Raw genomic sequence first — 287,495 nt, forward strand, 5'->3', positions numbered from 1 at the left:
GAAATTAATGACCACAAGGTGCAAGACAGTGTGGGCTAGTAAGAAATCTGCAAAGGCCCTCTCCTGGGAGATGGACAGGAAGTCTCCTTTGTTATCTGGATTAATCTGGATACGCAGGCAGACTGTAGGCAGGGTGGGACCAAAGAGAAGATCGATTATTCAGCAATAATGGTGTCTACCATTGATTATCTTCATATTTCAGTGACGTATAATACTGCTGAATGTCACAAGATTATGCAAATAAATTGACCGTGAAGTGTGTCAATTACCTCCCAGGATGAAGGCGCCAACACATGATATGAATCCGGCCAAGAAGCTGTTGAATGGGAAGGTGCCAACCAGCAAACAGTACAGAAACTGCAATGCACCGGTTAGCAAGATGTAGAAAAGGTACGCGTCGACCACTTTCAATTTATTCGATGTTTTGGTCGTGTATTCTTCCAGGAATCGAGAAATAACTGAAATTACCGAGTTGGACATGTTTTCTTATGAACAAAAGGTACAGAGAGAATCAAACTGTTTGTCAAATACGCTTCCGTCAGACGTAGCGCAAAAATGACGTGTCAATAAAACTGGTGTAACAATAACAACATTCCCTCTTGAACATATAATCCACTGTACAATAGTTCCATGTTAATAAACAACGACCATCTGTCGACTTTGATTCTACGTGGTATGACTATGTCCCTGTATGACTTTAGCTTGCGATGAACGATATTGAACCAATGTAAATTAGTGGAATTAAGAAAAGTTAGCACTTTGGTTTGATAACCGTTGTGCATGGTAGACACTAAGAATTGAGTATTTCCTTTTTATGAATTTATCAATTCTAGTTGTAATTTGATTTATTCTGTTGATCATAAAGTGCGTAAATATAACAATAAATGTCTCCTGAACGTTCGTATATATCTAAGATATAGGACAGACACTTCGGAACAAACGTCCTTTAGATACTTTTTTGGAGTGTGCAGAGCTGTAATCAAGGCAAAGGGGGACTACTTTGAAGAATCTCAAATATAAAATATATTTAGATTTGTTTAAAACATTTTTGGTTACTACATGATTCCCTATGTGTTATTTCATTGTTTTGATGTCTTCACTATCATTCTACAATGTAGAAAATAAAGAAAAACCCTGGATGCGTAGGTGTGTCCAAACTTTTGACTGGTACTGTATATATTTATTTTACTTTAATGGATCTTAAAAATCAAATGGCAAATGATCCTTGATATGACCTTCTTAAAGCAATTCTATATAGCTTAGTAGAGCGTTTTCAGATCAATCATTAATTGCCTCTTAGACAGTGCTTAGACTGTTCAGTGCTGAAAATAAGGGTTAATACATGTTCAAAATAAATAATGTTTCCTGATCTTTCTTATATCTCTCACATATAGGACAGACAATTCTTTTTTGCAGACTACCTGTTCCATGTAGTGAATTTGTTATACAAAGCTTTTGTATGGGTTAATAGTAAGGCCCAAAATAATTTTCCTAATTGGATATAAAAAAAATGTATACTCTTAAAATAATTCAAACTCAAATAGCTAAATGTTTCTTGGTATGACCTTCTTAAAACAATTCCATATAGCTTAGTACCTATAACAATACTGAACCAAAGTAAGTTTGTGGAAATAATCATGAATAGTGAGCACTTTGGTTTGATAACAGTTTTGCATAATAGACATTTAATAGGGATTTTGTTTTTGAAGTGTGTGCCCTCTCTGTAAGTCAGTATCTGGCTGGGAGTGGTGGCCCTCATGGCGCCCCACGTCCATGTCCATTCCGAAGAGCACAGAAGCCAAGATCCTTGACAGTTAGTCCACTTATCTAATATGTCTGAAAGTATTTCACAGGTACCACCAGTCCTGACTTGACTACTTGATTAATGTCACATTGTATCGCCCGCACTTTTTGTGGTCTCACCTCCATTTTTCTCCTTTTCCGAGACTGATGTGTGGGCTCGTTTTGTGTCCCTGCCCAATCAGGATTTGGACCCTAACTGTCACCAACAGGAACCAGCTAAATGCTCCCAAGCCTGGTACTGTCTCTCCCCTTCTCTATAGTGTTTTTGTCAGTCAGTACCAAATACTCACTTTTCCAGTGGAGTGGACATACCTTTTGTACTACATTGAGTCCGCCTACCATTTCCCTTTTCCTCCTCTATTCCAGTTGCACAGACACCTCTTAGGATGGTCCATGATATGGATTTGGGGGAGGGGTAGGGTTTTGGATACTTAACCTAGACCCTTCTGTCGCTCTCAACCACACTTTGTGTTTGACTTGCTGGGTTTCGGACATAGCTCCAGACCCCAATTCCCCATGGACTCAGCTCTGGCTGAGGAGCAGTCAGTCAGCACTGGAGGCGGGCCCTTGACCTGGATCGCATGCTCCTATTGGGTCACTGTCTGGACTGCTACTTGGCAGCATCTTATGCCATTCAATACCCTGAGAGGTCAGAGGAGAAGTTTACATTGACACACTCTTTAGAGGCTAATCTTTGGCTTTATGATGAAAAGCATATGAACTTGGAGTAACATGGCTCTTTCTTCCTTTCCCTATCCAAGTCAGTCACCTGATTCTGGTTGACCGCTGGGGCTTCCAGCCCATGCCTGTAGATGCAACCTCAGGATTGACCAGACCTGGCTGCCCTTGGGCCCGAATAGCCTTTTCCACTCTTTTCAACCCACTGGCATTGACCTGAGCCGCAGGACCCTCGGGTGAGAGGGGACTGGTTGTCTGAGTGGCATGGCTTGTGGTTCAGGGATTAAAGATAATATAGATAATATATTATAATATATAATATAACTCTTTCTTTTGATATTTTGTCTCCTTTTTTCCCTAATCTTTACGACCCCATCTTTATTTCCCAGGTCAAAAATTACAGATTTGGTCCGGATTTCAATGGGAGGTTTCAGGGCCTACTTGATAAAGACACTATAGACAGATTGGCTGACATTGTCATGAAAATGATGCGCTCACATTGATGTGGCCGGAAGGTGTCCTTTATGATACTGAACAGTTCTATATCTAGCAACAATGACAAGAAGCTGCCTCGTGGGTAATTGTAAGTGGCTAATTTTAGCTCGTTGTATCTTGTTATTGATACCATGTCTTGTTTTGGCTGATGTCATGTCTATGCTAATATAGCAAAATTTCGCTAGCTAGCTAATCAATATCACCATTCACTAGCTAGCTAAGAATGTATTTGAGAGACAAATCATCATTGTGCAAATGTATTTATCTTTTCAATAAACATTTTCAGACAAAATATAGTCTGGTGTTTAACCTTCCCATGTTACCACGCTCTGCCGCGGACAACTGGTTTCCAGTCGAAGCTCATATCAACTACAAGACTATGGTACTTGCCTACGGAGCAGAAAAAGGAAATGCCCTTCCCTCCCTTCAGGCTATGCTCAAATCTTACAACCCAACCTGAGCATTCCGTTCTGTCAGTGCTCGTCTGTTGGCCCTCCTACCCCTACAGCAGTTCCCACTCAGCACAGTCCAAGCTTTTCTCTGTCCCCCAGAAGCTAGGACAGCAGAGCCCCTGCCCATCTTCCTGAAAACATCTGAAATCCTACCTCTTCAATGAATATCTTAAATAATCCCATAGCACCCCTCCTCACAGACCTTCCTGGTCAAATGTAGCGTAAAGTCACCTATCACCCATAGTGCTAGGAGAAACATTTGTAAATAAGAAATTATAACCAAGTCAATACTTAATTTTCGATTTTTTTTAACCTTTTATTTTAACAGGGAATAATGTGCTCTGTATAATGTGTGTGTGTGTGTCCATTCAATACTTTAAATTGCATTAAAACTAATAGCAGGTTTACCCATCTCGGTGGAGACCCTAGGAACCTGAAGAGTTAACCAATCCTGTGAACGGGTTAGGTGACTCGGGTGTCTATACTTCAACAGCAAAGTTAGATAATATGGAAGTTTATGAAGTAGGGCCTTGTAAACAAAAAAGGGAGTAATGTAGAGATGTACGGGTCTTTAGCGAAGTCCAGCCAACCTTTTGATACATGATGCAGTAATTAGTATCAAAACTGTTGCCTGTAACAAAATGAAGGGCACTATTGTAGGTGGCATCCAAAGGTTTAAGAGTAGTAGCAGCTGCACTTTGATAAATAATATCACCATAATCAAGAACGGGGAAAAAAGGTTGACTGAATCATCTGCTTGCTACTGTTTAGAGAAAGGCACAATCTGTTTCTGTAGAAAAAGACAACTTTAAATCTTAGCTTTTTAACCAGCTCATCTGTTGAAAAAAAAAGTCAAATCCATATCAATCCAAGTGCCTAAGTATTTTTATGCATGAACACATTCAAACCATCTAATGAGTAAACATGTAGTTCATCTGAAACATTCATACGAGAGTTTAAAAACGACATGTATTTTGTTTTAAATTAGCAAGGGATTCCGGCATAGCTATACAATCTGACTGGAGTTTTGACACAGCCAGATCAACAGTTGGGGCAATAGCATACATAATAGTACTATTCTGCCCTTGAGTTGCGTTCCCATGCAAAACTAGACAGATAGCTAACAACTAAGTCTTCAATAAAACTCCCAAGGCGTGACTTTTCTTGAATTAATATATTGTAAAGGTTTATGTTGTGAAACTGCAAAATACAGAAAAGAATATACTTTAGTGTTCAATTCACACCGACATACTGTAGCTGTACATTAAACATTTGAAGTTGCATAAATACAAAGCACGCGCTAAGGTACCATGCATCTGGCATGATGCCAAACCATATAGCTAATTGTTAACCATATGGTAATTGGCTCCTTTCATTACTCTAATAATGTATAACCATCTATGTAGAATAACAAAGCATATTACACTAGAAACAGTAACAAAACTACAGTATTGTATATTTTACAATTCGTTTGCATGACGCATGAGCAAAGTAATACAGCTAACGACATACATTAATACATTAAAGGCATTGCAATTTGTGAGTAAATGCAACCAACATTGATATGTAAGCAACTCTATCAATAACAAGATTATCATCATTAGCTAAATGTTTGAATCGAACTTACAAACAAATATTTTTCCAAGGCTGAAGCGTGACAAGAAATAACTACATTGAAAGACCTGCAACGTAGCGTTGTTTGTAGCTGCTCTATGCGTGCAAAACAAATTCTGTACTTCCTGTTTGCGTCGTCTTTCTAAGTACCAGAAAGCGCCACTAGGGGGCAAATAACACCATTGAACACAATGAAAATCCAATTTAACCATTGTAATAAAATAATCTGTTACCTTCTAACAGGATGGCAGCACAAGTACCATCCACATATAGATTAAATTGACAGTTTTTAACAGATTGACCAATGGTGTTTATATAAATAATGAAGAGAACAGAGCTCAGGCCTATCGAGGACAACTTATTCAATAAAATAGCATGATCGACAGTATGAAAAACTTTTGACAGGTCCACAAACAGCACATTTCATTATAGAGTCTAAAGTATTGACAAGACCATTAACAACTAAAATGGTTGCATTTACCAAGCGTTCAAGAATCTTAGCTAGACAGGAAGCCTTGAAATGGGCCAATAATTATTAAGATCACTACTAACCCGGCCTTTATGGAGTGGCAGCACTGATTTCCATACTTTTTAAGTATTTCCTGAAACAATGTTTAAAAATGTGGGTTACTGAGCCAACAATGATGGGAGCTGCACACTTCAGCCGACCAGGATCCAATTGTTCGGCCCCTCTGGATTTCTTATTGTCTATTGCTAGCAAAGCATTCAGGACTTGTTTTTCTGTAAATAGCCTAAAATAATAATTTATCTTATCCTTCAACAAGTTTCCAGTCCAACATCATTTGGTCTATCCCTATTAGAAATAGCGCAAGGAATATAAATTGGAATTACTTTTCCAAGGTTACCCCCATAAGGCCTGAGGCTGCAGGCAATGTAAATATGAGGAACTCTGAGTAACCAATGATGGAATGTTATAAACTGACTTATGTGGTCTTTGGTTGCTATCGTGCAACAGCGCAAGCCCTCTACTTGATTTGAAAACTGAGGGGGTATTCAAGTTTATGGAATTCACATTTGACCTAAAGCACTGGGTGAGCAGACCACAGTGGGCTTCTCTTTTGAGCTCACAATAGCAGACCTAAGAGTGGGGTTCAAAATAATTACACGATTACAAGATTACAAATGGCAACACCCCTGAAATCCCAAAGTGTGAAATGGAGCTGATCCTCACAGTCCCTCACTCCTCCCCCCTTCTCTTTCCCTGTCTCATGTGGTTGAGGGAGCTGCTCATCAGGTCTATGTTGATCAGCCTGAGGAGTTCAACAGAGTTGTGTAGACCATGATTGTGTGTGTGTGACTAATTTAACAATGCTGCTTAATTTTATTTATATAATACAGCCTACTGTGTGAGTTTTGTTGGCAGAGGCTGATTAGCTCAGTGCCAACCACTATAGGCTTTTAAAAAAGTGTTCCTTTTCAAGAGGCTTGACATGTCATGACATGTCATGACTGACAATAAGGTACCATTATAATATCTTGACTTTATTATGAAGGGGTTGACTTATGACTGCCAATATCACGTGTTGTAATTAACTATTGAACAGGAAAATGGCCAAATAAATGTAGAAAGATGTGATTTGTACATTACAGTTTATGTATGTGTATGAGGGAGTGTGTTCATAATTGTGCATGATGTCAAACTGAACACTTACATCATTAAAATATCAACTCTTTCATAACATGTACTTGGGTAAACCTGTTGCTGTCACTCTACCAATTTTCTCTCTCTCTCTCTCTTTCTCTCTCTCTCTCTCTCTCTCTCTCTCTCTCTCTCTCTCTCTCTCACACACACACATAATAAGGACAAAGTATTTAAGTGGAATTAATTTACTCACATAGTATAAAAATGTAAATAGCACATAAATACAATACACTATTAAAACAGTTACAGATTATATGCTGTTTGTGAAAAAATAAACGTGTGTAGCTGCCATTTCAGCGTTTCTGTCATAAACCTCTACCTTGGGTGCTTCATTTAGTTCAGAGCTAATTGTGTACTTAATATGGAGTTGATAAGTGCAAAATAACAGCACATCTGATGTTAATACAAAACCTGGATCCAAAAAGCATGGGATGGAGCAGATTTAACTTGACTTCCTAATAATAATACTGATTTGTCCATCCAGTTCAAGTGGAAAGACTTTTAGACATTCACACTACATGTAAGTGCATTTTTTAATTTTTTAATTTTACCTTTATTTAACTAGGCAAGTCAGTTAAGAACAAATTCTTATTTTCAATGACGGCCTAGAAACAGTGGGTTAACTGCCTTGTTCAGGGGCAGAACAACAGATTTGTACCTTTTCAGCTCGGGGATTCAATCTTGCAACCTTACGGTTACTGTCCCAACGCTCTACCCACTAGGCGCCCTGCCGCATAAGCATGGATATGTGTTTGAAAGAACTGAACTCTTAAAATCCATAACAACGTTTAGAAGTTAATAATAACACCAAAGTATTAGATAATTGCACAGTGTAAGTAAACACAAAGCCCTTCTATTAAGTGATAAATAATAGCTGAGATGAATCTGATGGTGTCATAGATAATGCATAATGTTCTGTCAACAGAACATGCCACACATTCTGTATAAAGTATTATTGTAAGGGCTGCAATCATTCGTTTAGCCACTTCAAGGCACATTATACAGGTCCAATCTGATATTGAGAGGGAGGAATGGAATAATATGTGACAACATGACTATAGAAAATGCTTGTTTTGCATGGTGTATGGTTTTCCTGTCTCACAACCTGTACTTTCGAACATCATAATTGACTCAACAGCAACACCAGTGCTCTGGTAGGGGGAAGAGGAAGGGAGATGATTTCTTCTGACCTCCATAGTGATTATGCCTCAATAGCCAAGCAGACCAAGAGAGGTCTATGGTGTCTGAAGACTTATTTCTCCTTCACGTTGATGTCAGCAACACCATGGACCTGTGTGAGCTGTTTGCAGTCCAGTGAAGCCAACAGTTTCCTGGGTCCAGGCAGGGTGGGGACAAAGACCTCCGTCTGAACCACAGTGGAGCGACTGGCCACGTCACTGAGAGATATGATAGAGATACTCAGTACTGCGCTTGTTCATAACATGAAGGAAGATTGACTACATGCACCACAGATTGACAGAGAGTATAGTGTCATACAGAAATTCCAAAAATTCCAATTTGAATTCAATTCCTTCAGGCTTCAGACAGTCTAGCTATACTGGAAATAAAGGAGTACAGCTTGAAATGATTCAAAACAAATCCTACAGTAAATTTGTTGAAACTACGTCCATTAATGTAAATGTAAATATATAGAATTCCAATTCAATTACATTCCAAATATTAAATGGTTTACAATTCCAATTAAATTCCAATTCAAAAAGTTAAACAGTATAATTCCAATTCAATTCCTATTCCACAATTTCAAGTGTTATTAAGTGTAAATTCTCCACTTCATGAGTGAATTCAAGAATTGAATTCGAATTTCAAATGAAACTGGATTTGACCCCAACCCTGGTTACAGGACATTTGTGTATGCCCATGTGATGAATGGAGTGACAAAGAGATATGGCAAGCAGAATGTATGCGAACATAGTTTCTCACCCAACAGTGATCTGTCGAACACTCTGCAGGCCCAGCCCCTCTACACGGAACACCACTCCCTTCAGCGTGCATGGCAGAGGGTTGGTGAAGGAGATCTCAGCCGCCATCTTTTTCCCCACCACAGCCTCCCCTACTGGCTAGGAGGGAAAAGTATATGGAAACCTTATCATTACAGAACATCTCTGGATTATGTTGTCAACGGACAATATTCAGATGGACAGACAGACACACATATAGATGCTGTGGATGATATTTATGGAGACATTAATTCATTCTGTTTCTGCTTACCTTAATGATGAGGTCAGGGGTGCGGAGGCGGAAGCTGAACTGAGTTGCCAGAACCTGCTGTGTCTCATTGACCCTGCCCGACAGGGTCAGCATCAGAGCAGCCTGGTCCACAAGCTGGTCCTGGTAGTTCTGGTACTGAAGGATCCACTCCAGGTTCTTCACTGTTAGGAGAGGAGACAGGACTAGGGTGAGAAAAACCTGGACATGCAATGAATAACACTGTCTGACTGAACATCCCTGATATACGTAACACAAGACATTTCCCAGTGGCTCACCTTCATTGGGTAGCAGCTCCACAGGAATTTGGTCCTTCTTGACAGTAGCCTTGACCACACCAGTGTAGTACATGACTGCCACCTGGCTGTGGAGGTTGATGGTGCGTGGTAGAGAACTAGCGTTGCGCATGACAATGGTCAGTTCTGCATCTCCCCCCATGCGTGGCCCCTCCCCATCCATGGTCACCTCTATGGATACATCCTGAGCGATGGGAGAGGAGTAGGCATCTGGTTTGGAGCCATAGCGACTTGCAGTCTCCACAGCGATGCGTTCCTCCTCTGTGCCTGGAGAGAATAACAATAAGAAAAAAGAAAATAGATATTAACCTCTGGGTTCTTATACAGGAGTCTGCTTGTATAGGTATGGCAATGAAACTATGATATGCAATGCTACCCAGTGTTGGTTAATGTTTGCACAGCTATGTGAAGCTACCTTCTGGGTGCTTGTAAAGGTCTGTGATGTCATTGCGTTCATCGGAGCCCACAGCCTTGGTGCTGATACAGTGGCCCACTGCGTTTTTCTCACTGTGGATCTGGGTGAAGGTGCCATCCAGGTTCCTCTGCCAGTAGATCTTATCACTGTTCACCTACAGTACAGGTACAGCAGAGAGAGAGAGGTAGAGATGGTTGAGATGGAGGACATCTGAGACTAGGGGCAAGTGAGGTCATCACTGCGTCTGAGAGAAAGGAAGGGAGAAGACACACTAGAGACCCACCTCGGCAAAGACGAATGGTGAGTCATGTTTCAGGAACACTTGTCCATTACGAATGGCATTGACGGAGGCGGGGCCACAGCGGTATGTACCCTGACTGGTCTCCTGCGGGGTGGAGTCTACTACCTGCCAGCCGCCATAGCCGGGTGGCAAGTCTGGACGAGCCATCCAACAGTCGTTCCACACATGGAAGTTCCTAAAGCGGGAATGGGTTATAACTTAGATGTAATCTAGTAAATCTACATTGTATTTACATAAGTGGTGTGTGATGACATGACTAAGATGATGTAGTACTGAATGATACCATGAGTCAGAGAGTATGATTATATTCTACTCACCAGATGGAGTCAGAGTTGAGGTGATCTATAGACTCCAACTTCTCATCGAAATACACGTCTGTTGTCAAGGAGACATCTGTGTCGTGGGCGGAGTTGAAGTTGGACACACTACGGGAGGGAATGCCCAAACACCTCAAGACTGGAAGAAATTGGAGGGTGTGAGGTGAGAGGGTTGTTGCATAGCAACATGGCAATCAAGTTTCCCTCAGATAAGTCATTTGATTTATCCAAAGACATACAAACACACCTGTGGTGGTGATCCCAGAGAAGACCCAGCACTGGCCATATCTGACCGGTGCGCCTCCGTCCTTATGGTACTTATTCAGGATGTCCACACTGCCACTCCAGGATGTAGGGGAAGTCCCGCCCACATAGTTCCCTGACCAGTTCCCCTCCAGGATCCCAGAGTCATCTGGGGAGTTGATCTGGGATAAAGGAGAGTACGAGTTCACTTTGGATTCAGTTTAGAGTTGGAATAATGAGGTTCCAGTTTGGTTGGACATTGGTTGGACTTAGAGGGGAGGTTAGAGGTGATATTGTGAAGTTTTAAAATGTAGGCCCTGTGTTTGCGAGGAGGACTCACCATGGCTGAAATGACTCGTACCACGTTGACAGAGTCTCCCCAGCCTGAGGGGGGGGTCGCACTCTTCTCCAAAGCATAAAGACAGGCATCCAGGATCCCCTTGTCAAACTGAGAAATAGAGAGGGAGAGATGGAAGGAGAGAGAGAAGCAGGGGCAATGATAGAAATATGTTAGTTAGGTCTGTCCTACTCAGAACATTTTATCATCAACTGACTTACAATCTTCATGTTCCTTCACCTGTCCATAGTTCCACGTTCTTGAACCAATCTGGTTCTCTGTGCCGTAGTAGAGCCTTCCAACATCATTCAGGATATACTCGTTCTTCTCATCGCCATCTTCCATGTACACTGTGTCATCTGACGGAGAGGGAGAGAGAGGTTGTATCCAGTTGTTCAAAAGGAAAACAATTCCATTGTGTGATGTCATCAGCCTGAAATGAGGGTGAAAACTATGGAGAGTCTCTGAGCTTACACTGTTAGAAAATAAACAGTGCTATCTAGAATCTAAAAAGGTTATTCGGTTGTCCCCATAGGAGAACCAATGGAAGAAACCTTTTTGGTTCCAGGTAGAATCCTTTTTAGGTCCATGTAGAATAATTTCGACAGAGGGTTCTACCCTTTTGGAACCCTTTTTTCTAAGAGTGAAGGGTTGGCTGAGGACAGGGACAAGCTCTCTTTGTATTAACTAATTTACTTCTTCCTTGTTTGTCTCCTTCTCCCTCTCTCTCTCCCTCTCCCTCTCTCTCTCACACACAAAGGCAACCTGCCTAAATGACTACAGACCCGTAGCACTCACGTCCGTAGCCATGAAGTGCTTTGAAAGGTTGGTAATGGCTCACATCAACACCATTATCCCAGAAACCCTAGACCCAATCCAATTTGCATACAGCCCAAACAGATCCACAGATGATGCCATCTCTATTGCACTCCACACTGCCCTTTCCCACCTGGACAAAAGGAACACTTATGTGAGAATGCTATTCATTGACTACAGCTCAGCGTTCAACACCATAGTACCCTCAAAGCTCATCACTAAGCTAAGGATCCTGGGACTAAACACCTCTCTCTGCAACTGGATCCTGGACTTCCTGACGGACCACCCCCAGGTGGTGAGGGTAGGTAGCAACCCATCTGCCACGCTGATCCTCAACACTGGAGCTCCCCAGGGGTGCGTGCTCAGTTCCCTCCTGTACTCCCTGTTCACCCATGACTGCATGGCCAGGCACGACTCCAACACCATCATTAAGTTTGCTGACGAAACAACAGTGGTAGGCCTGATCACCGCCAACAACGAGACAGTCTATAGGGAGGAGGTCAGAGACCTGGCCGGGTGGTGCCAGAATAACAACCTATCCCTCAACGTAACCAAGACTAAGGAGATGATTGTGGACTACAGGAAAAGGAGGACCGAGCATGCCCCCATTCTCATCGACGGGGCTGTAGTGGAGCAGGTTGTGAGCTTCAAGTTCCTTGGTGTCCACATCACCAACAAACTAGAATGGTCCAAACACACCAAGACAGTCGTGAAGAGGACACAACAAAGCCTATTCCCCCTCAGGAAACTAAAAGGATTTTGCATGGGTCCTGAGATCCTCAAAAGGTTATACAGCAGCACCATTGAGAGCATCCTGACTGGTTGCATTGCTGCCTGGTACGGAAATTGCTCTGCCTCTGACTGCAAGGCACTACAGAGGGTAGTGCGTACGGCCCAGTACATCACTGGGGCTAAGCTGCCCGCCATCCAGGACCTCTACACCAGGCGGTGTCAGAGGAAGGCCCTAAAAATGGTCAAAGACCCCAGCCACCCCAGTCATAGACGGTTCTCTCTACTACCACATAGCAAGCAAGCGGTACCGGAGTGCCAAGTTTAGGACAAAAAGGCTTCTCAACAGTTTTACCCCCAATCCATAAGACTCCTGAACAGGTAATCAAATGGCTACCCGGACTATTCGCATTGTGTGCCCCCCCAACACCCCAAACCCTATTTTACGCTGCTGCTACTCTCTGTTTATCATATATGCATAGTCACTTTAACTATACATTCATGTACATACTACCTCAATTGGGCCGACCAACCAGTGCTCCCACACATTGGCTAACCTGGCTATCTGCACTGACCCACCACCCGCCAATGCCTCTTTTACGCTACTTCTACTCTCTGATGCATAGTCACTTTAACCATATCTATGTACATACTACCTCAATCAGCCTGACTAGCCGGTGTCTGTATGTAGCCTCGCTACTTTTATAACCTCGCTACTGTATATAGCCTGTCTTTTTACTGTTGTTTTATTTCTTTACTTACCTATTGTTCACCTAATACCTTTTTTGCACTATTAGTTAGAGCCTGTAAGTAAGCATTTCACTGTATTGATTTGATCAATTCAATTCAATTCAATGGGCTTTATTGGCATGGGAAACATATGCTAACATTGCCAAAGCAAGTGAGGTAGATAATATACAAAAGTGAAATAAACAATAAAAATGAACAGTAAACATTACACTCACCGAAGTTCCAAAAGAATAAAGACATTACAAATGTCATATATATATATATATATATATATACAGTGTTGTAACGATGTACAAATGGTTAAAGTAGAAAAGGGAAAATAAATAAGCATAAATATGGGTTGTATTTACAATGTCATAAGGTGAACGCACCAATTTGTAAGTCGCTCTGGATAAGAGCGTCTGCTAAATGACTTAAATGTAAATGTAATGTAAATGTGTTTGTTCTTCACTGGTTGACCTTTTCTTGTGGCAACAGGGTCACAAATCTTGCTGCTGTGATGGCACACTGTGGTATTTCACCCAGTAGATATGGGAGTTTATAAAAATCTGGTTTGTTTTCAAATTCTTTGTGGATCTGTGTAATCTGAGGGAAATATGTTTCTCTAATATGGTCATACGTTGGGCAGGAGGTTAGGAAGTGCAGCTCAGTTTCCACCTCATTTTGTGGGCAGTGTGCACATAGCCTGTCTTCTCTTGAGAGCCAGGTATGCCTACGGCGGCCTTCCTCAATTTTATTTTATATTTTACCTTTATTTAACTAGGCAAGTCAGTAGGTAGCACACGGGAGGACATTTTTGTATTTTTCTCTCTCTCTCCCTCCCTCCCTCCCTCCCTCCCTCCTCCCTCCCTCCCTCCCTCCCTCCCTCCCTCCCTCCCTCCCTCCTCTCTCTCTCTCTCTCTCTCTCTCTCTCTCTCTCTCTCTCTCTCTCTCTCTCTCTCACCTTTACACCAGGGGTTAAACAGCATGCAGATGTCATTCCCAGGGTCATGTGTAGAAGTGGCCTCCCCCTTTGGGCTTTGCGTTGCCACGGTGAGCTGGTATCGGCCAATCACAGCTGTGGGCGGGGAGTTGATGGACAGCTTGAGCCTCTTGCCGTCCCGTTGCACAATCTTGGCCTCCCAACGGTCATCCTCCAGCTCCTCAACCAATGGGATGATGACATGGGTGCCCTTTGCCACTGTAGGCAAGGGTCCTATCCCAGACAGACACAAACAAATATTATTCAGTATCATAGAATGAAATATGTTGAAATTCTGTCGTGCAATTTCTCTTAAACCTATTTTAGCTGAATTTTTTATTTATTGCTGTCATGAAAAAAATAACATGAAGTTGGTTTGTTGGCAAAAACAGGTATTTCATTTGGTAATAAAACACACGTGTTGATTTATAATCTGTAGTTAGTTATTAACGGCATCAAGAAATTGCTTCCTAAAAGAGTTCTATGTCAGATTGGTGACTGCACCCAAGGTGTTAACAGGGTGTGTTTGAGAAAACAAGCAGAGTAACATTCTCTTCCTCACACACACACACACACACACACACACACACACACACACACACACACACACACACACACACACACACACACACACACACACACACGCATCTACAATCCACCCGCAGTACACTCATTCTGCAGATCTATACAGTATCTGTCCTAAATGTTGATTTGCTGCTTGTCTATTAATACACATCTCTCATTCAGTACACACTCATATTCAATTAATCTCTAAGATAAATATTACAATCTAGAAGCTGAAAGTGCATGGTGAAATTAGTTGGTGGGTTGGTTGGTGGCGAAGCTGTTTATGGTAGGAATGAATTATCAGTGGAAAGAGGGGATTTTGCAGGACTGTGAGAGAGGCAGGCTCCTGTTAAACACTGGAGGCTTGCCACAAACCACATGCATGACTCCAGTTACCATGGTGATAATCACCAAAACATGGTGCAAGCACAGGGCCGTTCCAAGACACAAGCGCACACTGACACACAAGCTCATGCCAATAAACAAAAACACACAACCAATGAGTTACTCTGTCAGTTCCCATGATTGGTTATAAAGGGCTTACTGTTATCATGTGCAATTGTTAGCCCTATGGCTTCCCATCAGGGGAACTAGGGAGGACATTTTTGAGTCATTGTAACCCTTCATGATTCAGCAGAATGTCTCACTGACCTGTCCTAAGCTCCAGGTGGAGTCTGTCCGTGTTGGAATTGTAAGGTCGCGAGAGGTCAAGCCACATCATGAAGATCTGACCCCTGCGGATGATGAGGCCATCACCGTAGTAACGGTCTGTGTGATGCTCCATGCGGTTCTGACCTTTATTTTTTTTCATCAGGTCAATGGACCGCACAATCAACAACAGCTCTGAGACAACAGGAAGAGAGGGAAGTTCATATTAAAGTCAACCATTCTGTCACAAATGTCACAATGTCTTGCGTAGTAACAATGAAATACAATGCTCAATTCTTGAAATTAAATCTAAAAAGGGATTCAATTCATTTTTTTTCTTACAGATCAACACAACCTACTCCAATTTCTTTAAGTGAAAGACAATTATCTAAAATGTTCCAAATGAATAATACATGTAAAAAAATATCAAGTTGTTATGATTGTATATGTTTTCACAGCCCAGAGTTAATACACCGAACAAAAATATAAATGCAACATGCAACTATTTAAAAGATTTTACTGAGTTACAGTTTATATAAGGAATGCAGTCAATTTAAATAAATTCATTCGGCCATAACATGTGAATTTCACGACTGGGAATACAGATATGCATCTGTTGGTCACAGATAGCTTAAAAAAATGTAGGGGCGTGGATCAGAAAACCAGTCAGTATCTGGTGTGACCATTTGCCTCAGGCAGTGTGGCACATCTCCTTCACATAGAGTTGATCAGGCTGTTGATTGTGGCCTGTGGAATGGTGTCCAACTCCTCTTCAATGGCTGTGCGAAGTTGCTGGGAACTTGAACACACTGCTGTGCACGTCAATCCAGAACATCCCAAACATGCTCAATGGGTGACATGTCTGGTGACTCTAAAGGTCATGGAAGAACTGAGACATTTTCAGCATCCAGGAATTGTGTACAGATCCTTGCGACATGGGGCCGTGCATTATCATGCTGAAACATGGGGTGATAGTGGAGGATGAATGGGATGACAATGACCTTTATGATCTGGTCATAGTATCTCTGTGCATTCAAATTGCCATCGATAAACTGCAATTGTGTTCGTTGTCCGTAGCTTATTCCTGCCCATACCATAACCCCACCGCCACTTTGGGGCACTCTGTTCACAATGTTGACATCAGCAAACCGCTCGCCCACATGATGCCATACAGGCCGTCGGCCATCTGCCCGGTACAATTGAAACCGGAATAAATCCGTAAAGAACACACTTCACCAGCGTGCCACTGGCCATAGAAGGTGGCTGCAGTCAGGTCAAGACCCCGATGAGGACAACGAGCACGCAAATGAGCTTTCCTGAGATGGTTTCTGACAGTTTGTGCAGCAATTCTTCGGTTCTGCAAACCCACAGTTTCATCAGCTGTCCTGGTGGCTCATCTCAGACCATCCCGCAGGTGAAGAAGCCAGATTTGGGGGTCCTGAGCTGGCTTGGTTAAATGTGGTCTGCGGTTGTGAGGCCGGTTGGACGCACTGCCAAATTCTCTAAAACGACGTTCGAGGCGGCTTATGGTAGAGAAATTAACATTGAATTCTCTGGAAAAATCTCTGGTGAACATTCCTGAGGTCAGCATGGCAATTACACGCTCCCTCAAAACTTGAGACATCTGTGGCATTGTGTTGTGTGTATAGAAAATGTCTGGGATCTTTTATTTCAAGATTCTACCAACTTTGCACAGCTGTTAGGTCAACATTGTGGTAGCCTTGATTACAAAAGTATGTTATATTTATGCACCAAATGGTTGTTTTATGAAATAGAGTAAGGTTCTTAGAACTCTCTCTCTCCCTTTCTGAGTTAACTGAGAGGAATCTTTTGCAGCTTGGGCTGGCAACTGATTAAGTGATGGCTTGGTGATAAAATACCTACAGCTGGCATTCCATAGATCAGATGTGGTGGGTGTCACCGAAATAGAGATAGCCTGGAGGAACAAAACAGGCCTCAGTATTCCTAATTATCCTGGCATCTGGGAGACTACACCAGAGGGAGATGACCAGAGGATGAACCCAAAGTGACTTATGGTGCCCCCCAATCTACAGTGCCTTGCGAAAGTATTCGGCCCCCTTGAACTTTGCGACCTTTTGCCACATTTCAGGCTTCAAACATAAAGATATAAAACTGTATTTTTTTGTGAAGAATCAACAACAAGTGGGACACAATCATGAAGTGGAAAGACATTTATTGGATATTTCAAACTTTTTTAACAAATCAAAAACTGAAAAATTGGGCGTGCAAAATTATTCAGCCCCCTTAAGTTAATACTTTGTAGCGCCACCTTTTGCTGCGATTACAGCTGTAAGTCACTTGGGGTATGTCTCTATCAGTTTTGCACATCGAGAGACTGAAATTTTTTCCCATTCCTCCTTGCAAAACAGCTCGAGCTCAGTGAGGTTGGATGGAGAGCATTTGTGAACAGCAGTTTTCAGTTCTTTCCACAGATTCTCGATTGGATTCAGGTCTGGACTTTGACATGGCCATTCTAACACCTGGATATGTTTATTTTTGAACCATTCCATTGTAGATTTTGCTTTATGTTTTGGATCATTGTCTTGTTGGAAGACAAATCTCTGTCCCAGTCTCAGGTCTTTTGCAGACTCCATCAGGTTTTCTTCCAGAATGGTCCTGTATTTGGCTCCATCCATCTTCCCATCAATTTTAACCATCTTCCCTGTCCCTGCTGAAGAAAAGCAGGCCCAAAACATGATGCTGCCACCACCATGTTTGACAGTGGGGATGGTGTGTTCAGGGTGATGAGCTGTGTTGCTTTTACGCCAAACATAATGTTTTGCATTGTTGCCAAAAAGTTCAATTTTGGTTTCATCTGACCAGAGCACCTTCTTCCACATGTTTGGTGTGTCTCCCAGGTGGCTTGTGGCAAACTTTAAACAACACTTTTTATGGATATCTTTAAGAAATGGCTTTCTTCTTGCCACTCTTCCATAAAGGCCAGATTTGTGCAATATACGACTGATTGTTGTCCTATGGACAGAGTCTCCCACCTCAGCTGTAGATCTCTGCAGTTCATCCAGAGTGATCATGGGCATCTTGGCTGCATCTCTGATCAGTCTTCTCCTTGTATGAGCTGAAAGTTTAGAGGGACGGCCAGGTCTTGGTAGATTTGCTGTGGTCTGATACTCCTTCCATTTCAATATTATCGCTTGCACAGTGCTCCTTTGGATGTTTAAAGCTTGGGAAATCTTTTTGTATCCAAATCCGGCTTTAAACTTCTTCACAACAGTATCTCGGACCTGCCTGGTGTGTTCCTTGTTCTTCATGATGCTCTCTGCACTTTTAACGGACCTCTGAGACTATCACAGTGCAGGTGCATTTATACGGAGACTTGATTACACACAGGTGGATTGTATTTATCATCATTAGTCATTTAGGTCAACATTGGATCATTCAGAGATCCTCACTGAACTTCTGGAGAGAGTTTGCTGCACTGAAAGTAAAGGGGCTGAATAATTTTGCACGCCCAATTTTTCAGTTTTTGATTTGTTAAAAAAGTTTGAAATATCCAATAAATGTCGTTCCACTTCATGATTGTGTCCCACTTGTTGGTGATTCTTCACAAAAAAATACAGTTTTATATGTTTATGTTTGAAGCCTGAAATGTGGCAAAAGGTCGCAAAGTTCAAGGGGGCCGAATACTTTCGCAAGGCACTGTATATGGGAGGGGTGGAACCAAGCATTCTTGGTATCAGCTTTGTAAACTGATCATTGCCTGTAAAGGGTAGGCTCTCGGCTCAACAGTCAAGACTTTTGGGTCGACGGTTTCATTATTTCAATAATTAATCGATATTGAATAAAGATGATTGTTTGAAGAAATGACAAAGTCTCTCTCCTTTGAATACAATATTCCACTACAACATATATTCATTGTCTTTGTCACAATTGCTCAAGCCCAGTAAATTTGGTTGAGAATAATTCAAGGACATCAATATTCAAACTGTGTCTCTGATTTTCAAGCTAATTTAAGTCAGGAATGAGGCTGGACCACTCAGGGAAACTCAACAACTCTTGGAAAGTCATTCTGGTGTGTCGTTGGCATTAACATGTGAGTAATTGTACCACTGAAAAAGAAAACTCTATCCCAGGGTTAGGTTTTCAGTAGACTGTGGTTAGTTTTCCTCTAACTTTTTACCTGGGCTTATCTCCTTTCATATTTACTTTTGATCCTGAAAAACCTCCCAGTCCCTGCCGGTGACAAGCATACCCATAACATGATGGTGCCACCACAATACTTGAAAATACAGAGGTTTTTACTTTGTGTTGTGTTGTATTGAATTTGATCCAAACCTGATTTTTTTATTTAGGCCAAAAGCACATTTCTTTGCCCTGTTGTCTTGCAGTATTACTTAATGGCCTTGTTGCAAATAGAATAGATTGGATTTTTTAACACAGGATTCCTTCTTTCACTTTGTCACACAGGCCAGTAATTTGATTCCTTACAGAAAAACCACATGATTTCCCACATGGAAAATCACATGGCCCCACATGAAATGTCATGTGAATTTCATTTTTGGAACAATTCACATGTGATTACATGTTTTCACATGTGTAGTTTCATGTTATCACATGTTGCTTTACATGTTGTCACATGCTGTCATATTAACTAAGATCATAGATCACGTTTTCCATAAGGAGAGTGAATGCAATGTTGTTGATCCTCTGTGTTTTTAATTAGTGTGGTGGCAGCATCATGTGATGGGCATGCTTGTCACCGGCAGGGACTGCAGAGTTTGTTTGCTTATTAACTCTGGGGTGTGAAGACATACGCAATCAATACATCTTCATTTTTTATGACTTTCACTTTGAAAATGTGGAGTAGCTTGTGTCGATAGGTAGGAAGGAAATCCAATTGAAGATTTAATTTATAAGGCAGCAAAATGAAGACTGCAAGGGGTGTGTAAGACTTTCACTAGCGACTGTAGTGTAAATTACCTTCAAGGTTACTTCCATTAGTGACTGGCTTGTCACCATTCCCCACAAGCTTGTCTGCATCATCGATCCCTGTGACAACCTTATCTGCGATGTCATCATCTTTGCTCGGTCTTTGACAGCAACAAGGACAGATCTTACGTAGCCATTGTCGACACCCCCCTTCTTCTGTGTTCTTCTCTGGCTCCTCATCTTTCTCCCATCCCAGTGTGACTGATGGGAAGCGACCAACTGTAGACGTGTTTCTGACTGATGGTGTTTCCACAGGCATCCTGAGAATCAGAAGAAAACAGAGAGTGGCATGTATTGTTGTCACTTTGCCTTGTGCTTAGAACTCTATCCTCAATCCAGATCCATCCAACAACCTTTTGAACAATTGTCATTATAATTGGCCAATGTGCATCACAAATCAAATGTAGTCCTCACGCCTAATGAGTGAATTAAAGCTATGGTATACTCATCACTTGTGATCGCATTAATATATTAATACCCCTCCTAACTCTCCTATTATGTGTCCAGTCTCTCCCATAAACTCCTCTTCTTCTTCCACTCTCTTTTATCCAACTCCTTTTTATTTCATTCCCCCCACCACACACACGTACAATTGTCTTACTTGAGTAAATGTAAAGATACCTTAGAAAATTACTCAAGTAAAGTACATTATTTTCTATAGAAATGTAGTGAAGTAAAAGTAAAAGTTGTCAAAAATATAAATAGTAAAGTACACATACCCCAAAACACTGTAGTACTTTACAATAGTACTTTAAAGTATTTTTTATTTCTGTACTTTACACCACTGGGAATAATTATTTTTAATCATTATTTAATCATCAGTTTTTATTTACTAACTATATTTTATCAATGTACCAATCAGGCTTCAGGAAGAAGCATAGCACAATTATAGCAGCCATGAAGGTTTTAAATGATAAAACTGAAGCCATTGACAAAAAACAGCACTGTGTCTCACTTTTATTGATCTCTCTAAGGCTTTTGATACAGTTGATCATGCTATACTAAGGCAGAGATTGTCGAGTGTAGGTCTTTCAGAGCATGCAGTTGCATGGTTTGCTAACTATCTGTCTGATAGAACTCTGTGCACTCAATTTGATGGGCTTATGTCTGTTAAATTGTCTGTCTTTAATGGTGTGCCCCAAAGCTCTGTACTTGGTCCTCTCTTATTCACTATTTATATAAATGATTTAGACAAAAATGTCCAAAATGCGCAAAATGCTGATGATACTGTTATTTACTGTTGTGCCCCGTCTCTTACAAAAGCTTTCCAGAACTTGCAAACTGCTTTTTATACTATTCAACATACCTTGTGTCAATTGAAGCTTATCCTCAATACTGACAAAAACTAAACTAATGGTGTTTTCTAAAGCAAGAAATAGACCTCTGAACCTTTCACCTATTACTACCCGTCAGGGCAAGGAGATTGAGGTTGTAACCTCATATAAATATCTTGGAATTTTAATTGATGACGGCCTCTCTTTTAAATCGCATATTCAACAACTTACAAAAATATTGAAGCTGAAATTGGGATTTTATTTTAGGAATAAGGCCTGTTTTTCTTTTGAAGCCAGAAGGAGGCTAGTATCAGCTACATTTATGCGTTTACTAGACTATGGGGATATTTTATATATGAATGCTTCCGCTCAGTGTTTGATATCAATTGACACCCTTTACCATGGCACTTTGAGATGTATTTTAAACTGCAAAACCCTTACGCACCACTGCACTTTGTATACCAGGGTTGGCTGGCCTTCTCTAGTCACTCGTAGGCTCAGGCACTGGTATACTTTTATTTACAAAGCCATTTTGGGTTTACTATCTTTTTATTTGGGCATTTTTATTGTTCAGAAATGTGGTGGGTACACTCTTCGTTCGCTGGACTTTGTCCTGCTAACTGTTCCAAATTAATTTGAATTTGGTAAAAGGGCTTTTATGTACTCTGCGCCATCGTCTTGGAACGCCTTACAAAATACTTTTAATACTTTTAATACTTTTTTACTGGAAGATCTTGTCCCAATTGGTATTTTTAAATCACTGATGAATGATCTTGAGACTGATCCCCTGACCTGTCAATGTTTTTAATTTGCTGTTTTTGATTTTGTTATACTCTTGTGAATTCTATGGTTTTTTCTAGATTACTTGTAGTTTTTCATGTTGTTTGTCTGTAGTTTTTGTAATGACTTGGTGCTGCCTATCTTGGCCAGGATTCTCTTGAAAAAGAGATTTGAAATCTCAATGAGCCCTTCCTGGTCAATTAAAGGTTACATTTTAAAAAATTTAAAAAATCATCTTTGTAGATTGCTTTCCAGTAACTTCTTAAGTCCTGAAGGAAGCCTTTCCCACAATCTATCTGCATTCCTGCTTCGCACAATCTATCTGCATTCCTGACTGTTACTACACAGTGACAGAGCACAGTCTCAATAAGGAAACACTGCAAGGTCCAATGTAGCCCTTTTTATCTCAATATCAAATCATTTCTGTGTAACAATTTACCCTTGCCTACAATTTCCGCGGCCGCGCTGAAATCTAATTGTCATTGTGAAATCTCCATCAAATTTAATCTGTTTAAGATAGAGATATGTGTTTTTTCCATGGGCTGCGTGTCAATCCCGCTTCTACTGTATGGTGAAAGGTAGCAGAGCTCGTGCAATGTTTGTCAGACCATGAGATATCCCAAAAATCTGTCTCCTCAGGAAAACATCTGTAGCATCCGAAAGGATTGTTCTATAAACTACACTGAACAAAAATATAAACGCAAGATGTAGTGTTGGTCCCATGTTTCATCAGCTGAAATAAAAGATCCCAGAATTTTTCCAGATCCACAAAAAGCTTATTTCTCTCACATTTTGGGAACAAATTTGTTTACATCCCTGTTAGTGAGCATTTATGATATGCCAAGATAATCCATCTACCTGACAGCTGTTTAAACAGCATGATCATTACAAAGGTGCACCTTATGCTGGGGACAATTAAAGGCCACTTTAAAATGTGCAGTTTTTCACAAAACACAATTACACAGATGTCTCAAGTTTTGAGGGAGAGTGCAATTGGAATGCTGACTGCAGAAATGTCCACCAGAGCTGTTGCCAGAGAATTGTTGCCTTCAATGTTGTTTTAGAGAATATGTCCAACCGGCCTCACAACCACAGACCACGTGTAACCTCGCCAGCCCAGGACATTCACATCCGACTTCTTCACCTGCGGGATCGTCTGAAACCAGCCACCCGGACAGCTGATGAAACTGAGTATTTCTGTCTGTAATTAAGGCCTGGCTCCCCAGTGGGTCTTGCCCAGTCATGTGAAATTCTTAGATTAGGGCTGAATTAATTTATTTAAATTGACTGATTTCCTTATATGAACTGTAACTCAGTAAAATCATTGAAATTGTTGCATGTTGCGTTTATATTTTCTGTTCAGTATATTATGACCACTCTATTAAAAGATGGGACTCTTATGAATACGATGGTGTGGGTTTTGCTCTAGGATGGCCACAAGCCTCAAGACTCAACTGAAGGTCCCAGTACCAGTTTAAAAAAAAATGGAAATACATATTGAGGTAGTTTAGTCCTAAAATAAGGGGATAAGTGAATCTGTTATTCAATGTGTTTCTATTGGCTAATAGCAGTAATGCCAAATAGTTTCACCCCCCTCAAAAAAATGTGATACCTTAATAAGGGGTCTTAAAAATCTAAATCAAATAGCTAAATGATCCTTGGTATGACCATTTTAAAACATTTCCATATCTTAGCTTAGACCCCCCCTCTACTGGCTTAGACACAGCTTAGACTCTAGAGGTAAGTATCTTACTGTGATTGTTTTTACTTAAAGTGGTCAAAAATTAACAAAAAAAAGCTTATTTCAAATTAAAAGTTTCCAAAGCAAGAATTTTGCTAGGACTGTCTGATAGAGAAAAACTTAAAACTAGCTGTTATTGTCAGAGAGGTTTTAAACTCTTGATTATTGGTCTATTAACTAATGTCACCAGGCAGGCCAAAACTCCATCCCACCAAAACAGGCTGAAATTTCAGGTGGTCTTTTCAAACAGCTCTTACACTAAAGGGATATATAATAATTTTCACAATTTCACAGTATTATTACAACCTCATAGTGTAGAAATACACATAAAAAGCACAGGGCCTTTAAAGTCGCCCAACCACCTCATTACTTATGTACATGCCAATGAGGAGAATCAAAGAAGGGAGTGGAGAGATTGAGGCTAAATTATAGACAGAGAGAGAAAGGAATGTTTCTTCATCGTCAATGTTAAACCTAACACTTGTGACCTCAGACTTAAGAACAACCATGGGAGGAGAGAGGGTGTAAAAACATTCCACTGACTTTGAGTTCAAGATAGAAATTGCGCAACTGCTGAGATATGTGAACAAGTGGAATAGTGGGATATGTGAACAGTCTAACTAAAATTGGAAATGCCTAAATAGTGCAAATATAACTGACACTTGCTGCCTACACATAAATATATGCACATACCGTACATTCACAAACACGATATGCATGCAATATACACACACACACACACACACACACACACACACACACACACACACACACACACACACACACACACATAAACCATCAGACACATGGACACACACTCATATACAGGTAATTGCCAAAATAAAGGAAACACCAACATAAAGTCTCTTAATAGGTGTTGGGCCACCATGAGCCAGAACAGATTCAATGTGCCTTGACATGTGTCTGGAACTCTATTGGAGGGATGCGACACCATTCTTCCATGAGACATTTCATCGTTTAGTGTTATGTTGGTGGTGGAAAACGCTGTCTCAGGCGCCACTCCAGAATCTCCCATAAGTGTTCAATTGGGTTGAGATCTGGTGACTTACGCGGCCATGGCATATGGTTTACAGCATTTTCATGCTCATCAAACCACTCATGAAACATGTTTGCCAACATCTTAAACCAAGTCAGCTTTGAAATAATATGCTCTCCATCTTATCTGCCAGGGTTGAAAGTGCTACAAGAGAATGTGAGCATGTTTCAGTAGCCTGTGGGTTAGGCATGGCTAGACTTTGACTGATACATAATGTACACTGTTGAAGCCTGTTTCTGATACTACTGTGTTAGAGCAGTCTTCCATGACCTGAACACCTTGCCTAGTAGACTTGATTATGTACAGCAGTCACTGTTGATAGGGCTTGCCCTCAGGTTTGGATACAGCTAGTCTGTGGTGGATGTAGTGTAGTAGATGTATGTATTTATATTGTAGACGTATGTATTTAAATGAGATGAGGCTTTAAATAGTCATACTGTATAGGTCAAGTAATGTAGGCTGGTGAGGTGTATCCGTGTGAGTGAACTCCATTATAAAGACATGCAGGCACGAAATCATACAATAAGGACACACAAAATAATCTAGTTTATTACCACACCCTATTCTACATTTTTTCTTGGGTCCTTTTCCTTAGTCGCACCCTTTCTGTTCTGTGAAAATCTGTCTGTCTATTATTTGAATTACAATGTTTTTCAATGTAGACAAATACATTTCTTATAACATTGCACGTTTATTTGAACTGTTTAACTGTTTGACAGCTGTTACACATTTACTGAATTATTATTATTATTTTACACCCTTATTTTACCAGGTAAGTTGACTGAGAACACATTCTCATTTACAGCAACGACCTGGGGAATAGTTACAGGGGAAGGAAGAGGGATGAATGAGCTAATTGGAAGCTGGGGATGATTAGGTGGCCATGATGGTATGAGGGACCACCGAGCGTCAGGACACCTGTTTAATGTCCCATCCGAAAGACAGCACCATACACATGTCCCCAATCACTGCCCTGTTTCATTGGGATCTCCTTAGACCAGAGGAAAGACTGCCTTATACTGGCCCTCCAACACCACTTCCAGCAGCATCTGGTCTCCCATCCAGGGACAGAACAGGACCGACCCTGCTTAGCTTCAGCCAGCAGTAGGATGCAGGGTCACTAATTGATTGGCCAAACAAATGAGTTCATTTGTTACTTTGTCAGCGGCCAATTGGCTAATCCTGTCGGTTCACTCTGGGTTCTAAAAAAGTGTCCTAACTATCAACAGTAATGACGCCGCTGACGGAAGTGGAGTCACTGCTTAGTTCACGCAGCACTTCTTAATAAACAAAGGAATGTTTGGCGGGAAAGAGGGGCCAAGCACCGAGAGTTATGCCAATTTTCGCCATCTATATGGGAGGTGTGAATTGCAGGATATTATCACGTTCCATGTGCTCAGGTAGAAACCATAGTCTCGTTGATACATCAGGTATTCTTATGTGGGTGAGTCAACTTCTTTGAAGGACATTGTTTTATAGAATTGAATACATGTTATTGTGCTCCATTTCAGGTCAACTTTATTACAAGAAACAAAACATTTAATAATTTTGAGACTACAGGAAACAACGTCAGTCATGGCTACTTTGGTTGGCAACAGCCTTGGGCTATCGTAGTCTTGACTGTAGAAAAACAGGAATCTCTGAAGTTTTTGGGGGGTATCTGTACTATTTACTACTCCTCCTTTACTATTTATATTTTTTGACAACTTCACCACATTCCTAAATAAAATAATGCAGTTTTTACTCCATACATTTCCCCTGACATCCAAAAGCACTCGTTAGATTTTGAATGCTTGGCAGGACAGGAAAATAGTCAAATTTATGCCTCCGATCAGGCGGACTCACAAATGCTTTGTTGTAAATTACTGTATGTCTGAGTTTTGGAGAGTGCCATCAGTAAATGTACAAAAAAACAAGAAAATTGTGCCATTTGATTTGCTTAAAATAAGGAATTTGAAATTATTTATACTTTTGCTTTGATACTTAAGTACATTTAAAACCAAATACTTTTAGACTTTTTTTAAATGTGCAAAAATTCCTAAAAACGTGTTTCCACTTTGTCATTATGGGGTAATGTGTGTAGATTGTGGAGGAATTGTTATTTATTTAATCAATTTTAGAATAAGGCTGTAACGTAACAAAATGTGGAAAAGGTCAAGGGGTTTGAATACTTTTCAAAGGCACTGTATGCATCTTACTATATTTCAAAATTTAATTCTTATTCGCTAGTCTATACTTGTAATTTTGTAGGCCATATGTACTGCACCAGAATTGCAGGTTCTCCACCAGCTTTATCATGGTTTGAACGAGGTGCCTAATTCCAGTCCATATAATACAGTATAATACAATGGAGTAATACAGTTCACAAAAGATTAGCATACTGGAGTTTGTTTCACTTGTTTACCCAAGAGAGCATATAGCTAGCTACATCTATGGACTTTTATGTTTTTCTGTCTTGTGTAATGTGCAGTATCTTATATATCATAGGCCTATATTGGATAACGGCACAATCATTTGGGCTTGGGCTCATTAAATGCCTTTAATGTAGGGCTCATAAAATGTATTTAATGTACGGCTCATCAGGCTCAGGTAGCATCAGGCTTGAATATTTGATCAAAACTCCAATCAAATCCAAACATAGGCCTATTTATATGCTTTATATGCTTTTGAATGACACTTCCAGGGTTAGCCTGGAGAAAAGGGATTTATTCTCAGGATGGAACATTTGTAAATCAACTGGAAAATATTCATCAATTAATTACATCAATTAATGAATCAACATGTCAATTATAGGCATTTGTAGATATTCACTTACTTTGTAATCTATGTGATGAGTTCTCCGATGGGTTAAAGTGTTTGCTGAATCACCTGGCAGCCCTTGTCTGACTGAACAGTCAGATAAGCAGGTTCAAAATAATATTGCCCTGGTATGCGGTGCGCGTCTTCTTTTCTTCACAGATTATGCGGTCTTCACGCTGTGTTCACGCTGTGTTCACGCTGTGTTCACGCTGTGAACTACTGTTAGTATATCGTCTTTGAGAGACCTTTTAAACTAAAGATTGTGAGGCAGTAGACACACCCTCCTCCCCACCTCATAAGGGGAGGAAAAGTCATGTATCTTTACACACAGGGGATCCGTCATGAGACTGCTCACATGAATGCAGTAGTTGAACCAGTCAGGCTTCCATGCAGAAACTCCACCACTGTGCTGTCTAAACAAGTCAAGAAAAAGGATTCTAAACCTACAGTACGTACACACACACACACACGCACACGCACGCACCACACGCACGCACACGCACACGCACGCACTCACGCACACACACACACACACACACACACACACACACACACACACACACACACACACACACACACAAACATACAGACATCTACATGTCACTCACACACACACACCATTTCATATATCTTGTGACTTCAAAGGGGAAAGTTGCCTCTGAGTAAGTTCAAACAAACCCCTCCAAACACAGAGCAGTCATTAGGACATGATCTGTAACTACAGTGCCTGTCATACGGTATCCACATTTGCTGCATTATACTGTATATGGTAAAACAGTTAGCTCTGCAATCTGAGAGAATTCATGGTGACAAAAACATATCTGAGATTCTCATGTGATGTAAAATCAAATCCACATGGGTCTCTTTAAACAGAAACATAGGCCCTATCACAGGACAGTGTAATATCTTATAACTTGATGCTTCACATTCTCGTAACATTCATTTCACCATTATTTTGTATAAATGTCAGCGAAATAATTAATTTCTGTTTGTCAACAGTGAGGGTAAGAAGTATACTATTTATCATGAATAAGTACATTTAGTAGAAAGGTTCTTAGGAACCAGGCTCACGGTACCATGGGTCAGGAAACGGAAACATGTCATTGCAAGAATTTCCTAATGAGCCAGAACGAATACAGCATGTTGGCAGAATTCAAACCTACATAGAATAATGCCACCACTTTCTTTTTCCACTTAACTTTAACTGCTGTGGATTGTGTCAGTATACGTATATTTACACAAATTGTTCACTTACACACAAAAACGTACAATAATGTCAGCTAAAAGTCTTCCCAGACATATGGAGAGAACATGAACTGGTTCATACACACATATGGGAGTAGTTACACACACACACATACTGAGGTATTGGTAAGGGTTGCCATATTGCCATGGGCAAGTGATCTAAGCAGTTGCGGAAGTTGAGCCTGTTCTTTGGTTGCCCCATTGGGCAGGTGATTTTGTTTTTACTGATAACAAACAAAATGCAAAGAATTCCAGTAGTCTGGTCCTTCTTGTTCCTCCCCTGTGTTTAGGTGAAAAAAAGCTACTTTACATTTTTGGGCATGTGATCATCATATTTGGCCAACACAAAAATACTCCTGACTTGCCCAATGAGCAAATGCCTTTCAGACCTTAAAGCTGAGATCCCCAAAAGGTGAAACAGTGCCACTGGCCGCCCCAGGCACATCTGTTCTTGTTTTTGAAAAGGAGGAGATAAACATCCAGCAACCTAATAAAAATATATCGTAGTACATGCTCTTCTGTTTTATCGCACGTGCAGTGATGTCCAAGGGGAGTCTTTGTTTTTGTATTATACAATGGGTGGGACTAATCCTGAATGCTGATTGGTTATTAAAACTTACACTAACCAAAAGCCATGGACAGATGGCAGCATTCACGCAAAACTGAAAGCGAGAACCATCATATTTAACCATGGCAAGGTGACTGGGAATATGTCAGAAGACAAACAGAGTAGTCATTCCCTCTGCAAGGCAATCAAACAGGCAAAACGTCAGTATAGCGACAAAGTGGAGTCGCAATTCAACTGCTCAGACAGGAGACGTATGTGGCAGGGTTCACAGACAATCACGAAAGGACAGCCAGCCACGTCATAGACACTGACGTCTTGCTTCTAGACAAGCTAAACACCTTCTTTGCCCGCTTTGAGGATAACACAGTGCCACCGACGCAGCCCGCTACCAAGGACTGTGGGCTCTCTTTCTCCATGGCTGATGTAGGTAAGACATTTAAACGTGTTAACCCTCGCAAGGCTGCCGGCCCAGACGGCATCCCTAGCCGCGTCCTCAGAGCATGCGCAGACCAGCTGGATGGTGTGTTTACAGACATATTCAATCTCTCCTTATCCCAGTCTGCTGTCTCCACTTGCTTCAAGATGGCCACTATTGTTCCTGTACCCAAGAATGCAAAGGTAACTGAACTAAATTACTATCGCCCCGTAGCACTCACTTCTGTCATCATGAAGTGCTTTGAGAGACTAGTCAAGGATCATATCACCTCCACCCTACCTGTCATCCTCCAATTTCTATGTTTGGGATTGAGTATGATTCCCAATTAGAGGCAGCTGATTATCGTTGTCTCTAATTGGGTATCATACTTAAGGTGTCCCTGTTCCCATCTGTTTTTGTGGGATATTGCTTGTGTATGTGCTTGTAGCACCACTGAGGTTACGTTTCGTCGCTTGTTTGTTTAAAAAAAAAAATGAAGTTTCACTGCAAATAAAGATGTGGAACTCGACACACGCTGCGCCTTGGTCCCGTCCTTATCACGAACATGACACACTCACCCACTCCACACTGAAGAGCAGGCTAGTGATTGCTTTGCAATTTTTGCAGGTAGACACGGATTCCTTCCAAACCACTCATTGTTGAATTTGTGATTTCCAACTTGTTGTGTAATGTTCATGTCCAATGGCCGATGAGCACCGATACGTTTTATCTATAATTTCTCTTCATTATTTCTCTTCAAATGAGAAGGATTGAAAAGGATCTGTCAGTAGATTGTCGACTTGATTCATTATGATGATTGCTAGCTTGCTAGCTAAGATTTTGAAAGAATGACATGATCAGTCCAATCAAAGCTATGCTAGCTATAACGTGATTTGAGGTAATTGTATCTGTGGCCAATGACATCGAGCCTTCTTGGATGGGCACTTCTAATGTAACTCTATGGCAGCAACCAAGGGGATTGAATTTTTGAGCTCTCCCCGTAGATTTTGCGTTGACGTAGTGTCCCCATGAGTAACAGAACACTGAGCCAATTACGCTCCATATTTTCCCTTCCCTTTGTTTCCTGTCTCTCTGTGGCAGTTCGAGTTAGTATGTCTTGACTTTTGGAGTGCTGAGGACAACAAGCAAGCTCAGTGGATGTATTGGTTCTGACAGATCACTTCACCAAGTTAGCTCACGCCTTTCCATACTCAAATCAAACGGCAAAGTAAGTTTCTAGAAAGATATGCGATAATGGATTTTGTGTTTATGGATTTGCTGAGCAGATCCACATAGATCAAGGGGCCAATTTGGAGAGTGAGCTAATCACAGAACTTCTCAAGCTCTCTGGTGTCGCCAAGTCATACATAACTGCTCACCATCCCATGGATAATGGGGGAACGGAAAGGTTCAATCGAACTCTGGGAAATATGCTTCGCTCACTCCCTCTAAAAGCTAAAGAGAAATTGCCGCAGCACATACAAACTCTAACGTTTGCCTACAATGCTACTGTACACGAAACCACTGGCTATGCTCCATTCCAGCTCATGTATGGTCGCGTTCTGAGACTCCCTGTTGATGTAATGTTCAAGCAAGTTTTGAGGGATCCTGTGGTTGTTGACTATAGTTGTCACGTCTAATCAAGGTGGGTGGAATCAGGCGCAGAGAGCAGATAGCGATATAAAGTTTATTCTCCGTTGAACAAAACAAACACGGTGAACCCAAACACACACAGGGTGAAATTATCCAACACAGGATAACAGACTAACCGGAGAATAAGAAACACAAAAACACCGATAGACGAAAATAATGACAACATAAACAATCCCCCACAAAACAAGGGTGGGACAACCTACATTATATACAGACACTAATTAACTAAACAACACACAGGTGCAACCAATCAGACAAAACCAACAGATAAACGAAAAGGGATCGGTAGTGGCTAGTAGGACGGTGACGACGACCGCCGAGCACCGCCCGAACGGGCAGGAGAGCCCACCTCGGCGGAAGTCGTGACAATAGTAGCTATGTCAAAACACTGATGTCCCATCTCCATGAAGCAGCGAGCATCGCTCAACGGCATACGGTTAAAGAACAACAGAAACAGGCCAAACGTTATGACAGAAAAGTCAGAGGCACTCACCTGAACAAAGGAGACAGGGTGCTTCTCGCTAACAAAGGGGGAAAAGAAAACTTGCCCGAAAAGTGGGAAGCTAAGGTGTACACAGTCATTGACAGAAACCTACAAACACACATATATAAGCTGGTGGACGATAACGGAAACACCAAGGTGGTACATCGGAACCTTCTTCTTGACATCAGCGTTCTGCCAGTTGAAACGCCCAAGGATGATTCACGTGAATCTCAATCGGATGGAGCTGTACATCCAGAGTGTCAGGGTCAGTAAATGGACCTTTCAGACTTTGATGAAGAGGAAAGCTCTGGAGATATGACCAGTTCATGGGTTACTCAGTGGAGTAGATGACCCCGCAAATCAGGACTCTTCGGAGAGACAGGAGAAAGTCAGGGATGAGATGGAGCAAGAACTGTCAGCGTACAGCTGCAGGGACAATCCAAACCAAGACCGTCAAGCTCAGCTATCTCTCGATAATGAGACTGCCATTGGCATTCTTGACTATGACAGGGTAGCTGTAGTCCCTGACACAGATCCTTCAGGTATTCCTGACTCAGTTGCACCAGTTGATTTAGCTAGTGACCAAGACTTACAAGGACCGGGTTCATGTGATTTACAAGATGTGGTCAGAACACGCACTGGCAGGGTAGTGAAATCTGTAAATTGTCTTATTGAGACAATGGCTCAGAAACCATTCACTATGGAGGGATTAGCCACCAAACTAGGAAATAAGTCCCAGTCTCTTCTAACTCTGTTTTAAAAAGGTTTTTCTTTTTTTCTTCTGTTGTTTTGAGGAATATTCATGGATATGCAAAGCCATCTAAGTGATGTGTAGAATGGTGTCAAGGGATAATGTGATGTGAGGATGAGTGTTGTATGATGCTTATTAATGACTTAAAAATCATACAATGTGATTTTCTGGATTTTTGTTTTAGATTTCGTCTCTCACAGTTGAAGTGTACCTGTGATAAAAATTACAGACCTCTACATGCTTTGTAAGTAGGAAAACCTACAAAATCGGCAGTGTATCAAATACTTGTTCTCCCCACTGTAATTTTTTTTTAAAGGCACCCATTGTAGCGTTTGCCGTGAGGTGTTGATTTATCTGTTTTTTGAAACCAGGTTTGCTGTTTATTTGAGCAATATGAGATGGAACAGAGTTCCATGCAATAATGCCTCTGTATAATAATGTACATTTTCTTGAATTTGTTCTGGATTTGGGGACTGTGAAAAGACCCCTGGTGGCATGTCAGTTGGGGTAGGTGTGTGTCAGAGCTGTGTGTAAGTTGACCATGCAAACAATTTGGGATTTTCAACACATTAATGTTTCTTATAAAAATAAGTGATGCAGCCAGTCTCTCCTCAACTCTTACCCAAGAGCATGCTGTTAGGTATGCGTAACTGGCTGTAAGGTTGTCAGTCGCAGGAGAGCAGAAGTTGGGTAGCCAAAGGAGCCTTTTACTTCAGTGAACAAAACACACGGCACTAAGAACACTAAACACAATATGGGTTGACATAACCCAGCGCAAACCAGTCTAGCGTGCACATACACGAAACAACAAACAATTTCACACACAGACATGGGGGGGAACAGAGGGTTATATACACGTCTAATATTGAGGGAATTGAAACCAGGTGTGTAGGAAAACAAGACAAGACAAATGGAAAAATGAAAGGTGGATCAGCGATGGCTAGAAAGCCGGTGACGTCGACCGCCGAACGAACAAGGAGAGGAACCGACTTTGGCGGAAGTCGTGACAGTACCCCCTCCTTGACGCACTTCTCCAGCAGCGCGCCAACAACGGCCTCGAGGACGACCCGGAGGGCGAGGTGCAGGGCGGTCTGGACGGAGACGGTGGAATTCCCGCAGCATTCTCCGGACCGTACCTCTCTCACTCTACGAGGTACTGAAGGCCCCTCGCCAGATGCCTCGAATCCAGTATGGAGCGAACGGCATACACCGGGGCCCCCTCGATGTCCAGAGGGGGCGGAGGAACCTTCCGGACCTCAGACTCCTGGAGAGGACCAGCCACCACCGGCCTGAGGAGAGACACATGGAACGAGGGGTTAATACGGTAATCGGGCGGGGAGCTGTAACCTGTAACACACCTCGTTCAGTCTCCTCAGGACTTTGAACGGCTCCACAAACCGCGGAGCCGGCAGGGCAGGCGGAGGGGCAGGTTTCGGGTCGAGAGCCAGACTTGGTCCCCCGGTACGAACACCGGGGCCTCACTGCGGTGACGGTCTGCGCTGGCTTTCTGGCGCAGCACGGCGCGCTGAAGGTGAACATGAGCGGCGTCCCATGTCTTCTCCTTGCACCGGAACCAGTCGTCCACCGCAGGAGCTTCGGTCTGACTCTGATGCCAAGGAGCCAGAACCGGCTGGTACCCCAGTATGAACTGGAAGGGGGAGAGGTTAGTGGAGGAGTGACAAAGCTAGTTCTGGGCCATCTCTGCCCAGGGCACGAATGCTGCCCACTCCCCTGGCCGGTTCTGGCAATAAGACCGCATAAACCTACCAACATCCTGGTTAACTCTCTCCACCTGCCCGTTACTCTCAGGGTGAAAACCCGAGGTAAGGCTGATCGAGACCCCCAGACGTTCCATGAACGCCCCCCAGACCCTCAAAGTGAACTGGGGACCCCGATCAGACACTACATCCTCAGGCACCCCGTAGTGCCGGAAGATGTGTGTAAACAAGGCCTCCGCAGTCTGTAGGGAGACCGGGCAGAGGAAGGAGACGGCAGGACTTAGAGAAACGATCCACAACAACCAGGATCGGGGTGTTTCCCTGTGATGGGGGGAGATCGGTCAGGAAGTCGATCGACATGTGCGACCATGGCCGTTGTGGAACGGGTAAGGGGTGTACCTTACCTCTGGGCAGGTGCCTAGGAGCCTTACGCTGTGCGACACTGAGCAAGAGGAAACATAAACACTCACATCCTTAGCCAATGTGGACCACCAGTACTTCCCACTCAGACAGTGCACCGTCCGACCGATGCCTGGATGACCAGAGGAAGGTGACGTGTGGGCCCAATAGATCAACCGGTCACGGACAGCAGATGGAACGTACAGGCGCCCAGCGGGACACTGGAGGGGAGCGGGCTCTGCACGTAACGCCTGCTCAATGTCCGTTTCCAGCTCCCACACTACCGGCACCACCAGGCAGGAGGCCGGGAGTATGGGGGTGGGATCCATGGGCCGCTTCTCTGCGTCATACAGCCGGGACAGTGCGTCTGCCTTCACTTTCTGGGAACCTGGTCTGTACAAAAGGGTGAAAACAATACGGGTGAAAAACATGGCCCACCTTGCCTGGCGAGGGTTCAGTCTCCTCGCTGCCCGGATGTACTCCAGATTGCAGTGGTCAGTCCAGATGAGAAAAGGGTGTTTAGCCCCCTCAAGCCAATGTCTCCACGCCTTCAGAGCCTTGACGACAGCCAACAGCTCCCGGTCCCCCACGTCATAGTTTCGCTCCGCTGGGCTGAGCTTCCTCGAGAAGAAGGCAAAGGGGCGGAGCTTCGGTGGCGTACCCGAGTGCTGAGAGAGCGCGGCTCCTATCCCAGCCTCGGAGTGCTGAGAGAGCGCGGCTCCTATCCCAGCCTCGGACGTGTCCACCTCCACTATGAACGCCAAAGAGGGATCCGGATGGACCAGCACGGGAGCCGAGGTAAACAGAGCCCTCAAGTGACCAAAAGCCCTGTCCGCCTCTGCCGACCACTGCAAACGTACCGGTCCCCCCTTCAGCATTGAGATAATGGGAGCCGCTACCTGACCAAAACCCCGGATAAACCTCCGGTAGTAATTGGCAAACCCTAGACACCGCTGCACCTCCTTTACCGTGGTGGGAGTCGGCCAATTACGCACGGCTGAAATGCGGTACTTGACGTACAGGTCATGCTCCAACAGTCGACCAAGCACCCTGCGCACCAGGGACACATGCTCCGCCGGTGTAGTGGAGTATATCAGAATGTCATCAATATACACCACTACACCCTGCCCGTGCTGGTCCCTGAAAATCTTGTCTACAAAGGCTTGGAAGACTGATCAACCCATACGGCATGACGAGGTACTCATAATGCCCTGATGTCGTACTGAACGCCATCTTCCACTCGTCTCCCTCCCAGATACGCACCAGGTTGTAAGCGCTCCTGAGATCTAGTTTGGTGAAGAAGCACGCCCAGTGCATTGACTCAAGAATTAGCGGGTAACTGTATCTCACAGTGATCTGATTTAGGCCTCAGTAGTCAATACACGGGCGCAGACCTCCCTCCTTCTTCTTCACAAAAAAGAAACTTGAGGCGGGTGAAGTGGAGGACCGAATGTACCCCTGACGTAGGGATTCACAGACATCTCCGCCGGTGACAGGGGATACATGTGACTCCTGGGAAGTGTGGCATCTACCAGGAGATTTATTGCACAATCCCCCCGTTGATGGGGTGGTAATTGAGTCGCCTTCTTTTTGGAGAAGGCGAGAGCCAAATCGGCACATTTGGGGGGGAATGCACACGGTGGAGACCTGGTCTGGACTTTCCACCATAGTAGCACCAATGGAAACCCCTAAACACCTCCCTGAGCACTGTCGTGACCACCCTGTGAGAGCCCTCTGTTGCCATGAAATGGTGGGGTCATGACGAGCTAACCAGGGAAGGCCTACTACCACAGGAAACGCAGGAGAGTCAATGAGGAAGAGACTGATTCTCTCCTCAGGACCCCCCTGCGTCACCATGCCCAGGGGAAAGGTAGCCTCCCTAATCAACCCGGACCCTAATGGTCGACTGTCCAGAGCGTGAACTGGGAAAGGCCTAACCACTGGAACAATAGGGATCCCTAACCTATGGGCGAATGCTCTGTCAATAAAATTCCCAGCTGCACCTGAATCGACGAGCGCCTTATGCTGGGAATGCGGGGAAAACTCAGGAAAGTAAACATGCACAAACAGGTGTACAAGAGGGGGCTCTGGATGAGAGTAGTGCTGGCTCACTTGGGGCAACACCAGAGTGCCCTGCCTGCTGCCTCGACTCCAAGAGGAACCAACCCGGTACCGACCAGCAGTGTGACCTCTGCGGCCACAGATGGTACATGTGAAAGCCCCTCCTCCGGCCTCCCTCAGCGCAGCACCTCCCAGCTCCATAGGCACCGGAGAGGTGGTGCTGGGAGGGGGAATCGACAGAGCCCTCTCTGGACGTCTGTGGGTGACCAGCAGGTTATCCAACCGAATGGACAGGTCCAGCAGCTGGTTGAAGGTGAGGGTGGTATCCCTGCAGGCCAACTCCAGATGGACATCCTCGTGCAGGCCACAGCGGTAGTGGTTGATAAGGGCCTTGTTGTTCCATCCCGCTCCTGGTGCCAGGGTCCGAAATTCCAGGGCGAACTCCTGGGTGCTCCTCGTCCCCTGCCTCAGGTGGAAGAGACGTTCACCTGCTGCTCTACCCTCGGGAGGGTGGTCGAAGACTGCCCGGAAGCGGCAGAAGAACTCCTCGAAGTCGTCCAACGCCGCATCTCCTACTCCTCACACGGCGTTAGCCCAGTCCAGAGCTCTCCCCAAGAGGCACGTGGCGAGGGCGGACACCCTCTCCCTTCCCGAGGGAGCCGGGTAAATGGTGCCCAGGTATAAGTCCAGCTGTAGCAGGAAACCCTGGCACCGTGCTGCCGTCCCATCATACTCCCTGGGAAGGGCGAGACGCATCCCACTGGGACCGGGTACAGGAGGGACGAGTAGTGGTAACCCCTGTTGTGCTGGTGGAGGCGCTGGAGGGACTCTCTCTCTCTCCCGTCCATGGTCTGAACGACGCGGTCCATCGCAACGCGGAGATGTTGTAGCATCTCCACGTGTTCTCTGACACACTCCTCGACTCCTATAACCGGGGTACCTGCTCCTGCTGACTCCATGGTCGGGTGTGGAATTCTGTTAGGTATGCGTAACTGGCTGTAAGGGAGTCAGACGCAGGAGAGCAGAGGTTGGGTAGCCAAAGGAGCCTTTTATTTCGTCGAACAAAACACACGGCACTAAGAACACTAAACACAATATGGGTTGACATAACCCAGCGCAAACCAGTCTAGCGTGCACATACACGAAACAACAAACAATTCCACACACAGACATGGGGGGAGCAGAGGGTTATATACACGTCTAATACTGAGGTAATTGAAACCAGGTGTGTAGGAAAACAAGACAAGACAAATGGAAAAATGAAAGGTGGATCTGCGATGGCGATGGCTGGAAAGCGGGTGACGTCGCCCGCCGAACAAGGAGAGGAACCAACTTCGGCGGAAGTCGTGACACATGCATAGTATTTATATCAGCCCTCTGATTACAATGAAGAGCAAGACGTGCCGCTCTGTTCTGGGCCAGCTGCAGCTTAACTATGTCTTTCCTTGCAGCACTGGACACACGGTTTCAGCCTGCAGAACGTGCTTTTTGGAGTGTGGTGTCAAGAAAGCAGAGCATCTCTTTATTATGTGCAGACCTCTCCCCATCTTTACAACCATTGGATCTACATGTTTTGACCATGACAGTTTACAATCTAAGGTAACACCTCAACTTGTTCATCAGCCACACCATTCATTACCAGATTCAGCTGAGGTCTTGTTCTTGATTTGTACCAAATACAATGGTACAGGATCAGTTTATTACTGGCCACCCATTCCAAAACAGACTGCAACTCTTTATCAATTTCTTTCAACCAATCATCAGTCATTTGTGTCGTCAGTGCAGTACATGTTGAGTACCCTTCTCTATAAGCATGCTGAAAGTCTATTGTTCATTTCTTTATGGAGAAATAGCACTGTATTTGGTCAAACACCATTTTTTCCAGAAGTTTGCTAAGAGCTGGCAACAAGCTTATACTGTAGGTCTGCTGTTAGAAGCAGTAAAGGCCACTTTACCACTCTTGGGTAATAGCAGAATTAATTTGGCTTCCCTCCAGGCCTGAGGACAAAGACTTTCCTTTAGGCTCAGATTAAATACATAATAGATAGGAGTGGCTGGAGTCAGCTACCATCCTCAGTAGCTTTCCATCTAAGTTGTCAATGTCAGGAGGTTTGTCATTATTGATCGATAACAATAGTGTCTCCACCTCTCCCTCACTAACTTCACAGAATTCAAATTTGCAATGCTTTTCTTTCAATATTTTTTTATTTTTTTTATGCATGAATACGATGGCTTGTTCGTTGTTAGCATTTCCTGATGAAGTTTGCCCACTTTGCCAATGAAGTAATCATAAAAAGAATTGGCAACATCAAATGGTTTTGTGATGAATAAGCCATCTGATTCAATGAGAGATGGAATTGAATTTGGATATATTATGTCCTTGTATTGCTACTGCTGTATCATCAAATTGAGTTTCAGAAAGGGCGAATATACGAATGTTATCTGATGTTAGCAAGTTATTGATTTCATGAACCTTATTTCTAAGGCTACATATATTAATATGGGCTATTTTCAGCCCTTTCCTGGATAGCTTATCAGAGATAGACATAATATGGAAAAGAGCAAACAAAGCAAGAGAAAATAATACATATTCTGCAGTCTATTAATCAATTTGTGTGTGTGCGTGTGCGTGTGCGTGTGTGTGTGTGTGTGTGTGTGTGTGTGTGTGTGTGTGTGTGTGTGTGTGTGTGTGTGTGTGTGTGTTGCAGCTACAAACCCATAGGCTTGGCTGTCTCATCCCCTCCAGGCTTCTGTGAGGGAGGGTGAACAGTGAGCCTGTCATAGCGGATGTAATCAATGTCCCCACGCACTCTGGCAGCTTTCTTCTGGCGCACAGCTTCGGGATAGTCCTTGTTGAGGAAGATATACATTCCTCTCAAGTTCTTGGCTCTTTCCAAAACAGCTACTTTGTCCTTGAACCTCAGGAACTTGACCACTATCGGCCTGGGCCTGGGCCTGTCGCCTGGGCCGGTTTTACAGTCCTGTGGGCGCGCTCCAACTGAATCTTCCTGTGGTCCATCTTCAATTTCTCAGAGATCATTTCCCTCACTTTGTCCACAGACTCCGTTCATGTCTCATGTGGAGAATCTACAATTCCGTCCACAACCATGTTGTTCCGCTTTGATTGTCCCTCGAGTCTGATTTATCAGTCATTGTTATCATGGATTCACACACATAACTGATGTCCTCTCTCAATGACTTACTCATCGAGCTGACACCGGGAGAACTGCAAACTCTTCTCCAGGACCTGGACCTCTATGGTCAGGTCTTCCATTCTTTTAGTAGTTGAATCCCCCAGTAATTTGGACAAAACAGTTGAAGCTATTTTCTTGTTGTAGCAACTACTTGTAGAACTATTTTTGTTCGTTTAAAAGATCCTTCACGTGTGATAGAGACACCACTGTCCTTGACGGTACTCCTGCCAGCTTTGGTCTTTGTCATGGTAGCTAGCAACGTAGCTTACGCTGTTACTCTTCGCAGTTCCAGACAGGGTAGGTCACAGGGAAGGTTGAAAACAACAAACAGCAGGGATCTAGACAGCCACAAACACAGGGACAATCCGCGGTCCCAGCCACAATGGCCAACCGCGTCGCGGGCTGCGTTCAAGCCTTCAAGAAAACCCTGAAACTGATGCCAACTGCGTTGCGGGATCCAAACTAAAAAGTTAGCTAGCTCCTTAGAACTTTCCAATACACTTTCAAAACAACAAACTTTTTCAAAACAACAAAACCAAGCTGTGATCACTTGACATGGATGCTATCAAACTGTTAATAATGAATATATCCTGCTGTAAATTATCACAATTATGTTCCTTGTTACATTCCAACTATGGTCTGACATTCATGCCTCTATGCCAATTAATATCCACCTGCCTATACCATTTACCCAACAAAATGCACTTTTTGGATTGATGATAACATTTTCCATTTTACTAACGTTACAGCAATGTGATCAGTTTTATTAGCAAGCACTAGAAACAAACAGGAAAGGAGTGACAAAAAGGTGTGGAGTGACAAAACAGGAAAGGAGTGACAGGAAAGGAGTGACAAAACAGCTAATTAACACATCCTCTGTGTGTTGTTTCTTTTTAGTTTCTTTTGTAAAACAAAAAGGGTTAAACCATTACATTCCTTTGTGAGTCTCAAACTGCACCTAATATTTCATAATCAAACGTGAAACTTTGATTGTGAAATAACTAAACCACTATCCAATCCTTTTCTTGGAACCACCCTGTACACAAACAACGTCACAGCAAGACAGGTGACAACACCTGCTTGTGTAGCAGGCGGAGGACAGCGATGATGCAAGTGCACATATTTTAATTAGTGGGATCCTTTCACGCCAAATCAAACATGTGAATAAAATGCAGTGGTGTAAAGTACCTAAGTAAAAATACTTGAAAGTACTACTTAAGTAGTTTTGGGGGTATCAGTACTTTATTTTACTATTTATATTTTTTACAACTTTTACTTCACTACATTCCTAAAGAATATTATTCACTTTTATTCCATACATTTTCCCTGATACCCAAAAGTACTCGTTACATTTTGAATGCTTAGCAGGACAGGAAAATGGTCTAATTCACACACATATCAAGAGAACATCCCTGGTCTTCCCTACTGCCTCTGATCTGGCAGACTGGCTAAACACAATCTTCGTTCATAAATTGTCTGAGTGTTGGGGTGTGCCCCTGGCTATCCGTAAATAAAACAACAAAATGGTACCGTCTGGTTTTCTTAATTTAATATAAGGAATTTGAAATGATTTATTCTTTTACTTTTGATACTTAAGTATATTTAAAACCAAATACTTTTAGACTTTTACTTAAGTAGGAATTTACTGGGTGATTCACTTTTACTTGAGTCATTTTCTATTAAGGTATCTTTACTTTAACTCAAGTGTGACGATTGGGTACTTTTTCCACCACTGATACAATGTACAGAATTGTGTTAATCCATTCATGTTAATCTACTCTGGCGCCACAGACAGACACACCCACCAAGCTCATTTATAACAAGGCAAAAGTAAAGATGTCTTCACCCACAAATAATGCAACCCTTGGGCCAATTGAGATATCGCATATGACTACCAAATTTCAGTTAATTACTGTAGCCCCTGCCTTGGGCCGATCAGTTTAACTTTGTAAACACCGGAACACTATGGCAAGACGCATCATTCACCCAAGTTTCATCAAAATCGGGCCAGTGCTGTCAGATATCGCATGTGACTAACGTACGAACAAACGGAGACAGATCCACAGTCCCCAACCAGATTCCGTCATGGGGGACAAAAGTAATGTGTGGTTACAGTTGAGCCACCCAACAGAAGGAAAATCTGAGTCCTGACTGAACCTCCATCACAACACCACAGAAACACACAGGAGACTCTCTGGGAGGCAGTGACACCGCATGTGCTGTTTTATTGGTGGAATAGTCATTTACAGTTGTTTAACAGTATAGATTAATTTCATAAACGTTTTTGCACAACTGTTTCAAAAATACAACCACAGATAAGTACTTTGCAATATTCTTCTGATCAATGTCCTACTGCAACCACCATACAGATGCTGTTTCAGTGCTTACTAAAAGCCACATTCTCACCATGCTCACTCATACACAGTTAGTAATATTACCCTCTATCAGTGAATCGGCATGCAGTTTGGTGTCTTGAACTGTATGAGAGATAGAGCGTGCACACACGCACAAACTGTACATACACATAAACACACACGTTTGTGAGAATGTCTTAGTGAAGTCTCTGATAGAAGGTCCAATGTTATCAGGCATTAAAATTAGTGGAGGGTCACTGTGAATCAATATCACCACACAAGAGGAATACATAGTGGAAAGGAGACAAAACACTTAAACACCCCTCTGCTTCTCACATATATGCATGGACACACACAGACAAATACTGCTGATGGTAGTACGCCGGGAATATGGGGAAGTTGCCCCTAAACACTAATCTAATGTCAGTTTTTCCATTTCCCCCCTAGAATGGTTATAGTTTGGGGGGGATAAGCTGATCCTAAATCTGTGACTAAGGGAAACTTAGAATGAGCTCTGCTGTTTGTCCAATCAGATCAGGAGGTCAGTGACTGAGGGCAGTAGCTCAGTCAACTCAGATTGAATGTTGGCAATCTGGGTGACAGGGTTGCCACGGAGATCAAGGCAGGTCAGCTTTGGGCAGGAAGTCAGGAGTTGAAGGTCAGAGAGTTTGGATATTTCTGAATATTACAGTCAAAGAAAATGACAACATCTCTAACTGTATTATAAAACATTAATGTATTACCACATTGAAACTGATCAAAAGAGAAAGGCAAGGATACGGTTGTTCTTCAAGGACACTTCTTGCAACTTGGGGAGATAGTACAGTCCATCCAAATTCTCAATAGCGTTGTCATCAGCCTCCAATACCTGGGAAAGGGAAGGCCATATTGTTAGCCAAACATCAAAATATTAAGTACAAAAACTAGAGTACAGCACATGAATAAATATAAATTTGATCATAACATAAAATGTTTTTTTAAGTACTATACCTCGAGGCACTGCAGCATGGCAAACTGAGGAGGCAGCCTAAGCAGCTGATTGCATGATAGATTGATATGAGTGACCAATAGCAGCTGGTCCAGGTGACATAACATGGTCAGGTTCTGTAGAGGTGAGGGTGAAAGACATTAGGTGGACTTACAGCCACAAAGAAGAGAATGGGGAGTCAAACTCTGGATGGACAAGGATAGACAGATACAGACAGGAACAGACAGCACTAACCTTGTCAGAGAGACTGAAGACCCGGACCTCAGCGTACTCCATCTTGAGAATGGTGTTCTCGATCATGAACTTACTGCACAGGTCACCGTAATAAGCAGAGCGCATGGAGTCCACCTCCTGTGTGAGAAAGACAGAGCAGTGATAGAAAACACATCTATTATGTATTAGTGTACACGACTATGTAATAGCCCTGTAAAGCACTAACTTTAAGAGTCTGGAAGTGAGAAAGGGTCTCTCGCTCGTAACCTAGGGGATCTAGCGCCCTCATAAGCAGAACGATGGTCAGCAAGCACCCTGAGAAAGTGAGAAATTACAATTGTCATACATTTTGTGACGTTTCCAATAGTGATAGATAAATAATAAACCCTAACATACACACTACACTCAAAGTGTGTACGTACACTTGTTCTGGGGCTCCAGCTCCAGAAGTTGGTTGCAGGACTGTAGTTCAGACTGCAACACAGAGGTCTTTTCCACAGACAGCTCACTCCTACCAGAGACAAAAAATATGCTGAGGTATTTTTTCCCCATTCAGTAAACAGAAAGTCTGATATACCAACCAGAGCCTTCTAAAGCTCTGCTATTCACACACACACACACACACACACACACACACACACAGTACCTGAAGAGCTCCTGGTCAGTGGCAGAATCCCTGCACCAACTCTCAGACCGACCTGTGAAAGATGGAGGCAATACTATGAGGTGAGGCTAGAGGGCAGCAGAGAGCAAGGACTGAAGTCTAAAACATTATATACCCATCGCAGACATGTTAACACAAAAAAAGACAAGAGCATGTACTCAGTCACACAGAAGGTGCATTAGCACATAAACATTATTTCACCTGTGTACAGAGCACAGTCTCTGTGAGTGTGTTTCTCAGTCCAGTGCACGGTCAGGTTGTGTTCATTAATGATGTCACTGATAGTGCCAGGAGGAAGCGCACAGATCTAACACCATGTTAAGGTCCACAATCAAATAGAGTAAGTGTGGATGCTTGTGTTTGTTAAAGTGATCGAATGTATAACATTATATGTTGCAAATACCTGTTGAGCATTGCCCATCTCAAAGACAGGTTCAACATAGATCATTGTATGGTAGTGTGTAAAAAAAAAAATAACACTAGTTTTATTGTCACATTCACCGGATAGGGGCAGTGACATTTCTTATTTTACAGGGTCAGCCATAGTAGTATCGTGTCCGTGGAGCAAATTAGGGTTAAGTGCCTTGGTCAAGGGCACAAGACAGACTTTTCACCTTGTCAGCTCGGGTATTCGAATGAGCCACCGTTTGGTTACTGGCCCAACGCTCTGCAGAGATAAAGTCATTCTCTGTCTGTAAAGGTTCATTGGGTTCTTTCTCTACCTGCGTTTCAGTAACAGATATGGAGAGCTCTTATCAAAAAGAGACATGTTAAGAATGATGAAACCTACTGTAGACTACAACGCAGGGATGAGAAAGGAATGAAAACAAAACAGTGACCACTGAGCAGCACAAAGGAAAAGTGCATTTACCACATGCCTAGAACAGAGTAATGTCTTTAGCCTCTTAGAGATGTTAAAAGTCTCCCTTATGGGGGACTTTGAGCTGTTCTGGACTGGTTCCGTCTGACATCTGTGTACAAAGCACTTGTGAACGTTGTAGGGTCCCATACCAAATAGGGCCAAAAAGCCCCATCTGTCTGCTCTCCGTTTCCACTCTCTCAGCGGAGCAGGTTGCATACCCCACATTTGCATAGGGAGTGATGCGTCACATTTGCACAGGGAGTGATGCGTCACATTTGCATAGGGAGTGATACGTCACATTTGCACAGGGAGTGATGCGTCACATTTGCATAGGGAGTGATGCGTCACATTTGCACAGGGAATGATGCGTCACATTTGCACAGGGAGTGATACGTCACATTTGCACAGGGAGTGATGCGTCACATTTGCATAGGGAGTGATGCGTCACATTTGCATAGGGAGTGATGCGTCACATTTGCATAGGGAGTGATGCGTCACATTTGCACAGGGAATGATGCGTCACATTTGCACAGGGAGTGATGCGTCACATTTGCACAGGGAGTGATGCTTCACATTTGCACAGGGAATGATGCGTCACATTTGCACAGGGAATGATGCGTCACATTTGCATAGGGAGTGATGCGTCACATTTGCATAGGGAGTGATGCGTCACATTTGCACAGGGAGTGATGCGTCACATTTGCATAGGGAGTGATGCGTCACATTTGCATAGGGAGTGATGCGTCACATTTGCATAGGGAGTGATGCATCAGAATTTTCTGGCCTATTCAGACAAATAAATGTTCTCTTCCTCTGAGCAAGTGAGACAGCACATGAACGGTGACAGTCTAGCAAGTGCAGCCGTTGTGGTTTCATCTCACTGTGATATTCTCAGCTGCATTTAGAGCTCACAACATGAAAAAACACAAAATAATTTCATAGAATTGTAGCAAAACCACTTTCTCTTGCTCAAAGACAGACTAAATCACTTTGTGCTTAAAGCTGAAGTTGTAACGGTTCTGCACACATTTGAATGGTGTCTACACTGCTCAGTGGACTTTTAGAAAAATTGTGTGATCAGTTAAATGAAATTGTGCCAATATTGTACTGTTACTAAGTAACAGTACAATATCATATTATTATCATATTATTGATTTATCATATTTATTTAGTTAATAGAAATGTGATTGTAATATAATTTGATTGTTACTATATTTAGTAAGCATTTCAGTCATTTCAAACCCTACTGGTCCACTTTTGTTGAATAGGACAAAAATCAAATGATTTGTACTATGTACTTGAGCTTGTGTCCTCAAAAGTGACTACATAATTATGGTTGGGTATGCCTTTAGGCAGAAATCAACATGTTGCCCTATCATTCACATTTTACCCATGACCATGAAGGAAAGGATACCCAGACAGGGCTGTGTCTGAAGTGAGGATGGACACTCCTCCATTCCACACGCTGGGGCTGACCATCCAACACCAGCATCAGACCACTAGATGAAGCCTGAAAGGAGAGTCGGGGAGGAATGGAGTTTAACTGTAGAAGGAGCAGAGGACATACATTACAATAAGGTGTCTACTTTGAGGGAGTACTCACATTGACAGGTCTGGAGAAGGCCACAGCCACCCTCTCCTCCTCACGGCTGACAAACACACAGCTTATCATCTCCTCTCGCTCCGCTGAGAAAGGCAGAGAAACAGAGCTCACAGCTGGAAGATAATAAAGACAATTTACATAGAAAATACCAAATGATACACGCACCTCTGCCTAGCAACCACCTGTAGTAGAACCAGGCACTCTGGTCATTGGGGTCAGTGAAGAAGGCATTCTGTACGAGCTCATACTCTAAAAATAAAAACCAAAGGGTTTAGTAATGTATGATGATAACACAGACAAGCAGCACGCATCAACTCATTATTCTGCCTTCCATCCAACCCATGGTATTCCTAGTGACAGTGCCCTCTGTCTGCCCGTTTAAAGTATTACACTGACAATATATCTATATATGTTTGTAACTCTGCCTGGCCATGGTGTTGTCCATACCTTTGAGCAGCTGTTCCTCACAGACGCGATGAGAGTGTGTCTGAGGGGAGGGTGGAGGGGAGGAGTGGGAGTGCTGGTGGCAGGGCGAGGGGGGGTCGGGGGACTCAGGGTGGAGTAGGGGAAGGAGGGTGCTCCGGTAGTGCCAGCTGGAGTAATTGGAGAAGTTGGAGCCGATGAGACGGTCAGTGAACTGCAGCTCCTGGTCCACAGGCACACCAGACATCTTCACCACCATCCGGCGATAATCCCAGCAGTGAACTGAGAAATATGAGGGGGGAAATTGAACATGAGAAAAAAAAAAATATATATATATGAATGGAGAGACCAGGACGTCAAAATATATTTTGATCCTCTGTCACATTAATTTCTATCTCTTGTCCCTATCAAGCTCCGTCTCATCCACCTCTCCACCCATCCTCCTTCAAAGCTGTAGTCCCTCCCCAACTTCTCTCCTCCCTCACTATCATCCTCCTACCCTCTGACTCACAGTTGCGGTCATCCAGACTGAGGCAGCGGTCACACAGGCCCAGTTCTCTGGCCCAGTCAGGTCTGGGCAGGCGGGCTGAAACCCAGCCTCGGTGGTGCCAGCTGCCGTACGACTTGGGATTCACCTTCAAACACGACTCCAGAAACAACAACTCAGCCTCATACATCTTCTGCACGTCATCCTCCTCACTGATACAGAGAAAAGGATAAGACATGTATGAGTTTGATGCACTTAAATAATGAACAAGTATTGGTACTTTCAGATAATAATAGCTACAAGAGACTCAGCTGTGCCACCATGGGCAAAAATGCATTATAAGAGATGTAGTGTCCTCACCGTACAGTCTCCAGGTGCAACAGGATCTCTCTCCTGTAGTTCCAGAGAGTGGCAAAATCAGGATTGGAGGATAGCAGCTGCTGGGTCAACTGAAGGGCCTCATCATCCAACACACCCTCCATCCTCTAAAACCAGCAAGAGAAAAGGAAAAGGGAAGTGATGAAATGTGATCTTCAAAGTTACTGCACAGCTCTGTCATTCCATCCAAGCAACTGCACAATCAGGCTTAAACCGTAGCCATAGTTAAACTATATTTTTTTAAATATATATATCAAAAATAAAAATATTTACCCCGTTTTCTCCCCAATTTCGTTTTTTTAGTAGCTACTATCTTGTCTCATCGCTACAACTCCTGTACGGGCTCGGGAGAGACGAAGGTTGAAAGTCATGCGTCCTCCGATACACAACCGCGATGAGACAAGGACATCCCTACCGACCAAGCCCTCCCTAACCCGGACGACTCTAGGCCAATTGTCGCCCCATGGACCTCCCGGTCGCGACAGAGCCTGGGCGCGAACCCAGAGTCTCTGGTGGCACAGCTGGCACTGCAGTACTTAACCACTGCACCACCCGGGAGGCCCTTATCTTCCGATTTTGACTGAATGCGTCTATGTCAAACAGACCTTAGTAAAGATAGCATCTCGTCCTGCCACATAAATCTTGAGTTTCTTCTCTCTCTCTTTTCTCTTCTCTTCTTCCTGCTGGGCGGTGGACTTCAGCTTTACCCGTCCATGCTGTGAGAAAGACAGACAGGAAGACACTTAATTAACACATTGCATTGATATCCAGTAATGATTCAAAGATGACAATAACTAAATCCAACTTAAACAGTGTGAAAGCAGAAAAATAATCACTCTTCACTCACCATCGTGTCAGTTCAGGGAATAGGCTGTGCAAATCTAAAACCAAAGAGCAGATTGAGATGGCGAATCAAGAATTAACTATGTGAACCACGGAACCGTCAGGCGCCTGCACGTACACACTCAAATCAATTGTGGCCTGCATCTGCGGGAACACCTCTTTATACTACTTTTGGTCCATTTTTAAGCTAGGACAGACGGGAGGTGGGGGCGCACCAGTGCAGTAGGTACCATAACGTTGGATGCCAACCGCCGATAAAAACTACAGATGAGGCGACGGCGACAACCGCAGACATTGTCCTTCGCCCCTGCCTGCTGAGGACGGGTTGTTTTCCCGCAGTTCTGTTAACAACAGCGAGGGCAGGTGTTCGGCAGGCGGGAGCGAAGGACACTTAACGTTATGCGCTAGCTACTTAGAAGTGGGGATGTTGATGTCGTAGTTTCAATGAGCAAGGCAGAGTTCATGCAGATACAGGAATTCCCACATGCAGGAACGCCCCGAATTGCGGGCCGTAATCACACACACTTGCCCAAAACCGCACCAACCTTCTGATGGCAGCAAAACACCGAGTGAGGGGAATACTGAGTTGTGTCAAGTCGGCTACAGCATAATAATAATCAGTTTGCTGAATACATGAAGATCGACTCGCCAGTCGAAAGTATTTGTAAACACACATGATTAGCGCTTCGACTTGGCAATCGCCCATCAACAAAACAGGACCCCAAGCTGTCGGTTGAGTATACCCGCGTATTCACATGTAGTTTCGATAAAAACACATTTACTAACATAAATTCCAACATAATAACACCACATATACTCACTCCAAAAGTCTACTGCTGTTGTAGCAATGTGTGGATTCGTTTACTTTGGTTTTCAGACGAAATATTGATGTGTACCTGTGTCACCCAGTGGCAGTGAGGCGAACAACTACAATTTGAACTTCCGGCCCGTGGAAATTGACGTCACGACCAATGATATGTATGACTCCCTCTTGTGGATGGACATACACGTTTCAGTTTCAAGTTTTACTTGTCACAAGTAGAGTGAAATGTTTAACTTGCAAGCCCTACCCAACAGTGCAGGATTCAATATAAAATAGTATAACTAATACAAAATGTAGAACATGAGAAATAAGAAACAAGAGAGGAAGCTATATACAGGGTCAGTGCTAGTACCAAATGGAATACTGTGAGACAAGCATTTATATAAATGCATAGTTTGGGAAACGGAAAATGGCGGAGAGTAGTGCGGACGAAATTGAGGAAAAGTTGGTAAAGCAACAGCTGTGCTGGAATGCGAACAAAGTGTCAGTTCTGATGGCATGGAGCGGGAGGATGAGGGTCAAGGACCGGAATGGCCGGTAGTGGAAAGACATAGGAAGAAGAGAGATCATGATACAGAAAGCAGTGGAGCGTCTAGTACATTCATCCCATAGATTCCAAACCTAATCCCAATATATACTCACCACCCACAGTTGCTCTGTTCTTCTTCATTAGCCTCAGCATCCCTCAGTTCTTCACATCCTATCTCTTCTGCAGCAACTGTACAATCATATCATTGTGAATTTGATAACAACCACTCTGTGCTACCATCCTCTCTATATTTTGTAACAGTCAGTGACCCGAGTCACATTCTCCCTGTTTCTGTTGTCTATGATATGGTACCTGTTCTCACAGTTTTCTACAAACCTTTGAAGGATGCCTCCCTCACTTGAAATGTGCTGCTCTAATGTCATGTCCAAAAGCCAATTCCCTCTGGTAAAGAGCACCATGGTGTGTCTCCATACCCTCTGCTCAAGGAGGTGGTTCAGGTGTTCCTCCACTGTGTCTGCGTGCAGTATGTGCAAGGAAAGCACAAGGAGGAAGGCATGTGGGACACAGCAAGAGCAATTTCCTGCTTGTCCTGTGCTGAAGTCACCGCAAACAAGTGATTCCACCACCAGCCAGGTGTGTCTACCACAGTGGCCTGTCTGCCAGCAACAGCTGTCTGTCAGTTTACACACTGGGCCGTCCTCTTCGTTGTGTCAAACTCCTCCGCACCCAGGATTGTGTTTCCTGCCAAGTTTTTGCCAGAATGCCCTTCCCCAACAGCACAAGTTGAAGGTCTGCCTGTGAGATGGGGTAGAGAGAAATAAAGAAGGTAAATACAAATGCAGTCATGGTTATTCTCCATTGTCTAATTATTACTATGCCTAATTTACGTATATTATACTTTATATACTGTACCTGTAAAGTAGAATCCAGATTCATATGGTGTAAATTCTATGTTTAATAGAAGATGAGGTGAATAATTTTCCTAAATACACAAAAATACATTTGTGTCTTGTCTGTAGGCCAGGGTTATATCTCCTTATTATTACATATGGATTTGATTGCATTCGGGACCTGTCCATTAGGGCATTAGGGGTGGTACTCCACTTGTGATTGGTTAAAAAACATTACTTTTTCTGGTGAAAAATGAATAATATATACTTGGATTATGTTTAAATTGTCCATAAAAGCGTGGTTAATTTGTGTACATTTTACTCTTCCAAAAATATTTTATCAAATGACTTTCACAGCACAAAGTAAATTACTGTCCTGGGGGAGAAGCCCCTGACTGCGGTCTTCAAAACCTGTTATGCATGCTGGAGCATAAAAAGCTGTTGAATTCTAATTTTACTTTACTTTCACGTACACTGTGTTGACAGAAACATTGCTCAGATCTTGTCCCTTGGACCTTGGAGGACTTTTGGTGTGGATGATGATCAGGTTAGATATTCCTTCAAATGATTCCCCTGAACTGTACCATTTGATTGTCATTCCTTTATTGAAAATGGTACCTTGTTCACACCATGCTGAAGGCTTGATGCATGGCAATATATAATAGTTGTGATGACTTGTTGAGTAGTTATAGATATCACTGGAAACCCCTTTAGTAATAGTGGCTTTTGTTTGCATGGTGGTATTGTGAAAGTGGGTTGTAATTTGACCTGGATCACTCAATGAGGCACTACTCTTAATATTTATACTTACTTTTTCTTCAAGGAAGCAGATGTTCTTCTAAGGGACACCCTAGAGGCAGCAAGGTGGAGTGAACTCCAAACATTTAAAGGCACCATTTCCCTCCCTAGTGTAATTGGGATGGACGGGGAAGACCGCATTACAACCCTTAAAGAACAACGGTTGTATAATGGCCTGGATGAAGACGAAAATATTCCCCTAAAGGAACCATTCATGTTCTCGTTCCAGTTACAGAGACATTATGAGATGTTCTATGTGGAGGCAGTTGAGGAGCAGGAGTGAAGCCATTTTTGAGGAGTGGTCAAACCTTGTTTTTGTCTGCTGTGTTAATTGTTTCAATTGTTAATAATGTTGTTTAGTAAAGATGACTTAGAATTCACCCGAGTCTCTGATCTCTTCACTGGAGCTGGTATAACTTCATGTACAAAGCACATTCAGCTTGTCAGTATGTCTATATGGTATAGTTTTTCTCCATTCTCACGAGGAAAGTAAATAGCATTATAAATCAGGATAGGTATTAACTGTATATATATATATATATATATATATATATATATATATATATATATATATATGCTTAATGAAATAATATAATTACAAAGTTATAACATTTATCAACACAATTTTAACACTACATGACATAACAAGTCTGTTGTTGACTGCAACAATATCAGTAGCTTGTCTCAAATATAGCATGAAGCAAAAAGAGCGACAACTCATGTATTGGTACCACTTTAAATAATATTTCTTACGATCTTCAAAAATGAAATACGTTTGTATTCAACATGTGTGTTTGTATTCAGTGTGTGACTGTCAAAGCTCAGATGTACCAAAAAAATGGTGGGCGGAGTCAGCCCACTGCATTCAGGGGTACTTGGCTCTATCAGGTAGGCTACTCAACAGATGGCGCTAAATATCAAGTTGTGTTAGGGTTGCGTCAATTCGAATCTGGTATCAGGATAAATATGACATTGAGTCACCGATTGTATACTATGTATTTTTTATTAGCTAAGCAATAAGTGGTAAATGCAATTTTCGTATATACGGGCTCTCTGTCACACCTTGCAGGGCAAAACAGAGAACTGACTTGTTCCTGACAAAGATAATATAATATACTCTGATGACAGAAGTAGTTCCTGCTTCTGAGCCGGCCTGTCAGAGTAGAGACTAGGCGTGGTTTAGACTCACCCAGCCTATCGTTGATTGTTGGCGCAGAGCTGGTCCCGGCCCCCGGGGCACTTCAGCGGTCAGTCGTTGTAGTTGTGTAGAATATTCAGTTATCAGGCATCTGGCTCCTTTTATCTTACAAAAGACCGTTTGTTCTCGCAACACTACGTTCTGAATGTGCCCCCCAACTCATTGCACAGGTCCTGTCTTCATGTTATTCTGTATTTTTCCATTATGAGAAGGCCCATGGTCCTGAAACTGTTGTCAACAATGTCTCAAGTCAACTATGTTACATAACACATATACCCACACAAGCCAACAGCAAATAATATTCCATCATATATGATATGGTAAGGGCTATAGTGTATAACACAGAACCTCACAATCCCCCTTTTTACACCCCTATGGAGTGTAACCACACCATCCGATATACTAGGTTGCTGATGAACCCAGGAACTTTAAACCTTTATTATGTGAATATATGAAGTGATGCACGTCCCTTTGTTGATTAACATATATATAAACTGGAGTTTTTGATTCCCCCTTTTGACACCCACAAGGGTGTCAATTATCCACATTATCCTTTATTTCAGCGGTCCCAACATAGTATATAGGTATAAATGTACAACATTGTTCACCAAACCTTTTGCAAACCCCTCCCTGACTGGCCAGGATCATATCTAAAGTCAATCTATTCTGCCTGGCGGTCCAGGTAGTAGCCTCCAATTGCTCGGCCATACCAGTAAGGGCAGAGCGGGTATAGTTAACGAAACGTTGTTGATTATAGTGTATATATAATTTATCCATGAGGTCTGTTTGGCATCCACAATAGCGGAGCCAAGAATTGGTAGTAGATGCCATAAACCATCATTCCTGTTTAGGGCCTAGAATTCCTAAGGAACACCAACTGGCACACCTAGTAGGTTGAAATGTATATGATCTGTTTCCTCAGACCAAGGTGTATCACGCTTATATCTGGAGTACGGGTGAACATCATTAGGTGCTTTTCTAGTAGATCCCAGGAGCTGATTAGCTGTAACTTCAATAATGGTTAGTGGTATTATCAGACTGGCTAAAGCACACATACCCTGCCAATAAAGCAGGCATATGCTTTATTGGTGCGCAAGAGACCTGGGTTTGGACCCTGTGTTTTGGTTACACTAGTCCAAAATAAATTTACAGAGAGCCCAACATGGCTAGAATGTACAGCATTGGGGTGTGGTTTGGGTGTGGTGTTGCTCTCCTGGTTCACACTTCCAAGAAGTAAAGTGCATACACTTAGACAATTTTAATAGAAATTGAAAAGAGAACATGTTGGAAAATAAAAACTGCCACTTTCAATTTCACTCTGCCCATGGCATGAAAGTCATGCGTCCTCCGAAACACAACCCAACCAAGCCACACTGCTTCTTAACACAGTGCGCATCCAACCCGGAAGCCAGCCGCACCGATGTGTCGGAGGAAACACCGTGCACCTGGCAACCTTGGTTAGCGTGTACTGCGCTCGGCCCGCCACAGGAGTCGCTGGTGCTAACCTTAACACAGGGACTTTGAAGCACTACAGCTGCATGCTGATCTTGGAATAAACTGACGATAGCAAAGATTCCATATTTGACGACGCCACATAAATGGAAAAGGTACTAGCTAGCTTGATAGTTCATGTTTGCTTTAGTTTGCACGCTAGCTCTGCAAATTCAGCTAGTGTGTGAACCCTGCCAACATAAAAAATTAAAAAACATTGATATGGCGCGATTGACTGGATTGACCTCACGTCAGTTACGTACATTGAGTGCCTTTCGGACAGTAGATACGAACCCTCTATTAACTTATCAACAAAAGAACTGGCAGTGGATCAATCCATTTTGAGGCAAAGAGCGGGGGGGTTGCAATAAAAAATATCACATTTACATAAGTATTCAGACCCTTCACTCAGTACTTTGTTGAAGACATTTTGGCAGTGATTACAGCCTTGAGTCTTCTTCGGGAATGACCCCTGTGTTTTCATGACTGTGTGCTTAGGGTCTATGTCCTGTTGGAAGGTGAACCTGCTCTGGAGCAGGTTTTCATCAAGGATCTCTCTGTACTTTGCTCCGTTCATCTTTCCCTCGATCCTGACTAGTCTCCCAGTAACTGCCGCTGAAAAACATCCCCACAGTCAATGCTGCCACCACCATGCTTCACAGTAGGGATGGTGCCAGGTTTCCTCCAGATGTGACACTTGACATTCAGGCCAAAGAGTTCAATCTTGGTTTCATCAGACCAGAGAATCTTGTTTCTCATGGTCTGAAAGTTCTTTAGGTGCCTTTTGGCAAATACCAAGCGAGCTGTCATGTGTCTTCCGTGACTTCCGTCTGGCCACTCTACCATAAAGGCCTGATTGGTGGAGTGCTGCAGAGATGGTTGTCCTTCTGGAAGGTTCTCTCATCTCCACAGAGGAACTCTGGAGCTCTGTCAGAGTGACCATCGGGTTCTTGGTCACCTCCCTGACCAAGGCCCTTCTCCCCCAATTGCTCAGTTTGGCTGGGCGGCCAGCTCTAGGAAGAGTCTTGGTGGTTCAAAACTTCTTCCATTTAGGAATGATGGAGCCCACTGTGTTTTTGGGGACCTTCTATGCTGCAGAAATGTTTTGGTAGCCTTCCCCAGATCTGTGTCTCGACACAACCCTGTCTCGGTGCTCCAAGAACAATTCCTTCGACCTCATGGCTTGGTTTTTCTCTGACATGCACTGTCAACTGTGGGACCTTATACAGACAGGTGTGTGCCTTTCCAAATCATGTCCAATCAATTTAATTTACCCCAGTTGGACCAATCAAGTTGTAGAAACATATCAAGGATGATCAATGGAAACAGGGTGCACCTGAGCTCAATTTCAAGTCTCATAGCAAAGGGTCTGAATACTTATGCAAATATGGGTATTTATGTTTTTTTATATTTAATACATTTGTAAAAACCTGTTTTCGCTTTGTCATTATGGGGTATTGTGTGTAGATTGATGAGGAAAACATTTTATTTCATCCATTTTAGAATAAGACTGTAACATAACAAAATGTGGAAAAGGTCAAGGGGTCTGGATACTTTCTGATTTCAACTGTATAGATTGATTGAATGTTATTTTGTAAGGCAGGCGAACACGTGTGTTCAAGCCCAGTAGGGGGGAAGGGACAGTGGAGGAAGCGACACAGGTTACAAACATTTATTTCGAACATAAGGAGAATAATAATTATATTATGATTATGCTACTACCTTTAAGTGACATATATGGTTACTGATGATATGTCAGTAAGATGCTGAAGATGTCCAAAAGAAAAGAAGGATACCATTCCTTGTAATAAAGACTACATTTTTATAGATGCATCCAGCTGCAGTCCCACAGCATGGCATGTCACTAAAACGGTGATGTCATCAAAAAACTGGCCTCTTATTAAAGGGTCAATCTGGAGTTGTTACATCCATTTTCCGATTTATAAAGTCATGATATTGTAGTGAACGGCAGGGCAGGGAATAGAACCCAGGTTGTTGGCTTGGAAGGCAAACACAATTTCACTGATCTTAGGACCAGAAAGCATTTTTGTCTGCAGTTTTCGGTTTGGCTATTTGTTTCAAGTGTATGTGGTGGTTCTAGTTTGTATGGCGCCCTGGGCAAACCCTCCCTTCAGCGCCCGCACCCGGGGGCGGGTTTAAGATGTCGCCCTGGGCGGCTGCCCATGTCGCCCGTACCTAAATCAGCTACTGACTTGTATTAGTCTCTAAATAAATCTCTTTGTCAAAAATGTTCATCACTCCCATGTCTTACGCGACTAGTATTTTTGAAAGTGTAGGATAATAATTCAGCCATAGTTTATGTTCATTGCTTTCCAACATTTTACTCCCTCCTTTATGTTTAATATAACACACCTACATTAATTATTCCTTTTGGTTGCCTATCCTGACATGAAGTTTGTTCTATAGAAAGTATTTGACTCTGATGTGTGCCAATTTGACTCTTGGGGGAGAATTATGACAGGGGGAGAATTCTGGCAGGGGGAGATTTGAAAGGCGCCTCAGCGTCAGGACAGGCAAGGGTCAAAACCAGGAGGGCGAGAATAAGAGAGACTGGAAAAGCAGGAGCTGAGAACAAAAATACTGGTTGACTTGAAAAACAAGACGAACTGGCAACAGACAAACAGAGAACACAGGTATAAATATACAGGGGATAATGGGGAAGATGGGTGACACCTGGAGGGGGGTGGAGGCAATCACAAAGACGGGTGAAACAGATCAGGGTGTGACAGGATTTCCTCGAAGCATTTTCAACCCCCGTTCTCAAGTACGTTAGCTAGCCACGGTAGTCAGCTAGCTAGCTGGCTAACTTTTATCTACGTTTTTACTTCTGACACCAATGTAATGACCTGACTAGATCATAAAGAAACAATTGTCCAGACAGAGGATTGAGCCAAATAAATTAAAGATACCCGTATAAAACAACCGTGACCTTTTCTTGTGAAGACCAGACGTAAGAGAGAGAACATTAGTTAAACGGTCTTAACTTGCAATGCTCCATCCCCCTGCCAAACCCTCCCCACCACTACATCAACCACCAGGATCCCCGGTATCAGAACAGTCCAGGCATTCCCGTGATTGACAGATAGCAGGTTGATTGGTATGTCGGACCCAGCGAAAACTGAGTACTGGTAAGTACAACACAACCAACGAACAGCATAACACATAACCCACAGCTGTCTGTGCGGGTCACTACTATATTTAGGATGTGAACACTCAGTGTGTTTGACCTGACAAAGATCCGTTTTGGATCAAAACGTTGTCAATAAGGCGGTGAATTGGGAGCTTTAACAGTGTGCGGGCCTTCTTGTTCTATACTAGTATTCTTTATTAGCCCAGCATCTATGTTTTTAAGGATGTGCGTATGATCACAAACCTTTCTAATGAATACAAACGTATCATCATGAGCATAGCCTCGTTTCTTCTACTCTTTTATTGTTCACTCAGTTAAGCCTGTACTCGAATGAACTATAGATAGTGTTCTGCTTTTTGCACTCTTGAACTGAGTGTTGATTCCCTATCATGCCGCTGTGTACTTTGTATCCATTCAAAATATGCAACGGTGAATGACTTCTGGTTGATTTGAAAGCAGTGACCTGTCATTAGTTATGCTCAGTAAGGTATAGGTACCATACAAAGGCAGATAGTGTTGACTGTATAATATTAAGAGAGCAGATAAAGTACAGCTATTTGTGTTGCAAATTATATTGCACTGTAAATTATTCATCAGTTGCTAATGATTAGTTATAGTGGGGCAACAAAGACAAAGAAACATTGTAGATTCAGTTGTAGTGGCGGTGGTCTACAGAGCACGTACTGTAAGATCCATTTTTTATTTTTGTGCGTGTGCTTCTCTGTAATTTGAGAACCAAGCGGTTAGAAAGCAGAGAGAGAGAATGAGAATGAATGATGAAGACTGTCCTCATAGATTTGCAAAAGTTCAAACCAATGTTAGCCCTATTCCCCTCTTTCCAGGAAACTCCTACTTGTTATATAATACAAAGCTAGCCTTTCCTACTATACATCAACAACCATATTTTGGCTCCCTCCTCCTCCAGCCCAGCACGAAGACCCAGGAGTCACATTGATGTGTTCCATCTGACTCCCAGTCAGACATGGGTTCATGGAGCAATTTCAGTGCCAACAGAACATTTATTTGAATTCAATCATTTTGAATTAAAACACTGAATTTGAATTCAATATTTTTGAATTTGTAATGCACAAATGTAATAATTGAATTCACAAATGTAACTTAAATTTCATGATTTGAAACTGAATCGAATTAATATTGCATTCAGTTTTGAAATTACATTTAAATGTAGTTCAATATTGAAATTCAATATTTATATATTCAGTTTCAATATGGTAAATATTGCGATTTGAGATTTGTGCAACCCATTTAATGAGAGTGCAACCGAGGTGGTTTAGTGATCCATGAATTTGATGAGCAACCTTGTCTGAGACCTGAAGACAGGTGTTAGTTTGACTGATGGGGTTCTAACCCAGGTCTCCTGTGCGTCAGACAGAAAATGTAACTTTTCAAGTTGCTCATAATAATATATGCCATTAAGCAGATACTCTTATCCAAAGCGACTTACATGCATACATTTCACGTATGAGTGGTGCAGGGAATCAAACCCACTTTCCTGGTGTTGCAAGCATAATGCTCTACCAACTGAGCTACAGAGGACCACACAGACTACTCATTACGCAAGCGCGGTCACTGAACTACCTGTGTTACACATCACCCCCCTTTGACCTCCTTGAAGAGACCCATTTAGCTTAGCAGGCTAACACAGTCATAACCCAGTCAGTCACATGTTACCCTTACAAATCAAATCAAATCTAATTTTATTTGTCACATACACATGGTTAGCAGATGTTAATGCGAGTGTAGCGAAATGCTTGTGCTTCTAGTTCCGACAATGCAGTAATAACCAACAAGTAATCTAACTAACAATTCCAAAACTACTGTCTTATACACAGTGTAAGGGGATAAAGAATATGTACATAAGGATATATGAATGAGTGATGGTACAGGGCAGCATACAGTAGATGGTATCGAGTACAGAATATACATATGAGATGAGTATGTAGACAAAGTAAACAAAGTGGCATAGTTAAAGTGGCTAGTGATACATGTATTACATAAGGATGCAGTCGATGATATAGAGTACAGTATATATGTATGCATATGAGATTAATAATGTAGGGTAAGTAACATTATATAAGGTAGCATTGTTTAAAGTGGCTAGTGATATATTTACATCATTCCCCATCAATTCCCATTATTAAAGTGGCTGGAGTTGGGTCAGTGTCAATGTCAGTGTGTTGGCAGCAGCCACTCAATGTTAGTGGTGGCTGTTTAACAGTCTGATGGCCTTGAGATAGAAGCTGTTTTTCAGTCTCTCGGTCCCAGCTTTGATGCACCTGTACTGACCTCGCCTTCTGGATGATAGCGGGGTGAACAGGCAGTGGCTCGGTGGTTGATGTCCTTGATGATCTTTATGGCCTTCCTGTAACATCGGGTGGTGTAGGTGTCCTGGAGGGCAGGTAGTTTGCCCCCGGTGATGCGTTGTGCAGACCTCACTACCCTCTGGAGAGCCTTACGGTTGAGGGCGGAGCAGTTGCCGTACCAGGCGGTAATACAGCCCGCCAGGATGCTCTCGATTGTGCATCTGTAGAAGTTTGTGAGTGCTTTTGGTGACAAGCCGAATTTCTTCAGCCTCCTGAGGTTGAAGAGGCGCTGCTGCGCCTTCTTCACGACGCTGTCTGTGTGAGTGGACCAATTCAGTTTGTCTGTGATGTGTATGCCGAGGAACTTAAAACTTGCTACCCTCTCCACTACTGTTCCATCGATGTGGATAGGGGTGTTCCCTCTGCTGTTTCCTGAAGTCCACAATCATCTCCTTAGTTTTGTTGACGTTGAGTGTGAGGTTATTTTCCTGACACCACACTCCGAGGGCCCTCACCTCCTCCCTGTAGGCCGTCTCGTCGTTGTTGGTAATCAAGCCTACCACTGTTGTGTCGTCCGCAAACTTGATGATTGAGTTGGAGGCGTGCGTGGCCACGCAGTCGTGGGTGAACAGGGAGTACAGGAGAGGGCTCAGAACGCACCCTTGTGGGGCCCCCGTGTTGAGGATCAGTGGGGAGGAGATGTTGTTGCCTACCCTCACCACCTGGGGGCGGCCCGTCAGGAAGTCCAGTACCCAGTTGCACAGGGCGGGGTCGAGACCCAGGGTCTCGAGCTTGATGACGAGCTTGGAGGGTACTATGGTGTTGAATGCCGAGCTGTAGTCGATGAACAGCATTCTCACATAGGTATTCCTCTTGTCCAGATGGGTTAGGGCAGTGTGCAGTGTGGTTGAGATTGCATCGTCTGTGGACCTATTTGGGCGGTAAGCAAATTGGAGTGGGTCTAGGGTGTCAGGTAGGGTGGAGGTGATATGGTCCTTGACTAGTCTCTCAAAGCACTTCATGATGACGTGTTTCTGGTATTTATTGAAGAACAAGGGGCAGGCAAGAGGCAGGTCGAGGACAGGCAGAAGTTCATAAACCAGGTCAGAGTCCAGAAGGTAGAGGGCAGCAAGTAGTTTGGAGATCAGCCAGGCGGGTACAGTGTCAGGACAGGCAAGAGGCAGGTCGAGGACAGGCAGAAGTTCATAAACCAGGTCAGAGTCCAGAAGGCAGAGGGCAGCAAGTAGTTTGGAGATCAGCCAGGCGGGTACAGTGTCAGGACAGGCAAGAGGCAGGTCGAGGACAGGCAGAAGTTCATAAACCAGGTCAGAGTCCAGAAGGTAGAGGGCAGCAAGTAGTGGCGGTAGTCGTTTAGCTCAGTTACCTTAGCTTTCTTGGGAACAGGAACAATGGTGGCCCTCTTGAAGCATGTGGGAACAGCAGACTGGTATAGGGATTGATTGAATATGTTCGTAAACACACCGGCCAGCTGGTCTGCGCATGCTCTGAGGGCGCGGCTGGGGATGCCGTCTGGGCCTGCAGCCTTGCGAGGGTTAACACGTTTAAATGTCTTACTCACCTCGGCTGCAGTGAAGGAGAGACCGCATGTTTTCGTTGCAGGCCGTGTCAGTGGCACTGTATTGTTCTCAAAGCGGGCAAAAAAGTTATTTAGTCTGCCTGGGAGCAAGACATCCTGGTCCGTGACTGGGCTGGGTTTCTTCTTGTAGTCCGTGATTGACTGTAGACCCTGCCACATGCCTCTTGTGTCTGAGCCGTTGAATTGAGATTCTACTTTGTCTCTGTACTGACGCTTAGCTTGTTTGATAGCCTTGCGGAGGGAATAGCTGCACTGTTTGTATTCGGTCATGTTACCAGACACCTTGCCCTGATTAAAAGCAGTGGTTCGCGCTTTCAGTTTCACGCGAATGCTGCCATCAATCCACGGTTTCTGGTTAGGGAATGTTTTTATCGTTGCTATGGGAACGACATCTTCAACGCACGTTCTAATGAACTCGCACACCGAATCAGCGTATTCGTCAATATTGTTATCTGACGCAATACGAAACATGTCCCAGTCCACGTGATGGAAGCAGTCTTGGAGTGTGGAGTCAGCTTGGTCGGACCAGCGTTGGACAGACCTCAGCGTGGGAGCCTCTTGTTTAAGTTTCTGTCTGTAGGCAGGGATCAACAAAATGGAGTCGTGGTCAGCTTTTCCGAAAGGGGGGCGGGGCAGGGCCTTATATGCGTCGCGGAAGTTAGAGTAACAATGATCCAAGGTTTTACCACCCCTGGTTGCGCAATCGATATGCTGATAAAATTTAGAGAGTCTTGTTTTCAGATTAGCTTTGTTAAAATCCCCAGCTACAATGAATGCAGCCTCCGGATAAATGGTTTCCAGTTTGCAAAGAGTTAAATAAAGTTTGTTCAGAGCCATCGATGTGTCTGCTTGGGGGGGATATATACGGCTGTGATTATAATCGAAGAGAATTCTCTTGGTAGATAATGCGGTCTACATTTGATTGTGAGGAATTCTAAATCAGGTGAACAGAAGGATTTGAGTTCCTGTATGTTTCCTTCATCACACCATGTCTCGTTAGTCATGAGGCATACGCCCCTGCCACTCTTCTTACCAGAAAGATGTTTGTTTCTGTCGGCGCGATGCGTGGAGAAACCCGTTGGCTGCACCGCCCCGGATAGCGTCTCTCCTGTGAGCCATGTTTCCGTGAAGCAGAGAATGTTACAGTCTCTGATGTCCCTCTGGAATGCTACCCTTGCTCGGATTTCATCAACCTTGTTGTCAAGAGACTGGACATTGGCAAGAAGAATGCTAGGGAGTGGTGCACGATGTGCCCGTGTCCGGAGTCTGACCAGAAGACCGCTACGTTTCCCTCTTTTACGAAGTCGTTTTTTGGGGTCGCTGCCTGGAATCAATTCCGTTGACCTGTTTGTAAAGGCAGAACACAGGATCCGCGTCGCGGAAAACATATTCTTGGTCGTACTGATGGTGAGTTGACGCTGATCTTATATTCAGTAGCTTTTACACCTGCATTGTTTGCTGTTTGGGGTTTTAGGCTGGGTTTCTGTACAGCACTTTGAGATATCAGCTGATGTACGAAGGGCTATATAAATAAATTTGATTTGATTTAGTTCTTCTCGACTGTATGTAATGAAACCTAAGATGACCTGGGGTACTAATGTAAGAAATAACACGTAAAAAAAAAAAAAACTGCATAGTTTCCTAGGAACGCGAAGCGAGGCGGCCATCTCTGTCGGCGCCTCAACACTGACTACCCTTTCCGGAGACTCGAAACTAACATATCTAACACAAACTAACACATGTCAAACTAGATTACCAAACCATGCTCTCTTGATAAGTAACCTTGCTGGATCTTGAAGACTTGCCAAACTGGCCAAAACCAGTCTGCAAGTCATTTTTTTGGGGCCCCCAAAGTTTTGAGTGTAGTTTTTAGTCAAAAAAATTATAATAATTCAGCTAGTTGCCTACCCCTGGTGTAATCGATGGGAATCTGTGAAACTCACTCCTCAGCCTGAAGTGTTGCCCCTTGCACAATTGAAAAAAGCCTTTTTCAACAGCACGATGGGTTGGATTGCTTCAAGAAGGAGGTCACATGTTTTCGAGGCAGAGTTTGAGTCTTGATATTCGTTGAATCAGGAGGAAGCATTACTTGCAGCGTGGTCTCGTTTACAACGGTGCTGCTGAAGTTGGATCTAAAATCCTAGAGCCATATTCACATGAAGAAAATAAATTGTAATTGCCACATTGCCTTCAGAAACCATTCGTACCACTAGCTTCTATTTACCAGACAGCATTTGATTCTATCTGTTATCCGCTAGCTTTCCTGGCTGGCAAAGTACCCGGGTGTTGTTTTTAGGTTTTTAATCCGAATTGAAATAACGACATTTGAAAACGGAATCTAAATGCATCTGAGAAGTTAAATGCAGAAAATGAATGCAATGTTTACCATATCAAAACTAATATATAATTATTGAATTTGAAAATGGAGTTAATTTAAAAAAAATGTTTTTACTGAATACAATATTCATTTGATTCCGTTTCAAATCATGAAATTGAAGTTCAATTTGTAAATTCAATGATAATATCTTAATATAAATTCAAAATTATGGAATTCATATACAATTTCTGTTGGCAATGAAATTGCTCCATACATTTTAACCTAATGACAATAAGGGGGTGAAGAGGCAATCATGTGATGCATGAGTCATTTATTTAATAATTAACCAAAATATACAGCTGTCTAGCTTTCCTTTCTATAAAGAAAAGAGCGCTTGACTCTGAGGACATTTATACAGACAGAGGTGGGAGGTTGGGTAAGCCACTTACTACTGCAGATTTACTAAATGTTTTCCAGTCCAATTATAGATTATCTCAATATATGTACTGTACACATACAGTGTTTCCTTGCTTTTTACACCCTTGAACGGGGTATTGATTTCCCTGTCATATTATATATTAACCTAAATATATACTGACAAAAGCACACATAACACTATAGTAGAGGTCGTGGAGGAACCTGCAATTTTCTTGGGGAGTACGACTGTGAGAAGGTCAGTTCTGGTAAAGGAAATTCTACTCCAAAATGAATAAAAATCAAATGGTCCATATTATAAGGCAGGTGTGCTATTTAGCAATAAGCATTATCACCTGATCAAATCACATTTTATTACAGTGAAATGCTTACTTACAAGCCCTTAACCAACAATGCAGTTTTAAGAAAAATAAGTGTGAAGAAAGTATTTACTAAATAAACTGAAGTATAAAAGAAGAAAAAAGAAGAAGAAAAATAACAACTAATTAAAGAGCAACAATAAAATAACAGTAACGAGGTTACATACAGGGAGGGGGTAACGGTACAGAGTCAATGTGTGGGGGGAGGCACAGGTTAGTCGAGGTAATTGAGACTATGCATATATAATAAACAGAGTAGCAGCAGTGTAAAAATGGGTGGGTCAATTACAAATAGTCCGGGTAGCCATTTGGTTAGCTGTTCAAGAGTATTATGGCTTGGTGGTAGAAGCACTTAAGAAGCCTTTTGGACCTAGACTTGGCACTCCATTACCACTTGCTGTGCGGTAGCAGAGAGAACAGTATGACTAGGGTGGCTAGAGTCATTGCCAATATTTAGGGCCTTCCTCTGACACTGCCTGGTATAGAGGTCCTAGATGGCAGGAAGCTTGGCCCCAGTGATGTACTGGGCCGTACGCACTACCCTCTGTAGTGCCTGAGGACCCATGACAAATCTTTTCAGTCTCCTGAGGGGGAATAGGTGTTGTCGTGCCCTCTTCACGACTGTCATGGTGTGTTTGGATCATGATAGTTAGTTGGTGATGTGGACAACAAGGAACGAGAAGCTCTCAACCTGCTCCACTATAACCCCGTCGATGAGAATGGGGGTGTGCTCGGCCCTCCTTTTCCTGTAGTCCATGATCGTCTCCTTTGTCTTGATCACGTTGAGGGAGAGGTTATAATCCTGGCACCACACCGCCAGGTCTCTGACCTCCTCCGTATAGGCTGTCAGCAGACACTTTTATTCAGAGCAACTTACAGTCAATGCATTCAACTAAGGTACAGTTGAAGTCGGAAGTTTACATACACCTTAGCCAAATACATTAAACTCATGTTTTCACCATTCCTGACATCCTAGTAAAAATTCCCTGTCTTAGGTCAGTTAGGATCACCAATTCATTTTAAGAATGTGAAATGTCAGAATAATAGTAGAGAGAATGATTTATTTCAGCTTTTATTTATTTCATCACATTCCCAGTGGGTCAGAAGTTTACATACACTCAATTAGTATTTGGTAGCATTGCCTTTAAATTGTTTAACTTAGGTCAAACGTTTCGGGTAGCCTTCCACAAGCGTCCCATAATAAGTTGATTGAATTTTGGCCCATTCCTCCTGACAGAGCTGGTGTAACTGAGTCAGGTTTGTAGGCCTCCTTGCTCCCACACGCTTTTTCAGTTCTGACCACAAATTTTCTATGGGATTGAGGACAGGGCTTTGTCATGGCCACTCCAATACCTTGACTTTGTTGTACTTACGCCATTTTGCCACAACGTTGGAAGTATGCTTGACGTCATTGTTCATTTGGAAGACCCATTTGCGACCAAGCTTGAACTTCCTGACTGATGTCTTGAGATGTTGCTTCAATATATCCCCTTAATTTCCCTCCCTCATGATGCCAGTCCCTCCTGCAGCAAAGCACCCCCACATCATAATGCTGCCACCCCCGTGCTTCAAGGTTGGGATGGTGTTCTTCAGCTTGCAAGCCTCCACCTTTTTTCTCCTTTTTGTTTCATCAGACCAGAGGACATTTCTCCATAAAGTACAATCTTTGTCCCCATGTGCAGTTGCAAACCGTAGTCTGGCTTTTTTATGGCGGTTTTGGAGCAGTGGCTTCTTCCTTGCTGAGCGACCTTTCAGGTTATGTCGATATTGGACTCGTTTTACTGTGGATATAGATACTTTTGTACCTATTTCCTCCAGCATCTTCACAAGGTCCTTTGCTGTTGTTCTGGGATTGATTTGCACTTTTCGCCCCAAAGTATGTTCATCTCTAGGAGACAGAACGGTATTGTAAGGGTTTTCCTCCTCCTCTTCGTCTGAGGAGGAGAAGCGAGAAGGATCGGAGGACCAATGCGCAGCGTGGTAAATGTCCATGGTTGTTTATTTAAGAAAACGTAAACTGAACACTATGAATACAAAAACAATAAACGTGAAACGAACGAAAACCGAAACAGTACCGTGTGGTGAAAAACACAGATACGGAAACAAACACCCACAAACAAACAGTGAAACCCAGGCTACCTAAGTATGATTCTCAATCAGAGACAACTAACGACACCTGCCTCTGATTGAGAACCATACTAGGCCGAAACATAGAAATCCCCAAATCATAGAAAAACAAACATAGACTGCCCACCCCAACTCACGCCCTGACCATACTAAATAACGAAAAACCAAAGGAAATAAAGGTCAGAACGTGACAGGTATGACGACTGCGTGGTCCCATGGTGTTTATACTATTGTTTCTACAGGTGTTTATACTATTGTTTGTACAGATGAACGGGGTACCTTCAGGCGTTTGGAAATTGCTCCCAAGGATGAACCAGACTTGTGGAGGTCTACAATTGTTTTCTGAGGTCTTAGCTGATTTCTTTTGATTTTCCCATGATGTCAAGCAAAGAGACACTGAAGGTATGCCTTGAAATACATCCACAGGTACACCTGCAATTTACTCAAATGATGTCAAATAGTCTATCAGAAGCTTCTAAAGCCATGACATAATTTTCTGGAATTTTCCAAGCTGTTTAAAGGCACAGTCAACTTAGTGTATGTAAACATCTGACCCACTAGAATTGTGACACAGTGAATTATAAGTGAAATAATCTGTCTGTAAATAATTGTTGGAAAAATTACTTGTGTCATGCAGAAAGTAGATGTCCTAACCGACTTGCCAAAACCAATAGTTTGTTAACAAGAAATTTGTGGAGTGGTTGAAAAACAAGTTTTAATGACTCCAACCTAAGTGTATGTAAACTTCCGACTTCAACTGTATATAAACACCAACATTCCACAGTAATACCAAAAACAAATAAATGTTACTGAGAATGTTATTGTAGTTAAACTTGTCTGTTGGTTTATTCTTTAGATAGCCTTCTTGTAACAAGATCACTGCTAGTTTTACAGCTTCTGAAAACATTTACAAAAGTGCATGTTAGGGAGAAAGTTCGTGCTCCCTCTCCTGCGTGTCTGGTATTCCTTTGTTTTTCTCATAAACTCTGAAAGGTTCCCCATTACAGAATAACACTACTCCTGAGACCACAAGTTAAAATGGTCGAGCAGCCTCGTTTTCCTCCTTGTCACTGACTCTTATAGTTACTAATGCCAAGGATAGGCTTGGTAGTGGAGATGCTGCTAAGAGAAAGAGAGACAGAAAGAGGAGGGCTTAAGAGAGAGAAAGACAGAAACGGAGAGCAAGAGAGAGGCTACTGAGAGAGAAAGACGGAGAGAGAGTATCACAGAGAGCATTTCAACCTGTTTTAGAGTCTGCAAAAACAGCTGTTCTCACCATGATTCTGCTGGCTGCATTGGACTGTTTCGATGTGAAGGGCTGGCTGGTGTTTATCTTTGTGTTTCTCTTGGTGGTGGACATCGTCAGAAACAGAACTCCAACTAACTTCCCCCCCGGACCCTGGTCTTTTCCTTTCCTGGGTAATATCTTCACAGGGCTCGACTTCAAGACCATTGACAAGGTCAGAAAAATACTCATATAATCATTGCTAATATTAATCAGAAATATTTGATTACTAATGACGTATGTTACCAATACTATATCTTTACTAGTGCAGTGAAATAATTGACACAGATTTGACTTGCATGTGGCGTGTTTTTACACAGGGCACCATTGAAAAATAACTGTGGTCTCAATTGGGATTCTCTAAATAAAGGTTAAATATTTTATAAAAATGTAATAAATGTGTCACAACCATTCCTTCCTTCCCTGCTGTAGATGGCTGAGGACTATGGTCCAGTGTTCAGCCTGCGTCGAGGCAGTGAAAGGGTAGTGTTTATCTCAGGGTATAAGATGGTGAAGGAAGCTCTGGTCAACCAACTGGACAGTTTCTATGACCGGCCCATTGTCCCTCTGTTTCATGTCACCTTCAAAGGCATTGGTGAGTGAGTGGCACACTATTCCCTACATAGTGCATCACTTCTGACCAGGCCAGGCTCCAGTGAGAAAGGCTGTGAGCACTAGAATGTACTCCTGTTGCTTTTTTGGAAAGGATAAACATGTTAGATATGAAAATTCTGCATTATGTACATTACCAGTCAAAAGTTTGATCTACTCATTCAAGGTTTAAAAAAAAAAAAAATTGTACAACTATTTTCTACATTGTATAATAATAGTGAACACATCAAACTATGAAATAACACATATGGAATCATGTAGTAACCAGAAAAGTGTTCATCAAAATATGTTTTAGATTCTTCAAAGTAGTCACCCTTTGACTTGATGAAAGCTTTTCACACTCTTGGCATTCTCTCAACCAGCTTCATGAGTAATGCTTTTTCAACAGTCTTGAAGGAGTTCCCACATATGGACTTGTTGGCTGCTTTTCCTTCGCTCTACGGTCCAACAGTTATACTGTTAGCATTGAGGTGGTGTGCCCTAGTAGGCAGACCACTGTGTGCAGCTCACCCTGCACTATCAGCTCCAATATAAATAACATGAGCAAGTCCACTTCTGATAAGCTTCCCAGTAAAGCATTAAAAACAATCAAGCAAACCAGAAAAGTGCTCAAAATAACCCATGTTAACATGTGCGGCCTGAGAAACAAGGTCCCTGAAGTATATAACTTGCTTGTAACAGATGACATTCATATTCTGATCTCTGAAACTTACTTAGATAATACCTTTGGTGATACAGTGGTAGCAACGCATAGTTATAACGTCTACCGAAAAGACAGACATGCCAACGGGGGTGGTGTTGCGGTCTATATTCAGAACCACATTCCTGTATAGCTTAGAGAGGAACTCATGTTAAAAACTGTTGAAGTAATATGGCTACAGGTTCATCTGCCTCACCTTAAGCCTATTCTTGTGGGAAGCTGCTATAGACCGCCAAGTGCCAACAGTCAGTAACTGGTGTGGTGGTTCATTTCTTTACTATCAAATGAGGAGAGACAAACTTATCACACAAGTCAGAGTTAAACTTCAACTAAATCTTTAATAGTGAGAGTTTGCAATAGCAATGGCTGGTCAACCCATCACCGTCTCTGATGATCCGTGGAGAGCAACGAGACAAAAGTACAAAGGTCTTTTCTAGCCAAGATACACCCCTTTCAACCTACATGACGAACAACAGATAAATAGAATGGGTCACAAGGTTAAGATCTGTATGAAAGATACCTATAATACATAGCAGACAGTATCTGCTGTGTCAACCGTTTTCATTGTATAGACCAGTGTCTGGCCCTCCGACTCCAAACTGGAACCATCTCTCCCTGGTACGGTATAAACAGAAAACATTAACCCATGCTCTGGAATGCGCTTTAGGTTTAATCACCCAAACGACATGGTAAATCTCCTGTCAGTGTTATCTCCCAGAGGCCCATCCTCAGTAGAACACACACAATAGTTAAGAATACTCTATTCTGTTAAATAAACAACCATTTGATGCAATAAAAGTATTAGAACATAATCTTGCACTTTTGCCACCATATTGGATAATATGTGTGAAATGCTTGATAATGTAAATGATATCAACAGAGCTATATTTTCTGGGGGATTTAAATATTGACTGACTCTCATCAAGCTTCCCACTCAATTAAAAAAAAACTGTAACCAGTGGCTGCAACTTGGTTCAGGTTGTCAGTCAACCTACCAGAGTATTTACAAACAGCACAGGAATGAAATCATCAACATGTATTGATCACATCTTTACTAATGATGCAGAAATTTGCTTTAAAGCAGTATCCAAATCCATAGGATGTAGTGATCACAATATAGTAGTCATATCTAGGAAAACCAAAGTTCCAAAGGCTGGGCCTAATATAGTGTATAAGAGGTCATACAATACGTTTTGTAGGGATTCGTATGTTGATGATGTAAAGAATATTTGCTGGTCTGTGGGGTGTAATGAGGGCAACTAGATGCTAAACTTGACACATTTATGAAATTGCTCATTCCCGTTACTATTAAGCACGCGCCCATTAAGAAAATTACTGTAAAACCTGTTAAATCCCCTTGGATTGATGAGGAATTGAAAAATTGTATGGTTTGGAGCAGTGGTTCCCAAACATTTTATAGTCCCGTACCCCTTCAAACATTCAACCTCCAGCTGCGTACCCCCTCTAGCACCAGGGTCAGCGCACTCTCAAATGTTGTTTTTTGCCATCATTGTAAGCCTGTCACACATACACTATAAGATACATTTTTAAACATAAGAAGGAGTGTGAGTTTTTGTCACAACCCGGCTTGTGGGAAGTGACAAAGAGCTCTTATAGGACCAGGGCACAAATAATAATGTAATAATAATCAATCATTTTGCTCTTTATTTAACCATCTTTACATATAAAACTGTATTTGTTTATGAAAAATTGTGAATAACTCACCACAGGTTAATGAGAAGGGTGTGCTTGAAAGGATGCACATAACTCTGCAATGTTGGGTTGTATTGGAGAGAATCTCAGTCTTAAATATTTTTCCACACACAGTCTGTGCCTGTATTTAGTTTTCATGCTAGTCAGGGCCGAGAATCCACTCTCACATAGGTACGTGGTGGCAAAGGGCATCAGTGTAACGGCGTTCTTCGTTTGTCGAAAGAGAGGACCGAAATGCAGCGTGGTGGTTACTCATGTCTTTAATGAAGAAAAACGGAACGATACATGAAATAACTTAGAAATACGAAAACAACAAACGGAACGTGAAACCTAATACAGCCTATCTGGTGAATACTACACAAAGACAGGAACAATCACCCACGAAATACAAAGTGAAACCCAGGCTACCTAAATACGGTTCCCCATCAGAGACAACAAGAATCACCTGACTCTGATTGAGAACCGCCTCAGGCAGCCAAGCCTATCTAGACACACCCCTAATCATTCACAATCCCAAATCCTATAAAACCCCAATACGAAACACAACACATAAACCCATGTCACACCCTGGCCTGACCAAATATATAACGAAAGCACAAAACACTATGACCAAGGCGTGACAATCAGTGTCTTAACAGCGTGATTTGCCAAGGCAGGATACTCTGAGCGCAGCCCAATCCAGAAATCTGGCAGTGGTTTCTGATTAAATAAAATTTTCACAGAACCGCTTGTTGCAATTTCGATTAGGCTCTCTTGTTCAGATATCGGTAAGTCGACTGGAGGCAGGGCATGAAAGATATAATGAATCCAGTTGTTTGTATAATTTGTTTCGGGAAAGTACTTGAGTAATTGCGCACCCAACTCACTCAGGTGCTTCGCTATATCACATTTGACATTGTCCGTAAGCTTGAGGTAATTTGCACACAAATGGAAAGACCTGTGTATTTCCTTGTTAATGCAGAAAGAGAAGTGCTCCAACTTCTTAATCATAGCCTCAATTTTGTTCCGCACATGGAATATAGTTGCGGAGAGTCCCTGTAATCCGAGATTCAGATCATTCAGGCGAGAAAAAACATCACCCAGATAGGCCAGTCGTGTGAGAAACTCATCATCATGCAAGCTGTCAGACAAGTGGAAATTATGGTCTTTAAAGAAAACTTTAAGCTCATCTCTCAATTTAAAAAAACATGTAAATACTTTTCCCCTTGATAACCAGCGCACTTCTGTGTGTTGTAAAAGCGTTACATGTCATATCATTGCATAGTGCAGAAAATAAACAAGAGTTCAGGGGCCCTGCTTTAACAAAATTAACCATTTTCACTGTGGTGTCCAAAATGTCTTTCAAGCTGTCAGGCATTCCTTTGGCAGCAAGAGCCTCTCGGTGGATGCTGCAGTGTACCCAAGTGACGTTGGGAGCAACTGCTTGCACAAGCGTTACCACTCCACTATGTCTCCCTGTCATGACTTTTGCGCCATCAGTACAGATACCAACACATCTTGACCACCAAAGTCCATTTGATGTCACAAAGCTGTCCAGTACTTTAAAAAATATACTCTCCTGTTGTCCTGGTTTCCAGAAGACGATGTCTTTCTTAATTGACCCCCCATAAAGGTAACAGGCATATACCAGGAGCTGTGCCAGGCCCACCACGTCTGTTGACTCATCCAGCTTTATTGCATAAGATTCACTGGCTTGTATGCGAAGCAGTAATTGTTTTAAAACATCTCCTGCCATGTCACTGATGCGTCGTGAAACAGTGTTGTTTGATGAAGGCATTGTCTGTGTAGTTTTTGGGGCTTTTCCTCCCAGCATTGTCCCAGCCATATCCGCGGCAGCAGGAAGAATTAAGCCCTCCACAATAGTTTGGGGCATGCATGTCCTAGCCATTCAGTTGCTCACCATATAAGATGCTTCTAGCCCCTTCTTATGAATGGTATCTGTTGCTTTTATACACGTCTTACTACTCAAAAGTCATCTTAATTCTTGCTCAAAAAACTCCTGTGGCTTATTTTTCAAATGGGCATGTTTTGTTTCTAAATGTCTGCGCAAGAGTGAGGGTTTCATCGAGTTGTGAGATAGTACTTTTGCACCTTTAACACACTGTGGCTGAGGAAAGCACTACTCCCAATATACAGTGGGGAGAACAAGTATTTGATACACTGCCGATTTTGCATGTTTTCCTACTTACAAAGCATGTAGAGGTCTGCAATTTTTAGCATGGGTACACTTCAACTGTGACAGATATAATCTAAAACAAAAATCCATAAAATCACAATGTATGATTTTGAAGAAACTAATTTGCATTTTCTTGCATGACATAAGTATTTGATCACCTACCAACCAGTAAGAATTCCGGCTCTCACAGACCTGTTAGTTTTTCTTTAAGAAGCCCTCCTGTTCTCCACTCATTACCTGTTTGAACTGCACCTGTTTGAACTCGTTACCTGTATAAAAGACACCTGTCCACACACTCAATCAAACAGACTCCAACCTCTCCACAATGGCCAAGACCAGAGAGCTGTGTAAGGACATCAGGGATAACATTGTAGACTTGCACAAGGCTGGGATGGGCTACAGGACAAATAGGCAAGCAGCTTGGTGAGAAGGCAACAACTGTTGGCGCAATTATTAGAAAATGGAAGAAGTTCAAGATGATGGTCAATCACCCTTGGTCTGAGGCTCCATGCAATATCTCACCTCGTGGGGCATCAATGATCATGAGGAAGGTGAGGGATCAGCCCAGAACTACACTGCAGGACCTGGTCAATGGCCTGAAGAGAGCTGGGACCACAGTCTCAAAGAAAACCATTAGTAACACACTACGCCGTCATGGATTAAAATCTGGCAGCGCACGCAAGGTCCCCCTGCTCAAGCCAGCGCATGTCCAGGCCCGTCTGAAGTTTGCCAATGACCATCTGGATGATCCAGAGGAATGGGAGGAAGTCATGTGGTCTGATGAGACAAAAATAGAGCTTTTTGGTCTAAACTCCACTCGCCGTGTTTGGAGGAAGAAGAAGGATGAGTACAACCCCAAGAACACCATCCCAACCGTGAAGCATGGAGGTGGAAACATCATTCTTTGGGGATGCTTTTCTGCAAAGGGGACAGGACGACTGCACCGTATTGAGGGGAGGATGGATGGCGCCATGTATTGCGAGATCTTGGCCAACAACCTCCTTCCCTCAGTAAGAGCATTGAAGATGGGTCGTGGCTGGGTCTTCCAGCATGACAACGACCCGAAACACACAGCCAGGGCAACTAAGGAGTGGCTCCGTAAGAAGCATCTCAAGGTCCTGGAGTGGCCTAGCCAGTCTCCAGACCTGAACCCAATAGAAAATCTTTGGAGGGAGCTGAAAGTCCGTATTGCCCAGCGACAGCCCCGAAACCTGAAGGATCTGGAGAAGGTCTGTATGGAGGAGTGGGCCAAAATCCCTGCTGCAGTGTGTGCAAAATTGGTCAAGAACTACAGGAAACATATGATCTCTGTAATTGCAAACAAAGGTTTCTGTACCAAATATTAAGTTCTGCTTTTCTGATGTATCAAATACTTATGTCATGCAATAAAATGCAAATTAATTACTTAAAAATCATACAATGTGATTTTCTGGATTTTTGTTTTAAATTCCGTCTGTCACAGTTGAAGTGTACCTATGATAAAAATTAAAGACCTCTACATGCTTTGTAAGTAGGAAAACCTGCAAAATCGGCAGTGTATCAAATACTTGTTCTCCCCACTGTAAGTGAACCCCAAATCAATGTAGTTCTCATCATATTTGCTCCTCTTCGCTGGTCCAACGTCCCTGTCTGTTGTTCAGTGCTTTTCCGGGTAAGGTGGCAGTAGCTCTTCAGCTGCATCAGATTCACAACTGTCAGTGTCCATGCTAGCTGGGCTAACAACAAATGTAGAATTACTGATGCTAGCTTTGCATGTGCTCGTGGAAGCAGAACAACTTGTGTCGTCGACAGGTGCAGGTGTAGTACTGCTGGTAGTAGCAGTACTACCAGTAGAACTGGTATGTGTCTCTATGGACGCAGGCCTTACTTTTTTTAACCATTTATTAATTTTCGATCAAACGGAATGAGCAGCAGCTACATTTGGCTACATACGGACAATTAGTGGAATTCCCGCGAGAGAGTAATGGTTAATGTGATTGGATGTTAATTATTTGACTAGGCTACCTGTACTTCACATTGTGTTGTTATTTCGCTGAACACTAGATGGTTTCATTTGATTTTTGGCAGTGAAATGAGGCTAATCAGGCAAGAAAAAAACCTCACCCAAATGTATAGCCCCGTTTGAAAATATAAATAGACTGTTTGAAAATGTGAAAATAAAAATCACATTTTTATTTGGCGTACCCCCGACGGCATTGTGCGTACCCTTGGGGGTACTCCAATTTGGGAATACCTGGTTTAGAGGGATGAGGCAAAAGGTATGGCAAATAAGACTGGCAGCCCAACTGATTGGCAAACATACTGCAAATTAAGAAATCATGTGACTAAACTGAATAAAAAGAAAAATAACCTATACTATGAAACAAAAATAAATGATATAAAGAATGATAGTAAAAAGCTTTGGAGCACCTTAAATGAAATGAAAGGCAAACTTGGCTCCATCATTCACGGAATCAGATGGCTCATTCATCACAAAACCCACTGATATTGCCAACTACTTTAATGACCTTTTCATTGGCAAGATAAGCAAACTTAGGTATAACATGCCAGCAACAAACGCTAACACTACACATCCAAGTATATCTGACCAAATTATGAAAGACAAGAATTGTACTTTTGAATTCCGTAAAGTCCGTTTGAAAGAGGTGAAAAAATTATTGTTGCCTATCAATAATGACAAGTCACCGGGGTCAATCTGGATGTAAAATTAATATTAATATTGCCACTCTTATTTGCCACATCTTCAATTTAAGCCTACTAGAAAGTGTGTGCCCTCAGGCCTGGAGGGAAGCTAGTCATTCCGCTACCTAAGAATAGTAAAGCCCCCTTTACTAGCTCAAATAACCAACCAATCAGCCTGTTACCAACCCTTAGTAAACTTCTGGAAAACAAATTGTTTGACCAGATGCAATGCTATTTCACAGTAAACAAATTGACAACAGAATTTCAGCACGCTTATAGGGAAGGACACTCAACAAGCACAGCACTTACACAAATGACTGAAGATTGTCTGAAAGAAATTGATGATAAAATTATTGTGGGGGCTGTCTTGCTAGACTTCAGTGCAGCTTTTGACATGATCGATTATAGTCTACTGCCTAAAAAATGTATGTTTTATGGCTTTACACCCCCTGTTATAATGTGGATAAATGGTTACTTGTCTAACAGAACACAGAGGGTGTTTTTTTTTTACTCTTTATTCAGTTTTACACACATAAGACAACACAAAACAATATAAATAATATACAACTACAAAAAAATTAAAAAGACTAGCTATAAAGATACCGTACTTTAGACAAGTTAAACACTCCAGGCAGAAGGCTACAAAGGTTAAAGTGCAATCTGTAGTACAGGGACAGAGTCACCATTGTTCCTGTAAACAGACAAGGGATATGGGTGGAGAAATGTAACCACTCACACTCACAGACAGTCATGGCCACAGACCAACCCTCCACTGGACCAAAAATAAAGTTTACAATGTTTTTTTTATGTAGGTGTAAACAAAATAAAAAACAGCGCAAAACAAGCTCACATTTTAGTCTCTGACAGGGCAAGATGAACAAGGCATCCACACCAAGAAATGCTCATCCAACCCTTACAGGGGTGTCAAATACAGAGTTCTTTTTGTTTTAATATGAATGCCATAGGTGTAAATTCTTCTTCTAAACAGTCATGGGAGTCGGTATCAATTGAAGGCATATTCAGACCATTAAATAATCAATCAGCAAAGGGTATTGAGGAGATTCAGAGGTGTATAGCTCAGAGTAAAATTGTTTGAATTGATCATTTATTGATTTATGTATAACTGTGGTAGTACCTCACAGGGTTCTTATTGGTGGAATTAAAAGTGAGGCCTCAGATTTACAGTTATGATGTGCAAGGAGTTTACTGGCTTTGTCACCTTATTCATACACTCTGTATCGAGCTCGTTAGATTAATTGTTCACCTTGTCTGGTAGAAAGCTCATCAAATTCAGATTGGAGTACCTGGCATTCTTTATGTACAGTTGAAGTTGGAAGTTTGCATGCACTTAGTTTGGAGTCATTAAAACTCGTTTTTCAACCACTCCACAAATTTCTTGTTAACAAACTATAGTTTTGGCAAGTCGGTTAGGACATCTACTTTGTGCATGACACAAGTAATTTTTCCAACAATTGTTTACAGGCAGAGAATTTCACTTATAATTCACTGTATCACAATTCCAGTGGGTCAGAAGTTTACATACACTAAGTTGACTGTGCCTTTAAACAGCTTGGAAAATTCCCGAAAATGATGTCATGGCTTTAAAAGCTTCTGATATGCTATTTGACATCATTTGAGTCAATTAGAGGTGTACCTGTGGATGTATTTCAAGGCCTACCTTCAAACTCAGTACGTCTTTGCTTGACATCATGGGAAAATCAAAAGAAATCAGCCAAGACCTCAGAAGAAAAATTGTAGACCTCCACAAGTCTGGTTCATCCTTGGCAGCAATTTCCAAATGCCTGAAGGTACCATCTGTATAAACAATAGTACGCAAGTATAAACACCATGGGACCACGAAGCTGTCACACAGCTTAGGAAGGAGACGTGTTCTGTCTCCTAGAGATGAACGTACTTTGGTGCGAAAAGTGCAAATCAATCCCAGAACAACAGCAAAGGACCTTGTGAAGATGCTGGAGGAAACGAGTACAAAAGTATCTATATCCACAGTAAAACTGAGTCCTATATCGACATAACCTGAAAGGCCGCTCAGCAAGGAAGAAGCCACTGCTCCAAAACCACCATAAAAAAGACAGACTACAGTTTGCAACTGCACATGAGGACAAAGATTGTACTTTTTGGAGAAATGTCCTCTGGTCTGATGAAACAAAAATAAAACTGTTTGGCCATAATGACCATTGTTATGTTTGGAGGAAAAAGGGGCAGGCCTGCAAGCCGAAGAACACCATCCCAACCGTGAAGCACGGGGGTGGCAGCGCTTTGCTGCAGGAGGGACTGGTGCACTTCACACAATAGATGACATCATGAGGGAGGAAAATTATGTGGATATATTGAAGCAACATCTCAAGACATCAGTCAAGGTAAAGCTTGGTCGCAGATGGGTCTTCCAAATGGACAATGACTTCAAGCATACTTCCAAAGTTGTGGCAAAATGGCTTAAGGACAACAAAGTCAAGGTGTTGGAGTGGCCATCACAAAGCACTGACCTCAATCCCATAGAAAATTTGTGGTCAGAACTGAAAAAGCGTGTGCGATCAAGGAGGCCTACGAACCTGACTCAGTTACACCAGCACTGTCAGGAGGAATGGGCCCAAATTCATCCAACTTATTGTGGGAAGCTTGTGGAAGGCTACCCGAAACGTTTGACCCAAGTTAAACCATTTAAAGACAATGCTACCAAATACTAATTGAGTGTATGTAAACGTCTGACCACTGGGAATGTGATGAAATAAATAAAAGCTGAAATAAATCATTCTACTATTATTCTGACATTTCACATTCTTAAAATGAAGTGGTGATCCTAACTGACCTAAGACAGGGCATTTTTACTATGATTAAATGTCATGAATTGTGAAAAACTGAGTTTAAATGTATTTGACTAAGGTGTATGTAAACTTCTGACTTCAAGTGTAGATCAGAGGAAGGATCTGTAGCATACTTCTCTTCCAATGTAGCTATGGCTTCACCCAGGTCTCAACGCTGCTGAGAGCGACCTTTGATTTGGTTGGCTGTATAAGAAATTATTTGGCCACCTAGGCATGCTTTGAGAGACTCCCACGTGGAAGAGCAGGACATACCTGGCATTGAATTAATTTCTAGGAATAAGGTGATTTCAGAAGAAATTAAATTGACAAACTCCTTACCTGAGAGTAAAATGGGGTTAAAACGCCATTGATAACACAGGAGGTTGCTGGGGACAAGGTCAAGCACTAATGGTGAATGGTCAGAAATAAATAAAATCCAATATTATTTGTCACATACACATGGTTAGCAGATGTTAATGCGAGTGTAGCGAAATGCTTGTGCTTCTAGTTCCGACAATGCAGTAATAACCAACAAGTAATCTAGCTAACAATTCCAAAACTACTACCATATAGACACAAGTGTAAGGGGATAAAGAATATGTACATAAAGATATATGAATGAGTGATGGTACAGAGCAGCATGGGCAAGATATTTAGTGCAGTATATACATATGAGATGAGTATGTAAACAAAGTGGCATAGTTAAAGTGGCTAGTGATACATGTATTACATAAAGATGCAGTAGATGATATAGAGTACAGTATATACATATACATATGAGATGAATAATGTAGGGTATGTATACATTATATTAGGTAGCATTGTTTAAAGTGGCTAGTGATATATTTGACATCATTTCCCATCCATTCCCATTATTAAAGTGGCTGGAGTTGAGTCAGTGTGTTGGCAGCAGCCACTCAATGTTAGTGGTGGCTGTTTAACAGTCTGATGGCCTTGAGATAGAAGCTGTTTTTCAGTCTCTCGGTCCCAGCTTTGATGCACCTGTACTGACCTCGCCTTCTGGATGATAGCGGGGTGAACAGGCAGTGGCTCAGGAGGTTGTTGATAACAATACTCTCATAAGTACTCCTCCGAAGGTTAGGCAGAAGCTACAAAGGGAGTAGATGTATCAACTAAAATGGCAGTACCTCTCGATTTACTATGAAAGTTAGAGTGGAACAGTTGACCAACCCAGTCCCTACGCATCCTAAAGTGCTCACCAGTCCTCAAGTGAGTCTCTAGTAGAAATGGAAAATTTGCATTCAAACCCTTTACGTGTGTCAGCACCCTCTTACGCTTCACAGGGTTGTTAGCCCCTTTGATGTTCCACGAAATGTACTTGAACGTATTAATTTGGCCAACCTGGGCACTCACCATTATACAACCCTGTCATTAGAGCATAGTGTGGAAAAGCAATGAATGCCCAAAAACCCCAGTATAACTTGTCTCCGAGTAATAATGTACCGTGTAAAATATTTGGGAAAAGTACATGAAAAAAACTAAAAAGAAGACAGAATGACAACATTAGAACTGACCAATTCCCCCCAACCACCTCCCCACATCCCAGACAATACCTCCCCAAACAAGGTAGAAGCCTAAATAGGATATGTTCTCTTCACACAGTATGTCTGTGAGAGTGCGGTGTTAAACCCAAACCCACAGTCCTGCTCTTTAAAGTCGCGTTTTGTGTTAGTGGATCAAGCAGCAAAAAGAGAGAAAAAATAAATTGTGAATCCCGTCTGCAATTGAAGTTAGAAAAGCACCACTTGTAGATGGATATAATTATATTCCCAGTCTTATAACAGGCATTGAGAGAGAAAATAAATTAAATGTATCAAGGCTCTCAACCAAAAACCTAATTTGATGTAAGCAAATTGTAGTAAGATGACAAAATATATATATATATATAAATAATATAAGACAACTTTACAGCCAGGACCAAAAAAAACGACGCATGTGCAACGTTGAAAGTTTGCTGGGCATAAATGACGTTCAAAACCTTTGACATTGAAGTGAAGACCCACCAAAACGTGTAGCCTCGGAACATTTACTGTTTACTGGGTTAGTACAAACAGATGCAGTAAACAAATAACCAAAGATATTTTGAGTCACTGAGACACTATGTAAACAAACTGAATAGGTGAATTAGACAGCATGGAAACAAAGGAGTTAAATAAACCCTTAATACAATGAAATTAAAATGCTTGTAAGGCAAGCACACTAGATGATCAAAATATTAGTTCACATCAAATAAGCCAAATTAGTACGTTATAACTCAACATAGTTGTACCGGTGGGCTACTTACTTACTATCCACAGTTCACAAGTCCAGAACAGACTGGAAGGCGCACAGTACTACATAGAGACATGACTACATGGAGCTCTATTCCACATCAGGTAACTGATGTAAGCAGTAGAATCAGATTTTTTTTAAACAGGGAAAAATACAATTTATGGAACAATGGGAACTGTGAAGAGACACAGAAAGGTACAGACATATGCATACATTGTGATATTGTTGTATGGTGGTATTAAACATTTTGTATTGTAGATATGTAGTGGTGTAATAATGTTATATGATGTCCTGTTTTATCTTTTGTTTTATATGTAATGTAGGTGCTTTAATATGTTTGTACCCCAGGAAGAGTAGCTGCTGCCTTGGCAACTCATCCCAAACCATCTCAATTGGGTTGAGGTTGGGTGATTGTGGAGGCCAGGTCATCTGATGGAGCACCATCACTCTTGTTCTTGGTCAAATAGCCCTTACACAGCCTGGAAGTGTGTGTTGGGTCATTGTCCTGTTGAAAAACAAATGATAGTCCCATTAAGCACAAACCAGATGGGATGGCGTATCGCTGCAGAATGCTGTGGTAGCCATGCTGGTTAAGTGTGCCTTGAATTCTAAATAAATCACTGAGTGTCACCAGCAAAGCACCCCCACACCATCACACCTCCTCCTCTATGCTTCATGGTGGGAACCACACATACGGAGATCATCCGCTCACCTACTCTGTGTCTCACAAACACACGGCGGTTGAAACCAAAAATCTAACATTTAGACTCATCAGACCAAAGGACAGATTTCCACTGGTCTAATGTCCATTGCTTGTGTTTCTCGGCCCAAGCAAGTCTCTTATTCTTATTGGTGTCCTTTAGTAGTGGTTTCTTTGCAGCAATTTGACCATGAAGGCCTGACTGACACAATCTCCTCCGAGCGGTTGATGTTGAGATGTGTCTGTTTCTTGAGCTCTGTGAAGCATTTATTTGGGCTGCAATCTGAGGTGCAGTTAGCTCTAATAAACTTGACTGACCTTCTGATGTCTTAAAGTAATGATGGACTGTAATTTCTCTTTGCTTATTTATTTGAGCTGTTCTTGCCATAATATGGACTTGTTTTCCCCCCAAATAGTGCTATCTTCTGTATTCCACCTTTACCTTGTCACATCACAACTGATTGGCTCAAACGCATTAAGAAGGAAAGATATTCCACAAATGAACTTTTAACAAGGCACACCTGTTAATTGAAATGCATTCTCCAGGTGACTACCTCATGAAGCTGGTTGAGAGAATGCCAAAAGTGTGCAAAGCTGTCATCAAGGCAAAGGGTGGCTACTTTGAAGAATCTCAAATTAATAAAATATAACACTTTTTGGGTTACTACATGATTCCATATGTGTTATTTCATAGTTTCGATGTCACTATTATTCTACAATGTACAAAATAGTACAAATAAAGAAGAACCCTTAATGAGTATGTGTGTCTAAACATTTGACTGGTACTGTATATATTATCAATAATCCAAAGACGCTTGCCTACCTCGGTTCCTCTCCATCTGAAATAGCTGAAAAAGGATGCCTACCAGGAATTAACTTTCCACCTGCCCAATGCACCTATCACTGCAGATTGGGGAAAGGAGATGACATTTTAGACTATTGAGATCCGCCCAATACCTGGCTCTTAATCTCCACCTCTCCTCTGACCTCAGGTATCGCTCTAAGCAACGGTCTCATGTGGAAGAGCCAGAGAAAGTTTGCTCATACCCACCTGCGATACTTCGGAGAAGGGAAGAAGGGACTGGAGCACTACATCCAGCTGGAGAGTAACTTCCTGTGTGAGGCCTTCAGAGAGGAGCAGGGTATGTATACGGTACAGTATATGTAGGGTTAGGGTTACTGCTTTTTATTTGATAGAAATAACAACACTGCACTGTAGACATACACCCCGGACATGTACTGTACACATTCCTGTCATAACATTGTGAGAACACACTTGATACTTGCACACTCTATCAATATATCATGTCAACTGTGTCCCCTATAGAATAAGTGTAACCTTCATGTGCCTTTGGTCCACTTATACTTAACTTACTACTACTAATAATAATAATAATAATAAAGACACATGCAGGACAACAGTTGATGAGAGAATCCATCCAAGCTTTGCATAGCCAGTATGTGTTACTGTCAGGGGGAGGGTTCAACCCCCATTACATGCTGAACAACGCGGTGGGGAACATTATCTCTTCTGTGGTGTTCGGCCATCGCTTCGAGTACAGCGATGAAAACTTCCAGAAGCTCCTACGCTTGGACAACGAGGTTGTGATATTATCCGGCACTGCTCGGGCTCAGGTGGGTGTCAAGTTGTTGGCTGGTCAATGGTCTTAACTCCTTCAGATGGGATGTTAAACTTAGAGCCTAGCTCTCAGTGGTCAGAACTCATGTCCCTGTCCCTCGCAAAACTATTTTGGTGAATTACCTGAAAAAATCCTATCCTTTTATCATAACTATTATGCACATACAGTATAAACAGGAAAATAAACATAACTGTTCTCCTGTAGTTTGATCTGTATGTGTAACTCTGTCCCTCCCTGTCCCAGCTATATGATGCCTTCCCACACATCATGAAATACCTGCCTGGTCCCCACCAGACCATCCACTCCAACTACCAACAGATCACCGACTTCCTGCGGGCAGAGATAGAGAAGCATCAAGAGGATTGGGATCCAGAGGACCCCCGGGACTACATAGACACATACCTCACAGAGATTAACAAGGTATGGTACCAGAATAGTAGCCAACACTAAGACAAAGGTCAAAGACACACATCGCGTGAATGTAGCAAACCACTTCTACCAGACAGACAGACAAGTCATGTTTTGTATTATTTTGACACATTCCAATCCACCTTCTCCTTAAACATTCTCAGAGGAAGGAGGACCCTAAAGCTGGCTTCAACACAGAGACTCTGGTGGTGTGTACTCTGGACCTGATCGAGGCTGGGATGGAGTCCGCTGCCACCACCTTACGCTGGGCCCTGGTCTACATGATGAACTACCCAGAGATACAGGGTGAGTCAACTCTTCCACAGCACCACTGAGTTTGATTGATCAATTGATTGATCCCTTCTCCTTTATCCCTCCAGAGAAGGTCCAGGTTGAGATAGACAGAGTGATAGGACAGTCCCGCCAGCCCACCACGGCTGACAGACCCAACATGCCCTTCACTGACGCTGTCATCCATGAGACACAGAGGATAGGAAACGTTGTGCCGCTGGGTTTCCCCAAGATGGCCAGCAAAGACACGAAACTTGGGGGATATTTCATACCCAAGGTAAGATACCGCATTAACAGTCCTGAGACCCTCCATGTGTCAGGTGAATGATACTTGTCACTGAACTTTTGTGACATTCAGCTCTCAAGGCTAGTAGAATACAAACAATAGCTACCAAAATCCATGGATGATTTGTACAGTTAGTCATTAATGTACCAACTTAACCATATGGCTGCTACAACTGACAATAGGCTATAGTCCTGCTCTGCACATTGCTGGGCAGGTAGGCAGTCTGTGAGTTACAATATCTCTGTGCTATTCAGGGGACGGTTGTCAGCACCAACCTGTCTTCGGTGCTGTTTGACAAAGACGAGTGGGAAACTCCAAACACTTTCAACCCAGAGCACTTCCTGGATTCTGAAGGACAGTTCAGAAGGAGAGATGCCTTCCTGCCTTTCTCAGCAGGTGATACAACAGACTACCCGTACAACATGTATTGTTTGTTGCTCAGGTTATGATCTCTGTGGGTTGTGTTTTCATGTTTTTATTACAAACTTGTGTGATGAGTAACCTTGCCTGTGACCGGAAAACTTAACATTAAGATTAAGAGCTCTTTATGGGTCAATTGTACAGAAGGTCCAACTGAAATTTGACATCTGCTTTTATCAGAACTTGTCCGAAAGACACACGTATACAGGTTTTTGGAGAGGTGGGGGGCTTCCACACTGAGTGCCCAGGGAGCTGTTGTTTTGGGGGGTTAAGTGCATTGCTCAGGGTTACAACGGTAGGCAATAGCATCTAGGATTTGATACCAGCTACTCTCCTGTTGCCAGCTCACTTCCAGACAGACTTTGTTCAGTTGAACCCTCCGGTTGCTGGCTCGCCTCTCAAACCACTTGGATATCTGCCACTCCTGAGCTTTTGACAAATAATCCGGGTTCAAACCCAGTCAGTCACATATCTTTCTCCCTCAGGTAAGCGTGTGTGTCTCCTCAGATGAAATGTGTGTGTGTCTGTCTCTCCAGGTAAGCGTGCGTGTGTGGGGGAGCATCTGGCTCGTATGGAACTGTTCCTGTTCTTCTCCTCCTTGCTCCAGCGTTTCTCCTGGTCTCCGGTCCCTGGAGCCATGCCCAGTTTGGAGGGTGTCCTGGGGTTCACTCACTCCCCAGCAGAGTTCCTGGTCCGAGCCCTGCCACGGTGACCACCTCCTCACATTGACCATTTCCCCCTCACTCTGATCAAAACATAGAGCAACACATGATGTCTCCAAACTGGCTGGCTGGAAGAAGCAGGAAACAGCTGTGAGTGTTGCGATTCACTGGACAGGGAGAAGTAGACTACAGGATATAATTACTGTGTATTTTATTGATTCAGCTACAGGTAACTGCAATTTACGGAGCACTCAATACTGAACTAATAGCAATTTACTAACGCAGATTTACTGAAATTACACATTTTCCAGGTCCAATTATAGATTCTATCAATATACGTTCTGAACATAATGTTCTTGGTGTCTTCTTTAAAAAATTTACACTTTTGAACAGAATATTGATTTCCCTGTCATACAACTGTGTACTTTGTATCAAATAAAGATGTGCAAAGGTGAATGACTTAAGGTTGATTTGAAAGCTGTGACCTGTGTTTAGTTATGGTCAGTAGGGGAAAGTGGGGAAATCGGGCCAAAGGGTTAGTTGAACCATCCCATGTTTCTAGGAAACCATATACAAAATGAATCGTGTGACCAAATATTTACAGTGGCTTCAGAAAGTATTTACACCCCTTGACTTTTTCCACATTTTGTTGTGTTACAGCCTGAATTTAAAATATTTTGTGTTACTGATCTACACACAATACCCCATAATGTCAAAAGTGGAATTATGTTTTTAGAATGTTTTACAAATTTGCCAAGCCTAAATAAGTTCAGGAGTAAACATTTGCTTAACAAGTCACAAAATAAGTTGCATGGCCTCACTCTGTGTGCAATAGTAGTGTTTAACATGATTTGTTAATGACTACCCCATCTCTGTAACCCACACATACAGTTATGTAAGATCCTTCAGTGTAGCAGTGAATCTCAGACACGGGAGGTATGTGGCAGGGTCTACAGTCAATCACGGGCAACAAAATAAAAACCAGCCCCGTTGCGGACCACCATGTCTTGCTCCCAGACAAAGTAAACAACTTCTTTGCTCGCTTTGAGGACAATATAGTGCCACTGACCAGGCACGCTACCAAAACCTTCGGGCTCTCCTTCACTGCAGCCAATGTGAGTAAAACATTTAAACGTGTTAACCCTCGCAAGGCTGCAGGCCCAGACAACATCCTTAGCCGCATCCTCAGAGCATGCGCAGACCAGCTGGCTGGTGTGTTTACGGACATATTCAATCAATCCTTATCCCAGTCTGCTGTTCCCACATGCTTCAAGAGGGCCACCATTGTTCCTGTTCCCAAGAAAGCTAAGGTAACTGAGCTAAACGACTACCGCCCCGTAGCACTCACTTCCGTCATCATGAAGTGCTTTGAGAGACAAGTCAAGGACCATATCACCTCCACCCTACCTGACACTCTAGACCCACTCCAATTTGCTTACCGCCCCAATAGGTCCACAGACTACGCAATCACACTGCCCTAACCCATTTGGACAAGAGGAATACCTATGTAAGAATGCTGTTCATTGACTACAGCTCAGCATTTAACACCATAGTACCCTCCAAACTCGTCCTTAAGCTCGAGACCCTGGGTCTACACCCTGCCCTGTGTAACTGGGTCCTGGACTTCCTGACGGGCCGCCCCCAGGTGGTGAGGGTAGGTAACAACATCTCCACCCCAATGATCCTCAATACTGGGGCCCCACAAGGGTGCGTTCTCAGCCCTCTCCTGTACTCCCTGTTCACCCATGACTGAGTGGCCACGCACACCTCCAACTCAATCATAAAGTTTGGAAACGACACTACAGTGGTAGGCTTGATTACCAACAACAACGAGACGGCCTACAGGGAGGAGGTGAGGGCCCTCAGAGTGTGGTGTGAAGAAAATAACCTCACACTCAATGTCAACAAAACAAAGGAGATGATCGTGGACTTCAGGAAACAGCAGAGGGAGCAGCCCCCTATCCACATCGACGGGACAGTAGTGGAAAGGCCGGAAAGTTAAGTTCCTCGGCGTGCACACAATTAATATCAGTAGCATTGTCAAAGCTGTACAAAAAAAGTTGCCAAACAAGCACACATACCAAACGATGTGTTTACAATACCGCGTTGGTGAAAATAGACAAAATCATTAGGGTGAGGCACATGAGCTACTAACAGCTTACTACACAACATACACTTAGTATTACTTTCTTAGCTACCGTATACATTTCTCCCTTGCATATTACATCAGCCGCGAGACTATTTGTTCTTTAGTGGATGGTCAGGGGGACAGAACATAATTAGAAATCATTTGTAGATTGCACACTGACCGCAAGAATGCCAATAATGTTGACTAAAACATTATCATTTCTATCCTTGCTCACATTTGTATACGATCACATCTCTCCATTATGCGTGGGAATATTTGGGAACAGATTTCTTCAATTAAAAATCACTTGGATCCAGGGTTTAAAGCCCCCCAAAAAAATCCCTTGACTGAAATTGATCTCAGATGGATTGTCTGGGGCCAAGTTAACCTCCCCTTGTGTAAGAAAGTCTTGACCATCAAGCTGTTAGGAAAAGACAACCATTTTGTTAGAACCCCTCTGAATCAGAGTGAGAGGTGCGGAGGGCTGCCTTAATCGACATCCACGTCTTCAGAGCCCGGGGAACAGTGGGTAACTGCCTTGCTTAGGAGCAGAACAACAGATTTTTACCTTGCCAGCTCTAGGTTTCGATCAAGCAACCTTTTGGTAACTGGCCCAACACTCTTCCCCGCCAGGCTACCTGCCGCTCTCTACAGATGTTAGAAATAATGTCAAACCATTTACAGTGTGTTATGCATGTTTTCATGTTCATTTGTGTACCAGTCTAATTTAAGTGTTTGAACCTGTAACGCGGCTGCATGGGATTTGTTTAGATTTTAATCAGGTGTGGTTTCGTTGCATCCAATGGTAGCGTCCACGATAAGGTAACGCAATCAGCCACTTGTTGATTTGACAGCTGTAATACAGTTCCACCTCCAACAATGTCAAAACAACGCTATGTGGATGTCAATCTGATTTCATCTAGTCTATGCTGGTCCTAACCCTCAATTTATCCTATCCTAACTTCATCTTAATGTGCCAAGCAATGATAGTTAGAGCAGTACTTCAGGGCCATTACACACCCTGAGATACATCTGAATTCACCTCTACCACATTTACCTTTGGGCCAGAGCTTGTGCTGATCAACAAAGCTAATGATGGTGATACAAGTCTGTTCAATGACCTGAGATTACATAAAGTGTTTAAAAGAGCATCCGTTTCTATGTAGGTAGTGAAAGGGGCGGCAGGGTAGCCTAGTGGTTAGAGTGTTACACTAGTAACCGTGAAGGTTGCAAGTTCAAACCCCTGAGCTGACAAGGTACAAATCTGTGGTTCTGCCCCTGAACAGGCAGTTAACCCACTGTTCCTAGGCTGTCATTGAAAATAAGAATTTGTTCTTAACTGACATGCCAGGTTAAAAAAGTTTTTTTTTTAAAGGAGTAAGGAATGTAAACAGAGAGGGTTAGCTTCCAACCGCAATGTAAACAATCTCTACATTAGCATTTCTATACAGAGTTTAAATCTAGAATCCTATTCTGAAACAATAACAAAGCAGTCACCCTGCCTCGGTTTTGGTATAAAGCTGAGGGATGTGCCTGGAGAAATGCAACCACTCTCAATTTCATAGACAGAGCTATGGACGCAGCGACTGGCCATACATAGTTTTAATCATGTTTTGAGGCTATACAGTGTTTGCTTAAATTTACATTGTTTACAAACATTGGAGTAAAACAAGCTTATATTTTGTGTTCTCGTGGGGTACGACAGTTGAACTAAACTCATGAGGCATTTAGAAGTTACATTCTTCAAGAATCAATGGGTATACATCATTCATTTATACAATCCATAAATGGATGTAGCAACTAAGGATTCTAGCTTTAAATGTAGTCTAATATGCTGATTAGACCGGGTGTGCGTGTGCCATCACAAGCATGTTGATTTTGTCCACCCACACCAGACGCAATCAGGTTGAAATATCAAAGCAAACTCTGAACCAACTATATTAATTTGGGGACAGGTCGAAAAACATTAAACATTTATGGCAATTTAGCTAGCTAGCTTGCTGTTGCTAGCTAATTTGTCCTGGGATATAAACATTGGGTTGTTATTTTACCTGAAATGCACAAGGTTATATGGCGGTTGGCAACCAACTTTAAAGGTGCATTACCACCACCAACTGGGCTGGAGTGTGGAGCTCAGTTCATCTTTCAATTACCGACATATGCTCCTAAAAACCAATGAGGGGACGGGAGAGGCAGGACTTGCAGCGCATCAATCATCACAAATAGAACCAAGTTCTATTTTAGCGCCTGACTATGCAGACCCTCGTTGACGTGCGCAAGCAGTGTTGGTGCATGAATAAATAACGTGTACATTTATTTTGCAACGTGGGTGGTGTGGTCAGCATGTAAGCCAGTACAGTATCAGTGTCAATATACTAATAACTGAAAGAGTAGCCTGAGTAAGTTATACAAGTAGGTTTGCTTTTCTGAATTTTTTTGGTTTGTGCACTCAAAAACAACATAAATGTTGATCAAAGGAAATGTGAGCAATGACAACATGTGTTGTGTTATGGAGGATCACTTTTTTTGTTTTGTTTAGAAAGTGAGTAAAAATCTAAATATGGACATGGACACTGAGGATGACACGGGTTTCTCAACCCATAACACTAATTCAACAACACTTAGAAAAATACATTTATGTGTTTATTCTTTGCAATACATGAAAACCAAAGGCTTATTTTTCATTTCATAATTCACACTTCCTTATCTTTCCACTAACACAATCAATAAGTACTATCTGAACAGCTTTGTTGCAATCTCATTGCCTAGTGCTGCGCTGATCTCTGTATACATGGATTGTATATGTGAATAATCAGTAGGTGTACAAGTACCATCCACTGCAAGAGAACCTAAATAGCCATCACTAGCCAGCTACCACCCGGTTACTCATCCCTGCACCTTAGAGGCTGCAACCATATGGAATCACTGGTCACTTTAATAAAATGGAACATTAGTCACTTTCATGATGTTTACATACTGTTTCACTTATTTCCTTACAGTTGAAAGCGGAAATGTACATACACTTAGGTTGGAGTCATTAAAATGCGTTTTTCAACCACTCCACAAATTTCTTGTTAAAAAACTATAGTTTTGGCAAGTCAGTTAGGACATCTACTTTGTGCATGACACAAGTAACTTTTCAACAATTGTTTACAGACAGATTATTTCACTTATAATTCACTGTATCACAATTCCAGTGGGTCCGAAGTTTACATACACTAAGTTGACTGTGCCTTTAAACAGCTTGGAAAATTCCAGAAAAGGATGTCATAGCTGTAGAAGCTTCTGATAAGCTAATTGACATAATTTGAGTCAATTGGAGGCGTACCTGTGGATATATTTCAAGGCCTACCTTCAAACTATGTACCTCTTTGCTTGACATCACAGGAAAATCAAAAGAAATCAGCCAAGACCTCAGAAACAAAGTTGTAGACCTCCACAAGTCTGGTTCATCCTTGGGAGCAATTTCCAAACGCCTGAAGGTACCACGTTCATCTGTACAAACAATAGTACGCAAGTATAAACACCATGGGACCACGCAGCTGTCATACCGCTCAGGAAGGAGACGTGTTCCATCTCCTAGAGATGAATGTACTTTGGTGCGAAAAGTGCAAATCAATCTCAGAACAACAGCAAAGGACCTTGTGAAGATGCTGGAGGAAACAAGTACAAAAGTATCTATATCCACAGTTAAACGAGTCCTATATCGACATAACCTGAAAGGCCACGGAGCAAGGAAGAAGCCACTGCTCCAAAACCGCCATAAAATAGCCAGACTACAGTTTGCAACTGCAGATGGTGCCAAAGATTGTACTTTTTGGAGAAATGTCTTCTGGTCTGATGAAACAAAAATAGAACTGTTTGGCCATAATGTCATTATGTTTGGAGGAAAAGGGGGGAGGCGTGCAAGCCGAAGAACACCATCCCAACCGTGAAGCACGGGGGTGAAAGCATCATGGTGTGGGGGTGCTTTGCTGCAGAAGGGACTGGTGCACTGCACAATACAGATGGCATCATGAGGGAGGAAAATTATGTGGATATCTTGAAGCAACATCTCAAGACATCCGTCAGGAAGTTAAAGCTTGGTTGCAAATGGTCTTCCAAATGGATGATGACCCCAAGCATACTTCCAAAGTTGTGGCAAAATGGCAAAAAAGGACAACAAAGTCAAGGTATTGGAGTGGCCATCACAAAGCCCTGACCTCAATCCCATAGAAAATTTGTGGGCAGAACTGAAAAAGTGTGTGCGAGCAAGGAGGCCTACAAACCTGACTCAGTTACACCAGCTCTGTCAGGAGGAATAGGCCAACATTCACCCAACTTATTGTTGGAATGTTGTGGAAGGCTACCCTAAACATTTGACCCAAGTTAAACAATTTAAAGGCAACGCTACCAAATATGAATTGAGTGTATGTAAAATTATGACTCACTGGGAATGGGATGAAAGAACTAAATTTCTCTACTATTATTCTGACATTTCACATTCTTAAGATGAAGTTGTGATCCTAACTGACCTAAGACCTTTTACTAGGATTAAATGTTAGGAATTGTGAAAAACTGAGTTTAAATGTGTTTGGCTAAGGTGTATGTAAACTTCCGACTTCAACTGTATATACATCTACTGTATTTTAGTCAATGTCACTCTGACATTGCTCGTCCCAGTATTTATATATATCTTAATATATATCTTATCTTAATTCCATTATTTTACTTTAAGATGTGTGTATTGTTATATATTACTGCACTGTTGGAGCTAGGAACACAAGCATTTTGCTACACCCACAATAACATCTGCTAAATATGTGTATGTGATCAATAAAATGTGATTTGACCTAGAGGCACGAGTCCAGATACCACATTGTTTTAGATGTAGTATGTGTGTGTACATGACATACTGGAATATCACATTTCCCCAAAAGAGCAAATCCAACATCTAGCTAACTGCTAGCTTTGAGTTATGTTAAGCTTCACTACAAGGCTAAGAATCCAAACCAGTAGGGATTGTAGAAAATGATCAAATCAATTGATAGCTATTTTACAGAGCTTTTCATGTTTCATTCAGAGATCCCAGTGCACCCAACATGCCCAAACACATTTGTAAGAAATTCAAAAGTTGTCACTGCGTTTTTGCTTCATCAGAGAGGAACAATATTTCATCTAGGAGCTTGTTTCACAAATGCAGATTAAATACATCCAGGACAAGGTTTAATTCTGGTTTAGTTAATCCACATTTCAATATTTCATAGCACAACAATAACAAATGGGGGTCTGTGAAAGCAGTTCTAAAATCCCACGCTGGTGTTGGAACCCTGATTACAGTAGTGCTGTATAGATTATTATACTGTTGATTCCCTGATTACAGTAGTGCTGTATAGATTATTATACTGTTGATTCCCTGATTACAGTAGTGCTGTATAGATTATTATACTGTTGATTCCCTGATTACAGTAGTGCTGTATAGATTATTATACTGTTGATTCCCTGATTACAGTAGTGCTGTATAGATTACTATATGGTTGATTCCCTGATTACAGTAGTGCTGTATAGATTATTATACTGTTGATTCCCTGATTACAGTAGTGCTGTATAGATTATTATACGGTTGATTCCCTGATTACAGTAGTGCTGTATAGATTATTATACGGTTGATTCCCTGATTACAGTAGTGCTGTATAGATTATTATACTGTTGATTCCCTAATTACAGTAGTGCTGTATAGATTATTATACTGTTGATTCCCTGATTACAGTAGTGCTGTATAGATTATTATACGGTTGATTCCCTGATTACAGTAGTGCTGTATAGATTATTATACGGTTGATTCCCTGATTACAGTAGTGCTGTATAGATTATTATACTGTTGATTCCCTGATTACAGTAGTGCTGTATAGATTATTATACTGTTGATTCCCTGATTACAGTAGTGCTGTATAGATTATTATACTGTTGATTCCCTGATTACAGTAGTGCTGTATAGATTATTATACTGTTGATTCCCTGATTACAGTAGTGCTGTATAGATTATTATACTGTTGATTCCCTTCTACTCATCCAGACACAAGACACAGTGCCTTCATAAACTATTCACACCCCTTAACTTTTTCCACATTTTGTTGCGTTACAGCCGGAATTTAAAATGGATTAAATTGAGACTTTGTGTCACTGGCATACACATAATGTCAAAGTGAAATTATATTTTTAGACATTTTTACAAATTAATAAAAAATGAAAAGTTGAAATGCCTTGACTCAATAAGTATTCAACCGCTTTGTTATGGAAAGCCCAAATATGTTAGGGAGTAAACATTTTGTTAAGTCACATAAATTGCATGGACCCATTGTGTGCAATAAGGGTGTTTAACATGATTTTTGAATGACTACCTAATCTCTGTCCCCCACACATTCAATTATATGTAAGGTCCCCTCAGTTGAGCATTGAATTACAAACACAGATGCAACCACAAAGACCAAGGAGGTTTTCCAATGTGTCGCAAAGAAGGGCACCTATAGGTAGATGGGTAAAAAAAAAAATAGCAGACATTGAATATCCCTTTGAGCATGGTGAAGTTATTAATTACACTTTGGATGGTGTATCAATACACCCAGTCACTGCAAAGACACAGGCGTCCTTCCTAACTCAGTTGCCGGAGTGGAAGGAAACCGCTCAAGGATTTCACCATGAGGCCAATGGTTAACTTAAAACAGTTACAGAGTTTAATGGCTGTGATAGGAGAAAACTGAGGATGGATTAACAACATTGTAGCTACTCCACAACACTAACCTAAATGACAGACTAAAAAGTAGGAAGTTTGTACATAATAAGATTCCAAAACATGCATCCTGTTTGCAATAAGGCACTTAAGTAAAACTGCAAAAAATGAGGCAAGGAAATTAACTTCATGTCCTGAATACAAAGCGTTAAAGTTTGGGGCAAATACAACACAACACATCACTGAGTACCACACTTCATATTTTCAAGCCTTGTGGTGGCTGCATCATGTTACAGGCATGCTTGTTATGGGCAAGGACTAGGGAGGTTTTTGGGGTAAAAAGAATAGAGTTAAGCATAATCAAAATCCTAGAGGAAAACCTGGTTTACAGTAACAGACACTGGGAGACAAATTCACCTTTCAGCAGGACAATAACCTAAAACACAAGGCCAAATATACACTGGAGTTGCTTACCAAGACGACATTGAATGTTCCTGAGTAGCCTAGTTACAGTTTTGACTTAAATCTGCTTGAAAATCTATGGCAACACTGTCTAGCAATGATCAACAACCAACTTGACAGAGCTTGAAGAAAAAGAAAAAAAGAACGAGCAAATATTGTACAATCCAGGTGTGCAAAGCTCTTAGAGACTTACCCAGAAAGACTCACCGCTGTAATATTTGTAAATTACATTTCAATACATTTACAAAATTCGAAAAACATGTTTTTTTACTTTGTCATTATGGGCTATTGTGCGTAGATGGGTAATGTGTGTGTTTTTTAAAATACATTTTTGAATTCAGGCTGTAACACAACAAAATGTAGAATAAGTCAAGGGGGATGAATACTTTCTGAAGGCACTGTAAAAGCCCAACAGTGTTCCGATAGATCACAGTATCAAAAATAAACACCATTAAAAAGTCCTGGATTTCTGAGTTGATTGAATGATTAGTTGTTGCCGCACCAGAGATGCTTGTGTCAGTATGGCATTACAGGATGTTGACACAGGTCTGCAGTATAGACTGCTTTTGTGTAAGAAACTAGTAATGGATCGATCTGTGCTGCAATACCAACTTTTGGTTGCCAGCACCAAATACACCCATTTCTCCTGAATTCCATTTTCACTCTGGTGATTGTGAAACACAGAAGAGGAAGATCACAGAGGTAAAACTCTCTTTGTAGTCCAATGGTTGAGAAGATGATTGTAACATCCTTTAACTGCATAGTGCGGTTCATTCATCGTTTTGTTGTAGTATAAAAACATTTTATAATATCAGCTATATTCAGCATTAAAATAAGCCAATTAAGACCACATTTTTCTTATAAGCTCCAATTGTGAATATAGTTTTTAGCACATCCATAGACAGAATAACTAACATATCTCTGACTCAAAACACACTGAGCGTACAAAACATTAGGAACACCTGCTCTATCCATGACATGCAGTCGTGGCCAAAAGTTTTGAGAATGACACAAAAGGACCAGCTGACATCATGTCAGCGATTCTCTCGTTAACACAGGTGTGAGTGTTGACGAGGACAAGGCTGGAGATCACTCTGTCATGCTGATTAAGTTCGAATAACAGACTGGAAGCTTCAAAAGGATGGTGGTGCTTGGAATCATTGTTCTTCCTTCTTCCTGCAAGGAAACACATGCCGTCATCATTGCTTTGCACAAAAAGGGCTTCACAGGCAAGGATGTTGCTGCCAGTAAGATTGCACCTAAATCAACCATTTATTGGATCATCAAGAACTTAATGGAGAGCAGTTCAATTGTTGTGAAGAAGGCTTCAGGGCGCCCAAGAAAGTCCAGCAAGCGCCAGGACCGTCTCCTAAAGTTGATTCAGCTGCGGGATCGGGGCACCACCAGTACAGAGCTTGCTCAGGAATGCCAGCAGGCAGGTGTGAGTGCATCTGCACACACAGTGAGGTGAAGACTTTTGTAGGATGGCCTGGTGTCAAGAAGGGCAGCAAAGAAGCCTCTTCTCTCCGGGAAAAACATCAGGGACAGACTGATATTCTGCAAAAGGTACAGGACTGCTGAGGACTAGGAAAATTCATTTTCTCTGATGAATCCCCTTTCTGATTGTTTGGGGCATCCGGAAAAAAGCTTGTCCGGAGAAGACAAGGTGAGCGCTAGCATCAGTCCTGTGTCATGCCTACAGTAAAGCATCCTGAGACCATTCATGATTCTCAGCCAAGGGAGTGGGCTCACTCACAATTTTGCCTAAGAACACAGCCATGAATAAAGAATGGTACCAACTCATCCTCCGAGAGCAACTTCTCCCAACCATCCAGGAACAGTTTGGTGACGAACAATGCCTTTTCCAGCGTGATGGAGCACCTTGCCATAAGGCAAAAGTGATAACTAAGTGGCTCGGGGAACAAAACATCGATATTTTGGGTCCATGACCCATTGAGGACTTGTGGTCAATCCTCGAGGCAGGTAGACAAACAAAAACCCACGAATTCTGACAAACTCCAAGCATTGATTATGCAAGAATGGGCTGCCATCAGTCAGGATGTGGCCCAGAAGTTAATTGGCAGCATGCCAGGGTGGATTGCAGAGGTCTTGAAAAGAAGGGTCAACACTGCAAATATTGACTCTTTGCATCAACTTCATGTAATTGTCAATAAAAGCCGTTGACACTTATGAAATGCTTGTAATTATACTTCAATATTCCATAGTAACATCTGACAAAAATATCTAAAGACACTGAAGCAGCAAACTTTGTGAAAATGAATATTTGTGTCATTCTCAAAACTTTTGGCCACAACTGTAGACTGACCAGGTGAATCCAGGTGAAAGCTATGATTCCTTATTGATAAATCCACTTCAACCAGTGTAGATGAAGGAGAGGAGACAGGTTAAAGAAGGATTTTTAAGCCTTGAGACATGGATTGTTTATATGTGCCATTCAGAGGGTGAATGGGCAAGACAAAATATTGAAGTGCCTTTGAATGGGGTATGATAGTAGGTGCCAGGAGCACAGGTTTGTGTCAAGAACTGCAACGCTGCAGGGTTTCTCACTCAACAGTTTCCCATGTGTATCAAGAATGGTCCACCACCAAAAGGACATCCAGATCAACTTGACACAACTGTGGGAGGCATAGGAGTAAATATTTGGAAGGTGTTCTTAATGTTTTGTACAGTCAGTGTACATGTCAGGATATGTCAAGGTTAGGAATCACTGCTAGTCAGAGCCTTCTGCTAGCTAGGCTAACACAGGTATATTGTAGGGCTCAGTCAGTGTTATGTGCTAGGCTATGTGCTAAGCTAATAAAGCATGTTGGTAGGGTTGCCAGACCAAACTCATTACCGGAGATAATAAACATCCTAAACTGTAGTGAGGAGTATAACTGTTACCGTCTGGTGTATCAGTGAGGAGGGAACCTGGTTAGAGTAAGTGCTCATGTTCAAGTCAGTCAGTGCATGCTTGCCCCCTCTCCAGGGACTGAGAACTAATGTGCTTAAGGTCACTTGAGTGTACATTTCTGGAAAGGAGTTAGAGAGGAGCCATTTGTTTGTTTACGTCAGATGTAGGAGATCCCAGTCCTAGAGGGCCGCAGTGTCAGCAGGCATTTGTTCCAGACCAGCACTAACACACCTGATTGAACTAATCATGGTTCAACATTAATAGAAGAAGCCTGTACACACGCTGGCCCACCTCAGTAGTCACCCATCCCAGGTCTACTTAGTGGTGGTGGCAGGCACGCTGACAGAGAGGTTCCTGCGGGCAGCGTTGGTGACCTGGCGCTGCTGGGTCAGGAAGGACTGACCTGGGGGCACCATGGAGGTGGAGCGACCCCCGAGACGGGCCTCGATCGCCAGCTTCTGGAAGCTCAGACTCTGAAAGGGGTGGAAGACATGCAACAGCCATGTTTAATTGAGTTGGAACAAAAGCTCTGTATAAGTAACATTTGTAAAAAGGTACATTCCTGTCCTTTATTTTCAAAAGAAAATACAATGTGTCTATTCTGACTACATGTTCTAACCTTGTTGTACCATGCTGTTACAATCAGCTTCTCTTCATACTCTCTCAGCTTTGCCTGCTCACACTCCCTATACAGAGAGAGACACAGAGAGAACGAGAGAGACGATCAATACAAGAGGTTGTGAGTGCATTGTGAGATAAGTACTATGGATCCCCATGTCAATGAGTGCGTCATGGCTAATGGTTAAGGGCCAAAGTTCAGGGCCAGGGGTTAAAGATCCGTGTTACCTCCAGGCTGAGGATCCTCTTGTCTCTGTCCGTCAGCTGGTTCTTTAGAGCCTGGATCTCTGCTGTGGCTGGGTTCAGCTTGGGGTCCAATGCACAGATCACCTACAGCACCGAGACAGAGATATCACTGGTGGGAGCAGCAGCAAAGAGAGGCATGTTCTTTTTCTGCACTTGTTATTTTTTTGTCCAGCTGCTAGTTGAATGTGAGAAGAATGAACGAATGATTAAGGAATCACATTGCGTGCTTTCTCCAGGTACATCTTGTATCTCTCCTCCATGGCTCTCATGTCATCATCCTTCTTCTTCAGAGCAGCCATCAGCTCATCCAGTCTCAGAGCTAAGGGACAGACGGACAACACTCACTGGGGTTACTCCGTACTATACCGCCATTGTTGTGGTCGCGTTATGGTTGTTGTAGTTGTACTCACAGGTCTGTGTGTTGTCTGGCTGCAAGTCCTCCAGGAGTTCTTTCTTCTTCATGATCTCATCCTGCGCATCGTTCAGTTGCACCCTGGATAATAAAACACCTTACTTTTTAAATGTCTCTGTCAGGACGAGGTATGGCTGTGTTTATACAGGCACCCCAATTCTGATAATTTCCCCACTCATTTTGACCAATCACATCAGATCTACTCACACCAGATCTTTTTCAGAGCTGATCTGATTGGTCAAAAAGATCAATTAGTGAAAAAAAAATCAGAATTTGGTTGCCTATGTAAACGCAGCCATAGAGATCTCACAAAGCAGTATGGACCATACTTACATATGAGCATCCAGTTTCCTCTTCAGGTGAGACTGCAAACAAAGAGCAGTTGTAAGATAGTGAACACACAGATACTGTTACCTCACAGCTGCTACTGTACATATGAGCGGCAGTATTATGCAATATTTAGGGTTAATGTTTGATATAGTGGTATACTATAAAGATATATGTCTGGTTGAACTCACGTCATCAGTCTTGGCTCCCTGGCCCTGTAGGGCTTTCTGTAAATCCTCTACCTGCTGCTGCAGCTCAGTGACCCTCTCCCTGCTTAACCTGGATGTACATCAGACACACCGGAAGTACATCACAGTCAAACCGGAAGTAAAAAACACACACACACACAGCTTACCTGTTGTCAGTGTCCAGTTCAGAGCAGGTTCTGTGTGCCACCTCTATCAGTGTCTGTAGTTCAGAGATCTTGTCATTCTCTGATCCCTCCTGCTGCACACGCAACATCTTATTCTCATGCTGGAGCCGGATAAACTTCTCCCTGTATTGACAAGGACACACACAGTTAGTGCAGTCAGTGTCTCACACACAAAACAAACAACTATTAAATTACTACCTGTACTCTACAGGTAGGATCTCAGCAGCAAGGTTATCATGGGTTGGACTACCAGCTGGCATCCCTGCCATCCCTGTGGAGAAACAGAGAGCAGATCAGTAGCCATGTGTCTCTGTAGGCTTCAGAGAGACACAGGCGGTGTTCGAAACCGTGATGTATCATGGGTAAATTGTGACTAACTGATCTGAAAATAACATTGAGTAGTTATTTATTTTACCTATATTTTACTAGGCAAGTCAGTTAAGAACAAATTCTTATTTTCAATGACGGCCTAGGAACAGTGGGTTAACTGCCTGTTCAGGGGCAGAATGACAGATTTGTACCTTGTCAACTCAGGGTTTGAACTTGCAACCTGCCGCCCCAAAATGTATGAAGCATGGTGATTTGTAGATCAGTCAGTCTCGACTAGCCTTTAAAGTCGTCGGCAATGTCGAACACGCCAACACTTTATCAACGAAAACCAAACCTCAACTACAGTAAATCTGTTTTCCAATCATATGCAGCACCAGTCAGTCTACATTGTCAATGTGATGGTCCAATGAGCTACCTGCTTGTAGGAGCTGGTCCTGTTGAGCCTGGTTACATCGCAACTCCTCATTGGTCTCCTTCAGAGAGTCTCGCTCAATGATGATCCTCTGATGACCATCATCATCAAGAGACAAGTCAACAGCATTAGATTATTGTTAAAACATTCCTTCCCCTAATGTGTTTGCATGTCAGGGGGACCAGGTAGGTTGGAATAGAAAGTGTTAGGATCCAGTCTGTACCTCTTTCTCCCTCATCACGGCGTCATGTTTCTCTTCAAACTTCTTCTTTTCGTAAGCAAGGTTGTCTGCCCGCCGAGACTCCTCTGACAACTTCCGGTACAGCTCTTGGACCTGGTAGGAAACAGGAAGTAGATTTAGTAAGCCCCCTGATTGGCTGTTTGCCATTCCAAAATGATGTCTCCTCAGAGACGATTTGCTAAGTAAGGGCAAAAGCGTCACAGAGTTCCGGCATATTGTTTTTCCCAACCCAGTTCTGTCAGACCCACGTGTTCTGTTTCTAGTATATTCTCAGGCATGTCTCACCTGTCTCTTGTATGTCTCTAGCTGTGCACGGGCAGTGTTAGCCTTGCGTAGCTCCTCCTCCAGACTGACAGTGTTGTGCATGTAGGTCATGTTCTTCTCTTCCAGCAGTTTGACTTGTCTTCTCAGATCTCCCAGGTCCTCCAGTTTACGCCTGTATGTCTCCACTGACGCCTCCAGCTTCACAGCATGGTCCGAACAGCTCCTACACACATTTATAATTTATTACATTTAATTGAATTTATAAAGATAAATAAATAAAACAGGCAAATCGATTAAAGCAAGGGCCTAAACAACACATTCTTACTGGTCTTACTGTAGGCCGTCATTGTAAATAAAGAATTTGTTCTCAACTGACTTGCCTAGTTAAATAAAGGTTACATACCCTTACCTCAAACTGACCACATCCTCTCTCCCACTCCCATTTATACACATTCCAGGTAGTGATGCACATCTCAGAAGATCTGATGATTACAACTGAAATAAAGGACCTAGAACGCCACCAAACACACCTGAGGATATCGAGTTCGTCTTTAAGTGCTCGTGACTCCTCTGCCAGGCTGGTGAGTTCGTCATTACGATGCTGAACCTCGATCAGCTGCTTCTCCAACTCCTCACAGTGGATACGGTAGTCATCCTTAGCTGCCTCTAGCCTACACACACACACACACACACACACACACAGAGAGGGAGAGAGACATCTGTAAGTGCTGTGATGAATAACTAAGAGTCGTTCCAGTGCGATTTGTTTTCACGGACACATGACACACACACACCTAAAGTTCTCCTCCTGTAGTGTCTCTAGCTGTATCTGTAGCTGGCTGTGTTTCCGTCCGGAGGGCGTGCTCGGGTCATCAAACGAGTCCAGCTGATTGGCTCGGTCCGTCAGCACGTCGTTCTCAGCTAATAGGCTGTTCCGCTCCTCCTGAAGGACCGTCACCTGACAAGGGTCAAACTAGGGTCAGAGGTGGGCTGTGTCTCAATCCCAAAATATGAATTAGTAGCGAGAACATTAAGCTCCAACCCCCATTTTTTTATTTTTTTTACAGTTTATCCATTAAGGAGGGACCACATGGTCACAGATGCCTGAAGAATGGGGAGAAAGGTAACTAAAAGAGTCTTTGAGAGATGATGTGATAAGCATCAATTCATCTCTAGTGGGAAAGACCCGTTCTCGCCAACTGTTCAACAAACAAAGCATCATTATTACACCCTGAAAGTACAGTGCAGTGAAGCCACACAAAACCTTCAACAACACCAACATCTTGACTAATAGGTTGAAAGGCTGGTTAGTTATTCTCCCTGACACAGCCTCTCCTCTGTTCATTAGTCATGCTTTATGTCAGAGACAATACTTGGGAATAGAAGCTTTGAGTGTGGGTGCATTAAAAAAAAATGTAATTCAACCCAGTGTCTTCTCTCCACCTGTTCCCAAACACTACAAATGAACACACCACATAGTTTAAATGAGTGATACGTTAGCGACAGAGAGCACGACAGGGTATAGATATTTTAATCCGCCTCGGCAACCAGGCATTAGATGTTTTTTGTCCGCCTTGACGACGAGCAGCCATGTTGACTTACCTCTCTGTGTGTCCTTGAAGAGAGACACTGGTGATCTACTGTAACAACTCGATCTGGAGACACGAGAGGCCCATACAACATGGACTTGACCTAATCAGTAACCAGTAGCAGAAATGTGTCCTGTACTATGGTTTTCCCCAGCCAGGCAGAGCAGGGTATGGCAGAGAGAGCAGGTAGGGGGGGAGCAGTGGCTTAGTCTGTAAAACCACAGCCCTTCTGCTACACCAGCCACAGACAATAGCCTCTGGCATCACAGCACATAACACAGACCCAGTTTATACAGTACTAGGGTTGTGTGTGTGTGCGTCATTGATATTTGGCATCCTCGGCCACGTACATATAGGCTTACAGTGTGTGACCTTCAGATTGCACGCCTGCCGTTATGGGCAGCCTAGCTGTGTGGAGGTGAAGGTGCTTTTTGTTTCCTTAAGTGTCCTCATATGAACAACCTTTGAAATGTATGAATCCTTTATGAGGTAATGTGATTTGTGGATTCAAATAAAGTACTTAAAATCTGTATATACCTGTACGTCGAGTTCCTGACAGCGCTGGGCTAGCTCCTCCTTTTCTGCCATCAGATCTGCCAGGTCCTCGAGAGCCTTCTTCAACTAGACACACACACACACTTAACAATACAGCTCTAAAGCCTACTTCAGCAGCTCCAAGAAGAGATGAGCAATATCGCAGTACTAATTAAAGAGTCTAAGACAAGCCGTCAACTATTGAGAGATACGCAAACAACAACAACTATAATAAAGACAACGGTATTCTATTAGATGCCTAGCACAGTGGATCTCCTCTCACCACTTGTTCCAGGTCCTCCAGTGTCAACATTAGAGAGATATGAACTGTCAGCAACAACACAACAGACTATTAGAGGCCAAACACAGGATCTCCTCCTTTCACCTGTGATTCTACGTCCCCCGGTGGCTCTACTCCAAACTGGGCCATGTTCTCTTTACTCATCAGCTAACAGAGAGAGAGAGAGAGCGACATGGTACAGGTTTGGTTAGAGCCAACGTCAATCCTACTCATTCACACGTCACAGGTGTTCTAAAATGACTTTCTAAAGCCAAAGAGATGTCATGACATGTACTTTATCAACATCACAGTATTGGTAACTGGCTTTTTTTTACACAAATGGGTAATTGTAAGATCTTACCGTGCATGACAAACTATTTGAAATCAATCAGAGAGAATGGCCCTGGTCAGGCTAAGCCTCACCTCCTGAAGGGCTGTCATCACCACATGCTGTACGGATTCCTCCAGAGTCATGATGATCTGGATGTACTCTGGAGAGGAAGAGAGAGAGCGGAAGGAAGGGAAAGAGAGAGGATTACACACTAATATGCGCACATAGTTTCTGTTTTGGGTGCCAGTCTGTGACTGCACCATGTGCGCGCGTGTGTGTCTGTGTGTGTGTGTGTGTGTGTGTGTATATACAGTGCATTCGGGAAAGTATTCAGACTTTTCCCACATTTTGTTACGTTACAGCCTTATTCTAAAATGGATTAAATAAAACATTTTCTTCATCAATCTACACACATTACTGTTGAGTGGAGTCCACCTGTGGTAAATTCAATTGATTGGACATGATTTAAGGTCCCAGAGTTGACAGTGCATGTCAGAGAAAAAACCAAGCCATGAGGTCAAAGGAATTGTCCGTAGAAAATAAATAGCTGTGCAGTGACGCTCCCCATCCAAACTGACAGAGCTTGAGAGGATCTGCAGAGAAGAATGGGAGAAACTCCCCAAATACAGGTTGCCAAGCTTGTAGTGTTATACCCAAGAAGACTCAAGGCTGTAATCGCTGCCAAAGATGGCTGAACAAAATACTGAGTAAAGGGTCCGAATACTTATGTAAATGGATTTTTTTTTTTATTAAAAAAATGAAATGTCTGAAAACCTATTTTTGCTTTAACATGGGGTATTGTGTGTAGATTGAGGGGGGGGGAACTATTTCACCAATATTAGAGTAAGGCTGTAACAAAATAGTGAAAAAGTGAAAAAAAGTGAAGGGTGAAAGGTTCTGAAAACTTTCCGAATAAACTGTGTGTGTGTGTGTGTGTGTGTGTGTGTGTGTGTGTGTGTGTGTGTGTGTAAGTGTAAGTGTAATACCTTGCTTGCGTTCACATTTGACAGCACAGCCCAGTGTGAGCTGCAGCAGTCGTCCCAGTTCTATAGGGTCTGAGTGTTCTGCCACCTTCACCAGGTCTGGCAGGGGGAACTCCTGGATCTGCTGGCTCAGGACCTAGTGACATAGAAAGAGAATAGAACAGTTATAACTAGACATTAAACAGTTATTACCTGGACCAGGTCTGGGAGGGAGAAGTCTGAGATCTGCTGGCTCAGGACCTGGTGACATAGAAAGAGAATAGAACCAGACATAAAGGGTTTTAAATCTGTGCCTCTACTAACCTCATTGTAGTAATCCACCATCATCTGAAGGATCTTCTTCAGGTTGTTCATCTGGAGAAAGAAGTTACACACTCATCACTCTACAAAAAAAAACAAAGTTTACACCTCAAAGAATCTCCTCACTGTGAGCTATGGAAACATTTAGAGTGAGTCTTCTCTGATCTGGAGAGGATATCTGACAGGCCAATGGCTGGCTAAAATACTGACAGGGCCAGCAGAGAGCAGTCACACTGGCTTTTAGGTCAGTAGGGGAGGGAAATAAGGAGGGAGAGGGGAAGGAGGGATGGAAGCAGAGAGGAAGGAAGGAAGGATTGCAAGGGAACTAGGGATGGAAGTACAGAGAGAAAGAGGGAGGGGAGAGAAGGGATGGACAGAAAGAGGTATGTATGGAGTTCAGCACCTTCAGTCTCCAGTGATTCCCAACATCTTCTTTAATGTGACCAAGCCAACTCTCACTGAACCACGCTGGATCTCTGCATTGCACAACACACACACACATGCATAAGCATTGGACAAAAAAAATGTCTACTAAACAACCGTATTCAAATCAGAAAATATCCAACCCCAGAATCTGACTGGGCTTTATACCCGACTCCAGTGTGTTTAATATTCAGCCAGGGTAAGGCTGTCAGTATAAATTCATGTCTCTGCAGCCTGGACGTATACTATGAATTGTGTGTGCGTGTATGCATGTTCTTCACATCTGATGCAGGGCCTGAGAAATGGCAGCTCCAGTGGTCAGCTCCTCTACAGTCGTACATGGTGCTGCAGTGTTGAAGGTCTGGAGCTGAGGGTGATACAAACGGTGAGAATAGCACAGGTTAGAGTAGAGACCGAGGAGAAGGGGAGACGCTGGGACAGGAATGAGAAATGGGGGAGGCAGTTGGAGAAACTGATATCTATCTCCATTTGCATTCATCGTATAGCATCAAGTTGCAAAGCCTGTCGTGAACCATCAAACACATGTCATGGGTGTGCAGATAGAAAAGAGACAAACCTTGGTCAGAAAGAGAAAGCTTGTGTGTATTGAGACTGAGAGACAGCCCCAGAGAGAGATGATTCTAAGCTCTGTTACGGTGGATTTGTGAATAATTCACCCTTCAGGACTGTTCTCCATGATGTCAGATGACCACTAGCCTCAGCTCCCAGGCTTCGCTCACGAGGTGAAAGCCTGTGACAAAGGTTGAGACCTCTAATTGTAATCAGTAATGTAACTTTTGGATTACCCAAACTCAGCAACGTAAACTGGTTACTTTCAGATTACTTTCCCCCTAAGAGGCATTAGAAGAAGACAAAAAGTATCCATCAAGCGCTGTTACGGATTCAAGTATCCAGTGTGTGTTTTTCTTTTCTCTCCTTCTCCCCTCACAGGTGGAAATCATCACTCCCCAATCAGTCACCAATCAATCATCAATCAGAAGACACACGTCCTCCTGTTTCCTACCCAATCACAGTTCCTTTCCCTTGGTTTAAAACCCCTCTCAGTTGTTTGCTCTTGAGCGCAATCTCTCTGTAATCTCTCCTTCTTTTTTTTGTTTGAGCACCTCCATATCACTTTGTCCTCACCTGTAAGTATTGTTTTTCGTTATGGTGTTTGTTTGTTTGCTGGTGGGAAAAGGGGGAAACAAGACAAGTCGCCCATGGGCATACACTACCCGTAGGTAGACTTTGTTAAATACACTAGTTAGAACCGGGCGGACCACCCATTGTATTTTGGGTTAGTTAGTTAGCTGCTGTTGAAAAAGTCTATCTTAGGGGTGTTTTTGAATACTTATTTATTTCCTTGAGTCCAGCTCAGCCCCTTTTCCTGCTCCCCCCATTACCGTGTGTTTTCCAATAAACCCTGAGTTTGACTGTAGATTTCAGTTGTCGTGGTTATTTCGTTCTCACTTATTTTGTCACTATTATAAATTGCATGAGTTGTTACGGGTCTCATTACCATCCCCCCTAGACTGTCAGGCCAAAAGGGATTTGTAACAAGCGCATTGTATGTGTTCCAACTGAGCTAAAAATGTGCTCTTTTTTATGCTGAATTTAATTGAGAAAACAGTGGTTTTCCCCAGTGATTAACATGGGTTTCGGTTATTAACAGTTGTTGAGGCTATACGCAGCAGGTATACAACATATACCCACTCGGTAGCGGTGCGTAGGTAAAATCACTGGGGAAGCCAAGCCGATTCTGATGGTTTGATTATAATCATTGGCCAGTACAGAGAATTAAGTAAAACTATAAGTAGAAATCCTTATCTCCATCCATGGCTAATGGAAAGGCCCAATTTTAGCTAGCTAGCCACCAGCCAGAGGACAACACAACAAGATACAGCAATTCAAGTTTTTCTGTCAATGATGTATGTCCTCAATGGGATTTGATAGGAGTCACGCCAAAATCTAAGCGGGCTTCCCATGACACTACTTTTTTTTTTTTGCGGCAGGACCATTCAGTTGTGCTCGCTCAGTTTAGTTCAACGCTGATTGACACATTGTGTACTTTTTTTGTCAAGGGAGGCCAGATTCTCGCCGGCTTCCCTTGCCTTCAATGCTACGGGCGGCAACAATGTCATCCTCGTTTGGACCAGACAGCATCAGATAGATGGCCTACACGTAGAGAGACCGGGGGGCTGTTTCACTGGCTCTGATGCTTTCTACTGTGAGATACATTCAGCCTCTTGCGAATTGAAAGAAAATTATGAAACACAGAGACGAAAGAAAATATTTTAGTAAAAAAAAAAAAAGTCAATTTTTTGGGGGGGAAGCCTGGCTTCCCTTGGCATCCAGCCCATTTTAGTTTCCCATACGATATAAAGTGTAATCCATTTGATCAACTTTATTTGTAGATACAAATAGTAAATAAAGTCCAGTTACAGCTTCTTTTGACAAAGTAGAAACAAAAAAGATATAACCAGCCAGCTGCACGGGTGAAATGATTTGCGTATTCCTAAACAAAAGCACCAGTGCATGAACAATTGTAAAGGATGAATTGCATAAATATTTGTAGAAAAATATTCTTGACAAGATATACAACAGTAATTTGTTGATTGTATCAAACACTGTTTTACTCTTATACGCGTGCCTTAACGCATTCATCAATCTCATCTTCTCTTTATGCTTCGGGCCCACAGTCATCACACAGCTTTGGCCTTTGCGTGCGCAAGACCCATAAACAAATCGGTTGCTCTGCACACAGTTTTCATGGGCCTTGTTTCGTGTACACCTGCCGCATGTGTCGCATAATCTCTCTGAAGCGGTTGCGCGGCCTGGTGGAAGTCCACCTCATACCTATCAGACTAAAATGACTCCACATCCATGCTCTTTCCGCCGTAGGCACCGCGGACATCCAGTACGAGAGTGCAATAAATGCTTTGAGTTCATCCATAGATATGTCCCACGTACTGTTTCCTTTTCTGTGCGCATAAGCAACAGCCCAATCTGATGGGCTGCAACATCTTCATGTCACAAACTCGTCACTCTTTTCTACCCTAATTGTGCCATCCCTCCCAGACTCCTGTCTCGCCGTGGCAGTTGGGATCCCTCACTCCGTTGGCTCTGTTATGGTTTTTCTGCGGCGAGGCTCAGGCATCGGAGGCGGAGGCTCAAAGTCAACATCAGATGAAGACTCTTCATCAGCAACGTCGATTTCAAGCTCAATATCAGATCCGCCATCAGACTCCAACTTGTCTAAATTGTGTCAGTGTGTCCATTCATTTGGTCCGGATTGCCATTGTGAACTACACACATTGTGTGTTACACTCCCAGGGGAAAGTATATACCATTTCCATTCATAATAAAATAATTAGACCGCCCACAATTCTTCATCATTACACTACATTGTTCTAAATTCAATCACCATCATTCAGTTCATCATTCCACTCAGTCACAGTTGAGTTATTTGACAAAAGTGTAATAAACTGCAGAATATGATCTTTCTGATACTTTATATAAATGAAAATGTTTTACCTGCAAGTGACTGAAGGAGGATTTGATAAAGTGATGCTCCTTCCCCTGCATCTGTCAATTACAAGATGAGCCATTCTCTTCATGTACAATTTGATAACTGAAACCTAATATCACTCATCAGATTATTGTAAGTCTATAGGCCAAATCTTATTATGTGAAAATATTAGTTTCAGTATAGTTTCGATGGGCCAGCGGTGCAAGTTGACTGGCATCATTTGTTTCCCGCTCATAAACTTGGATCGCGTCAAAGATATGTTTTCTATTATTCTAAAGGCCTACTGCAACACGTAGCATGTTTTCGCTTCTGTTACTACAATACATTTGGTTAATAATAGTCAGTCAATAAAACAGTCCCATAACAGCATATTTTTACGAAGTAAAATGTAAAAGAGAATGGTATCAGCTAGAGGTCGACCGATTAATCGGAATGGCCGATTAATTAGGGCCGATTTTAAGTTTTCATAACAATCGGAAATCGGTATTTTTGGGTGCTGATTTCCGATTATTAAAAAATATATAAAATTATACCTTTTATTTAACTAGGCAAGTCGGTTAAGAACACATTCTTATTTTCAATGACGGCCTAGGAACTGTGGGTTAACTGCCTTGTTCAGGGGCAGAACGACAGATTTTCACCTTGTCAGCTCAGGGGTTCCAATCTTGCAACTGCACAGTTAACTAGTCCAACGCTCTAACCATTGCACTCCACGAGTAGCCTGCCTGTTACGCGAATGTAGTAGAAGCCAAGGTAAGTTGCTAGCTAGCATTAAACGTTTCGTAGAAAAAAAGTAAATCATAATCTCTAGTTATAACTACTGATCCAGTTTAGCAGGCAATATTAACCAGGTGAAATTGTGTCATTTCTCTTGCGTTCATTGCACGCAGAGTCAGGGTATATGCAACAGTTTGGGCTGCCTGGCTCATTGCGAACTAATTTGCCAGAATTTTACGTAATTATGACATACATTGAAGGTTGTGCAATGTAACAAGAATATTTAGACTTAGGGATGCCACCCGTTAGATAAAATACAGAACGGTTCCGTATTTCACTGAAATAATAAACCTTTTGTTTTCGAAATGATAGTTTCCGGATTCGTTCATATTAATGACCAAAGGCTTCGTATTTCTGTGTGTTATTATGTTATAATTAAGTCTGATTTGATAGAGCAGTCTGACTGAGGAGCAGCAGGCCCGTAATCAAAACTTTCGTGCGTTTTGCCAGCAGCTCTTCGCAAGCACAGTGCTGTTTATGACTTCAAACCTATCAGCCTAATGGCTGGTGTAACCAATGTGAAATGGCTAGCTAGTTAGCTGGGTGTGCGCTAATACTAGAGGCACATATTACTTTCTTCTCAAACACTTTGTTTTTGCATTATTTAAACCAAATTGAACATGTTTCATTATTTATTTGAGGCTAAATTGATTTTATTGATGTTTTATATTAAGTTAAAATAAGTGTTAATTCAGTATTGTTGTAATTGTCATGATTACAAATAAAAATGTAATAAAAAAAATATTTAAAAATCGGCCGATTAATCGGTATCAGCTTTTTTGGTCCTCCAATAATCGGTATCAGCGGTGAAGAATCATAATCGGTCGACCTCCAGTTAACGTTTAGAAAGGTAAATTATCACTTGAAAAATGGTTTTCGAAACGTGTTTCATATCAGAAAGAAATAATTATTCAAATAAAATAAAAAATACACTTACTGTAGCAGATTTGGGGCGGCAGGTAGCCTCGTGGTTAGAGCTTTGGACAAGTAACCGAAAGGTTGCAAGATCGAATCCCCGAGCGGACAAGGTAAAAATCTGTCGTTCTGCCCCTGAACGGGAAGGCAGTTAGCCTAGGAACAGTGGGTTGTCATTGAAAGTCAAAATTTGTTCTTAACTGAAATGCCTAGTTAAGTAAAGGTAAAATAACTAACATTTGCACAGATCCATATGCTGTGTGCCTCTAATTGACAAACTACCCTTCCTGCCCAGTTAGGCTTACACGCAGGTAGCTAATTAACACAGGTGGTCGTCTTCTGTCAACAAGCGATGTAACATGGAGATATGGCCGTGTGGGAACACTAACCATAACCCTATAAAAAGGTGTGTAGTTATTGAACCTTTTGTTTTATGACATTTTTTAATTTCTCACTGACATGAAAGATAAGTTTCCAAAACCATACCGCTAGTGATGTGTGTTAATGTTTAGACCAGCAGATCAATTGACCCAAAATGTATGTTTCGAGTTAGAATAGTAGAATACAATTATGGAATTTGGTTGTGCATCAGCATTTTTTCTCATGTTATGTCACTGACAGTCACTCAATTAGCCCATGTCACCTAACATTATTTAGATTGGTAAATTAGTTTAGCCAGGTATGTAAACTTGTAGTAATCATGGTTAAATTACCGACTGGTTTTTACCATTGATTTTGTTAGTCACCCTCGCTGAGATATCAAATACAAATTGCAAATTTCTCCCCACCCTAAGGCAAAATGTGTAGAATTGCAGGAAATGAACTATAAAACTGCACATTTTTCTCTACATCCCATGGCAAAATGTGTAGAACTGCAGGTAATTAACTGTAATACTTCAATTTGTTTCTCTCTGCTGTCAACAGGGCTGCTAAAATGTTTTGCTTGCAACAACATTTCACTTAGGGCCCCCCAAAAACTAGGACCGGCTGTGACTTCATGTGTGTATGGATGTGGGTAAACAGAGCAGTGAGCCACTGCGGCCAGTCATGATGACTGCAGATTTTTTGTGGCCCCCACCCCCATCAAAGTTGCCCATCCCTGGTTTAGAGAAAGCGTCGTGGCTCCTAAAGCGCACCCTCCCTAGCCTAAAGGTTAGCGTTTATGAATGGGCAAACACTAACCTACCTGCCATAGGTAAACGATACCGTCATCGGTAAGACAGTAGACATTCATGCAATCAGACGCTTTTTAGAGCGCTCTCTGAATGAACAGCGGAAATCATTGACATACTTACCCATATAGCAAGGCTCTCACACAACACCACTTTGTCAGTCTCCATTTCTCCGCGTCGGGTAAGGCTAGACATGATTGTTCACTGCACCTGTCAACAACGACGCGGTTTCCCTTCCCTCTGCATTTGACCTCACCTGCGGCGGTTGGATCTCTAGCGCTAACTGCGTAATGTAGGCATGTTTCCTGGTCACTACGCTGTAAAAGCCCCGTGAGTTTCTACGTGAATAGCCGCCGCTTTGACGTTTTCGGTTGAGACGGATCAGGGATTGACGGAATAAATAGCAAGAACGAGGAATGAAACGCCTATTGCACTGAGCTGACTGTAACAGACAGACCAGTCAGATTGAATATCCGACTAACTGACTGACAGGGCTGTGGGGATACGATGGAGCCAGTCACATAGCAAAACCAAATGTTTGTTAACCTCAATTATCTGAGATAGTTTCTCTCCCTATTTCAAGATTTCTCCTCGACCTCAACCATGGTAAAAAGAGTCATGTGAGGAATTCACTTTTTATTACAATTTAGTTTGACACAAATATAATTAGGGAAACTCAGGTGCCTGGTCTCATGAGAACAAAATCCCCATCCTCCTTTACCAAACCCAGGGCCGGATTAGGCACTGTTCGCAGACCCAGATTGAGTTAAATCCTGGACTAAAAAGCACTTTCATTTGAGATTCTCTATTAAACATGCTTAGTCCAGGAGTAGGCTTAATCTTAGTCCAGGAGTAGGCTTAATCTTAGTCCAGGAGTAGGCTTAATCTTAGTCCAGGAATAGGCTTAATCTTAGTCCAGGAGTAGGCTTAATCTTAGTCTGGGAAAATATTATCAATACATAAATAGATAAATGACTGATATTGGCACAAGATGGAGGGAATGTTGGAACATAACTAACAGTTAGAGAAAAGATGTGCGCTTAATCCAATATACATTTATGCATAGAATTTATTACACAAGAGACAAAATTAACAAATTCTACAGAACAATGGAGAGAGAAAAAATGACTCAATAAACCATGCATTCTGGGAATGCTATAAAGTCCAAAAGTTATGGGCGGAGTTAGAAAGTTGGCTGTCAGAAGTATTACAATGTAAATGTACTTTTAATCCATCTGTATGAATATTTCAAGACATGGCATAAGAGGGATACTCATCTTGAAAAAACGTATAGTTAAAAATTGGTAATCAAACTCCTCAATCGATAACACAATGGAATGGTCAAATTGTGTATTGTCTAAGTGTTGAAAGTATGTGGGCAACAGAGAGAAATCAAATGATGCAGTTTGAGGCCATGTGGCGAAGAGTGATGCGGGCGCTGGAGATGAGGGTGTGAGCAGGTGGGTCTGGGCAGGTGTGATGTGAATGTTTGTGAGCATCTTTATGTTGTTATTTGTATGTGTATGCTTTGTATTGTAAAAAAAGAAATATATACCGTACCAGTCAAAAGTTTGTACACACCTACTCATTCACGGGGTTATCTTCTACATTGTAGAATAATAGTGATGACATCAAAACTATGAGATAACACATATGGAATCATGTAGTAACCAAAAAAAGTGTTAAACAACTCAAAATATATTTTATATTTGAGATTCTTCAAAGTAGCCACCCTTTGCCTTGATGACAGCTTTGCACATTCTTGGCATTTTCTCAACCAGCTTCATGAGGGAGTCACCTGGAAAGCATTGCAATTAACAGTTGTGCATTGTTAAAAGTTAATTTGTGGAATTTCTTTCCTTCTTTAATGCATTTGAGCCAATCAGTTGTGTTGTGACAAGGTAGGGGTGGTATAAAGAAGATAGCCCTATTTGGTAAAAGACCAAGTCCATATTTTGTTAAGAACAGTTCAAATAAGCAAAGAGAAACAACAGTCCATCATTACTTTAAGACACAGTCAGTCAATGCGGAACATTTCAGGAACTTTAAAAGTTTCTTCAAGTGCAATAGCAAAAACCATCAAGCGCTATGATGAAAATGGCTCTAATGAGGACCGCCACAGGAAAGGAAGACCCAGAGATACCTCTGCTGCAAAGTATACGTTCATTAAAGTTACCAGCCTCAAACATTGCAGCCCAAATAAATGCTTCACACAGTTCAATTAACAGACACATCTCAACATCAACCGCTCAGAGACTGCATGAATCAGGCCTTCATGGTTAAATTGCTGCAAAGAAACCACTACTAAAGGACACCAATAAGAAGAGACTTGCTTGGGCCAAGAAACACGAGCAATGGACATTGGACCGGTGGAAATCTGTCCTTAGATCTGATGAATCCAAATTTGAGATTTTTGGTTCCAACCGCCATGCCTTTGTGAGCCAAAGAGTACGTGAACAGAAGATCTCCACATGTGCGGTTCCCACCGTGAAGCATGAAGGAGGAGGTGTGATGGTGTGGGGGTGCTTTGCTGGTGACACTGTTGGTGATTTATTTAGAATTCAAGGCACAGTTAACAAGCATGGCTACCACAGCATTCTGCATCGATATGCCATCCCATCTGGTTTGCGCTTAGTGGGACTATCATTTGTTTTTCAACAGGACAATGACCCAAGACACCTCCAGGCTGGGTAAAGGCTATTTGACCAAGAAGGAGAATGATGGAGTGCTGCATCAGATGACCTGGCCTACACAATCACCCGACCTCAACCCAATTGAGATGGTTTGGGATGAGTTGGACCGTAGAGTGAAAGAAAAGCAGCCAACAAGTGCTCAACATATGTGGGAACTCCTTCAAGACTGTTCGAAAAGAATTACCGGTGAAACTGGTTGAGAGAATACCAAGATTGTGCAAAGCTGTTATCAAGGCAAAGGGTTGCTATTTTGAAGATAAAATAAATTATATAATATATTTTCATTTGTTTTAACACTTTTTTTATTAGTACATGATTCCATATATGTTATTTCATTAGTTTTGATGTCTTCACTATTATTCTACAATGTAGAAAATAGGAAAAATAATGAAAAAACATTGAATGAGTAGGTGTGTCCAAACTTTTGACTGGTACTCTATATACACTACCGTTCCAAAGTTCCAAACTTAGATATGTCCTTGCTTTTGAAAGAAAAGCTATTTTTTTTGTCCAGTAAAATAACAAGAAATTGATCAGAAATACAGTGTAGACATTGTTAATGTTGTAAATGACGGTTGTAGTCGGAAACGGCTGATTTTGAATTAAATGTCTACATACTGTAGGTGTACAGAGGCCCATTATCAGCAACCATCACTCCTGTGTTCCAATGGCACGCTGTGTTAGCTAATCCAAGGTTATCATTTTAAAAGGCTAATTGATCATTAGAAAACCATTTTGCAATTATGTTAGCACAGCTGAAAACTGTAGTTCTAATTAAAGAAGCAATAAAACTGACCTTCTTCAGACTAGTTGAGTATCTGGAGCATCAGCATTTGTGGGTTCGAATACAGGCTCAAAATGACCACAAATAAATAACTTTCTTGTGAAACTCGTCAGTCTATTCTTGTTCTGAGAGATGAAGGCTATTCCATGTGAAAACTGCCAAGAAACTGAAGATCTCGTACAACACTGTGTACTACTCCCTTGACAGAACAGGGCAAACTGGCCCTAACCAGAATAGAAAGAGGAGTGTGAGGCCCCGGTGCACAACTGAGCAAGAGGACAAGTACATTAAACATGTCTAGTTTGAGAAACAGACGCCTCACAAGTCGTCAACTTGCAGCTTCATTAAATAGTACCAGCAAAACACCAGTCTCACCGTCAACAGTGAAGAGGCGACTCCAGGCAGCTGGCTTTTCATTCAAAAACAAGAACATTTCTAAGTTACCCCAAGCATTTGAACGGTAGTGTATTTTGTAATGTCATATATTTAACCTGGACTTACTGGCCAGCCACGATGGGTTAGTAAGGAATCTGAGACAAACCGCTAGTAATCAGTGTGTGTGTTTGTGTGACATGGGACTTTAGCCATCTCCAGCGGCAAAATCACTGTTTTGTGGCCCCTGTGACATTGATCAACTCTTGTTGTAATTAGACATTCTGAGGCATTTTGACCTTCTTTTGGCCCAAAACTGTAAGGTAAACGTTTGTGTAAATGTTGTTACTCATTATCATGGCAGACTGTGGGAATTCAGTTGTAGTCTTGACCTTGGGCATTGCTAATCTGTATCTACCAGTCCCAATGTGACAGACTTATGTATGAAGACTATTATGATGCCAATCCTAGTGAATTTAGAGAGGGTTTCCTTTCAACTGTTTAACAGTAGTCTAATACATATGGATAGACAACAATAAGCTATTTCACAACTCTATTTCATTACCTCAGAGCTGGTGTTTTATGATAAAAAAATAAAATAAAATAAAAAATGTGGGCCAGGGCTGAGTAAACATATAATAAATCATTGACCAAGTTGAACTAAAAAGGTGGGGTCAAAGAGGATAGCTTTGACCTTGCGTGGGTGGTCACATGATCAAAATAGAATGTGGAGATGGGAGTGGTCATAGTTTTTTTGTTTTGAGCCCTTATTGATTTCATTTTATAATCAAATTTACCAATCACATCTATCACATATGAGAGAATCGGCTTCTGTTATGTCATACTAGTACATTGTCACTCAATGGTCTCTAGGTCACTTGCAGGCAGGCAGGCAGGCAGTCCTCAGCTCCCAGATCGAAAGGCCTAGTTAATGATTAACAATAACAGTCAGATTTATTGTGTACAGTGATGCTGTCAAGAAGCATTTCCTTCTCTAGCTTGTCCGGGAAACACACACTCTACAGACACACTCTCAGGCTCTCTGCCTGTCTACAGCTACCATACCGACACTTCTAGCTCTAGATCAGACAGCTGCCAGATGAATCAGACCATGCAACCCTCCCACAGCTCTCATCCCAGGCAAGTCTTCTTTTCTCTGTGCATAAACAGAGGATCTATACCCTCTCCTCTACACACCACCCACTCACACACTGCAGAGACTGCTAGTGGATGTGTGGTTGGGTGATTCATGTGTGGGTGTCAGAAAATGTGGGTGCCTGGTACATAGACTGTAACGGTCTGATATTTTAGGATTTTCACGGTTAACTAGTTTGGGTACTTGGTATAGGGGAACATAATGGGGCATCTACAGTAGTATCTAGTTACTGGCTTTTATACAAAACGAACTAAACTTGCACTGGGTAGTTAGCCATAAGATCCCAGTTATGATTCCATTTTTTTTTTTTTAAGTATTCAGACCTTTTACTCTGTACCTTGTTGAAGCACCTTTCGCAAGCCTCAAGTCTTCTTGGGCATGACGCTACAAGCTTGGCACGTGTATTTGGGGAGTTTCTCCCATTCTTCTCTGCAGATCCTCTCAAGCTCTGTGAGGTTGGATGGGGAGTGTCGCGGCAAAGCTATTTTCAGGTCTCTCCAGAGATGTTCGATCGGGTTCAAGCCGGGCTCTGGCTGTGCAACTCAAGGACATTCAGAGACTTGTCCCGAAGCCACTCCTGTGTTGTCTTGGCTGTGCTTAGGCTCGTTGTCCTGTTAGAAGGTGAACCAGGTTTTCATCAAGGATCTCTCTGTATTTGCTCCATTCATCTTTCCCTCGAACCTGACAAGTCTCCCAGTCCCTGCCGCTGAAAAACATCCCCACAGCATGATGCTACCACCACCATGCGTCACTGTAGGGATAGTGCCAGGTTTCCTCCAGACATGACGCTTGGCATTCAGGCCAAAGAGTTCAGTCTTGGTTTCATCAGACCTGAGAATCTTGCACTGCAGAGATGGTTGTCCTTTTGGAAGGTTCTCCCATCTCCACAGAGGAGCTCTGGAGCTCTGTCAGAGTGACCATCGGGTTCTTGGTCACCTCCCTGATCAAGGCCCTTCTCCCCTGATTTCTCAGTTTGGCTGGGCTGCCAGCTCTAAGAAGAGTCTGGGTGGATCCAAACTTCTTCCATTTATGAATGATGGAGGCCACTGTGCTGCAGACATTTTTTGGTACCCATCCCCAGATATGTATCTCGATGGCTTTGTTTTTGCTCTGACATGCACAGTCAACTGTGGGACCTTATATAGACAGGAGTGCGCCTTTCCAAATCATGTCCAATCAGTTTAATTTACCCCAGGTGGACTCCAATCAAGTTGTAGAAACATCTCAAGGATGATCAATGGAAACAGGATGCACCTGAGCTCAATTTTGAGTCTCATAGCAAACGGTCTGAATAGTAATGTTAATAAGGTATTTCGTTTTTTTATTTGTAATACATTTGAAAAAATGTCTTAACCTGTTTTTTCGTATAGGGTATTGTGTGTAGAATTATTTAATCCATTTTAGAATAAGGCTGTAACGTTAAAAAAAAATGGGAAAAGGGAAGGGGTCTTTGTAGGATTTTGAATGAATTTATTTGCAAATTATGGTGGAAAATAGGTATGAATAAGTATAAGTAAATATATGTAAACAGACCATAAATGTCTCAGATTTTTGGTTTAATATATAGCTGTGAGTGCTATTGTATGATACAATGTCAGTACTTGTTGCATTTACAATTTACAACTAGTCCTATCATGAAATGATTTGAGCCAGTGCATGTATGGCTGTGGATTGACTGCATTGTTGGAATGTAATGTTGACATATTGTCAGTTAATTAAACACATTCCTCTAAAACTGCCTGGCTAGCTAGCTAACACACATACTGTACAGTGCAGATCAATTCTTCACATTCATTGTTTTACACAATATCTTATCACAGCACTGGCAAACTGTGGTAGACCAACTCCCTGACCAACATGGCTGACATTTGGACCATTAGAAAGATGTTAATGTTTATTCGAGTATTCTAATTACATGGCCATACATGCCTTCAAACCACCATAAAACCCTTAAATGATGCACTTACCTAAGGAAATGTTTGAGAGGTTCGATGCAACACCCTTACACAATTCCCTTTGAGAAGGGGAAATTATACTTTAAGGTGAACCCTTAAAAGGGAAATGTCAAAGAAGTGGAAGGCTACCCGAACCGTCTGACCCAAGACTAAACAATTTAAAGTCAATGCTACCAAATACTAGTTGATTGTATGTAAACTTCTGACCCACTGGGAATGTGATGAAAGAAATAAAAGCTGAATTAAATCATTCTCTCTACTATTATTCTGACATTTCACATTCTTATAAAAAGTGGGGATCCTAACTGACCTAAGACAGGGAATTTTTACTAGGAGTAAATGTCAGGAATTGTAAAAACTGAGTTTAAATGTATTTGGCTAAGGTGTATGTAAACTTCAACTGTATGTTGATGTTGGGGTGGTGCTGGAGATTTTTTAAGTGTCCCTTTCAGGATAACACTTAAGATGTTTTATGCAAATGCCATGAAGGGTTCTAAGCCCTAATGTGACAACCAATACAATCACACAGCAGTGTCAATCAATAGACACTACAAGATGCAAATGCCATGAAGGGTTCTAAGCCCTAATGTGACAACCAATACAATCACACAGCAGTGTCAATCAATAGACACTACAAGATGTTGATAATTTTTTTGTACACTCAGTGCATGTCCATTTAAAAGTGGTTACAATTCATGACATTTTGATGACGTTAGTATGATAAACTAACGGAAACGTACATTTTCATCAAAGTTTCTTCATTTTTATTTTTACTTTTTCAAAATACTAATATTAATGGACCAAAAAAATCTCTAAATGAACTGATAACTCTTACTAATAACCATGAATGTTATTAATAATGCTGAGAATAGAGGCAGTCTGGAGTGAAGGAGGAGATCGTATGAGCTCCATCCAGCTAACTTAGACCTTGATCATTTCAGAGCTGATATTTCCTTATGATGAGGTCCACTGTGATTTATAAGACCTTGGCTTCATCTCTTCTCAGGTGTTTGTTTCTGTTATTGTCTTACTATTCCAGGGGGGTGTATCTCATGTTCATGAGGGCCACAGTGTCCAATCACTCTTCTATATGGTTATTCCCAGTAACATGTTGGATAAAGTCCATAAAGCTCAAAAGATGAAGAAATTCAATGGCTTTGGAGTCAGTGTCTTTGTCAACATGAATATTAAAACCAACACAATTATTTTATCATTGTTCTCAAGCACAATAGACAATGGTTTTAGAGAAATCAGTGAAGAAAGTGGGGCAGTGCTTTGGTGGACAGCACTGGTGGCTGACATTGAAACAGTATGGCATGATGCTCAAAAGACCCAAAGTCACCAAATGTAAATACTGTAGTGCTGCTCTTATTGAAGCCTCCCCTTGGATTACAGCTGTTCCCCACCCTTTTCCCTTTTCTGACAGAGTATAAAAGCTGTAATCCAGGAGGAGGCTTCAATAAGAGCAGCACTACAGTCTGAAGACAGCCATGTTTCAGTGAGAAACATGCAATCAACTTTGAGCTCTGTAATGAGGTCAATCATGAGAAAGGTTTTACTAGTGATTGCTCTAACATTTAAAAGCAACATATTCAATGAGTGTGGGCCACTCTGCCCCTGGGGGCAACTGCCTCAAGGTAACCAATGGAATAACAACCAAATGATTAACGTTTCAACCACATTTTCTGATAGTCTCCAATCTATCAGAATGGTAGGAGATGACAGTTTGCATAAACTCACTAGAAGGCAGAGTTAAGGGAACATAAATGAAGTTACTCAAAATAACCCTAGAGCCGTTTCTACAGGAGTTGATACTTTCCAAATCCTCTGTTCCTTATTCTGACAGGGATAACTAGAGCACTACTAGACCCTGTCGGTCTGTCTCTAAAACAGTTTGCAATGACGCTGGAAATATTCCTGGAACCCCTGCGGTTATATTAAAAAGTGCAGGGGTTCCCAAACTTTTTGAATCGGGGCCCCCCCTTCCAGCATTGGGGGTCTATTTCTATGAGCAAAAGCAGTGTTCATGACACAAACTGTTCATAGAATTTTGCAGGTTTAAAGCTTATTTCCTGCAATTCTACACATTTTATCATGGCGTGCAAAAATCATTTTGTAGTTTTTAAAGCACATTTTCTAATATGTATTCATGTGGTATTTGAATGACTCAAAGATTACAACAATATCTTGACTACAGCAGCAGGTCAATCTCGTCTCTCCTTCACCATTGTCTGTGTCATCATCACGTGATGCAATAACTACTCCACCCGACCTGCCCCTCTTACCCATGCCTCCCCCTCTTACCCATGCCTCCCCCTCTTACCCATGCCTCCCCCTCTTACCCATGCCTCCCCCTCTTACCCATGCCTCCCCCTAAGAGAGAGAGAGGAGCTGTACTTGGTTAATTAACATTCAGTAGACAAGGTCATGTCACTTGTACAAAAGCTTCTCATGCTGCCGTCAGCATTTTGCTCAATCCCGCACTAATATGAACACATTACACTAGCAATATGACAGTTTCCCTAATGGTGAATCATCATTTTTGGGGTACAAATATGAATGGAAAGAGTAGTGATTGAGTACTTATTTATGTTACCTTGTTTCTCTGTCTGCAGCTCCCTGTCTGATCTCGTACTGGAGACTTGGGTCCTGGCTGGATGCCACCAGCTGCCCTCTGTGTAGACAAAGGGTAAGAAAGACACACCCAACTGTAGAAACATCCATTATTACCATGATATTACACTTGTTATCCGACAAGAAAAATAGCAAAATTATGTTGAATAAAAGTGATAAATAATGGTTCAGAATTGATTGAATGTAACTTGAATGGATTTTATTAAAACATGCTACAACCACACTACAACCTAGTAACACACAAAACCTTCAGATAATCTTTACCAATTAAACCATACAACACATTCTCAAGGGTCTTTCTGCAGGTATTTTACGCACGCTAGACTAGAGCTTCATAGCCTTTGTTATACTGTAGATAGCTTGACGTCTCTCGCGTTTTATGAACATATCAGGTTCTGTGATTTAATTTTGACCTTGAATGTGGCTGCAGAAAAGATGGCAGTATTTACATGATAATAAAGGTGAGTTCCTTTCCCATCCCTCTGATAATGGTTTTGTAACTGGAATACTGCTTACGCAACCACCGCATAGAGACTGTATTGTACAAGGACAATGGAAGGATATCACACTAAAGTAGAATACAATTCTCTCTCACTCCTGTGGTTGATACTGTTGGGTACATCTCAATACTCTAAAGTGGCCACCTCTCCTCATTTTCTTTACTTCATCTGGACTGATCTAAAATAAGAAAACGTTACAAAACCTGTTGCTACATCATGCTCTACTCTAGTGAACACGAGCCAGATCTCTATCCCACCTGAAGCCAGGTGAGGTGACCGTGACACCCTCTACTCACACCCTCTACTCACACCTGTGCCCCTGTCTTGTCTTCTGTCCCTAGGTGACAGACTACTTGTGTGACACGCCCCTGTTCCTGCAGCGGCAGGGTAGCCTAGTGGTTAGAGCGTTGGACTAGTAACCGGAAGGTTGCAAGTTCAAATCCCCGAGCTGACAAGGTACAAATCTGTCGTTCTGCCCCTGAACAGGCAGTTAACCCACTGTTCCTAGGCCGTCATTGAAAATAAGAATTTGTTCTTAACTGACTTGCCTAGTAAAATAAAGGTAAAATAAAAAATACATTTAAAAAAAGCTGCTAGCTCGCGGCCTGGGTGCTATGGCGGGGGGTTTACAGCTAATTACAGGCGAACAGCAGGCAGTCTAACCAGGGGCCCAGTTTATGCGTTGATGAATGTATGCTGACGTACGTGTCTCAGCTGTCTCACACCTTGCCTTCTTTCTTTCCTTCATGACCAGTGATCTGGTGAGATGGTGAAAGCTACATGGTGGAACCTACACAACTAGTTTCACCATGCGGTGTAGGCCTACCAGTGGAGGCTGGTGGGAGGAGCTATAGGAGGACAGGCTCATTATAATGGCTGGAATGGAATGGTATCTAACATAATTCCTACTAAACTCATTTGAGAGTGGGCATGTTTGATGGATTACGATGTAGCATTTTATTTTGTTTTTTTGTGTAGTGGTTTTTTGTGTAGTATTTCTACTCCTACAGTATATACAGTACCTGTAGCCTTTATTTTGGAGACAGTTATGGTTCAGTGAGCCCCGGGGTCTGTTCAGGAGGGTGCAGATTAAATGTAGGCCTATTGTGTTGCACCCTACTGTCAAATTAAACTGTAAATACTTGATATTTTACCAAGGCGTTGTTGAAAACTTGCTTCTGATTGGCATTCTAGAATGTGCATTATGGGATAATCAAGGGGGCTATGCTTTCTTTGGAAAATAATGAACACGTGGAAGGTGTGTTCCACGACACACCACTAGCAGAGTGGAACTGACCTTCCTTGGAGTTGCATTATTTTCTGGAGAACGCAAGTTGATTATCCCTTTTATACCATGGCTATAAATTAACATGTGTTCTTTGCTGGGAGAAATGTGCTTAACATACACTGAAGTAGCTAGCTAGCAACTTAACTAGATAGCTACAGTAGTTTCTGTGGTAACCGAACAACCAGACTTGCTAGTTTAGCTAACCAAACCATCAGTCCTAACTTGCTATTATGAATTTTGAATTCAACATTAGACCTTTGCTTTCAAAAGCAATGTTGTGGAAATTCTTACACAGGGCCACTCAAAGTAAATCTTAAATGAATCATTTTTTATTGTCAGCTTGCTGGAGAGGTTCCAACCAACTCAATGCACCATAGTACACATGTCGATCAGGGTCTCTAATGTGGCAGTCCCGTTAGTTATTTTATATACTTACACAGAAAGTAATACTTGCATGATTTAGCCTGTTCAGTATTTATTTGCTATCATTCATGTGACGGATTGCTATCCTTCATGTGACCGACCAATACTGGTTCATGCATGTGGCAGACCAATACCTCATGAGGCTTCTTCTCTCCAAGCTGAGACCTTGAAACTGGGGGTCTGGGCGTACTTCCAAATTTCAAATACTACAGTGAGGATTTCTCACTTGCATGAACACAGAAATTGGTTATCAGAAAAGCACAAACAGAACACAGAAATTGATTATTTGAAAAGCACAAACAAACATTTCCATCACAGCAGCTCAAACAAAACATGTACAAATTCACTATAGCCATTGAACTCTACAGTGAAAATATACTGTGCGCTGTAGGGAAATAATGCACACTCTAGAATGCCCTTCAAGCCAATCAGAAAAGACTATTCAACAATTCCATGGTTTAGGCAATAAGACATGAGGGGTGTGGTATATGGCCAATATACTACGGCTAAGGGCTGTTCTTAGGCACGATGCCATGTTACCAACTGGTTACCAATGTAATTAGAGCAGGTAAAATAATGCTTTATCATATCTGTGGTATACTATGGCTGTCAGCCAATCAGCATTCAGGACTTGAACCACCCAGTTTATAATTAAGTGATAATGCCAGAGAAGCATTGGAGGATATTTGGAAGATATATTGGCAGTGTTTGGAGGCTATATTGGCACGGGTGTTGTTAGGCCCGAGACGAAGTCTGTTCTCAATGTTCCATTTCCATACTGGCTGGCAACGTTCTTATCCCTTGCTTGCTAGTTAACCAACTATGGCCAACTTACATTCACACCAAAAAAGTGCAGCCAAAGTAACTGCATTTGCATTTGTTTAAGCTGTTTTCGAGACCTTGAATGTGGATTCATCCATAACAATGAACTAATAATGTGCGATTTTGCCTGGCATAGAACATTTGCCCTCTCGCCAGGCCACTGTTCAGAATAGCCAAATACACAGCTAACACAATCATTTCAACCTGAAGCTGAAATGAAAGCAAACGAGCTACATTTCGTGTTTTTCTTTTCTTTGTATATGGCCAAAGAAATTATGCAGATTCATGATTTCGACTGGCTGAGAAAATCTGCAAGCCTGTCTTTCTCGAGACGTTCATTACCATAGGACAGCTGGAGATTGAATTTTATTACAAATCTCCGCTGTTGAAAACCAAATGCTAGTCTAAAAGAAATGGGAGATAATGTCTAGATGCTTTTTACAATGTAGATCTAGTAAATAAATGGCCTGGCTGAACTGATTATCCAGTCAGATGGAGTAAATAGGTATAGAATTAGCCTGTGGTCATTTGTGAATTATAAACTGGGAGGTTCGAGCCCTGAATGCTGATTGGCTGAAAGCCGTGTTATATCAGACCATATACCATGGGTATGACAAAACATTTATTTGAAAATGCTCTAATTACTTTGGTAACCAGTTTATAATAGGCACCTCAGGTGTTTGTGGTATGATGCCAAAATACGGTACCACGGCTAAGGGCTGTATCTAGCTACTCCGCGATGCGTCGCGCATAAGAACAGCCCTTAGCCATGATAGTTTGGCCATATAGAAAAGTTTTTGGTCATACGCACATCCTTAAAAACATAGATGCTGGGCTAATAAAGAATACTAGTATAGAACAAGAAGGCCCGCACACTGTTAAAGCTCCCAATTCACAGATTTATTGACAACGTTTCGATCTGAAACTAATCTTCGTCAGGTCAAATAAACTGAGTGCTCACATCCCAAAATATACACATTTCACCTCACATGACCATTGTGGACATGACGCATGGTGGGTGCAAAAACAATGTTTATCTCTAATCATTGAATAACAATGAGATGAGTTCATGTAGTAGTTCCAGAAAATAATATATATTTACAAAATGACCAGGTGGGTAACCTGGAAGGCAAGACAAATTAAAGTGACATATTCACTTTTATTTATCAAACTCTTGGTTCAGACCTCTAGGAGACATGGTACACAAACGTTGAATCCAGTACAATTCTCTTCTCAATAATAGATGATCAGTATCTCCCCCCCTTCTAGGAGTTTTAACATGTTCGATGCCAATGTGTCTCGAAGAGCTAATGTTGTGACGAGACTCCACAAAATGCACAGCCACAGGGTTTCTCTGGTCAAGGGTCCTGATATTACTCCTGAATTCTGCTATCCTTGTTTTCAGAGCTCGTTTTGTTTTTCCTACATAGCATAGACCACAAAAACACTTGATGTAATGATGCCCATATACTACACCCCCTCGTACCTGATTGCTCAAATAGACACCACCTGGAATGCGGTTTTAACCAATCAGCATCCAGGATTAGACCCACCCATTGTATAATTCCATATAATTTACAGTAGAATTCAATGGATATAGTTCATTCTTACATGTTAAGAGTGTCTTGATAAGATTGTCTGCTAAATTATGAAATGTTATACAGTATGTTTCAATTGCTTTTGCCAGCAGCATACCACCCCGCATCCCACTGCTAGCTTGCCTCTGAAGCTAAGTAGGGTTGTCCTGTCACCTGGTCGGTCCCTGTATGGGAGACCAGATGCTGCTGGAAGTGGTGAAGGAGGGCCAGTAGGGGGCACTCTTTCCTCTGGTCTAAAAAAATATCCCAATGCCTCAGAGCAGTGATTGGGGACATTGCCCTGTGTAAGGCTGCCATCTTTCGGATGGTACATTAAACGGGTGTCCTGACTCTCTGTGGTCACTAAAGATCTCATGGCACTTATTGTAAGAATAGGGGTGTTGTTAACCAAGGTATCCTGGCTAAATTTCAAATCTGGCCCTCATACCATCATGGCCACCTAATCATCCCCAGCTTCCAATTGGTTCATTCATCCCCCTCTCCCCCTTGTAACTATTTCCCAGGTCGTTGCTGTAAATGAGAATGTTTTCTCAGTCAACTTACCTGGTAAAATAAAGGTTAAAAAATAAACAAATAATTGAATGCCAATGTCAAATTGAAAGCATTGTTGAATTCGATTTTCAAAGTGGTGTTAAGTACTTAAGTACAAATATTTAAAGTACTACTTAAGTTGATTTTTTGGGTATCTGTACTTTACTTTACTATTTATATTTTACTGCAATACATTGCTAAAGAAAATAATGTACTTTTTACTCCATACATTTTCCCTGACACCCAAAATTGTCCAATTCACAGACTTATCAAGAGAACATCCAAGGTCATCCCTACTGCCTCTGATCTGGCAGGCTAACTGAACACAAATGCTTTGTTTGTAAATGATGTCCGGGAGTTGGAGTGTGCCCCTTGCAATCCATCAATGTAAAACAAAAATCAAGAAAATTGTGCTGTCTGGTTTCCTTAATATAAGGAATTTGAAATGGTTTATACTTTGACATTTGAGCAATTCCATTTACTTTTGATACTAAAGTATACTCAAGTAGTATTTTACTAGGTGATTTAACACTTTTACTTGAGTTATTTTCTATTAAGCTATCTTTACTTTTACTCAAGTATGACAATTGAGTACTTTTTCCACCACTGGATGTTCATAATGTCAAGCTAGGTCTGATGGTTTGGTTACCACTGCAAGTATTGTAGCTATCTAGTAAACTTGTTAGCGTCTAAAGTAAATGTTAAATTATAGCCATGGTATTAAAAGGATAATCAACGCTCTTTCTCTGGAATATAATGCAACTCCGTGGAAGGTCAGAACACCTTTCAAGTAGCTTGTTATTTTCCATAGAACACCCCCACGTTGATTATCCCTTAACATTGTGAATACTTGTAAAACACTTCTATTCTATAAATGTTGTATTTATTGTTCTAAAACTTTGTTCCTTGAGTGTCAATTATTGCATTTCCACATGTTGTATTTATTGAAATGTATTTATTTAGTTCTCCATTTGAAAGAACAGTTCATAAACCATTTGTCAATTTGTCAGTAAATTACACGATAACTAATCTTCCAATATAATTGAACAGTACCAGTGATACACAGCGGACCAATCAAACTCTGTGTTAGTGGTAGCGTGAACATTGGAACGTTAAAGACAGCTCAAGTGATCTCCCGGGCTACGCATGTTGACTAGCACTGCTGCCTGGTGTAGTCATCAACAGTGAGAGAGTTAGCTAGACAATACAGCTCCCTCACACTGGAGTCCAACTTCGGCTTGGATGTCTTTTTCACTTCTGAAATGGTAAGAAACATTCATATTACTACCCCATTTACATTTACATTACATTTAAGTCATTTAGCAGACGCTCTTATCCAGAGCGACTTACAAATTGGTGCGTTCACCTTAAGACATCCAGTGGAACAGCCACTTTACAATAGTGCATCTAAATCTTTTAAGGGGGGTGAGAAGGATTACTTTATCCTATCCTAGGTATTCCTGAAAGAGGTGGGGTTTCAGGTGTCTCCGGAAGGTGGTGATTGACTCCGCTGTCCTGGCGTCGTGAGGGAGTTTGTTCCACCATTGGGGGGCCAGAGCAGTGAACAGTTTTGACTGGGCTGCGCGGGAACTGTACTTCCTCAGTGGTAGGGAGGCGAGCAGGCCAGAGGTGGATGAACGCAGTGCCCTTGTTTGGGTGTAGGGCCTGATCAGAGCCTGGAGGTACTGAGGTGCCGTTCCCCTCACAGCTCCGTAGGCAAGCACCATGGTCTTGTAGCGGATGCGAGCTTCAACTGGAAGCCAGTGGAGAGAGCGGAGGAGCGGGGTGACGTGAGAGAACTTGGGAAGGTTGAACACCAGACGGGCAGCGGCGTTCTGGATGAGTTGTAGGGGTTTAATGGCACAGGCAGGGAGCCCAGCCAACAGCGAGTTGCAGTAATCCAGACGGGAGATGACAAGTGCCTGGATTAGGACCTGCGCTGCTTCCTGTGTGAGGCAGGGTCGTACTCTGCGGATGTTGTAGAGCATGAACCTACAAGAACGGGCCACCGCCTTGATGTTAGTTGAGAACGACAGGGTGTTGTCCAGGATCACGCCAAGGTTCTTAGCGCTCTGGGAGGAGGACACAATGGAGTTGTCAACCGTGATGGCGAGATCATGGAATGGGCAGTCCTTCCCGGGAGGAAGAGCAGCTCCGTCTTGCCGAGGTTCAGCTTGAGGTGGTGATCCGTCATCCACACTGATATGTCTGCCAGACATGCAGAGATGCGATTCGCCACCTGGTCATCAGAAGGGGGAAAGGAGAAGATTAATTGTGTGTCGTCTGCATAGCAATGATAGGAGAGACCATGTGAGGTTATGACAGAGCCAAGTGACTTGGTGTATAGCGAGAATAGGAGAGGGCCTAGAACAGAGCCCTGGGGATGCCAGTGGTGAGAGCGCGTGGTGAGGAGACAGATTCTCGCCACGCCACCTGGTAGGAGCGACCTGTCAGGTAGGACGCAATCCAAGCGTGGGCCGCGCCGGAGATGCCCAACTCGGAGAGGGTGGAGAGGAGGATCTGATGGTTCACAGTATCGAAGGCAGCCGATAGGTCTAGAAGGATGAGAGCAGAGGAGAGAGAGTTAGCTTTAGCAGTGCGGAGGGCCTCCGTGATACAGAGAAGAGCAGTCTCAGTTGAATGACTAGTCTTGAAACCTGACTGATTTGGATCAAGAAGGTCATTCTGAGAGAGATAGCGGGAGAGCTGGCCAAGGACGGCACGTTCAAGAGTTTTGGAGAGAAAAGAAAGAAGGGATACTGGTCTGTAGTTGTTGACATCGGAGGGATCGAGAAGGGATACCCCGCCCCACACTACATGTTACACTACTGTAGAATAATAGTGAAGACATCAAAACGATGAAATAACATATGGAACAAATCAAAATATATTTTAGACTCTTTAAAGCAGCCACCCTTAGCCTTCATGACAGCTTTGCACACTCTTGGCATTCTCTCAACCAGCTTCAACTGGAATGCTTTTCCAAAAGTCTTGGAGTTCCCACATATGCTGAGCACTTGTTGGCAGCTTTTCCTTCACTCTGCGGTCCAACTCATCAAAAACCATCTCAATTGGGTTGAGGTCGGGTGATTGTGAAGGCCAGGTCATCTGATGCAGCACTCCATCGCTCTCCTTGGTCAAATAGCCCTTACACAGCCTGGAAGTGTCTTGGGTCATTGTCCTGTTGAAAAACAAATGATAGCGCAAACCAGATTGGATGGCGTATCAATGCAGAATGCTGTGCAGGTTAATTCTGCCTTGAATTCTAAATAAATCACCAACAGTGTCACCAGCAAAGCACCCCCACACCATCACACCTCCTCATCCATGCTTCATGGTGGGAATCACCCATGCCGAGATCATCCGTTCACCTACTCCTCGTCTCACAAAGACACGGCAGTTGGAACTAAACTTTTAAAATTTGGACTCATAAGACCAAAGGACAGACTTCCACCGGTCTAATGTCCATTGCTCATGGTTCTTGGCCGAAGCAAGTCTCTTCTTCTCATTGGTGTCCTTTAGTAGTGGCTTCTTTGCAGGAATTCGACCACGAAGGACTGATTCACGCAGTCTCCTCTGAAAAGTTGATGTTGAGATGTGTCTGTTAATTGAACTATGTGAAGCATTTATTTGGGCTGCAATCTGAGGTGCAGTTAACTGGAAGGAACTTATCCTCTGCAGCAGAGGTAACTCTGGGTCTTCCTTTCCTGTGGCGGTCCTCTGAGCCAGTTTCATCATAGCTTGTGATAGTTTTTGCGACTGCACTTCAAGAAAAGTTCTTGACATTTTCAGCATTGACTGACCATGTCTTAAAGTAATGATGGAACTGTTGTTTCTCTCTGCTTATTTTAGCGGTTCTTGCCAAAATATGGATTCAGTCTTTTACCAAATAGGGCTATCTTCTGTATACCACCCTTACCTTGTCACAACACAGCTGATTGGCTCATATGCATTGACGAAAGAAATTCCACAAATTAACTTGGAACAATGCACAACGGTTAATTGAAATGCATTCCAGGTGACTATCTCATTATGCTGGTGGAGAGAATGCCAAGAGTGTGCAAAGCTGTCAAGGCAAAGGGTGGCTTTTTTGGTTACTACATGATTCCATACGTTTAATTTCATAGTTTTGATGTCCAATATTATTCTACAATGTAGAAATTAGTCAAATAAAGAACCACCCTGGAATGAGTAGGTACATCCAAACTTTTGACTGGTACTAAATCTTAAAATATATAACGTTCCACCATGGGCTCCATGGCATTAGAAGTAGCCCAAAAACCCACAACCAATACATTTTCACCTGCAACATTGTTTAAGCAGCCCAAATATTCTGGAAAACCGGACGCTGGCACAAACTCTCCATCACACACTGACACTAGGAAGACTGCGCATGCATTACTTGTAGTGTAACCATTGCTGGTATGGAAAAACATTTTTTTGATCAATTGTGTGTGATTATTCAGTGATGTAAATAAGATGACATAGCTCACAAACCCATCCATTCCAAGGTTTTCTAAATGCCCGAATCAGAACCTTTAATTGTGATCTTGAAAATGTTACTCTTCTTCGCTTTGGAAAATGAGAAAGATGACCATGAACATGTTGAATTAATACAGATTGGTGCCCTATAACTGTAACATGTTTTATTTACATTACATTAAAACACAGACCTAACATAGTGGCCAGTAGGAAGTGCCTGAAAGTGTTCAATGGACACATTCGCACACCAGAAGTGCCGTCTTTAAGATATATTTAATAAATTAAAACAAAGTACAAAAAGAAATAATGTACATTTAATCCCCCCCTTCCCTCACCCACTCCTCCTCTCCTCTCTCAGTGACAAACATATTCCCAGACTGTACCCTTAGGCGTTGGATGAAGTCAACACTAGACACTGATCTAAAGTCAGTCTCGCATCTTCAGTCAGTAATGGTTAAGAGGATCCACGATCTGTGTCTAAGGCCAACTTCGACCCAGAGAATTTTCTCACAGTGTCACACTCACAGTATTTCACAATCACCCACCCCCTTACCACAAAAAACACACACATGCTACATGTCTGCAGGCACCTAGAGTGACAGAAAGAGAGAATGGACCCAGTTGATGTAATAAGGAACCAGGAAATAAACAAGGGAGCCGGCTGCACCAATCGTTTCATCCGTCTTAAATGGTACCCTATTCTGATCTCCATCTATTCTCAAAGTAGTGCACGTTGGTTTCATTTCAGACACAGTCTCAATTCCATTCACTGAGAGGAGTTCCATTTCATCTGGCGCCCAGTGCAAATATACTTCCTGAATAATCTTTCTGACATCAGTGACTACCCCCCTCCCTCTGGTTTCAGTCTAGGCAGGCAACCGGTTGGTTGATAAGACACTGGTTGACAGGCACCGGTTAAGAGCAGTATGGTGTGCGGTTTGTTCTACTGGTTTATAGATCATATGGATGAGTTCATCTAGTCGTTGGTTAGGACTGGTCAGTCAATCCAGGCCATGTGGAGGTTAGTGGACTGCTGTATTATTTTGGTCTGTGTGGCAAGCGGAGAACATTGAAGTAGAGTACTCGTGACATGTGCTGTATGTATGGGAGGACTAAGAGTGTCAAATAGGAGGGTGGGGTCTGTTTCTAAAGGGGGTGGGGCCATGGGGAGGGGTTGGTATGTGAAAGGGATGTAGGTCCGATATAAGTGCACTCAATAAGTGGGGAGGCAGACATCTGCACACTTGCGCAAAAACATGCGCCCATACACACACGCACGGAAATGTTCAGTAATATGACTGTTAATACGCACAACATGATTAATAGAGTTGCACGATTACAGTGACTGTAGTCCACAGCTAGGACAACATACCCCTCTCCTACACACCCCCATAGATCCCCTCCCAACAGTCATCATCTCTTCTACCTCTGTATCACTCTCTCCTGAACTAAATACATTCTAGATTCATGAGGAAACTACAGTTTTGTGACCGTGTGTGAGTGACTGGGTGTGTGTGTATGTATGAACGTGTGTGTGTATGGCAGGTGCAGGAGAGCAGAGTCTATAATCTTCTACTTAGTCAGTGGTTCAATCTTCAATCAATCCCCTCATAATTTCCCCATCAAGGCAACTATCAAATACACAAAATAAAAGACTAGTTCACATGACGTTCCACAATAATTTTGGCAAACGTAAGAGCATGGGGGTGCGCGAGTCAGTGTTGTACGATATACATTATGCTGAAAATATGTGTCTATCCACAGAATGCTGTCCTGTCATTGGTCCCTCTCTCTTCCTGTTTAGCAGCAGCAGGACTGGCTGTGTTTCGTTAGATTAGGTATTTATTTGTGTGTGTGTGTGTTCATATATATATATATATATATATATATATATATATATGTTTAGATATATATTTATTTTGGTTTTCTTTCCAAAGATACAAAGGACAACTAGCTAGCTACGTACGGTAGGTACAGTACCACTATCGTCTCAGATGCTAAACAACCAGGAAACAGCAGAGAAACAGCCTTGGAGCCATGGAAGATCGTAACCAAAAGTCAAAGCGAGACAAACAGAGGGCATGCTTGTAATTGAAGTCACAGAAATGGGGGGGGGGTTGAGCAACCTTCCTCAGACCGCTGTGGGGTGTGACATAGCTCCATCATTGGCAGACCTTTATGGGGAGCTGTTTTCTGTTCTAGGTGGAGGGTCTTGTTTCTATCGTCCAATGGAAACTCCAGTTTTGAGGGGTTTATGGGTACTGTAGTAATGTGGCGTCCTGCCTGGGGGGGGTCATGGCAAGGTCAGGGGTCAGAGGCAGTATTCGGCAGCATACTCGGTCCCGTGAAGACCTCTGCAGACTAGTGTAAACTCCTTCACTATGTCCTTCATCCTCCGCTTATTCACTCGCTCTCTAGAGTAGGAAGAAAAAGGGAGGAGAGAGAAAGGGAGGAGAGAGAAAGGGAGGAGAGAGAAAGGGAGGAGGGAGCGAGAAAGAGTCAGACAAAGACAGAAAACCAATGTGTGTGTGCATGTCTGTGTCTATATGTGCGTGTAGTACCTGAGTATCTGTTGGGTGAAGGTGTCTTTCTGTTCTGTGGTGACCCTAGTAGAGGGGAAGCCTTGTGCCTGCAGCGCCTCTTTCAGCCACACCGTGAGCAAAGGGAAACAGTGCTTATTGAGACTGAACAGCACCTCAGCAAACTGTTCCATCAGACTACGAGATGAACCTCCACCGATTGCCTGGGGGGGCGAGAGAGAGAGAAAGAGCGAGGGGGGCAAAGACCAGTCAGTAAGGTGATATGTTTCAGTATACAGTAGGACAGGTAAAACACATTAGCGAGGATGTGAGTATGTAGGTTTACCTCTAGTACGGCCTGCAGCAGTAGTTTTCCGTTCTCCTGCACCACTCTGGCCACTGGGGGCACATCTGAGCAGCGGGGCAACAACTCCGTCTATGGCACACACAGGGACTATCAGAACAAACCACAACACTAATATCACATCTCAACAAGATTCACCTGTTACCCTAAAATGTGTGTGTGTGTACTAGGGATGTGACATTTAAACAATCATTTTAAAAATTGTATAAATCATAGTGCAGTTATCACAAAACTACCATTAACATCATCATAAAGGCAAAAATAAAATGCAACAATGCTGTAAGTAGGAGATATACCGAACAAACATATAAAGCGTTGGTCCCATGTTTCATGAGCTGAAATGAAATATTCCGTATGCAAAAGCTTATTTCGCCTGTGTTGGGGACAATAAAAGGCCACTCTAAAATGTGCGGCTTCGTCACACAATACAATGCCACAGATGTCTCAAGATGAGGGAGCATGCAATTGGCTTGCTGACTGCAGGAATGTCCATTTGGCAGTACGTCCAATCGGCCTCACAAACGCAGACCAAGTGAAACCAGGCCAGAACCTCCACATCAGGCTTCTTCACCTGAGGGATCATCTGAGACCAGCCACCTGGACAGCTGATGGAACTGAGGAGTATTTCTGTCTGTAATAAAGCCCTTTTCTGGGGAAGAACTCATTCTGATTGGCTGCACCTTTGCCCAGTCATGTAAAATCCATAGATTAGGGCCTAATGAATTCATTTCAATTGACTTATATGAACTGTAATGCAGTAGAATTGTTGCGTTTATATTTTTGTTTAATATATTTGCCACGGATATGAAGCGCGCCCCCACGTCATCGTTGTTAACAGTAAGAAAAATGGCGTAAACAGCAAAGTCCTGTATGGCAATACTTTGAGAAGTTAAATGAGAAGCTAATGAAATACAAACTTTGCGAGGTGGAATTGAGCTACAGCGGCAGTACAGGTGCAATTCTTAAAGGAGGCACCGTGAGACCCAACCCATCGCTGGGCAGCAGTGCGATAAGGGACGGAGTGAGAAAATCACAGAGCTGATTATAGAAATCATTACAGTTGATATGCAGCCATTGTCAATTGGCTTATCTAGAACCAGACCACGAGATGCCATGTGAAAAAAATCTGACGGCCCTGATGGACGTATATGAACAAGCCGTCATAAATCACTGCGATGAGCTTTCACATTGATGAAGTACGCACTGACAACTAAGGACATGGAGGAGAGGCACACAACAGAGAACCTAAAATGGCATTAATACCATCGTTGCTGCGTGAGTGGGGGACAGCAGTAAGGTGAGCGCCGTCTGCTGGGTTTCCACTAGTTACCACAGTCACAAAGTCAAAATGGGATATATTGTAAAAATGTATGAAAACAAAAATGATCTTTTAGTCTTAATTTAAGGTTAGCAGTGTGGTTAGGGTTTAGGTTAGGTTTAAAAATCACATTTTAAGAAGATAAATTGTAGAAATAGGCAGGCTTTATGACATTGTGGCTGTGGTAACTAGTGACGACAGGTAGGTTGGTAGGCAGGTTTCTCGTAGATTGAACTGCAATGCCCCCTAGCGGCCAAACGCAGTACCATATCAGGATATTTTACGAAAAAATAAATATATATTTAAACGCTAAAGAAAATAGCATTTTAAACGTTAAGAACATTTGTACATTTTTCACATCCCTAGTGTGTACACTCACAAAAAACAAGCAGGTAGACTTGACTGTTGGAGCCTCAGGGAATTTCAGTGACAATAGTCCTACAGAGGGGAGAGAGAGGGGGGGGTATTAGAAACATCCAAATACACATTTCTATTTCAACACTAACACTTTTGCTATTCAGATGTTTCCAGCACAATCTCTGTGGATCTCAGAGGCACGACAAAGTGTTTGTGTGTGTGTGCGCGTGTGTTAAGAGAAACGCGGCAACACATACAATGAGCAGTGTGTGTGTGCGGGAGCAAAGCAACACACACTTACCACAATGGAACACAGCTTTCACGTCAAGACTCTCAGACAAGAAGAGATCTGGCTTCCGTTTAAGGGCCTACAGTAGGAGGCAGACAGAGGCATGACACAGGGCAGGAGTCTATTCCCCTGCTCCAGGGGTACACCCCAACTACTACCTCCCACCCCAGAAAATACTGAACCCCCCACTCTCCTAGCCTGGTAGACAGAACTGTGTCTGAATTAGATAACTCCTTTGTCATTGTCATGTTCAACTGTTTGCCCACAAGGTCAGGAAAAAATTCTGGGACATAGATATGACAACAAAAGCCAAATACTGATTGTCCCCCTTCTCCCTGAAGTGCGATCTCGTTCACTCCCCCTTGGGGATTTAACAGTATTGGATTGGTATAGACAGTGTTTCTTACACCAATCCCAATGCTTTTAAATTCTTGAGAAGGAGTGAATGAGAACTGGGCTAAAGGAGTCATCTCAAGCAGATAAACAGTGGAGGCTACCAGGCTAGACTAACTGACTCCCTCCCTCTCTCTACGATAAACTATCACTCATACAGTATACAACTTTGCTCCAATGAAAACTCAGCAAGCAAACTGGAGGAAATCAAACAGAAATTATTTAAAACTTAAGTCAAACTAAAGGCAATGATGGTTCTGTAGCTGCTGTTTGTATCCATTTCATTCTGATACACCATTTTTTCTCCCTTTTTTTGGCCTGGTTGGATTGAATATGCAACATAAGTAAGGTACATGAACGGATAAATACAACTGATACTGTAATGAACTCATTCAGGATGGAGGAAAAGAGAGGGAGCGAGGGAAGAGGAGAGGAGAGATCAGCTCTATCCAAAGATATAAATTAAAGGAAGAATGTAGAAGGAAGACAAAAACAAACAAAAAACAGAGGGCACCCAATTCGCCTGAATTGATTAATTAATGGAATATTAATTAATTGTGTCTTTGATTGGCTATGGGTTGGAATGACATCAGAAAAGGGGCGTGGCTAGGGGATTCTAACCATTGAGGTCACAGGGAACTACATCCCAGGGTCATGTTCAGAAGACAACCGAACATGAACATGTTTATTATTGGACACATTCTGGTTAGAGTCTCCTCATTTCAAAGCATTTTGTCATGTTTTGTGCCTACTGGACAAGACCTTGGTGAACGCTGACCCTTACTCCCTCATCAGAATGGTTAGAGCCCTGAGTATTGAAGGAGACAGAGTCCATCCTTCAATACCACCACCTACTGTCTATTCTCTGCCATGCCATTATGATGGGTCGCCCTCAGACCCTTTAACAAAGAACAAAGAGAAAGAGAGAGCTTGAGAGAGTGTGTGTGTGAGCGAGAGAGAGAGAGACAGAGCGAGAGAGAGAACGAGAGAGAAACCCAAAGTGAATGAAATAAGAAACCAAAAACACACCTGAGCTTGGAGTTGCATAAATGAATCAACAATATCAGGATGATCCCTGGGTCCTAAAATATAATAAAGATGAAACTTAACAAATCATAAAGAATAAAGAGAATAATAATATACAAACAGCAACTCAACCGATTCAACAGTCATGTGGAAAGAAAAGAGAACAGAAAAGATCTCATTGAAATAATTGTCACACGTGAGTAAAGCACAAACAAAGGGGGAGAGAGAGGGAGGAGGGGCATGTGAAGCTTTGGAAGAGTCTTGGGAAAAACAGTGAGCGGTTGAACGAACAGAAAACAGGCAGAGAAAGAGGAGACATGGGTTCCATTTGGAGATAAAAAACGAAAGAATAACGAGAGAAAAACAAAACCTAAAAATAACAAAAAAGTGGTTTTGGAGTAGGGAACCCAGGAGGCAACTGTTACTGTAATGCTTCAGAGAAAAGGGGCGTCAAGCCCCAAATCAATCCCTCGCCCCTTGGACTAGCCACCCAAAGCCCTAGGCATCTCCCAGACCCTAGGGGCTTGCTAATAGCTCCACCGTGTAATACGATAGGCAAGGTAAGTTTTTTCTGTGTGGCTTACAACCACCTAGGGGATAGTACCACTGACCATTAACCACCCCCCAAAAAGATGAACACTTACGAGGCAACCCTTCCCTGTTCCTAGACTTCAAACAAAACCCCCATCCCTAAACTCCCCATACACACCCCCACCTTACAGGCTTATTCAGTGGGGCGCAACCCAGATAGAAATGCAACGAATAGAGCCCACACAATTCCCCGATCTGTAAAAGACTGTTCTACACAATACATTTCTATATGAACGTTGTTCTGCAACCACATTCTCTTGTGTTTTGTAACATTGCACCATATTGTATAAGATACTGGCCACAGAGCAACATTGAAGGACACCTGCTCAGAAAGAAAGTAACAAAAAAAAGAAAGGAGAGGCAGCCATTATCAATCAAACACAGACAAAGCAGAAGAAGAGGGAGAAGGGTATGAGAGGAGAACTGAAAGGGGAGAAGAGAGGCAGACAGTATTCAGGTAAGACCCACTGGATATTATCAGCTTCAAAAACCAAAACGTTCTTGTGTAATTCTTCATAACAGCACAGAAGGACAGAGGATGCATTTCAACAGTCTAACGTGGCTTCCTCTCCTTATCTCCTCCCCTTCATCTGCCCTCATCTAAAAACACGGGGCAGGTGAAAGCAATATGAGAAGACAAGGACTTTAGACTATCGAGATGCAGCCATCCCGGTTTCCCCTTGTGTTATGCAGGTATTAGTTGACACACACAAAAAGCATTTATCATGGAAGCCATGTTCATTCTCCATGTTCCTTGTTTTCCTGTGAAAGCAGGAGTGTGTGCAGGTTTGTCTGTCAATCAAAATCACCCAAAACAAAAACAGGCAGAGATTACCCCCCCCTCCCCCTCCCCTGCAGGACCCCTACCTTGCTGGAAGATGGAGAGTGTTACTGAGGTGACCAGCTCAAATAGAGCCTTGATGGGAGGGAAGTGGTCCGTCTCTCTGGCAAATATATGGACCATCTGTCAAACACAACCACAGACGGTTTCACATCGGTGCGCCTCTGAATGTATGCATGTGTGTGTGTATGGTGTATGTGAGTGTGTGTGTATGTACCTGTCGTGTGAGGTCCAGTGCTGAGGCCTGTGGTATGGTACTGTACATCTGTCCTAGCATCTCACTGAGCTGAGACACCATGGGAGCAAAGTCATGGAGGAGAGTCTTCACTGACTTCTCAAAGATAGCACACACGGCCTGGGAGGACGGCGGGAGAGAGATGGGAGGGCAGGGAGCAGGGAGTGAAATGAGTAATTTCAGCTGGTTCAGGCTGGATTCTTTTAATGTTTCATGAACGTGCAGACCATTTATTGAAACTTGAGTCAACGCATCACTTTTTTTGTCGTGTGTGTGTGTGTGTTCATGTCTCACCTCCACCACCTGAGAGTCGTTGAGCCACTTGCTGAGGACCGTCTGAATGAGAGCAAAGACCTGCTGTAGGACCACCACCACCTAGAACACACAGGTTAGTTAGACAACACTAGCTAAATGAGGAACTGGATGAACGTTCCCGTTAAAAGAGGTTGCATCTGGCTGAGTTCTGATGATGATAATAATGATGATGATGATGAAGTTGAAGGTGCATCTCACCGGGTTAGGCCCTGGTGGGAGTGGGGCAGTTTTGACAGGTGGAGCAGTGCTCTCTCCTGATTCGTCCTCCTGTTTGCTAATGTCCAGCGTAGTGAAGAGATTGGACAGCAGACCTAGAATGTGGATTATCGCTAGTTTATTGGACGGGTTGGGCTGGAGAGGGAAAGAGGGACCGAGAGAGTAAGTCAATAGCTTTACGAAGAAAGGCTGAAACAAGATTTGCCATCGCTCATTTTCTATCTGTTGGTTTTTGTGAACGAGTTAACAAGTGAAGCAAAAAGACAGTGAAAGACAATGAAGGGAGGGATGGAGTGAAAAGGACAGAAGAAGGGAAAGAGGGATCAGTGAAAGACAGGAGTTTGGGTGCGTCAGTCAGTTGATGGCTTCATTTTTCTGCAGATTTCACACACACTCTCTCTCTCTCTCTCTAGGGTGACAACACTAATTAAAGCTTCATTAGCAACCATTTAATCACCGCTCGGTATCCATGACAACGGAGCTGTGGAGTACACGGGAGGAGTCATGTGGCTGGGCTGACGACCCTTCTCTTAATGAGCAACGGGTCATGTTGCAACTGAACACAGGCTCATTTGAGATGGGTATGTTCAACTTGGATTTAAGCCTTAATCATTCAGAGACATCAATGGGTGAACATTTTAGTGAAGAGCACTGTATTTACGTCAGAATACCACCCTAAATGCATAAAAACAGACATTGCTTGTAGCTAATTACATAGTGGAGGTGCAGTTTCCTCTCTTGCCTTAGGGTGCCAGTGTTTGTTAGGCTGCACAGACAACCCCGATTCCATAGTCTGATGTTATGGCTATACATCAGACAGAGCGTGTGAGACGTAGAGAGAAGGAGAAAGTGAGCACAAGAGAGAAAAAGAGATGAAACTCTTCATTTGAACTGACATCTCTGTTCACCCAGACACTCAGGTCTCTGCTGACTCCAGAACAGTAGATCAGGGGAGAAAGACTAATTCAACACTGATAATGTCACATCCCTATTTGTAGTTAATGTCAGCTTCTTTTTTTTGAGAAAATGTCAAATCCTTATTTTTAGTTCCGATACAGCTTGGATTCATTAGACCTGACATTTAATAAAGAACGTGTTGTGTGTGTGTGTGTTATGGCCCTGTGATTCAGGAACCAATGGTGTAGTGATGAAGCCAATCTGGTCCCACAGAGAAATGTTCAACTGCAGTGGAGTCACACAGATACAACGCCTGTTCATATGGACACAGTCCAACAGTGAGAGGGGGAAGAAACAAAAGAAAGAAAGAAGAGTGTGTGTGTCTGTGCGCGCAAGCGTGTGTGTTAGTGTGTGGCGCATCCATGCAGACACACAGTCTGTTCATATGGCCGCAGTCCAACAGAGGAAAATATGTCACTGTAATAACACTGTTACCACAGTGTGTGTGTGTGTGTACCGTCTCATCAGCTAGTTTCTCAAGTTGTTGGATGTAGGGAGTGATGAGAGAGTGCAGGTTCCTCAGTATCTCCTCCACATGCAGAGCAGACAGCAGGAAGCCCAAGGCCTGCATCAGCCACATACACTGACTGGTCTGGAGAGAGAGAGGAAGGGAGGGGAGGGAGGAGAGCAGGAAGAGAGAGCGAGGGGATCAGGAAGAGGGAGGGGGAGCAGGAAGAAGAGCGAACATTGTTACACATTTCCAGGACATTTGAAAGGTTGACTCCTTGTGCTGACTCCTCACAAGCATTCCACTACACTCGCAATAACATCTGTTAACCATATGTACGTGACCAATAAAATGTGATTTGATAAGTGGTTTTGCTAGCTACCATCCAGTCTTGTCACCAGCTCTTACCTTGCTTTCGTGACTGAATGGACTGACTGATTCTATGGTCTGATGTACTCCCTGTGGTTCATTTGAATGTAATGAATATGCTCATTGTTGCATGTACCAAATGCACAGGCAACAAAGTTTTTGAAAGTTTGACTCTGTCTCTGAATTTCACTATAAATGATTCTCCAGGATGTTGTAAACAGTAGAGTGGGTCCAGTGAGTCGGGACATTGGGGTTATGGCTTGCATCATCTCCAGAGAGGACTGGGACTGACCTTGTGAATCTGTTTGCTCAGCACCTCCTGTGAAGAGAGAGGATAGCAGAAGCAGAAGAATAAAATATTGACATACATGTAATAATTTTATTCAGAAAACACTCATTTAGACATAAAACATATACGGTACACGTACACGTGATACAGCCACTATATTGGAGGCATAGGGTGGCAGGTCGTATTTGCACTCTCGGCAGATCTTCTTGAGTGTGGAGACTGAGGAGATGGAGAGGTCTGGGTTCCCCAAGGCCTGGAGTACCAGAGGTAAAACACTACTCAACATCACCGGGTGGTCCGCCAACCACTCTGCTAGAGCTCCTACAGGGAGGAGGGAGAAGAAGAACACAGTGGATGAAAAGACTGAACACTTTATGCTACAGGAGACAAAGGAGACGGGTGCTTTTCCTGTTCTCTTGTACAATTAGTTTCTCTTCTTTGCCAGCTTATTATTTCCCTGGATGAACAACGCACAACAAAATGACAGGTATCACTGTATTAATACTAGAATTCGACCGATTATGATTTTTCAAAGCCGATACCGATACCGATTATTGGAGGACCAAAAAAGCCGATGCCGATTAATTGGCCGATTTAATTTAATTTTTATTTTTTAAGTATTTGTAATAACGACAATTACAACAATTACTGAATGAACACTTATTTTAACTTAATATAATACATCAATAAAATCAATTTAGCCTCAAGTAGATAATGAAACATGTTCAATTTGGTTAAAATAATGCAAAAACAAAGTGTTGGAGAAGAAAGTAAAAGTACAATATGTGCTATGTAAGAAAGCTAACGTTTCAGTTCCTTGCTCAGAACATGAGAACATATGAAAGCTGGTGATTCCTTTTAACATGAGTCTTCAATATTCCCAGGTAAGACGTTTTAGGTGGTAGTTATTATAGGACTATTTCCCTCTATACCATTTGTATTTCATTAACCTTTGACTATTGGATGTTCTTCTAGGCACTTTAGTGTAACAGTATAGCCTCCATCCTTCTCCTCGCTCCTCCCTGGGCTTGAACCAGCAACACAACGACAACAGCCACCACACCGAAGCAGCGTTACCCATGCAGAGCAAGGGAAACAACCACCCCAAGGCTCAGAGCGAGTGAAGTTTGAAACGCTATTAGCGCGCTAACTAGCCAGCCATTTCACTTCGGTCACACCAACCTGATCTCGGGAGTTGATAGGTTTGAAGTCATAAATAGCGCAATGCTTGACGCACAACGAAGAGCTGCTGGCAAAACGCACGAAAGTGCTGAATGAATGTTTACGTGCCTGCTTCTGCCTACCACCGCTCAGTCAGATACTTAGATACTTGTATTCTCAGTCAGATTATATGCAACACAGGACACACTAGATAATATCTAGTAATATCGTCAACCATGTGTAGTTAACTAGTGATTATGATTGATTGTTTTTTATAAGATAAGTTTAATGCTAGCTAGCAACTTACCATGGCTTACTGCATTTGCGTAACTTGTGGAGTGCAACGAGAGAGAGGCAGGTCGATATTGCATTGGACTAGTTAACTGTAAGGCTGCAAGATTGGATCCCCGAACTGACAAGGTGAAAATCTGTCTTTCTGCCCCTGAATGAGGCAGTTAACCCACTGTTCCTAGGCTGTAATTGAAAATAAGAATGTGTTCTTAACTGAATTGCCTAGTTAAATAAAGATTAAATAAAAGGTGTAAAAAAAAAGTAATATTATCATTATTAATCGTGTAAAAATACAGATTTCCGATTGTTATGAAAACTTGAAATCGGCCCTAATTAATAAGCCATTCCGATTAAATCGGTCGACCTCTAATTAATACCTATCGTGAACACGTATGAGCGTATCAGTACCTACCGATAGTGAACATGACGGTGTCGGCCAGTTGGACGTTGTTGATGTTGATTCTGAGGAGGAGTCCGATCAGGCCTGGGATGACATCAGAGTAGTTGACATCTATCGTCTCCGCTATAGACTGGAACCCATACAGCAATGCTTCTGTATGCTGGAGGAGACAATTAAAGGCTTCAGACAGTGTATTCAGTGTGTGTGTGTGTGTGTGTGTGTGTGTGAATGTATGTGTACCGTACCTGCCATGACGAGGCTTGTTCTGTGTTGGTCAATATTCGTCCTAGTTTCTCATACAGGTTACTGAGCAGCTCAGCTCCTAGCATCTCATACACATACATCAGAGTGTCTGAGATATCCACCCTGGAACACACAAATGTGTTAAGTCTTGGAATACAGGAGTGTAATGCATACCACCAACAGAAAGCAAGGTTTTGTTATAGAGGTGGAACAATCAATGCTATTGGGGGGGAGTGGTGTGTCACAAGGTTCAGTTTTTGTGTTTACACCTCAAATCAAGTGAAATAGAAGGCGCCATTTAACTGTGCAGGGAATAACAGCAGGGCATCACTTTATAATGTGCTGTTAGTAATGTGCTTCTGAGCATCTGATGACTCAAACATTATCATCCAAAATGTGTGCCCTCTCAGCTGCCACTTCACTTACAGGCTGTTAACCACAAACACACACAGCAGTAGACCTGTCGGCATACTGCGTTTCACTCGCTCACCCACACAACCCCAACTACACTCTTGTACCTGTAAATCCTGAACTGCTCCTTCTCATCTGAGGACCATGATGCGTACTCCTGGTCAGAGGGGAACTGGGCTTTATGCAGCAGAACATCCACCAGCTGGAAATACACGGGTCTATAAACCTGCAGATACACCGTCTGTCTCTCACAGTCAAACGACATGATGTCATCCTGGAGAGAGAGCGAGAGTGTGTACTGTTAAGTGCTGTTATTCTGAACAGGGTAGTTGGGTTTAGGGTGTAATGTTAAGTGTCCTGGGTTACAGTGTTAGGGTGTAGAGTGCATACCTGTAGTGTGTACCAGAAGGTGAGTGTGAGGGAGCTGGTCGTCTCGTTTACTGGATAGTGTCCTGGTATCCCAGTGCAGAACATGATCATGTTGACCAATGCGAGAAAGCCCTGCCAATGCTCTACCTGCTCCAGCAGAGCCCTGGGGGGGTTGAGATCAAGAGATGGAAAAGGAGAGAAAAGAAAAGGGAGAGAGTAAGTGAAAGGGACACAGAGCCGGGAAAACTAGGTCAGTGCGCAGGAAGAGTGAGGTGAGGTGGGACAGGCAGGGCTTTTTCTCTAGATAGAGTGTGACAGTTGAAGGGTTCAGACTGGAGCCATTGACATACACAGGGAGACATGACGCCTCCGGAGACAGAAACACACAATAACAAACAGCTTGTTTACCAGGATGGGCCTGAGCTTGAAACTGAACACGTCATCTGATCTGATTATTTGTTGATTGGTTGTGTGAATGAACCCAGCAGCATCAATGTCGTCACCAAGCAGTGGGAGGCGGGGAAGTGAAAGGATTGATTGATTGATGTGGGGACAGCGCACGCACCTGGAGTGGTTTTCGCCCAGCGCGACAGCGATGCGACAGATTCCGTGTGACGTCTCCATGTCTCCGTTCTGGACGGCCTCTCTTAGTTGTTCCTGCAGGGACAAGACCTGTGGCACCAGCTTCAGTAGCGTGTTCACATATCTACACACACAGACAGGGAGACATAAAGAGATGGGTTAGTTCACATACCAGGGGAAAAGTCTCTACTCAAACCTCCATGCGCGCGCACACAGAAAAAAAACGTTCACTTTTTACCAGCTTCATCGCTCAGTTTCTTTGTTTCATTTCTCCAGTTCTCTTGAAGGCTGAAATTACCCTGGTCTGTTCTTCCTGCCGTCTCAGTCCTTTCTAATAAATCTATTGGCTTTTTCTCCAGAAGCACCAATACATCTCTCGTTTAGACACACAGACCCATTTAATATCGCCCCACATCTATCCGTCTGTCTGCATTATGCATGTTCACACACGCTGTGGGTCTATCACGCTCTCTCCACCTCCATCTCTCTGAGGTATTTCAGGGTCGTTCATTGGGAAACTGGAACAGTAATGTCCATAAAATAATGTTTTTATTTTACCCTCTAAGAGGGATATAGAGATTGGCTGGAGGTCGGACACAACGTGAACAGAATACAGAAGCAATACTCCCACGCATGTACACACACCCCTGTCCTCCTGTTCTGCTATTCTGATTAAGCTCAAACTGCCATTCTGTCATCTTACCCTACAATTGACACTGTGTATGATGCAGGTGTGTGTGTGTGTGTTCCCAGATCCGGACAACCTTCCAGTATCATTAGTTCTGACTTCTGAATATTTACAGTGCCTTCATAAAGTATTCACACCCCTTGACTTTTTCCACAGATTTTGGTGTCACTGATCTACACACAATACCCCGTAATGTCAAAGTGGAATTTTGTTGGCAAAACATTTAAATGTATTAAACATTAAAAGCTGAAAAGTCTGGAGTCAATGAGGATTCAACAGTTTTGTTACGGAAAGCCTAAATAAGTTCAGGAGTAAAAATGTGCATAGTAAGTTGCATGGACTCATTCATTGTTCAATAATAGTGGTTAACATGATTTTCGAATGACTCCCCAATCTCTGTACCCCCACACATACAATTATCTGTATGGTCCCTCAGTCAGGGAGTAAATTTCAAGCACAGATCTAACCACAAAGACCAGAGAGGTTTTTCAATGCCTCGCAAAGAAGGGCACCGATTGGTAGATGAGTAAAAAATAGAAAGAGAGAGTGAACATCCCTTTGAGCAGAGTGAAGTTATTCATTACACTTTGGATGGTGTATCAATACACCCAGTCACTACAAAGATAAAGGCGTCCTTCCTAACTCAGTTGCTGGAGACGAACGAACCTGTTCAGGGATTTCACCTTGTCATGAAACCAAAATTATAAAAACAATACCAGGCCAAGTATCATGATACCGAGTAGTATCGAGATACCACAGTGGGAAAAAAAAAAATCAATGGCCTAGCATCCTGTTCGCCCCGTTCCCCGGACGCTTGTTCAGTTTCTGAAAACCTGTCATTGAAATTCACACTTCTACTCAATAAAACACATTGAATTTAACTTCACACTGTTCAGTGTTTGATAGAATACTGCACAGAATGGATGATTAGCCCGCATTTGCAAAGGCCTACCTGTGATTTGACTGGAGGAATGGGAGGAAGTAATACACATCAGGGGAGGCTGTTGAAGGGAGGAGGGCTCCTAATAATGGCTGGAACGAAGCAAATGGAATGGCATCAAACACATAGAACCCAAGTGTATGATACCATTCCAATCTTCTGGTCCAGCCATTACCATGCGACTGTCCTCCCCAAATAGGGTGGCACCAACCTCATGTGATACATGCATAATGACCTGCATGTTAGCGTATGTCAGGACTACAGAAAAAGGACCGAGCATGCCCACGTTCTCATCGAACTTGAAGCTCGAGAGCTTCAAGTTCCTTGGTGTCCACGTTACTAACAAACTATCATGGTCCAAACACACCAAGACAGTCGAGAAGAGGGCACGACAAAGCCTATTCCCCCTCAGGAGACCAAAAAGATTTGGCATGGGTCCTCAGATCCTGGTGGCATCACCACCTGGTATGGCACCTGCTCGGCCTCCGACAGGAAGGCTCTACAGAGGGTAGTGCGTACGGCCCAGTACATCACTGGGGCCAAGTTTCCAGCCACCCAGAACCTCTATACCAGGCGGTGTCAGAGGAAGGCCCCAAAAAATTGCCAAGGACTACAGCCACCCTAGTCAAAGACTGTTGTCTCTCATCCGCACGGCAAGCTGTACCGGAGTATCAAGTCTAGGTCCAAGAGGCTTCTAAACAGCTTGTACCCCCAAGCCATAAGACTCCTGAACATCTAATCAAATGCCCAAAGTTGTTATTTTACTGATGCTCTTTAATGACTTATTAGTTCATTTATTTATTTAAAAAATTTTAACCGCATTGTTGGTTAGGGGCTCGTAAGTAAGTATTTCACTGTAAGGTCTACTACACCTGTTGTATTCGGCGCATGTGACTAATAAAATTTGATTTGAAATACAGCAGTTATGTTATATTGGACCACCAGGCTGCTGATGTCATGCAGCCTGTCGTTTTTTGAGTATATACTTTTTCAAAATGACAAGTTTGACGTCGGACGACAACTGCATGTTCATGAAGTCACTGCGCAAAGTAAAAACCTGCCTTAACTCATGGGTACACTTGCAATGGCTGCCTGGCATTGTGACAAAATCACATCCATGGTAATGTAGAATGTTTATTCAAATGATGTTAACTGATTTGGCGAATGCAATGGAATGTACAGTCGTGGCCAAAAGTTGAGAATTACGCAAATATTAATTCTCAAAGTCTGCTGCCTCAGTTTGTATGATGGCAATTTGCATATACTCCAGAATGTTATGAAGAGTGATCAGATGAATTGCAAATAATTGCCAAGTCCCTCTTTGCCATGCAAATGAACTGAATCCCAAAAACATTTTCCACTGCATTTCAGCCCTGCCACAAAAGGACAAGCTGACATCATGTCAGTGATTCTCTCGTTAACACAGGTGTGAGTGTTGACGGGGACAAGGCTGGAGATCACCCCGTCATGCTGATTGAGTTTGAATAACAGACTGGAAGCTTGAAGAGGGTGGCGCTTGGGAATTAGAGGTCGACTGATTATGAGTAACGCCAATACCGATTATTGGAGGACCAGAAAAGGCCAATACCGATTCATCTGACAATTTTTATTTATTTATAAAATGACAATTACAACAATACTGAATGAACACTTATTTTAACTTAATATTATACATCAATAAAATAAATTCAGCCTCAAATAAATAACGAAACATGTTCGATTTGGTTTAAATAATGCAAAAACAGTGTTGGAGAAGAAAGTAAAAGTGCAATATGTGCCATGTAAAAAAGCTCACATTTAAGTTCATTGCTCAGAACATGAGAACATATGAAAGCTGGTGGTTCCTTTTAACATGAATCTTCAATGCTCCCAGGTAAGTAAGTTTTAGGTTTTAAGTTTTAGGTTGTAGTATTTATAGGAATTATAGGACTGTTTCTCTCTATAGCATTTGTATTTCATATACTTTTGACTATTGGATGTTCTTATAGGCACTTTAGTATTGCCAGTGTAACAGTATAGCTTCCGTCCCTCTCCTCGCCCCTGCCTGGGCTCGAACCAGGAACACATTTACATTACATTTAAGTCAGCCACCCTTGTGCTTTCAAGCAGCCACCCTTGAAGCATCGTTACCCATCGCTCCACAAAAGCCACGGCCCTTGCAGAGCAAGGGGAACAACTACTCCAAATCCCAGAGCGAGTGACATCACCGATTGAAACGCTATTAGTGCGCAACCCGCTAACTAGCTAGCCATTTCACATCAGTTACACCAGCCTAATCTCGGGAGTTGCTAGGCTTGAAATCATAAACAGCTCAATGCTTGAAGCATTGCAAAGAGCTGCTGGCAAAACACACGAAAGTGCTGTTTGAAAGAATGCGTACGAGCCTGCTGCTGCTTACCATCGCTCAGTCAGACTGCTCTATCAAATCATAGACTTAATTATAACATAATAAAACACAGAAATACGAGCCTTAGGTCATTAATATAGTCGAATCCGGAAACTCTTTTTGAAAACAAAAAGTTTATTCTTACAGTGAAATACGGTAAGTTGCGGTAAGTTGCTAGCTAGCATTAAACTTATCTTATAAAAAACAATCAATCTTCACAATTAATTAGTTAATATTGCCTGCTAACATGAATTTCTTTTAACTAGGAAAATTGTGTCACTTATCTTGCAACAGAGTCAGGGTATATGCAGCAGTTTGGGCTGCCTAGCTCATTGCAAACTGTGTGAAGACTATTTCTTCCTAACAAAGACTTCCTAACAAAGACATTTGCGAAAAAAGCACAGTCATCGCATGACTGTACCTAACCATAAACATCAATGCCTTTCTTAAAATCAATACACAGAAGTATATATTTTTAAATCTGCAAATTTAGCTAAAAGAAATCCAGGTTAGCCTCTTGAAGCTAGGGGGCACTATTTTTATGTTTGGAAAAATAACATTCCCAAAGTAAACGGCCTATTTCTCAGGACCAGATGCTAGAATATGCATATAATTGACAGATTCGGATAGAAATGTCTAGCCTCCATTTAAAGGGATATCAACCAGATTCCTTTTTCTCTGGCTTCCCAAAGGTGTCAACGGTCTTTAGACAGTTTCAAGCTTTTATTTTGAAAAATGAGCGTGAAGGATCACATTGCGTAAGTGGAGAGGTGGAGGCTCTCAGAGTGAGTTTGTGCGCAATTCAGTAAAGCCGCCATTGTTCCTCCCACTGTTACGGAAAAAGCTACACACTCAGTTGATATATTATCGAATATATATTTTAAAAACAACCTGAAGATTGATTATAAAAAACGTTTGACATGTTTCTGTGGACATTGTAGATATTATTTGGAATATACGTCTGTGTTGTGGTGACCGCTCTTTCCTGTGGATTTCTGATCATAACGCGACAAACAAACGTTGGTATTTTGGGTATGAAAATAATCTTTATGGAACAAAAGGAACATTTGCTGTCTAACTGGGAGTCTCGTCAGTGAAAACATCCGAAGATCAAAAAGGTACACGGTTAATTTGATTGCTTTTCTGATTTTCGTGACCAAGCGTCCTGATGCTAAGTGTACATAATGCTATGCTGGGCTATCGATAAACTTAAACGCTTCAAATCAAATCAAATCAAATTGTATTTGTCACATACACATGGTTAGCAGATGTTAATGCGAGTGTAGCGAAATGCTTGTGCTTCTAGTTCTGACAATGCAGTGATAACCAACAAGTAATCTAACTAACAATTCTAAAACTACTGTCTTATACACAGTGTAAGGGGATAAAGAATATGTACATAAGGATATATGAATGAGTGATGGTACAGAGCAGCATACAGTAGATGGTATCGAGTACAGTATATACATATGAGATGAGAATGTAGACAAAGTAAACAAAGTGGCATAGTTAAAGTGGCTAGTGATACATGTATTACATAAGGATGCAGTCGATGATGTAGAGTACAGTATATACGTATGCATATGAGATGAATAATGTAGGGTAAGTAACATTATATAAGGTAGCATTGTTTAAAGTGGCTAGTGATACATTTACAACATTTCCCATCAATTCCCATTATTAAAGTGGCTGGAGTTGGGTCAGTGTGTTGGCAGCAGCCACTCAATGTTAGTGGTGGCTGTTTAACAGTCTGATGGCCTTGAGATAGAAGCTGTTTTTCAGTCTCTCGGTCCCAGCTTTGATGCACCTGTACTGACCTCGCCTTCTGGATGATAGCGGGGTGAACAGGCAGTGATTCGGGTGGTTGATGTCCTTGATGATCTTTATGGCCTTCCTGTAACATCGGGTGGTGTAGGTGTCCTGGAGGGCAGGTAGTTTGCCCCCGGTGATGCGTTGTGCAGACCTCACTACCCTCTGGAGAGCCTTACGGTTGAGGGCGGAGCAGTTGCCGTACCAGGCGGTGATACAGCCCGCCAGGATGCTCTCGATTGTGCATCTGTAGAAGTTTGTGAGTGCTTTTGGTGACAAGCCGAATTTCTTCCGCCTCCTGAGGTTGAAGAGGCACTGCTGCGCCTTCTTCACGATGCTGTCTGTGTGGGTGGACCAATTCAGTTTGTCTGTGATGTGTATGCCGAGGAACTTAAAACTTGCTACCCTCTCCACTACTGTTCCATCGATGTGGATAGGGGGGTGTTCCCTCTGCTGTTTCCTGAAGTCCACAACCATCTCCTTAGTTTTGTTGACGTTGAGTGTGAGGTTATTTTCCTGACACCACACTCCGAGGGCCCTCACCTTCTCCCTGTAGGCAGTCTCGTCGTTGTTGGTTATCAAGCCTACCACTGTTGTGTCGTCCGCAAACTTGATGATTGAGTTGGAGGCGTGCGTGGCCACACAGTCGTGGGTGAACAGGGAGTACAGGAGAGGGCTCAGAACGCACCCTTGTGGGGCCCCCGTGTTGAGGATCAGCGGGGAGGAGATGTTGCCTACCCTCACCACCTGGGGGCGGCCCGTCAGGAAGTCCAGTACCCAGTTGCACAGGGCGGGGTCGAGACCCAGGGTCTCGAGCTTGATGACGAGCTTGGAGGGTACTACTTGCGGGTTGGAGCGAGCCGGTCGCATCCGCGCTTCGGTCTGCAGGTTGTATAACTTTTTCATTACATTTCATTATAGTACAACGGTCTGATTTGTCTAATCTTAGCAATTTCTTCTTAGCTAGCTACATAGTCGTCGTTGTATCAAAGATAATTGCGTAATTATCGTATTTCGTCGTCTCCTATCTGCCCAACACGTTCACCGTCTACCGTAGCACTGTAGTAACTATCACACTCAACTGAACGACTTGATTAGTGTAGTATTAGCTAGCTACATAGTTGTCTTTGCTGTCTTCGTATCCAAGATAATTGTGTAGTTTAGAGTGTGTAGTCTTAGAGTGATTATCTTAATTCACCGAGGTTAGCTAGCCAGCTATTTTGTCGTCCTTAACGTAGGAGACACTCCTAGCTAGCCAATAGCCAGCCAACGTCTACTGAATAGAACTTTCGCATTCCGGTCGCATTCCGCTTCGCTCCACAGGTAGTATCACATTTTCATTTCATTTCATTACAGTCCCAACGGTGTGATTTGTTTGATCGTAGCTAGCTACATAGCTAGCTACATAGCCGTCTTTGTTTCAAAGATAATTGTGTAGTCTAGAGCGATTTTCTAGGTTAGCTAGCCAGCTATTGTCGTTCTCCTAACGCAACGTAACGTAACCAACACTGCTAGCTAGCCAGCTAGCTCCCGAAAAGCAGCATTGTAGAAACTTCACACTCAACGGTACGACTTGATTAGGGTAGTGTCAACAACGCAGCTAGCCTACCCCAGCAGTACTGTATCATTTTAATCATTTTAGTCAATTAGATTCTTGCTACGTAAGCTTAACTTTCTGAACATTCGAGACGTGTAGTCCACTTGTCATTCAATCTCCTCTGCATTAGCGTAGCCTCTTCTCTAGCCTGTCAACTATGTGTCTGTCTATCCCTGTTCTCTCCTCTCTGCACAGACCATACAAACGCTCCACACCGCATGGCCGCGACCACCCTAATCTGGTGGTCCCAGCGCGCCAAGCACGACCCACGTGGAGTTCCAGGTCTCCGGTAGCCTCTGGAACTGCCGATCTGCGGCCAACAAGGCAGAGTTCATCTCAGCCTATGCCTCCCTCCAGTCCCTCGACTTCTTGGCTCTGACGGAAACATGGATCACCACAGACAACACCGCTACTCCTACTGCTCTCTCTTCGTCCGCCCACGTGCTCTCGTACACCCCGAGAGCTTCTGGTCAGCGGGGTGGTGGCACCGGGATCCTCATCTCTCCCAAGTGGTCATTCTCTCTTTCTCCCCTTACCCATCTGTCTATCGCCTCCTTTGAATTCCATGCTGTCACAGTTACTAGCCCTTTCAAGCTTAACATCCTTATCATTTATCGCCCTCCAGGTTCCCTCGGAGAGTTCATCAATGAGCTTGATGCCTTGATAAGCTCCTTTCCTGAGGACGGCTCACCTCTCACAGTTCTGGGCGACTTTAACCTCCCCACGTCTACCTTTGACTCATTCCTCTCTGCCTCCTTCTTTCCACTCCTCTCCTCTTTTGACCTCACCCCTCTCACCTTCCCCCCTACTCACAAGGCTGGCAATACGCTCGACCTCATCTTTACTAGATGCTGTTCTTCCACTAACCTCATTGCAACTCCCTCCAAGTCTCCGACCACTACCTTGTATCCTTTTCCCTCTCGCTCTCATCCAACACTTCCCACACTGCCCCTACTCGGATGGTATCGCGCCGTCCCAACCTTCGCTCTCTCTCCCCCGCTACTCTCTCCTCTTCCATCCTATCATCTCTTCCCTCTGCTCAAACCTTCTCCAACCTATCTCCTGATTCTGCCTCCTCAACCCTCCTCTCCTCCCTTTCTGCATCCTTTGACTCTCTATGTCCCCTATCCTCCAGGCCGGCTCGGTCCTCCCCTCCCGCTCCGTGGCTCGACGACTCATTGCGAGCTCACAGAACAGGGCTCCGGGAAGCCGAGCGGAAATGGAGGAAAACTACCTCCCTGCGGACCTGGCATCCTTTCACTCCCTCCTCTCTACATTTTCCTCCTCTGTCTCTGCTGCTAAAGCCACTTTCTACCACTCTAAATTCCAAGCATCTGCCTCTAACCCTAGGAAGCTCTTTGCCACCTTCTCCTCCCTCCTGAATCCTCCTCCCCTCCCCCTCCTCCCTCTCTGCAGATGACTTCGTCAACCATTTTGAAAAGAAGAACGACGACATCCGATCCTCGTTTGCTAAGTCAAACGACACCGCTGGTTCTGCTCACACTGCCCTACCCTGTGCTCTGACCTCTTTCTCCCCTCGCTCTCCAGATGACATCTCGCGTCTTGTGACGGCCGGCCGCCCAACAACCTGCCCGCTTGACCCTATCCCCTCCTCTCTTCTCCAGACCATCTCCGGTGACCTTCTCCCTTACCTCACCTCGCTCATCAACTCATCCCTGACCGCTGGCTACGTCCCTCCTGTCTTCAAGAGAGCGAGAGTTGCACCCCTTCTGAAAAAACCTACACTCGATCCCTCCGATGTCAACAACTACAGACCAGTATCCCTTCTTTCTTTTCTCTCCAAAACTCTTGAACGTGCCGTCCTTGGCCAGCTCTCCCGCTATCTCTCTCAGAATGACCTTTTTGATCCAAATCAGTCAGGTTTCAAGACTAGTCATTCAACTGAGACTGCTCTTCTCTGTATCACGGAGCGCTCCGCACTGCTAAAGCTAACTCTCTCTCCTCTGCTCTCATCCTTCTAGACCTATCGGCTGCCTTCGATACTGTGAACCATCAGATCCTCCTCTCCACCCTCTCCGAGTTGGGCATCTCCGGCGCGGCCCACGCTTGGATTGCGTCCTACCTGACAGGTCGCTCCTACCAGGTGGCGTGGCGAGAATCCGTCTCCTCACCACGTGCTCTCACCACTGGTGTCCCCCAGGGCTCTGTTCTAGGCCCTCTCCTATTCTCGCTATACACCAAGTCACTTGGCTCTGTCATAACCTCACATGGTCTCTCCTATCATTGCTATGCAGACGACACACAATTAATCTTCTCCTTTCCCCCTTCTGACGACCATGTGGCGAATCGCATCTCTGCATGTCTGGCAGACATATCAGTGTGGATGACGGATCATCACCTCAAGCTGAACCTCGGCAAGACGGAGCTGCTCTTCCTCCCGGGGAAGGACTGCCCGTTCCATGATCTCGCCATCACGGTTGACAACTCCATTGTGTCCTCGTCCCAGAGCGCTAAGAACCTTGGCGTGATCCTGGACAACACCCTGTCGTTCTCAAATAACATCAAGGCGGTGGCCCGTTCCTGTAGGTTCATGCTCTACAACATCCGCAGAGTACGACCCTGCCTCACACAGGAAGCGGCGCAGGTCCTAATCCAGGCACTTGTCATCTCCAGTCTGGATTACTGCAACTCGCTGTTGGCTGGGCTCCCTGCCTGTGCCATTAAACCCCTACAACTCATCCAGAACGCCGCAGCCCGTCTGGTGTTCAACCTTCCCAAGTTCTCTCACGTCACCCCGCTCCTCCGCTCTCTCCACTGGCTTCCAGTTGAAGCTCGCATCCGCTACAAGACCATGGTGCTTGCCTACGGAGCTGTGAGGGGAACGGCACCTCAGTACCTCCAGGCTCTGATCAGGCCCTACACCCAAACAAGGGCACTGCGTTCATCCACCTCTGGCCTGCTCGCCTACATACCACTGAGGAAGTACAGTTCCTGCGCAGCCCAGTCAAAACTGTTCGCTGCTCTGGCCCCCCAATGGTGGAACAAACTCCCTCACGACGCCAGGACAGCGGAGTCAATCACCACCTTCCGGAGACACCTGAAACCCCACCTCTTTAAGGAATACCTAGGATAGGATAAAGTAATCCTTCTTCCCCCCCCCCCCCCTCCCTCCCCCCCCCCCCTTAAAATACCTAGATGTACTATTGTAAAGTGGCTGTTCCACTGGATGTCATAAGGTGAAAGCACCAATTTGTAAGTCGCTCTGGATAAGAGCGTCTGCTAAATGACTTAAATGTAATGTAAATGTACTATGGTGTTGAATGCCGAGCTGTAGTCGATGAACAGCATTCTCACATAGGTATTCCTCTTGTCCAGGTGGGTTAGGGCAGTGTGGTTGAGATTGCATCATCTGTGGACCTATTTGGGCGGTAAGCAAATTGGAGTGGGTCTAGGGTGTCAGGTAGGGTGGAGGTGATATGGTCCTTGACTAGTCTCTCAAAGCACTTCATGATGACGGAAGTGAGTGCTACGGGGCGGTAGTCGTTTAGCTCAGTTACCTTAGATTTCTTGGGAACAGGAACAATGGTGGCCCTCTTGAAGCATGTGGGAACAGCAGACTGGTATAGGGATTGATTGAATATGTCCGTAAACACACCGGCCAGCTGGTCTGCGCATACTCTGAGGGCGCGGCTGGGGATGCCGTCTGGGCCTGCAGCCTTGCGAGGGTTAACACGTTTAAATGTCTTACTCACCTCGGCTGCAGTGAAGGAGAGACCGCATGTTTCCGTTGCAGGCCGTGTCAGTGGCACTGTATTGTCCTCAAAGCGGGCAAAAAAGTTATTTAGTCTGCCTGGGAGCAAGACATCCTGGTCCGTGACTGGGCTTGGTTTCTTCTTGTAGTCCGTGATTGACTGTAGACCCTGCCACATGCCTCTTGTGTCTGAGCCGTTGAATTGAGATTCTACTTTGTCTCTGTACTGATGCTTAGCTTGTTTAATAGCCTTGCGGAGGGAATAGCTGCACTGTTTGTATTCGGTCATGTTGCCAGACACCTTGCCCTGATTAAAAGCAGTGGTTCTCGCTTTCAGTTTCACGCGAATGCTGCCATCAATCCACGGTTTCTGGTTAGGGAATGTTTTTATCGTTGCTATGGGAACGACATCTTCAACGCACGTTCTAATGAACTCGCACACCGAATCAGCGCATTCGTCAATATTTTTATCTGACGCAATACGAAACATGTCTCAGTCCACGTGATGGAAGCAGTCTTGGAGTGTGGAGTCAGCTTGGTCTGACCAGCGTTGGACAGACCTCAGCGTGGGAGCCTCTTGTTTAAGTTTCTGCCTGTAGGCAGGGATCAACAAAATGGAGTCGTGGTCAGCTTTTCCGAAAGGGGGGCGGGGCAGGGCCTTATATGCGTCGCGGAAGTTAGAGTAACAATGATCCAAGGTTTTACCACCCCTGGTTGGGCAATCGATATGCTGATAAAATTTAGGGAGTCTTGTTTTCAGATTAGCTTTGTTAAAATCCCCAGCTACAATGAATGCAGCCTCCGGATAAATGGTTTCCAGTTTGCAAAGAGTTAAATAAAGTTCGTTCAGAGCCATCGATGTGTCTGCTTGGGGGGGGATATATACGGCTGTGATTATAATCGAAGAGAATTCTCTTGGAAGATAATGCGGTCTACATTTGATTGTGAGGAATTCTAAACCAGGTGAACAGAAGGATTTGATTGGATTGCTTTCGCTGTAAAGCATAATTTCCAAATCTGAGATGACAGGGTGATTAACAAAAGGCTATGCTGTGTTTCGCAATATTGCACTTGTGATTTCATGAATATGAATATTTGTTAGTAATATTATTTGACTGTTGTGCTATGCTATTCAGTGGTTGCTGACGAAAATGATCCCGCTACAGGGATGGGTAGCGTCAAGAAATTAGTGACCTAAAGCTCGTATTTCTGTATGTTATTATGTTATAATTAAGTCTATGATTTGATATTTGATAGAGCAGTCTGACTGAGCAATGGTCGGCACCAGCAGGCTCGTAAGCATTCATTCAAACAGCACTTTTGTGTGTTTTGCCAGCAGCTCTTCAAGCATTGAGCTGTTTATGACTTCAATCAAGCCTATCAACTCCCGAGATTAGGCTGGTGTAACTAATGTGAAATGGCTAGCTGGTTAGCAGGGTGAGCGCTAATAGTGTTTCAAATCAGTGCCGTCACTCGCTCTGAGACTTGGAGTAGTTGTTCCTCTTGCTCTGCAAGGGCTGCGGCTTTTGTGGAGCGATTATATCAAGTTAAAATTAGTGTTCATTCAGTATTGTAGTAATTGTCATTATTATTATATATATATTTTTTTTTTTAAATCGGCATCTGATTTTTTGGTACTCCAATAAATCGGTATTGAAAAATCAGAATCGGTCGACCTCTACTCAAGACATCAGACAGGAAGTTAAAGCTTGGTCACAAATGGGTCATCCAAATGGACAATGACCCCTAAGCATGCAAGGACAACAAGGTCAAGGTATTGGAGTGGCCATCACAAAGCTCTGACCTCAAACTTCTAGAAAAATTGTGGGCTGAACTGAAAAAGCATGTGCAAGCAAGGAGACCTAGTTAACTGACTCAGTTACACCAGCTTTGTCAGAAGGAATGGGCCAAAATTCACCCAACTTATTGTGGGAAGCTTGTGGAAGGCTACCCAAAACATCTGACCCAAGTTAAACAATTTAAAGGCAATGCTACCAAATACTAATTGAGTGTATGTAAACTTCTGACCCACTGGGAATGTGATGAAAGGCTGTAATAAATCATTATTCTGACATTTCACATTCTTAAAATAAAGTGGTGATCCTAACTGTCCTAAGACAGGGAATTAAATTCAGGAATTGTGAAAAACTGAGTTTAAATGTATTTGGCTAAGGTGTATGTAAACTTCTGACTTCAACTGTAAGTATTCAGGCCCTTTGCTATGAGACTCGAAAATTGAGCTCAGGTGCAACCTGTTTCCATTGATCATCCTTGAGATGTTTCTACAACTTGGAGTCCACCTGTGGTAAACTCAATTGATTGGACATGATTTAGAAAAAGCACACACGTCTATGTAAGGTCCCATAGTTGACAGTGCATGTCTGAGCAAAAACCAAGCCATGAGGTCCAAGGAATTGTCCGTAGAGCTCCGAGACAGGATCGTGTACCAAAACATTTCTGCAGCTTTGAAGGTCCCCAAAAACACAGTAGCCGCCATCATTCTTAAATGGAAGAAGTTCGGAACCACCAAAACTCTTACTAAAGCTGGCCACATGGCCAAACTAAGCAATCGGGGGAGAAGGGTCTTGGTCAGGGATGTGATCAAGATCCTGATGGTCATTGACAGAGCTCCAGAGTTCCTCTGTAGAGATGGGAGAACCTTCCAGAAGGACAACCATCTCTGCAGCACTCCACCAAACCAGGCCTTTATGGTAGAGTGGCCAGATGGAAGCCACTCCTCAGTAAAAGGCACATGACAGCCCGCTTTGAGTTTGCCAAAACGCACCTAAAGGACTCTCAGACCATGAGAAACAAGATTCTTTGGTCTGATGAAACCAAGATTGAACTCTTTAGCCTGAATGCCAAGCGTCACATCTGGTTGAAACCTGGCACCATCCTTATGGTGAAGCATGGTGGTGGCAGCATCATGCTGTGGGGATGTTTTTCAGCGGCAGGGACTGGGAGACTAGTCAGGATCGAGGGAAAGAAGAATGGAGCAAAGTACAGGGATATCCTGCTCCAGGGCGCTCAGGACCTCCGACTGGGGGCGAAGGTTCACCTTCCAACATAACAACCCTAAGCACACAGCCCAGACAACGCAGGAGTGGCTTCGGGACAAGTCTCTGAATGTCCTTGAGTGGCCCAGCCAGAGCCCAGACTTGAACCCGATCGAATATCTCTGGAGAAACCTGAAAATAGCTGTGCGGCGATGCTCCCCATCCAACCTGACAGAGGTTGAGAGAATCTGCAGAGAAGAATGGGAGAAACTCCCCAAATCCAGGTGTGCTAAGCTTGTAGTGTCATACCAAAGAAGGCTCGAGGCTATAATCGCAGTGTAGATTGATGAGGGGGGAAAAACAATTTCATCAATTTTAGAATAAGGCTGTAACATAACAAAATGTGGTAAAAGTCAAGGTCTGAATCCTTTCCGATTGCACTTTGTCGAGAAACGTGCCTATTTTCCTCGAAAGTACATAATGTGACGATTCCAAACCTATACAATATTACAGATAGCAAGTTAACTACACCATTCATAAATCGGAAAAAATTTGTAATGTTTTACTTCTCGTTGATGAAATCCGTGCTAATGTTGGATTTCTGAGCTAGCGCCCAATAGACTCCCTTTCATTCCTTGAAGGAGAAACGTTCCTTGTCCCAAAATCACCCAGAATGCACCGTGCAGCCCATTGACATACGAAACGTTGCCCATGCTCTCCCCTCAAAAGTATATCAGCCATTGTGAATGTCAGACTCTACTCTGAGGCAAATTGATCTGCAGGTTGAACATATTGATATTGTAGACTCCTAAATTGATAGTGCAGTTTGTTTAGGCAATTTTACAGCCAACTAGCTACTTTACATGCTGATAATGTCTTTGTTATTATTGTGTGGAGCTGTTTGCTTGCTAGCTAGCTACCTAGCCCATCGTGGGAGAATTGCACTGTAGATGTTGTCGACATGAGCAGCAACAGATTTCCACAACGATTTCCCATGTTGCTACCAACCTTTTTATAATGCTAAAATGAAAAATATTGTTCTCACAGTGTTATTTAACAATGTAAACGAAAAGGAATGAGTGGTTTTGGGTGGATTTTTCTTTTAAAAGCACCTAATTTCACCTCCCTCTTTTCCTCCCTTTCCCTCCGTTTAAACACATTACAGTGAAGTCATTTGGGAGGATGCTATTGGTCCACCGGTCTTGTTGCCAGGCAACTAATTTCCCCTGTCCAGTAATTAAGTAGGAGGAAAGTGGGTGAAAAGGGTTATGACAGAGGAAAGGGAGAGAAAGAGAAACATTATACGTGAAGGAAAGAGGAAGGAAGGACAAACACAAACAGACACAAAAATGTACACAACCATCAAATGTTGAGTGTTTCTGCCTCAGGTTGGATGACACTACGATTGAGAAATATGAGGTTCATATTCATTCCTCCTACAGTCATACTGGCCTTACTTATAGATCAATAAAAATGACATGCATGATGAGGAGACTTGAGAAGTTGAACAGAGCAGTAATGTGTGCTGTGCGTGTGAGAACAGGCCTGTCAGCAGAGTAATCATAGCTCCAACCTGCCAGGTGGATGTTGCACCTCTTCCTCCCTTGCTCATCTTTCTTTCCCTCCCCGTCTCTCAGGAGGGGGTACTGGGTGCCAGCCATTGGAGCCAATCGGAGCCAATCGGAGCATGATGACATCGCTCCCCAGCTTTGTAACCATGGCAACACCAGCCAGCCGAGAAATGCCCCTCCCTTCCTGGCAGTCAACTTTCCATGTACTCCCTCCATTCTCTCCCCCAGTAAACCTATTTCCTTTCATCCTCCCCTCAGCTGTCAACTCTCCCTTGCCTGTATTTCTCTCTGCATCCCTATTTCCCCTACCCTCTCTCAAGATGCCCTTCCCATACCCGCACTGTCCTCTTGGCTGTCATCTCTCCCTGGATGTCTTTCTTGCTCCCTTCCCATCTCTTTGGTTGGAAATCCCGCCCAATCGTTCACGGAGCGGAGCTTGCGCATCGCTTCGGTACTACATGTCCTTTCCAACACCTCCACTAAAAACCACTCCACGCTCACAATGGAAAAAAACTTCTGCTCCAAATTCACTCCATTCATTAAAATCACAATTTAACCAACACACAATTATTTGTGTGACTTCCTGGACCTACCAAACATATGGATTTGAATGAAAAGTATTTGAATAAACATTAAAAGGTGAATGTAAGAAGCCCAGATAATAAAAAAAGGCTACATGACATATTAAAACATCATATCAACACTAAATAGGTCAGGAGCCTAAGAATGAACAAAAATGAAGGCTATATTGTTTTAATTATTTCAAGGCCTACAAATAAATACATTGTGAAGCATTTGTGAGTGTGACACAATAGGCTGGTAGGAACATAAAGCGCTCAGCATTTAAACAACATTTTGTTGTATTAAAATCATTATAGTCTATAAAATGCGCATATCTGCTGTGATTTACTTAGAATTAAATACAAATTAAACAAAAAATTACCTCAGTGCCTTTGAAACATGAGTTTGGCCAGTCTGTGGCTTCAGGCTCATGTGATGTGCCTTGAGAGCAAGTCAGCAGCGAAGAACATCCTCTCCACACTCGCAGAGCAACTGGGAATTCTAAACACCCTTTTGGCCACTTTTGCCAGGCTGGGGAGATGCAGAGTTGTTTTTTTCTCTCTCTTGTATTAGGTAAGCCTAAACGTTTTTAGGCAAAATAACCCAATAAAAACGTAAAGCTCGTTGGACGTGGGAATATGCCAGGTCTATTGGGCCGAAATCAATTATGGCCTATTGTACAGGTAATAGGGGAAAAAACGAGACAGTTATCTACCCACCTCGTTCCTTTCTTCTAGCATGTGCACATAGTAAGTGCACCTTCATGCAGTCGGGATACATGTCTTTTCAGATTCAACAATGATTCTTTAGTTGTGGACACTACATCACCACACTCCCTCTCTTACTCACCTTGATTTTGCACCTGTGTGCTTGGTCAGTTTCTTTATGGAAATATTTAGTTAACTCCATGACAGTAGCTAAAGCAAGGGGCTATAGCAGAACACAAGTAGATGCAAATGCATGCTGGGCCTGGCATGCCCTGAGCTCGTGAAGTGAGCGCTACTGGAGTGAAATTAGAGCAGGCGAGAAGGCCGACGCTCCAGCCTTTTGACTGGAGCGTGGGGCAAGATTCCCATTGGGCACACTCCGCTCCACTCACATACTCTGGATGACACACCCACTCACACACCCACTCAACCTCCCCCTGGCCCAGACACACCTCTGGGAGTCGGGTTGTGATATGGCGTTGACAATAGCCTCCACGGCGGTATCAAACAGCTCGGGGTCTGGTAGAGCAGTGAAACAGTCCTCCACCAGTCCTTCACTCTCACTGAGAGGGACGTCCAGCAGCACCCAGGAGGACAGACAGCGCAGGACACGAGCCTTCACTGCCCCGGGACTGTCCCCTTGACGCAGCAGCTGCTGCAGCAGTGGACACACTGACCCCCACTCACGACCCAGAGCACCTCGCACCTACAGACAGAGAGACACAAGGTTGCAGGAAATACTAACCCGGCCCTCACTTGTCCTTTTGTGTGTGCATTGGTGTGCCCGTCTGCCTTTTTGTTGTCCCCATTGGCACTATTCAGTCTCCAGCACCCCCTCACCTGTCCCTTGCGGTACTGCGGCATGCGGCTGGTCTGGAACTCTTCAGGCAGGACGGTCAGAAGCTCCAGCAGGGCCAGACATCTGGCCCGGCCATCCACCCCCCCTCCCTCCTCTTGGAACACACGCACCATTTCTGGCACGGCGCCCGGCCACACCTCTGGCATGGTGTTCAGGGCCAAGGAGGCCAGCGCCACACACAGACGCGTTAGCACCTTGGAAACAGGACCACAACGTCTTGTAAGTAAACGACTTTACAATTGTGTTTATGCTTGATGGTTTTTAAGGCACGTAGCTACCGCCAGTTATATGTGTTTTTTAGGGATGTAGGATATATCGGTGAACATATCGGAATCGGACGATATTAGCTAAAAATGCCACCGTTGATATTGGCCCGATGTCTAGTTTAACGCCAATGTGAAAAATGTCAAAGTTGACATGCATACCTACATAAGGTACATGACGTAATGACGCCACGTAAAATTTAGAGCTAAACATGCAACACAGCATTCCTAACTTAGCCCACAATGTTTGCAGTGTGGATCGACCAGTCAACAAGTCGAGCAGTCATTTGAAAGAGTAATAATTTAGGCGAGACAACTCAAAGGCGAAATCAATTGCCCTTGACAATCAACCATTCCCTGTCGTGGGTGATGTTGGCTTTCGCGACATGGTCGAGCACCGGTATATACTAACGTTACCAAGTGCGCTATTGTTCAGATGTTGCCCTACCGGAGTTATGCAGTAATAGCATCACTGCTATTAGCTTCACAACATACTATTGAACGCCGTTTGGGCCTTTGGGTGTCATAAAAAAATATACACATCAGAAACACTATTTGACACGTTAAATAAGCTTTTAAATTTGACACATCAAATAACGCAGTTCTATTACAGAATGTTGTGTGTTCTGAATTTGCACGTGCAAGCCAAGCACCACCACTATTATCAGTCGCTGTACAAAAATGTCTGCAAATACCGGCCTTGAACGGTGTGTTTACAATACCGCGTTGGTAATAAATCATTTTTCGACAGCATCTTCTGGGGGTAGCTAGCTAGCTTTAGCTTGGTACCTAGCTAGTACCAATACAACCAGCCTGAAAACAATGACCCGCGGAAACTGCAGTCATTTTCACTATTCTTAGCAATGATTTAGGAATCCTTGCGAGTAAGTATTAGCAGGTAGCCACTTGTTGTTCGCCTATTGAAATTTAACTTCAGTTCATGAAAATAAATTGCTAGCCAGCTACTTAACCCTGTTGGCCAAAGTTAACGTTATAAGCAGCCAGCTAGCTTCATCTGGCTAGTGAGGCTCGACCTGACCGGGTTATGTGTTGTGTAGTCAGCCACAATTAGGCTTAGGCACAATAGTGGAATTTGTGGTTTGCCTTCAAAATAAAAGTACCTCTTTGAAAGTGATGCAGACGGTTTCAATTGGTGGAATCATGCCATATTTAGACTAGATAATGTTAAACAAGGTTGGAATGGGACGCAATGAGATGGGGTATCAGTCTACTCAGTGACACCCACAGAACACAACAGTGAAGAGATTACGCAAAAATTAGCATTGTAGCTCTAAACGCGGGACTGTGACTGTGTGAAATCACCTCCCCAGTCAGCCTATTGGGTGTATTGACATTCATATTCCACTGTACAGCTTTACCTAAGAATTGGAGATGAATGAAATGGGGTAACAAGTCTACTCAAAACCCAATATATCTTTTCCCAACGTCCTCAGAGTTATCAGACTCCAAAACATACACGCAGTATTGTTTTTCCTCGGGAATAGTGTTCAATACACAGGGTGACAATAAATGTGGCTCAATTCACAGCTGTTTCAGAGTCCTGCAATAAGAGCTATGATGCTGTTGGAATCGGCTAAAAACTTTGAACATTGAGATGTTAAATAAATGAGACGAAGCCTTGAATATAAAGAATCTGTAGCAACCCAGAAGGCTTTGGAATGTGTTTGATGGAGGAGAGGAGAGCGGTGTTGATAAAGGGAAGACCGATGGTTATCTGTGGATTAGGTGAAGGAGGGGTTGAGGTCAACTCAAAATTAAAGTGGAAAACCACACTACAGGCTGATCTAACTTTGATGTAATGTCCTTAAAACAAGTCAAAATGAGGCTCAGTAGTGTGTGTGGCCTCCACGTGCCTGTATGACCTCCCTACAACGCCTGGGCATGCTCCTGATGAGGTGGCGGATTGTCTCCTGAGGGATCTCCTCCCAGACCTGGACTAAAGCATCCGCCAACTCCTGGACAGTCTGTGGTGCAACGTGGCGTTGGTGGATGGAGCGAGACATGATGTCCCAGATGTGCTCAATTGGATTCAGGTCTGGGGAACGGACGGGCCAGTCCATAGCATCAATGCCTTCCTCCTGCAGGAACTGGAATTTGCCAATCTTGGTGTTCCATTTGCACAACAGCATGTGAGATTTATTGTCAATCAGTGTTGCTTCCTAAGTGGCCAGTTTGATTTCACAGAAGTGTGATAGACTTGGAGTTACATTGTGTTGTTTAAGTGTTCCCTTTATTTTTTTGAGCAGTGTATATATACACATCCAGTGTGATTTCAGATATTTGTCAAATTGACAAATTAGTCTTTTGTTGATTCCATATAACATTCCAACCTCATTTAGCATGATCTATTAAATTATGACATAACTCTACTAGTTGTATTCATTTGCGTCACTGTCAATGACTTACTTTTATTTTGAAGGCTAACTGCAAAGTCTACTATTTTTGGCTAATCCTTATCGTGGCTAGCTTCACATAGATTGGTTGACCACCATTATTCAAATAAGAACTCTTATAAATTAGGGTTATTTTAGATGACACCTAGCTATATAGTTAGCTAGCAAACGATAGCTACTGAAATTGATTGTTTGCATCCATGAGCTAGCTAGCTTTTTTAATGACCAGAACTGTAGGTGCGCGAGACAACTTTACCAGCATCATAGCATACGTATCGATGAATCGGTGTGACATACAAAATACGAGTGATAGTGTAATAACTGCGTAAAACATGTATGAACGCGTTCATTTATTATGTGACGTGCAGTCATATTCAGGACCTGATTAGTCAACATGCTTATTTGACACCCAAAGACCCAAACGGCGTTCCATAGAAATCCTGGTTGAGAATGAAACGACAGAACAACAAAACAGCACAGCAAGTAAGTGAAAGAAATTGATTTTGATTAGGTTTTACTGGTAATGGGGACATACGTAAATGCCAATAAAATTACTTTTTGGTCAGTGTGGTGTGTAAGCTTTTATTTAACTCGGCAAGTCAGTTAAGAACAAATTCTTATTTACAATGACGGCCTACCCCGGACGACGCTGGGCCAATTGTCGCGCCGCCCTATGGGACTCCCAATCACAGCCGGATGTGATACAGCCTGGATTCGAACCAGGGACTGTAGTGACGCCTCTTGCGCTGAGATGCAATGCCTTAGACCGCTGCGTCCGTGTGTGATTTAAATATTTAACTGCACTAGAATGCTTAAAAGACCGCTAAAATGTTAAATAATCGATTTTCGGTATCGGGTTATTTGGCAAGGAAAATATCTGACATCAGTATTGGCCAAAATTATAATAATATCGGTGCATCACTAGTATTTTTATTGATCAAATAAATCGAACTGTCCATCCATTTACCCACCATCTTGGATCCGGAGGAGAAGCAGGCGATCTGGGAGAAGAGTTGAGTCTTCAGGGTCTCATACTGGTCAGAAGGGATATCAGACCAGTAGCGGGATATCTTAGTGTGGAGGGCACTAGCCCCAAAGTACTGGATTTCAGGAACCTAGGAAGAGAGAGAGAGGGTTATGTATAGGTGTGTGTATTTGCATGTGTGCGAGCGCATGTGGGCATTTCATACCTTGTCAGGGCTGAGCAGAGCCCAGCAGAACTGCCAGGCCTGAGGGGAGACCTGAGCCTGCATCAACCACTTCTGGGCCAGGTTCTTATTCTCAATGTTAGGGTCATAGTACAACTGGTGGAGCCCCTATAGATAGCGAGAGAGAGATAGAGATGGGAGGGAGAGTCAGTATAATTCTTGCAATGCAATTATATGTCATTTAGAATAGGAACGTTGTTTCGAGACTCTTGTATGACTGACTGCTGTTAAAGAACACCATCAATAGAGACAGTCAGTATCAAGAGGCTCTCCAGTGCTGGTATGTAGATCAACCCTAGTGCCCTGACCAAGAGCTAGTGTGGTGGGTGACTGGTTGACACATTGTCTAATGGAACGACATGTCTGTGCAGGGTCCCTTTGTTTCCTTTTCAAATCACCTCCTAGAGTGGAAACACACACACATAGGTTCAGGTTGTGTGTGTCATATGGTAGAGATCACAGCCTGAATCATATTCCAGGAAGGCCGTAAAGATCATCAAGGACAACAACCACCCGAGCCACTGCCTGTTCACCCCGCTATCATCCAGAAGGCGAGGTCAGTACAGGTGCATCAAAGCTGGGACCGAGAGACTGAAAAACAGCTTCTATCTCAAGGCCATCAGACTGTTAAACAACCACCACTAACATTGAGTGGCTGCTGCCAACACACTGACTCAACTCCAGCCACTTTAATAATGGGAATTGATGGGAAATGATGTAAAAATATATCACTAGCCACTTTAAACAATGCTACCTAATATAATGTTTACATACACTACATTATTTATCTCATATGTATACGTATATACTGTACTCTATATCATCTACTGCATCTTTATGTAATACATGTATCACTAGCCACTTTAACTATGCCACTTTGTTTACATACTCATCTCATATGTATATACTGCACTCAATACCATCTACTGTATCTTGCCCATGCTGCTCTGTACCATCACTCATTCATATATCTTTATGTACATATTCTTTATCCCCTTACACTTGTGTCTATAAGGTAGTAGTTTTGGAATTGTTAGCTAGATTCCTTGTTGGTTATTACTGCATTGTCGGAACTAGAAGCACAAGCATTTCGCTACACTCGCATTAACATCTGCTAACCATGTGTATGTGACAAAATAAAATTTGATTTGAGTCCTAGGTTGTTCCTTATTGAAACACTGCTATAAATGTCTGTCTCTCTCACACACACACACACACACCAATGCTTTTGTTATTAAAGTCTAACAGTGTATCTGCCCAGCTCAGGAAAACCCTCTTCACAGAGGCAGCAGGTACGCTAGGGGTTAGAGAGGTGTTGCCAGTTCAAATCCCGGGTCCGACAGGAAAAATCTGTCAGGAAGTGAGCTGGCAACCAGAGGGTTTGCTGGTATAAAATCCTAGATGCCATTGCCTGCTGTTATGCCCATGAGCAAGACACTTAACCCCATACAACAGCAGCTCCCTGGGCACCCAGTGTGGCAGCCACCACGCACCTCCCCATAATACACTGCTCAAAAAAAATAAAGGGAACACTTAAACAACACAATGTAACTCCAAGTCAATCACACTTCTGTGAAATCAAACTGTCCATTTAGGAAGCAACACTGATTGACAATACATTTCACATGCTGTTGTGCAAATGGAATAGACAACAGGTAGAAATTATAGGCAATTAGCAAGACACCCCCAATAAAGGAGTGGTTCTGCAGGTGGTGACCACAGACCACTTCTCAGTTCCTATGCTTCCTAGCTGATGTTTTGGTCACTTTTGAATGCTGGCGGTGCGTTCACTCTAGTGGTAGCATGAGACGGAGTCTACAACCCACACAAGTGGCTCAGGTAGTGCAGCTCATCCAGGATGGGCTGCACTACCGGCAGGGTAGCCTAGTGGTTAGAGCGTTGGACTAGTAACCGGAAGGTTGCAAGTTCAAACCCCCGAGCTGACAAGGTACAAATCTGTTGTTCTGCCCCTGAACAGGCAGTTAACCCACTGTTCCTAGGCCGTCATTGAAAATAAGAATTTGTTCTTAACTGACTTGCCTGGTTAAGTAAAGGTAAAATAAAATAAATCAATGCGAGTTGTGGCAAGAAGGTTTGCTGTGTCTGTCAGCGTAGTGTCCATAGCATGGAGGCGCTACCAGGAGACAGGCCAGTACATCAGGAGACGTGGGCGTAGGACGGCAACAACCCAGCAGCAGGACCGCTACCTCCGCCTTTGTGCAAGGAGGAGCAGGAGGAGCACTGCCAGAGCCCTGCAAAATGACCTTCAGCAGGCTACAAATGTGCATGTGTCTGCTCAAACGGTCAGAAACAGACTCCATGAGGGTGGTATGAGGGCCCGACGTCCACAGCTGGGGATTGTGCTTACAGCCCAACACTGTGCAGGACATTTGGCATTTGCCAGAGAACACCAAGATTGGCAAATTCACCACTGGCGCCCTGTGCTCTTCACAGATGAAAGCAGGTTCACACGGAGCACGTGACAGAGTCTGGAGACGCCGTGGAGAACGTTCTGCTGCCTGCAACATCCTCCAGCATGACCAGTTAGGCGGTGGTTCAGTCATGGTGTGGGGTGGCATTTCTTTGGGGGGGCTGCATAGCCCTCCATGTGCTCGCCAGAGGTAGCCTGACTGCCATTAGGTACCGAGATGAGATCCTCAGACCACTTGTGAGACCATATGCTGGTGCGGTTGGCCCTGGGTTCCTCCTAATGCAAGACAATGCTAGACATGTGGCTGGAGTGTGTCAGCAGTTCCTGCAAGAGGAAGGCATTGATGCTATCGACTGGCCTGCCCGTTCCCCAGACCTGAATCCAATTGAGCACATCTGGGACATCATGTCTCGCTCCATCCACCAACACCACGTTGCACCACAGACTGTCCAGGAGTTGGCGGATGCTTTAGTCCAGGTCTGGGAGGAGATCCCTCAGGAGACCATCCGCCACCTCATCAGGAGCATGCCCAGGCGTTGTAGGGAGGTCATACAGGCACGTGGAGGCCACACACACTACTGAGCCTCATTTTGACTTGTTTTAAGGACATTACATCAAAGTTGGATCAGCCTGTAGTGTGGTTTTCCACTTTAATTTTGAGTGTGACTCCAAATCCAGACCTCCATGGGATGATAAATTTGATTTCCATTGATCATTTATGTGTGATTTTGTTGTCAGCACATTCAACTATGTAAAGAAAAAAATATTTAATAAGAATATTTCATTCATTCAGATCTAGGATGTGTTATTTTAGTGTTCCCTTTATTTTTTTGAGCAGTGTATGTATATGTTTGTGTATATGTATGCATGCGTGTCTTTCGAAGGGTGCAATTGACCAATAAAGTGATTTTTACTGAGGAACGGTGTCTTTACTGAAGTGTCTTTACTGAAATGTCTCCCTCCCAAGAATATGATTTCCCAGAGTTCAAACCAGGTCATTACCTCTGTCCACCGTGTGATCTAAGGAGACTTCTCTTCCCGAGACACACTCCAGACTGAGCAAAACCTGGGGTGTGAGACCCATCTCACTACAGTCAGCCAAATGCAAATCAACTAACAGCTCAATTGTTTCATTAGCCACCAGAGATCAGATATCCTTTCTGTTCAGGGCAACTAGTGAAACTGCTGTGGCTGTAATGTGCCAGCCTACTGCTGAGCTGAACACCCTCCCTACCTGCAGCTGTGGACCAGGTTGGAGCTCCTGGTATTGTATTTTGTATTTATTAAGGATCCCCATAAGCAGATCCTCTTCCTGGGGTCCAGTAACATTACCCCAAAATACACCAAGTTGTATCAAGTTGGCTGGATGTCCTTTGGGTGGTGGACCATTTTTGATACACATGGGAAACTGTTGAGTGAGATGAGTTTTATCATCATAACAGTGTTGTGCTTTTAAGTGTTTGATGTGAGTTTCGATTTAATTTGCATTGACGTCAGTGGTTAGAGCAGGCCTGGGCAATTATTTTCCATGGGGGGCCACATTAGAATACATATTTGACAGGCCAGAATCATATTACAGGATTATATCTACTGTAAATCACATCCAAATATGCTACTTCTTTTACTTTAACATGCACAGAAATAAACCACATCTATGTTCTCTTTTTGGTAGGTATTTTCATTATTAAACATGCAATGAACTACACGGAGGGAAAAGTACAGAAATCTTAACAGGTACGCGCAAAAAAAAAACAAGAAAGAGAGGGCTCAACATAACATTTAAACTACTCAATCAGTGTGAGGAGTGAAGTCTCTGATTGGCATTGTCTAGAGCAGTGAAGTCAGGTATAGTTTGACATCGCTACGCGCAGGATTGCTGAGAGGTGAGAGTCAGTAAGAGATGATCTGTGTCTTGACTTGTTATATTTCATCACTGAAAATGTCTGTTCACATACATAGGTTGACCCAAACAGTAAAAAACATCATCTGAGCAGGACTCCTAATCTTTGGAAAGTTTTGTTCATCGAGAGATGCATAGAACCTCAGTGACATTGTTTTGAATAGTTCTCAAATCACTGCATCAGACTGAAGATCGATAAGCTCAAGTTGCAGGTCAGTGGGAGCGTTATCCACATTGAAGGTGAAAGTGTCATTTCCCAACACTTTAAAATACTCAAACCGACGAGAAAACTCATCGTTCAAAGCACGCAGCAGCGATGTATACTTCCCCCGCGGGTCATCTGATAGGGAACAGACTAGTAGTGTCGGAAGGTGGGTGAGATTGTTGGCTTCTACTTGGCAAGTCAAGGAGTAATTTTCCCTCGAAGGCTTTGACAAGGCTGTACATCTGATGTGCAAAAAGGCCCTTCCCTTGCAGTTGGTAATTCAGTTCATTCATTAGGGCCATGATGTCCACGGTGAAGGCAAAATCAGACAACCATTCTTTATGTTGCAGTTGAGGGAAATCCACATATTTTCCTTTGATTTGCAAAAACTCAGCCATCTCCGACTTCAGGTCTCACGCCCTTTTAAGCACCTTCCCCAAACTCAGCCATCTCACGTTTGTGTGGTAGGGGAGAGCTGCATGATCTGAATGTCTCTTCTAACAGTGAGACAAACTGCCGGTGGTTAAAAGATTTTGCTCTTATGAAGAAGTTTACCACTTTAGTGACTGTATCCACAACATGGCTCATTTTCAGAACACTCCCTGATGAATAATGCAATGCAGAAAAATTATTTTGTGGTATCCAATTACTAGTTACAGTCGTCTCATCGCTGCAACTCCCGTACGGCCTCGGGAGAGGCTAAGGTTGAGAGCTGTGCGTCCTCCGAAACACAACCCAACCAAGCCGCATTGCTTCTTGACACAATGCCCGCTTAACCCGGAAGCCAGCCACAACAATGTGTCGGAGGAAACACCATACACCTGGCAATACATCTTGCTGGAACACCCTACAAATCAGTCTAGTTTCCTTTTCTTGTAAATATTTGAGAAATTGCGCAATTTCTAGCTAGCTACCATTTGTAACTGTGACGTGTGTGTGTGTGTGTGTGTGTGTCAGCCTGTCAGTCACGGTCTGTCCTCTTGCAGTTGTTATTTATACGTGCCTTCAAAATAAATCTTCCACAAGTGGTGGGAGTTAAATTATTACACAAAGGCGAGTATTCATTGCGCTTTTCATTTGAATAACAAATACATTTTTCATAACTTTACTATGGCAAATTCTATGTGATCTGAGCCTGATTCCGCGGGCCATATTGAATTAGGTCACGGGCCGCATACGGCTCCCAGGCCAGCCTTTGACCAGGCCTGCGTTAGAGGGACAAAAGAGCGCTGAGCACCAGGCCATTAGAGACCTGATGGTTGCTCGATAGTTGGGTACTACTGACTCATGTCCAGACTACATAAAAGGAGATTACCATGACTCAACTGTCACATGGACTTTTACTGCTGTCATGACTCATGACTGCTGTTTTGGCAGAAGATAGGTGGACGTACTGGTTTCCCCAGCAAATTGTGCAACACTGAGATTTGTTTGCTTAGGGTAGACAGCTCAGTCCAATTGTCTTCCGTAAGTAGGCAGTTGTTGCATTGAATAGCCGGTCAGTCCACAGTGTCCCAGAAAATAGCATAGTGAGAGAGACAGCACCTGCTATTTTCTGAGTAATAAAATAGACAGATTCATGTTTATCAGTCCATCACATGCAGGTTGTCTGTTAACCAAGGTTTTGTCCTAGTAGTTTGCCTTCCATTGGGTACTCCCTCTGGGGAGCAGTATGCAAATATTGCGCAGGTGTAACCGGCCACATAGTAAATCTGCTCCTAACTCTGGTACTGTGAGGGTGCAGATAGCCTATATGTTTATGTAGTAGGTTCAGTAAACTGTGTTGTGTATCCTTGACTGAGACCTGAAGACTCATTGTAACTCCCAGATCTAGCGACTAAGCTTTAGCTCAGTAGGCTAATATATGCATGAGTCACACAGCAGATCTGAGTTTGGTATCCATTGAAGCTACTATGATGTACCGTCTGTGTTCTGTTTTCACTTCTGTACTCGTAGGGGACAGAGAGGCATGCCCAGAGACTCTTCTTGAAGGACAGGATACTGACTGAACATCATTATTGATTAGATCCATGTCCTCTTATATCATAACTGTTCATATTAATATTCATGATGTAAAATGTAGATTAAATAACAAGCAGAGGAAGTAGGAGATTTGATGAATGAAGCGGGGACAGTGTGTGTGTGTGTGTGTGTGTGTGTGCGCGCGCATATGTGTGTGTAGGGTCGTTTGTAGGGGTGTGGGTGGTTGTTGACTGTCTGCGCAGAGATATAAAAAACAAATACTAATCCCATGTTACCAATTTAGACAGAAAACAACGACAGTTCACACTCTCGTCAGCAACAATAAAACAACCTGTCATCACACACACACATACACGGAATGATCATTATGTGGTTGCCATCGAGAAGATTGATGACATCAGATATGAGATAAGGTACTAGCCCCATGCACTAAAATAATAAACAATCGATAAGGGAGAGAGAACTGACGCCATGCCTTATTCTGTCAACTGGAAGTGCTCTACCTCTCATATCAGTCATGTCTGAAATAGCCTCGAGTCTCTCTAGTGTTTCCCACAAGTACATAGAGCAGCCAACCAAGTGGAAAAAGTACCCAATTTTCATATTTGAGTAAAAGATAGATAACTTAAATTACTTAGGTCAAAGTAAGTCACCTAGTAAAATACTACTTGAGTAAAAGTCTAAAAGTATATTGTTTTAAAAGTTAAGTATCAAAAGTATTTAAAATGTCTTACATTTACATTTAAGTCATTTAGCAGACGCTCTTATCCAGAGCGACTTACAAATTGGTGCTTTCACCTTATGACATCCAGTGGAACAGCCACTTTACAATAGTGCATCTAGGTCTTTTAAGGGGGGAGGGGAGAAGGATTACTTTATCCTATCCTAGGTATTCCTTAAAGAGGTGGGGTTTCAGGTGTCTCCGGAAGGTGGTGATTGACTCCGCTGTCCTGGCGTCGTGAGGGAGTTTGTTCCACCATTGGGGGCCAGAGCAGCGAACAGTTTTGACTGGGCTGAGCGGGAACTGTACTTCCTCAGTGGTAGGGAGGCGAGCAGGCCAGAGGTGGATGAACGCAGTGCCCTTGTTTGGGTGTAGGGCCTGATCAGAGCCTGGAGGTAGTGAGGTGCCGTTCCCCTCACAGCTCCGTAGGCAAGCACCATGGTCTTGTAGCGGATGCGAGCTTCAACTGGAAGCCAGTGGAGAGAGCGGAGGAGCGGGGTGACGGAGAGAACTTGGGAAGGTTGAACACCAGACGGGCTGCGGCGTTCTGGATGAGTTGTAGGGGTTTAATGGCACAGGCAGGGAGCCCAGCCAACAGCGAGTTGCAGTAATCCAGACGGGAGATGACAAGTGCCTGGTTAAAGGCAGGGTCGTACTCTGCGGATGTTGTAGAGCATGAACCTACAGGAACGGGCCACCGCCTTGATGTTATTTGAGAACGACAGGGTGTTGTCCAGGATCACGCCAAGGTTCTTAGCGCTCTGGGACGAGGACACAATGGAGTTGTCAACCGTGATGGCGAGATCATGGAACGGGCAGTCCTTCCCGGGAGGAAGAGCAGCTCCGTCTTGCCGAGGTTCAGCTTGAGGTGATGATCCGTCATCCACACTGATATGTCTGCCAGACATGCAGAGATGCGATCGCCACCTGGTCGTCAGAAGGGGGAAAGGAGAAGATTAATTGTGTGTCGTCTGCATAGCAATGATAGGAGAGACCATGTGAGGTTATGACAGAGCCAAGTGACTTGGTGTATAGCGAGAATAGGAGAGGGCCTAGAACAGAGCCCTGGGGACACCAGTGGTGAGAGCACGTGGTGAGGAGACGGATTCTCGCCACGCCACCTGGTAGGAGCGACCTGTCAGGTAGGACGCAATCCAAGCGTGGGCCGCGCCGGAGATGCCCAACTCGGAGAGGGTGGAGAGGAGGATCTGATGGTTCACAGTATCGAAGGCAGCCGATAGGTCTAGAAGGATGAGAGCAGAGGAGAGAGTTAGCTTTAGCAGTGCGGAGCGCCTCCGTGATACAGAGAAGAGCAGTCTCAGTTGAATGACTAGTCTTGAAACCTGACTGATTTGGATCAAGAAGGTCATTCTGAGAGAGATAGCGGGAGAGCTGGCCAGGACGGCACGTTCAAGAGTTTTGGAGAGAAAAGAAAGAAGGGATACTGGTCTGTAGTTGTTGACATGGAGGGATCGAGTGTAGGTTTTTTCAGAAGGGGTGCAACTCTCGCTCTCTTGAAGACGGGAGGGACGTAGCCAGCGGTCAGGGATGAGTTGATGAGCGAGGTGAGGTAAGGGAGAAGGTCACCGGAGATGGTCTGGAGAAGAGAGGAGGGGATAGGGTCAAGCGGGCAGGTTGTTGGGCGGCCGGCCGTGTGTCATCTGGAGAGAGAGGGGAGAAAGAGGTCAGAGCACAGGGTAGGGCAGTGTGAGCAGAACCAGCGGTGTCGTTTGACTTAGCAAGCGAGGATCGGATGTCGTCGACCTTCTTTTCAAAATGGTTGACAGAGAGGGAGGAGGGGGGGAGGGGGATTCAAGAGGGAGGAGAAGGTGGCAAAGAGCTTCCTAGGGTTAGAGGCAGATGCTTGGAATTTAGAGTGGTAGAAAGTGGCTTTAGCAGCAGAGACAGAGGAGGAAAATGTAGAGAGGAGGGAGTGAAAGGATGCCAGGTCTGCAGGGAGGCGAGTTTTCCTCCATTTCCGCTCGGCTGCCCGGAGCCCTGTTCTGTGAGCTCGCAATGAGTCGTCGAGCCACGGAGCGGGAGGGGAGGACCGAGCCGGCCTGGAGGATAGGGGACATAGAGAGTCAAAGGATGCAGAAAGGGAGGAGAGGAGGGTTGAGGAGGCAGAATCAGGAGATAGGTTGGAGAAGGTTTGAACAGAGGGAAGAGATGATAGGATGGAAGAGGAGAGAGTAGCGGGGAGAGAGAGCGAAGGTTGGGACGGCGCGATACCATCCGAGTAGGGGCAGTGTGGGAAGTGTTGGATGAGAGCGAGAGGGAAAAGGATACAAGGTAGTGGTCGGAGACTTGGAGGGGAGTTGCAATGAGGTTAGTGGAGGAACAGCATCTAGTAAAGATGAGGTCGAGCGTATTGCCTGCCTTGTGAGTAGGGGGAAGGTGAGAGGGTGAGGTCAAAAGAGGAGAGGAGTGGAAAGAAGGAGGCAGAGAGGAATGAGTCAAAGGTAGACGTGGGGAGGTTAAAGTCGCCCAGAACTGTGAGAGGTGAGCCGTCCTCAGGAAAGGAGCTTATCAAGGCATCAAGCTCATTGATGAACTCTCCGAGGAACCTGGAGGGCGATAAATGATAAGGATGTTAAGCTTGAAAGGGCTGGTAACTGTGACAGCATGGAATTCAAAGGAGGCGATAGACAGATGGGTAAGGGGAGAAAGAGAGAATGACCACTTGGGAGAGATGAGGATCCCGGTGCCACCACCCCGCTGACCAGAAGCTCTCGGGGTGTGCGAGAGCACGTGGGCGGACGAAGAGAGAGCAGTAGGAGTAGCGGTGTTGTCTGTGGTGATCCATGTTTCCGTCAGAGCCAAGAAGTCGAGGGACTGGAGGGAGACATAGGCTGAGATGAACTCTGCCTTGTTGGCCGCAGATCGGCAGTTCCAGAGGCTACCGGAGACCTGGAACTCCACGTGGGTCGTGCGCGCTGGGACCACCAGATTAGGGTGGCTGCGGCCATGCGGTGTGGAGCGTTTGTATGGTCTGTGCAGAGAGGAGAGAACAGGGATAGACAGACACATAGTTGACAGGCTAGAGAAGAGGCTACGCTAATGCAGAGGAGATTGGAATGACAAGTGGACTACACGTCTCGAATGTTCAGAAAGTTAAGCTTACGTAGCAAGAATCTAATTGACTAAAATGATTAAAATGATAGAGTACTGCTGGGGTAGGCTAGCTGCGTTGTTGACACTACCTAATCAAGTCGTACCGTTGAGTGTGAAGTTTCTACAATGCTGCTTTTCGGGAGCTAGCTGGCTAGCTAGCAGTGTTGGTTACGTTACGTTGCGTTAGGAGAACGACAATAGCTGGCTAGCTAACCTAGAAAATCGCTCTAGACTACACAATTATCTTTGAAACAAAGACGGCTATGTAGCTAGCTATGTAGCTAGCTACGATCAAACAAATCACACCGTTGGGACTGTAATGAAATTAAATGAAAATGTGATACTACCTGTGGAGCGAAGCGGAATGCGACCGGAATGCGAAAGTTCTATTCAGTAGACGTTGGCTGGCTATTGGCTAGCTAGGAGTGTCTCCTACGTTAAGGACGACAAAATAGCTGGCTAGCTAACCTCGGTGAATTAAGATAATCACTCTAAGACTACACACTCTAAACTACACAATTATCTTGGATACGAAGACAGCAAAGACAACTATGTAGCTATCTAATACTACACTAATCAAGTCGTTCGGTTGAGTGTGATAGTTACTACAGTGCTACGGTAGCCGGTGAACGTATGCTAGCTGCTAGGCAGATAGGAGGGCGACGAAATACGATAATAACGCAATTATCACTCTAAGACTCCACACTCTAAGCTACACAATTATCTTGGATACGAAGACAGCAAAGACAACTATGTAGCTAGCTATGTAGCTAGCTAACACTACACTAATCAATCAGTTGAGTGTGATAGTACTACAGTGCTACGGTAGACGGTGAACGTGTTGGACAGATAGGAGACGACGAAATACGATAATTACGCAATTATCTTTGATACAACGACGACTATGTAGCTAGCTAAGAGGAAATTGCTAAGATTAGACAAATCAGACCGTTGTACTATAATGAAATGTAATGAAATGTAATGAAAAAGTTATACAACCTGCAGACCGAAGCGCGGATGCGACCAGATCGCTCCAACTGCCAAATACACGTTATTTATATATATATTAAGCAAACCAGACAATTTTTTAAAGTTTTTTAAATTTATTTATTTACAGATAGCCAGGGGCACAGTTCAACACTCAGACATTTACAAATGTTTAGTGAGTCTGCCAGATCAGAGGCAGTAGGGATGACATGGGATGTTCTCTTGATAATTGTGTAAATTAGACCATTTTCCTGTCCTAATTAGCATTCAAAATGTAACGAGTACTTTTGGGTGTTAGGGGAAAATGTAAGAAGTAAAAAGTACATTATTGTCTTTAGAAATGGAGTGGAGTAAAAGTAGTCAAAAATATAAAAAGTACAGGTACCCCAAAAAACGACCTAAGTAGTACTTTCAAGTATTTTTACTTTACACCACTGAGAAAAATATCCAGATCCCAAGGATTCAACATTTTTTGCTTAAGAGCTCAAATTTGGGGGGAGTCAATACAGTTACATATAGGGTTGTCAAGATACCAACATTTTACTAACGATACGATACCAGGCCAGGTATTGCGATACTACGGGGGAGTGGCCTAGCATCCTGTTTGCCCCTTCCCCCCGACACTTTTTCACATTTTCTAAACGTTATGCGCATGTTCTACACAAAAAAACTGTCACTGATTTTCACATTTCGACTCAACACATTGAATTTACCTTCACACTGTTCACTATAATAGAATAATACATAGTATGGCATATTTGCTCATATTTGCAAAAACCTACCTGTGATTTGGAATGAATAGGAGGAATGAATATACATGGATAATGATTGGCATGTCACTGTTGCAATAAGGGGAAAACAGTATAAAACCTTTACTCTTCAGTTCTAACACCCATGGTCTCCCTCTATCACAAACACACACCACTCTCTCCAACAAACACACACACTGCTCAACGTTTAAAACATGAGGCAGCAAACAGAATGTAAGAAGCACCAGAAAGAGATAGATTTTTGATATAGTTTAGGCTTACATTAGGCCTATATGAATCCTACCTTTAAAAGAATATCAGCAGACACATTTCCTTCCTTCCAGTGCCAATCAAATTTCCCTAGTCCTAGTGCCAAGTTACTAGATTGTTAGCTAGATAGGTAACATGACTGAACAACCTAGTTCGTTATCAAACCATAATTATCGGCCGGGGATTAGTTTAAAAACGGCCAGCGACATGGTTTGTGAAATTATATCAAATCCACAGGAAGAAAAAAGGTAGCTTGTATAGTTCGGATTTTTTTAAACCATTTGAGGTAGAGACGTTTGCTGTAAAGGTGCATCCCTGCCTGTCGTGAAGCTGTCTTTCCTCTCGGGCAATGCTGCGTGACAGTGAACTTGCAAAGCCTACTGGCCTGTGCACTTGTTATGCCAGGGATGAAATTATATTAAGGCTGACCTCATTTAGTCGACTGTTTGGTCAATAGGCTGTTGGTCGACCGAGATCTATTTAGTTGAGCAGCAAAACACAATAATAATAATTATGGTGTACAAGACAACTGTCTAAAACTTGTCTGTCAGAATGGACTAATCCATTGTGGAGGCTGTGGGGGTGGCACAGTCCATCCGTCTAAGACATGAAATTGTATATAGTTATATTATGTAGGAACAATAGTGCAACACCAATAAAAACAATATTCTTTAACAGATACTCTTTCTCGCTTGTTGGATAGCGGTCGCTGTCCTGAAACACATCAGTGCGCTGTTGAATTGATGCCTTTTCCTAGACCATGTTGCAATGTGCATAATAGCAAAGTTAACCAGCATATTGGTGTTGAGAACAAATCGGCAGAGGCAGCAGCAGATTTAGAAAATGAAAACAGCCCTTGCCTTTAATTGTCTAAGAAAAATGAGGAGAGAGGAAACCAACTTAATTAGGTCTATAATCAATAGCTTAACTGTTAAATGTGCCTGGCTTTATAAACCCTCAAATACATCTACAGAAATAAGAAAGCTCCTGTTGCCCGTTTGACTGTTTAATAAGCCTACTGATTCCATGAGCGTCAAAGCCTCACGCAACCACATGTCGGAGAAAACATTTCACAACCTCGGCAATTGCAATAAAGGCTTTACACTTCATTTGGTATTATTTAGAGATTATTTACAGTTTTCCAAACAATAACCCTGCTTTTTCTAGATCTCTCTATTGTTATTATTATTACTATTATTATTATGATCCTCATTATTATAGTAAGTAATGTCATTATCATTTGTAGGCATACTATAGCAGCCTTGTATAACCACAATCAACCTGTAGGCCTAGGAGTGCATGCTATTTAGTTTTAATACCATAACTTATTTAGGCCTATACTTCAATACCTACAATGCAATCGGAAAGTATTCAGAACACCTCACTTCCTACATATGTAGGTCGCTCTGGATAAGAGCGTCTGCTAAATGACTTAAATGTAAATGTAAATGATATGTAGTTACGTTACAGCCTTATTTCTAAAATGGATTAAATGCAATTATTTCCTCAATCTACACACAATACCCCATAATGACAAAGCAAAAACAGGTTAAGACATTTTAGCAAATGTATTAAAAATAAAAAATAACAGAATTACCTTGTTTACATACATTTTCAGACCCCTTGCTTATGAGACTCAAAATTGAGCTCACGTGCATCGTTTCCATTAATCATCCTTGAAATGTTCCAACACCTTTATTGGAGTCCATCTGTGGTAAAGTCAATTGATTGGACATGATATGGATAGGCACACACCTGTCAATATAATGTCCCACAGTTGACAGAGCATGTCAGAGCAAAAGCCAAGCCATGAGGTCGAAGGAATTGTCTGTAGAGCTCCGAGACAGGATTGTGTCGAGGCATAGGTCTGGGGAAGGCTACCAAAAAATGTATGCAGCATTGAAGGTCCCCAAAAACACAGTGGACTACATCATTCTTAAATGGAAGAAGTTTGGAACCACCAAGACTCTTCCTAGAGCTGGCCTCCCAGTCAAACTGAGCAATCGGGGGAGAAGGGCCTTGGTCAGGGAGGTAACCAAGAACCCGATGGTCACTCTGACAGAGCTCCTCTGTGGAGATTGTTGTGATTCTGAAAGGTCCTCCCATCTCTGCAGAACTCCACCAATCAGACCTTTATGGTAGAGTGGCCAGACAGATGCCACTCATCAGTAAAAACGGCACATAACAGCCCACTTGGAGTTTGCCAAAAAAGCACCTAAAGGACTCACAGACCATGAGAAGCAAGATTCTCTGGTCTGATTAAACCAAATGTAACTCTTTGGCCTTAATGCCAAGCATCACGTCTGGAGGAAACCAGGCACCGCTCATCACCTGACCAATACCATCCCGACGGTGAAGCATGGTGGTGGCAGCATCATGCTGTGGGGATGTTTTTCAGCGGCAGGGACTGGGAGACTAGTCAGGAAGGATGAACGGAACAAACTACAGAGAGATCCTTGTTGAAAACCTGCTTCAGAGCGCTCAGGACCTCAGACTGGGGGGGCGAAGGTTCACAACGCAGGAGTGGCTTCTGGTCAAGTCTCTGAATGTCCTTGAGTGACCCAGCCAGAACTGAAAATTCACAAGCATCATGGTCTCTCCCTCCACCACATAAAGAAATTAGACTGCAACCAACCACATTCCACCACCCTCCTCACCTGTCGCCGGCTGGAGTGCTTTTATATATAAAAAAATATATATATGCCCAGATGTACACACAGTCAGGAGGACAAAGGGATTGTGCTAGGAACATACAGTTAGGAAAAAAGCTATTGTACTGCTGGTACCAAGATAGAGCCAGGGACCAACCTCTCCATGACACGGACGCTGCTTAACCACTTATGGGTAGCAAAATTTAGCTTTAGGACACTAAAGAGATGTTTGCATGTGCGTTTAACTCGGCTAATAGAGTTACGTACTGGGGGACAAGGTATATACCTGAACAGCTCTCCCTCCGGTCAACGACTTCGCTTTCACCTTTCTATTTATCCCTATTCAGAGCAGATAAAGGAGAGGATGAGAGGATGGTGAGGAGATGAGGAGACCAATAGAGGAAGCTACAACACAATTATTGACACTAGCTTTAAAATAGTGTAAAACAGACAAAACTAATGATAAGGGGCCACCAGCATCTATTTAAAAACACCTTTATTCCTCTCCCTCCCTCACCCTCGTCATCTGTGTTCTATCAGGGAAAAGCCATTTCCCCTGCACTTCCCATCCTCCCTCCTTTACCGTCAGTGTCACAGACACTATAACCCCCCCCCCCCCCCCCCTATCCTCCAGCTCATCACGTCATCTCTGCTTCTATGCAGCAACAGCTTTTTTTCTCTGTCTCACCCAACCCCATCTCCCCTCCAACATCCCCCCTCTCCTCTGGTGCTGGTCACTGGCTAAGCTTGGGCGGTAATTCAGAATGTCATACCTTCATACTGACCTTGAAACATTCGGTAATACCGGCATAGAACATAAGGAGTGCTATTTTCCATTCCCACTGAGCATCTGAGATCCGAAGGTTAGCAATTCTAACATATAAAAGTTAGGTCTCTCACTGAAACTACAGTATTTGCAGGACAGACATCCCGACTCATAGTTATACAAGTAACTCAAAATGCTGCTCACAGTTTCCTGCACAGACAACAACTACACAGCAAGGCTCTTGATCCAGGAGGGGAATCTCTCCTGTTACCAAGCGAAGCTTGATTTTGTAAGAATCTAAGCACTTAGCTAGATTAGGGCTGAGCGATATGGACTACATATCAAGGAATAAAAATAAGTTCTACATTTGCTTTATGAGTAGTGCGTGACCCTAGGGTGGCAAGACATACATTGTAATTGATTTCAATGGGGCTTTCTCCATTCTGATTGAAGTTTAATTAAACAGCATAAAAAAAAAAAGTCTAAAAATTCCAGCAATTTCTGCACTCATTTGAGATCATTTCCACACTGCCACATAGGACTGCACGATATAGGACACCAATCTAGTCTCTTTTTTTTTAACCCAATGTGACCGACCGGCTCAAAATCGGTCTTATGTAGCAAAATTTGAAGTTGTGTGGTTTTTTTTTATTTTTAAAAATATTTTTTACATTGGATAAAAGTGGATAAAAGAGGCTCAGAGACACAAAATTGAATATTATACACTACTACAGTTGAGGAACAATGGGAAAGTAATTTTGCTTAGAATGTTGATAAACTTGTAAACTCACTTTTGAGAAAATGGCCTATGAATGTTTTGGTACTAATATTGGAGAGACCTTTGTCTACACCCATTTAGCATCGTGCACACCCTCTTAAGCCACAACCATCTCTTTAAAGGTTGACCCGAAATGTACTAACAGCAGTCAAGCACCCAAGCTAACTTGCTAGCTACTTCCAGACTAGAGGTCGACCGATTAAATCGGAATGGCCCATGAATTAGGGCCGATTTCAAGTTTTCATAACAATCGGAAATCGGAATTTTGGGGCGCCAATTTGCGATTAAAAAATACATATATATATTTTTTATACCTTTATTTAACTAGGCAAGTCAGATAAGAACACATTCTTATTTTCAATGATTGCCTAAGAACTGTGGGTTAACTGCCTTATTCAGGGGCAAAACGACAGATTTTCATCTTGTCTGCTCAGGGGATCCAATCTTGCAACCGTACAGTTAACTAGTCCAACGCTCTAACCTTTGCACTCCACGAGGAGCCTGCCTGTTACGCGAATGCAGTAGAAGCCAAGGTAAATTGCTAGCTAGCATTAAACGTATCTTAAAAAACAATCAATCATAATCACTAGTTATAACTACTAATCCAGTTTAGCCGGCAATATTAACCAGGTGAAATTGTGTCATTTCTCTTGCGTTCATTGCACGCAGAGTCAGGGTATATGCATCAGTTAGGCTGCCTGGCTCATTGCGAACTAATTTGCCAGAATTTTATGTAATTATGACATAACATTGAAGGTTGTGCAATGTAACAAGAATATTTAGACTTGGGGATGCCACCCGTTAGATAAAATACAGAACGGTTCCGTACTCCATTGAAATAATAAACTTTTGTTTTCAAAATTATAGTTTCCGGATTCGACCATATTAATGACCAAAGGCTTCGTATTTCTGTGTGTTATTATGTTACAATTAAGTCTGATTTGATAGAGCAGTCTGACTGAGCAGCAGCAGGTCCGTAATCATTCATTCAAACAGCACTTTCGTGCGTTTTGCCAGCAGCTCTTCGCAAGCACAGCGCTGTTTATGACTTCAAGCCTATCAGCCTAATGGCTGGTGTAACCAATGTGAAATGGCTAGCTAGTTAGCTGGGTGTGCGCTAATATTGTTTCAAACGTCACTCACTTTTAGATTTGGAGTAGTTATTCCCCTTGCGGTGCAAGGGGAGCGATGGGTAACGATGCTTCGAGTGTGTGGCTGTTGTCAATGTGTTCCTGGTTTGAGCCCAGGTAGGGGCGAGGAGAGGGACGGAAGCTATACTGTTACACTGGCAATACTAGGGCCTATAAGAACATCCAATAGTCAAAGGTATATGAAATACAAATGGTATAGAGAGGAATAGTCCTATAAATACTATATTAACTACAACCTAAAACCTCTTACCTTGGAATATTGAAGTCTCATGTTAAAAGGAACCACCAGCTTTCATATGTTCTCATGTTCAGAGCAAGGAACTTAAACGTTAGCTTTCTTACATGGCACATATTGCACTTTTACTTTCTTCTCCAACACTTCGTTTTTGCATTATTTAAACCAAATTGAACATGTTTCATTATTTATTTTATTGATGTATTATTTTAGGTTAAAATAAGTGTTCATTCAGCATTAGTGTAATTGTCATTATTACAAATAAATAAAAATACATTTTTTTTTTTAAACGGACGATTAATCTGTATCTGCTTTTTTGGTCCTGCAATAATTGGTATCAGCGTTGAAAAATCATAATCAGTCAACCTCTATTCCAGACATCTAAGTGAGAGAGAGAGAACAGCTCACTGATTACTACTCGTCCTAGTAGAGCTGGTTAGGCTGTTATGTTATCCAGATCGTTGGTGATTGCAACTGTGCTGTCAGATTGTCTGTTCGAAAATTCAGAGCGTTTTGCATTCAGAGCGCACAGCTGACTCCCTGGCCGATGAGATCATTGACACCAGCCATATTCAACAGGTGTTGAGCGTTCATAAATTCATCATTTATTCTGAGCTCTCTGGCACACTCAAATGAGAGTGCTCTGAAATCGGAGGAGACGGCCAGACAATTTCCGAATGCACCCGAAATGGTTCCATAGTAGACTATTTTGTTAAGACATGTAGCTAGCTAGATAAACAATGAACCATAATCACAACGTTACTACCCTGCATAAATCTGCAGGTAGCTAACCAACTAGGTTCAATGTTATCTAACTAACATTAAGCTATAGCTAGCCAAGTAAATGGTTCTTTGTCAACAATAGAAACATGTAATATCTGATAATGTAGCTAGCCTGACTATCTTACCCAAAACATCATTCATGGTTGCCCTTAGTTTGAAGATGTAATCCTGAAGCTATCATACTCGAATTCCACTGATGATTTCAAAACTCAGTCCTCCAGAAAGTGGAGAGCATCACTTATGCAGTTTTAATACACAGTATCTTTAAAAAAGATACGTTAGACAGGATTACCTAGACATAGTGACCAGCTCAATCCAAACTTATCTGTCGGCATTTCCAGCCCACTCGTTATCTCAGCCAACCGTGGCTAGCGGGAAGGTTGCTGCATTTTTCTGTGGCTAACCTAACTAGGCTCGTAATTTAACAATTGTATTCGTATTTACAGATGGCATACAAGTTTGTTATTAAAGGCACGTGAAAGTTCAAATGTTTGAGAAAGCATTTCTCCCCCAAAAACGTGCTTTGATAAAAACATTTTTTACATTCAAACGGCTATCCTGTGAGATCGTGACCTGCGACATACGCCTAGTTTCCTGAAATGGGGCACAGTTGTTATAATTTCGATTTGACTTCCGATTTAGCTCAAAACACTTGGAATAATAGAAATAGAATGATTATTCTAATTCATAGTTCGAATATAATAGTGGGCACTTTGAATACAGTGTTGTTTGACATGACAATGGATGAAAATGCCAGGGAGGAGTTATTGTAACAGGGTTGGAACCAAAGTGTTGTTTCCTGTGGGACACGATAATATTTGGCTACATTGAATGTTCTCTCTTAGCTACTTCATGTAGCTAACATATTCACAATTTGCATATTCCTCTTTGATTTAGAAGATACTGTTGCACACACATGCTGATTTAGCGCTACACCATCACTGGTATTAGCTGCCTGTATAGCTAATTAGCTAGCCAGCGATAACAAGATTTAGGACCAACTTGTAAAGAAAAGACTATCGGTTTGCAGATGTAAGAAACAAACTAACAGTGCAATTACAGAACGCTAGTGGATTTATATTAAGAAGCAAAGTGAAGACAGGATCATTGTCATCAACATTGTTGCATGTGCTGTATTGACCATGCAGACTGAACGCAAGTGTCTCTTGGTCGGGGAACAACAAATGCGCTCCTTAAGAGACAGGGGCGGGGCTAGGTCTGTGTGGAAAGCGGCATGAGAGAGAGAGAGAGCGCGCGATGACTCAAGTAGCAAAGTAAACTATAAAAATGGATGTTAGACACGGTGTATTACATTTAACAAACCAAACATTAAAATACTGTTAAAGAAGGTAAAGTAAAAACCCAAACTGGTCAGTGAATCAATACCGGTATATCAGAAAATACGGTATACCCCCCAGCCCTAAGCTAGATAGCTAACTAGCTACTAAATTAGCAAACCAAATGCACAACAGCAGAGCATTTAGCCGAGTGGCACAGCGGTATAATGCACAGCATTTCAGTGCAAGAAGCGTCACTGCAGTCCCTGGTTTGAAACCAGGCTGCATCACATCTGGCTGTGATTGGGAGTCCCATAGGGCGGCACACAATTGGCCCAGCGTCGCCTGGGTTTGGCCGGAGTAGGCCATCATTATAAATAAGAATGTTCTCAACTGACTTGCCTAGTTAAATAAAGGTTAAATAAAAATAACACACTTTAGACAGTTAATGTAATAGTTGTAAGATATCTAGCTGGCAAACATTTAGCTGTGAATTCCAAACTGTAACTAGATCACCTGGCATGTGCTGCACAACAGTGAGCGACTCAAGTCTCCGGTCTCTGGTGTTGTACACTTTTAAACAAACACCACGTGACCGTACTTCTGGGAGGCTTCATTATGAAAAAGTGTGAGACAGGTAAGATGAAGAACAATCTTTTCATCTAACATATTGCACAAGTTGACAGGTATTTACTTAAAAAGTAGTTATAAATATTAAATTTTTTGTTTAAATACCCCGATACAGTATACTGCCCAAGCCTATCCCTGGCCACCCAGCAACATGGAGATTCATTACAGAAACCTGTCAGACTCAGACACACACGTTAGCTCAGAATTCTGCATTTCTCACGCAGAAAAAAAAAAAAAGAGCGCGCATTACAAATATCTTACTTTTTGTAAACGCAGATCTAAGATGCCTCTGTCATTTCTGCTCGGCATGGGAATAATTTTGTGCTTCAGTTGCACTTCTTCACTCTGATTCACGAACGAGCATTCTATCAGCAGACAGCGCTCTGACTGTGTAGCTACATTTCTCCTGTACACTTCTCTGGTAACAAGATTAACTTCAAGCAAAAAATTGGGAAAATGCTACATTCTTTCTATGATAAACATTTGAAATATGACGGCCATATATCACTTTTGCAAAAACTCCCTTGCCTTTTCATTATAAGCTCATTTACTTGTGTGGCTGCTAGCCAAATAGTGTTTGGGTTTCCCCCTCATCAATCTACACACAATGCGCATAAGGAAAAAGCAAAAACAAGTTTTTAGAAATGAAAAATGAAATGAAGAATCATATTTACATAAGTATTCAGACCCTTTACTCAGTACTTTGAGATCAATCCAAATAGTTCAATATTGGTTTCATCAGACCTGAGAATCTTGTTACTCATAGTCAGAGTCCTTTCAGGTGCCTTTTGGAAAACTCCAAGCGGGATGTCATGTGGAATGGCTTCCGTCTGGCCATTCTACCATAAAGGTCTGATTGGTGGAGCGCTGCAGAGATGGGAGAACCTTCCAGAAGGACAACCATCTCCACAGAGGAACTCTATCAGAGTGACCATCAGGTTCTTGGTCACCTCCCTGACCAAGGCCCTTCTCCCACGATTGCTCAGTTTGGCTGGGCGCCCAGCTCTAGGAAGAGTCTTGGTGGTTCCAAACTTCTTCCATTTAAGAATGATGGAGGCCACTGTGTTCTTGGGGAACTTCAATGCTGCAGACATTTTTTGGTACCCTTCCCCAGACCTGTCCATCGACCCAATCCTGTCTCGGAACTCTACAGACAATTCCTTCGACCTCATTGCTTGGTTTTTGCTCTGACATGCACTGTCAATTACGGGACCTTATATAGACAGGCGTGTGCCTTTCAAAATCATGTCCAATTAATTGAATTTAACACAGGTGGACTCCAATCAAGTTGTAGAAAAATCTCAAGAATGATCAATGGAAACAGGATGCACGTGAGCTCAATTTCGAGTCTCATAGCAAAGGGTCGGAATACTTATGTAAATAAGGCATCTGTTTTTATTTTTAATACATTTGACAATTTCGAAAAACCTGTTTCACTTTGTCAGTATGGGGTATTGTGTGTACATTGATGAAGATTTAAAAAATATATATTTAATCCATTTTAGAGTATGACTGTAATGTAACAAAATGTGGGAAAAGTTGAGGGGTCTGAATACTTTCCGAATGCACTAACAGCAAAAAAACATGCAGGTGATATTGTGCAAAAAGTGTATTTTTTATGGTCTGCTTTTTGAAAATGCTGATTTCTCAACTCTAACGCCACCCTTGCGCACACATGCACACCTTAGAAGACAGATGGAGAAAGTTGGCTGGTGGCTATAATGACCTCCAGTATCAGAATAGTCTGCATATTTCTCTCTCCCCCTCCGCCCCCCTCTGACAACTCTTAGCCCAGCCGACTAGTCATTAGCTGAGACTTTCACTGCACAGCAGTTAGCCAGTAATGGACTGTAACACACACACATTTTATATTTCTCATTAGGACAGACAAGAGAGACACAGACAAGAGAGACACAAGACACAGACAAGAGACACAGACAAGAGAGACACAGACAAGAGAGACACAGACACGAGAGAGACAGACAGTTGGCTGGTGGCATAATATTGTGTGAAAATCACAGCAGCAGGTCTGTCTACACTTAAAAGAACAAAAATAATCAAACAAAAAATAAGAACTGAGTGAAGGAAGGAAAATAATAGCACAATACTGAGTACAACACATTTGTCATCCCTGGATTAATGGTACGTTTTCCAAGCCATTATCTTTTGCCAGCCACTCTGTGTCCTAATCTACACAGGAAGCCTGTCCGACACTAGTGCAGCTGTAAGCAAGCGAGTCGGACCTGCCAGCTACTGTTAATCGTGCCTATCAAAACCGGGTGCTCCCTGTGGTGGAATATACAGTCGGACCACACACAAGCCTCTGTGCATTCATTAAAACAGCTTTTAGATTTTAAAAAATAGGCTACTGATGATGAATCCTACCACTTGTCAGTCAGTGACAGATGAAGAGGAATGGATAGTGTGTGTATGAGACGTTAGGAAGATGTAACACTACATAGCCTACTAGAAATGACATTATCAGAGAAATTACATTTCATTGATTTAAAACATTGTGATGGTTTCCCATGTCTCATTCTCTGACAAAGACCACACTGAAACACCTCATGTCAGAAATAAAAAGGCATTTCAAACACTATGAAGAGTGCCTTGCTTCTCCTTCTGATTCCCATTCTAGACTTCTAAACCAAAGACCACAGTTTCAGATCTACTGTGGTTTTGATATTCTGCAGTATATTCACAAAACACTCCACAACACCCTTCTCTTCTAGCCTACATTCGATCACAACAACCTTATTAAGACTCAAGAGTGGTTTGGATGATGTAGTGTCTCACACAGACGGGTTAGAGGAGGACAGAGGATGGATGTATTATCCTTACAGTCAACTACACAGAGAGACAACAATTAAGCCCTCCAGTCATATTGGTTTAGATTAGTCAGGGTAATAGTAAGCAAGGACAGAACGCAGACTTGCTAATTGTGAAATATTCAGCTGCAGGGACAAAATACAACGCGTTTGTGGCACCACTGTTAAGTAGCTTTCTATCTAGTAGCTGTTAATTCACGTCATGATACACAGTATGTTGTAGCTAGACCCGCCACCATCATAGCTAACGTTACCCCATATAAATACATTAGAGACCCACATAGGCTACACACACATTTGATATTGTGATTATTAGTATGATTCTACATGCTTGATTGGAGAATGTGTCCATACACTAAGATTCTTACCTTCTCCACGTTTTCCACTGTGAAGTCGAGGGCGTCTGGCGTGGTTGCTATTCTCCCCGATGTCTCCATGTTAGCCCAACCGGCCGGTCTGTCAATAAATGAAAGACGTGCTTCTTTAGCTAGCTAGCTGTCTGTCTCTCAAGCTAGCTAGCTACAGAATGCGGTACTAATCAATTGTCCACGATTTGGATGGCTGGCTATTCTGTGTTAGCTTCCGTAGCAAAACACTGTTAGCAAGCTGACTGACCGGCCTCAGTGAGCCCCGATTCTTCTGTATGTCTGGGGGTCACAATTTATGGCTTGATGACATTAGCTAGTTAGCATCTCGATACCCTATTGGAAATGTATGTGTAAAAACAACCTAGCTAGCTAAACCTGTCCTTAGCTGACGATAGAAGTCATTAACATCCAAACATGCGATAGCATAAGAAATTGGTGGTAGCTATTTGTTGCTAGATATCCAGTATATAGTCGCGGTGTCTTTGCTACGACGCTGGTATAAATTATCTTCTTCTTCTATAGTTATGGCGGTCCGCAAAAAAAATGTGAAAGGTGTATGCTGCCACCTACTGTGCAATCCATATTCCGTGGTGAGGTTAAAAAGATCTTTGGTCATACAAAATTGAGAAAAATGAAAAATTACCCTGGCAACTAATAGCCTCATTAAAAAAACACTACCGCCATTCCACTATTTAATCCTACACCAGGCCAAGGGCCTGGGAGACAGAACACTACCACTCAACACTCTTTGGAACTCTTCTACAGTAAAACTTCAAAATCCCAAGTATCTCTCTCCCACTGCCACCACAACCTCTATTTTCTGTGACTTATGTTCCATTTCAGTAGTACAGTTGACAACCATAGCTATGAATGCGAAGCAACCCACCTTACTGAATCACATTATTATTCCTACCACTCTCTATTGGCCTCTGCCTACTCACAGGGATCCTCTCAGGATCCCTCACCCTGTACCGATCTCCCTCTACTACTCTCTTCACTGCCTCAGCATACAATACATTCTGTACTACTCTGACCCTGGCAACCTCAACCTGCCTTTCTCTCACCGGACACCTCTGATCTCCAGCACCATGGGCACTTCCACAGCTAACACACCAGTTGCTGTGCTTGGGTAAAATCACTGGGGAAGCCAAGCCAGGGGGGAACGGCCATATTACAACCTATGTGTTGTGATAATTGCATTGTTTGCTCTTTAACCTGTTAGTTCATATGCCTTGCCACCGTGATATATAGGCCTAAAGGCCGAGACAATAAGAAGAAACCGTGGCAGCATAAATTCAACCACACCTTTGTTTCATCACAAAACCGGAGAGCAACATCGGTCCAGGGGAGTCCACAAAGCATAGTGCATGTAACAAACAGTTACATGACCTACAGAATAGTCAATCAAGTTAATGTTTCCGATATTTTCGAACTACTAAACAACTATTGATGTAGAGCCCCGAGAGTTACCACAAGTCACAAAGAAAACAGGAGCTGGCTCCACTATTCCAGCACCATTTCAACTTCAATATTTCATCATCATCATCAAATCACCTATGCTTAGTCTAATACAGTGACAACTATGTTCCTAAAACAATTTAGTCCAATCCATGTAAGTTAAATATCATGTGACTGTCCATAGTACTAATTTCTGTGTGTGTGCGCGTAAGTAGAAAAAACATGTTGACTCACACTACTTGTAGAGAAATGCCAATGCCATCCTCCTCTCATTCATGTTGCCGAAACGGTCTATGACTGTCATACAAAACACGCTTTTATTTTTTGTTGTCCTAGACTACCTGGCTAAAATGCTTACTCGCTAGCCTAACTTCCTTTTCAGGGGCAACGATTAGCCAGCTAGTTAACATTAGCCTTCTACATCTAGCTACATATTGAACTTCCATCCTCAGGCCAGGGGCACAATGTATGAATTTATGGTTGGATCAGAATCGCCGTTATAATCATTGACCAGTACAGAGAATGAAGTAAAACCACATGTCCAAATCCCTATCTCCATCCATGGCTAATTTAGGAAATGAACCATTTTAGCTAGCTAGCCACCGGAGGACAAAAACACAACGTACTGTTTGTTGCAAGTTACAATAGTAGAATACTGAAGGTGCAATTTCAAATTGTTATTGTGCATCAGCAATTAGCCAATGTCAGCTAACATTTTTTAGATTGTTAAATTATTTTAGCGACCAGCTATCTAAACGTGTTATCATGGTCGAATTACTGGCTGGGGGTCCCCATTGATTGTATTAGTCAGTCCCACTCAGATATCATTTTAAAAACTGCAAACATGTCTTCCCTTTACTTTCACCCTATGGCAAAATGTGTAGAATTGCAGAAAATGTGCTGTAAAACGTAAAAAAAAAAAAATGGGTGCACATACCGGCAGGCAACTGTGACACTTCATGAGTTGAATTCTTTTTGTGGCCCTGTCGGCTGATATAGCCATCTGCTATATCATTTCCCCATGTGGATGGCTGAACGAACCAGAGGTAACTTAAATCTGGCAATTCAACCTATCCGACGTTGCTTGCATTTGGCAAGCCGAGAGGTTGATGGGGTTCCTAGTCTATTTGTTCTCGTCGCTTTGTAGACTGGTTTTACAGTGCAACGTTGCCTCTTTGGGGCTGTTTGAAAACATTGCATACATTTTTATTACAGTAAAACGCTCTGCTATGTCATCGCAAAAAATATGGATGTACTGACAAGTTACATGTCTCTCCGCCCTAACAATGCGAGGCACTGCAGGCTGTCTTGCTCCCACATATGCTTTATTTGGATTGGTCGATACATCTCATTATTGTAATACTATATTGAATATTCGATGAGGGTTGTTAACGTCATCCACCTGTATTCAATGGAGAGAGACGCTATGCTGGCCTCAGAGTATGAATATGCATACCATCTCGAAAACTCTGATATAGCCTTTTTTTCTCCAAAGTTGCCGGGATGTCACGTGTCCTATTAACGTCAGTACACTCGAAACAACTTAAGCATTACGAATCTTCTATTGGATCAAATAAACCTCACGTAGGCAAATAAGCCATTCATTTTTTGGTTGACAAAATTCGACACTCTCTCACTGACCTTCATGCAAAAACTCCTTGCTCCTTTCAACGAAAAACTGCCACCTGCTGGAGGGATATATATATATATATATACTACCATTCAAAAGTGTGGGGTCACTTAGCAATGTCCTTGTTTTTGAAAGAAAATAAAAAAAAATGGTCAATTAAAATAACATCAAATTGACCAGAAATACAGTGTAGACATTGTTAACGTTGTAAATGACTATTGTAGCTGGAAACAGCAGATTGTTAATGGAATATCTACAGTATATCACAAAAGTGAGTTCACCACTCACATTTTTGTAAATATTTGAGTATATCTTTTCATGTGACAACACTGAAGAAATGACACTTTGCTACAATGTAAAGTAGTGAGTGTACAGCTTGGATAACAGTGTAAATTTGCTGTCCCCTCAAAATAACTCAACACACAGCCATTAATGTCTAAACCGCTGGCAACAAAAGTGAGTACACCCCTAAGGGAAAATGTCCAAATTGGGCCCATTTAGCCATTTTCCCTCCCTGGTGTCATGTGACTCGTTAGTGTTACAAGGTCTCAGGTGTGAATGGGGAGCAGGTGTGTTACATTTGGTGTCATCGCTCTCACACTCCCTCACACTGACTGGTCACTGGAAGTTCAACATGGCACCTCATGGCAAAGAACTCTCTGAGGATCTGAAAAAAATAATTGTTGCTCTACATAAAGATGGCCTGGGCTATAAGAAGATTGCCAAGACCCTGAAACTGAGCTGCAGCACGGTGGCCAAGACCATACAGCGGTTTAACTGGACAGGTTCCACTCAGAACAGGCCTCGCCATGGTCGACCAAAGAAGTTGAGTGCACGTGCTCAGCGTCATATCCAGAGGTTGTCTTTCGGAAATAGAAGTATGAGTGCTGCCAGCATTGCTGCAGAGTTTGAAGGGGTGGGGGGTCAGCCTGTCTGTGCTCAGACCATACGCCGTACACTGCATCAAATTGGTCTGCATGGCTGTTGTCCCAGAAGGAAGCCTCTTCTAAAGATGAGGCACAAGAAAGCCCGCAAACAGTTTGCTGTAGACAAGCAGACTAAGGACATGGATTACTGGAACCATGTCCTGTGGTCTGATGAGACCAAGATAAACTTATTTGGTTCAGATGGTGTCAAGTGTGTGTGCCGGCAACCAGGTGAGGAGTACAAAGACAAGTGTGTCTTGCCTACAGTCAAGCATGGTGGTGGGAGTGTCGTGGTCTGGGGCTGCATGAGTGCTGCCGGCACTGGGGAGCTACAGTTCATTGAGGGAACCATGAATGCCAACGTACTGTGACATACTGAAACAGAGCATGATCCCCCTCCCTTCGGAGACTGGGCCGCAGGGCAGTATTCCAACATGATAACGACCCCAAACACACCTCCAAGACGACCACTGCCTTGCTAAAGAAGCTGAGGGTAAAGGTGATGGACTGGCCAAGCATGTCTCCAGACCTAAACCCTATTGAGCATCTGTGGGGCATCCTCAAACGGAAGGTGGAGAAGTGCAAGGTCTCTAACATCCACCAGCTCTGTGATGTCGTCATGGAGGAGTGGAAGAGGACTCCAGTGGCAACCTGTGAAGCTCTGGTGAACTCCATGCCCAAGACGGTTAAGGCATTGCTGGAAAATGATGGTGGCCACACAAAATATTGACACTTTGGGCCCAATTTGGACATTTTCACTTAGGGGTGTACTCACTTTTGTTGCCAGCGGTTTAGACAATGGCTGTGTGTTGAGTTATTTTGAGGGAAATGCAAATTTACACTGTTATACAAGCTGTACACTCACTACTTTACATTGTAGCAAAGTGTCATTTCTTCAGTGTTGTCACATGAAAAGATATACTCAAATATTTACAAAAATGTGAGGGGTGTACTCACTTTTGAGATATACTGTACATATGCATACAGAGGCCCATTTATCAGCAACCAACACTCATGTGTTCCAATGGCACGTTGTGTTAGCTAATCCAAGTGTATCATTTTAAAAGGCTAATTGATCATTAGAAAACCATTTTGCAATTATGTTAGCACAGCTGAAAACTGTAGTTCTGATTAAAGAAGCAATAAAACTGGCCTTCTTTAGACTAGTTGAATATCTGGAGCATCAGCATTTGTGGGTTGGATTACAGGCTCAAAATGGCCAGAAACAAAGTACTTTCTTGTGAAACTCGTCAGTCTATTCTTGTTCTGAGAAATTAAGGCTATTCCATGAGAGAAATTGCCAAGAAACTGAAGATCTCGTACAACGCTGTGTACTACTCCCTTCACAGAACAGCGTAAACAGGCACTAACCAGAATAGAAAGAGGAGTGGGACGCCCCGGTCCACAACTGAGCAAAAGGACAAGTACATTAGTGTCTAGTTTGAGAAACAGAAGCCTCACAAGTCCTCAACTGGCAGATACATTAAATAGTACACGCAAAACACCAGTCTCAACGTCAACAGTGAAGAGGCAACTCCGGGATGCTGGCCTTCAAGGCAGAGTTGCAAAGAAAAAGCCATATCTCAGACTGGCCAATACAAAGAAAATATTAAGATGGGCAAAAGAACAGACACTGGACAGAGGAACAATATCCAATATCAAGAGAACATGTGGTCATCCCTACTACCTCTGATCTGGCAGACTCACTACACAAAAATGCATAGTTTGTAAATGAGTTGGAGTGTACCCCTGGCTATCTGTACATTTTAAAAACAAGAAACGGGTGCCATCTGCTTTGCTTAACAAATATAAGGAATTTGAAATTATTTATACTTTTAAGTATATTTTAGAATGTACATTTACTTTTGATACTTAAGTATATTTAGAACCATTTACTTGTATTCGTATTTTACTGGGTGACTTTCACTTTTACTTGAGTAACATTCTATTAAGGTATATGTACTTTTTCCACCACTGGTCTTTGGGGACCAATGTTGCACTGGACTCTCAGTTGACTAACTGTAGCCCATCTGTTGCTTTGCACAATTTGTCAACCTCCTTTGTCCTCTTTCATCAATGACCCATTTTCAACCACTGGCCTGTCGTTGGCTAGATGTCCTTTGGGTGGTGAACCATTCCTAATACACACAGGAAACTGTTGAGCATGAAAAATCCAGCAGCTTTGCAGTTCTTGGTACACTCAAACCGGTGCGCCTGGCACCTACTACCATAACCCATTCAAAGGCACTTAAATATTTTGTCTTGCCAATTCACCCTCTGAATAGCAAGCATACACAATCCATGTCTCAATTGTCTCAAGGCTTAAAAATCCTTCTTTAACCGGTCTCCTCCCCTTCGTCTACACTGATTGAAGGGAATTTAACAGGTGATAAACAAGGATTCACCTTGTCTATGTCAGGTGTTCATAAATGTTTTTCCAAATATATATTGTATTTTTTTCCTGTAATTTCTCTTATTCTGTAGATTGTTAGAATATTGTGCAGAACATAAATGCTTCTCTGCCATGCTTCTCCTCAATTCATATAACTCTGCAATACCATATAAGGGGTGCACTCAATATTGTACAAATCATATGTCCCCTATTTCTGTCACAGATAAATCTGCTGTATTCGTTATTATAATTTCAGGGCATCTCTGTCTCTCTGCCCCTCCCTCCCGTCTCTCTGAATAGCCACCACTAGTGTTTCATGAGCTGAAATAAAAAATCCCAATAAATGTTCTATATGCACACAAATCTTATTTCTCTCAAATGTTTTGCACAGATTTGTTTATATCCCTGTTAGTGAGCATTTCTCCTTTGCCAAGATAATCCATCCACCCGACAGGTGTGGCATATCAAGAAGCTGATTAAACAGCATGATCATTACACAGCTGCACCTTGTGCTAGGGACAATAAAAGGCCACTTTAAAACGTGCAGTTTTGTCACACAACACAATGCCACAGATGTCTCAAGTTTTGAGGGAGCGTGCAAAAGGCATGCTAACTGCAGGAATGTCCACCAGAGCTTTTGCCAGAGACTTTAATGTTAATTTCCTCTACCATAAACTGCCTCCAACGTCATTTTAGAGAATTTGACAGTACGTCCAACCGGCCTCACAACCACAGACCACGTGAAACCACGCCAGCCCAGAACCTCCACATCCAGCTTTTTCACCTGTGGGATCGTCTGAGGGGGTGCTAAGGAGTATTTCTGTCTGGGGTGCAGCCATGGGTGGGCCTGACTCTCCAGTGGGTGGGCCTGGATGCCAAGTGGGTGGGCCTATGCCCTAACAAGCCCACCCATGGCCGCATATATTAGGGCCTAATTTATTTATTTAAATGGACTGATTTCCTTATATGAACTGTAACTCAGTAAAATCTTTTAAATTGTTGCATGTTGCATTTACATTTTTGTTCAGTATACCTTTATAGTTTTTATTTCACAGCATGGGGTGTATTTCATTGTTGGAGCTTGGAGCTTAACATTTTCACTGTACACTGTAATTACATCTGCAGCCATGTACATGTGACTATTAAATGTCTAATCTAATCTAATCCATCACGCCCCTTCTATTGGCACTGGTGGTACGCGCCGTACTGGCACTGGCGATTACATCCTTTCTGACCAAAGACTAATAGTATATGGACCATTCTAGCCAATGTGAGGGCAGATAAGAGTGTGAAAGACAGGCACAAAGGTTTCCACTAGTTGAGTTGGAATGTAAGAAGGTGAGAAGCTCTGTGATTTTCACTTCTGTGCTTTCTGTGGCAGTTTAAGAGGTTGTTATAATACATATAGACAGAATACATTTTAGTCCTCTCAGATCCATTTTGGGGTTTGTTACATCATGTTCCTGTGGGTTGGAGAGGAATTGGACTGGAGACTGCATGACAGGAGACTGCATGGATCAACTGTGCCCTGTTTGAATATCAAAGTCTGTGTGATTTATTTACGGTATGTCGATGTCTATGTGTGTGCATCAGTTTCTAATTAGCTGTTACAGTTCTGCCTTTAGCAATTATTTAAGTTAGTTTACTACTCCTCTTCTCTCTAATCCCAACGGGTCTTATATTCGTTCTCTGTTAGTTTGTAGGTCTGCACTGCCTCTCATTCTCTGTCTCACAGGCATAGTAAAGACTTAGGAGCGTGTGAGAGATGCAGGTTATGACACTGTTAATAGGTGGTATAGGCTTACCATGATAATTTTAACTTACTTCTGAATCTGTTATCTCTATTAATCCATCATTTTTATTAAGGGTTTCTAAGCAAGCACTTCAAAGTCTACACCCATTGTATGTGAAAAATACAATTGTATTTTATTTTATGGAGCAATAACAGTCACTAAAAGGCTGTCTTGTTGGTCTGCTGAAATGAACAGAGATGTTATTCACAGACAGTTCAGCATATATGCTAGTTCACACACACACACAGTCATCTTCTGAGGACAAACATGGGGTGTGGTAGGGTTGGACCCTGGTTACCATGGTGTTGTTCTATCTGTATGGTGCAGATGAAGGAAATGAGGGATGGAAGCTGCCTTTGACCAGTGTTCCTCTGCCCCCTCCTGCAGAAGGGACCTACCTGATTAAACTAATCAAGAGCAAATAGGTGTGCTGGGCAGGAACTAAAATGTGCAGCCACGGCCACTGGGGGTACCCCAGGACGCTGTCTAGTATCTTGAGAGGCACCCAATTATATCTGTTTCCTCAAACCACAAAGGGAAGATGCAGGCCATCTGGGTGTGTTCTTAGTTCCTAAATAGTTCCTAGACCGTAAGGTTTCCTACATACCATGTGTGTCTGCCATGGCTCCAAGATGTCAAGCATGCTTTCTAACCAAAGCATAGCGAATTCAGGCCCAAACCAGAGCCTCTGGTTGCAAGGCAAGCACTGTATCCTATTGTTCCAAGGATTGCTACAGTTTTGTGTGTCCAATATCCATACTCTCTCTCTCTCTGTATGTGTTCAGCAGGAGAGGGACTGAGTAGGTTTAGGAACAATCAGTTATTTATGTCGCTGCTGCACTCTTGTCTAGCTGTCGCCACCTCTCACTCTCAACTCTCCTCTCATGCTTCTCTCTTTCACTCACATCTCTGCCTCTATCATCTTTCTCACTCACCCATCCTTCTTTTAGCCATCTTACATTCTCTCTCTTTCTCAGCTCTATTTAGCAGAGTGTATAGACTACAGTCGCTAAGTAAGAACAGGAAAGCACAGTTTGACATTTGAAAAAGTTTTATTGCAGCACAATGCTGTCAAGTTCTACAAGTTGGAATTCAAATGAACAAGGAAATAGCAGAGTCACAGGGTGACGTTTGCTGCTGGTACATGAGTGTGGAAACGCAGTTGAATGGCAAAGCCTGCAGTGGGCTGCATATGCTGTCAACAGGTCACTAAAGTGATACTGTCACTGAAGTGACATCCAGTCAATCTATAGCAGGGCTTCTTAAACCTTTTCAGCCTGGGATCCAAGCTAAAATGAGAAATTCTTTGTTTTCCTGGGACCCAAGCTTAGGAAAATATGCAACTATACGTAAATATCGATACATTTCATTGCCTTATGCCAAAAAAATGCAATATAGACAAAAACAAATAACAATGAAATACCCATAAATATATTTTAATGTTTATTTTTCCTCATTAAAAACACTCTTACATTCCTGTCTAGGTTGGAACTGTTGCTGTTAAAATACAAAATATAATTTAATTCTGAACTGGAATAAACTGATTGATCACATCACACAGATGTAGACCAGAAAACACACACATACACACATTCCTAATGAGAGGTGTGTGGCTGGTTGAAGTTTTCAACCAGCATGTCTATTCTCGGATCAAGTTTTTGACAGTGCAACACTGAGGTCATGCTCAGCATTGACACTGTTTCTGTACTTAAGAACCCTGACTTGCATAGATAGGTATGTGGTGCCAAACTGGATCAGAACATCTACTGCTTTCTCAGTCAAGCAGGAGGCAACTTCCTGCTGCAGATGAGCAACCCAGAACTGTGTGAGTATTTGCCTCAAAAAGCATCTTGCTTCAATCAGTTTATTCCAGTTCAGAATAAAAATTAATGACTTGTAACAGCAACAGTTACAACCTTTACTTGTTTTCAACAATAATTTCTACTGTAAACATGTACAGTAGACCTGATCACTTTTCATCTTCATCTGTACTGTTTCTTTGGGTTGCAATATCAGTAGCTAGTTAGCTTGCTTTGGCTAGCTATTAGCTGTGTAACTACAATGCCAGGAGATTGTTTGAAAGAGAAACTCACATTTAACGTTGCTACTATGAGATAGTACTCCCTTATTTCTGCTTATCAACACCTGCTATAAAATGAAAACAATGACTTGCTAGTTGACTTACTTTTCCACTTTCGAAGCACTGTTTCCTGAAGCATTCTGCCCTGTTCTGACAGAACTCTCAGGGTGTACGGTCATGTTGTGCCTGGATGTTTGATCAGGACGTGTCGTTTTATAAATGTGTTCGTTTTGAGAGACTTATTACTAAGCACTTCCCCACACAAAACAAATTGTGGGCGCTCCTCATTATTTCTCAAAGCTTTTAAGAAAGAGACAAAAAATCATCACTGTATTTGCGTTTCATGACGATTGAGCTCAGTCAGAACTTGTGATTGGAGTCCATTTGATGATAGCGGTGAGTGATGGCGAGTGGGAATGACAAGGCAGTGGCTTGAACCACAGCCCTGCAGCGTGTGGGTCGCGGAGTGATGTTCAAGAAAACTGCAGAAAAAAAGATCCGATAAACCGCGATGCACACGTGCATCTCCCTCTACCTCTCCCATACACGCAGCTGCCAAACTGAGCAGGGTCCGCTGCTAAGCAGAGAGCGCACTGAACCGAGTTCGAAGTTGCACTTGTCCAAATCAATTATAGTAATTATAGGTAATAGTTATACATTTACGTCGCGGCCCACCATGAGCAAGTCCGCGACCACCCATACTTTAAGAAACGCTGTTCTATAGTCATCTAGTCAACTTTTCTTCCAAGCTTGGATATATAAAATTGAAGGGGAAGAGAAAAGAGGAGACGAGGTTTGAGGGAGAGGAGGAACATAGAAAAGTGATGGGGAGGAGAGGGGGATTCAGACCTCGGAGAGATAATTAATTGTGCAGTAGTCAAAAAACATACAAATTCAATCACATGTTTAAAATAAAATAGCAAATAGCAAATAATGTTTACAAGCAAGTGGGCTGGGTAAGTGCAATTTCATAATAAATATGTCAAAACCAGGTACATGTGCTAACGTGCAAGTGCTAAAGTGCAAGTAGTCCAAGATTTTGTTAAATTGCAGAATTGCATTCGGAGTAAAAGAGTACTTGGCCCTAGTTATTTTAACCTTAGGTAGTCTGTACCTGCAGCCAGAAGGGAGGAGCTCGAATTTGTGGTGGGGTGGGTGGGAAGAGTCAACCACTATTTTATTCGCCTTCTGGAGGGCTCTGGCCAGGTAAAGAGATTACAGTTTTTGCTGTTTCTGCAAAATCATGACTGTCTTGCCCAACATATTTTTCAGTACAACCTGATATTCCCAAACCAGCAGGTCAAGCAGTAGGAGGATATATAAAAGAGAACCATGATGGTTAGGTCAACATTAAAAGGTGTTGTTAAATGCCCTTCCAGGCAGACAGAGGGTCTCCCTGTGACAGTGTCTGTTGCACCTTATCCTTGTACTGGCATATGGCCTTTTTATCTCTTTGTTAACCTCTCTCTGTACCTCTTTTCTTTCGATTAGATTCTCGGAGGCAAACACTTGTTTCTTCTTCTTAAGCACCACTTTCATTTCTTTGGTCACCCATGGTTTGTTGTTAGGAAGTACTTTGGTCATGTAATGTATGTGGACACCTGTATGGACCTCGCTTTGTGCACGGGGGCATTGTCATGCTGAAACAGGAAAGGGCCTTCCTCAAACTGTTTCCACAAAGTTGGAAGCACAGAATCGTCTAGAATGTCATTGTATGCTGTCACGTTGTCACGCCCTGACCTTAGAGAGCCTTTTTATTTCTCTATTTGGGTAGGTCAGGGTGTGATTTGGGTGGGCATTCTAGTTTGTCTGTTTCTTTGTTGGCCGGGTAGGGTTCCCAATCAGTGGCACCTGTCTATCATTGTCTCTGATTGTGAATCATACTTAGGCAGCCTTTTTCTCACCTGTGTTTGTGGGTAATTATTTGTTTTCTGTGAGTGTTTGTGTGCGCCACTGTTGCGTCACTTTCGGTTTCTGATTACCTGTTTTTTTTTAAGGTTTCACTTCGGTTAAAGATGTGGAATTACATGCACACTGCACCTTGGCTCATTTATTACAGGGAGTTTGAAGACAGTGGACACGTTAAGATTTCCCTTTACTGGAACTAAGGAGCCTAGCCCGAATCATGAAAATCAGCCCTAGACCATTTTCCTCCTCCACCAAACTTTACAGTTGCCACTATGCATTAGGGCAGGTAGCATTCTCCCCAGATTTGTCCATTGGCCTGCCAAATGATGAAGCGTGCAGCTGCTCGGCCATTGAAACCCATTTCATGAAGCTCCCGACGAACAGTTCTTGGTTGAGCCATTGTTGCTCCTAGATGTTTTCAGTTCACAATAACAGCACTTACAGTTGACTTGGTACTAGTACTAGTACTAGCAGGGCAGACATTTTATGAACTGACTTGTTGGAAAGGTGGCATCCTATGACGGTGCCACGTTGAAAGCCACAGAGCTCTTCAGTAAGGCCAATGTTTGTCTATGGAAATTGCATGGCTGGTTGCTCAATTTTATATATTTGTCAGCAACAGGTGTGGCTGAAATAGACACATCCACTAATTTGAAGGAGTGTCCACTTTTGGATATATTGTGTATCTTACATGTTTTTGGGGGATCACCGAATCAACACAGAATTTAATATAGCCAAATATTAAGTGAGTCATCTTGTTCAGTTCAGCTGATGATTCTTCAAATACACTCCAGGTAGTACAATCAAAGCATCCTTGCAATTGATCAATACTGTCATTGTCCCACACCTGTATTTGTTTTTCCACCACCTTCTCCCTTTTGAGTAACTGTCTCTAAGTTGGTCTGAGAAGAACAGTGTTATGATCTGATCCACCCAGTGGAGGTCTGGCCAAGGTCAATTTTTTATTTATTTTCCCTTGTTAGACAAGTCACATGCTGAGTGTAAGTACTCAAAGTGCGCTTGAGAGAAATCCCCCATGATAAATTTGGGCACATCGGGGGAAATCGCATCAAGCTCTTGAGTGATGTAAAAATTAGCTGCAATGGCAGTGCATCTTTCTGTGGTGGTGGTGGTGGGGCAGCCAGCGGAAATACAGAGCATAGGGGTTGTTAATGTTCTCTAGTTGTGCCTTGATTGGGTCAGTGTTCTGTCACTCATGGGGACACTACGTCACTGCAAAATCTACGGGGAGATCTCGAAAAATGAAGCCCCTTGTGTGCTGCCATAGAGTTACATTAGAAGTGCCCATCCAAGAAGGCTCAAGGTCGTTGGCCACAGATAAAATGATGTCAAATCACATATCTAAGGTAGCTTTGATTGGACTGATCATGTCAACAACATACATCTTCTAGCAGTCATCACGAATCAAGTCAACAATCAAGTCGACAATCTACTGGCAAATCCTTTCCAACCCTTGTCATATGAAGAGAAATTAGAGATAAAACATCTCGGTGCTCATTGGCCATTGAACAAAAACATTACACAACAAGTCGGAAATTTCAAATACAACAATGAGTGGTTGGGAAGGAATCAGTGGCTAACTGCAAGCATCTCAAAGCTATCACTATTTTGCTTCCCCTGCCTGCTATTCAGTGGAGAGGGTGTGTTGTCCAAGTCTGGGTTCAAGGATTTAAAAAAGATTTTAAAAACTGTCTGAAAGTGTCACAAATCATGAGAATTGTGCATCACATATAGACAACGCTGCTAAACTCGGGTTACTGGGGAAATTAAACGTTGTGACTCAGCTAGACGAGCCATCGACCTTCACAACAAACAAATGGAGGAGAATAGGTACGTGCTTGCCAGAATTATAGCATGCATGAACTTGTGTGGCAATTGTGAGACAGAACTGCAGAGCCATGACGAGTCAGTTGACTCCTTGAACACAGGCGTTTTCAGGTGTATTTTTGAGACCACGCGTGAAGGGGATTACAGGCTACAAAGGCATTATGACGACCAAGCAATTTTTAAGGGAATATCAAGCACGATCCAAAACAAACTATTGGATTGTATGTATGAAGCGTACAGAGAAGCTATAGCTAAGGTGTCTGACTCATTTTGCATCTGTACAGGCAGACGAGACTACTGACGTTTCCTGTAAATCACAGATGGTAATAGTGTCAGCGTCGTGTGTATAGGTGGCAGGGAAGTCAGGTGCAGGAGAGTCAAAATGGAGTGTAAATGGAGTCTTTTAATAAATGTCAACAGAACATGCTCCATAACACTAAAAGTACAGACATGAAAAAACATGGGTACGAGGACCCGTCGCGCACCAACACAACAAAATAACACTGACAATAAAACAATCTCTGACAAAGACATGAGGGGAAACAGAGGGTTAAATACACAACAGGTAATGAATGGGATTGAAAACAGGTGTGTGGGAAGACAAGACAAAACCAATGGAAAATGAAAAATGGATCAATGATGGCTAGAAGACCGGTGACGTCGAACGCCGAGCACCGCTCGAACAAGGAGAGGCAACGACTTCGGCAGAAGTCGTGACAGTACACCCCCCCCCTGACGCGCGGCTCCAGCTGCGTGTCGACACCGGCCTCGGGGACGATCCGGATGGAGACGGTGGAATTCTGATAACATGGAAGGATCTAACACGTCCTCCACCGGAACCCAGCATCTATCCTCCGGCCCGTAACCCTCCCAGTCCACGAGGTACTGAAGGCCCCTCGCCCGACGTCTCGAATCCAAAATGGATCGAACAGAGTAAGTCGGGACCCCCTCGATGTCTAGAGGAGGCGGAGGAACATCACGCACTTCAGCCTCCTGGAGCGGGCCAGCCACCACCGGCCTGAGGAGAGACACATGGAACGAGGGGTTAATACGGTAATTAGTGGGCAGTTGTAACCTATAACATACCTCGTTCACTCTCCTCAGGACTTTAAACGGCCCCACAAACCGCGGACCCAGCTTCCGGCAGAGCAGGCGGAGGGGCAGGTTTCGGGTCGAGAGCCAGACCCTGTCTCCTGGTACGAACACTGGGGCCTCACTGCGGCGACGGTCTGCGCCAATTTTCTGCCACCTTATGGCGCGCTGAAGGTGGACGTGGGCTGCCTCCCAGGTTTCCTCAGCGCGCCGAAACCAATTGTCCACCGCAGGAGCCTCGGTCTGGCTCTGATGCCAAGGAGCCCTTTTCAATGTGTATTAGGGTAAGGCTAGTGGAGGAGTGACGTTACGAGTTCTGAGCCATCTCTGCCCAGGGCACGAACTTCGCCCACTCCCCGGGCCGATCCTGGCAATAAGACGGCAGAAACCTACCCACATCCTGGTTAACTCTCTCCACCTGCCCATTACTCTCGGGGTGAAAACCTGAGGTAAGACTAACCGAGATCCCCAGACGCTCCATGAACGCCTTCCAGACCCTTGATGTGAACTGGGGACCCCGATCAGACACTATATCCTCAGGCACCCCATAGTGCCGGAAAACGTGTGTAAACAGGGACTCTGCAGTTTGTAAGGCCGTAGGGAGACCGGGCAAAGGGAGGAGACGACAGGACTTCGAAAACCGATCCACAACGACCAGGATCGTGGTGTAACCCTGTGAAGGTGGAAGATCAGTCAAAAAATCAAAAAATAAGGTTGTAACTTACCTCTGGGCAGGTGTCTAGGAGCCTTGCACTGGGCGCACACCGAGCAGGAGGAAACATAAATCCTCACGTCCTTAGCTAAAGTGGGCCACCAGTACCTCCCATCAAGACAGCGCATCGTCCGACCTATCCCAGGATGACCAGAGGAGGGTGCCGTGTGAGCCCAATAGATCAATCGGTCGCGGACAGCAGACGGAACGTACAGACGATCAGCTGGAGACTCAGGGGGAGAGGGCTCTGCACGTGACGCCCGCTCAATGTCCGCGTCCAGCTCCCACACTACAGGTGCCACCAGACACGAAGCTGGGAGTATGGGAGTGGGATCCATGGATCGCTCCTCTGTGTCATACAGCCGAGACAATGCGTCTGCCTTAACGTTCTGGGAGCCTGGTCTGTAAGAAAGAGTAAACACAAAACGAGTGAAAAACATGGCCCACCTTGCCTGGCGAGGATTCAGTCTCTTCGCCTGCCGGATGTACTCCAGATTGCGGTGGTCAGTCCAGATGAGAAAAGGGTGTTTAGCCCCCTCAAGCCAATGCCTCCACACCTTCAAGGCTTCTACGACAGCTAACAGCTCTCGGTTCCCCACATCATAGTTTCGCTCCGCCGGGCTGAGCTTCTTCGAAAAGAAAGCACAGGGGCGAAGCTTCAGTGGCGTACCCGAACACTGAGAGAGCACTACTCCTATCCCAGCTTCGGATGCGTCCACCTCCACTATGAATGGCAAAGAGGGATCCAGATGAGCCAACACAGGCACCGAGGTAAACAGAGTCTTCAGGTGCCCAAAAGCCCTGTTCGCCTCAGCCGACCACTGCAAGCGCACCGGGCCCCCCTTTAGCAGTGAGGTAATGGGAGCAGCCACCTGACCAAAACCCAGGATAAACCTCCGGTAGTAATTGGCAAACCCTAAAAAACGCTGCACCTCCTTTACCGTGGTTGGAGTCGGCCAATTACGCACGGTTGTAATGCGGTCGCTCTCCATCTCCACTCCTGAAGTGGAAATCCGATGCCCTAGGAAGGAGATGGATTGTTGGAAGAACAAGCATTTCTCAGCCTTGACATATAGATCATGCTCCAACAGGCTACCAAGCACCCTGCGCACCAGGGACACATGCTTGGCGTGTGTAGCGGAGTATATCAGAATATCATCGATATACACCACTACACCCTGCCCGTGCAGGTCCCTGAAGATCTCATCTACAAATGATTGGAAAACTGATGGAGCATTCATCAACCCCTATGGCATGACAAGATACTAATAATGACCTGAGGTGGTGCTAAATGCCATCTTCCACTCATCACCCTTCCGAATACGCACCAGATTGTACGCACTCCTGAGATCCAATTTTGTGAAAAAGCGTTCCCCGTGCATTAACTCAATAACCATATTGATCAGAGGTAGCGGGTGTTACGTTCCCCAGTTTATGTGTTGTAGTTTGTGTTTGTGCATGTGTTTATTTCAGGAAATGGCTTCCGGAAATCCTTCAAACAGCTGATTGGTCGACTCCAGGGCTAATTGGAGAGCTGACCCCGCCCCCTCGTCAAGACGCAGCTGTCTCCAATTACACATTCCTTCAGAAGCTATAGAAAAAGCCAGTTCTGTTCAGGAGAAAGAGAGCTTTTTGTAGAGAGATTTTCTGAGAGATTTTGCTAGAAAGCTTTTTGTAGAGAGATTTTCTGAGAGCTTTTTGTGGAGGCTTTTTTGTAGAGAGATTTTCTGAGAGATTTTGCTAGAGATTTTGCTAGACGTTGATTTTGCTGAGAGTTGGTATATTTTGTGAGTTTGTTGCTCAGATAGAGCTTATTTGATGTCGTTTGTTAGTTTGTTTGAAAATTGTTTAATATTCTGTTTCATTTGTTCCCAGGGGGAGAAGGGGAAGGCACTTTGGGAGTGCTTAGGCAAGAGGCCCGCGGGCATACATATACCCGTAGCATATTCGCTGTCTAGGCACACTAGGTAAGACCTGGGCGGACCACCCCCTGTATTTTGGTTAGGGCACCAGGTGGTGCTAAATTAGGTAAGTAGTGGGTAGGCAGGTAAGATAGGAGAGGGGGAGGTTTTGAGATTTACTTTCTTTGCTTTGGTTCCGTCCAGCCCCTTTTCCCCATATTACCGTGTGAAGGAATAAAGTCCTTGTAAACGGTACCACATTCTGTCTGTTGTCATCCTTACTCGCACCTACAGTCCATACCTTTTTCACTTCACGGAGAGTTTAGTTGTAGCAGGGTGTCGCGTTCCCTCTTCATAGAGGCGTGCGTAACATAATGGGGGCTCATCCGGGATATTTCCATTAAACCCACCGGACCCTGCTGCTCTGAGCTCTCTGTGGTTAGTGATTGAGGTGTGATGGTAGGTTGTGAGTTTGGATGACTTGTTTAGTTAGTGTGTTCAGTAGACTGCATTATATATAAGATGGCTGCATCAGCCATCTCCAAGTTTTTTGACGCGCCCTCTATTGATTGTTTGGTGAGGTTTCGTAAAGTAGACCTTATAGCTATAGCTGACCATTATGGATTTGTATTCCCTGAGAAAGTCCTAAAGGCTGAGCTTTTGGTGCTAGTCAGGGAGGGTTTAGTGAGAGAACGGATTCTCTCACTGCAAGTAGAGGAGACGGGTAGACTTTCCGATGCCAAGTCAGAGGACAGGGCGGAGGAAGGGGTTCCTCGTACCCCCTTTACATTGCCCCGATTCGATCCTTTATCTTCTGCTTCGGGTCGTTCAGATGAGACTGCTAGGCTGAAGGTGAGGCTGGCTCGGTTTGAAATGGAGCAAAAAGATAAAGAGAGACAGATGAATTTTGAACTTGAAATTAGGAAAATAGAAGCTGACAAGGAGGTGAGGATACGACAACTGGAGCTAGACGCTGCCTCCAGTGCGACTCCACAAGCAGCTCATCATCAAACCCACTTCGATGTGAGTAAAAACAAAGCTTTAGTCCCTCCATTCCGAGAGTCGGAAGTTGATTCTTATTTCTCTGCGTTTGAGCGTGTGGCCGCTGCGCTGCATTGGCCACTTGAGGTTTGGCCGCTCCTGTTACAATGTAAATTGTCTGGGAAAGCCCAGGAAGTAGTAGCTGCTCTCTCCCTGGAAGACAGTTTACACTACGATATGGTTAAAACTACAGTGTTGCTGGCTTATGAGTTGGTGCCTGAAGCTTATAGACAGCACTTCAGGAACCACAAGAAAACATCTCACCGTACATTTGTTGAATTTGCAAGGGACAAAGAGTCTCTGTTTAGTCGCTGGTGTTCAGCCAGCAAAGCTAACACCTTTGCTGATATTAGGGAGTTGGTGCTGTTGGAGGACTTTAAAAGTAACCTCCCAGATAGAATTGTAGTTCATTTAAATGAACAGAAAGTGGTGACATTAGCCCAAGCAGCAGTGTTGGCAGATGAGTACGCTTTGACACACAAGACTGTCTTTGGTGCACCTCGTTTTGAAGGTCGGACGATTACGTCATCAGTTCCTCGTTCAGGTCGCTTTTCCTCTGACAACCCTAAGCCTTTTCATGAAATCCGTGAATGTTATTACTGTCACCAAAAGGGTCACGTGATTGCGGACTGCCCAGTTTTGAAAAATAAACCGAAACAGTCCCTGTCACCGTCCCCAAAAATGAAAAGTTTGGGTTTAGTCAAGTCTTTGGCTCTTCCATTGGATCGAGTTATTGATTCACCATTTGAGAAACCGGATCCTGTCTATGCTCCGTTTATCTCTGCCGGTGTTGTTTCCTTAACAGGAGAACAAGCTGATCAGAAGCCTATCCAAATCCTACGAGACACCGGGGCGGCGCAGTCAGTAATCGTTACTGATGCTTTACCCTGGTCTCCTGAAACGTATTGTGGCTCGCATGTCATATTACAGGGGATAGAGACAAAAACCATACCTGTACCACTACACTGGGTCCACTTAGTGTCAGACTTGGTATCAGGACGTTTCCGTGTTGGTGTAGTGTCTACACTGCCAGTATCAGGAGTCAAATTGCTACTAGGGAATGATATTGCTGGTGGTAATGTCACTCCTGTGTTAGAGGTAGTAGACAATCCAGAAATCAGAACTACAGATGAGAAATTGATTCAAGCATTTCCACATGTTTTTCCTGCTTGTGTGTTAACGAGGGCACAATCTCGCAAGCTAGGAGATGTGGTGGATTTGGCTACTTCCATTTTTGAGAACGTTGAAGTAGAAGACAATGCACCGAGTATGCCTTCTGCAATGCCGACAGTTTTTACCCCCGTAAAAACTAAGGCAGGGGAAAACGAAATTGTACCCCAGTTACATGACATTCTTTTGTCTGTCACCCCCGAGAAGGTGATTGAATGTCAAAAAGAAGACACCAGTCTTCGCAAGTGTTTTGCTTCGGTAATTTCCATTGAGGAAGCTAAAACTAGAGAGACCGCCTACTTTATGGAAGCAGGAGTTTTGATGCGTAAGTGGGCAGCTCATGACACCATTAATGACTGGAGTGAAGTGTGTCAAGTGGTTGTTCCTACACCGTTCCGACAGCAGGTGCTGTCACTCGCCCATGACCAGGCGTGTTCTGGACACTTGGGGATCACAAAGACTTATAACCGGGTCCTTCGTCATTTCTTCTGGCCAGGTTTGAAGTCTGACGTGGTCCAATTTTGTAAAACATGTCACATATGTCAACTCACTGGGAAAGTGAATCAAACAGTTCCACGAGCGCCACTCTGCCCGATTCCTGTGTTGGGGGAACCGTTTGAAAGAGTGATAATTGATTGTGTAGGTCCATTGCCGAAAACCAGGTCAGGTAACCAGTTCCTACTAACAATAATGTGCAGTGCTACTCGATACCCCAGAGGCTATTCCTCTCCGTACTATAACGGCGAAGACTGTGGTGAAGGCACTGGTGAAGTTCTTCTCTACGTTTGGACTCCCTAAAGTAATCCAAACTGATCAGGGATCCAACTTCATGTCTAAACTGTTTTCAAATGTGTTAAAGACATTGTGTATTTCCCATCAGGTCTCCAGTCCGTATCATCCAGAGAGTCAAGGGGCTCTAGAACGCTGGCATCAGACACTGAAGGCAATGCTACGCAAGTATTGTATGGATACCAGTACTGATTGGGATGAGGGGGTGCCCTTTGTCCTATTTGCTATAAGGGAAACGATACAAGAGTCCTTAGGGTTCAGCCCTGCTGACCTTGTGTTTGGACACACCCCACGGGGTCCGCTGAAAGTTTTAAAGGAGCATATCTTATCTCCTACACCCAGTAGCGCCCCTAAAAATGTGTTGGATTATGTCAGTAAGATGCGGGAGAGACTGCACGCCGCATGTGCGTTAGCCCAAAAGTCTCTCTCCTCATCTCAAAAACGCATGAAGTTGCATTATGACAAAAAGGCTGTGGGCCGTTCATTTGCACCAGGGGATCAAGTTTTAGTTTTGTTGCCAATCCCTGGCTCATCTCTGTCAGCACGTTTTTCTGGACCATATCTGGTGGAAAAGAAACTCAATGACACCAATTATGTGATAAAGACACCAGATCGAAGGCGTTCTTCCCGTGTGTGTCATGTTAACATGCTGAAAACATATTATGTGCATGATTCTCCCGACAGCTCCTCAAGTAAGCCGGTCCAGCCCGCCGTCTCCAGTGTGGCTGCGGTGGTGCTGAAGCCTGGCTGGGACCTAGATGAGGATAAGGAGGATGGGTTGGAGTTACGCCATACGTTACAGCAAGGTGAACGCCTATGTAATTCAGAGATGCTGAAGAAGTTACCCTCTCAAATGGAACATTTGGATAGCGATCAAACTAAGGATCTTATCCTGTTGATAAACAGTTTTCTCAGTGTGTTTCAGGACATTCCAAGTCGCACATCCATCTTGGAACATGACGTGGATGTGGGGAACGCTGTTCCTATACGTCAGCATCCGTACCGGGTTAATGCTAAGAAAAGGGAGGTAATGAAAAGTGAGGTAGCTTATTTATTACAGAATGACATGGCAAAACCCAGTAACAGCTCCTGGAGTTCCCCATGTATTCTTGTTCCTAAGCCTGACGGTACGTCCCGCTTATGTACGGACTATCGTCGCGTAAATGCAGTTACAAAGTCTGATTCTTTTCCTCTACCTCGCTTAGATGACTGTATTGATAGAATTGGTTCTGCTGCTTACGTTAGTAAGTTAGATTTGTTAAAAGGTTATTGGCAGGTGCCTCTGACCTCTCGAGCTTCTGACATATCGGCTTTTGTTACGCCAGATAACTTTGTACAATACACTGTGATGCCCTTTGGCATGTGTAATGCACCTGCTACGTTTCAGCGGCTAGTTAACATTGTGTTTGAAGATGTGCCAAATTGTACTGCATACCTTGACGATGTGGTGATTCATTCGTCTACTTGGTCTGATCATCTCTCCACTTTGAAAAGTGTGTTTCAGCGGTTGGAGAAGGCTTCTTTAACCCTCAATTTGGCCAAGTGTGAGTTTGGGAAGGCTACAGTGACTTACTTAGGGAAACAAGTGGGAAGAGGTCAAGTGCGCCCAGTAACTGGCAAAGTGGAAGCAATTGTTGCTTTTCCTGCTCCCACTACTCGCCGCCAGTTGCGCAGATTCCTAGGGATGGTAGGGTACTATCGTACATTCTGTAAGAATTTCTCGACGGTAGTTGCTCCCCTTTCATCTCTGCTTAGTCCCAAGGTACCATTCAAGTGGTCCAAGGACTGTAACTACGCTTTTGAGTCCGCTAAAGCGCTACTTTGTAGTGCCCCAGTGCTTGCCGCCCCCAACTTTGACAAACCTTTTAAGTTGGAGGTAGTTGCTAGTATTGTGGGGGTGGGTGCGGTTCTCTTACAGGAAGATGAAGACCCACTCCGTCTTCATCTTCCTGTAAGAGAACCGCACCCACCCCCACAACACTAGCATCTACCTCCAACTTAAAAGGTTTGTCAAAGTTGGGGGCGGCCCGTCAGTTTCTTCTCCCGTAAGTTCAACTCATGTCAGTCAAGGTACTCCACTATTGAACAAGAGACGCTGGCTTTATTGCTTGCCTTACAGTTCTTTGAGGTATATGTGGGCTCCAGTGCCTTGCCTGTTATGGTCTTCACGGACCATAATCCGTTGGTGTTCTTGAAACAAATGTACAACCAGAACCGCCGCCTTATGCGGTGGGCTCTGATTGTACAAAGATATAATGTACAGATAGCTTATGTGAAGGGCTCGGCGAATGTGGTTGCTGACGCTCTATCACGGGTTTACTAACTGGGGATACGTTGGCTTTTGTTATTGCAAAACTAGGTTTGCAATTTTTGTGGTGGGCGTGTTACGTTCCCCAGTTTATGTGTTGTAGTTTGTGTTTGTGCATGTGTTTATTTCAGGAAATGGCTTCCGGAAATCCTTCAAACAGCTGATTGGTCGACTCCAGGGCTAATTGGAGAGCTGACCCCGCCCCCTCGTCAAGACGCAGCTGTCTCCAATTACACATTCCTTCAGAAGCTATAGAAAAAGCCAGTTCTGTTCAGGAGAAAGAGAGCTTTTTGTAGAGAGATTTTCTGAGAGATTTTGCTAGAGAGCTTTTTGTAGAGAGATTTTCTGAGAGCTTTTTGTGGAGGCTTTTTTGTAGAGAGATTTTCTGAGAGATTTTGCTAGACGTTGATTTTGCTGAGAGTTGGTATATTTTGTGAGTTTGTTGCTCAGATAGAGCTTATTTGATGTTGTTTGTTAGTTTGTTTGAAAATTGTTTAATAGTCTGTTTCATTTGTTCCCAGGGGGAGAAGGGGAAGGCACTTTGGGAGTGCTTAGGCAAGAGGCCCGCGGGCATACATATACCCGTAGCATATTCGCTGTCTAGGCACACTAGGTAAGACCTGGGCGGACCACCCCCTGTATTTTGGTTAGGGCACCAGGTGGTGCTAAATTAGGTAAGTAGTGAGTAGGCAGGTAAGATAGGAGAGGGGGAGGTTTTGAGATTTACTTTCTTTGCTTTGGTTCCGTCCAGCCCCTTTTCCCCATATTACCGTGTGAAGGAATAAAGTCCTTGTAAACGGTATCACATTCTGTCTGTTGTCATCCTTACTCGCACCTACAGTCCATACCTTTTTCACTTCACGGAGAGTTTAGTTGTAGCAGGGTGTCGCGTTCCCTCTTCATAGAGGCGTGCGTAACAACGGGTAACTATATTTCACTGTGATTTTATTTAGACCTCGATAATCAATGCACGGGCGTAAACCGCCATCCTTTTTTTTCACAAAAAAGAAACTCGAAGAGACGGGTGAAATGGATGGCTGAATGAACCCCTGATGCAGGGATTCAGAGACATATGTCTCCATAGCCTCCGTCTCCGCTTGCGACAGGGGATACACGTGACTCTTGGGATATGCAGCGTCTACCAGGAGATCTATCGCACAATCCCCCCGTCGATGGGGTGGTAATTGAGTCGCCTTCTTTTTACAGAAGGCGAGAGCCAAATCGGCATATTCGGGGGGAATGCGCACGGTGGAGACCTGGTCTGGACTTTCCACCGTAGTAGCACCAACGGAAACCCCTAAACACCTACCTGAGCACTCTCGCGAGAGCCCTCTGTGGCCAAGAAACAGTGGGGTTATGACAAGCTAACCAGGGTAGGCCTAGCACCACAGAATACGCAGGAGAATCAATAAGGAAAATACTCATCTTCTCCTTGTGACCCTCCTGCGTTATCATACACAAAGGTGCGGTTACCTCCCTGATAAACCCTGACCCTAATGGTCAACTATCTAAGGCATGAATAGTGAAAGTCATATCCACATAAACAATAGGGATCCCTAAACTATGAGCTAAACTTTTATGAATGAAATTCCCAGCCGCACCTGAATCTACTAGCGCCTTATACTGGGAATGCAGGGAAAAATCAGGAAAAGAGACCGAGACAAACATTAGTGCAACAGAGGGCTCTGGATGAGAATGGTGCCTACTCACCTGGGGGGATGCCAGAATGCCCTGCCTGCCTTCTCTCTTCCCAGAGGAACCAACCCGGCACCGACCAGCAGTGTGCCCTCTGCGACCATGAATGGAGCTCGAGCGGGAACCCCCTCCGGTCTACCTGCTCACCATCCCTCCCAATTCCATAGGTTCGGGAGAGAGGGTGCGGGAGGATGGAACAACCAGACCCCGATCTAGACGTCCACGAGTAGGCAGCATGTTGTCCAGCCTGATGGACATGTCCACCAGCTGGTCGAAGGTGAAGGTGGTGTCTCTACAGGCCAGCTCCCGACGGACGTACTCGCGTAGACTACAACGGTAATGGTCGATCAGGGCCCTGTCGCTCCATCCAGCGCCGGCAGCCAAGGACCTAAACTCCAAAGCAAACTCCTGTGCACTCCTCGTCTCCTGCCTCAGATGATAGAGGAGCTCACCCGCTGCTTTGCCTTCGGGTGGATGGTCGAATACTATCCGGAATTGGCGGGTGAACTCCTCAAAATGGTCCAACACCGCATCCTCCCTTCTACACACAGCGCTGGCCCATTCCAGGGCTTTCCCGGTGAGGCATGAGACGAGGGCGTAACTCTTCTCACGGTCAGATGGTACTGGGGAGACCGTGGCTAGATATAAATTCAGCTTAAGGAGGAAACCCTGGCAGCCGGCAGTATCTCCGTTGTATCCCATGGGTAGGGATAAATGGATCTTCGGTTCCGGAGGGGAAAAAGCGTTCAGGGGAGATTCCGGTTGTGGTGGTGGCGCTGGAGAAACTCCCTGTCTCTCCCAGCGATCCATATTCTGGACAATGCAATCCATTACAGTGCTCAAACAGTCAATCGCCTCCGCTTGTTCCCGGACATATTCCTCCACCTCCATGGGCATAGTGTCCTCTCCTGCTGACTTCATATTTTTCGGTCAGAGATTCTGTCAGCGTTGTGTGTATAGGTGACAGGGAAGTCAGGCGCAGGAGAGTCAAACTGGAGTGTAAATGGAGTCTTTTAATAAATGTCAACAGAACATGCTCCATAACACTAAAAGTACAGACATGAAAAAACATGGGTACGAGGACCCGTCGCGCACCAACACAACAAAATAACAACACTGACAATAAAACCATCTCTGACAAAGACATGAGGGGAAACAGAGGGTTAAATACACAACAGGCAATGAATGGGATTGAAAACAGGTGTGTGGGAAGACAAGACAAAAACAATGGAAAATGAAAAATGGATCAATGAGGGCTAGAAGACCGGTGACGTCGAACGCCGAGGACCGCCCGAACAAGGAGAGGCAACGACTTCGGCAGAAGTTGTGACAAATAGTGCTGCGCTACATGTTACCAGACAACAGTGTGTGTGAGTTTTTTGTTGAGGTGAAAGACAAAACTGGTGTCGGCCTCTCCAACACCATCAACAAGTTCTAGTGCCACTGAATGTCAAGGTGATGCTGGTTGCTCAAAACTACGACAGGACAGCGGTGATGAGTGGTAATGTACGTGGTGTCCAAACGCAACTGAAGGATTCCTTTCCAACCACCCGCAGAACTCCAGTGTGCTACCAAGCTATGGCCTGTGGGCAACCAGGAGAAGTTGAAAAGTGAGCTGTTCACTGTCTACCGGCATCCTGAGCTGCACACTGGAAAGACAGCACTTTCTTTATTGAAATCACTCTACAAGAACAACCTGCAGGAAGCCTTGTCTGAGACAGTCTCTCTTCTCAAAATCAACATCACCACTCCGATAACAACCGGCAAGTCAGAGAGAAGCTTTTCCACCCTTGAAAGGATAAAAACCTTCACATGCAACTCCATGGGCCAGAAAAGGTTAAATGCATTGGCCATGTTCTCAATCCAAGATGACTTCATCCAGAGAATTCCAGACTTTGATGACAAAGTAATTGAGAAGTTTGCCCACAAGAAGGACCGCCATGAGAACTTTGTGTTCAAGTGAGCTGTTCAAGTGAGGTGGTGAGTCCATAAATATGTCTAGTATGCTGCTGCATAAGTGATGTAATATGACAGGGAGATGTATACTGTAGCTAAGAAAGTAATACTAAGTGTATGTTGTGTAGAAAGCAGTTGGTAGCCCATATGCCTCACCCTAAGAATATGGTCCCTTTCCCCCCTTAGAATTTAGCCTAGTGTTTTGACTTGGTGGTGCACATGTGGCCTATAGCCTGTTTTAGAGAAATCACATCTTCAAATATTGTAATAGCTTTCATTGTCTACTTATGTACCCTACTGTTCAGACTTGGTTGTACACATCTAGCCAATAGCCAGTTTAAGAAATATCTTTGAATATTGTAACAGATTTCATTGCCTGCTTACCTGCCCCCATTGTAAGAGCTTTCATTGTCTGCTTATTAATATTGTCCCCCTGTTAATATAGCCTACTGTTCGGACTTGATATACAGGGAGAATACTGTAAGAACAGCCCACGTTCTGAATTATGTCGCTGTCCATTTCAAAACTGCTGAACAAATAGGCATATAGCCTACTGTTCGGACTTGGTTGTGCACATCTAGCCTATAGCAAGTTTTAGAGAAATGTAATAATCTAATATTGTAACAGCTTTCATTGCCTGCTTACCTGCCCCCATTTTAAGAGCTTTCATTGTGTGCTTATGTTCCCCTGTTAATTTAGCCTACTGTTCGGAATTGGTTGTGCACATCTAGCCTATAGCCAGTTTTAGAGAAATGTACTAATTTAATATTGTAACAGTTTTCATTGCCTTCTTACCTGTCCCCTTTATTTATTCTATGGTTCTGACTTGGTGTACAGGGAGAAAACTGTAAGAACGGCCCATGTTCTGAATTCTGTCGCTGTCCATATCAAAAGTGCTGAACAAATAGGTGGCATATAGGCTACATCCGTCTCAGCTCGCTCATGTCTTAATCAAACCGCTTATCATCAAATATATGCCATAGTTTGTACATCTGCATTGTTATATTGCTTATATAAGTCTATCTCATTAGTGTCTTATTCATAATTTTAGGCAATGTTAGAATGATGCATTTAATTGTTTTTCTTAGTTTATGTGTTATAATGGTAGAGATAAATGGTAGAGAGCGAAATGACAGTCATGAAGGTCAGACAATTTAGAAAATTTCAAGAACTTTAAAAGTTTCTTCAAATGCAGTCGCAAAAACCATCAAGGGCTATGATTAAACTGGCTCTCATGAGGACCGCCACAGGAAAGGAAGACGCAGTTACCTCTGCTGCAAAGGATCATTTCATTAGCGTTAACTGCCCCTCAGATTGCAGCCCAAATAATTGCTTCAAAGAGTTCAAGTAACAGACACATCTCAACATCAGCTGTTCAGAGGAGACTGCGTGAATCAGGCCTTCTTGGTCGAATTGCTGCAAAGAAACCACTACTAAAGGACACCAATAAGAATGAGACTTGCTTGGGCCAAGAAACATGAGCAATGGACATTAGAACAGTGGAAATCTGTCCTTTGGTCTGATTAATCCAAATTTGAGATGTTTTGGTCTTAGTGAGACGCAGAGTAGATGAACAGATGATCTCTGTTCCCACCGTGAAGCATGGAGGAGGAGGTGTGTTTGTGTGGGGGTGCTTTGCTGTTGACACCATCTGATTTATTTAGAATTCAAGGCACACTTAACCAGCATGGTCATCACAGCATTCTGTAGCGATATGCCATCCCATCCTGTTAACGCTTAGTGGGACTATCATTTGTTTTCCCAACAGGACAATGACCCAACACCTCCAGGCGGTGTAAGGGCTATTAGACCAAGAAGGAGAATGATGGAGGGCTGCATCAGATGACCTGTTCTTCACAATCACCCGACCTCAACCCAATTGAGATGGTTTGGGATGAGTTGGACCGCAGAGTGAAGGAAAGGCAGCCAACAAGTGCTCCGCAGTTGTGGGAACTCCTTCAAGACTGTTGGAAAAGCATTCCTGGTGAAGCTGGTTGAGAGAATGCCAAGAGTGTGCAAAGCTGTCAAGGCAAGGGTGGCTACTTTGAAGAATATAAGATAGAAAATATGTTTTGCTGTAACGGTTCTCTTGGTGTGAAGGAGAGTCGGACCAAAATGCAGCGTGTAGATTGCGATCCATGTTTAATAAACAACGTAAACACGAATTAACACAAACACTACAAAACAAAGAACGTAAATAACGAAATGAAAACCGAAACAGCCTATACTTGTGTCAACTAACACAGCGACAGGAACAAAGACACTAAGGACAATCACCCACGACATACTCAAAGAATATGACTGCCTAAATATGGTTCCCAATCAGAGACAACGATAAACACCTGCCTCTGATTGAGAACCACTCCAGACAGCCATAGACTTTGCTAGATAACCCACTAAGCTACAATCCTAATACCACCACCAAAACCCCAAGACAAACACACCACAATACAAAAACCCCATGCCACACCCTGGCCTGACCCAATACATGAAGATAAATACAAAATACTTCGACCAGGGCGTGACATTTGCTTACTACATGATTCCATATGTGTTATTTCATAGTTTTGATGTCTTTTATTATTCTACAATGTAGAAAATAGTAAAAAATTAAGAAAACCCTTGAACGAGTAGGTGTGTCCAAACTTTTGACTGGTAATGCATGAAAATGTAAAATTTCTAAAAACCTGTTTTTGCTTTGCCTTTAAGCAGTATTGTGTGTAGATTGAATGAGAAAATTTTGTTTTAATCAATTTTAGAAAAGGGCTGTAACGTAACAATATATGGAAAAGTCAAGGGGTCTGAATACTTTCCGAATGCACTGTATAGAGGCTTAGCTTTCATTTGACACCAAATGTGATATACTCACTCCTATAAATTTCACATGTTGGTGCTCATGGTTCCTTTTACATGGAAATTACCATATGCATATTACATATTTTCCATGATGGCAGTCCTCCTTTAAAATTCAACTGAATCTGATTATCAGCATGTCCCCCATGTCTAATTTTTTAGCAGACATAGACTTGTGTTGAATAATACATGTTACATCTATTCTTCCTTATCATCTATTTCAGTAGACCATCAATTGTCTGCACTTCTTTAAAAATAGAGGAGTCAGAGGAAATGATCCTAACTGGTCCTGAAGGGATTTAATGGATCTGTCAGTCTTCTGGAAAACGAGGACCATCTGACATCAGAAATGCATAACTCACAGATGGGTTTATTTCAGAGAATGTGAACATATTGTTTCATGTCTTTCCTTATACTGCTTCAGCAAGAACACTCCTATTCTCCTGTTATAACTAAAAGTCCAAATTCCTTCCCTAATTCTCTCTCTTCCAGGCCAGGACCTCCCTGTTACTTCCTCTTTCCCATCAGACTGGCACTGACCCTGGGTATGTCCGGGGCTGCTCAAATACTTTTTTATGTGAAGGTGGTTGCTGTATATAACAACTATTATTTTTTAGATATCAGTCTCTGTTTTATGACATTTACCCGTACAAAGATTTCGGATTGAGAAGGCCTTTATTTTTTTCTACACCTTTCTGGAGTTGGAGCTCACCGTGTCAGGAGCGTCTGTCTGCGCGCAAGGCCTGCTACGGGAGCGCAGGTGCGCACTGAATGCTAGGAGCGGAGAAGTGGTTATCGGATTGGAAAACCTGATGCACCGTGGGCGGTGGGAACATCTACGGTGTTCTACACGACGTCTATTGGTCGTTGCACACCTGTGCTGAAATACCTCTAAACCGGTAATGTGTATATGTTACTGTGTCTGATTTTTACTCCATGCCATCCTGGATTAAATAGGCTGAATGAATTATTTTCGCTTTATGCCCTACAGTTTGCAAACACTCCGACGAGACCATCATGTCAATACCATCAGGAACTTGGTCTCTCTCTCAGCAATTTGTACCACTCTCAAACGCAATTGGACCTGCACTTGATGGCATACAACCAACATCTCAAACTATTGAATTACTTTCTTTCTGTGTCGAAAGACTCGTTTTATTCACAATGGTGCTAGCTCCACCAAGTCCTCACGCATTGGGCAACTGAGATATATTGTTATGCTTTTATTGTTCATCTCTGGTAATGTGCGACCAAATCCTGGGCCAGTAGATACCACGTAATCCCTACCGACTCCCTATGATTTTTAAAACAGAGCAGGTTTTGGCCTCATGCATGTAAATGTCAGAAGTCTATTTCCAAAAATAGACATGATTAGAATATGGGCCGAAACGACAAAATGCAGACGTAAATGTTTTATCAGAAACTTGCCTAAAGAAATCTGTGTCAAATAACTCGATTTCTATTGATGGGTACACGTTTTTTTAGAGCGGATCGGATGAGTAAAGGAGGGGTTGCAATTTATGTGAAATCTGAGTTTAACACCTCTGAAATTCTCTAGATTACCAAAGCCAAACATTTGGAATTGCTTGCGGTTAAAGTGAATATGTATAAGGACTCCCACATCACTGTAGTCGGCTGCTCCAGACCGCCCTCGGCTTCGGGATACGCACTTAACTCTCTTTCTGATGATGTCCTACACAAGCTAAATTAATTGTTTTATGAGATTTGAACTGGGACATGCTTACATCTGTATCAAACTCTTTTGAAGAACTATGTGACTCTGAATCTCGCTCAATTAATTAATGCGCCTACAAGACCGAATCACAGAGCACCTAACAAATCAACGCCATTGGACATTATTCTAACGAATACCCCTCACAAATACACATCGACTGGGATATTCTGTAATGATGTCAGTGATCACTGTGCAATTGCTTGTGTTAGAAATACAAAAATGACCAAAGCCAAACACCGTTATATTTTAATTAAATACATTTTAGACAGTTTGATGAGCAAGCGTTCTTACATGATCTGTACCATAATATTGACAGAGTAAATCTGATTCCCGATGTTGACACTGCCTGGGACGATTTTTATATTACATTTGTGTGATAAGCATGCCCCTATGAAGAAATGTTGAATCAGTGGAAGGGACAATCCCTGGTTTTCAGATAACTTGGCAGAATTTATTAGAAAAATAAATATCTCTTGGGCTCAAGCTAGACAATGCTCCTGTTGACTGGGCCTCCGTCAGGGTCAGGGCGCTAAGAAACAAATGCACAAGATTGATCAGGAAGTCCAAATCAGATTAATATTTAAATGCAGTCACAGAGAACCTAAACAACCCTACCAAGTTCTGGAAGCTAATCAAATCAGTGTCAGGTTCTAATGTCTCCTCTGGCCTTCCTGGCCATTTAATGATGGATTCTAATGAAGTGAAGGATAAAGCCGATATTGTCAGATATTGTCGGGGGTTTTAACAAGCACTTCATATCTGCTGGTTCAGTTTTTGATAATGGTGGTGCCTAGGCCTCTAATGTAAGCTCTGTTACTGTCAACTATGATATAGGCCCTTTAGTTAACCATTTTAACTTTGAGCCTGTTTCTTATCCTGAGGTCTATAAAGCACTAAAGGCAATAGACACTAAAAAGTCTGCAGGTCCAGACAACCCCGGACCCCTACGTCTTAAAGATAGCAGCTGGTATTATTACTGAATCTGTGGCTCACATTTTCAACTTGAGTCTCTTTACCAATTCCATACCCAGCATTTGGAAATCAGCTCATGTCCTCCCACTGCTAAAGGGTGGAGATCCCTCAGATGCTAATAACTATCGTCCTATCGCTAAACTCCCTATCCTGGCCAAAGTCTATGAATCCCTAGTGAACTCACAGTTAAAAAACTTCTTAATTGAAAAGAACATACTGAGCGAGGTTCAGTCTGGCTTTAGATCGGGGCAGAGCACCACAACTGCAGCTATGGCCGTGGAAAACGACATCATTAATGCACTTGATAAAAAGCTACATTGTGCTGCACTGTTTGTGGATTTATCAAAGGCCTTTGACTCAGTTGACCGTTAATTGTTGCTAGCTAGACTCAGACACATTGTTCTCAATGAAGGGGCAGTACATTGGTTTAGGAACTATCTTTCTGACAGAACACAATGTGTATATACTGACAATCAGAAGTCTATCTTTCTTGAGATTAATAGAGGTGTGCTCCTGTGTTCTCAATTTTTATTAATGATTTGGGAAATGGGATGCAACCAGCAAAGTTACATCTATATGCAGATGATACAGTCATATATTAATTTGCTCCTTCTCTGATTCAGGCTGCTGAAGAGTTCCAGACTGCTTTTCAGTCACTGCAGGCCTCCCTTTATGGTCTCAAACTGGTCTTGAATATACCAAAAACTGGTGGCTTATCCATTGAAAAAGTGTCATCCTACAAATACCTAGGTATTTGGTTGGATGGCAAGTTGTCCTTTAAAGTTCATGTGGATAATCTTGTGACAAATCTTACATTGAAATTGGGTTTTTATTTTTGTAATAAGGCTTGTTTCCCGCTTATGGCTAGAAAGAAGCTTTTTCAGGCCACTTTTCTCTCTGTAATTGATTATGGTGACTTGTTGTATATGCATGCAACCTCCTCCGTCTTACAGAGACTGGACTCTGTTTATCATGCATCTTTGCGCATTATTACAAATGCCAAGTCACTCACCCACGATTGCACATTGTACCAAATGGTAGGTTGGACTTCACTTTATATGCACAGAAAGATACATTTGGATGTGTTCATCTACAAAGCCCTTTTAGGTAAATACATTTTCTCTTTCTCCCTCTCTCGCCTGTACATCTCCTCATTTGAATTCCATGCTGTCACTGTCACTTGTCCACTCAAGCTTAACATTGTTGTCATCTATCGCCCACCAGGTGACCTTAGAGAGTTACTCAATGAGCTTGACACCTTGATAATCAAATTTCTTCATGATGGCTCACCACTCTACGTACTTGGTGACTTCAACCTCCTGACTTCTGCCTTCGATTCATTTCTTTCCAACTCTCTTTCCCCTCCTTGCCTTTTGACCTTTCCCAGTCCCCTCTCATCTTTAGAGGCTGTTCACCTACTAGGCTCACTGCAATTTCTCTCCAGGTCTCTGATCACTAATTTCCTTTTCTGTCTCCCATTGCGCCAACCCTTGGCGCACAGCCCCTACCCAGATGGTAATGTGCTGTCGCAATCTTTGCTCTCTCTCTCTCCCACTACTCTCTCCTCTTCTATCCTATCATCTCTCTCTTCTGCTAAATTCTTCTCCCTCCTGTCACCGAATTCTGCCTCTTCAACCCTTCTCTCCTCCCTTTTCGCATCCTATGACTCGCACTGTCCCCTTTGCTCGGCCCTCTCCTCCTGCTCCGAGGCTGAGTAACTCATTGCGAGCTTACAGAACAGGGCTGCGGGCAGCTGAGCAAAAATGGAGGGAAATTCATCTTTACGAGGACCTATCATTCTTCCACTCCCTCCTCTCTGACTTCTCTTCCTCTGTATCCACTGCGAAAGCCACTTTCTATCACTCATAATGTCAAGCTTCTGCTTCTAACCCCATCTTCTCCTCCCTCATTAATCTTCCACCCCCTCCTCCTCCCTCTCTACAGAAGACTTTGTCAACCACTTTGAAAATAAGGTTGACGACATCTGCTCCTCATTCACTCTGCCTATTGAGTCCACTGATCCCACTCACACAGAACCACCCTACGTCTTGACCTCTTTCTCCCCTCTCTCTCCAGATGAAATCCTGCGACTAGTGAGGTCTGGCTGCCCGACAACCTGTCTGCTCAACCTCATCCCCTCCTCCCTTCTCCAGACTGTCTCTGGAGACCTTAGGCCATTCCTCACTTCCCCCATCTCATCTCTGACCACTGGTTGCATTCCCTGTCTTCAAAATGTCCCAAGTCGCTCCCCTCCTCAAGAAACCAAGACTTAACTTCTTTGATGTCAAACTATAGACCGGTATCTCTTCTTTAAAAAAAAATCCAAAATACTTGAGTTTGCTGTCTCTGACCAACTAACTATCTTGCTATTTTCCTCAAAATGATCTTCTTGACCCTAACCAGTCAGGCTTCAAGACGGGTTACTCAACCCGAGACTGCTCTTCTCTGTGTCACAGAGGCTCTCCTCACTGCCAAAGCTAAATCTCATCCTCCTAGATCTGCAGTACAAATTAGATGAGCAAAGCAGTATGCAAAACATTATTAAACGTAATGAAATATAGTACGTTCTATGTATGGTCTTAAACGACAGTAATTTATGACTGAGAGTATATGAACATGACTGGGCATTTAAACATATCTGTATTCATTCATCATCAATAGTGTCTCTCAGGACTTACTCACATTTTGTTTCATGTTTTGTGTAATTGGTACAGTTTGGAAATCATCTTTAGAGGTTTTGTCAGACTACCTTAAAATAGTTTCTATCCTTGACACTTCTGGCTTGTCTAGTGTTTGCTGCACAGAGAGAATAAAGTGTTGTTCCCCTCAGCTCTGTCACAGACTGGTTCATCATGGCTGCCTGACCCTTCTGAGACCCCTGTCACCATCTAATCCTGCTAAGATGAGGCATGACAAAGACTTACCTTGGTGTAAATTTATATATTATATTATCCAAGAATAGAATCAACGGTTCAATAATTGAAATGACCATTATTCCCAGATCCCAGACTGTAGCCTACCCATCAACTCAAGATGGAACTTTGTATCCATTCCCTGATTGTTATAATATACTGCAAAATTCACCTGAGCTCCCAAGACTGGTCTTCCCTGGCTGTCTGACCCTGCAGGGACACCTGTCACCATCTTATCCTGCTAAGACATGATGAGCATAGTGTTGTGTGCTGACTGTGCACCATGACAGTGAAGCTTGTAGAGCTGTTTATACCGTGCCAGTGTAAAAAGTAGGGAATTAGCTAGAGAAGCTGACAGATCAATAACTTTACATTGCAATACTGACTCTAATAAAAACTCACATTGCGATGTCAAAAAATGTCAGAATATCGGTCTTCAATTGTTTGGCCGCTGGTTTCGTCATTTGATTCAGTTCTAGTGTGATTGAGGCAAACATTATATCTAAAGTTAGTGAGCAAAATAGATAACTTTTGGATATCTCTAATGCTACATCAACTGGCAAAGACTAGCCAAGTTCATTTACTTCTGTTGAACAGGACAAAACAAAGGCTACAAAACATTTTCATACACGCAACAGCTGTTAGATACTGCTACCTGACAGATAGCTAGAGGCTAGAGCTGAACTGGCTGTGGTAGCTAGTGCTAGCTAGCTAGCTAGTCCATTCACTTCACACAGAACCTCAGTCTAGAGGGGATGAAACATAAGCACCTAGCTAACGTTACATGTCAGTTACACTAGCTCAGCACTGGGAATAAATACCTTTTTTTATCTATAAAGTCTAACCACAGTTATCTTGCCAGCTACATCAGTAAAATAAAGAGTAGCCAGTTTCTGCTTGCTTTTACAACTCAGAGAAAAAAATTCAACACACACAGACAGCAGCTGTCTCTGTTCATTTCTCCCGTCCCGGTCCTATTGAGTACCACAGTATGAGTCATAATACCCATAAAATCTAGTGGTCAAACATGGAAATGATTCCAATAGTTTTTCCACCATTCATTTTTCCACAGGGTATTTTAGAACAACTTCATGTAAGGTCTGTGTTTTTGTGTGCTTACCCTTGCTTGACATTTTGATAACCACGTAAATCTCTCTCGGACAAGGTAACTTTTATCAATATATTTGCCTGTAATTACGCTTCAAAAATGGAACGCTAATTAGCCCCTAATGTGCCTATCATACAGAACCACACATCCTGGTGCAAGCTTTGACATCATCACTTAAGGTAGTGTTGCAGGGTTGGAAAAAGCCTACATTTCTCCACGCAAACTCTCAGCAACAAGTAGCAAGGAACCTAACAAGTGAAGTAAAATAGAATAACTAGTAAATAATATAGCCTTTTTGTAGTTTCTAATTTAAATAAATGATATTTTATATTTCTTGTGTGTATTGTTGTTTAGCATCTTTCAAATGACCTACCTTCAGAATTTTTGAATTACTAGAATTGTTTGAATTACCTTGACCTTTGTAGCTAACTATTGTTAGCTAACCTCAGGTCTCCGTTGATCAGAAGCAATGATTGTTCTGTGCTTTGTACAAGATTGTAACCACTATTCTGATAAGCACACGTTCATTTGATTGTGTTCTGACCTCTGTAAGCGAGAGGCATTGCTGGAGCCGCGTCATAAGGTAAGCCATGTTTGCTAGCTGCTAACAAGCTATTTTGGTAAGGCCAAAGATCTGTGGTTAGCTAGGTGCTTATGAAAATTAGCTAGATAACTACTGACTGTCATTACGTGTACAATGCATGTTACAAGGAAAAATAAAACGAGCACAGGCTAGTATAATGGCTGTTGTGACCTTTTTATTGACACATTTTTTGTGAGCTAGCCAAATAATTAACTTAAACTCCCAGTTTGTGTAGTCATACTTTTTCACGTGGTGACATTCTAGCTAGCATTATCCCAACGTTTACCACCGTTCGTGTAGTCAGACTTTCTAGCTAACATTAGGCCGGCACCATGGCAAGGATAATTGGTTAACTAGCATGTCACCACTTTGAAAAGTCTGACTACACGAACAGTGAGCTAATGTTAACTAGTTAGCTAGTTAAATATTCACCTGGTGGGTTAACTAGTTAGGTACCTTGGTTGGCTAGTTAGCTAACGTAAACTCACCCCATTCCGTACAAATGTGCGCAACCGCAACATTCAAACGAGGCTACAAAGAAAACTAATGGGACTGTGTTGACTTCCAAATCGGGGGTGTGAACTAGGTTTCTATTCAAGCGTCGATCGACATGGTAATGGCTCTATAGTATTGGAGAAAAGTTTTAAAAACGGACCCTCCGTTACATCGTGGCGTAAAGCAACTATTTCTGTCTTACAATCTCTCTCCACCAGGTGTAGCACTTCTCTCATCCTCTAAAAACAAGAAATTGACAGTGACGGGGGTAAGGGGGGATACCTAGTCATTGTTTGCGTCATCATTGCATGCGATCATCATTCTCAAAGCCGCTGTTTACTTCTAAGATCACTTTAGCACCACCCTAAAAACCTGATTCAAATTTGACACAAACCTTCAAATAGGTATGTAATGACACATTATATAAACTCTTTATAGTGTTTTATTTATATTTTAGAGGCGATAAGGTGATAAGTTGGACAGATCGAATGAAAAAAAGCAATTTTCCCACACAACATTCTCCTTCTTACTATCACGCATTAGTTTTGTTTCCCCACCCGGCATTTTTTAAAGACCCGACGGGGCTCATTGTATTCTTGAATTATGCAGAAATGGATAGCGTTGGGGTCATGTAATTGATTTTGTTGGAAAGGGGAGAAATTGTGCTTTACAATGGTATTGACATTACAGTTGATCTGGAAGTAGTATGTTTTTGGGGCGCTAAAATTAGGTCAATTGTATGGACCAAGGCGATGTACAAAAGTGAGTGAGTTTACATTACATAGGTAAAAATCGTTTTGTCGTTTTGCCCCTGAACAAGGCAGTTAACCCACTGTTCCCCGGTAGGCCATCATTGTAAATAAGAATTTGTTCTTAACTGACCCAGTATTTACCAGAAAAGGTAGCTCATCCACCATGGCAACAGAGGAAGATCCAGACACATCCACCAAGGCAGAAGACGAAGATCCCGACATATCCACATGGCAGACGACATTCCTCGGCCGAGGAAGAATTTAGGAGGTTGTTGTCTGCCCTGTTGCATAATGTTCTCACTGAGGTGTATCTTGAGGAAACATTAGCGCAGGTGAAGGTTCTACAGGAGAATCAGCTGTATTCAGCATCACAGCTGTCTGATAAAATACTTAGATTGGAAACAGGGCTTACAGACAAAGACATGTTTAACATTGTTGTTGAATAGTTGGAAGGTTACAAGGACTGCATTTTCTACTTTGCCAAGTGGAGGGTTGAGGTGCTGTCATTTGAGGATAAAGTGTTTTTGGTGCTTAATCAAGCTACACCAACTTGCACCTGACTCAACTATTCTGTTGTAGTGCAAGCACTGTCAGCAATGCTACCATCACTTTCATTCACGTGATCTACAAGCTTTTTTCAGTAGCATCATGAAGACTGTTCCAAGTCGGAAGAAGAACCAACCGTCTTTTCAGGGGTCCAGTAGAAACTGCAGGATGGTCATTGACTGTACTGACATAGAAGTTGTTACTCCAAGTCAGATGGATCTACAGAAGCAAACCTACTCTGTGTACCATTCAATGCACTCCTTCAACACAGTATCCAGGATCTGTGTTGGACAAAGCCATTGTCCAGAAGTTGGGGTTTGAGAAGATCTTCAGATCTGGAGACATGATTTTGGCAGACAAAGGACACAAAAGACATTGCAAGAAACAGGATCCATGTTGCGAGGGCAAGTACTTGACTAAAAGATTTCAAAATCCTGAGATTCATTGTTATGCGGGTGAGTGAGGACCCAAAAGCGGTTTAACAGAAACAGAGTCTTTTAATGTCCAAACACAGGGAAGACATAAATCCTCTTCAGATGTATCGGTTGACAAAATAGACAACCCGCAGAGAGGGCGACAAATAAATCATAAAGTCCTCTGATCTTTACAGGAGAGTCCCCTTCTAGCAGCAGAGGAGAATAGCAGGGTTAGCGGCAACAGACTGCTGGTCTCTCCGGGTAGGCGCGGGTTGTAGAGGACAGAGGTACCTGATCACACGTAGCATCTGATGAAGAGGCAGATTACGACAGGACGGGACAAGGGTGAAGCAAACGAGAATCTGACAAAGACAGAAGCAGAAACAGAGAGAGAAATAGAGACCTAATCAGAGGGGAAAAAGGGAACAGGTGGGAGAGAGTAAACGAGGTAGTTAGAGGAGATGAGGAACAGCTGGGGGAAGGAAAGGGAGAGAAGGTAACCTAATACGACCAGCAGGGGGAAACGAAGTGAAGAGAAAGAACAGGAACAAGACATAACATGACAATACATGACAGTACCCCCACTCACCGATCGCCTCCTGGCGCACTCGAGGAGGAAACCTGGCGGCAACGGAGGAAATCATCGATCAGCGAACGGTCCAGCACGTCCGAGATGGAACCCAACTCCTTTCCTCAGGACCGTACCCCTCCCAATCCACTAGGTACTGATGACCACGGCCCCGAGGACGCATGTCCAAAATCTTACGGACCCTGTAGATAGGTGCGCCCTCGACAAGGATGGGGGAGACGAACGGGGCGCGAAGAAAGGGCTTAACACAGGAGACATGGAGACCGGGTGGACGCGACGAAGATGTCGCGGAAGAAGAAGTCGCACTGCGACAGGATTAATGACCTGAGAAATACGGAACGGACCAATGAACCGCGGGGTCAACTTGCGAAGCTGTCTTAAGGGGAAGGTTTTGAGTGGAGAGCCATACTCTCTGACCGCGACAATATCTAGGACTCTTAGTCCTACGCTTATTAGCGGCTCTCACAGTCTGTGCCCTATAACGGCAAAGTGCAGACCTGACCCTCTTCCAGGTGCACTCACAACGTTGGACAAAAGCCTGAGCGGAGGGGACGCTGGACTCGGCGAGCTGGGACGAGAACAGAGGAGGCTGGTACCCGAGGCTACTCTGAAAAGGAGATAGCCCGGTCGCAGACGAAGGAAGCGAGTTGTGAGCGTATTCTGCCCAGGGAGCTGTTCTGCCCAAGACGCAGGGTTACGAAAAGAAAGACTGCGTAAGATGCGACCAATAGTCTGATTGGCCCGTTCTGCTTGACCGTTAGACTGGGGGTGAAAACCGGAAGAGAGACTGACGGAAGCCCCAATCAAACGGCAAAACTCCCTCCAAAATTGAGACGTGAATTGCGGACCCCTGTCCGAAACGGCGTCTGACGGAAGGCCATGAATTCTGAAAACATTCTCAATGATGATTTGTGCCGTCTCTTTAGCAGAAGGAAGCTTAGCGAGGGAATAAAATGAGCCGCCTTAGAGAACCTATCGACAACCGTTAGAATAACAGTCTTCCCCGCTGACGAAGGCAGTCCGGTAATAAAGTCTAAGGCGATGTGAGACCATGGTCGAGAGGGAATGGAAGCGGTCTGAGACGGCCGGCAGGAGGGGAGTTACCGGACTTAGTCTGCGCGCAGTCCGAACAAGCAGCCACGAAACGGCGCGTGTCACGCTCCTGAGTGGGCCACCAAAAACGCTGGCGAATAGAAGCAAGCGTGCCCCGAACGCCGGGGTGGCCGGCTAACTTGGCAGAGTGAGCCCACTGAAGAACGGCCAGACGAGTAGGAACGGGAACGAAAAGAAGGTTCCTAGGACAAGCGCGCGCGACGGAGTGTGAGTGAGTGCTTGCTTTACCTGCCTCTCAATTCCCCAGACAGTCAACCCGACAACACGCCCCTCAGGAGAATCCCCTCGGGGTCGGTGGAGGCTACTGAAGAACTGAAGAGACGGGATAAAGCATCAGGCTTGGTGTTCTTAGAGCCCGGACGATAAGAAATAACGAACTCGAAACGAGCGAAAAACAGCGCCCAACGAGCCTGACGCGCATTAAGTCGTTTGGCAGAACGGATGTACTCAAGGTTCCTATGGTCAGTCCAAACGACAAAAGGAACGGTCGCCCCCTCCAACCACTGTCGCCATTCGCCTAGGGCTAAGCGGATGGCGAGCAGTTCAGCAATTTCCCACATCATAGTTACGTTCCGACGGCGACAGGCGATGAGAAAAATACGCGCAAGGGTGGACCTTGTCGTCAGAATGGGAGCGCTGGGAAAGAATGGCTCACACGCCCACCTCTGACGCGTCAACCTCGACAATGAACTGTCTAGAGACGTCAGGTGTAACAAGGATAGGTGCGGATGTAAAACGCTTCTTGAGGAGATCAAAAGCTCCCTGGGCAGAAACGGACCACTTAAAGCACGTCTTGACAGAAGTCAGGGCTGTGAGAGGAGCTGCCACCTGACCGAAATTACGGATGAAACGACGATAGAAATTTGGCAGACAAAGGACCGAAAAGCACTGCAGCTCGACACGTGACTTAGGGACGGGCCAATCGCTGACAGCTTGGACCTTAGCGGGATCCATCTTAATGCCTTCAGCGGAAATAACAGAACCGAGAAATGTGACGGAGGAGGCATAAAAAGAGCACTTCTCAGCCTTCACATAAAGACAATTCTCTAAAAGGCGCTGGAGGACACGTCGAACGTGCTGAACATGAATCTGGAGTGACGGTGAAAAAAAAGAAACAGGATATCGTCAAGGTAAACGAAAACAAAGATGTTCAGCATGTCTCTCAGTACATCATTCACTAATGCCTGAAAGACAGCTGGAGCGTTAGCGAGGCCGAACGGCAAAACCCGGCAAAACTCCGCCCTAACGGAGTGTTAAACGCCGTTTTCCACTCGTCCCCCTCCCTGATGCGCACGAGATGGTAAGCGTTACGAAGGTCCAACTTAGTGAAAAACCTGGCTCCCTGCAGGATCTCGAAGGCTGAAGACATAAGGGGAAGCGGATAACGATTCTTAACCGTTATGTCATTCAGCCCTCGATAATCCACGCAGGGGCGCAGGGTCCCGTCCTTTTTCTTAACAAAAAAAAACCCCGCTCCGGCGGGAGAGGAGAGGAAGGGACTACGGTACCGGCGTCGAGAGCTACAGACAAATAATCTTCGAGAGCCTTACGTTCGGGAGCCGACAGAGAGTATAGTCTACCCCCGGGGAGTGGTTCCCGGAAGGAGATCAATACTACAATCATACGACCGGTGCGGAGGAAGGGAGGTGGCCCTGGACCGACTGAATACCGTGCGCAGATCGTGATATTCCTCCGGCACCCCTGTCAAATCACCAGGCTCCTCCTGTGAAGAAGAGACAGAGGAAACAGGAGGGATAGCAGACATTAAACACTTCACATGACAAGAGACGTTCCAGGAGAGGATAGAATTACTAGACCAATTAATAGAAGGATTATGACACACTAGCCAGGGATGGCCCAAAACAACAGGTGTAAAAGGTGAACGAAAAATTTAAAAAAGAAATGGTTTCGCTATGATTACCAGAGACAGTGAGGGTTAAAGGTAGCGTTTCACGCTGAATCCTGGGGAGAGGACTACCATCCAAGGCGAACAAGGCCGTGGCTCCCTAACTGTCTGAGAGGAATGTCATGTTCCCGAGCCCAGGCTTCGTCCATAAAACAGCCCTCCGCCCCAGAGTCTATCAAGGCACTGCAGGAAGCTGCCGAACCGGTCCAGCGTAGATGGACCGACAAGGTAGTACAGGATCTTGAAGGAGAGACCTGAGTAGTAGCGCTCACCAGTAGCCCTCCGCTTACTGATGAGCTCTGGCTTTTACTGGACATGAAATGACAAAATGACCAGCGGAACCGCAATAGAGACAGAGGCGGTTGGTGATTCTCCGTTCCCTCTCCTTAGTCGAGATGCGAATACCCCCAGCTGCATAGGCTCAGCACCTGAGCCAGTGGAGGAAGATGGTAGTGATGCGGAGAGGGGGCAACGGATAACGCGAGCTCCCTTCCACGAGCTCGGTGACGAAGATCAACCCGTCGTTCTATGCGAATAGCGAGTTCAATCAAGGAATCCACGCTGGAAGGAACCTCCCGGGAGAGAGTCTCATCCTTTACCTCCGCGGAGACCCTCCAGAAAACGAGCGAGCAAAGCCGGCTCGTTCCAGTCACTGGAGGCAGCAAGAGTGCGAAACTCTATAGAGTAATCAGTTATGGATCGATTACCTTGACATAGGGAAGACAGGGCCCTGGAAGCTTCTTCCCCAAAAACAGAACGATCAAAAACCCGTATCATCTCCTCCTTAAAGTTCTGATACTGGTTAGTACACTCAGCCCTCGCCTCCCAGATTGCCGTGCCCCACTCACGAGCCCGTCCAGTAAGGAGAGATATGACGTGGCGATCGAGCTGTGTCCCTGGAGTACGTGTTGGGCTGGAGAGAAAACACAATATCACACTGGGTGAGGAACGAGCGGCATTCAGTGGGCTCCCCAGAGTAACACGGCGGGTTATTAATTCTGGGCTCCGGAGACTCGGAAGCCCTGGAAGTAGCCGGTGGATCGAGGCGGAGATGGTGAATATGTTTCGAGAGGTCGGAGACTTGGGCGGCCAGGGTCTCAACGGCATGTCGAGCAGCAGACAATTCCTGCTCGTGTCTCCTAGCATCGCTCCCTGGATCTCGACGGCTGAGTGGAGAGGATCCGAAGTCGCTGGGTCCATTCTTGGTCAGATTCTTCTGTTATGCGGGTGAGTGAGGACCCAAAAGCGGTTTAACAGAAACAGAGTCTTTTAATGTCCAAACACAGGGAAGACATAAATCCTCTTCAGATGTATCGGTTGACAAAATAGACAACCCGCAGAGAGGGCGACAAATACATCATAAAGTCCTCTGATCTTTACAGGAGAGTCCCCTTCTAGCAGCAGAGGAGAATAGCAGGGTTAGCGGCAACAGACTGCTGGTCTCTCCGGGTAGGCGCGGGTTGTAGAGGACAGAGGTACCTGATCACACGTAGCATCTGATGAAGAGGCAGATTACGACAGGACGGGACAAGGGTGAAGCAAACGAGAATCTGACAAAGACAGAAGCAGAAACAGAGAGAGAAATAGAGACCTAATCAGAGGGAAAAAAGGGAACAGGTGGGAGAGAGTAAACGAGGTAGTTAGAGGAGATGAGGAACAGCTGGGGGAAGGAAAGGGAGAGAAGGTAACCTAATACGACCAGCAGGGGGAAACGAAGTGAAGAGAAAGAACAGGAACAAGACATAACATGACAATACATGACATTCATCCCACCTTACCTGTGTTGTTATAGTAATGGGCTGGTGCAGACTTGCTGTGCACTTTTAAACTTCCAAGACCCACTCATCAGAGAAGTAGCTGTTGATTGGGAAACAAGAACAAACAATGAGGCTTGAGAATTGGGTGTTGAGGGACCACTTGTCACATTGTCCAAGGTCGGTTTGCACTATGATAAACAATGCATTTCCTGTCCATTTCCAGATGACATGGCTTTGAAAAAGACCCACCACTGACCAAATGTCTTTGTTTTCCAGTACAACAGGAGTGCATCCCTCAGGCCATCCGGTGCATGGACATCCTGTACCAGTGTGTGTGCCCTCAGGCCCCTACTCCACCACGACCACATATCTACAGTACACATATCTACTACATATATACAGTATGTTATCGTGTGTGTATGGATGTGTCTGTGCCTATCTTTGTGTTGCTTCACAGTCCCCTCTGTTCCATAAGGTGTATTTTCTGTGAAGAGACCTCTGGTGGCATGTCTTGTGGGGTATGCATGGGTGTCGGAGCTGCGCGCTAGTAGTTCAAACAGACAGCTCGGTGCATTCAACATGTCAATACCTCTCATAACCCTGTTCTGAGCTAACTGCAATTTATGTTAGGAGGCTTCCATTAAAGAACACCCTCTGTGTTCTGTTAGACAGGTAACTCTTTATGCACAATATAGCAGGGAGTGTAAAGCCATAACACAAGTTTTCCAGTAGCAGATTATGATCGATAATGTCAAAAGCCACAGTGTCTAACAAAACAGCCCACACAATCATTTTATCATCGTTTTCTCTCAGCCAATCATCAGTGTAAAATAGCATTGTATCTGGTCAAACACATTTGTTTCCAAAAGTTTACTAAGGGTTGGTAACAGGCTGATTGGTCGGCTATTTGAGCCAGTAAAGTGGCTTCACTATTCTTAGGGAGGGGAATGACTTTAGCTTCCCTCCAAGCCTGGGGTAACATACTTTCTAGTAGGCTTAAAAATATGTCAAATAGAAATGGCAATATTGTCTGCTATTATCCTCAGTAATTTTCTGTCCAAGTTGTCAGACCCCGGTGGTTTGTCATTGTTGATAGACAACAATAATTGTTTCACCTCTTCCACACTCTACAGAATTCAAAATTGCAATGCTTGTCTTTCAAAATTTGGTCAGATTTACTTGGATGTGTAGTGTCAGTGTTTGTTGCTGGCATGTCTTGCCTAAGTTTGCTCATCTAGTCAATGAAAAAAATCATTAAAGTAGTTGGCAATATCAGTTGGTTTTGTGAGGAATCTGATTCAATGAATGATGGAGCTGAATTAGCTTCTTTTTTTCCAAAAATGTCATTTTAAGGTGCTCCAAAACTTTTTACTATCATTCTTTGTCATTTATCTTTGTTTCATTGTGTAGTTTCTTCTTTTTATTCAATTTAGTCACGTGATTTCTCAATTTGCAATATGTTTGCCAATCTGTTGTGCAGCCAGACTTATTTGCCTTTCCTTTTCCTTTTGCCTCATCGCTCTCAACCATACAACTTTTCAATTCCTCATCAATCCACGGGGATTTAACACTTTTTACAGTCATTTTCTTAAGGTGCATGCTTATTAGTAACTGTAATAAGAAATGTCATAAATTTCAGGCAGTGTCTGTTTGCTCCTCATTACACACCATCAACAAACAAATATTATTTACATCAACAACATAGGAATCACTACAAAATTAATTGTATGACCTCTTACACAGTATATTAGACCCAGCCTTTGGAACTTTGATTTTCCTAAATATGGCTACTATGTTGTGATCACAACATCCGATGGATGTGGATACTGCTTTCAAGCTAATTTCTGCAGCATTAGTAAAGATGTGATCATTACATGTTGTTGATTTTATTCTGTGGTGGTTAATTTGTATTATCAAATGAGGAGAGACAAACTTATCACACAAGTCAGAGTTATACTTAAACTGAATCTTTAGTAGTGAGAGAATCTTTTTTGTTGAAAGCCCCGAGACAAAAGTACAAAGGTCTTTTATAGCCAAGATACACCCCTTTCAACCTACATGACGAACAACAGATATATAGAATGGGTCACAAGGTTAAGATCTGTATGAAAGATACCTATAATACATAGCAGACAGTATCTGCTGTGTCAACAGTTTTCATTGTATAGACCAGTGTCTGGCCCTCTGACTCCAAACTGGAACCATCTCTCCCTGGTACGGTATAAACAGAAAACATTAACCCATGCTCTGGAATGCTCTTTAGGTGTTATCACCCAAACGACATGGTAAATCTCCTGTCAGTGTTATCTCCCAGAGGCCCATCCTCAGTAGAACACACACAATAGTTAAGAATACTCTATTCGGTTAAATAAACAACCATTTGATGCAATAAAAGTATTAGAACATAATCTTGCTCTCACAATTCCTAGGCTGTTTATTCATGTGCTGTTTAACTACCCTGGTAGGTTGACTGATAACCTGAACAAGGTTGCAGCCACTGGTAACAGTTTGAAGCTTTTTCTTGAGTGGGCAGCTTGATGAAAGCCAGCCAATATTTAAATCACCCAGAAAATATACTTCTCTGTTGATATCACATACATTATCAAGTATTTCACACATATTATCCAGATACTGATTGTTAGCACTTGGCGGTCTATAGCAGCTTCCTAACCAGAATGTGCTTTAGGTGAGACAGGTGAACCTATACCATATTACTTCAACAGTATTTAACATGAGATCCTCTCTAATCTTTACAGGAATATAGTTCTGAATATAAACAGCAACACCTCCAACATTGGCATTTCTATATTTTCTGTAAATGTTATAACCTTGTATTGCTACAACTGTATCGTCAAAGGTATTATCTAAGTGAGTTCCAGAGATCAGAATAGGAATGTCATCGGTTACAAGCAAGTTATTGATTTCATGGACCTTGTTTCTTAAGCTACATATGTTAACTTTTGGATGCTTATTTTTATTGCTTTACTGGGAACATTAAACAGAAGTAGAGATGCTCATGTTATTTATGTTAGTGCAGTGTGAGGCATTCAGGACAGTTAGAAGGACGTTGTGTCGACCAACACCCCTGGTGTAATGTACATTTGCTGAAGCATTATGACAACAATGTGTCACAATGGTAGGTATTAACTGAGCTGGGCTTGGGACATTGTTAAGTCATTGTCTCAACGCAGCCTTATAATGCCGTGAAAGGATCCAGGATCTTAAATGATTTGGTTGGATCCCACCCTCCTTATGAAACATGTTTTGTTTCCAAAAGGTATCGAAATTGTCAACAAAAGTTACGCCCATTGAGCTGAAATGATCAGGTAGCCAGCTGTGAAGAGAAAGAATCTTGCTAATGCGTTCAATACCACGATCCAAAGTGGACACAGGGACTTATAGTGGTCCTCTCTCCTTTTAACGCTCTTACGCTCATCCTTGGAAAAATGTCATAAGGTTTGAAATAGACACCAAAGTTGACATACTTTACAAACAATTATCTAGGCTAAGTATAACAAAATACTTTTTTGATCTACTGCTCTGCTCACTAGCTAGCTAAAGTGTAGTCAGTGGCGAGCTAAAATAGAGAAAGGGAACGTAAGAAGTTCAACACTTTATTCAATTACTTTCAATACAGCGCATGGATTCATCATGTTCCCCTAACCCCAGCAGGGGAGCCAGTGTTCCATAATGGCGCTCCTGCCCTGGACCCTCTCCTAGCTGGACTCGTGTCAGCCTTCATCGTCACTGCAGCCATCATCACCCTGCTCCTTTTCATTAAACTGCAATGACGGGCTGAGTTCCACATGCTCCAGGACCTGCCTATGGTGAGACAGTAGAACACAAGTGGTTAGGTGAAGAGCTAGTGTAACGCTTAACCTCTTCAGTCGACCCTCTACTTTTTAAACATTTTGTTAAAAATCGCGCAACATTTCAGCGCCCTGCTACTCATGCCAGGAATATAGTACGTTCATATGGTTAGAATGTGTGGATAGGAAACCCTCGGACGTTTTTAAAACTGGTTAAATCACGACTGTGGCTATTACATAATGTGCGTTACATCGGAAAGCGCAGGAAAACCTGATCACAGAAAATGGAAATAAATATCCTTGCGCCACTTCCAGCAATTGTTAACAGTGAGCCGAATTAGATAAGACCGAGCATTCAACTCCCACAGCATCCCCATGTTGTCTAGAGTCTTGTGAATTGAATCATCTTTGATTCTTGGTTGAACCGAAAGAGGGGCACCACTTACCTCCTGTCTCCGCCCAGATCATTCCGGAAGAGCTCTCTCCTGAAATTTTTTCCAAGACGACAGCTAATGATTTCTACATCGCCTATGGATGATTTTTATCGCTTATTAACGTTTACTAATACCTAAAGTAGCATTACAAACGTATTTCGAAGTGTTTTGTGAAAGTTTATCGTCTACTTTTTGAATTTTAAAAAATGACGTTACGTTGTGAAATCGCTGTTTTTTTCGTTTATCACACAGTCTACATATAACGATATCTTGGCTTTATATGGCCCGATTTAATCGAAATAAAGACCATCTAGGAGTGCCAACAAAGAAGATGGTGAAAGGTAATGACTGTTTTCTATTTTATTGTGCGGTTTGTGTAACGCCGGAAATGCTAATTATTTTGTTTACGTCCCCTGCTGTGCTTTTCTGTTGTAGTGTATTGGTGCATGCTATCAGATAATAGCTTCTCATGCTGTCGCCGAAAAGCATTTTAAAAATCTGACTTGTTGCCTGGATTCACAACGAGTGTAGCTTTAATTTGATACCCTGCATGTGTATTTTAATGAACTTTTGAGTTTTAACTAATACTATTAGCATTTAGCGTAGCGCATTTGCATTTCCAGAGCTCTAGTTGGGACGCAAGCGTCCCAAGTAGAGGCAAGAGGTTAACAGTAATGAGACCTGAAGACTTGTGATAGCGTTAGTCTTGTTTTGTGAGCTATTACACTAAGTAGGCATTGTTAGCATTTACTTTACTTTACTGTCACCTGGACCAGTGCTAACCGTTCAGCGTTTACTCGTGTTCCTACTGATATCCTGTTGCGTTTTCCCCTGTTTAAGATGATATGATGGAGGATACTCCCCTGTCCATGTGCAGCCTCTGATGAAGACCGAGAGGACACAGTCTGACCTGATGGAACAGCCAAACGGACCCCCCCAGACCCTCTGCCTCTGACCAGGTGGAACAGCTAGAACCCCACAGACCCTCTCTTTCTGAACTGGGGCTGCGTATCTACAGTCCAACCTGATCTATTCTCCTTCTCCCCTGTCCTCGTCTCCTTTCCTTTATCTGCACTGACATGAGAGAAATGGACTGGTGAAAGCCAGTCCCTGGTAGGCATCCTCCATATTGCTTATATTGAGCCTGTGATTTCAGATCAGTGCAGATGGAGAATGGGGTAGAGGGAGGCGCCATTTTAGACCATTGAGATGCAACCTTGGCGTTCCTTCTCCACCTTTGTGTCCGTGCGCAACAGTAGGGTTCTGAGTGTGAACAGCTCTCCTCTTGACCTGTGTGGATCCCAGGTTCCATCAGCAGCACTCCCACTTTTACATTCTACATTCTAGGGTGCACTTTCAGTCAGCTGTGGTTTGGTTGAGTGGTCAGTAACGAAGGATCATCTCTCAACACCAGTTAGAGCCTGGTAGGCTCCTTGTGGCTGGCTATAGTGTCGTACAGTACGGTTGCACGAGTTCCTCTCTAAAGGTCCTGCTTGTTATTGTTCATTTTACAAATCTTCTCGTTTATTTATTGGGAGACATGTCTCTAGTGCTTTTAGCTCAGTGGGCTAACACAGCCTTGTGGCGTGCAGACAGCCTGGGTTCAAACCTGGTCAGTCACACTTGTAAAAGGGGGAGGGGTCTTTGTCTGAGTATCTTTAGTACCTTTTATAGAGCTTTAATGGACTCTCTTCATCGCCACCAGAGATATAGACAGAGTGCAAGTCAATACAAGGGAAACTCCTCCATGTTAGCTCAAAACATTTCATGCTAGTTAAAATTCTACATTTCAAAGCAAGCGTTCTTAACTCTGAGACTGGGTTGTCCATCACTGTAGTTCTCACAGCCAGGCCCAGATCTATGCTCTTACATGTCTGGGTCTTAGTCAGGAAGAGCCTTGGGAAGATTCAACAGAAGAGACTTCACTGGTGACATGACTGTTTCCAGCTGAATTTGAGCAGTTGTCTTTCAATACAATTCACTCCTTGTTTTAATCATGTAACCTCATCGCACGAGGGTAACTTGTTGCCCAATATGTTAAGTCAGTCAGTGCTATAGCCACTACCATTAGTAGTCCTTTTACTGTCTCAAGGGAAGGGAACTCCATGAACACACACATGGTAAATGTATCACACAAGTTCAGAGAGAAACTCTTATGTAAAGCTTTTATGAGGATAATGCTCTATTAATGTGAAGATAATACTGTGTGTGTGTGTGTGTGTGTGTGTGTGTGTGTGTTAGACACAAAGGAAAGAAGAACACCCCCCACACATTCCTTCCTTCCCTACCCCCACCTTATTGGGGAGACTAGCTGTATGTGTCACAAAGCAGGATCAAAGAGAGCCAGAAAACTCTCCTAAATATTCTGAAATAACTTCATATTTCGGACTTAAGCCACTGGTAGATAAACCTTGGACAGGTGGATACTGATAGATAGAAATAGACATGGTTTAACTGACTCAACACTCACAACAGCACATACAAGTTTACCTTTTTTGAACTAATTAGCAATAGTTATTTATATTTCTGATTGTTTATCAAAGTTAGCTAACTTAGAGTTCCTGCTTGGGATATACCGCCCTGTAGTTGACAGATTTGTTGGTTGCAGACCAACAAGTCAAGGGGTTTGTTGTCGTGCCACTCATCTGTATCAACGGGACTAAAGTCATAGTTGAAACCAAGTGGTTCTATTTGAGTTGAGTTGAATGGTAGTTCATTTGCACCCCTGTATTAGTAGCTCCATATATGAAGTGCCAAAAAGCAGGTTAAAGAGAAACAGAGGGTTAAACCACTCAGGTGAGTTTGTGTGTTTGTATTTTGCCTGCTGTGCATGTTGTAAAAGTAGGTGTGTTGTCTCTCCTTGAGAATCAGACTCCTGATCTCGTCCTTCAGCTCTGATACAGATGCCCTGCAGGACACACAGAGATAGCATTATTACACACGAACACACACCTGATCTGCTCAGAGTGTGTATATTGAAAGACAGTTGGTCAGGTCAAAGCCGTGGTTTCTGTAGCTCTGTCAGTTCCTCTAGTGTCTGGCGAAAGATACTTTTTAGAGGTTAGGGGTCAGGAGTCACTCAAATTACCTTCATCCATTCTTTTATTATTCATTTGTTCATTCATTCATACCTTGCAGCTGCGTTCATACTGCCCCCTCAACTCTTTGGCCTCCGACTGCTGAAGAAACATGTCCTCCTCGTGCCTCCCTGTCACACGCATACTGTAAGATGAAACAGAAGGAGTAGGTGTAAGCAAGACTGTGCTTGCCCTCCTTACAGAGACCAGCGCTGAGTCTGAGATGTGTAGTCCTGCAAAAACAACCTGAGAACAGAGTTTGAGTGTGTCCACCTCTCTCCTCAGATGATCCAACTACTCCCTTTGCAGTTTAGATGTGGTGTTGGAGGGCCAGTAGGAGGCACCCTTTCCTCTGGTCCATTTAAAAAAAATCCCAATGCCCCAGGGCAGTGATTGTGGACATTGCCCTGTGTAGGGTGCTATCTTTCGGATGGGACGTTAAACAGATGTCCTGACTCTCTGTGGTTACTAAAGATTCCATGGCACTTATCGTAAGAGTAGCGGTGTTAAACCCTGGATAAGTTCCCAATATGGTCTTCATACTGTACTGTCATGGCCACCTAATCATCCCCAGCTTACAATTGGCTGATTCATCCCCCCTCCTCTCCCCTGTAACTGTTCCCCAGGTCGTTGCTGTAAATGAGAAAGTGTTCTCAGTCAACTTACCTAGTAAAATAAATAAAATAAAAAGAGCTGAAACTGAAAATGACAACGATCAACGAAATGGTATGGTTCCACACGAAGGGCTAATGGTTGATTTAGGATTGGGTCGGGGTACATATCATCTTTCTTCCAGGTTACCTAGTGGGCTCTGGTGATATGCCTTCTCAAAGTGCTGAGCTCACGGCCCACCTCTCTCCTCCATTGCTCTCTCCTCCTTCTCTCCACTCCCGAACTCACCGGCCCTGAACGTCTCCTCTCTCCATCCCTCTCGCCATCCTGCTCTTTCTCCGTCGCCTGCTCTCACAGCCAGTGAATCTCAACTGTGAGAGATAAAAGAATAACACATCTACAATATTCATTCAATAAATCTATTAATATTTGTTGCTATATTCCTGTGTTGTCATTTATAGGTACCTTGTAAGGCCTGTATGTGGCACTGCTGAGTGTCTCTCTGTCCATGTCATGAAGACTCTTGAGTCAGAGACTCTAGGGCATGGAAACCATTACAACAGGAAGAAGAGGAAGAAGAAATGACTTCAAATGTATTGATATTTAGGCACCTTTTAAGTATGTAATAAAAAGGATTATTTCATGTAAATATATACACTCGCATGCACACACAACACACACACGGACCTGGATCTGCAGTTGTGATTGGACGGCTGCCAGGTCTGCCCACTGCATCATGGAGGGTGAGAACAGAGGTGGAGGGATGGGGGAGACTAGAGATATATAATGCCAAGTACAGTATGTATAATTATGTTATAGTGCCATCTACTGGTTACTCACCCTCATCTTGGCCATGCTGCCATCAGCTGCTGAGAGAATGGAACTCAGCTGGTTGTCCCAGTTCATCTCATGGCTGCTCTACACAAACCATAGGACAATGGTACCAAAAGGTCCGAGCCTTTATGGCACAGGAGTTAGTGCACTTATCCTCTAGCTCCAGGCTCTCTGGTAGCCTGGCTCATGTGACTCACAGGGCAGGGAGAGCTGTGAACACACTGGTCTAGAAAGGATGATGTTAGTCAAGCAATATTCGCTCAGAAATTGTGTGCCGGTTTTGATTGGCTCTCTCATATTTATTTCCCCTTGGGTGTTGAGACCTCTCGTTGTTTGGATTTGAAAATCCAACCATTTTAATGGAACGGGGCAGCGCTCTGGGCTGGTGTGTGGCTGTGCTTGTGGATGTTTGAATGAGAAAGACAGAGACGACAACCAGTAAAAGGACAGCCTCCTACAGTAGTGACGCATTTGACATCATCAAAGAGCCATTCCAGACTCTGAAGTCAGGAGGACTTCAAGAGTTAGGTGTTAGCGACACTAGGCTCTCTGGTTCATGCTCTGCTCAAACTGTCCCTCTAAATCACTGCACTCTCATGTATTCATATATGTGCCCACATTTTCAAAGAATTTGGGGACATAGGACAATGGGGGAGGCTTGAAGCCGAAGAACACCATCCCAACCGTGAAGCACGGTGTGGCAGCATCATGTTGTGGGGGTGCTTTGCTGCAGGAGGGACTGGTGCACTTCACAAAATAGATGGCATCATGAGGGAAGAAAAATGATGTGGATTTATTGAAGCAACACCTCAAGACATCAGTTAGGAAGCTAAAGCTTGGTTGCAAATGGGTCTTCTAAATGGACAATGACCCCAAGCATACTTCCAAAGTTGTGGCAAAATGGCTTAAGGACAACAAAGTCAAAGCATTGGAGTGGCCATCACAAAGCACTGACCTCAATCCTATAGAAAATTTGTGGGCAGAACTGAAAAAGCGTGAGGGAGCAAGGAGGCCTACAAACCTGACTCAGTTACACCAGCTCTGTCAGGAGGAATGGGCCAAAATTCACCCAACTTATTGTGGGAAGATTGTGGAAGGCTACCCGAAATGTTTGACCCAAGTTAAACAATTTAAAGGCAATGCTACCAAATACTAATTGAGTGTATGCAAACTTCTGACCCACTGGGAATGTGATGAAAGAAATTAAAGCTGAAAAAAATATTTTTTTCTACTATAGTTCTGACATTTCACATTCTTAAAATAAAGTGGTGATCCTAACTGACCTAAGACAGGGAATATTTACTAGGATTAAATGTCATGAATTGTGAAAAACTGAGTTTAAATGTATCTGGCTAAGGTGTATGTAAATTTAAGACTTCAACTTGTGTTAGCATTTAGCAGTCACTTCTTTTAAACGTGAAATGGGGCTATGTCTTAATGTTGTACAGCGAAAACAGCCAATACTGCATAATCAAATCGGACTTTAGTAACGACATCGTGGGCCTGTTACAATACATCAGGGCTAGGCAACCTTGTTCCTAGAGTGCCGCAGGTACTGCAGGATTTTGTTCCAACTAGACACCATACCTGACCAACTGATCTATCTGAACAGTTTTATGATTCCCTAAATTCAACACACCTGGTCTTCCATCTTGGTTAAATCAAAAAACATTAAGTGCCTGCGAGGCTTCAGGACCAGGGTTGCTTATCCCTGTAATACATGACGGAATTGATAAACATCCACTTTGTCAGATTAGATTTGTTGAATGTGCGCCAATCCGCCGTCTTTCTTTTATCCCCCACGGTCTGCGTTCCATTGACCTCTCTACCGCGCCTATGGTTTGATGAGCATGGAAACAATTTACTGTAAACCATATGCCATGGGTAAATGGGTAAATCAAACCTGACCAAAACAATAGAATTGATATGGAAATGCTTGGGGGAAGGATCCTGAATCTCCTCATTGCCCCCAGTAAAATGTGAAGACATTTAATATTTTTTTATATGTGTATTTCACACTATTTTGAGGTAAAAATATGAGTATACTGCTTGTATGGAAGTCAACCCCACATTATCAGCAACCAACACTCCTGTGTTCCAATGGCATGTTGTGTTAGCTAATCCAAGTTTATCATTTTAAAAGGCTAATTGATCATTAGAAAACCCTTTTGCAATTATGTTAGCACAGCTGAAAACTGTAGTTCTGATTAAAGAAGCAATAAAACTGGCTTTCTTTAGACTAGTTGAGAATCTGGAGCATCAGCATTTGTGGGTTCGATTATATGCTTAAAATGGCCAGAAACAAAGAACTTTCTTCTGAAACTCGTCAGTCTATTCTTGTTCTGAGAAATTAAGGCTATTCCATGCGAGAAATTGCCAAGAAACTGAATATCTCGTACAATGCTGTGTACTACTCCCTTCACAGAACAGCGCAAACTGGCTTTAGTCGAACATTCATCTGTGTGACCTACAAATACAGCGAATTCAGAAATATTGGTAATATTTCCAAATACATAACCAATATTGAGTAGGTGATTGAAACAGCATAATCTAGATTTGACAAGTTTGACTCCTGACAATGTTATTCGTACACCACTGCCTATTTGGTTCCTTCAAATGTTTACATCAACATCTGTTGTGGTTCCAGGTTAAATATAATTTATTTTACCGCATGGTGACGGTGTGCTAAATTGGAGGAAGAAATATATCATCTTTACCCACTATTTTCTGTATTCACAGCTATTCAGCTCCAGTACATTCATGTATACTCATGCAGTATGACTTCAACATCCCCAACTCATTTTACCCCAAGCTCTAGTGTGTGGCCCACCGAGGTTGCTATCCCAAGAAAGGGCACAGGTACCGACAGCTGAATATGACATCATTGACTAGAAACAAGTGTGTTTCTAGCCAATGAAGTACAGCAAATTTGATTACGGTAAGACATTTTTGGGGGATATGAGCCTAAAAAGAGTACCTTGGTATTTGTTCTTAGTCCAGATTTATGTAAAATTCTGAAGGAATTATTTTCTGACATTTTGTGCTAGTCCAATTATGTCTATCTTTTTTGTGCCTCTTTTGTTCCTGTAGATCTCTGGTCTTCTGTATAAACATTTGGTGAGTCCCCTCCAGGCCAAGAGCTGGGGCCGGATGCACCATTTGCCCACAATGTGTATGTTGTGATAATGCTGCAGCTCCCCTCGGTTAAGTTGTATAGCATCACCGTGGATCACTGCAAGTGGTGTGTGTGACAACGGCTGTAACAATACAGAGGCGGATGCAAGATGCAAGCAATGATGGTTTAATGAATACAGGTTACAGCAGCAACAGGACAGACAGACTGTACTCAGACGGAATCCGACCCAGGGACTAGGGCGCATCCTCCTATGTGAGCGTGCTGAGAAACCCAGGGGAGAGTGTCCGGATGGGTAGGAAGGAGCACAGCAGAAAATCCACACAAGGGCGGCGAGAGATGAGTACGGACACACGACACAACCTCAGGGAAGTAACAACGATCTGACAACAAGAAACACTGGTTACAGAACATATAAAGGGAAGATAAGTGATTCCAGCTGGCGCAGACAATCAGGCAGAGATTGGGAACCACGCCCACACAAACACGGAGAGAGAGAGAGAGAGAGAGAGAGAAAAAAAGGAAAAGGAGGCAGTGGATTCATGAACCGCGACAATACCCCCCCAGGAACGCCTCTTGGCGTTCCAGGCGAATTACCTGTCGATTGAAATCATCGATAAGGGAGTGATCCAGAATGTCCCTAGCAGGTACCCAACTTCTCTCCTCCGGGCCGTAACCCTCCCAGTCCACCAGGTACTGGAATCCGCGTCCCCTCCTTCTAGAGTCCAAAATACGATTGACAGAAAAGGTGGGTTCCCCATCAACAAGTCGTGGCGGCGGGGAACCGGGACCGGTGGGTTAATGCGTGCCTGAAACACAGGTTTTATTTTAGACACATGAAAGGTAGGATGAATTCTCCTATACGCCGGAGGAAGCTGGAGCCGGACCGCCACCGGACTAATGATCCTGGTGACTTTGAACGGGCCGATAAATTTGGGGGCAAGCTTGTTCGAAACGGATCGGAGTGGAATGTTCTTAGTAGAAAGCCACACTCTTTGGCCAACGACGTATACCGGAGGCTTCGACCGGTGGCGATCGGCCCTTTAGTCTTGGTGCGCGCCCCCACCCGGAGAAGAGTCTCACGGGCTCTGCTCCATGCGTGACGGCACCTCTGGATGAAAGCGTGAGCGGAGGGAACAGACACCTCGGACTCCGTACTGGGAAAGATAGGTGGCTGGTAACCTAAACTACACTCAAACGGAGAGAGACCCGTGGCTGCCACTGGCAACGAATTGTGAGCGTACTCAACCATAGAGAGTTGTTGACTCCAGGAAGAGGATTCTTAGAAACCAAACATCGCAACACTCTCTCCAAATCTTGGTTGGCCCTCCGCTTGACCGTTGCTCTGGGGATGAAACCCTGAAGACAGGCTGACACTCACTCCCAGTAACCTACAAAACTCTTGCCAAAACTTGGACACAAATTGGGGCCCCCTGTCAGAAACTACGTCCATCGGCAGACCATGTAAGCGAAAGACGTGATCCACGACAGTTACCGCTGTCTCCTTGGCAGATGGTAATTTAGGCAAGGGAATAAAATGAGCCGCCTTCGAGAACCGGTCCACCACGGTCAAAACAACCGTCTTGCCCTGGGAGGGCGGGAGGGCGGTAACAAAATCTAGCGCGATGTGGGACCAGGGTCTCGAAGGGACCGACAGCGGTTTGAGTAACCCATCTGGGGGTCGATTAGAAGTCTTCCCAGTGGCACAAACCGAGCAAGCCAAGACAAAACTGTGAATGTCACGAGCCATCAGTGGCCACCAAAAGCGTTGCTTAACCAAAAGCTAGTGCGACTGACTCCTGGATGACACGCTACGTTGGAGCAATGCCCCCACCGAATAACATCGGACCGACACCCCTCCGGCACAAACAACCGATTAGGCGGGCAACCGGGCGGAGGCGTACCCCTTCTAAGGCCGTTTTGACCCTCGATTCAACCTCCCATGTGAGTGTGGAGACCACTAGGGTCCCGGGTAGGATGCACTCGGGAGTTGATGGGCGTTCGGAATGGTCAAAAATGCGAAAAGGGAATCGGGTTTGACATTCTTGGAACCCGGGCGATACGAGAGAGAGAAGTCAAAACGTCCGAAAAGAGTGCCCACCGCGCCTGCCTGGAGTTGAGTCGCTTGGCGGTTCTGATATATTCCAAATTTTTGTGATCGGTCCAAACTATAAAAGGTACCCCGAACCCTCTAACCAATGGCGCCACTCCTCCAGTGCTAACTTCACTGCCAACAACTCTCTGTTGCCAATGTCGTAGTTGCGTTCCGCAGGTGATAACCGATGGGAAAGGAACGCGCAAGGGTGCATCTTGTCGTCAGAAGAGGAACGTTGGGAAAGTACCGCACCTACCCCCACCTCTGAAGCGTCCACCTCCACCACGAACTGACGCGAGGGATCGGGAGCTATGAGGATGGGAGCCGAAACAAAGCGGCTCTTGAGTTTGACGAATGCAGCCTCGGCTGTATCGGACCACCTGAACGTCACTCTGGGGGAGGTTAAGGCGGTAAGAGGAGCGACTATCTGGCTAAAGTTGCGAACGAAACGCCGGTAGAAATTGGCGAATCCCAGAAACCTCTGTAGGGCCTTACGGGAATCTGGGCTTGGCCAATCCACCACAGCCTTAACCTTGTCAGGATCCATGCGAATACCTTCAGTCGAGACGATGTAACCTAGGAATGGAACGGATTGTGCATGAAAAATGCATTTCTCCGCCTTGACAAAAAGTCCATTCTCCAACAACCTCTGAAGCACTCGTCTGACGTGCTGAACGTGTTCCTGGAGAGAAGAAGAAAAATCAGTATGTCATCCAGGTAAACATATATGAACTGATCAATCATATCTCTCAGCACGTCATTTACGAGTGCCTGGAAAACCGCTGGGGAGTTGGATAGCCCAAAAGGCATGACCAAATATTCGAAGTGCCCTCTGGGGTGTTAAACGCGGTCTTCCATTCGTCCCCCCTTATGCGAACCAAATGATATGCATTACGAAATCAACTTAGTGAACACGGATGCTCCCTGTAACCTTTCAAAGGCTGAGGACATCAACGGTAAGGGATAGGTATTTTTCACTGTGATGTTATTCAACCCACGGTAATCAATGCAAGGACGCAGAGATCCGTCCTTCTTCTCCACAAAGAAGAACCCCGCCCCCGCTGGAGAAGAGGAAGGACGAATGAATCCAGATGCCAGAGAACCAGAGATGTATCTCTCCATAGCCTCCCTCTCAGGAACAGAGAGTGAATAGAACTTGCCTTTAGGCGGAGACTCACCTGGCAATAATTCTATTGCACAGTCATAGGGACGATGCGGAGGAAGAGAAGCAGCACGGGACTTACTGAACACCTCCTTCAGGTCGAGGTATTCAACGGGCACGTTAGACAAATCCACCGCCTCCTCTAGAAACACAGAATCAGACACAGACGAACAAGCAGACACTAAACAGGACTCAAGACATTTGTTACTCCACATGGATATAGAATTATGACCCCAGTCAACTCTGGGGTTGTGTTGGGTGAGCCAAGGGTGGCCGAGAACTAATGCAAGGGGTGAGTCCATGAGTAGAAATGATAGTGTCTCAGTGTGATTGCCAGAAGTGATGAGTGTGATAGGTTCAGTGGTGTGAGAAATGTTGGGTAGTTCTTGACCATTGAGAGCGTTGACGGATATCTTGTGCGTGAGTGAGGTGATAGGAATCTGGAGTTTGTGAGCGAGCTTGAAGTCCATGAAATTACCCTCTGCTCCTGAGTCCAGTAAGGCTTGGGTGTCGTGCGTGTGGTTGGCCCATCTTAGTCTTACCGGGAGGAGAGTAGATGATGAGGTCTTCTCTGTGGTGACACCACCCGATAGTAGCCTCATTCTTACTACCGGGCCTAATCTTTTACCGGGCAGGAGTGGATAAAGTGGCCCGCTCTACCACAGTAGAGACAGAGTCCTTGGGATCTCCGCCTCTCCTCTCTTCCCGGGAGAGGCGAGCTCTCCCAGCTGCATGGGTTCGTGAGCGGAGGTTGAACTGGCCGTGTTCCCGCCGCTGGCATGCCAGCCCTCCGTGTCGTTATACGGTCTGTTAGGGCATGCTCGGCGGCCAACACGACTCAGACGAGCGTCGACCCTCAAGGCTAGTTCCACTAGTCCATTTAAACTCCTGGGAAGGTCCAGAACATAAATCTCCTTCTGGATCCGGTCCTCCAGCCCATGCAGGAACATGTCCCACTGCGCCTCCTCGTTCCACTGACACTCTGCGGCCAGAGTGCGGAATTGGATGGAGTATTCCGATACTGAACGGTCTCCTTGGCGAAGGTCAGCGAGTAGTCTGGCCGCCTCCTACCCGCCACGGCCCGATCGAAGACCCTTCTCATCTCCTCGGAGAGTGTCTGGAAAGAGGTGCAGCATGGGTCCTGGTTCGCCCACACCCGTTCCCCAAAGAGCCGCTTTGCCTGATAGCAGTGTGAGTACGAATGCTACCTTAGACTGTTCACGGTTGAAGGTCCGTGGCTGCAACGAGAAATGCATGGAACATCTCGTAAGAAAAGCTCTGCAATAGTCAGGATCACCTGAATAACCCTCTGGTGTCGGTAGCCGTGGCTCTAGCTGGGAATCCGGCTCTGGCGGGGCGGGTTGAACTGCCGGTGTAGGTGGCGCAGCGAGACCCCTCAGATGTTGTAATTGTTGGGTCAGCTGGGATACCTGCGTCGCAATGGCTTGTACTTCCCGACCTGTGCTGGAGATGTTCTCCTCTTGTTGATCCATTCTCGTGATACTACGGAAATGAATTCGGTCAGACTCGTTGAACTCGCTGCATCCATGGTCTGGTCAGATCGTTCTGTAACAATACAGAGGCGGATGCAAGATGCAAGCAACGATGGTTTAATGAATACAGGTTACAGCAGCAACAGGACAGACAGACTGTACTCAGACGGAATCCGACCCAGGGACTAGGGCGCATCCTCCTATGTGAGCGTGCTGAGAAACCCAGGGGAGAGTGTCCGGATGGGTAGGAAGGAGCACAGCAGAAAATCCACACAAGGGCGGCGAGAGATGAGTACGGACACACGACACAACCTCAGGGAAGTAACAACGATCTGACAACAAGAAACACTGGTTACAGAACATATAAAGGGAAGATAAGTGATTCCAGCTGGCGCAGACAATCAGGCCGAGATTGGGAACCACGCCCACACAAACACGGGAGAGAGAGAGAGAGAGAGAGAGAGAGAGAGAAAAGGAAAAGGAGGCAGTGGATTCATGAACCGCGACAACGGCGGGCGCCAAGTATCACTGGACCTGTTTTGCAGACATGAACAGAGGTTAGCCAGGAGAGCAGAGGTGGAGGGGCCATGTGCAAAGAGAACCAAGCTGTGTGGAAGACTTTTAACAATGTTGTTGGTCGTCAAGAGTCATGCCTTTAGAAGAGTTGCATGTCGATCTCTCCTGTAATTGTGTCATTAAATAAGAAACGGCGGCTGCTGAAAACATTATACCCTTAGCAGTCTCTATGTTTAGTTGGTTAGGTGTAGAAGCACAGTACTAATGCTCTCAGGAAATCAGACACTAAAATGTAAGAATTTCTATGGATTTATAGACAGGACATGCATAACTGTCTTCATTGTATCAAATCATTTGTTTTGTTTCTCACTTACCAACCATCATGTCACAATACTTGTAAACAGTCATTTGTATTGTTATGTGTAAGCAATTGCACTAACTTCAAGAGCCCTATCATTCTCAACTGCCTAGTTGCCACAGTAGGAAATTTGCCGTGAATAAAATAGAACGTGAAATATTATCAATGAAAAAAGCTCCCGTCTGTATGTCTCCATCATATGCCCAAATATAAGGTTTTATTTCTCAATTGTTTATAAACATCAATTATGTAAACGTCAATGTCATGTGATTAACTATCTGTTGGATGTCATGGATTGTTAGTCCTTGCATGTACAGTACACTGATTGTACAAAAGAGCCTAACCTGTTTTGAGCCCAACATTTTTAGTCTGATGACTCGTTGCTTGTTGGAGTACGTTGTTTTTTGGATAAGGATGTTTATTCGGGAAACCCTGGTGAAGTCACGAGGATGGTTGAAGAAAGCTTTGGTAAACGTGAATGCAGTCAAAGTAAACAGGAGTGGCATGATGTTTATAGCGTGTGTGTCTAAAGAGCAACAGGAGCGCGCATTGTGGTTCGCGGAATTATCGACGCATGAAGTGGACAGCTTTGATTTTCGGAGCAGGGCCCCGGTAAAAGGTGTTAGATCTGGACAGTGATAATATTTTAGGCAAAAAAAAATCCAGGAGTAGTTAATGCACGTCACTTGACCCGTATGGAGAATTGGGAAAAGGAGCTAAGTTTATCTCTATTATTGTCAGAATGTGTGCGTACTGGTAGAGTAGTCAGGTGCAGGAGAGCAGAGTTTTGTGAACAGGCGCACACTTTATTATGGCAAAAGTGCAAAACAGTCACAAGAATTATGATTAACAATAAACATCTTTGTGAAAAATAACACGGAAAAAACAAGCCAGTCTGGCGCGTCAACAATACACACGTGACACAAACAATCTTACACAAAGACATGATGGGGAACAGAGGAATAAATACATGTAGATTGATTGGGGAATGAAAACCAGGTGTGCAGGAAACAAGACAAAACAAATGGATACATGAAAAATGTAGCGGCGATGGCTTGAGAGCCGGTCACGTCGACCGCCGAACGCCCCCCGAACAAGGAGAGGAGCCGACTTTGGTGGAAGTCGTGACAATTATTGACGTTTGTATATTTACCACCCGATGTAAAGTTGGGATATATAAGATACTGTACGCCGATACTGTACACCGATACTGTACGCCGATACTGTACGCCGATACTGTATGCCGATACTGTACGCCGTAAGAGCGCTCATGCAAAACCTGATGCAATGCAAGAAGTGTAAAAACTTTGTCCATGTGTCAAGTGTTTGCAGACAGAAGGAATATGTTATTGAAGAGTATGAATGTAAAATGTTGCAACTGTGGTGGGGATTATATTTCCGAATTCCCTGAGTGTCCTGTTAGGGTGAAAGAGGTTGAGGTGTCAAGGATCAGGGCTGTACAGCAAATCTCATATGTGGAGGTGGTGAAGAGCGTTGAAGGGGCAAGAGGCCACAGTTCTGAAGAAGATATGGTGGTGGATGCACCACAACCAGTTGCCAGTGTTATACGCCAACCAAGTGATCTGGATACACTTATTGTTAAGAAGGTGGATTTTGTGGCATTTATAGCCACAGTTATTAATTGTACAAGTGTCCAAGAAGCTGGACGTCTCTGCAGCCGAGAAGTTTTTGGGCCTCCAAGACTTAACAGCAGAAGCACTGCAAGGACTGTCGCCAGGAGAGATGTCCCGTCATCACAGGATCCTTTTGAGCCAGAAAAGGAGGCTGATTTACTTTAATTAACATTTTGTTACTGATAGTTTGTATGATATTTTTTTATTCATTTATTTACCACAAATGTTTTCATTTTTGGATCCTTATTATCCAGGTCGCAGTTGTAAATGAGAACCTGTTCTCAACTGGCCTACCTGGTTAAATAAATTAAAACATATATAAAAAAATATCCACCTGTACAGTAGGTGGCGGAATGCACATATATTTGTTGCGAACCCCATTATACAAAAGAAGAAGAAAGGGCAGTACGTTTAGTTTTTTCTACTGAACGTAACTTCCTTTTACATAAGGAAGCAAGGCGGAAGTACAGGACAGAACACGTGAAAGAATATACATTTAGCTGACAACATGGACGTCGTAGAAGAGCATGATATACAGGATAAACCCACGAAAAAGAAGACTAAGAAGCCAAAGAAACAGCCAAAGCCTCCACATGAAAATGGTAACGATAGCATGATTGAGAAAACAGAGCCAGAACATGTGGATGCGCCGGCAGAATTCTCGTTTCCCCCCACATTCAGTGTGTCTGAAATAAAAAATAAACAACGCAGACACCTCATGTTCATGAAGCTGAAGCAGGAGAAACGGAAGGTAATGAACGTTTAGCATGCATGTGTTCCCACTTCATAATTCTTTAAAGTTCTCTATTTACTTATTTAGTCGGGTCATCTCCGAAAATAGTGTATTTCTAGTCCCCGCCGTAACCACCACTAAGAACCCTTAAATGTCTGATCAACTTTACAATGTTTCTTTTTATAAAATATATGTAAGACCGTTAGATGGCAACACAAATGTGTAATATATTGTACAATCCGGTCAGTAGCATGAAATGCGCTTGTCCCTCTGGTCATGAGTCAAGGTTTAACGTTACTGACACGTAAAAAAATAAAATAAAATCCCACTTTAAATATAATGCAAAATAAAGTATTAGCTTTATTTCGTGGACTACTTAAAAAACGAATGTAAAAAATAATTTACAGGGAATAGCTGTCCCTCAATTATATGTCACTGGTGTTACCCTTTTGTAAAAATATAAACACCTCTTTGAAATGCAACATTCATTGGAGAAAGGGCTGTTTTTTGATGATTAATTTGGTAATTTCATGCGGAACCTTAAGATATCACAGGTGTTAGACAGTTTATAGTAGGGGGAAATGTTATTGCAATAATTGATCAAATCCCGTGATTTATTTACAATTTATTAACAAGTGTGGTTTGAGCAACTGTGTCCGCCATACTAGCTATGCCATCTTGCCTGCAGATTTGCCACTGGTGTTACTAGAATATTTTTAATAGTGTTATTGGTCACTGGTGTTACTGTCATTTTGTTACCGTCCCTGGTGTTACACAATATAACTTTACACATACCTATTTTAAAGTAAATTATTACTAATCAAAATATTTTCTTAATATTATCATTAACATTTTCTCTTTGATTAAATATACTAATTAAATGGTCAAATGCTATTTTGGAAAGCCTCAATTGTCATCTAAAATATAAGTAACACCAGTGACAAAACAATGCAAGCATATAAAAAATGTAATGTTGTAAAAATATCAAAGTGCATAGATAAGTAATAATTTACTAGTAGTAGCACATTTTTGCAGGACACGCTCTATTTTGGTGGCCTCTGGAACATTCTAATGCCTTGATTCCATCAGAAATAAACAGTGAAATTATTGAATACTTTATAGCGTTTACCTCCCAGATTGGTAAATGTATTATGTATAAATACATGACTGAAAATGTATGAATTCAGTGTATTGTTAGTTCTTTTGGATATTCTCTAGTCCTATATGATCAGGACTATTTTCAAATCAAATTTTCTAAGTGGAGAACATGAAACCTTTTTTTAACATTAAATCTGTCTTATTTACAGTTTTACTGCAAGATCTGAATTTCCACAGTGATGTTTGTTCTTCAAATTATGTATATTATTAAAACAGAAATTAAATGGGGCACATTATCTTGAAAAATAAATGTAAAGGTTAAATTGAAGAAGAAAAGCGACCTATTGTTCCTGCAGTGAGGATTCACAATCTTCCAAACAAAGGGATTTCATAATTTTTCTGCGGGTAATCGCCAAAAATGAAAACACGAAGCAGGTCTCACTCATTGGTCTTTTAAAAACCTGCTGTATGTAAAATATTGTGTGCTTTAGCTTGGAAAATAAATAAATGTGACTCTTGATTACGACATAATGATGTGTGTTTCAAACATATGTTGGTTTTCCTAAAGAAGTTCAATCCGCTTCGTGTTTTGTTTCCTTGGCACAATACTAACGTGTCTCACGATACTTGTTTCATCACGGCCTTAATAACCACGTTGTATGGCAAAGGAATATAGGAGATTAACTTTATTCAGTCAGTTCGACACCTTTTATAAACTAGTTGCTTTTCGGCCATCAATCAAAGCACAGTACCATGCTCTCCCTCCTCCAGCTGAAGAAATGTAGACTGCAACCAACCACAGCGTACACACATCACACTGGTACCGGGAGGTGGGGCAGACAGCAGTTGCTCTGTCATCGCTCGCTTTGTGACTGACCGGCACCTGTCCTATCCATAGATCGATAGAAGATGCATATCCTTCATTCAAGCGGGAGGTGGCTCGGCTGACTTTTCTGACTAATGAATTGGAAGTTTTAAATGAAAAGCAGCAGTTTATTATTTTTTTAAGTAGCCGGCTGAAAATAAGTTTTAACGGCTGTTTGGATGATGGCCGGTGCTTAGGGAAAACACTTGAACAACCCAGTCCTCAAAATAATAACAATTGGGTGTGTCCTTATGTCTTGTTTATACAAGTGTGTAATGGAAATGGGCATTTTGCATATTCCAACTCCCCCTGAGACACCCGTAGGGAATGGGATCACGGCAAGGGTCACCATTGTCCAGCGCCCCCGGAGCATTTGGGGTTAAGGGCACAATAACAGGTTTTCACCTTGTCGGCTCCGGGATTCAAACTAGCGACCTTTCGGTAACTGGCCCAACACTCTAACCTCGACGCAAAACCTGCCGCCCCGGTGCAAAGTCTTACCAGTGGGAACTGGACGAGAGTATCTATTCCGGTCTTTTAGTGTAGCCATGTAACATGGTGTTTTTTTTTATTTCATTTCAGCAAAAGGTGGCAATGAAGAAGAAAAAGAAAAAAGAGAGGGATGCTCTAGGTGACAAGGTAAGTAGGTTGGATGCTGCACTTATGACATCACTTGGTCCCACTGATATGTAAATGAATAGAGACAACTGTTAGAGCCCTCTGTGAGCAGAAAGACTATAAGAGTAGCCCGTTATTGACAGACCAAAGAATTCCAAGATGTAGGCCTAAACATAATTGATATTAAGATGACTCTTCTTACCTTTCCAATGTAGGCTCCCCCAAAGGAAGTTCCAAAGACGATAGAAAACCAGAGGGTATACGACGAAACTACTGTTAACCCTGAAGATGAAGAGGTACTGTCTTTCTGCAGAGCTGTTTGATGTCATCTCATGCATTTACAGTATAGTGTTTTGATGTCGTCTCGTGCATTTACAGTATAGTGTTTTGATGTCATCTCATGCATTTACAGTATAGTGTTTTGATGTCGTCTCATGCATTTACAGTATAGTGTTTTGATGTCGTCTCATGCATTTACAGTATAGTGTTTTGATGTCATCTCATGCATTTACAGTATAGTGTTTTGATGTCATCTCATGCATTTACAGTATAGTGTTTTGATGTCATCTCATGCATTTACAGTATAGTGTTTTGATGTCATCTCCTGCATTTACAGTAGTGTTTTGATGTCATCTCGTGCATTTACAGTATAGTGTTTTGATGTCATCTCGTGCATTTACAGTATAGTGTTTTGATGTCATCTCGTGCATTTACAGTATAGTGTTTTGATGTCATCTCGTGCTTTTACAGTATAGTATTTTGATGTCATCTCGTGCTTTTACAGTATAGTGTTTTGATGTCATCTCGTGCTTTTACAGTATAGTGTTTTGATGTTGCATATTACTCAGATACTCTCCATTGCAGGTGGCCTTTGATGAGGGAACTGATGAGTTTTCGGCCTATTTCAACCGGCTGACCAACCCCAAAGTCCTCATTACCACATCTGACAGACCTAGAGGGGTGAGTGGACTAAAACAGCACCCGGAGATGGAGTTGTTATTTATTTCAGTCCCGCTGTGAATCTCAGAAGATTGATGATACCTTCTGCAAGCTTTTGCTCTAAAGGTGCTTACACTCCAGAAAATAAAATGCAGCCGCCTCCATTGGTTTCTAAATTAAGCCGGCGTCAAATTTGCCTCACACCCCTGCAGCAGCGGCACCGGTAAGGACAGCAGCTGTCAACCACATGCACAAGCGGAGAATCTTTCACTGCCAGTCCAGTAAACACATTTGAACTTTTTCCCCTTGCTGCTGGACCGCTTTCTTTAACAATATATTTTTAATCAACTGTAGAAGGCTTGGCTGGTGTCTTCCGCTCCCTTGCTGTAGGCTTCTTAATGCTGATCTAGCATACCTGCTGGTTCAGGTGTCAATACATGGGGGGGGGGCTGTGTACCTGGTAGCTCTCCAGGAAGAGGGTTGGCCACTCCTGCTTTATCATATTAAAGTAACTACCCAGTGAAAATCTCACTTTTAAAAGTTCATATTCTGTTAATGTTGTTGACTCATTTGTGGCCAAAGCATAAATTAGAGAGAGAACCTGTATATAAAACAGATCTTTTAAAAAACGTTCATAGAATATGACCTCATGTTGCCTCATTGGCTGATCTGGCCTACTCACGTTAATATTTTTAATGACTAGTATATGCCCATACCATTCAAACACATAAAAGCTACTTTTTAACATATTTAATTAAAACATTTAGGAAGGAAAACTATCGAACTCTCGAAACACTGGTAAGTTTAATATGATTTATAAAATGTTCTTCTCCAGGTGTCTGCAAATCAACTTTATTTTCCATATGCACATGATACACACGGTGTACAACCCAGTACAGGGAAATGCTTATGAATATGACCTCAAACGTGCCTGACTTATTGGTTCATGAGGTGGAACCAGCCCGACTTGTGTGTTCGTGAGGCTGTCTGAGCCGGGGCGCTGCACAGCTGACCTGTAAATCACCTAAGATTCCAAACAAAGGGAAGAAATCCTTCTAAAGATTAGACCGACAGGATCTAGCTCAGGCTTATATCTGTAGACAAGAAGGTTGATGGTTATTGATGCACTGGAATGTAGGAGACTAATACTGTATGTGGGGCTGGGCGATCATTAGTCACTTAATATTCTCCAAAAAATTATCAGATATACAGTAACATTTTATGGTAGTTATTACAAAACGGTCTGCTTTCTGCTTTGTCTTTCAGAGGACAGTGAGGTTTTGCAACCAGCTGGCCACAGTCATCCCTGACGCACACGTGTACTACAGAAGAGGCTTGGCACTAAAGAAGGTCATTCCCCAGTGTATAGCCAGAGGTTTCACATACCTCATGGTCATCAATGAAGATCGTAAGGTGCCCAGTATCCTTTGGTTGACTGACAGAAAGAGGGACATTGCGACTGTTAATATGTTGACTGCTTATGATACTCTAATGCTGTTGTTGGTCTGCATTTTGTTATTACATGCACTCGCTTTTAAGTCACAGACCAGGCTTCAGTATCACAATCCTAACAGCCTGGCACACAGTTAAGTCCTGTTTCAAGTTGGACCGCCCACCTTGAGGTGGAGAGTTGCAGTTGGGGTCAGTAATAATGCAAAGTCCCTTGTAGATGTCTGTTTCCTTCACCACAACACTAAGATGGTATGGTTCTCTGCCATCTCCCTGATGGGCCTACTGCACACTTCAAAGTCAGCAGTGTCCGACTGCGGAAGGAGATGAAGGCAAGACATTTCAAAACTGTTCAAACAGACATGTTAATGTCTCACTTAGAGCTACAGTATGTCATTTGAAAAACAACAGACCTGATGCTCTGCCACTTATTTTGATATATAGCTGAGGGATAATAATAACATTCTCTGGGGGATGGGGCTGGGTAAATGTAACATCTCAATTTTATAAACGGCACACTAGATATGATAGATACAAGAACTGACAGTCCATGTGGTTTTTACAATGACTTTGTTCTGATAGGGTAAGACAGTTGTACTAAGCTCATGAGGTATTTCCAGGTTTTATTTTAATAATGAACAGCTATAATTTGTTTACAATTCCCAAAATGTATCAATCCCAGACTGAATGTTTTAGTGTTGTATCTATGTGCTTTATAATTATTCAAATGAGTCTGGCATTCTTCAAGCAGAAACTCAGCTCACTTAGGGGATGGATCTGGAAAATGTATACATTGTGAGAATATAAATACTGAAAGAAAACCCTTTTACAGAGGCGAGGGAAGGACCCGACAGAACACTCCCCAGAGGTGATCCTCAACAATTTCACCACCCGCCTGGGCCACAGCATGGGACGACTCTTTGCTGCCCTTTTCCCTCACGACCCCCAGTTTGTGGGACGCCAAGTCGCCACTTTCCACAACCAGAGAGACTTCATCTTTTTCAGATTCCACAGGTGAATCATTTGCATAATGATGTATGAAGGATACATCGGGGAAAATACAGTTTAGACATCGTTTGCTAACTGGCAAGACGTCTAGCAGATGTATTTTCAATATCTGCATTGTAAATTCGACACATGCATAATTTATACGTCTCGGCGAGGTCTTCCCAATGTTCAAATACTCTCCAAACTACGAATGTGACGTGCTCTATCATTTACAGTCGCGCTAGTTCATAAGCATAAAAAAATTCACATTTTCTCAAATGATTGGCATGGTGTGTTTTTGGATTAAAACAGAATTCACTAAAACATGTTTTCTAGCTAACCCTAATCGTTTAAATGTCTCCGATGACAAGATCCACCTTTCAAAACGAGTCATTGGCTAGCTAACAATCAACTGACTAGCAACATATTAACCAACTAGCTAGCGCACAATCTTGTCAAACTGTTCAGTTGCAGCTTCCTTGTTAATAATTTATGCCAAATAAGACATAATGTCTTCTGCAGTGACACTTGCGTTACGACGTCCAGCATGCAAACGGCGCTGCGCTAAAACGAACAGACTTCAGGGGTGTAATTTCTCTGAACAGCTGATCAGGGATACCTCTGTTGTAATTAGCTCTGCTGCGCAAAAATTTAAGGATTGATACACAAGTTATGCATCATTTTAAAGCTAATAGTCTTCTCTTTTCAACAATGTATAGAGCTAAAATGTATGTCCGGGTCAATGCGACTGGAGCAAGTCACATATTCCCTACACAATTTGATACGTCGGCCAAAGGTGTGCGTGTTTGCTGCTCTCTTCGCGTAGAGTATTGTTGTCAGGCCATCGTTGTTTCCCATTCTAATGAGATCTGAATAATGGGGTTATAGTGGTCCACAACATGTCAATGCCCTTGTACTCTCCAAAGGTACATCTTTAAGAATGAGAAGAGAGTCGGCATTCAAGAGCTGGGACCACGCTTCACTCTGAAACTCCGATCATTACAGAAGGGGACCTTTGACTCCAAGTTTGGGGAATATGAGTGGGTTCTCAAGGTGAGTTCAGTCCTGTTTTGTTCTTTGACTGTGGAACAATTGAAACTGTTAGTGACTGCTCGTTTAGCAAGAGCAGTAGAACAGTATACCTTTTACAATAATAGTATTACTTTACTCCCTGTGAAGGGTGATCAATGTTTACCCACTTTAAAATTAAAATAAAAATGTTTTATCACTGATTTGCGATATTGGACTAGTGTGAATGGCAGAATCAGGGCAGATCCTCTTTGGTAGATAAATAATACCTACATTTGCTTTTACACTTTTCAGCGACATGAAAATGACGTCTGCAGAAGGAGGTTCAACCTTTGAGTGAAACATATGGACCTTCCCACGACATCATCTACATGAGACATTTTCTACAATGCATACCAGTTTGTCAGATTGTGTCCAGGCAAAAATTGCAGTCGTGCCTTTGGCCATGCAAGTCTCTTAAAATGTGACAACTTGTCGTAGGTTGTCATTTTAATTTGATGGCATCTTGTTCACATTTGATAGACAGTCATTGTGAAAGAGCAAAGCAGTCTGATTGATAGATTCTGGCTTTGTTAACACTTGTGTTATCTTTGTGCTTTTAGACAAAACAATCTGTACCTGTAAATGGTATTTCATATTTTCAAGTAAAACATGTACGTACTCTGAAATGTTAGTGATTTATTATCAAATACATGTAAAATGTTGTACAAGCAAGAGGTATCCCCTTGACTTTAGTGTCTAAGGGGCACCACAAGATGCGTAGCACGTCTCGTTGAAGAACAAAGGAGCTGATTCACTGACAATGCCATTCCAAAATGGCTGCGGTGTCTACTGCTTGCTAGCATGAGGACAAAAAAGGGCAGTTTTCTGGAAAACTAGCAGTGTTTCAATATTTTCGATGGAGTAGTATGAATGAAGGTAAAATTAGGAGGACAATTGCATATCCCATCCCTGCATTGTGGTATGTTTTCCGACCCATATCTCGGGTCGGCTCCATGACGTCTTAATGTAACCATGATTGCGTTGCGACCTCAATACAGCTCGGTGTAAAAAGCGTTACTGTATATCTTCTGGCTCCTCTTTATCTACTCGGTGAAGGCCCGGCAGTAGAACAAATCATTTGGATGGGCCTTTGATTTCCATAGGCGGGCATGTTTTTTCCCCCATGGGGTTTACAATTATCCTACCATTTCTACTGACCTGCCTGCGAGTTTTGATTATTTTTATATGCACTTTTGTGGAACAGTTTAATTTGATTAATAACGTTTTTGTTTCTTCAAAATCATTGTCACGTGGTTAATCTAAATGAAAAATGGTAAATCTAAAAGTAAAGATTAAACTAAGGTGAGAGCACCATCCTCTACCATATGGAGACATTGATGGTCTACACTGTGATCCCATTGGCGGCTAAAGAAATGAGCGCATGGAACTAGGCTATAAATAGGCCAGAGCAGCAGTAGGCCTATAGCGTCCATCGTCCACTAAGTAAAATACATAGGCCTAAAGCCGACAAAATAAAAACGGAAAATATCCTGATGATAAATTCCAGTTCTTTCAAATAACATTAATCCCTCTACGCTGCGTGCCTTCCTAGAGTTGCCAGACAGCTGTTTCCACTGGATATATGGGCTCTTGATAGGTTTGTCACCGAGGCTTGGTGATTATCGAGGCCGGGAGAGTGTTGGAAAGATTTTTCAAATACTGTGAAGATCTATTCGCAAATGATTTTTTATATATATTTTTAAGATACTTGACTTACTGTGAGGTGAAGAGAAAAAAAATGAATGAGAAACTCTGCTAGTGGTGGATGTAGTGAGTTAAGACAATCAGAAATCCAACATCCCAAATGGCCACTTTCCTACACATGCACGCAACAGGTCTGGTAGGTCTACTTCTATCCATGCTCAGGTGTGCAAGCTCCCTCTATGTTCCTAGAGAGAAACCAGACCTGTGCTCACATGGGGCACTCCAAGCAAATGAAAATGACAACTCAAATGATTATGAAATTAACCAAAACTTCTCACAACTGTAGCAGGTTGTGAACTTCTGCAAACAAAGTTTCCACTCTGATAATGAGAATGGTAGGCTAAATAACTAATACATGCATTAACATATAGTAATGTAACCAAATGACAGAGGAGTAACGGTACATTTACTAGGCCTACTGGTGACATTGATAACAAATATACAATCAAAGCGCAATAATTTGTGGGTGACAGCTGAAGAGCTGAGTGCATTCTGGAGAGAGAGGTGGTATATCTTCGCCACACACCCCTCCCCTTGTCTCAACATTTAAAATTATACTAAAGACCCGTTATCTTTACTAATTTTAGATGCTTTTTACAGACAGCCGCAACTTAATCAGCTAGGCCTATTCCCACAATCTCTGCCCAAATTGCGGGCTTCCCAAATAGTCATAGGGCTATGCACTAGTGATTTGAAACAATCCACAGAAATATTATATATAAGAAGCTAATGATCCTCTGTGGCTAAGTCATGCTCTCTGGGGAAGTATTGTAATGACCTGACTAGATCATAAATGAACAATTGTCCAGACAGAGGCTTGAGTTTGCGAATTGACGGTTTATTGAACCAACTTTACACAGGCTACTGTTTGGGCCGTAGCACACGCCAAATAGATGACAGATAACCCACAAGCCAATCGTGACCTTCTCTTGTGAAGCCCAGACGTAAGAGAGAGAGAACAAAGGCTGAACCTGGTCTTAACTTCCAATGCCCAACCCCCCTCCACGCCACTCCGCCAACCACCAGGATGCCCGGCATCAGAACATTCCAGGCATTCCCGTGATTGGCAGATAGCAGGTTGATTGACATGTCGGACCCCGCGAACACCGGGTACTGGTCAGTACAACACAACCACCTCCTAGCCTAGCACATAACACACAGCTGTCTGTGCGGGTCGCTACAGTATTTAGAAAGGAGTCATTTAATTTTGGAAAAACATAAATTTACGTTAGGGGAAGCCAACTGTCATTTCACATGAGGCTGAAACCAGAAATCTGTATATAATGACGAGATGCTCATGTCTCCGCCCTAACAATTTGTATTTTTTTAAAACTTATTTAACTAGGCAAGTCAGTTAAGAACAAATTCTTATTTTCAATGACGGCCTAGGAACAGTGAACTGCCTGTTCAGGGGCCGAACGACAGATTTGTACCTTGTCAGCTCGGGTGTTTGAACTTGCAACCTTCCGGTTACTAGTCCAACGCTCTAACTACTAGGCTACACTGCCGCCCCAATGGCAGTTGTTGTCCCAAAGGCAGGCTATAAGCTTCGGTCTGCATTATATGCCCAAAAAAATGCATTAGGCGTATTGTGGACAGATTTTGGCGAGGGTGAGGCAATCTCTTCATCGGAGAAAGCATTCAAGCGAGCTAAACATCGCCCCTCTGTCTTACTACATGTATCTGATCCTGAAAAGGCAGAAACAATATGACATGCCATACCCTTTTTGTCCAGACGGCATCAGTGGTCTACACATACTGAGACAGAGGGATGCTGTTTCACTCGATCGGATGCTTTATCTGAGATTGATGCGTCTTACTTTATTTTGGCGCGCATTTCGGTCAAATAAATATTTTTATTTGGAAGGGCAAGGAAGATTACGGTAGGGTGGGCCATGCCCCCTAAGGCCTACCCACAACGCGGGCCCAGGTAAATGCCCCCTAAGGCCTACTAAGTCGCTCTGGATAAGAGCGTCTGCTAAATGACTTAAATGTAAATGTAAAAATGTAAATGTACCCACAACGTGGGCCCAGGTAAATGCCCTCATGGAAAGATTAGAAACATACATCAAATGTTATTGGTCACATACACATGGTTAGCAGATGTTAATGCGAGTGTAGCTAAATGCTTGTTGATGCACAACGAATGATGTTGATGCACAACGAATGTTGTTGATGCACAACATCCGGGATTAGCATTTAGCCACTCGTGGTGGAAAATAGTGTTTGATAAGGAAAGTTACGAATATTTTAGCTAACTAGCTAGCTAAACATTTAACATCAAAAGAAGGATGGTATTACACATGTGCATTTAAAATACTTTAAATGTGTGCATTTAAAATACTTACTTTTTTAATGTACAGTTGAAGTCAGAAGTTTACATACACCTAAGCCAAATACATTAAACTCAGTTTTCACAATTCCTGACATTTAATCCCAGTAAAAAATTCCCTGTTTTAGGTCAGTTAGGATCTCCACTTTATTTAAAAAATGTGAAATGTCAGAATAATAGTAGAAATAATTATTTATTTCAGCTTGTATTTCTTTCATCACATTCCCAGTGGGTCAGAAGTTTACATACACTCAATTAGTATTTGGTAGCATAGCCTTTAAATTGTTTAACTTGGGTCAAATGTTTTGGGTAGCCTTCCACAATCTTCCCACAATTAGTTGGGTGAATTTTGGCCCATTCCTCCTGACAGAGCTGGTGTAACTGAGTCAGGTTTATAGGCCTCCTTTCTTTGCACATGATTTTTCAGTTCTACCCACAAATGTTCTATAGGATTGAGGACACGGCTTTGTGATGGCCACTCCAATACCTTGACTTTGTTGTCCTTAAGCCATTTTGCCACAACTTTGGAAGTATGCTTGGGGTCATTATCCATTTGGAAGACCCATTTGCGACCAAGCTTTAACTTCCTGACTGATGTCTTGAAAAGTTGCTTCAATATATTCACATAATTTTCTTCCTCATGATGCCATCTATTTTGTGAAGTGCACCGGTCCCTCCTGCAGCAAAGCACCCCCACAACATGATGCTGCCACCCCGTGCTTCACGGTTGGGATGGTGTCTTTGGCTTGTAGGCCTCCCCCCTTATTCCTCCAAACATAATGATTGATGGTCATTATGGCCAAACAGTTATATTTTTTGTTTCATCAGCCCAGAGGACATTTCTCCAAAAAGTACGATCTTTGTCCCCATGTGCAGTTGCAAACCATAGTCTGGCTTTTTTATGGCGGTTTTGAGCAATGGCTTTTTCCCTGCTGAGCGGCCATTCAGGTTATGTCGAAATAGGACTTGTTTTGTTTCCTCCAGCATCTTCACAAGGTCCTTTGCTGCTGTTCTGGGATTGATTTGCACTTTTCGCACCAAAGTACGTTCATCTCCAGGAGACAACGCATCTCCTTCATGAGAGGTAAGATGGCTGTGTGGTCTCATGGTGTTTATACTTGCGTACTATTGTTTGTACAGATGAACGTGGTACCTTCAGGCATTTGGAAATTGCTCCCAAGGATGAACCAGACTTGTGGTCTACAATTTTTTTTTCTGAGGTCTTGGCTGATTTCTTTTGATTTTCCCATGATGTCAAGCAAAGAGGCACTGAGTTTGAAGGTAGGCCTTGAAATACATCCACAGGTACACCCCCAATTGACTCAAATTATGTTAATTAGCCTAACAGAAGCATCTAAAGCCATGACATAATTTTCTGGAATTTTCCAAGCTGTTTAAAGGCACAGTCAACTTAGTGTATGTAAACTTCTGACCCACTGGAATTGGGATACATTGAGTTATAAGTGAAATAATCTGTAAACATTTTTTTGAAAAATTACTTGTCATGCACAAAGTAGATGTGCTCACCGACTTGCCAAAACTAAAAACTAGGTTTAATGACTCCAAACTAAGTGTACGTAAACTTCCGACTTCAACGGAATGCTGATGATTCAACCATATACGCATCAGCAACCACAGCTAACAAAGTCACTGAAACCCTTAATTACGGATAGGCATCCCGTCAATGGGACAGTTGTAAATCATGCAGCACCCTGTGTCACTATCGCAGATTTTAGAGTAACAACAAATGTCGGTACATAGAAGTGTCTTATCGGCTGAAAGCTTACATTCTTGTTAATATAACTGCACTGTCCAATTTGCATCAGCTATTACTGCGAATAAATGCCATGCTATTGTTTAAGGAGAGCTCCTAACAACCAAACACTTTTTTCACCGCGATAGGTTTGATAAATTCACCTCTGAAGGTAAAATGTGCACTTAAATTCTGAAATCTTGCTCTGATTTATCATCCAAAGGGTCCCAGAAATAACATGAAGTGTCGTTTTGTTAGATAAAATCCTGTTTCATATCCTAAAATCGTCCATATAGCATGCACAATCGATTTTGTATTTCCACTCGTTCAATTTGCAAAGAAAGGAGTCTTAACCCTAAACTTTGTTTCAACCAGTCAAATCACGTTCGTATGTATTCCTCAGAGATCCTAGAACGTAACCAGACTTCACTATATCATTAGGGGTGTAGTATATCCTATAGGACACCAAATTTGGTCAGAGAGCGACGCCTTCATGGCACGCCGATTCACTTGGTCAACTGTAACTTTGTCAAATAAGCACCAATCGGGGTCAAACAAAGCTAGATAGCCAATGAGCTGGGCTTTACGGGAGTATCCGTAAACCCCGTATCTGTTGCAAAATATAGCTGCTAATCTTGTGCGACAGCCAGCCTTTTAGTTTTGGACAAAAATTACAAGAATATGGAGAGTTATGAAAACAGTTTTTTATTTTTTTTTTGCAAATGTTGGACTTATAATATGGCTACTAATACTGGAAAAACTCAATCGAAGTCCGAGTATACAGATTTGATTATATTCTTGCAGAAAAATGTAATATGAATGTAAATGTCTCCTTCACAATTTGCCCAAATGTCCTGAGTGACTTCACACTCATTGTCATGTAGTTTGCTCATACTTCAAGTTATCCATCTGAAACTCTGCACATACACTGCTGACACCACACTCCAAAAAGCAAGTCCTGCAGGCTCTAGATTTGTCTTATCTTGATTATTGTCCAGTCGTGTGGTCGAGTGCTGCAAGGAAAGACCTAGTTAAGCTGCAGCTGGCCCAGAACAGAGTGGCACGTCTTGCTCTTCCTTTTAATCAGAGGGCTGATAGAAGTACTATGCTTGCTAGTCTCTCTTGGCTAAGAGTTGTGCAGAGACACACTGCACCACTTCTTCTTTTTATAAGAAACATTCATGTGTTGAACATTCCAAGTTATTTGCATAGTCAAGTTACACACAGCTCTGAGGTGGGTCTTTTCACAGTCCGCAAAAACAAATTCAAGAAAGCATACAGTATTCTATTATTTCCCAGTCCCCATGAACAAACTCCAGAAAGCGTACAGAGCCATTATTGCATGGAACTCCGTTCCATCTCATATTGCTCAAGTGAACTTCGAACATGGTTAAAAAATTCTGATAAAGCAACACCTGACAGCGACTCTCCCCAATTTGAGCTAGATATTTTGTGTGCGTGTGCCTTGTGTAAAAATGTATATATATATATAGTTCTGTTCTTGAGCTGTTGTCCATTAATGTTCTGTATTATGTCATGTTTAGTGTGGACCCCAGAAAGAGTAGCTGCTGCTTTTGCAACAGCTAATGGGGATCCTAATAAAATACCAAAATACCAGGTCCCTTGATATCCACCACAAGTGGGAGAGAAGAGAAAAGGGAGAGGGACGGAGAGGGCGAGGAGACCCGACTTAACTCAAGCAAAACTGTCTATTGTACAGCAGAGCATATGTCCAACTCCAAACCCCCACAACTAAATAGAGAAGAGCGTATCATGAGTGCACTGCGAGCTCTCCATGCAGAATGGGCTCCATTTATAAATATCCCATGTTTGTTTCTCTCACCTACCCCAATCGTATTATAATGTAAATAAATAATTCAACAGAAAAATAGTTAAATAGTTTTTTATTGCTAAACAAATTCTTAGGGGGTGCTGCAGCACCTTCCGCACCCGTACTTACAGCGGCTATGCAAAACCCCAGCCTTTTGAGGGCCCTAAGTGAAAAATATATATATACTTTTTTTTTAAATGTATTATTATAATTTTTTATTCACGGCCTGTGGGCCACCAGTTGCCCGTCCCTGATGTAAATGAATAAAATCTAAAGTGGCCAAATACTCTTGAGTAATCCATTGTATTACCAAGAGATTGTAAATGTTGCCTTGGTTTTATTTGGATTTTTTTTTGTTCTTTTCACTAATGAAGGGTGTTTTCATATTTATTTTGGGATACTTGCATTAATTAATAACATGTCACATTTGCAAGACTTTATTTCTCTAACTCAGGATATCCTGTGATAGTGGGCAGTTAAGATGATAAATTGTTAACTTTTTTGATAAAAGCACCAAATTTGACAGAGATTTAGATATGGAGCCAACCCAGATTTGGCCCTTGGGGGGCATGGCAGCCATTGTTCAGGATGGCCCCAGACTGTAACACTATTCTACAATTCAGAAGGGCTGCTTTGAGATAAAAGCACCATATTTGTCACATAGTTAGAATAATGGACCCTGGAAAGATTTAGATATGGAGCCACTGCAGATTTGGCCCCTGGAGGCCATGGCTGCCGACGGTAGTGCTAGTTATCTGTTCAGATGGACTTTTTCGAGACAGTCACACCAAATTTGACACTGAGGTAGATATATGTAGCCTGAAAACATTTAGATATGGAGCCACCATACAGTTGGACCCTGGGAGCCGTGGCAGCCATCTTACAAAGTGACCACTGTCGGTAAATACAATGTTACTGTTCTGAAGGACATTTTTGAGATAACCACACCAAATTTGGCACAGAGGTAGTTGTATTTACCCTGAAAGGAATTAGATATGGAGTCAACACAGATTTGGCCCCTGGGAGCCATGGCAGCCATCTTGCTAAATAGCTGCAGACTACCACTATTTTACAAACCTTTAATCTACAATTATCTACAAAAATTCATGGCCTACACTTCTTTGACTTTTAAAAGTCATGACCTTGGCCTGGATATCCTTTAAACCAAACGGTTTAACAGTTACACACAGTATATAGGTCCAGTCACAAACAGATGGTCATTTTCAAAGATGGCTGCCATTGTCCCCCGGGGCCAAATCTGTGTTGGCTCCTTTTCAAAATCTGTGTTGGCCCCCTATCATAAATCAATCTAACTCTGTGCCAAATTTGGTAAGTTTATCTAGAAAACTAAATCTAGCTCTACTGCAACTAATTTGGTGTCTTTACCTGAAAGCATTTCTTCTGAATTGTAAAATAGTGTTTGTTGGGGGCCATTTTGAAAAATGCCTCCCAAGGGGCCAAATCTGAGGTGACTCCATATGTAAATCTTTTCAGGATACAGAAATCTACCTTTGTACCAAATTGGTGCTTTTATCACAAAGTGAAAAATGTTGTCAAATTTGGCAGCTTAGCCACTCGACTATGATGCTACAAGCCTGTGGCATGAAGACCCTTCTGTTTTAGAATGCATAGAATACAGAGTGGTTATTCTTGTCAACAAGTCCCATCTAACGGTGACATCACAATATCACACATGTCATTGCATAAAAAATTGGAATGGCTATTTTGTGTTCAAAATGCATTTTGTATTCAGACTGCTATTTCCACCACTGGTGTTGCTTGCATTGGTCGATTATATAGCTCTTATTTCAGCTTTCTATCTGATTTTTTGTCCAGTTTTCTGTACAGAAAGTGTGGTGGTTAATTTCTTTACTATCAAATGAGGAGAGACAAACTTATCACACAAGTCACAGTTATACTTAAACTATAAAAATAAAAACTTATTAATAAGGGAGCAGGTCAATACAACACACACATATGAAGTGAATTGATTGAGTGTTCTGCGTTAATGATGGTTGTTCGACGAGTCACTATCAGATGATTCGTTGAGAGCCCTGAGACAAAAGTACAAAGGTCTTTTATAGCCAAGATACACCCCCTTCAGTCTACATGACAAACAACAGATGTAATGAATGGGTCACAAGGTTATGACTAGTATGAAAGATACTTATAAATCACAACAGACAGTATCTCTGTGTAGAGACCAAGGTCTGGCCCTGGGGTCATCTCTCCCTGGTACCTTATAGAACAGAAACATTAACTCATGCTCTGGAATGCGGTATCACCCAAAGACCTCGTAAATCTTCCAGAGCCCCATATTCAATAGAACCCACACAGATGAGCATTCTAACAACCCCTTATTCTGTTCCATAAAACAACCATTCGATGCAATAACAGCATTATAACATCATCTTGTAATTTCTCCACCATAATAGCTTTTCTGGTTGTTTACTGATAATTTTAGGTAGAGTGGTACATTGATGAGCAGGTACATTTGTCATTATACAGTAGCTCGCATGTTTATAAGCATCTATTTTGGACCTCTTTAGTATTGAATTAATGTTGTGCCCTAAAGTAACCAACCACATCCATCTGTTTCAATAAATGGTTTGATCGCTCTCTTTTCCCTGGTTCCAGACCTAACGATGGCCTGTCGTACAGAGGAATAGATTAATAGATAAAGCTGTGGTAGCCTGAAGCAAATTACAATGTTCGAATGGGCACAACATTTGTTGTGAATGTTTGTATTTGTAAACAAAGGCTCCTTCTGTGTGTACAGATGTTGAAGGTGAAGGGTAGCCATAGACTCCATGAGATTGAGCAGCGAGTTCATAGAGAGCTAAGAGTAACACAATGCCAATGTCACCAGTCCTCAGGAGAGGTATAATCATATTGTTCCATTTCCTAAAAGACAGTACACCAGTGCTCCCGTCCACCAGTGGAGGCTGCTATGTGGAGTACTGCTTATAATAATGTCTGGAACAGAGCAAATGGAATGGCATCAAACACATAGAAACCACGTGTTTGATACCATTCCACCTTATTTCGCTCCAGCCATTGCCACAAGACCGTCCTCCCCAATTGAGGTGCCACCAAGCTCCTGTGCCATCCACATAGACTGTTTATTCATCTGTTATTACACCTTTAGTTCACAAAGGAACACTATGAACTAATGTCTTCTTCCTCTCGTCCATCTGAAGGTAACCATGGTGGGCCAGCCTGAGATCACATCAGAGGAGATGCTCCAGGTGGAGATTTCACAGGAAGTCAGGGAGGTCGTGGAGAGCCTGGTGGACAATTTAACTTTGATTTATTCAGGAAAATCCATTGAGACCAGGGTCGCATTTCCAATGGTGCCCCGAGGACAACAATACATCAAATTCAAAAGGATCAATAAAAACTCAAATAAACTACACATTACAGAATCAACACTACAGCTTCAAAAACCAAAAATACAAGTATGTACATTCTATCCGAACAGTTGCATTTCTCATTAAATGTATTCAACATCAAAGTCTTAAAACTGCCCTAGAGGCACCAGAGTCAAGCTGTAGGGAGTTTGGTAGGCTATTCCAAAAATGTGGGGCATTAAAACTGAAGGTAGATTTACCAGAATCGGTACATACTAGTAGAACCTCCAGAGTTCATCATCCCTGTGAAGTGAGGAAGTGAAGTGAGGTAGGTCGGAAGCTTGTGTAGTAAAGCTTTGTAAACTAAAATGGAGTAATGCAGTGATCTACAGGACTTTAATGAGGACCAGCCAAACTTTTGATACAACCTTTTGGAACAAGGTAGTGGATGGAGAAGAACATGAGATGAAGGCTCAGGACCTTGAGGCAAACCTTATCCCCTCTCCCTACTTATCCACAGCAGTGGAAATCATGGAGGTCCCGGGGAGAATGACTGGGTCTACTTGTGACTTTTTGCTGTTTAAGAGAACTATACCTGTATATTTATTAAGATATACACTACAATACAAATGGACGGCTGCTTTAAACTGTAGTAAAGACACCACAGGTGTACATGGAGCTAACATTACAATGCCTCTCTTTCTCTTCCATGTGAAGGAAAAGAACATTGAGGTCCTTGACCTGAGCAGCTCTCCCACAATCCCAAAAGCCCTCCCAGATATTGAGGCCATGGTGAAGTCCACGATGAAGATAAAGATAAAGATCATGCCAAAACAGCTTGAAGCACTTGGTTTCAAAGTGAAGCATGGTTGCTTTCTCAAGTAGATCACCAAGCCTTTCAGGAGGAAGTCTATTTGGAGGCACCTGCTATCGTCGACGACACCCAAAATCTTCTGTGGTCAATTCACTGGGTCCAAGTCACTGAGAAGGAGGGGCTGTCTAACACTCAGCAGTCCATTGATGCCTACAAGGTGGCCAACGCTGTCATCAACAACTTGGAGCAGGTGTTAGGCCCAAAACCAGTCCTGGGAATCGGGTCCCTGCTGGTCTGTGACTGTGGCAAACCAATTCACTTTTTGTTCAGAATACAAAGTGTTATGTCTGGGGCAAGTACAATACAGCACATTACTGAATGCCACTCCCCATATTTTCAAGAATAGTGGTGGCTGCATCATGTTATGGGTATTCTTGTAATCGTTAAGGACTGGGGAGTTTTTCAGGATAAAATATCAACCAAATTATGCTAAGCACAGGCAAAATCCTAGAGGAAAACCTGGTTCAGTCTGCTTTACACCAGACACTGGGAGAGGAATTTACCTTTCATCAGGACGATAACCTAAAACACAAGGCCAAATCTATACTGGAGTTGCTTACCAAGAAGACAGTGAATGTTCCTGAGTGACAGTTTTGACTTAAGTTTTGATAAGTTTGACAGTTTTGACTTAAATCTGCTTGAAAATCTATGGCAATACTTAAATGGTTTTCTAGCAATGATCAACAACCAATTTGACAGCGCTTGAAGAATTTTTCAAATAATAATTGGCAAATATTGTACAATCCAAGTGTGCAAAGCTCTTAGTGACTTACCTAGAAAGACTCACAGCTGTAATCACTGCAAAGGTGATTCTAACATGTATTGACTCATGGGTGTGAATACTTATGTAAATTAGATATTTCTGTATATAATGTTTAAATTAGCAAAAATGTGTAAAAACATGTTTTCACTTTGTCATTATGGGGTATTAGGTGTTAATGAGGGAGAAGTACAAAAAAAATTAATACATTTGAAATTCCAGTCTGTAACACAACTTTTTAATCATTTTAGTCAATAAGATTCTTGCTACGTAAGCTTAACTTTCTGAACATTCGAGACGTGTAGTCCACTTGTCATTCCAATCTCCTTTGCATTAGCGTAGCCTCTTCTGTAGCCTGTCAACTATGTGTCTGTCTATCCCTGTTCTCTCCTCTCTGCACAGACCATACAAACGCTCCACACCGCGTGGCCGCGGCCACCCTAATCTGGTGGTCCCAGCGCGCACGACCCACGTGGAGTTCCAGGTCTCCGGTAGCCTCTGGAACTGCCGATCTGCGGCCAACAAGGCAGAGTTCATCTCAGCCTATGCCTCCCTCCAGTCCCTCGACTTCTTGGCACTGACGGAAACATGGATCACCACAGATAACACTGCTACTCCTACTGCTCTCTCTTCGTCCGCCCACGTGTTCTCGCACACCCCGAGAGCTTCTGGTCAGCGGGGTGGTGGCACCGGGATCCTCATCTCTCCCAAGTGGTCATTCTCTCTTTCTCCCCTTACCCATCTGTCTACCGCCTCCTTTGAATTCCATGCTGTCACAGTTACCAGCCCTTTCAAGCTTAACATCCTTATCATTTATCGCCCTCCAGGTTCCCTCGGAGAGTTCATCAATGAGCTTGATGCCTTGATAAGCTCCTTTCCTGAGGACGGCTCACCTCTCACAGTTCTGGGCGACTTTAACCTCCCCACGTCTACCTTTGACTCATTCCTCTCTGCCTCCTTCTTTCCACTCCTCTCCTCTTTTGACCTCACCCTCTCACCTTCCCCCTACTCACAAGGCTGGCAATACGCTCGACCTCATCTTTACTAGATGCTGTTCTTCCACTAACCTCATTGCAACTCCCCTCCAAGTCTCCGACCACTACCTTGTATCCTTTTCCCTCTCGCTCTCATCCAACACTTCCCACACTGCCCCTACTCGGATGGTATCGCGCCGTCCCAACCTTCGCTCTCTCTCCCCGCTACTCTCTCCTCTTCCATCCTATCATCTCTTCCCTCTGCTCAAACCTTCTCCAACCTATCTCCTGATTCTGCCTCCTCAACCCTCCTCTCCTCCCTTTCTGCATCCTTTGACTCTCTATGTCCCCTATCCTCCAGGCCGGCTCGGTCCTCCCCTCCCGCTCCGTGGCTCGACGACTCATTGCGAGCTCTCAGAACAGGGCTCCGGGCAGCCGAGCGGAAATGGAGGAAAACTCGCCTCCCTGCGGACCTGGCATCCTTTCACTCCCTCCTCTCTACATTTTCCTCTTCTGTCTCTGCTGCTAAAGCCACTTTCTACCACTCTAAATTCCAAGCATCTGCCTCTAACCCTAGGAAGCTCTTTGCCACCTTCTCCTCCCTCCTGAATCCTCCTCCCCTCCCCCCTCCTCCCTCTCTGCAGATGACTTCGTCAACCATTTTGAAAAGAAGGTCGACGACATCCGATCCTCGTTTGCTAAGTCAAACGACACCGCTGGTTCTGCTCACACTGCCCTACCCTGTGCTCTGACCTCTTTCTCCCCTCTCTCTCCAGATGAAATCTTGCGTCTTGTGACGGCCGGCCGCCCAACAACCTGCCCGCTTGACCCTATCCCCTCCTCTCTTCTCCAGACCATTTCCGGAGACCTTCTCCCTTACCTCACCTCGCTCATCAACTCATCCCTGACCGCTGGCTACGTCCCTTCCGTCTTCAAGAGAGCGAGAGTTGCACCCCTTCTGAAAAAACCTACACTCGATCCCTCCGATGTCAACAACTACAGACCAGTATCCCTTCTTTCTTTTCTCTCCAAAACTCTTGAACGTGCCGTCCTTGGCCAGCTCTCCCGCTATCTCTCTCAGAATGACCTTCTTGATCCAAATCAGTCAGGTTTCAAGACTAGTCATTCAACTGAGACTGCTCTTCTCTGTATCACGGAGGCGCTCCGCACTGCTAAAGCTAACTCTCTCTCCTCTGCTCTCATCCTTCTAGACCTATCGGCTGCCTTCGATACTGTGAACCATCAGATCCTCCTCTCCACCCTCTCCGAGTTGGGCATCTCCGGCGCAGCCCACGCTTGGATTGCGTCCTACCTGACAGGTCGCTCCTACCAGGTGGCGTGGCGAGAATCTGTCTCCTCACCACGCGCTCTCACCACTGGCGTCCCCCAGGGCTCTGTTCTAGGCCCTCTCCTATTCTCGCTATACACCAAGTCACTTGGCTCTGTCATAACCTCACATGGTCTCTCCTATCATTGCTATGCAGACGACACACAATTAATCTTCTCCTTTCCCCCTTCTGATGACCAGGTGGCGAATCGCATCTCTGCATGTCTGGCAGACATATCAGTGTGGATGACGGATCACCACCTCAAGCTGAACCTTGGCAAGACGGAGCTGCTCTTCCTCCCGGGGAAGGACTGCCCGTTCCATGATCTCGCCATCACGGTTGACAACTCCATTGTGTCCTCCTCCCAGAGCGCTAAGAACCTTGGCGTGATCCTGGACAACACCCTGTCGTTCTCAACTAACATCAAGGCGGTGGCCCGTTCCTGTAGGTTCATGCTCTACAACATCCGCAGAGTACGACCCTGCCTCACACAGGAAGCGGCGCAGGTCCTAATCCAGGCACTTGTCATCTCCCGTCTGGATTACTGCAACTCGCTGTTGGCTGGGCTCCCTGCCTGTGCCATTAAACCCCTACAACTCATCCAGAACGCCGCAGCCCGTCTGGTGTTCAACCTTCCCAAGTTCTCTCACGTCACCCCGCTCCTCCGCTCCCTCCACTGGCTTCCAGTTGAAGCTCGCATCCGCTACAAGACCATGGTGCTTGCCTACGGAGCTGTGAGGGGAACGGCACCTCAGTACCTCCAGGCTCTGATCAGGCCCTACACCCAAACAAGGGCACTGCGTTCATCCACCTCTGGCCTGCTCGCCTCCCTACCACTGAGGAAGTACAGTTCCCGCTCAGCCCAGTCAAAACTGTTCGCTGCTCTGGCCCCCAATGGTGGAACAAACTCCCTCACGACGCCAGGACAGCGGAGTCAATCACCACCTTCCGGAGACACCTGAAACCCCACCTCTTTAAGGAATACCTAGGATAGGATAAAGTAATCCTTCTCACCCCCCCTTAAAAGATTTAGATGCACTATTGTAAAGTGGCTGTTCCACTGGATGTCATAAGGTGAACGCACCAATTTGTAAGTCGCTCTGGATAAGAGCGTCTGCTAAATGACTTAAATGTAAATTGTGGATTAAGTCAATGGGTATGAATACTTTCTGAGGCAATGTATATCATTAATATACAGGATAGTAAGTAGGTGGATTGAAGATATGCCTCTAGTGGTGTGGGTGGCTGTGCTTTGGCAAAGTGAGTGGGGTTATATCCGGCCTGTTTGGCCCTGTCTGGGGGTATCGTCGGACGTGGCCACGGTGTTTCCTGACCCCTCCTGTCTCAGCCTCCAGTATTTATGCTGCAATAGTTTATGTGTCGGGCGGCTAGGGTCTGTTATATCTGGAGTATTTCTCCTGTCTTATCCTGTCTCCTGTGTGAATTTAAGTATGCTCCCTCTAATTCTCTCTCCCTCCCCTCCAGGAGGAACTGAGGCTTGGGACTACTTGGCCTGTTGACTCCTTGCTGTCCCCAGTCCGCCTGGTCATGCTGCTGCTCCGGTTTCAACTGTTCTGTCTGCGGCTATGGAACCCTGACCTGTTCACCGGATGTGTTACCTTGTCCCGGACCTGCTGTTTTCAACTCTCTCTACCGCACCTGCTGTCTCTAACGCGGAATGTTCGGCTATGAAAAGCTAACTGACATTGACTCCTGAGGTGCTGACCTGTTCCACCCTCTACAACCATTGTGATTATTATTATTTGACCCAGCTGGTCATCTATGAACGTTTGAACATCTTGGCCATGTACTGTTATAATCTCCACCCAACACATCCAGAAGAGGACTGGCCACCCCTCAGAGCCTGGTTCCTCTCTTGGTTTCTTCCTAGGTTCCTGCCTTTCTAGGGTGTTTTTCCTAGCCACCGTGCTTCTACATCTGCATTGCTTGCTGTTTGGGGTTTTAGGCTGGGTTTCTGTATAGCACATTGTGTCCGCTTGCTGTTTGGGGTTTTAGGCTGGGTTTCTGTATAGCACATTGTGTCCGCTTGCTGTTTGGGGTTTTGCTGTTTGGGGTTTTAGGCTGGGTTTCTGTATAGCACATTGTGTCTGCTTGCTGTTTGGGGTTTTAGGCTGGGTTTCTGTATAGCACTTTGTGTCTGCTTGCTGTTTGGGGTTTTAGGCTGGGTTTCTGTATAGCACATTGTGTCTGCTTGCTGTTTGGGGTTTTAGGCTGGGTTTCTGTATAGCACATTGTGTCTGCTTGCTGTTTGGGGTTTTAGGCTGGGTTTCTGTATAGCTGTTTGGGGTTTTAGGCTGGGTTTCTGTATAGCACATTGTGTCTGCTTGCTGTTTGGGGTTTTAGGCTGGGTTTCTGTACAGCACTTTGTGTCTGCTTGCTGTTTGGGGTTTTAGGCTGGGTTTCTGTATAGCACATTGTGTCTGCTTGCTGTTTGGGGTTTTAGGCTGGGTTTCTGTACAGCACATTGTGTCTGCTTGCTGTTTGGGGTTTTAGGCTGGGTTTCTGTATAGCACATTGTGACATCAGCTGATGTAAAAAAGGGCTTTATAAATACATTTGATTGATTGATAGTATCAGAACATTTGGATGGTGTCTTTCCTGTCCTGTACTGATCTGCAGCTTTAGTGATAAAAGGTTACAAAAATAAAATAAAAAGATAGCTCCCTGCAGTTTCTCCCCCTTATCAGCTCTGTTTGGAGGGCAATGATGGAGGAGGAAAAGAGGAAAAAGGAGAAGGAGAAGAAAAAGTGCTGCTGCTGGTTCTGCAGATTGTTTGTCGGTAAGAAGAGAACTGTGAATGAATACTGGATGAAGGACATGCGCAAGTGCGGAATTGTGTCTGTTATAGTCTAGGATGGCATTCAGACAAACCGAGCTTATTGATGCACACACAATTACAGTACAACATAGCCTACCTCAGACCACAAACACAAGACATGTGTAACCTTCCTAATTCATGTCCATTGAAGAAATGTACTTAAAGTGTAGTCCCTAGGCCACAACAGACTATGTTTTGTCATTTTTTTCTCTGTTGACCTGCATTTTACTTATGTAAACATAAAAACATGTAAAAGTATGCACTGACAAAATCACAAAACCTACCTAAATACAGTGCACCTGACCTAGGTAGTCATCTAACCAGGCCCTGTTTACACAGAACACGAATAAAAAACAACTTCTAATAAATGGGCCTCCTTTGTCTTTGTTGCGCAATCATAACATGCTTTATTGTTCTGTATAAATGTCTGAATAAAATAAGACACACAGTAAAATGCGTCTCACAAAATGATTGATGTCCTCGAACATGAAATGATCAACTTTACCCTGCATACTTAAAAACTACCAAAACTTTTGCCAATGGTGAACCTGAACAATCAAAATAAAATAGATTGTAAGCCCCGTTCAGTAGGTAGAGTTGACGTCGGAAGTTTACATACACTTAGGTTGGAGTCATTAAAACTCGTTTTTCAACCTCCACAAATTTCTTGTTAACAAACTATAGTTTTGGCAAGTCGGTTAAGGACATCTACTTTGTGCATGACACAAGTCATTTTTCCAACAATTGTTTACAGACAGATTATTTATAATTCATTGCATCACAATTCCAGTGGGTCAGAAATTTACATACATTAAGTTGACTGCGCCTTTAAACAGTTTGAAAAATTCCATAAATTGATGTCATGGCTGTAGAAGCTTCTGATTTGAGTCAATTGGAGGTGTACCTGTAGATGTATTTCAAGGCCCACCTTCAAACTCAGTGCCTCTTTGCTTGACATCATGGGAAAATCAAAAGAAATCAGCCAAGACCTAAACATTTTTTTTTGTAGACCACAAGTCTGGTTCATCCTTGGGAGCAATTTCCAAATGCCTGAAGGTACCACGTTAACCTGTACAAACAATAGTACGCAAGTATAAACACCATGGGACCACACAGCCGTCATACTGCTCAGGAAGGAGACACGTTCTGTCTCCTAGAGATGAATGTACTTTAGTGTGAAAAGTGCAAATCAATCCCAGAACAACAGCAAAGGGGCCTTTTGAAGATGCTGGAGGAAACAGATACAAAAGTATCTATATCCACAGTAAAACAAGTCCTATATCAACATAACCTGAAAGGCCACTCGGCAAGGAAGAAGCCACTGCTCCAAAACTGCCATAAAATAGCCAGACTACGGTTTGCAACTGCACATGGGGACAAAGATTGTACTCTTTGGAGAAATGTCCTCTGGTCTGATGAAACAAAAATAGAACTGTTTGCCCATAATGACCATCGTTATGTTTGGAGGATAAAGGGGGATGCTTGCAAGCCGAAGAACACCATCTCAGCCGTGAAGCATGGGGGTGGCAGCATCATGTTGTGGGGGTGCTTTGCTTCAGGAGGGACTGGTGCACGTCACAAAATAGATGGCATCATGAGGAAAGAAAATTATGTGGATCTATTGAAGCAACATCTCAAGACATCAGTCAGGAAGTTATAGCTTGGTCGCAAATGGGTCTTCCAAATGGACAATGACCCCAAGCATACTTCCAAAGTTGTGGCAAAATGGCTCAAGGACAAAAAGTCAAGGTATTGGAGTGGTCATCACAAAGCCCTGACCTCAATCCTATAGTGGGCAGAACTGAAAGGCTGTGGAAGTCTATCTGAAACATTTGACACAAGTTAAACAATTTAAAGGCAACGTTACAAATACTAATTGAGTGTATGTAAACTTATGACCCACTGGGAATGTGATGAAAGAAATAAAAGCAGAAATAAATCATTCTCTCTACTATTATAAAATTATGTTTTAAGAATTTTGATTGAACCAGTTTTTGGCCACATGGGGACAACTAGTTGTCTCCGGGAGTTTACTTTAATTTTACTTTAATTTCCGGTAAAAAACTATTTTCAACATCGCATAGTCATAAATAACAATAACCAAGCAAATTACATAGGTTGTCACTGAACTAATAAAGCGTAATCTTACCATGCAACATCAGGAACAGGCCACCGACCTGCGTTGGTCAGCGCGCAAAGCAGTTTGACAAGGCTACTGATATTCCCTGAGGTTGTTCAGCATGCAAAATAACTATCAACAGTTACATGCTTAGTTCAACACTGAAGTAGAGAGGACACATCAGCTGTCACAAAATATGAGGTATTTTTGGGAAGTAGAAAGAAACTTACATGAGCAAAACATTTGAGTGAATCAGCAATTCAAAATGTTTGAATTGATTTCCTGACCGATGCATGCTACGTTTGGATAATTAGGGTCTGCAGGGTCTGACCTTCTGCATTATATTCATGACATTTCTTTTTTGTCATTATGTTACTTTAAATTCACTCTATTACTTTTCTGTATGTCATTAATGTTATTTTTTTGCTCATTCAGTCATTATAATTGCTTTGTGTGTAATTTATGAAGTGTGTTGTGATGTGTGTTTAAAGCACTGAGAGTCTTGGTCATGGTGGATGAGTGAAGTGGCTGTTTTTAGGAGTTGAAGCTGAGTGTTGAATCTCACACCCTACTGGTCAATCCCAAGCCTCTGACCACACAGACAGACACAAACCACTGTCTGTCGAGCTCTGGACTTGAGTGAGTACTGCAGAAAGTGTGTGATACGCGCATGTGTACTTAACTCTCCCTGCAGGGTTACCCAGTGGAAATCTTCAGTGAATCTGAGGAGGATCATTGGTTTGGGCTGGCGTTGGTTTCGGTGTGTATTTCTTCTCTTTTGTCCTAGTGAACTTCTGTGTGTGTGTGTGTGTGTGTGTGTGTGTGTGTGTGTGTGTGTGTGTGTGTGTGTGTGTGTGTGTGTGTGTGTGTGTGTGTGTGTGTGTGTGTGTGTGTGTGTGTGTGTGTGTGTGTGTGTGTGTGTGTGTAATGTGCGTCTGAAGGGAAAACTGAGACTGACATTTGATGTGTGTGCATACGTCTTTGAGCGCGTTTGTCGTGTTTGTGTCTGTGCGTGCATGCATACGTCTATGTGTGTGTGCGTTTACTCATTTGTGTGTGTGTCTGTGCGTGCGTACGTCTATGTGTGTGTGTTCGTTTCCTTCTGTGTGTGTGTGTGTGTGTGTGTGTGTGTGTGCGTGCATCGAAGTGTGTGTGTGTTTCTGTGACGCTGATCTTAATGTCCTCTGTCTGACATAGCCAGGACACACCAGCCCTGCTGACAGACCGACAACACGCTACACGTTAACAGGACACGGCGCACACAAGCCACGGGCGGGAAACCTGAGATAGCGTGACACACTCATCCTTGGTCAGTGACCTTAAGACAGAGACTGACCTGCAGAGACACAGACAGGCTCTGAAATCTGACCTCAGATCAGCCCAAGGTGACAGGAATGATATCACACAGCAAAGACAAAATTCTATGTCAGAGAGAGGAAGAGGTAGAGAAGGAGGAAGAGGAAGAAGATGAGGAGGAAGAGGAGGTGTGTCCTGTGTGTTTCAGTGAGTTTGACAGTTGTCTCCACCCTCCCTCCATACTACCATGCGGACACACCTTCTGCTGGCCCTGCCTGCTGCACCCTAGCCTGGCTACATCAGGACAGATACACTGCCCTCTCTGCCGAAAACCAATCTGGGACACACACACTCATGGCAGGAACATAGACGCGCACCGCAGAGACACACAAATCCCCCACACAAACACACATCTCTCCAGCAGGAACACACATATCTCCCATAGGAATCCACTCACACAACGGGTGGCACAAACAACCATCTCATCTCTTAGAAGCTCTCACCCTCGCTCACACACAAACCTCCACTCACACACACCGCATAGACCCCAGCCGCTCACACACACACAACAGAGGAGTGTGGTTAGCGATTGTCCAGTGTTGTTGTTCCCCTCCCATCCTGTAGGTGTCAGTGTAGTATCAGAGGGCTGGCTAGAAGGGCGCTGTACTCTGTGTTGTCAGCCTCTCTCTGATGAGTCATCATATCCTCTAGACTGTAGACACTTCCTGTGTCCACATTGTCTCGTCCTGCTATTGGCTGTGGCTTCCCCAGTTGGACAGGTCTATTTCCTCTATTGTCCCCAATGCCAGGGACAGACTGCAGTACTCAGAGGGGAGACAAACACATCCTCACCCCTCTCTCCCTCCTCTATCTCTCCCCCCTCTCCCCAGGCCCTAGCCCCCTCTAGGGGAGAGATTTCCAGCCAGGGTAGCCAGGGCAGAGATTGTGGTTGTGGGGGAGGGACTCTCTGTATGCTGCTGTAGAGGGCCTCCAGTCAACCAAAGCCTGGGGCTGGAGTAGGGAGGGAGGCCTAGTGAGAGGGCATGATGTTGGGTTTTGATTCAGATGGTGAATGGCCTGTCTGTCAGGGGGATGTCACTGCTCTGCTCAGGGCAACTCTCTCTCTCTCTCCTCTCTCTACAGTATTACTGACCCTCATGCCTGACCTTTCATATGAGACACATGAGACTGTGACTCCACACACACACACTTAACACACACACACATACACACAGAATATCTACACGCATAGAATATCTACACACATAGAATATCTACACGCGTACACCCTCACACATATGGAGCCTTATGTTGTGCTGTATGTTTAGTGTATGTATGTCATTGCTCATCTGGTTGTCCATAAATATAAATAGAAAATGTCTTCAGGCAGAGATGTTCTTTACTCATCTGATCTCTGGGCTGGTTCATCTGTTTGCTTACAACCTCAACCTTAGAGCAAATAAAACAACAGTGGTGCCTGCCTGCCCTGTGTGTGTGTGTGTGTGTGTGTGTGTGTGTGTGTGTGTGTGTGTGTGTGTGTGTGTGTGTGTGTGTGTGTGTGTGTGTGTGTGTGTGTGTGTGTGTGTGTGTGTGTGTATATATATATCTATGTGAATGGGAGTCATTTTTACTTGCAGCTTCAGGATGCAGGTGTGTTAGCGAGAGTGTGTGTGATAGAAAGGGGTTTAGTATGTGTGTGTTGGTGTGTTTGTTAGTAAAGCTAAGTTAGCATTGACAATATGCAAGCCTGTTGTGTGGGTGCATGTGGGGGTCAGTGTGTGTGTTAGTGTGTGTGTGTGTGTGTGTGTGTGTGTGTGTGTGTGTGTGTGTGTGTGTGTGTGTGTGTGTGTGTGTGTGTGTGTGTGTATAGGGCTGGGGGGGCTGGCGTTATGTGAGCACATTAACTCCACCAAACTGAACAGGGAGCACTAAATTAGCACGCTCTAATGACATGTGGAACACACACAAACACACTCAACTGGGCTAAGCTCCAGTGTGGCTCAGTTGGTAGAGCATGGCGCTTGCAACGCCAGGGTTGCTGGTTTGCTTCCCAAGGGAGGTCACTATGAAAATGTATGCATTCACGACTGTAAGGCACTCTGGATAAGACTGCCTGCTAAATGACTCAAATGTGAAATGTCTAAAGGACTGCCCTCCACATTCTTATTCATATTTTTTACACCAAATTGAAGTGTTGCTGAATTACAGTAAAGTGTCCAAAGTTTTGATTCTATGTCTTCTACAGGGGCCTGCTCTTTGCATTGCTCTTCAGGTGTGAATCATAAATCAACATTTTGGCAAAACCATTTTAGAAATGTTTCTAGCCTCCAGGACTGTAATTGAATAGCCCCGCTGTATGGTTTTAAGCCGTATTTGCATATTTACCAAGGTGCCTTTCAAGTGAATTTGAAGCTGGTTAAAGCTGGTTGAGTGAAGGTCAAGAGTGTGCAAAGCTGTCATCAAGGCAAAGAATGGCTACTTTGAAGAATCTCAAGTATGAAATCTATTTTGATTTGTTTAACACTTTTGGTTACTACATGATTCCATATGTTATTTCATAGTTTGATGTCTTCACTATTATTCTACAATGTAGAAAATAGCAAAAATAAAGAAAAACCCTGCAATGAGTAGGTGTATTCTGTAGATACAAACAATTCTAAAAATCAACCTGCAATAGAGCATGCTGGGAAATATGATTTTGATGATTGTGGTTTTGGTTCATCTCTGGTTATTAACACCAACACTGGGGTTATTTTACACCACTGAGGGGTAAATTTGAACTCTTTACAGTGTTAATTTAACTTTTGTATCAACACTAGAAATGTTAAACAGAAAAATCAACATCAGTTAGTTAACACTGGCCAATTTGCTGTGTGCTATGAAAGGGACTCATCTGCAGGCTTCCATACATTGCAAAATCCTTTTAGAATTCTGAAGAACCTCAGATGCCACATCAAGAACCCCACACTTTACTCAAAAGTTATTTATTGGGCAAAAGTTCTCCAAGGAACCTTAAGAGCTTAGGAAGAACCATTTAAGAAGCTTCATTTTTATTTCAGTGTATACACTCAGAAAAAAAGTGATTTTTAGAACCTAATAGGTTTCTTCAGCTGTCCCCATAGGAGAGCCCTTTGAAGAACCCGTTTTGGTTCCAGGTAGAACCTTTTTGGTTCCACGTTGAACCCCTTTTGGTTCCATGTACAGTGCTTTCAGAAAGTATTCACAACCCTTGACTTTTCCCACATTTTGTTGTGTTACAGCCTGAATTTTAATTGATTGAATTCAGATGTTTGTGTCACTACACACAATACCCCATAATGTCAGAGTGGAATTATGTTTTTCTACATTTTGAAAATGTAATAAAAATGAAATGTTGAAATGTCTTGAGTCAACAGGTATTCACCCCTTGTTATGCCAAGCCTAAATAAGTTCAGGAGTCAAATTTGGCTTAACAAGTCACATAATAAGTTGCATGGAATCACTCTGTGTGCAATAACATTTTTCACCGTGATTTTTGAGTGACTACCTCATCTCTGTACCCCACACATACAATTATCTGTAAGGTCCCTCAGTCGAGCATTGAATTTCAAACACAGATTCGAACACAAAGACCAGCAAGGTTTTCCAATGCACTATTGGTAGATGGGTAAAAATACAAAAAGCAGACATTGAATACCTCTTTGAGAATGGTGAAGTTATTTACTCCACTTTGGATGGTGTATCAATACACCCAGTCACTACAAAGACACAGGCGTCCTTCTTACATCAGTTGCCAGAGAGGTGAAGGAATCCGCTCAGGGATTTCACCATGTGGCCAATGGTTACCTTAAAACAGTTATAGAGTTTAATGGCTGTGATAGAAGTAAACTGAGGAAGGATCAACAACATTGCAGCTACTTCACACTTCTAACCTAAATGACAGAGGGAAAAGACGCCTGTACAGAAAAAACAAGGCACTTAAGCACTACTGCAAAAACAAAATGCAGCGCAATTCACTTTTTGTCCTGAATACAAAGTGAGTACCACTC

General features: G+C 43.2%; 6 protein-coding genes, 2 long non-coding RNA genes and 1 pseudogene across 12 annotated transcripts; 5 read left to right on the forward strand and 4 right to left on the reverse strand.

Annotated features, from left to right (window-relative positions):
• Positions 1 to 277: 277 nt before the first annotated feature.
• On the forward strand, positions 278 to 6,916 carry LOC135561345 ((Lyso)-N-acylphosphatidylethanolamine lipase-like; annotated as a pseudogene).
• LOC115145051 (protein-glutamine gamma-glutamyltransferase K-like) lies at positions 4,296 to 28,150 on the reverse strand. Its single transcript, XM_029686283.2, has 14 exons — positions 27,947 to 28,150; positions 20,271 to 20,539; positions 15,315 to 15,506; positions 14,079 to 14,330; positions 11,081 to 11,199; positions 10,844 to 10,951; positions 10,508 to 10,685; positions 10,261 to 10,399; positions 9,926 to 10,118; positions 9,643 to 9,796; positions 9,210 to 9,494; positions 8,935 to 9,095; positions 8,647 to 8,783; positions 4,296 to 8,102 (listed from the first exon to the last, which is right to left on the reverse strand). The coding sequence occupies exons 2-14, from the start codon at positions 20,536 to 20,538 to the stop codon at positions 7,958 to 7,960; spliced, it is 2,331 nt and encodes a 776-aa protein (XP_029542143.1). The 5' UTR covers position 20,539; positions 27,947 to 28,150; the 3' UTR covers positions 4,296 to 7,957.
• A 14,463-nt stretch (positions 28,151 to 42,613) lies between these two features.
• On the reverse strand, positions 42,614 to 50,144 carry rabggta (Rab geranylgeranyltransferase subunit alpha). The gene is made up of 17 exons (XM_029686284.2): positions 50,055 to 50,144; positions 49,238 to 49,271; positions 48,996 to 49,106; positions 48,373 to 48,497; positions 48,037 to 48,224; positions 47,550 to 47,807; positions 47,268 to 47,351; positions 47,103 to 47,185; positions 46,914 to 47,009; positions 44,839 to 44,944; positions 44,620 to 44,671; positions 44,396 to 44,484; positions 44,200 to 44,288; positions 43,995 to 44,111; positions 43,763 to 43,876; positions 43,553 to 43,640; positions 42,614 to 43,450 (listed from the first exon to the last, which is right to left on the reverse strand). The coding sequence occupies exons 2-17, from the start codon at positions 49,238 to 49,240 to the stop codon at positions 43,302 to 43,304; spliced, it is 1,752 nt and encodes a 583-aa protein (XP_029542144.1). The 5' UTR covers positions 49,241 to 49,271; positions 50,055 to 50,144; the 3' UTR covers positions 42,614 to 43,301.
• A 63-nt stretch (positions 50,145 to 50,207) lies between these two features.
• Positions 50,208 to 52,598, forward strand: LOC115145053 (uncharacterized). Its single transcript, XR_003865906.2, has 3 exons — positions 50,208 to 51,372; positions 51,923 to 51,983; positions 52,260 to 52,598. It is a non-coding gene; the product is annotated as an uncharacterized LOC115145053 (long non-coding RNA).
• Positions 52,599 to 68,337: 15,739 nt separating this feature from the next.
• LOC115145055 (cytochrome P450 2J2-like) lies at positions 68,338 to 86,381 on the forward strand. The gene is made up of 9 exons (XM_029686285.2): positions 68,338 to 68,693; positions 68,951 to 69,113; positions 83,211 to 83,360; positions 83,693 to 83,853; positions 84,102 to 84,278; positions 84,431 to 84,572; positions 84,647 to 84,834; positions 85,098 to 85,239; positions 85,800 to 86,381. Exons 1-9 carry the CDS (start codon positions 68,511 to 68,513, stop codon positions 85,973 to 85,975), a joined length of 1,482 nt encoding a protein of 493 aa, XP_029542145.1. The 5' UTR covers positions 68,338 to 68,510; the 3' UTR covers positions 85,976 to 86,381.
• An 8,362-nt stretch (positions 86,382 to 94,743) lies between these two features.
• On the reverse strand, positions 94,744 to 112,439 carry LOC115145056 (protein Hook homolog 1-like). 2 transcript variants are annotated; one of them, XM_029686286.2, is made up of 23 exons: positions 112,318 to 112,439; positions 109,336 to 109,386; positions 106,083 to 106,168; positions 105,782 to 105,854; positions 105,382 to 105,432; positions 105,082 to 105,214; positions 104,188 to 104,255; positions 103,870 to 103,932; positions 103,488 to 103,571; positions 102,156 to 102,319; positions 101,892 to 102,032; positions 101,383 to 101,584; positions 101,080 to 101,190; positions 100,860 to 100,947; positions 100,313 to 100,385; positions 100,097 to 100,237; positions 99,933 to 100,020; positions 99,748 to 99,779; positions 99,413 to 99,495; positions 99,221 to 99,321; positions 98,985 to 99,086; positions 98,758 to 98,826; positions 94,744 to 98,611 (listed from the first exon to the last, which is right to left on the reverse strand). In XM_029686286.2, exons 1-23 carry the CDS (start codon positions 112,387 to 112,389, stop codon positions 98,453 to 98,455), a joined length of 2,235 nt encoding a protein of 744 aa, XP_029542146.2. In that variant the 5' UTR covers positions 112,390 to 112,439; the 3' UTR covers positions 94,744 to 98,452. The 2 variants fall into 2 exon arrangements, with proteins under 2 accessions (XP_029542146.2, XP_029542148.2); XM_029686288.2 differs by lacking the exon at positions 109,336 to 109,386.
• A 9,131-nt stretch (positions 112,440 to 121,570) lies between these two features.
• LOC115145058 (uncharacterized) lies at positions 121,571 to 127,847 on the forward strand. Of its 2 annotated transcripts, XR_010459431.1 has the most exons (3): positions 121,571 to 121,843; positions 122,630 to 122,744; positions 123,043 to 127,847. It is a non-coding gene; the product is annotated as an uncharacterized LOC115145058 (long non-coding RNA). The 2 variants fall into 2 exon arrangements; XR_010459432.1 differs by lacking the exon at positions 122,630 to 122,744.
• A 3,734-nt stretch (positions 127,848 to 131,581) lies between these two features.
• On the reverse strand, positions 131,582 to 193,596 carry LOC115145059 (importin-13-like). 3 transcript variants are annotated; one of them, XM_029686291.2, is made up of 24 exons: positions 193,350 to 193,595; positions 190,955 to 191,042; positions 167,110 to 167,235; positions 166,891 to 167,034; positions 163,224 to 163,436; positions 162,836 to 163,089; positions 145,400 to 145,540; positions 144,856 to 144,997; positions 144,573 to 144,739; positions 144,057 to 144,177; positions 143,824 to 143,971; positions 142,099 to 142,280; positions 141,963 to 141,989; positions 141,311 to 141,445; positions 139,879 to 140,031; positions 139,660 to 139,740; positions 139,348 to 139,485; positions 139,157 to 139,253; positions 137,702 to 137,754; positions 136,292 to 136,358; positions 136,013 to 136,071; positions 134,298 to 134,387; positions 133,994 to 134,175; positions 131,582 to 133,846 (listed from the first exon to the last, which is right to left on the reverse strand). In XM_029686291.2, the coding sequence occupies exons 2-24, from the start codon at positions 191,021 to 191,023 to the stop codon at positions 133,744 to 133,746; spliced, it is 2,892 nt and encodes a 963-aa protein (XP_029542151.1). In that variant the 5' UTR covers positions 191,024 to 191,042; positions 193,350 to 193,595; the 3' UTR covers positions 131,582 to 133,743. The 3 variants fall into 3 exon arrangements, with proteins under 3 accessions (XP_029542151.1, XP_029542152.1, XP_064859178.1); XM_029686292.2 differs by lacking the exon at positions 190,955 to 191,042 and having other exon boundaries at positions 193,350 to 193,596; XM_065003106.1 differs by lacking the exon at positions 193,350 to 193,595 and having other exon boundaries at positions 190,955 to 191,492.
• Positions 193,597 to 254,991: 61,395 nt separating this feature from the next.
• On the forward strand, positions 254,992 to 262,933 carry rpf1 (ribosome production factor 1 homolog). Its single transcript, XM_029686294.2, has 9 exons — positions 254,992 to 255,298; positions 257,826 to 257,882; positions 258,077 to 258,157; positions 258,726 to 258,821; positions 260,067 to 260,220; positions 260,499 to 260,581; positions 261,082 to 261,263; positions 262,163 to 262,289; positions 262,560 to 262,933. Exons 1-9 carry the CDS (start codon positions 255,056 to 255,058, stop codon positions 262,599 to 262,601), a joined length of 1,065 nt encoding a protein of 354 aa, XP_029542154.1. The 5' UTR covers positions 254,992 to 255,055; the 3' UTR covers positions 262,602 to 262,933.
• Positions 262,934 to 287,495: the final 24,562 nt, after the last annotated feature.

This window comes from Oncorhynchus nerka, linkage group LG17 (genome assembly GCF_034236695.1).
Source record: "Oncorhynchus nerka isolate Pitt River linkage group LG17, Oner_Uvic_2.0, whole genome shotgun sequence".
Lineage (NCBI taxonomy): Eukaryota > Metazoa > Chordata > Actinopteri > Salmoniformes > Salmonidae > Oncorhynchus > Oncorhynchus nerka.

What these genes read in the sequence shown, in the direction of transcription:
- LOC115145051 (XM_029686283.2), bottom strand. Translation starts at nt 20,538, where the DNA reads ATGCCTGTGGAAACACCATCAGTCAGAAACACGTCTACAGTTGGTCGC. An exon ending in CCACCTGGAGCTTAGGACAG is followed by an intron (nt 14,331 to 15,314) that starts GTCAGTGAGACA and finishes TGTCTGGGATAG; the next exon opens with GACCCTTGCCTACAGTGGCA. An exon ending in CCTTTACAAGCACCCAGAAG is followed by an intron (nt 9,495 to 9,642) that starts GTAGCTTCACAT and finishes TATTCTCTCCAG; the next exon opens with GCACAGAGGAGGAACGCATC.
- rabggta (XM_029686284.2), bottom strand. An exon ending in GAGATGCTATCTTTACTAAG is followed by an intron (nt 48,498 to 48,995) that starts GTCTGTTTGACA and finishes TGCTGGTTTTAG; the next exon opens with AGGATGGAGGGTGTGTTGGA. An exon ending in CAGTCTGGATGACCGCAACT is followed by an intron (nt 47,808 to 48,036) that starts GTGAGTCAGAGG and finishes CATATTTCTCAG; the next exon opens with TTCACTGCTGGGATTATCGC.
- LOC115145055 (XM_029686285.2), top strand. Translation starts at nt 68,511, where the DNA reads ATGATTCTGCTGGCTGCATTGGACTGTTTCGATGTGAAGGGCTGGCTG. An exon ending in GGCCTTCAGAGAGGAGCAGG is followed by an intron (nt 83,361 to 83,692) that starts GTATGTATACGG and finishes TGTTACTGTCAG; the next exon opens with GGGGAGGGTTCAACCCCCAT. An exon ending in ACCTCACAGAGATTAACAAG is followed by an intron (nt 84,279 to 84,430) that starts GTATGGTACCAG and finishes AAACATTCTCAG; the next exon opens with AGGAAGGAGGACCCTAAAGC.
- LOC115145056 (XM_029686286.2), bottom strand. Translation starts at nt 112,389, where the DNA reads ATGTCTAGCCTTACCCGACGCGGAGAAATGGAGACTGACAAAGTGGTG. An exon ending in GTGAGAGCCTTGCTATATGG is followed by an intron (nt 109,387 to 112,317) that starts GTAAGTATGTCA and finishes TGTAATTGACAG; the next exon opens with ATGCAGGGGAAGGAGCATCA. An exon ending in GGACCAGCTCCTACAAGCAG is followed by an intron (nt 100,386 to 100,859) that starts GTAGCTCATTGG and finishes GTTTCTCCACAG; the next exon opens with GGATGGCAGGGATGCCAGCT.
- LOC115145059 (XM_029686291.2), bottom strand. Translation starts at nt 191,023, where the DNA reads ATGGAGACATCGGGGAGAATAGCAACCACGCCAGACGCCCTCGACTTC. An exon ending in AACAAGCCTCGTCATGGCAG is followed by an intron (nt 143,972 to 144,056) that starts GTACGGTACACA and finishes TGTCTCCTCCAG; the next exon opens with CATACAGAAGCATTGCTGTA. An exon ending in TTATGCAACTCCAAGCTCAG is followed by an intron (nt 136,359 to 137,701) that starts GTGTGTTTTTGG and finishes CTCCTACTGTAG; the next exon opens with GCCCTTAAACGGAAGCCAGA.
- rpf1 (XM_029686294.2), top strand. Translation starts at nt 255,056, where the DNA reads ATGGACGTCGTAGAAGAGCATGATATACAGGATAAACCCACGAAAAAG. An exon ending in TTAACCCTGAAGATGAAGAG is followed by an intron (nt 258,158 to 258,725) that starts GTACTGTCTTTC and finishes TCTCCATTGCAG; the next exon opens with GTGGCCTTTGATGAGGGAAC. An exon ending in ATCTTTTTCAGATTCCACAG is followed by an intron (nt 261,264 to 262,162) that starts GTGAATCATTTG and finishes TACTCTCCAAAG; the next exon opens with GTACATCTTTAAGAATGAGA.